This window comes from Pinus tabuliformis, chromosome 6 (assembly GCF_031772625.1).
Source record: "Pinus tabuliformis cultivar Carrire ecotype Pingquan chromosome 6, CPIR1, whole genome shotgun sequence".
Taxonomy (NCBI): Eukaryota; Viridiplantae; Streptophyta; class Pinopsida; order Pinales; family Pinaceae; genus Pinus; species Pinus tabuliformis.
Genome location: NC_142292.1, coordinates 683,655,525 through 683,943,882, shown reverse-complemented (window position 1 = coordinate 683,943,882; position 288,358 = coordinate 683,655,525). Strand labels below are relative to the sequence as shown.

The 288,358-nt window shown below is 39.1% G+C and overlaps 1 protein-coding gene across 1 annotated transcript; it reads left to right on the top strand.

Annotated features, from left to right (window-relative positions):
• The first annotated feature begins 61,538 nt into the window (after window positions 1-61,538).
• Window positions 61,539-283,826, top strand: LOC149260500 (phosphoglycerate mutase-like protein 1). The gene is made up of 10 exons (XM_089420763.1): window positions 61,539-62,045; window positions 72,872-72,933; window positions 73,226-73,333; window positions 74,398-74,477; window positions 74,701-74,863; window positions 185,366-185,440; window positions 185,694-185,782; window positions 248,096-248,215; window positions 282,986-283,030; window positions 283,362-283,826. Exons 2-10 carry the CDS (start codon window positions 72,874-72,876, stop codon window positions 283,483-283,485), a joined length of 864 nt encoding a protein of 287 aa, XP_089276889.1. The 5' UTR covers window positions 61,539-62,045; window positions 72,872-72,873; the 3' UTR covers window positions 283,486-283,826.
• Window positions 283,827-288,358: the final 4,532 nt, after the last annotated feature.

Sequence of the window (288,358 nt, the reverse complement as noted above, 5' to 3'; positions counted from 1 at the left end):
AAGCATCTGAAAGACGCGCTACGCGTAGGGCTCAGGCGCGCTACGCGTCAGGGTTTTGGCTCAACGCGTAGCGCGCCGCGCGCTACCCTTAAGTTGGGGATGTCCATTTCACAAAATTTCAGCATTTTTGGATTTTTCATGACAAAATACACTTGCTCAGCCACTGCCAAGAAGTTTCATGGAGATTTGAGCCCCCAAAAGGTCAAAAAACAAGCAAAAAATGACCTTCTGCCACTTTTTGGACACACAGGAAGCAGACTTGGGAGATTGCAATTTTGGAGGGGCAAATGGCCATCAAATTGAGAAATTCCACTTGGACTGGAGATTAGACATCCAGAACTTTCCAACAAGCCCACTTGTGCCTCATTTGGATGCCGGGAAGTGCCTCAAAAGTGGCCTGAAAGGCGCGCTACGTGTTGAGAAATGGCGCGCTACGCGTTGGGAAAATTTGCCAGTTTTGCACCTTCAGCTCAGGAAAACGCAGCATTGACTAGTTTTGACTTTTTGGTGGGATTTTTCATCCTCTTTGATGTAATTGATGTAATTTCATGTTGACATGACACTTTTTTACCTATTCTAGAAGATTCATTCATAAAATGGCAAAAAATTAATGAATGAATTGGTTTCCTAACTTATAGAGGCAAGTTGTTTTGATTGCCTAGATTGTAGTGCTCAGTTTAGAATTGGTTGAAACAGCTCCTAGGAAGATGAGCTCGACCCCTAGAGGCAAGGGAATGTGTTAGCTTGCCTATATTATGTATTTGCTCAATCATTTTCAGGGGTTGGAGAGGTTGGACTCTTGAGGGATAAGCTTAGACTGTATTACTCTTTGTATCTCTGCAATTTTGGCAAAGGAAATACCAGGGTTTTGCAGCACTATTTGGGATTCCTGTGGTGATTTTTGTTGATGGTGTGTTTCTCTCATGTACTTGTAAGTTTGTTATGTGTATCATTTTCCTACTCCTCTTTTCTGCACATTAAGTAAATGAAGTGTTAAGGTAGAATTCATGGTTTCTATGCTCTGCCTTTAAGTTTACTTAATATCTATGTTTTCATCTGTTTAAGGAGAACTCCTGATGGTTTCTTGCTCTCCTTAGCTCCTCACCGGTCATATCTATCCATTCACTTATTTCAAAGGCATCAAGACAATCTCCTACCTTGCCCCAAAAAGACCTCTGCAAAAACTGTGTCTCATCCCCGCACCCAAAATTGTCGTGCTCAGTTTTCCAACAAAACCCTAAAAATTTAAAATCAAACTTTCCCTATCAGTTTACTAGCCTAAAATCAGTGTTCTTTATTGGTCATCTCAGCCCTTTGAAAACCTTTTGCCAAGATAGACCCGGAGAGAGCCCTCTCCTGTCCCCGTAGGGATAGCTACGAGGCTAAGTGGTTTGATGTTGCCTTGGATTTTGCCTTCCTCAGCCTGAGGCAGATTCGAGCGCTAACAAGATTGATAATTAATGTAGCAATTTAGAACATACTAAATTGACTAAACATTTTGGCGCCGTTGCCGGGGAAGTGTAACTAGGTAGCCAATCTCTTACAAAAAAAAAGAAGAAGGGAAAAATTGATAACTTCTTGAAGGGGGTAGAGGTAGAGGAAGAGGTAGAGGAAGAGCAAATAATGGAGGAGGTAGAGGTAACAATGGGGGAAATAGGGATGGAGATAACTCATTTAGATTCCCTGTAGCCGATGAGGAACTCATACAACAATGAAAAACATTTCACCATCTGTCCTCCCAAACTTTTATGGGTTGCGAAGTGAGGATCCTGAAACATTTCTATTTGAGTTTGAAGTCTTGTGCCGAACCTATGACTATATGGAAGACTCTCAAAAACTCAAACTGTTTCCTTCAACATTGAAAGGAGCTGCTTTGAAATGGTTCATGGGATTAGTCACTCAATCTATTAGGACTTGGAATGATATGAAACAAACATTTTTGGAGAGATACCTGGATTATTTTATGCCCACCAATCATAAGGATGAGGTATTCAAGATGATGCAAAGAGAAGATGAAAACTTGGAGGATTTACTTGAAAGATTTCAATACAACTTAAAGAGAGCAAAAATGAGTAATTTAGATGAAGAAACCTTGAAAGCCCTTTTATTGAAAGCCATTAGAGATGAATGGATAGATATCTTAAACATGATGGGGAAGGGAGACATTTCTCAACTTCCACTTCGTGACATAGCAGAACTATGTGTCCATATCTCAAGGGGAAAATCTAAAACTGGAAAAGGGTTGACAGATCCTTCTCTTATTAGAGCAAACAAATCTGCAACTGGATCAGTAAGTAGGGCAGAGATTGGCAATATGCTTGATGAGTTCAAAACTGATATTCTAGGGAGCCTTAGTGAACAACTAGACACCCTTAAAATACAAAACACACAGAAAGCAGAAGCTGATGCCTTGGCCATCTTTTGTCCAAAATGTAGAAAGAAACATGCTCTAAGGGAATGTCCCTTGGATGCAAAAGTTGTAGAAACATGTATAATTTGCTCAGAAAGTCATGAGACCAAGGATTGTCCTTCAATCCCTGGGCTCAAATCTATCTTTCACGAAGATCCAAATTCAATAGAGTCCCTTTGTTTTATTTCAAGAAGATCGTGGTAGGGGCAACAAAATCAGGGATTTAACAATCCCATGAACTTTCAACTCCCGCCAAATTGGAATTCTTGGCAACAACCTTGGCCCCAATCTCAAAATCCATACCAATCATGGGCACAAGGGATGCAAAATCCTTATGGGAGATTTGCTCAATTTTATCAATATCCTCCATCTTTTCCAAATCAACAAAATCCACCAATTCCAAATCAAAACCCACAACTTTCATTGCCATTCCCACAACAACAACCTTCTCAACAAAATCAAAATTCTCAACTGTCGCTTCCATTTCAACAAAATACAAATAAACTACCAGCCCAGTCATTGCCAAATCCCAACAACAAAAATCCTCAGAATGCTTACATGGTAGAAGGACAACAATTTCCTACCTATATGATTGTTCCTCTTAATGATGTTCAACTCAGATCTGGTAGAGTTTTAGAAAAACCTTCTATAGATGTTCAAGAGCAAGGTACCTCTGAGGAGGATTCTCTTAAAGTCAATAAGGGTTCTGAGGAAGCATCTCTTCAAAACCCAATCATTCAAAAAGAAAAATAAAAAGAGTCAACCCCCACAACTCCTATAGTTGAGCAACCTGCATCTTCATCCACGCCTCCTTTCCCTGAAAGATTACAAATTGACAAAGGGGTGGAAAAACAAATCTTGTTGCCTGACTATGATTTTCTAGATGAATTAAAGAATGTCTGTATCAAGATTCCCTTGCTACAAGCCATTAGAGAGATTCCTATTCTAGCGAAAACAATAAAGGAGTTGAGTCTTAAAAGACCAGGAAGGAAACCAAGAGATACAAGAAGAATCCACCTGGTAGGAAAAATTGCAAATATCATGATGGGAAAAATTACCATGCAGAAGTATGTAGATCCAGGTAGTCCAATTGTCAAGACACATATAAATGGGATAGAAATTCCAAACACTTTGATTGACTTAGGGGTTGCTATCAACATTATGAGTAGACAGACTATGGAACAACTTAAACTTCCTAATCTTCTTTTTACACCCACCTTACTGCAACTTGCAGATAGATCAATAATCAAACCAGATGGTGTACTAGAAGATATTTCAGTCTCCTTAGATTCTTGGGAATATCCAGTAGATTTCATGATTTTGACTCCCAAGAGTAATTTAGGAGGACATCCACTCATCTTAGGAAGACCTTGGCTAGCCACAACTGATGCTTTCATTAGTTGTAGATCTTGAGATATGTACATTTATGATGGTAGTTCAACAAAGAAATTCAATTTGTATCCTCCAGCAAAGGCAATTATAGAAGTAGGAGACAATGAATGGGTCGACGATGAAGATATTGTACAACCTGTCTTTACTGTCTCTGAAATTAGTGAAGTCAAATTTTGAACACATTAGAAAATTTTGAAACATCTTCAGAATATGACCACACACAATTTCAGTTAGATTCTGATATTGAATATCTATCATCAAGACAAATGTCTCTTTACTCTATGGAAGAATTTGGTAGCTCTAACATTGAGATTTTTCCAGGAAAAACACTAAATATCAACAAAAATTTGGAAAAGTCACAACAGGAGGAGCTAACCAAAATCTTGCAAAAACATTCTACTGCATTTGCATGGGAGTATACTGATATGAAAGGTATTGACCCAAAGATTTGCATCCATCATATCTACATCGAGGAAAACAGTAGACCAATCAGACAACCTCAGAGAAGGATGAATCCAAATCTTAGGGAGATAGTGAAAGAAGAGCTCCAAAAACTACTCAATGTAAATTTCATTTACCCAATTTCAGATAGCCGATGGGTTTCTCCTTTGGTTACAGTACCCAAAAATAATGGTAAATTGAGGGTATGCATTGATTACAGGGAATTGAATAAAACAACTTTGAAGGATCACTTTCCTTTGCCCTTTATCGATCACGTATTAGATACATTAGCAGGCAAAAAGTACTTTTCATTTCTGGATGGTTTTAGTGGTTATAATCAAATTCAGGTAGCACCTGAAGATCAGGATAAGACCACATTTACCTGTCCATGGGGAAATTTTGCTTATCGAGTGCTTCCTTTTGGATTATGTAATGCACCCGCAACATTCCAAAGAGCAGTACTACGAATTTTTTCTGATCTAATCCATGATTGTGTAGAGATATATATGGATGATTTTACAGTTTATGGTAATTCATTTGAAGAGGCATTAGAAAATTTGGAAAAAGTCCTTATAATATGTAAAGAAACAAACCTTTAACTAAGCCATGAAAAATGCTTTATGATGTTTATTGAAGGTACTGTTTTAGGACATCATATTTCAGGGGATGGGATTAAAGTTGATAGATCAAAAGTTGAAGTCATCTTCAAGTTACCTATTCCAAGTTGTCAAAAAGATGTTAGAAGTTTTCTGGGATTTACTGGATATTATAGAAGATTTATAGAAAACTTCACCAAAATAGCATCTCCACTCTTCAAACTGCTTACAAAAGACTGTGAATTCAAATGGGGTCCTGATTGCCAATCAACATTTGAAACTTTGAAAACAAGAATATCTGAAGCGCCTATCTTGAGAGGAGAAAATTGGAAACTTCCTTTCCATATTTCTACAGATGCTTCAGATACAAATCTAGGGGTTGTATTGGGACAGAAAGATTTAGTTCTTTATGCCATTTACTATACCAGTAAAAATTTAACTCCTACTGAGTTGAACTATACTGTGACTGAAAAAGAGTTCTTAGCTGTTGTTCATGCAATCAATAAGTTTAGACATTATATAACAGGCTATGAAACTTTTATTCATACTGATCATTCTACAATTAGATATCTAATGAACAAACCCATTACTAATGGCAGAGTTACAAGGTGGCTCCTACTTTTACAAGAATTCAATATTACTGTGTTAGATAGACCAGGGAAACAAAACACAGTCGCTGATTTCTTGTCTAGGATTCAGAATACTAAAGAAGATTCTCCTGTAGAGGACAAGTTTCTTGATGAATATTTATTTGCAGTAACTACTAAGACTCCTTGGTATGCAGATATAGCTAACTATTTGGTTACAAGGAAACTACCTCCACATTTATTTCCTGGTGAAAGAAGAAAGATTATTCAGGAGAGTTCAAAATATTCATGGATTTCTAACGAATTGTTTAAAACAGGGCCAGATCTTGTGATCGGAAGATGTGTTAGAGAAGATGAGATGCCTGATATTCTCAAATCATGTCATGATGAACCATGCGGTGGACACTTTGCTGACAAAAGGACAGCCTATAAAATCCTATCTTTAGGATATTATTGGCCATCCCTCTTCAAAGATGCAAAACAATATGTCAGAAGATGTGACAGCTACCAAAGAGTAGGGAAACCTACCCTCTCAAATGAAATGCCATTACAACCATAGGTACTCATCGAACCCTTTGAAAAATGGGCTTTAGATTTCATTGGACCTATTAATCCACCATCTAAACAAAGAAGGTATATATTGGTATGTACTGATTATGTTACTAAATGGGTAGAAGCCAAAGCATTATTTTCTGCTACTGAGCATTCAGTTGTTAGTTTTCTTTATGAGGATATTTTTACTTTCTTTGGTGTTCCAAGAGAAATTGTGACAGATCAGGGAGGTCAATTCACATCCAAATTGGTGGAGAAGCTGATGGAAGAGTACAAGGTCAAGCACAGAAAATCTACTCCTTACCATCCGCAAGCAAATGGTCAAGTGGAGTCTACAAACAAAGTTCTTGAAGGCATCATTACCAAGACTGTTCATCTACACAGAAGAGATTGGGCAGAAAGGCTTCCTGAAGCCTTATGGGCCTACAGAACTACATGGAGGAATACAACAGGACATTCTCCCTATGAACTTGTTTATGGGAAAGAAGTTCTGCTCCCCATTGAGTTCCAAGTTAGAACCTTCAAGATGGCAGTTCAATTGGGAATGGATCTATCAGAAGCCCAAAAGCATAGAATGGAGCAGTTGAATGAGCTAGATGAGATCAGACAAGAAGCAATCCTAAGAACTGATCTAGTTCAATATCAAAGAGCTAAGTGGCATGACAAATACATCAAGGAGAAAAAGTTTCAAGAAGGAGATTGGGCATTGCTATTTGATTCCAAGTTTAAAGATTTCAAAGGTAAATTTCAGACTCATTGGCTTGGGCCATATGAGATTGACAAAGTCTTTAGCAATGGAGCGGTAAGAATCAAAACCATTGATGAACATCAAACTCCTCTTATTGTAAATGGCCACAGATTAGATCTATCATAAGCCACTCTCAAAGGAGGAATTTGTCAAAATCTTTCAAGATAATTCTGCAATAAGACTGGTGAAGAAGAATCCTTCTTCTCCACCAGCCTAGTATTTGTTCTTTCTGTTAAAAAAAAAAAAAGGACACTGTATAAGCTTGAAAACCAATCACTGATTGGCAGTCTTATACAGAAAATACAGGGCGAAAATTAGAAACTTATGACGCCCTATATTTTCCAAAAAAACCTTTCCTCATTTTAGTCATAGTTTCATGTCATTTCACTTCATTTCATTTCATCATCACATTTCGCCAATAAAATTCCTTTTATGACCAGTTTTCATATATCATTCACTCAGTCATCATTCATTTCCGTCCATCTCCATTCAGTCATATGTTCACTATGTCAGTTTCCGCAGCTAAAAACTGATTTCACAGCTAGTTGATTGATTCCGCAGCTAACACTCTATTATTCAGCACTGACAGTCAGATGTTAGCCAAATAATGATGGGAACCAAATGCAGGTATGACAAAGGAAAATATGTTGAAGATATAAAGCACCTGAAGCACCAACAGGAAGCAGCTAATCAAAGGTTAATGGACGGAAGTGGCAAAAATTCTAAGGTAAGCAAAATTCATTTCAAATAGCATTTTAAAGCACATTATATATAGTTATGAAACCACGGCTCCATTATGTGTAATGATTATCATTGATAGCTTTCATAACTGCTCCATGGCCTTTACATGATTCCTCCACGAACTTTGCATTAATTTTTAACGGCCTCATGATCCGCCTTCGAATTTAACTCGTGTTTATTTGTACATTGGCATTTCACCTGCTGAACCGAGTAATTATGAGGACGTAATCTATTTGATCACGGCTCTTCCCCGCCGCACAAATCCCAGTCATTTTGAGAACATGCTCACGCCTATTCCGCAGCCTTCTATCTCAAAAGCTGAGCTCACTCTATTTCTATACTATCCCATTGAAGTTGGTTCTGGCCTGTTTACATCCCCGTGAACTCATTCTCATTACCTGTCTCTACTCTTTTGTTTACAACTACTGGTTTTTCTCCACAAACCTTCTCCATTCCCTGCTAACACAGTTGTTTCACCTCCGTCAATCCATTACTCACTCAGACGTATTTTAAGGCAGGAGAAAGGAATGGGTCTTTTGCTAAGAGTAGAACCGGAAGGGCCTAAATTCATGGAGGGGTATCCACAATTGAAAAGCATACTAAGGAAGGCACGGTGGCTACAGTTCATCCAGAAATTCAGAGGTTACAATAAAGAAGTTACGAAGACATTTGCGAGGTCTTTTAATGGCGTGGAAGTTGAGGTTGGACATCTTAAATTTTCAGTCACAGAGGCATCTATCACAGCAGCAACAGAACTCCCACAGGAGGGGGAGCGGTGGTTGAAAAACAAAAGCTTTGATGAGAGAGCCTGGAGGATTATCCTACGCAATCCAGGTATGGATATAATGATTTTCAAACGTGGAATCCCTGTCTCTGCTTTAGAGGAAAAGTGGACTAGTTTATTATTGATAATCTAGAAGTTTATTACATGTGAAGGACGGTTTGGGTCCATGTATATGTACCACACCCGGTTGCTAATGAATTTTCTAGAAAATCAAACCATCAATTTGCCTTACTTTTTATTGAATAGCCTGAAAAAGATGTCCATAACTGTACAAAAGAATCTGGAGGACATAGAACCCCACCTGTACCATCACGGCCTTGTAAAAATTTTGATTGAAAAATAGTTGAAGGAAAAGAAGGACACCTAGGAACAGTTTTTGGTTAGAAACTTCTTTTAGGATCCACCTGAAACACCCAAGAGCAGCTCAGCAAGGAAAAGTAGGAGAAGGAAAACAAGTGTGAAAATTCAGGACACTCCTACTAACATAGCTAAAGAAACTAATAAGGAAGAGAAGCTGTCTGAAAGTAGGAAGGAAAGAACTGAGGGTAAGAAGCAAAGAAAACTAAAGGGGAAAAGAAATATTGAAGCTGTCTCTCAAACCCCAAAACCTTCCTCAGAATAGGACCAAATACTTTCCGAGAGACTAGTTTACCTTCGGAAACAATCAGCTACAACAAAGAGAAAAGGGAAAGAAAAACAGAGTTTGGAGAAAGGAGACACTAGCTCACAAAATCTAAGGAGGAGCTCCAGACTTAAAGGAAAACTGAGGAAAGTACAAACTAAGGGGCCCCACTTCATTGATTTAGGAGGGGAAACACCGGAACAACCTCCAGCAATCCCTCCTGGCCGTAGCCCACACCATACTCCTATTTCTCAACCAGATTTTGAGATCAGTCCTTCTCAGCCAGATTTTGGGGACAGCCCAAGAAAGGCAACACCTGAGATAGATCCAACCCAGCAAGAAATGTATGATTTTATTGAGTCGTTGGAGAAGACTGCCACAGATCAAGGCACTTCATCTGCCCAGCCTAATACAGCCTAGGAAGCTCTAATCCAATCACTAAAACAAGAATTTTTTGAGCTGGAAGTCCTAAATAGACACATCAAAAGAGAAAATGAAACATTGAAAGAACAGAGAAGGTTGGATAAGATTATTCACGACAACACCATGTTGCATCTTGGGCTGTGGTAGAAGAAAAATAAAAAATTGAAGAAAAAGAGCAGGAGGTTGAGCAGAGCTCTCATCAACCTCAAATTCAAGTGCCTAATGAGGAAGCCAAAGATGACAGTGGTACTAAGAAAGAAGAAAAGAAGGCTGGATGTGTTAGTAGAGGTCTCAGAACACATGAACTGAAGGGAGGATGGTCACAGTTTTGGTTGCATGAGGACATGCAACACCTTCACAGTGGGGGTATGTTGAGCCCTGAAACTACATCTCTTCTACACACTTTTCTAGACTTTTTCCCCTCACCAGTGCCTCACAAGCTATCAAAAATCATTACATATTGATTCTGAGAGTGCATTTAAGTGGTTTTCTAACTATGTTTTTGTGTTTGCTATTTGACTTAGATTTTTCTCATCAGCTGCGGAATGCAGCCACTTTCCGCAGCTGACTCGACTTTCCGCAGTTGTTTTTGTTGATCTCTAGGTTACAGGTGTCATCAAGCAAAACGAGGCACGTGGGCAGTTCAGAAATGATCTGGACATGGACCAGGTCCTATTGGTTTAGCCAAATTCGTAAAGGAAAGCCTTGGTCAAACGGTGGTCAAATGAGGAGTTCTACGGCAAGCAGGTCTTCGTTTTTCAACATGTGAAGGGTCCGAGGCCGTTCCTAGATCCGTGGATTCATTTTGAAAGCTCTAGACTGCCTCCACGACGCAAATCCAACATCCATCTTTTGGTAGATTGAATGATCTTGGAAACCATCATGCTAAGCTCACGGATGTTGTCTTTTTACGTGTCCTCCACTGAAGGTGTTTCATAGGAAAACTGTTATGTAATTTCCTTTATAAATAACGCGTTTGCAAACGCATGTAGCTAGTTAGTTTTTGTGGATGTAATCTTGTTGTTAAGTTTATGTACTGTGCCGTTACATTGGTCCTGCTATGGTAACGAGAGGATCCTTCCTCTGTTTTGCAATATAATAAGACTCTGTTTTATATGACTGTGTAAGCATAATCTCGGACTGGCAACATGTTAACCAAGGCTGTGCAGAGGGCCCCTGCTGGCTAAGGTTTCGTTCTTTTATTTCTGTAAAGTTTTCGTATGCTGTTGTTTTATTTCTATTGTAGATATTTCGTAGTTTGTTCACTTGTGTATATTTCGCATTTTAGTTATGGTGTTAATGTTTCATTCCTATACATGATTTTCCAAGCGTTGTATATTTTTGCTAACACTGATCAGTGTGTTTTAGGTTAGGATAGGTCGGGGCATTTTCATACAAATTTTGCAGTAAATAGTGACATGAGATTGTCCGCTCTGCTAACTTTGTTTTCTTAGCTTTCAATTTCAGTTATGCTTTGATTTCAATCTTATTCATTTGTTGTTGATAGTTAGTTTAGATATCAAATTCTTCATGTCATTTAAAGTTATCTCCAGAGCCATGGCTTAACCCCGAAAATCTACTTGGCAAGCTATCGGATTTTGAGTGAAGTAATTTGATTCTTCATGTTATTGACGTTATCTCCAAAGCCATGGCTTAACCCGGAAAAGCTACTTGGCGAGCTATCGGACTATAAGTGAAGAGACTTGATTTTATTTTTTATTTGCAATTAGATAATTTAGATATCAATTCCTCATGTTATTGACGTTATCTCCAGAGCCATGGCTTAACCCCGAAAAGCTACTTGGCGAGCTATCAAACTATAGATGAAGTGAATTGGTTTTTGTTAGGCCCCTATACCACTAGTGTAACCCCTTATTGTTATTAGTACAACCCACTTATTATATTGATGTACCCATGTAGTGCCCATATTGTTACTATTATGCCCCATAGAAGCCCATTATTGTTATTATTGTGCCCTTACATTATTATTGTTATGTCGGCTCTGATTATGTTATGACCCCTTAGAATCCTATATGTAGAAAGGAGGTCTTTTCATTTGTATCATCCAAGAATTGTTCATTTATGTAATGTAAAGGAGGTTGCCCCCTCGAAGAGGCTGAATTCTAAGGCGTTGATCTATCTTTTCTATCTTTTCTTGAGCTGGTTTCATAACATTTGGTATCAGAGCTTTGGATTCTAGGGTTTCGCTGCTCCAAACAGGTCATCGTGGCATTTTCGCTATAACTTTTTTTCTGTGACGTTTCAGAAGTCGCAAAAAAAAACCCATTTGAGAAGAAATCGCATTGAACCTTGGCTCCAAATTTCAGAGCTTTTGGCGTGATATTTGCGGAGATATGATCTGAGGAAGTTGGTATTTTTGCATACTCCTGAATTACATTCAAAACAGGTGACCTGGGGAAAATCGTCATAACTTTCTCTCTGGGGAGTGGATTGAAATTTCGTAAGAAGGTACAGAAAGAGGACGGATTGTAGTTTCTTGTATGAATTTTTCAAATCGAAAGGTCGAAAAAGTGACTCGTGGCACGTCGTACAAGTTCGCTCTACTGAACTAGTCTATAATCAGGTCATCTTGGGAGATTGTGCATAACTCTTTCTTAGAGAATCCAATTTGGATCAGACTAGTGGCATTGGAAAGAGGACACAGAGGGATACTATAGGTCGAAATCTCAGAACTTAAAGATCCAAAATTACAGAGTTACAGTCGTTTCAAGGTCAAGCTCCTAAAATCAAGAAAAAGCAAGATGAGGAAGTTTGATGGCAAGGATCCGGTAAATTGGATACTTCAGATGGAGCAATATTCTGATCTACATGGTGTACAACTGTTACAAAAGGTATGTATTGCATCTTCATATTTAGAACCAGATCAATTTTTATGGTATAAAGGATTGTTCTCGTAAACAACTTGTTACGTGGTCAACTTTCATAGAGGAAATGATAGCACATTATGAGGATACAAAGAGCAACAACTTCTTTAGAGCAACACCACAACAATTGGAAAGAGTAAAAGGGCTTTGTGACATAGTGGAAAGAAAAATTATGGAAACCAGGAAGCGTACCCCTCACAACTATAAAGATGGAAGTGTTGTTTCTCCTAGCCTTCCACAACCTACAAGGGTTACACCACAACAATTGGAAGAAAAAAGAGAAAAAGGGCTTTGTTACAATTGTGATAGAAAATGCACTAAAGGTCATAAGTGTGCTGAGAAGAAATTATTTTACATAGAATATGAAGAGGAGGAAGAAAAGGATCAAGAAACATCAAAAGAAGAAGATATATGCCAGGCCCCACCCCAGAGAAAGAAGAAATGAATCAGATCATATCTTGTAAAGCATTGGCAAGAATTACCACTCCTCGAACTCTCAAGATAGAAGGACATATCAAGAAGAAAAAGGTGCAAGAAGTGAAAGATCACATCGAGAAAGAAGAAATGAATCCAACCATATCTTGTAATTCATTGGTCAAAATTACCACTCTTCAAACTATCAAGATAGAAGGACATATCAAGAAGAAAAATGTTCAAGAAGTGAAAGATCACATCGAGCATCAAGAAATGAATCCGACCATATCTTGTAAAGGATTGGAAGAAATTACCACTCCTCAAACTCTAGAGATAGAAGGACATATCAAGAAGAAAAAGGTTCAAGCAGTGAAAGATCACATTGAGCATCAACAATAAGTTCTCCAACTTTTAAAGGATAATGCCACTTCGGTGCAAAATCAAACGAAACAACAGGTAGATCAACATCGTAGTGAAAAATGTTTTGATGTAGGTGATTGGGTATTTTTACTGCTACATCTCAAGCAAGCCATTTATGAGAAGGAAATGTTGGCAATACTACATGCACTTAAAAAATGGCGACCTTACCGAATGGGAAGACTCTTCAGGGATGAGGATGTGGAAGCATTGTTTTGTGCTATTTCTATTATCCAACCAGATTGGATAAATGAAGCAAGGGATGAATGGAAGAAGGATGAAGAAGTATGGCCACTTATTCAAAAGTTGCAAAAGATCCCAATTCAAACAATATTGCCAGAAATTGAAGAGGAAGGAAAAATCATATTGGAACTTGGAGCAGTCACAGAAACAAGAACCCAACAGCTACGAAATCGATCAATTTTAGAGTATCTCATCAAGTGGAAGAACTTACTTGCTGAAGATTCTACATGGGAGGACAAGAATTTTATACAGAAGCATCAAGAACTACTCAAGCGTTGAGGACAATGCTTTTTGAAGGAGAGGGGCATGTTAGGCCCCTATACCACTAGTGTAACCCCTTATTGTTATTAGTACAACCCACTTATTATATTGATGTACCCATGTAGTGCCCATATTGTTACTATTGTGCCCCATAGAAGCCCATTATTGTTATTATTGTGCCTTTACATTATTATTGTTATGTCGGCTTTGATTATGTTATGACCCCTTAGAATCCTATATATAGAAAGGAGGTCTTTTCATTTGTATCATCCAAGAATTGTTCATTTATGTAATGTAAAGGAGGTTGCCCCCTCGAGGCTGAATTCTAAGGTGTTGATCTATCTTTTCTATCTTTTCTTGAGCTGGTTTCATAACAATTTTACTTTTATTAGTTTGCAGTTTTTGATTTGTTTGAGTGCAATAGCTTAACTTTTATTTCTGTATTTAGATAAGCAGCAGAGATAGATATTTCATGATCAGTAGTTCATCACTTGTTTGATTCAAATAGTTGCACATTTACATCCTTGTTCAAGTATTAATTTCATCATTAACATGTTTTGAGATCCTGTGAAGTGTTAAGTTCTGGAAGTCATCATAAAGGACATAATTGCCTTAAAATCTATACCCATACATGCCTTATAAAGTATTCTTAAAACTTAGGAATAGGATTTTCATTTGCATTAGGAGACAAACCAAGACAAAACCCCCAAAAACAAGATAAAATTGAAAACAATAAAAAGTAAGAAAGAGGTTGACTTGCACATATTGTGCGCCACACTTCATCAGTTTATGACTCCCGGATTGATAATTATTGTAGCAATTTAGGACATACTAAATTGACTAAACAGGTAAGATGGACTGTGAGTGGGAATACCAGCCCTTCAGGGATGAATAATTCAAAAATAGCTGCTTTTTTTTTTTAAATTTAACTTCTAATATATTTCCAAGAGAATTTCTCTAGAGAATGGGTGCAAAGAGTTGCGAAAAGATATGCACAGGGCTTTTAAAATTGACTCAGGAGTTACAGAAAACAAGGTTTCATCATTTTAAGCAATTACGGTTTTCGCACTGGGTAAGTACCTGTCTGCACACCATACTACAAATTCTGGACTAGAAAGAGTTTGACGAAATATAAACTTGGGTAAAATGGACTCCCATAGAGGAAACTCATAGCTATTATTTTTAAACCTTTGGGAAGCCCACTTCTACAATTCATATAGGATGAAATTTGATTTTGTATCTTCTATTCTGCTTTCCCTATTAACTAACTGAAATTCATCATTTTTTGGGAGGGTTTTAGACTGAACTTGAGACTCTTTTTGTTTAGTTGAAATCATTTTGAACTATCAACGTGTATAAAGGCGCAAAATTTCCAGTAAATTGTACCCCTATATTTCTGAGTTGTTGTTGAGGGATTTCTGTAATTATGCACTTCGATTCTCTATGTCTGGCGACTAAAGGAAAGGTGAGAGGGGACAGAAAAAGGTAGGAGCTATTAAATTATGAACGGGGATGAAAAAATAATGGAATGAATGTTCATATTAGGAGCATATTTACAAAATGGAAAATGGTCAATAAAATGGTGGTAGGAGATATTTATTATCGAAAACTAGGAATGGTTTTTTGCATGGGGGATGGGAGGGGGATGAAAATTCATATATCTCTATCACGTTGCAAAATTTGTTTTAGAAAAACAACTTTTGGCACCCCCTCCCCCACCCTTTGTTAAATGTCGAGCAAGCGTGGGGGCTATGCAATAGAACAAAAGTCGTCGATCACCAAAGTGTCAATCATCACCAATAGAAAATAAACAATAGTTAGTGTGCAACAATTTGACATTTTATTTATTAAAACTAAAATAAAATAATATATTGTGATATTATATATTTGCACACAAACTATTACAAAGTGCAATAAAACATTTTTTGTTGTTGAAATTTTAATTATAATTTTAAAATTTCAATATAACAAGAAAATGTTACAACACCCCAAGTGTTGGTGTAGTGTTGGGTGGTAGAAACACCTCTTTCTCTACCCACTTTCAAGCTTTGACAAGCAACATTAAATGGATTTCTACCCCCTCAACTGTTACAACATTTGTTGTTACAATATCCGTTGTAATGGTTATTGTTTTAGTAGTTTCAGTAGTAGCAATTGTTATAGCGTCAAATTTTATAGCAGTTTCAACATTTTCAACAATAATGGGTGTTACAACATCAGTTGCTACAACATTTCCAACATATTAAACATTGACGCGTTGTTATGGCATCTTTTGTTACAACATCTGCTTCTCAATCCACTGTTAACTATGTTTGTGCTTCTTAATTTGTTTTCTTGATATCCTAAGTGCTCGTGTAGTGTTTGGTGGCAAAAACACCTCTTTGGTTGCCCACTTTCAAGCTCTCACAAGCAAGATGAAATGGCTCGTTGTTACAACAACCATTGTTACAACATTTTCTTCTCAACCATCTATTACCTATGTTTGTGCTTCTCAATTTGTTTTCTTGATCCCCCAAGTGTTGATGTAGTGTTGGGTGGCAGAAGAACCTCTTTGATTGCTCACTTTCAAGCTTTGACAAGTAAGATGAAATGGCTTTCTACCCCCTAAATTTTCTCCTCAACGTGTTACACCTCCTTCAAGGCTGCAAATTCAGTTGCTTTGATAAATCCATAAACAATTGGCCTATGGACTGTTTCTCTCATCAACATAGATCATTATGAAAATAAATATAAAAGAAAACAATGATGTCTCTAAAACTCAATGATTGTTTCCAATGCAATTCATTAATCTGTTATCAATGTAATTCATTTACAAAATCAAAACTTTGTCAAGTCGAGTTTAAGGATCCTTTGTTAGTCTAAGTGAGTTAAATGATCCTACCCATGATGCATTGTTGTAATTCACGTAATGAATGGTCAACCTTCAAATTGTATACAATTGACCAAAATAACCATTTGTTGGGATCAATGCTCTTGATCAACAAAGGGCATAATCAACTATGTTTGCATTATGTTTCAAGCCTAATTCCAAATGGATTCCAACACCATTATAATTCATCAATAAGAGGCTACTACATAACGAAGATCAATTTATTTAGTTGAAAATTGTTGTAACATCTAAAATCCATAAGTTCACTAGTGAATAGAGGTACATCATGCCCAATCTATGAAGTGACCAATGCCAATTCATAGATTCCATGGATTATCTTGATTTTTACTTTGACCCCTAATTACTAGCCTTGACAAACTCTACCTTGAATATGTTCTCAAATTGTTAGGCAAGCACAAATAATTTGCAACAATCAACTATATAGAAAGTGTTTACCCTATAGAAGTTGCAATGAACAATCAACTTACAATTTTAGTCTAGACCTGTAGTAACCCTTTAGTATAGCTCTAGGTCACCTCTAAGTCACCTTCCTTGCCTTCATTCTTAGACTAAAGTCAATGTCTTTCGTCCTCCCACAAGTCATTAACATGTTTTGACCTATAAGCCTAAGCCTCAGGTGGAACAATACCTCAATCTCCTAGCTATTCTACAAGTGAGATTCAAAAACAACCATTTCTCTAGGAAGTGACATAGATAAAGGGAAGCTCCCTTTCACCTCTTCTTGAAACTAGAGATTTAGCGCTACTAATTACAATTTCACTTGTTCCATTCTTGTTGATCCTTCTGCTTCATCTAGAGTTGAATCTAGACTCATTCCCCATAAACATTTCATCTTCAACACCTTACATCTAGCTACTCAACATTGACCATCCCTTCACTTGAGTGTGTAAATGTAGTGTATATATAGCACAAAATTTTACAAAAGCTAAGCTCAAAGAGTCCTTATATCTCCCTTTTGTTTTGTGTGTGTGTGTATATTGAATTTTATTTTTTAAAGTCAATGATAAAGTAGTTACAACACCATCTTTTAAGAAATAATTCTTCAAATTGTTGAACAATAGTGACACTGCCAGGTTGTAGGGATTTGAATGGGTGTTACAACATCAACATTTTCAACAAATTGAACATTGACAATTGTTATGTCATCTATTGTTACAACATCTGTTATTATAAAATCCGCTGCAATGGTCACTATTTTAGTAGTTTCAATAGTAGCAGTTGTTATAACATCAGCGTTTACAATATTTTCAAAATTTTCAACAGTAATGGGTGTTACAACATCAACTGTTACAACATTTTTATCAGATTTAACATTGATAACTATTATGGCATTTGTTGTTACAACATCTGCTATTACAACATCCTGTGACAACCCCACCCATGGTTCTCTCATAAAATGCATTATAAATATTTTTTACAAATATGTGAAATTAAGAAAAAAGGACTCAGTCAAAGGGACACAGACACCAGAGCTAGGGAGGAGGATTGCTTGCTTGGGAGGTTGAGGTTTTCATGTGCAGAAAATATGAAATGTTTGGGACAACCATTAAAAGTTGGTTGGTGCATGAATTAATGCAATGGTTCTTAAAATTGAATGAATTGCAAGGAAGGTACACTGGTCCATGCACTTGGGAACCTTCACAAGGAAAAGGGACAAGAAACCAAGAGGGAAATTGTGGAGTGCAAGAAAGTAACGACAAAGCAGTAAATGCGAGCCAGGAAAAGAAGGCAAGGCATGGTATTCAAATTCATGCTGAAGGAGAGAGGAGATATAATTCGAGCAACAAAAATATAAAGAAATCTAGTTCAACCAGTAGGCATCACATAACAGGATAGAAGAGAAGGGGATTGGCTCTCAGTTTCCCTAGAGGTTGTGGGTCAAGCTGCTAGTCTCTGGGGCCTTGTACAGTTTGGCGTTCCTTGGAGGTTATGGGTTGAGATTGGATCCTTGGAAGTTTTGGGTTGAGACAAGGTCTCTAGAGGCATGTAATAGCTTGGGCCCCTAGAGGCTATGGGTTGGGATGTAATCTATGGAACCCTGTAACAACATGTGTCCCATGGAAGCTGTGGGTTGAGATAGAAGGCTCTAGATCCATGGAAAACTTGGGAAGAGGCTAATCCTACAAAAAAACCAACTTGATTAAATACCTTGGTTACTTCATTACTATTACAATTGATCCTGGACTCTCTGGAAAGGAGTGAATCACGATGTATGCACTTGGGGTGAGGCAAGAACCTCTAGAATCCTTGCATTGAGAAGATGTTTGTTTCAACTGGTGGGATTGAGGAAGGGACCCTCTGGATTCCCTATTTTTGTTGGCAGCTGGTGTTCTAATCCCTTAAGTAAGCACCCCCCTCAGAATCTAGAATCTGGCCCGGGGGTGACAACTATAAGTAAGTGTGGTTGGAGTTGTCTATGGTTGGGTGGATATTCCTTTTCCGAAACTCAATTTCCCTACAAATTTAAAGATAAGTATTTATTTGTTTTGCTTAAATATTAATGAACTTATGATGCATTTATGGTTGAGATGGTCTGGATTCTTTAGGGACCGTAATAGTGTTGTTAATGTGATGAGCATGTGGATTCCTCTCTATGCAGCGATAACTTCATTTTTATGATAAATAAATGCATACATAAACACATATGTCACACCTCCAAAATGAACAATGTTGATAAACAAGTTGAATTAGTGTACTCATCTGCAATGGAATGAAGTGTTGTGTTAAATTCTCATTACCACAGTTCATAACATATACTCTGCAGTAGAATGTGTAATGTTGTATACAATAAAATAACTTGTGTCATGTTCCTAAACCAAAATCTTGTCTTGGGGTAAATGCTCATTCATACTGATTAAAAATGCATATGTAATTGATACAAAGATGTTATGAAACACCAAAAATAGCGAAAGGATCCATAAGGTTCTGGAATAAAAACTTGGAACATTGGGCACAAAGACCCTTTTTATTAACATAAAATAAGTACATAAGAGATCAACCACTTGGCAGGGTCTGTACATATACATGGATGTTCACTCACCAGGTTATAAGCCCTTGAACCTGTGAAAAATGCATTGAGTCAATGCTGGAAGGGTTATCTTCCCTTTAAGTGTAGGAATAGACGAAACCCATTCAGGCAGGATTTGCTAGCCTTGCATTATCAACAACATGTATATTTTATGCTTGCATCAAGGTGTAGCTAGCTCGCCCCTGGAAGTATTTGCATATCACCATAGAGCTGCTTACAATCCTGCTTTGAAGCCCATAACCCTTGGCATGTGGTAGGAAAGGTGGAGAACTTTCAGGAGTTCACACCAATTCGGTGGTAGGTAAGGGCCGTAGGAGCGCCTACATCAACATGCGTGGGATTCCCTGTGATGTAGGAGCATCGACCCATCCTCTGAAAAATCAGTAATAACCACTTCTAGAAGGAAAAAATAAGAAAAAAAATGCATCAAAAGGCAAGGGATTTGTTAAAAACTTGAAAAATCAAATCCATGAGGAATCTTAGAAATTTGTTAAGAGCTTTGTGAAAAAAATCCATGTTGAGAGATTTGTGAAAAAAATCCATGTTGAGAGCTTTGTGAAAAAAATCCATGTTTAGAGCTTTGTGGAGAGGATCATGTTGAGAGCTTTATGGAGAAGATCATGGATCTTGAAATGATCCACAATATTGTAATTTCATCTATAAATTGTAGCATTTGGGCATTGAAAAGAGGTGGTCAATTGGATGAATATTAGACTCGCCGAGGCGCCATGTAATATCATAACAATTAAATTAATTATTTTAATGCCTAGTTTATGTAATTTTGTTTGTTTGCATAGTGATTTAATGAATTGATGGCTCGATGCATAGATCTGTTGACTTTATTTGATGAATTAACGCCACATGTAGACAACATGGTTCTTTAGCTTGCAGTGGAAGTGGGGATGAGACGAGTTGTGGGCTCATAAACCACAGGTCCCAGGATTGAACTAGTAAAAAGATTGAAAATGACAGACCCCATAAATTGTTTGCATCAAAGTATTATCATAGTGTAGAAGATTCATGTGCATAGTTTGTGTTAGAGTCGGTCTTGAGCCCGCCATCAGCGATCAAAACTCTTTGCATTTGCATATGTAGGTGTATCATCAGTGTCAATTTTTGCATCCCATTAGGCATGCCATAACCCTGATGGAGGAGCTGGTATATTTTTCCCCTCTTGGCATTGCTGGCTCAGGTCATTTCAGTCATTAAGCTCTTTCAAGCTTGTCTTGTCTTGTCTTGAGGTCAATTTCCTAGGTCTAGGGTTTTGGTCAAAAATGTTTACAAGGTCATGTTTCTGAAGGTCAATAAATGTTCAGCAAGCCAGAGGGATGATTGTAAAGATGTTTATTCGAGATTTTTTATCTTGTACAGTTAATTTTCACCTTGGATTTAAAAACTCTGTTTTTAAAGCCAAGGTCATTTTTCAAAATGTTTGTAAAAAGTGATGAAATTTCAAAAGACTTCAGTGGACAGTATGCAACCCTGGTCCCCTTGCCAAGATCCCTCAGATGATCTACCTGCAAAAAGAATCAAGCAAAAGCACTAAATGAGTCAATTTCAGGACAAAGGAAACCAAAAAAGTCAGTTTTATAAAGTGTCAAAGAGAAACATTAGAAAATGGGTTTGAGCATGAAATTTATTCAAATGGAAATTATAAAGACCCAATCTCCCTCCTTTTACTCTCATTCTGCATCCAAAACACTTGCAAGAGAGATTGGGCGAGCTTCCAAGCGAATTTGGGCGAAACTGGTTGAAATTGGGAGCAAGACAGGCGCGCGACCCGTCAGGCCAGGCGCGCAACCCGTCAGAGGGGCGCGACCCGTCAGGAGGCTTCCCGCAGTTCAAATTTTCAACGGGCGCGACCCGTCAGGCCCGCGCGACCCGTCAAGCAACCTTCCTCCCAACTCATTTCAAATTTGCTCAAGCGCCTTCTAAATCATCAAATCGCTTGAGGTAGGTTCTCTAAGCTTGGAAATGGTTGCTGGTTAAGCTGAAAGACATCATGAGTGTGTTTTTAATGATCAAATTGTGCAAGAGAAAACACTCCATATGGCTGTATAGTAAATGTGTAAAAAGATGCTAGGGTTTATTGCTGTTTCACTGTTTTTCCCCTTGAAAATATTCTCTTCATTCCCATTTCATTTTCCCTATATTTCCATGTCAATTTCCCTTTTAAATTTGTAAAGAAAATAAACCCTACCCCTTTTCCCTTTAAAAATAAAAAATCACATCCTAACCCTATCTCTCCTTATGCCCATGTAAACATATGAATTTGATGATATATATGCAATGATGTTTGCAGTGTATTTCCCTAAATTCCCTGTTGTATACATGTATTCCCATTTTCCTTGTAAAAATGTCCCTTCCCTAACAGTTCCCTCATGTTCCTTGTCCCTTTGAAACAGCATATAAATCAACTTTTTACAGGCAGAAACAGCAGTACAGTTTGTCCACTTTGCTCCTTAAACAATGTCAGAAACCGAAACTTATGAGCAAAGTGATGACCAGTCATCAGCTTCAGAGATTGAGGTACAAAGGAGGCCTCATAAGGGCGGAAAGGGTGGACATCATAAGCGAGAGGAGCCCACCTCTTTAGCAGAGTTACAGGCCTGTCCTATGGCAGTCACATGTTTCCAGTATATGTCTTGCTATGAGTTTTGTGAGAGGATCTCTCGGATTCAGCACCATAGAGAGTTGGCTCGCCTATTTGTTTTACACTTGCATGACGGACATGTCAACCTTGCAGGGGTGGACTTTACATTGACACCCGAGGTGATCTCACATGCCACAGGGATACCTAATGTTGGGGAGGTGTGGAATAAGCGCAAGGTGCTCGATAATGTTCACTTTGAGCCTTTTGTCCGGCCACCATTCATGAGACATTTGGCAGGTGTGTTTCCATTTAGGTTTCTCAGGAGCGAGTATGCTCCCATGATGAGGCTCATCATGCACTATTTCACCTGTGAGGGCAGATTTTCACAGGTATATTCATATCATATTCGCCTCTTGATGCACTTCACCCGAGTAAGGATGATGAACATCCCTGTTTTCTTCTATCAGAACATTCAGAGGATGGTGCCCATGTTGTAGAGGAAGAGCCCGGCACAGCAGTATAGGAGCCTGTACCATTATGGTTTGATTCAGCTTGTAGTATTGCATCAGTTGGCTCAGCATGGCATCTCATGGGAGGAGTTCATCTCTCGTGAGTTTTTCACAGCACCACTCTCGCCACATCCTGAGGTTGTTCACGAGGAGGGAGGACCATCCCAGCAGCATGACATCCCTGTCACTAGACATGTCAGCTCCTCACCCCTGGTTACCTATCAGAAAGGCCCGAGGGCCTTATTTGCAGCAGCTCGGCGAGTACTATCTCCACAGCAGGTGGAAGGGGTCTCGCCTTCATCATCAGCTCAGCGAGTGTTATCTCCACATCAGGTGGAAGGGGCCTCGCTCTCTTCAGCAGCACAGGCAGCACAGAGGGGCAAGCAGCCCAAGATTGATGAGGGGCCATCAGGAGTTCCAGATATTGAGCTTGTTGATCTTGAGGCCATTTCTCCGAGCCAAGAGGCAAAGGAGGTCATTCAGCATCTCAGAGCTGAAAATGATGCCTTACAGAGGAGATTAGAGGGTGCACAATGGACCATCACATACCTGGAGCAGCGCAACAAACAGTTGGAGGAGGAGAAAGCACTTGATGAGCTATGGAGGATTCGTAGTGACCGAATCTTGAACCGAAGAAGACCCGGTGACCCATTGCCCGCTGACCGAGAGTCCATGCTCATCCGAGTAAATGCACACTTGGAGAGGCTGTTGGCTAAGGCCAACCAAGAAAAGAAATTGCTAAGGAACATGAAGAACCATTACTGGGCAAGAATGCATGTGTGCAAGGCAAAGATGAAGATGTTTCAAAGGTGGTTGACCGAGGCACTAAAACGGAGAAAGAGGCCAAATCCCCTCCGTATCTTGGCTAAGGCTTCACTCAAGGATCAAGGCACTAAATAGCCTAGCCACAGCACAAATCCCAAGAAATTTTGAGAATTTTGGGTGAATTTTGGCATTTTTTGGCAATTTGCAGGTTTTTCCCATTAACGGGTCTCACCCCCCGCGCGACCCTTCATCATGGCAACTCCTTTTGACCAAAACTCAGCATTTCCAGATTTGTCATGCAAAGTTACATATGCTCATGGATGGACTTGAGATTTAGTGAAGTTTTGGGCCTCCAAAAAGTAAAAAAACTAGCAAAAAATGACTTTCTGCCACTTTTTTGAATTGCAGAACGCAGTCTTGGGAGATTTGATTTTTGACAGGGCAAATGAACTCCAAATTCAAAAATTCCAATTGGTTGGAAAGTAGACTCACAGACCTTTCCAACAAGCCTACTTTTGCTCAATTTGGCCACCTGCAAGTGCCCCAAAGATGGCTCCAAAGGCGCGCGACCCGTCAGGCAGTTTTTTCAAAAAATGCACTGTACAGCCCAGAAAACGCAGATTTGACTCAGTTTGACTTTTTGGGATGAAATGTGATTCTCTTTGATGTAATTATTGTACTTTTTAGACACTTTTACTCTTATGTAACACTTCTAGAAGATTCATTCATGAAAAGGGTAAATATTAAATGAATGAATTGGTTTCCAAGTTTATAGAGGCAAGTTGTTTTGACTGCCTAGTTTGTAGTGCTTAGTTTAGAAGTGGTTGAAACAGCTCCTAGGATAGTGAGCTCGACCCATGGAGGCAGGGAAAGAGGTTAGATCATCTATATTATGTACTTTCTTGCTCATTTTCATGGTTGGACTCTTGAGGGATAAGCTATCATTGTATTATTCACTGTATCTCTGCAATTTTTGGCTAAGGAAGACCAGGGTTTTGCAGTCCTCTTTGGGATTCTTATGGACTCATGTGTTGATGATGTGTTTCTCAATATACTTGTAAGCTTGTTATGTGATTCATTTCCTTTCTTTTACTTCTGCACATTAAACAAATGAAGTGTTAAAGTAAGAATTCATGCTTGCCATGCTCTGCTTTTAAGTTTGTTTAATTTCAATGTTTTCTTCTGTCTAAAGAGAATTCAAAGTTATTGTTTGCTCTCTTTAGCTCCTCACCTTTCATTCCTGACCATCCACCTCAATCAAAGGCATCAATATTGTCTCCTACCTCGCCCCAAAGAACCCCCTGCAGAAACTGTGTCCAATCCCCGCACCCAAAATTGCTGTCCCCTCAAATTGCCACCAAAAACCCAAAAAACCCCAAATCAAACTCTTTGATCAGTTTACTAGCCTAATATCAGTGTTACCTTATTGGTCATCTCATCTATTGAAGATTTTACGAGATAGACCGGAGAGAGCCTTCTCCTGCCCCGTAGGGCTAGCTACGAGGCTAAATGGTTTGATGTTGCCTTGAGGTTTACCTTTCTCAGCCTGAGGTGAAATTTCAAGCGCTAACAGTGTGGAGAAGTAGTAATGGAAGAAGGTAAAAGTTGATTAAAGATTTGGTAAGAGATTCTTTTCTCTATGCAGGTGACAAAAGAGGAAGGTTAGAAGATTTGCAACAACCTAGAGCAAAGAGTGCTCAACTGGTTATAGAGGAAAGAACGAGGGAGATGCCAAGAGCCCAAACTTAGGGGAAAGTTTGGTGAGGTATCATGTAGCAAGGTGGAGAATTGTTACTACAGAGTTGTGTTGCTGCTTATGAGTTTAATTTGTTATGAGAAGACCAGAAATAATATGACCAGGAGGTCATAAATTTTTGTACCTTGGGAGTTTAATGCAAGAGCATCAACCCATCCTCTAAAAAATCAACAAGAACCACTTCTAGAAGGAAAAAATGAGAAAAATCACATCAAAAGGCAAGGGATTTGTTAAAAAGCTTGAAAAATCAAATCAATGAAGGATCTTAGAAATTTGTTAAGATCTTTGTGAAAAAAATCCATGTTGAGATCTTTGTGAAAAAAATCCATGTTGAGAGATTTGTGAGGGGATCATGATGAGAGATTTATGGAGAAGATCATGGACCTTGAAATGATCCACAATATTGTAATTTCATCTATAAATTGTAGCCTTTGGGCATTGAAAAGAGGTGGTCAATTGGATGAATATTAGACCCACCGAGGCGCCATGTAATAGTATAGCAATTAAATTAATTATTTTAATGCCTAGTTTATGTAATTTTGTTTGTTTTCATAGTGATTTAATGCATTGATGGCTTGATGCATAGATCCATTGACTTTATTTGATGAATTAACACCACATGTATACCACATGGTTATTTACCTTGTAGTGGAAGCGAGGATGAGCTGAGTTGTGGGCTCATAAACCACAAGTCCCAATATTGAAATAGTAAAAAGATTGGAAATGTCAAACCCCATAAATTGTTTGCATCACCATGTCTGAGAACGGGGCATGTAGAAGGGATAAGAACTCCTTGGAGTTGGATTGGATCAAGCTCAGGAGGGGTAGCACCATAGGGCACCTTAATAATCCATCGACATTGACACCGAGTACTAGTGTTGATCCAGAGGTCTGCAGGACCTATGAGACAAAGCCACAGTCGAAATAACAAGCTTATGAAAATTATGGCTGAGTCGATACTTGCTATTATTATCGTCGTATAGATACTCGTATGATGCATTGTTTAAGGCAGGGTCAAGATCCCTTAGTTGATCCATGGTAGAGATTGAAGGCAAGATCGATGTGGTGTAGGAGGGAAAGCCTTAAACTTATAACGAAAATTCGGCAAAACCTTGCACTGATCCAAACCCTAGTCGTGGAGACTCTTCATTGGCGCGACCTGATTTTTCCTTTAACACAATTGGATGAGGAAGTGATGACGTGGCCTAAAGGTACAAACCTGAAATATTACCGCGGAGGATTGTGTGGTGCAACTATGGGATCGACCGAGATGAGTTGGCTGACATGCCAACCCAGAAGTCCCGTGATTGATCAGAGGTGGACCCTCTTGATAGGTCGGCGACGAGCTAAAGCGGTGAGCAGAGGCCATTGCATTCTGTAGGGCCCAATAAATATATAAGCATGTAGAGTAACAACTATAGTTATGAGGCCCTTATGACAAGTTGGGAAGTCAAGTAGAGTTCGTGGGAAAATAAATAAATAAATATGTTTACCCAATTCCTCTAACAACATGAGGGATTGGGTGATGTTACACATCCATTGTTACAACATTTGCTTCCAAATCCGCTATTACCTATGTTTTTGCTTCTCAATTTGTTTTCTTGATCCCCCAAGTGTTGGTGTAGTGTTGGGTGGCAGAAACACCTCTTTGGTTGCCCACTTTCAAGCTTTGAAAAGGCAGATGAAGTGGCGTTCTACCCCTCAATTGTTACAACATCTATTATTACAACATCCACTATAATGGTCATTGTTTCATTAGTTTCAATAGTAACAGTTGTTATCGAATCAACTTTTACAACATTTTCAACAGTAATGGGTGTTACAACATCAATTGCTACAACATTTTCAACATATTTAACATTAACATGTTATTATGGAATTTGTTGTTACAACATTTGGCTCTCAATCCGTTTTCACCTATGTTTGTGCTTCTCAATTTGTTTCCTTGATCCCACAAGTGTTGGTGTAGTGTTGGGTGGTAGAATCACCTCTTCACCTGACCACTTTTAATATTTGACAAGCAAGATGAAATGGTTTGTTCTTGCAACATTCATTTTTACAACATTTGTTATGGCATCTATTGTTACAACATTCATTGTTATAACATCCACATCTTAATATGTCGTTACCTATGTTTGTGCTTCTCAATTTGTTTTCTTGATCCTCCAAGTGATGGTGTAGTGTTGGGTGGTAGAAACACTTCTTTGGCTTCCCACTTTCAAGCTTTGAAAGCAAAATGAAATGGTTTTCTACCCCCTCTTTTGTTACAACATCTACTGTTACAACATCCATTGTTACAACATCTGTTGTTACACCATCCGTTGTTACAACATCCGTTGTTACATCATCTGCTATAACGGTCACTATTTTAGTAGTTTCAATAATATAATTTTTTATAGCATAAGCTTTTACAATAGTTTCATAATTTTCAATAGTAATGAGTGTTAAAACACCAACTGTTACAACGTTTTCAATAGATTTAACATTGACATGTTGTTATGGCATCTATTGTTACAACATCTACTGTTAGAACATCCGTTGTTACAACATCTGATTCTCAATCTAATGTCACCTATGTTTGCGCTTCTCAATTTTTTTTCTTGATCCTCCAAGTGCTGGTGTAGTGTTTCGTGGCAAAAACACCTCTTTGGTTGCCCACTTTCAAGCTTTGACAAGCAAGATGAAATCGATTGCTATTACAACATTCGTTGTTAAAACTTCTACCTGTTGTTACCTATGTTTGTGCTTCTCAATTTATTTTCTTGATCCCCCAAGTGCTGGTGTAGTGTTGGGTGGCAAAAACACCTCTTTAACTGCCCACTTTCAAGCTTTTACAAGCAAGATGAAATGGATTTCTACCCCCTCAATTTTCTCAAGGTGTTACATCTCCTTCGAGGCCACACATTCAACTGCTTTGATAACATATGATCCATAAACAATAGGACTATGGCCTATTTATCTCATTCACATGGATCACTGTGAAAATAAATATAAAAGAAAACAATGATGTGTCTAAAACTCAATGATTTTTTCCAATGCAATTCATTAATTAGTTGTCAATGCAATTCATCTATAAAACTAGAACTATGTCAAGTCGAGTTCAAGGATCCTTTGTTATTGCAAGCGAGTTAAAGGATCCTACCCATGATGCATGGTTGTAATTCACGTAACCAATGCTCAACCTTCAACTTGTATACAATTGACCAAAAGAAACATTTGTTGGGATCAATGCTCTTGATCAACAAAGGGCATAATCGAATATATTTACATTAGGTTTCAAGCCTAATTCCAAATGGATTCAAACATAATTCTAATTCATCAATAAGAGGTTATTTCATAAGGAAGTTTGATTTATTTAGTTGAAAATTGCTGCAACATCTAAAATCCATAAGTTCACTAGTGAATAGAGGTACATCATGCCCAATCTGTGAAGTGACCAATGCCAATTCATAGATTCCAAGGATTATCTTGATTTTGACTTTGACCCCTAATTACTAGCCCTGGAAACTCTACCTTGAATATGTTCTCAAACTGTTAGGCAAGCACAAATAATTTGCAACAATCATCTATATGGAAAGTGTTTACCCTGTATAAGTTGCAATGAACAATCAACTTACAGTTTTAATATAGACTTGTAGCATCCCTTTAGGACAACCCTAGGTCACCTCTAAGTCACCTTCCTTGCCTTCATTCTTAGACTAAATTCAAGTTCTTTCATCCTCCCACAAGTCATTGACTTGTTTTGACCTCTAAGCCTAAGCCTAGGGTGGAACGATCCCTCTATCTCCTAGCTATTCTAAAAGTGAGCTTCAAACACAACCATTTCTCCAGAAGTGACATAGACAAAGGGAAGCTCCCTTTCACCACTTCTTGCAACTAGAGAGTCAGCGCTACCAGTTGCAATTGCACTTGTGCCATTCTTGTTGATCCTTCTGCTCCACCTGGAGTTGACTCTAGTCTCATTCCCCATAACCATTTCATCTTCAACACCTTTACTACATCTAGCTACTCAACATTGAAAGGAAACATTGACCATCCCTTCACTTGAGTGTGGAATGTAGTGTATATATAACACAAAATGGAGAGGGTTTGTACTTAAGCTTATGTAATAGAAATTATAATTGATAGTTGAATTGTATAACAATTCTTGTTATGATCTTTACTAATGTCTATTACAATTGTTGAATGTTTTACATCATTGGAACGACATCTTATGTTAAGAAACCAGCTCAAGAAAAGATAGAAAAGATAGATCAACGCCTTAGAATTCAGCCTCTTCGAGGGGGCAACCTCCTTTACATTACATAAATGAACAATTCTTGGATGATACAAATGACAAAACCTCCTTTCTATATATAGGAGTCTAAGGAGTCACAATATAATCCAGCCGACCTAACAATAATAATATAAAGCCACAAAAATAACAACAGAGGGATTCCATGGGGCACAGAAATAACAACATGGGGGTAATAGGGGCACAACAATATAAATAAGGGGTATAACTACAATAGTAATGGGGTAATCACTAGTATTATAGGGACCCAACATGCCCCTCTCCTTCAAAAAAGTGTTGTCCTCAACGCTTGAGTAGTTCTGGATACTTCTGCATAAAATTCTCATCCTCCCATGTGGAATCTTCAGCGGATAAGTTCTTCCACTTGATAAGATACTCTGAAATTGATCGATTTCGTAGCTGTCGAGTTCTTGTTTCTGTGACTGCTTCCGGTTCCAATATAATTTTTCCTTCCTCGTCAAGTTCTGGCAATATTGTTTGAACTGGGAGCTTGTCGCCTATAACCTTCTTTAAACATGAAACATGGAAAACTGGGTGCAATCGAGAAGCTGCAGGAAGCTCCAATTTGTATGCCATAGTACCAATCTTTTGCAACACCTTGTACGGACCATAATACTTTGGTGATAATTTATTATCCTTCTTAGCTTGCTTTAGGGACATTTGCTTATATGGTTGTAGCCGTAGGAATACCCAATCACCTACATCAAAACTTCTTTCACTGCGATGTTGATCTGCCTGTTGTTTCATTCTATTTTGTGCCAACACGAGGTTATCCTTTAAGAGTTGGAGGACTTGTTGTTGATGTTCGATGTGATGTTCCACTGCCTGAACCTTAGAATTTTCTCTTAAATATGATGTGATGGATGGTGGTTGATACCCATAAAGTGCCATAAATGGGGTCATTTTTGTTGTTGTATGGAAGGAAGTGTTATACCACCATTCAGCCAGAGGCAACCATTTGACCCATTGTGTGTGTTTATCAGATACAAAGCAACGAAGATATCCTTCCAAACATTTGTTTACTATCTCAGTTTGCCCATCAGATTGAGGATGATAAGATGAGCTATGAGCTAACTGAGTACCAAGACAAGAAAATAATTCTGTCCAAAAATTTCCAGTGAAAATGGGATCTCTGTCACTTACAATAATCTTTGGGTTTCCATGTAGCTTTTGAATTGTTTCCATAAATGCAGTAGAAACTGTACTGGCTTTAAATGGATGTGATAATGCACAAAAGTGTGCATACTTGGTAAGTCTGTCAACTACCACCATGATGACACTCTTTCCCTCAGACTTGGGTAAACCTGTGATAAAATCCATTGAAACCTCCTCCCAACGTTGGCTTGGAATGGATAAAGGTTGTAATAGACCCGGTGTCTTAATTGTTTCAACTTTATTTTGTTGGCAAACCAAACATTCCGCCACAAACTTTTGAATATCTGATTTAAGGCCATCCCAAAAAAATTCCTTCTTAACCCTGTGGTAAGTTTTTAAAAATCCTGAGTGCCCTCCTAAGGGAGAAGTGTGCAATTCCATAAGAATCTTTTGTTTTAGCTGGGAATTCTTACAGAGGTATAAGCGATCTTTGTACCATAACGAATCATTTTTCCAGCTAAATGTATCAGACGTACTGGAATCTTGTTGTAGCTTTCGAATAAGTGCCCACACTTCTTCATCATTCTTCCATTCCTCCCTTGCTTCGTTTATCCAATCTGGTTGGATAATAGAAATGGCACACAACAATGCTTCCACATCCTCATCCTTTCTTGAGAGTGCATCTGCCACCACATTTTGCTTCCCTTTTTTTTAGATGATTTCAAAGTCATAACCCAACATCTTTGTGACCCACTTTTGTTGCTCTTCAGAGGATAATCTTTGTTCTAAAAAGTATTTAAGGCTATCATGATCCGTTTTTACCTTGAAGTGTCTTCCCATTAGGTAGGGTCGCCATTTCTTAAGTGCATGGAGTATTGCCAACATTTCCTTCTCATAAATAGCTTTGCTTAAAAACTTTCCCTTGATTGGACGACTTTCAAAAGCAATGGGTCTTTCATCTTGCATTAGAACAGCACCAATTCCATTTCCTGAAGCATCACATTCCACAATAAAGGTTTTTGTGAAGTCCGGTGTAGCTAAGACCGGTGCTTGGCACATTGCCTCTTTAAGATGTTCAAAGGCCTTTGTTGCTTCCAGAGTCCATGAAAATGCATCTTTCTTCAATAATGTTGTTAGAGGTGCTGCTATTCTCCCATAATTCTTAACAAACTTGCGATAATACCCTGTCAACCCAAGAAATCCTCGCAGATGCTTTATGGATGTGGGGATTTTCCATTCCTTAATGGCTTTAATTTTGCTAGGGTCTACCTTAACTCCTTCATGAGATACAATATGACCCAAATATTCCACCTCCTGGACTCCAAAGAAACATTTGGATCTTTTTGCATATAATTGTTTCTCCTCCAATAGTTGTAGCACCTTGTCAACATGTTCAACATGATCCTTCCAAGACTTGCTGTAGATTAGTATATCATCAAAAAATACTAACACAAATTTTCTAAGGAATGGTTTGAAAATTGAATTCATCAAACCTTGAAATGTTGAAGGTGCATTGGTAAGGCCAAAAGGCATGACCAAAAATTCATAATGACCCTCATGAGTTCTAAATGTCGTTTTCGGAATGTCTTCAATCTTCATTCTGATTTGATGATATCCCGAACGAAGATCCAACTTGGTGAAGTAAATTGATCCATGCAATTCATCCAGTAATTCATCAATGACAGGAATGGGGAACTTATCTTTAATAGTGAGCTTGTTGAGCTCCCTATAATCCGGACACATGCGCCATGATCCATCCTTCTTGTGCACCAATACTACTGGAGCAGAGAAAGAACTTTGACTTGGTTGAATTATACCAGCCTCTAGCATTTCTGCAACCATACGTTCAATTTCACTTTTTGGACATAGGGATATCTGTACGGCCTGATGTTTGGAGGAACACTTCCTGGAATCAGATGAATAGCATGATCATGATCACGCATAGGTGGGAGACCTTTGGGAGTCTCAAATACCTTGGAATGATTGTCCAGGACTTTTTGGAGATCTGGAGAAATAGATGATTCCGATGTGGAAACATCTAGCGAACATAATTGTGCAATTACACCTCTTTGCTCCTTTTTTAGAAGCTTTGTCATACCATTAGAGCTGATTATCTTTCCTGGTTTCCCTGCAATACCCCTTAATTCAACTTCCTTTCCTTCCGTAGAAAATTTGATGAAAAGTTCTTGAAAATTAAAAGCTATTGTACCCAAGGATTGTAGCCATTGGACTCCTAGTACAACATCAGCACCTCCCATTGGAATGGAAAGCATTGGGCTAGTCAATACATATTCTCCCATGGATAGCTTGATATTATGGCACTTTCCAGAGCAATTTATTGTTCCTCCATTTGCAATCATCACTTGACACTCTGGTGCTGGATATAGGAAGCAATTCAATTCTTTTGCTACCCTACAATGAATAAAATTGTGGGTGCTTCCTGAATCAATCAACACTATTACCTTTTTCTTCTTGATTTGTCCTTCTATCTTGATGGTTTGAGGAGTGGTAATTCCCGCCAATGCATTACAAGATATGGTCGGATTTATTTGTTCTTCATCTAGGCTTTGTTCCTGGAGTATATCTTCTTCTTTTGACCTTTCTTGCTCCTTTTCTTCTTCCTCTTCACAATCTATGTAGAATAATTTCTTCTCAGCACACTTATGACCTTTAGTGTATTTGCTATCACAACTGTAACAAAGCCCTTTTGCTCTTTTTTCTTCCAATTGTTGTGGTGTCAACCTTATAGGTTGTGGAAGACTAGGGGCAACAACACTTCCGTCTTTATAGTTGTGAGTGGTATGCTTCCTGGTTGCCATAATTTTGCTTTCCATTTTTCTTGCTAACCTGAATGCCTTCTCTAATGAATCAGGTTCCCAAAGGCGAACATCATGTTGGATATTATCCTTTAAAGACCCTATGAACACATCAATCCTATGCTCCTCTGGAATATCTTTTACCCTTATGTTCAATTTTTGGAACTCCTCAATGTGCTCCATTACTGAACCCTTTTGTTTGAGACTTATCAATTGGCTAAAAAAAGTGTTGCTTTTTGTATCTTCATAATGTGCTATCAATTCTTCTGTAAAAATTGCCCAAGTGATAAATTGTTTACGAGAGCAAAGCCATTGATACCATACAAACTGATTTGGTTCCAAATATACAGTTGCCATACGTACCTTTTGTGTGTTTTGCACATTATTGAGATCGAAGAATTGCTCCATCTGTAATATCCATGTGGCAGGATCCTTGCCATCAAACTTCCTCATATCGATTTTTGGAATATGGTGAGTCTTCAATCCAACATTAGCGTCTATGGAATCATGATTAACATTTCTTTTGTTCTCATCATGAGTTTCCTTTAGTACCCTTTCACCCTTAGGGACTATTTCTTGTAGCAACTTATTCATATTTATCTTCAATTCGTCCATGTCTGTCTTCAAATCTATCTTCAAATCATCCATCTTAGCTTCCACGTCAATCATCTTAGCTTCTACGCCTTTCTTTAAACAATCCATCTTAGCTTCTACACCTTTCTTTAAACCATCCATCTTAGCTTCTACATCTTTCTTTAAACCATCCATCTTAGATTCTGTTCCTTTTTGTGCAAGGGACAGTTGTTGCACTTGGTCTTGTAATTTTGATATATCATGTTGCATTTCTTCCTCTTCTTCATGAGTCATGCTAGAGCTTTCAGGTTCCTTACTAGGTGTTTGCATTTTCTTTCCTCGGGGCATCAGTTACCAATAATAATGCTCTACTATGCCCTTTGAATTCCTTCAAAATAAATTTCAACCAAGCTTAAGCAAAAATTTAAGAAAATCTACACACCTTTTTTCACTTTGTAGGAGCTCGATATTGCCTTTGATGTATCTCTGTACTTTCCAATCATCTACTTCTGAATTTGTGAGCTGTAGTAGCCCTCTGTGTCCTCTTTCCAATGCCACAAGTCTGACCCAAATTGGATTCTCCAAGTAAGAGTTATGTGAAATCTCCCACAGTGACTTGCTTATAAACTAGTTCAGTAGAGCGAACTTGTACGACGTGCCACGAGTCACTGTTTTGATCTTTGGATCTGAAACATGCATACAAGAAACTACAGTCCGTCCTCTTTCTGTACCTTCTTACGAAATTTCAATCCGATCCCCAGAGAGAAAGTTATGACGATTTTCCCCAGGTCACCTGTTTTGAATGTAATTCAGGAGTCTGCAAAAAGACCAACTTCCTCAGATCATATCTCCGCAAATATCGCGCGAAAAGCTCTGAAATTCGCACCCAAGGTTCAGTGCGATTTCTTCTCAAATGGGTTTTTTTTGCGACTTCTGAAACGTCACAGAAAAAAGTTATAGCGAAAATGCCACGATGACCTGTTTGGAGCAGCGAAACCCTAGAATCCAAAGCTCTGATACCAAATGTTATGAAACCAGCTCAAGAAAAGATAGAAAAGATAGATCAACGCCTTAGAATTCAGCCTCTTCGAGGGGGCAACCTCCTTTACATTACATAAATGAACAATTCTTGGATGATACAAATGACAAAACCTCCTTTCTATATATAGGAGTCTAAGGAGTCACAATATAATCCAGCCGACCTAACAATAATAATATAAAGCCACAAAAATAACAATAGAGGGATTCCATGGGGAACAGAAATAACAACATGGGGGTAATAGGGGCACAAAAATATAAATAAGGGGTATAACTACAATAGTAATGGGGTAATCACTAGTATTATAGGGACCCAACATCTTAGTTGTAACTTATTTGAAATTTTATTATTGTATGTGCACTTTGATATGATTTAATATGATTATTGTTTCATTTCATATGTTGTAATATTAGATATATAACAAAGAAATTAATTATTGCATGAAATAAATAATAAATTTTCATTCTAAATGTTTTTCTTTGCAGAACAAGGATCTTCCAAAAGATCTGAATAATCCTCATCACATAGATCTGGATCACATTAGATCCGATGCTGAGATGGCAGATGATGCTCATGATGACATAGATACAAATGACAACGAGGCCGATGCCAATACAAATGATGATGATGATGATGATGATCATGATCATGAGGCATTTATTGGAAGCAGCTAGTGACATTCATGATCATATAAACTGCATCATGGATCATTTTTGATATATTGTTATGATGTCAATTTTCATGGTTTCTATCATATGTATCATTTTCACAGCCGCATGAACCATATTATTGAGTTGTATCTTTTTGGACATGTATCATTTTAACTTGTATCCTTTGGACATGCCATATCATATTGACTAGTATCATTTTGTCTTAAAAAAATTCATCATTCTTATTTATATCATTTGTACATGATGTATCATTTTGACTTATGTTGACTGTTGGACATGCATCATTTTCACATGTTATTGATCTACTAGTATATGTGAATTTCACTTGTTTTAGTTATATATGATGATGATCTTGTTAGTATTAACTCGTCAATTTTTATATGTTTAAAGTGGTTGATGATTTGGATGCATATTTATTACATATGATGGTTGTGATTTAATGTTCATGATGGATGTTGTCAAATTCACTTAAATTATAAATATTTGACTCACTTGTTTTAATTATATATGATGATCATGTTACAATAATTATCTTGTTATTTTATATATATTGGATGTTGTTGATTCTATTTTGATGGAGTTAATAAGTATAATGATATTGTTATTTGTATGGATATCTCTTTCCCTAAAAATTCTTTATAAATGTTATCCAATAAAATATTTCAAATGCATAAAAAAAATCATTTAAAATAATAATAATAATAATATACATGGATAGTCTGATAAAAATATAAACACTGTCAGGACTCAGAATCATAAAAAAAATCAGGGGCTGGTTGCCCCCCCATCATGTTGTTGATCATCATATGGTTTGTGAAAATACTGGTAGTATTCATGCCCTGTCTGCTTTTGGATTATCCATGTAGAAAATCCTATAGATTCACAAGCTAATGAATTTTTCTAAAGCAAGAGACAAGAATCTACTTCTACTCTTTACAATGGAAGCCCATAAACATCGAGCAAACAATAATCAATAGAGGAAGAGAATCAAAGGCGCATAACACAATAAATATATGGGGAAAGCCACAACTCAAAACCCCACTATCTCTTTTGTATTAATCTGGAAAATCAAGATGAAATTACGATGCTTGTTCTCTTTAGAACAATCCCAACACTAAGCAAATTCAATCTCCAACTCATAAGCAAGCTCAAGGCCAAAGCTTAGCCAATTCACAAGCTCTCCAAGTCTCTATTCCAATGTGTAATTCCTATGAAGGATAGCTTGTATTTAAAGGGAAATAAAGCCTCTAAAAATAGCGCAATCCCTTAAGGGCTAGTTCCTGAATGCATGCACTATTAGTGCAACTCATAAAAATTTAAAACAAATAGTACATTGTCTCTGCACTCTAGTCTCAACTAGATCTTTCTCAGAATCGACATGAATGAGTTTCTGATGAGTAAATATTAAGTTAACTAGAGTAGCACTGGTGGAGTTCATTAGTGTCACCACTGATTGTTAACTCACTATTAGTTCTCTCAATTAGTTTGAGAACTAATTTAACTAAACTAACCCATGAAACTGAGTCTTCTATTTTACAACTCACAATTAACTCATACTAGACTCCTACAAAGTAGGGAGAACATACACGACTTCCAAAAGACTTCCAACTCAAATTTCCTAAGTTAAGTAAGTTTAATAAACTTAATTTAACTATTTTAAGTTGCTATGAGAATAGAATACAAATTTAATTCATACTTTAATTCAAGGACAAATTAAACTGGAATTTCTTATTGCCATTTCTCAACACTCCCTCTCAACAAGAAAGTGATTATCAACTACCCGATCCTGTCTCTGTGAAAGTCGAATTTACATCTTGACAATGCATTTGTCAAGTTGTCGGTATCTTGTTCCTCCGTGGGCATGTAATCTAACAACATGATCCGCCTCAATACACAATCTTTGAGATAATGATACCGAATATGAATATGCTTGGACTGGTCATGAAATACTGAATTTTCAGAGAGTTTTATACAACTCTGGTTATCATAATAAATCAATGTCGGATCCATATGCTGACCAAACAAACCAACCAGGATCTTCCTCATCCAGATAGTCTCACATGTTGCCTGACTTGCAGCCATGTACTCTGCCTCTTCCGAACTGAGTGCAACCGATCTCTGTTTCCTATTGTACCAAGAAACTGTCGCTGACCCAATACTAAAGATCCCTCCTGATGTGCTCTTCCTGTCGCATGGACTCCCTTCCCAATCTGCATCAGTGAAGCCTTGAAGTTTCACTCCCTCTGTTTGTTTGTAACATAAACCAAATGAGCAGTGCCTCTTAGGTATCTCAATACATGCTTTGTCGCCTTCTAATACAACTTGGTAGGCCTAACCATCGCTTGACTAAGCTGGTTAACTGCATAGCACATATCCGGTCATGTGTTCACCAAGTACATGAGTGAACCCACAAGCTGCCTATAAACAGTATCTTCCACTACTTCCCCTAAAGTGGCATCCACCTTCCTCCAGTTACCAGCTAGAGGAGTATCCATGGGTTTACTACTCTCCATGCGAGATCTCATGAGTATCTCGTTGGAATACTTTCCGTAAGATACAAACAACTCCCCATCTCCATGCCATACCTCCAGACCAAGAAAGTAATGCATGAGCCCCATGTCCTTCATCTCGAACTCTCTTGCAAGGTCCTCCTTGCAAGATTTGATGAGCTTCTCATCACCTGTCAGTATAAGATCATCTACATAAAGTACAATGATCAACAACTTACCTTCCACCACTATGTGATACAGGTTCACACCCGCTTCACTCTTCGTGAAGACCAACCCAGTGAAGTAGCTATCTATCCTAGTGTACCAAGCACATGGTGCTTGCTTCATCCCATACAATGCTCTCTTGAGTTTGCACACATGTGAATCACAGTCCAAGGTTTCAAAACCTTCGGGTTGCTCTATGTACACCTCTTGCTCAACCATGCCATCGAGGAAGGCAATCTTCACATCCATTTGATGGATCTTCCAACCCATCTGTGCTATAGTGATAAAATTGATTTGATTGATGAGTACCTTGCAACATGAGCAAAGGTCTCATCATAGTCAATCCCCTCTACCTATGAAAAGCCACAGGCCACAAATCTGGCCTTATACTTCTCCACACTACCATCTGTAGCTTGCTTTACCTTATAAAGCCAATGGGAGCTCACAACTGACTTGTCCTCGGGACCACATCCCAAACATTGTTTCGAATTATGGAGTCATACTCCTCCACCATCGCATCAACCCAAATCACTTGTTGCATTACTTCCTAAAAGGAAGATGGCTATGTCACAACACATGCACCCATAAGTTCCATGTATCCAGTGTACCTCTCTGGTGACCTCCTCTGTCTGCGCTGAGAAGAGGGTGCTCCCACATTCTCCCGTGCATCATCCAACAATCTATCAACCTCTCTAGTGCGCTTTCTTCCCTCTCTGGAAGACTCTGCCTGAGTGGATGTCTCCACTCTCTGAACCTATGCATGTGGCTGCTCCACATCAATATGAGGCCCCTCAACCTTAGGAGATAAAAGCTCTTCATCTGCATGTAGATCAAGCTCCCTCTCAAGGGATACTCGCATGGCCTTCTCCTCATCGAACCTGATATCCATGCGAACCACTGTCATCTAACTGGTCGGCATGTACACCTAATAGTTGTGGGGTGTATCAGTGTACCCCACAAAGATCACTAGCTCTGATGTTGGTTCAAGCATCTTCTGTGCATCTTTGGTCACATGGCAATAAACTGATGACCCAAAAATCCTGAAGTGACCAACATCTTCCCTCTTACCAGAATAAGCCTCCTCTGGTGTCTTCATCTCAAGTATTCGATGTGGGCTACAGTTCTGAACATAGACCGCTATGTTGCATGCCTCAGCCCACAAGTGTAGTGGTAGGCCCTGATCATGCAACATCGCCCTTTTTTCCCCTACTATGCTCCTGTTCTTCCTCTCGGCAACCCCATTCTGTTGAGGGTTATGGGGTGTCGTCAACTCTTGTTTAATCCCTTCCGCTGCACAGAAGTTCTTTACTCATTGGAGACATACTCACCACCATTATTAGTCCATAGAGATTTAACCTTCTTGCCAGACTCTTTCTCTACCAATGCTTTGAACTCACAAAACTTTGAAGTTTAATCCTTTTTCTACATAAAAAATACCCATAATTTACGAGAATAGTCATAAAAAAATATAACATAATACCTGTGTTTGGTCATGGATGCTGTCGAAAATGGTCCACACACATCTGAATGGACTCTCTCCAGAATAGACTCTGCTCGACTATCTCTGTCTCCAAAGGAAGACTTGGTGTATTTTCCAAAAGTACAACCCTTGCATGTATAAACTTACCCTAGCGTAACTTTGGGAAGACCGGTAGAGATTTGCTGCAATATCTTCAAAGCCCCATGATGATAGTGGCTCAATCACCTATGCCACAACTCATCGACGTCTTAGCTCAACATATTTTCTGCTTTTGAACTCAAAGCAACACAATCCTCTACCTATATCTTATATAGATTCTGAACTAGAATCTGTATCTTCTTTACTTGACTCGTGGCTATGTGTCAAAGGAACGCCTTTCCTTTCGAAAATATCACATCATAACCTCTATCCTCAAGCATGGCAACGAATACCAAGTTCTTCGTCAGTCCGAGTACATGCATAACATTCTTCAAGGTGAGTGGAGCCGCATGCTCCCTCTGAAAAGTAATAGTGCCCACACCAGTAACACTATACTTATCGTCATCACCCATCTCGATATGCATCTTGAGATCTTTCTCCTCCAGTTCACTGAATAACTCTTTGTCGCCAGTCATGTGGAAATAAGCTCCACTGTCTAAGTACCAGAAACTTCCCATCATTGAAGACACCATGCATGCAATGAGGGAAAAGTCCAATTCGAATTGGGAGGCCAAAGCCTCACCTGCCGCTCCTCTTGAGGACTTCTCCTTGGACTTCTTCAATGAAAAATTTGTAGCAAAGTGACCCATCTTGTGACAATGAAAGAATTTAGCTTTCGTCATGTCCTTCTTCTTACCTCCATGATAAGAATCTGATTTGGAACGAGAAATTTTACCTTTCCCCTTCCTCACCTTAATCGCTAAGGCACAGTTCTCTTCATCATCAGTCTTTGATGAAGAGCCATCCCTGGTGTTCCTCCTGATCTCATCCTGCATCAAATCCGACCATAGTCGTTCCCAATCTGGCAGCTTCTCCCGACCATTGAAAAAGTTATGATAACTATGCCAACTCTTTGGGAGTCCAAGAAGAGAAAGGCTCACCATATCCTCCTCAGCAACTGTGATTCCAACACTTCCAAGTTCATCCCAACATTGAGTGAACTTGGTCAAGTACTTTGGAATCATCTCACCTTTCTCCATCTTGATTTTATGAAGTTTATCCTTTAGTGCCAACTTCCTTTGATCACTACTATTCTGATACAAGTCCGTCAATGTTTTCCAAATAGGATGCATGGTTTCCTTTCCATGGAAACTTGAGACAATATTATCTCGAACTCCCTAAATTATTATCAACCTTTCCTTCACCACACACTTCTTCCACTTGGCCAAGTTCTGTGCATTAGTAGCTGCTGGCTTAGGAATTGCTTGTTCAACAAATTCCTTCAAGCCATTGTTCTCTAGCACAGCCTCCATCTTGTCCCTCCACGCTATGAAATTCGAGCTTCCTTCCAAGGCATACTCAAGCCTCAACCCATGGAACGCCATCTGCCGATCCTAAAGTATGTATTGCAAACTTTCACCTGTAACCCAGAAACTCAAAACTTCGAAATCTCCTATAGAGAGCTAGTTTTAAATCTGAGATATCTCCCTCATCCGAACTCCGATTCGGCTGATTTTTTTTTTGAATTTGGGTATCTTTTCCTAAGGAATCCATATATGTAATTTGTTTATGAAAATTTGCACATAGATGTTCATAAATTCTCTGCAAACTCTCGGCCCAAAAAACAATTTTGCTTTGATACCATGTAGAAAATCTTGTAGATTCACAAGCTAATGCAATTTGCTAAAGCAAGAGACAAGAATCTACTTCTACTCTTTACAATGGAAGCCCATAAACATCGAGTAAACAATAATCAATAGAGGAAGAGAATGAAAGACACATAACACAATAAATATCCGGGGAAAGCCACAACTCAAAACCCCACTATCTGTTTTGTATTAATCTGGAAAATCAAGATGAAATTACAATGCTTGTTCTCTCTAGAACAATCCCAACACTCAGAAAATTCAATATCCAACTCATAAGAAAGCTTAAGGCCAAATCTTAGCCAATTCACAAGCTCTCCAAGTCTCTATTCCAATGTGTAATTCCTATGAATGATAGCTTGTATTTAAAGGGAAATAAAGCCTCTAAAAATAGCGCAATCCCTTAAGGGTCAGTTCCTGAATGCATGCACTATCAGTGCAACTTAGAAAAATCTAAAACAAATAGTACATTGTCCCTACACTCTAGTCTCAACTGGGTCTTTCTCAGAATCGACATGCATGAGTTTCTGATGAGTAAATATTCAATTAACTAGAGTAGCACTAGTGGAGTTCATTAGTGTCACCACTGAACGTTAACTCACTATTAGTTCTCTCAATTAGTTTGAGAACTATTTTAACTGAACTAGCCCATGAAACAGAGTCTTATATTTTACAACTAACAATTAACTCATATTGGACTCCTACAAAGTAGGGATAACATACACATGACTTCCAAAATACTTCTAACTCGAATTTCCTAAGTTAAGTAAGTTTAATAAACTTAATTTAGCTATTTTAAGTTGATATGAGAATATAATTCAAAATTTATTTGAAGGACAAATTAAACTGGAATTTCTTGTTGCCATTTCTCAACAATCTAATGCCCCTAAGGCCGGAGCGTGGCCTCCTTGGATAGTCTGTCAGAAATCAGGTTGCGCTCCCTGTAGATGTGATGACAAGTGATAGTGTCAAAATGTGATTTCAGTAGCAAAGTCTCATCAATATATTTCGGAGTGTGTGCACTTGACAGACATATTGTTGATTAAACCAATTTATGATGAGTTTGGAATTGCCAAAAATATGAATGTGTCTACATCCCTTCTCAAGTGCAAAGTATAACAAATGTCGGAGGGTAATAAGCTCAGCATAATTTTTTGTTCCATCTCCCAGACCCATCTATATTTTGAAAAAATGATTGTGAGTGAGGTGAAGGAGCACTCCCCCTCCACAACCATTCTACTAAGCTGATCCATCAAAATATTCCCACAGTAAGTTTCTATCAATGGTTTTTGCAATAATAGTGCGAGGTGGATGTGGGTGATCATCCTCCAGAATAATGTTATAAATTGAGATAAGATGAGCTGAAGCTTGTATCCATTGAGGAGCAATGCCCTTGAATATGAGCTTGTTTCTGTGCAACCATATGCACCAACAGATTAGGAGGGGAAGGTAACTTATTTTGATGGGTAGCATGACATACCACCATGATTGCCAAGCCTCCAAGATATTTGTACCTTGCCATCTATTGGATAAGTGTAATGATGAAAGAACATGATTCCAGAAAGATGTGGTGATAGTGCAATGAAGAAAAATTATGTTCAATTGATTCGGCAACCTGTCGAGAGAGGATGCACCAAGTTGGTCCTTGGAATGAGTGCTTTTGTAAGTTATCCCCAGTGGAAACTTTATTACGAATTATATACCACATGAATAACTTTTCTCTAGGAGGTGCCTTTAACTTCCAGAGTGCGCGCCACCACCAGTCAATAATAGGGGGCTTATGATCAGAGAAAATTATGGGATAACCTTCCTTTGGAGAATAGGAACCATGTTGTGCATGTGCCCAAATGTGCTCATCCTCACCATCTGTGATCTGAACATGTGATTCAGAGAGAGTGTTAGTGTAGGAGTGCCATTCATTACACCAGTTATCTGGAATTCCTAATTGATCAACATATTTCCAGGCCTGAGAGAAAATAGTGGAGTTGTCTGGATCAACAATGTGGGCAAGGCGAGAGATACCTGAGTTCAAGAGAAAATGTATGAGCTTTGGGGGAAGATGAAATGTGTTCCCACATCTAGACCAAGGATCCATACCAATGCAGACCAAGTTTCCAGTTCCAATCCTCCAGGCCAGTCCATCACGAATGTAAGATATAGAGTTCAAAACAGCTCACCAGATAGTTGATATGTTAGATCTGTTCCATGAAGGATGCCTGATCCAATCAAGGAGGTGGAGTGGATTGATATATTTCTGTATGACCACCTCGGTCCACAAATTCTTTGCAGTGAGAACTTGCCATCCCATCTTGGCAGCTAGTGCTTTTGCAAAGGCATCAAGGTTTTTCATGCCCCGTCCTCCCCATTTATTAGGAAGGGTGATGTGATCCCATCTGACCCAAGCATAAGTATGTCCTTCTTGTTTCCCCTTCCATAAGAATCTACAACACAACTGTTGAATTCTAGACAAAATGCCCCTTGGAATCCAAGCCAAGGACATCCAGTACACCAGTGTTGCTTCCAGAACAAATTTAATAAGAGTGAGGCAACCTGCCCTAGATAGCCATCTATGGTGCCAGATATTCAGTCTCCTTTCAATATTAGCCACTAGCCATATCCAATCAGCTATTTTGTAGTGAATGGGCTTGAGTCAAAATCCAAGGTATTTGAGACCATCTTCAAAGGGGAGAATTGGGAAGGGAAATATCTGATGGGAAAAGTGTGATTCATATTGGGAGCATCCAACAACAGTCAGAGTCGATTTTTGTTGATTTCACTCCATTCCAGTAGCAAGGCAGAAGGACTTGAGGATAGAAAAGAATATAGATGAGTCACCAATCGATCCATTAAGGAAAATTAGGACATCATCAACAAAAAGCAGGTGAGATATGGTGCATCTATTAGTAATTTTAATACCCTGTAGTCTGCCCAGTCTTCTTTCCTCAGAGATGAGTCGACTCAAACCTTCCATGACCAACAAAAAAAGAAGGGGAGAGAGTGGACAACCTTGTCTAAGACCTCGCTCAACATGAAAAAATGGAGAGGCAGAACCATTGATAAGAACACTATAAGAGACATTGGAAATGCAACACATGATCCAGTTAATGAAGGCTATAGGGAAACCCAGATGAGTCAAGAGCATTCTCAAATATAGCCAGCTGGTACGATCAAAAGCCTTTGCTAAGTCAATCTTAAGGATCATACCTTTTAGCCTCTTGATCTTGATAGAATGAAGAACCTCCTGTGCAGTGCCAACAACTTCATGGATCTGATGATGATTAAGGAAGGAAAATTGTTCTGAAGAGATGTGGTCAGATAAAATAGGCTTTAGGCAGTTTGCAATGATTTTGGCAATGATCTTGTATATGCAATTGCAGAGAGAAATATGCCTAAAGTCATTGAAGGTCTGAGGGGAGTCAGATTTGGGAATAAGGGTGATGAAGGTCGAGTTAAAAGCATCATACATACGACCACTGACCCGACATTCTTCAATGACCTGAAGCAGATCATTTCCTAGCACTTCAAAGAAGGCTAGATAAAATTCAACCGGCCAACCATCCGACCTAGGGCTCTTGTCTTTCTTGAACCATTTAAGAGTACCTTCCAATTCTCCCATAGATACTGGCTTGATGAGATCCTCTGCAGCTTCTTGATCGACAAATCTAGGGAACAATCCATCTACTTTGATAATCTCAGCGAGAGTAGCTTCTTGAGGTGCCTTAAAGAGCTGACTGAAATGTGATGTACTGAGGTTGGCCAATTGATTGAAGGATTGTACCCGATGACCAATATCATTCTCCAAGTGCCAAATCATATTGATGGCACGATGACCATTTGAAAATTGATGGTAAAACTTAGTGTTTTCATCCCCAGATTGTAACCATATGGCTCGACTCCTAAGTCTCCAGGTTTCTTCTCTGTCCTTAAGAATTCTGGTCCTCTCTGCTTCAAGGTTTGTGAGGTGTTCTTTAGCTTCAACAGAATCAAATCCCCTTCCATCCACTTCTTCCAAATTAGCTAGCTCTTGTTCAATATTGTTGAGAATGAGATCGTCCCTCGCCCTTTTTACTCTGGCCCATTCAATTGTTTTACACTTAAGGCAAAGAAGCTTTTTAGCAAAACATTCAGTGTGAGACTGATCGAGAGTAGGGGGGAGAGATTTCCAATAATCAGAGACCATTTTGGTGTATTCCTCATCCTTGAGCCAGGTCGAATTAAACTTAAAAGGGGATTTTGGCTTCCGAGCTACGCCTGCAATCTCAAGGTAGATAGGAGAGTGGTTTGATAATCCTCTCGATCCCACCCATTGCCTGTACAGGGAGAGACTTCCAAGAAGAGCTTCTTTTATGAGGAAACGATCCAGTCTTCTGGCAAGCATAATGTCTCCAATTCTTCTGTTTCACCAGGTAGGGTGTGGCTGAGCCATAGGGATATCAATGAGGTGGTGATCTTCCAATAGGAGGCTAATGGAATAAAAAAGTGGATCAACCTGTGCATTATGTCCCCAAGATTCCGCATGTCCAATGGAGAAATTGAGATCTCCCCCCAAGATGATGTTGTCTGCTTGCATATAAGAAGAATTGAGAAGTTTTTCCCAATATGCAGCCCAGTTAATACATGGACCATAAACATTAATCAATCTCAAACCCCTCCCAAGATCTGAAGAAAAGATGTCAGCCCCAATTAAGCCATCACCTCCCCAAATATTAAGCAGCTTGACTGCCCTAGGATTGTAACCAAAAGAAATACCACCAGATCGACCACGAACATCTAATGCATGAAAATTCCATCCAGATACTAGGGCTTCTAGAATAGGGATAATCTGGTCAATAAGTCTTAGGGTTTCTTGAAGGAAAATGATGTCCACCCTCTCAAGTTCGAGGAGTCTCTGAAAGGCTAGTTTTTTGGTAGGACTAGCCAGCCCGCGACAATTAAAAGAGAGCCACTTCATGGAGAACCTGAGGGAAGGGTGGTCTTAGCTCTAAGGACCCTATCAATGGAGAGTTGTCTACCCTCGACTACATCCAGACCAGCTTGGTGGATAGCCTTGGACATATAAGAATGTTTGCCCCTGGTAGATTTGGATGATTTCGGAGGGGGAACAATACCAAGGCCGCAACAATCATCAAATGATGATTTGACCAGGGAGCGAAGGAGATATGGATGGCTCAGACGAGAATCATTTGATGCCTTAGATGAGGGAGTAGCAAGTGGGGCGTCAGGGATAGCAGGGAGGGTATCAGAGAAGGTGGGCGGAGGGGATACAAAGGGGCAAAATAGAGGGGGATGAACATATGTTGATGACATTATGCAATAAGACAATGATCTAGTAAGATGAGACCCAGAAACAGAGGGAGGAAAAGAAGGGAGGGGCAAGGAAAGATTACCCGGAGTGAGGCCTGCAGCTACCTCTTGGGATTTGGTGATGCGAGGAGAGGGAGTTTGAACAGGTTCCAAGCACGATCCATATGGATGAGCTTTTGTTTTTGGAGGACGACCGATAACTTTAGCAGGCCGCTTGTCTTGAGATCCAAATGGCATATCTGCTGCAATATTATTAGGTTGAGGATCAGATACAGAGTTGGAGGCAAGCAATGGACATTCCTTATACAGGTGTCCAACCTTATGACATCGACGACACCTAAAAGACACTCCTTCATAATCAAGAATTTGAAGACGAGAGGTGTTCCTCCACTGAATATTCAGGTTTTCCTCCAAACCTTCATGAGTATCAAGATGGACTAGGATACGTGCCATAGTCATATTACCAGTGACAATATAGGATTTGTCATAGTCCAAAAAAGTCCCAAGAGTGTTTCCAATGCGCTTGAAGATGTCCTCAGACCAGATATGAAGAGACAATCCATGCATGCGAATCCAGATGGGACCAACCCCCAATTTTTCACAATCTGGGTTAAAAAAAGGGCTCCATCTCTTGAGAAAAACCAGGGGCAGTTCAATGTGCCAGAATTTAGACAAAACCCAAAAAAAATATTCTAGGCATTGAAAGCAGAGAGCAAACCATCTGCGAGATAAGGTGACCACCGAGGGTAATTCTTCAAGAACTTGTCCCCAAATTTCCAAGATCCATTGCCTGAGTCGGGCCGAGTTGTAGGAATGACCCCGGATCCGTCCGACCAAAACTCTGTCTACAATGTCAAGTACATCTCCCATCTGTAGACTGTCACCAAGGGTTAATGAGATCTTTTTGTTCCCCCCTGATGCACTTGGATTTCTTCACAAACCGGGTTGCTTTACCTGAACGAGGATTGACAGGGACATCAAAAGATGTGCCCTAGTCTTCACAAACCATAGTCTCTTCACCCAAATAAGGAGGCAGCAAGGTAGAGCCCTTGAAGCAACCAGATGAAAGGGGTGTAGATGCCTGATGTGGAAAAGAGGGATCAATTGGTGCCAAAGAATGAGTACAGTGAGGGCCTAAATCTAGAGGGTTAGAAGGAAATGAAGCCTCAGAGGAAGGGATACATGGATGATCCCGTGGGTTAGAGGAAATGGTCGGGTCCAAACAGAAGGTAAGAAACTGTAGGGATGCTGCAGAAGGAGGGGAGTAGTCAGAGATCAGCAAGAAGAAAGAGGCATCAGGGGAGCCTGAACACGACAAGGAGGATGTAGAAGTACCGACGAGTGGCACATAATTGTAGGGATCTTCTAAGTAGTCCACCAAATCGTTCTCCATCTTAGCCGATAGATAGCGATGGGAGATCAGCAGGCTATTCGGGCCAACTGATAGTTTCCGTTGATCAGAAAAATGTCTGCCGTTGAGATCCCCAGGTGCCAGTTATCGGGGAGGTGACCAACAGTCAGCTTCAGCCACCAAAGGCAGAAAGTGAGACCCTTAGCCGAATTCGCAAGAGGAAGGAACCCTAGTCATATGTAGTCGGGGGTCAGAGACATGCAGTCACAAAGCCATATATCTCCTCCTCTCGCTTTCATTATATAAATTATTTATGAGACATGATACATTTAACTAATTAAATTGAAATAAAACATATTAATTTAACTGTATGCAAAAACAATAATAATTTTTGGAAGCAAAAAAAGAAGCAACAATGGAAGCAAAATTGGAAGCCACACTAGAAGCAAAATGGGAAGTAAAACTGGAAGCCAAATCAAAATCCAAACTAGATGTAAATCCTGTCACTATTCTCGACGCTGGAAAGCAAAACAAGAAGCAACAGTGGAAGCAAAATTGGAAAGCACAGTAGAAGAAAAACTGGAATCAAAATTGGAAGCCACACTAGGAGAAAAACTGAAAGAAAAATTGGAAGCAAAATTGGAAGCCACACTAGAAGCAAAACTTGAAGCAAAATTGGAAGCCACACTAGAAGCAAAACTGGAAGCAAAACGAGAAGCAAAACTGGACGTAAAACTAGAAGCCAATTTATTGGAAGCAAATCCTGGCACTATTTCTGGTGCTATTCCTGACTGTATCCTTGGCATTCTTTCCAGCGCTATTCCAAGCGCTATTTATGGCATTATGCCTGATACTATTTACAACATAATTTTACGTGCAACTTCTGATGTTATGCCTGGTAATATTTACGACATAATTTCCTATGCAACTTCCAGTGTTATGCCTGGTACTATTTACGGTGTAATCTCCAGCACAACTTCTGGTGCAACTCTAGGCAAGAATTTGGGCTCTATTTCTAGCACTATTTACGACATTATTTCTGGAGAATTTTACGGTGCCAAATATGGCGCTATGATAAACATACCTGGTTGCACCCATTTTTTCGATGGGAAAGGTGTCCAATTCATGACCTGAAAAAACACTAAATTCCGACGCTATTTTAGGCGTTATTTTCCTGTTCTATTGTAGTGCCATTATTACGAGGAATCACAATCCCACAGAGTACCCATATTTCCAATTGGCATTATCAAAAGCCAATATTTACATTAATTCAATGAAGAAACATGACAACCAATGGATTGTTTTATAATTTCATTAACTAATTCTTTGGTGTCAAACAAAGGACGAGAAAGTTACATTTTATTGGAATAATACAGAGGAAATTATATATTGGCATTACGTAGATAGAGCTTTGGGGTTCTATGACAAGACTTGAGTATGGAAAACCAACATTCAACTGGACAACATCACATTTGGATGATTTTGAGGAGGAAGCAAAGTTGTATGAGGACACACAATGATGTTGATAGGGGGGTGGGGCGAGGTGGGGTTGGGGGGGATGACAGGCTCTCAAATTAATACCATTTTTAAACCCTACTTCCTATATTTTATCATTCCTAACCATACTTTTACTATCTCTCCCTACCTTAATCTCCAATTCCTGGCCTTAAATGTCATTAGGTATGTTAAGACTCAATTTTAGGGATAATTCTTGTTTTATGATAAGTTTGAAGTATAACACCTTATGTACATAGTATTACTAATAAATCTTGTAGACATAGATTATGATTCAAGTGATGATATCATGCAAGCTAGTCAAGCACTACAATTAATACATCACAAGGATTAATTGAATGTGACCAAAGATTTCACATGGAGATTAGAGGGTGGCACACCTACAAATTAATGGCATCTTAACAATTCTTACATTTATGTCATCTATTTAGAAGATGCCTTAACTTCATTTTGTGTTAGATACCTTGTAATTATATTCAACGTAACATTAAATGGCCCAATTATGATTTGTAACAGTCACTAAAGCAATAGGATTACGTTTGCTTTTAATTTCTTTCACAAGTTCAAATATCTTGTCATTCAATCTCTATATAAAGACATTTGTATGCACTATGCACCAGTTCTAGTTAGTGTTTTTAATTTCACCTTGTAATATAAAAAGTACTCTATTTCTTGTGTGTAACTTGTTGTTCATGTAACCGTTGTTAAAATTTTCAGCCCATTTCTCCAAGAGGTTGGGTCCACTTAAGGAGGTAATGAACTATGTCTTTAGTTGATTAATTACATTCTTCTAATTTTTGTTTCATAGCATCTTTCTAGTCATTATTTTATGAATTTTGAACATTAAATTACTTCAATCTTGAATTTTGAATTTTTAAGTAGAATAATTTCATATTTCTTGTAGCAATAATAGACTTAAATTTATACTAAATTGTCATTAAACTAATACAATATCTAACCATCTCTAAACTACACATTAAAACAATCATTATTTTACTCATATACATTGAAATTTACTTTAGTAAATTAATTAAAAAATTAAATTTATAAAAACAATTAATCATTTAATCTATTTTTACTCTTATCAATCCACTTAAATACCTATCCACTTATATTGAACTTGACTTTTATTTACATATATATATTACTGTCCAATACATAGCTAACCCTTCTAAAAACATGTAAATAGTCCTTAATCCCTACATGCATAAACCTTCCTTATATAATTACATAATTTTTTTTAATAAATTCTAGATAAACCGACCTTTATATTGACCAATAAAAGCTCAATATACACTACCCAAATTTTGTATACCTGTTTAAAATCTGCCTCAACATTACATCAAATTTTTAATAAATTCTAAATAAACCCACTTTTATATTGACAAATAAAAACTCAACATACACTACCCAAACTCTGTATATCTATCTAAAATTTACCTCAACATAATCCCCATTATCTAGCCACGAATCATCATGTAAATTAACCCATACCTACTATACTCTAACAATGGATATATAATCCTTATTTAATCATTTCTTCACATGAAAAATCAGTTCCATGTGTAATTATCTTTGCATGAATGAAACGTAGAGCTTACGAGTTACAGTAAGGTAAAGTATACTCAGTTAACTGTATCTTGAATTTCATTTGCTATCACACTGAATGACAAAATCTCTTACTTTAATTATAGTAGTATAATAAGTTTTTATTTTATGAAATATTTATATTTTTTGCATTATGTTTAAAATTCTTTTAATTAGATTACGTACTTCCTTACTTTACTTTAGTTATATTATGCAGTGAAAAGATTTCACCTAAAGTTTTGGTGAAAAATCAGTGTTCAGCTTGGTTCAAATTTATAAAAACATGTGGAATAATTGTATCTAATGTAATTATGAAACTCATTTTTTTTTGTAATTTGATAGTTTTTATTTTAATAATTTTTAATTTTATGAAACATTTTTATTTCCTACATATTTAAAGTCGCTTATTTTAGTTATAGTTATATTACGTGTGCAGTTTTAATTTTAATGGGGTTTAGTTTACGAAACATTTTTATTCCTTACTTTATATTTATTATATAGGTAGAAAGCTGACATTTTTTATATAGGTAGAAAGTTGACATTATTATTATTTTTAACATATATTATTATTATTTTTAACATTTTAGATATATAGGTAATTAATAATTTTATGTTAAATTAAATAATTAATAATATTATGAATTTTATATTAATGAAATTTAAGAGAAAATATATAAAATATATATTTTAAATAAAACATTTACATTAACTATAAGAATAATTAAGTCAAGCTTAAACTTTTACTCTTTATATATAGTACTAAGGCGTTGTAAGCTTAATCATATTTAAATAATTAGCATAATTATATAAATTAAATGGCTAGTAAATACTCATAGACATCAATCTATGATAAAGATCAAAACACTTACTTCATGATACATTTCACATTGTTAATATTAAAAAACCATAAAAAAAATAATTAAATTATGACTTTATTTTAAATTATTATTATTATTAATTATAAAATGAATTAGTATATGCGTTAAACCTACATACATCGTCCACTTTACTGTAAGATTCTTAACCTGTAAATAGGTTTTGTTACACTATCATAATTTATCTATACCACATGTCCAAAAAACATTAATCATTTTATATGATACTCGTTCACATGACATTTTTTTAATTAATCAATTTAATTAAAATGGTAAAAATGACATAACTGTTGGCATTATCTTAGAAGATCTTGATACAGATCCATAGTTGTCTTTGATTCAGGAACAATAGGTTTAGGGAGAGATCATGGTTGCTGGTTTGGATGGTGATTGACAGATGTTGTTGATGATAGTTGCTGATAACTATCATAGTCTTGTTTTAGATATTTGGTCTCTATGTCATGTATATATTTTATTGAGGTCATGAAACGAACTATTTTGTTTCCCCACTATGCATGGGATGGATGATGTAATGTTCTTGTTCTGACATGTATAAACAATTGGTATATACCCACTTGGTAGGGTGGATGAGTCAAACTTGGTATATCCCCACATGGTAGGGTGGATGAGTCAAACTTGGTATATTCCCACTTGGTTGGGAGATGGATGTATGTATGAGTCATTGGTGATAGGAATGTCATTTATGATATATGTATAGAGTCATCTTTTTGCAGACCTTGCTTATATTTAGGAGGAGCATGGATAACACACTTTAGCATATTAGAGAATTCAGCATGTACTCAGAGGGAGCATAACCCTTTGCCCTTGATGACAAAGGGGGAGAGTGACTTGGGGTTTCCATCAAGTCCAAAGGGGGAGATTGTTGGCATTATGATACAGATTTGGCACTATGACATAGGTTTTGTCCTTGATGGCAACTAACACAGATTACAGATCACAGTTCAGGCTCACAGAATGAAGAAAGAGAGGTATACACAGGTTCCCCATTGATCAAGCCACGTGTACACGCGGGTTCGCAGACCAAAAGGCGCGTATAGCGTACACACGCACTTTCATGGAAGGAGAGGCGCGTACATGTTGGAAAACTTAGTTTTGGTCCGTGGTATTTGGTCCATGGTATTTTAATCCATGGTATTGGTCTAAGGTATCTTGTCCGAAGTATTGACCCCAGGTATTTGGTCCAAGATATTGATTCTAAATGGTTTTGGACCATGGTATTGAGTAAGTCCTAAGACTATAAAAGGGGGAGAAGATCATTAGGCAAGGACACTCATGAATTGAATATCTAATGAAGAGCAAGATCTAGAATATAGGTTATTGCGTTATGGTGCACAGCTGGATCTGAATCAAGGATGAACTTGAGCGCTTGATGAAGGATAAGTTCTATTGATGGGTCAAGATCTTAAGGCTTGAAGAGAAGTATCTTTGTGTGGTTTTGATCTTTTATCTGAATAACTGGCGCATGTTGTAATCTGTAAATATGATGATCTCGGTATAACTGATGTCTGGCATTGTTGTAAAGTTTAAATCATCATTTACTGATCTGTACGCAAGTTCAATTTAGCAAAGGTGCATATACAGACTGATTCTGCATTTCCAAATAGCGTATACGCAGGTTCGCCTTGAGAAAACAACATATGTACGTAGGATCGACACATTGAAGTAGCGTATACCTAATAAAATATGCTTTAGCTACTTCTGTTTGTTGTTGCAGTGTTATGGGTTCTAGCTTGGGTTCTGGTTACTGTTACTGTATTCTGGTTACAACATTTTGAGAAGTGATTCAGTTTTGGTTGGTGCAAAGGAGATTGATTGATGCAGATATATTTGATGTTTGATTGATGTTGTTGATGGATCCAGTCTGAAAATTTATGAAACGTGGTCCCTGGAAGAAAAGAGAAGGTTGTAGCCTTCTGTAGGTCAACACCTATGTACTAGTAAACACATTAGCTAATACAAGAGCTAAGGGGGTTGAAGCTCCCTTCCAGTAGAAGCTAGAGGACGAAAGAAGGTTGTAGCCTTCTGCAGGTAGAAGCCTGCGTACTGGTATGAGTCTACACTAGTACATTGTTGTAAACAGATTTTCTTATTATTAAAAGAAGATAGAGACGACAATAGCAGGTGATTTTTACCCACATTGGGTTTCCACCTTACATCTTGGTGTTCATGTGTGATGCTTCTTTCTGTTATTAACTACACATGGTTACTGTTTAATGTTTAATAAAGTACTGATACTCAGATTAAAGATCAACATATGATGAATTAACATAATCATTAGTTTGTTGGATATACGCTTGTTTCCTTAAACACAGTTGCGTACACACGCGGGTTTCCTTCATTGAAGTAGCGTATATGAAATTGAGTAAGAAAAGAAAAAGATTATTGACTTGACTAATACTAATTCACCCCCCCTCTTAGTATTATTTCCAACAATTGGTATCAGAGCAAGTCCTTCAGAAGAAGCTTGATCGCTTGAAGGAAGATCTATCATCATGAGTAACTACGAAAGAGAGGGATCCATTAGACCACCAATCTTTAATGGGAGCAACTTCATCTATTGGAAGGTAAGAACCACATCCTATCTTCAATCTCTTGGAATAGATGTCTGGGAAATCGTGGAAGGAGGATATACATTTCCATAAGCAATTCCTATAGATACAACAGGTAAAAAGCAATATGAAACCAATGCCAAGGTTGTCAATACATTATTGGGGAGTCTGTCACAATCATAATTTGTCAAAGTTATGCAGCTCAAGACCACCAAAGAAATATGGGACAAGATTTTTCTAAGCTATGAAGGAGACAATCAGGTAAAACGTGCAAAATTGCAATCTCTTAGAATTCAATATGCAACTCTAAAAATGCACAATGATGAAAGTATAGATAATTACTTCTTACGTATAGATGAGATTGTTAATTGCATGAAGAAATTGGGTGAAGAGATAAAAGAAGTTACTTTAGTTGAAAAGGTTTTAAGATCCTTGTCTAGTAAGTTTGAATCAAAAGTTTCTGCCATAGAAGAAAAGCAGGACCTTGAGAGTATCACTAAGACACAGCTGCACGAAATCTTAACTGCTTTCGAAATGAGAAAAGGAGGTACATCAGACATGAGAGAAGCCCAATTCAAAGCTTCAAGAAGAGAAGAACTCAATGAATTAGGACATATTTCAGAAGAAGAGGAAGAAGCAAACTTTGTCAAGAACCTTCAACGGGGTTCTGGAAGATTCAGAGGTAAACTACCTTTCAAATGTTTTGCTTGTGGAAGAGTCGGTCACCATGCTGCCAAATGTCCTCATAAAGATAAGCTTGATAAAGGTAAGGAATCAGCAAAATGGAATAGGAAACAAAGTGTAAGTAAGAAGAGATACTATACGCATGAAGATAGCGATGGTTTATCAAATAGTGATGAAGATAATAATGACTATAGACTTCTGATGGCCTTTGAAGATGATGATTTCTTGGATGCTTCAAATGAAGATAATCTTTATGAAGAAATCTCTAAACTCAAAATCCGTTTAGAAGAAAAGAATATGATTATAGATACTCTGACATTCCAACTTGCTGAAAGAGAAAAACACAACGAAAAACTAGAATGTGAAATTGTGGGTCTAAGGAAAGATATTGTGAAAACAAAAGCTCTCAATCTCAGATTTGCTAAAGGATCAGAAACTTTAGATGAAATTATCAAAGTGCAGCGTTCTCCTCTGATAAAGACACACCTTGGATATACTGAAGAAGCATCTCAAGCACAGAAGCCGTCAACCTCCACTAAAAGCTATCTTGATGCAACAAAGAGCAGTGAACAATTTGACAATCGTCAGCAAAGGCACAAAGCAGTTCACCAAATAAATCAGGTTCAATCTACTTCAAGGATGAACAGAAGTTATAACCAACCTTAGGTAAATCATACTCAATTTTCTTCAAGAATGAATGTCAATGGAAACTACAATCACCAGGTTAGTAGATTCGATAATCGCATAAACTTCTTTAATGGCCAATGTTTTTCATGTCATAACTTTGGACACAAAGCTGTTCAATGTGTTTCCTACAAAACCATCATGACTAGAGAAGCACAAAATCAAAGGAATGCGACAGGGATCATGAAAAGGACCTACAATAACTTTTCGCTTCTTGAAAATGAAATAGAATGCTTTATCTGTAACAACTTCGGTAATGAAGATTCTGAATGCAGGAGTAAATTTCGGGAAACATCTCAGAAGGAGCAAACTTCATTGAGTCTTAAAATATGGAGAAAGAAAGAACCATAAACAGAAAGATGTGGTATAGCCTTGTATGTAGAAGGACAAGAAAATCAGTGGTACATCGACAGTGGATGCTCGAAACACATGACAGGTGATAAAGATAAACTTCAGTCATACAATGCCTTAGAAAAAGAAAAGAAGGTCTCATTTGGAAATGACACTCCGACTGTCATAAAAGGTAAAGGTTCTGTTCTCTTAAAAGAAAAGGTTAAAGCTGGGAATGTTATGTATGTTGATGGTCTAAAGCATAACCTGTTGAGTGTTAGTCAAATGTGTGATCAAGGAAATGAAGTAGTATTTCGATCAAATGGATGTGTTGTTCGAGAGCTTGATACAGGAGAAACCGTGATCAAAGGCATAAGAACTCCAAACAACTTATACATATTCAAGGGAGGACAACAACAATGCTATCTAAGCAAAAATGATGAACACTGGCTATGGCACAGAATATTGGGGCATCTAAGCTTCCCACAAATAAGGAAAGCATGCAAATTCCAGGCTATTCGTGATCTTCCTGATATCAACATTCCAGAAAATACAATATGCAAGTCATGTCAATTTGGTAATCAAACCAAAGCACATTTCCCGGAGAAGGAAGGATCAGCTAGTAAGCCTCTTGAACTTGTTCATACTGATTTATGTGGTCCATCAAGGAAAAAGTCACTTCATGGAGAAGAATACTTTATATTTTTCATTGACGATTTTTCCAAAATGTGTTGGATAGGACTCCTAAAGCATAAAGATGAAGCATTTGAAAAATTCAAAGCCTTCAAAGCTTTGGTTGAAAATGAATCAGATCGCAAAATCAAATGCCTCAGATTTGATCGAGGAGGGGAATTTACCTCAGATGAATTCTTCGACTTTTGTGAAGAACATGGAATAAAAAGAGAATTCTCCACCGCAAGGACTCCTCAACAAAATGGAGTGGTAGAAAGGATGAACAAAACTGTTCAACAAATGGCTCGTGCCATGCTAGATGAGTCTTGAACTCCTGCAACCTTTTGGGGTGAAGCGGCATTTGCTGCCGTCACTATCCTCAACAAAGCAAATGTTCGGGTAAACAACACTCAAACTCCATATGAACTTTGGTATGGTAAGACTCCTACTGTAAAATACTTCAAAGTTTTTGGAAGCAAATGTTACATCAAAAGGACTGATGAAAAACTTGGCAAGTTTGAACCCAGAGCAGATGGAGGCATTCTCCTTGGTTACTCTTCCCTAAGTAAAGGATATAAGTGTTATAATAAAAGACTTGGGAAAACTATTGAAAGTATTGATGTTGTGGTTGATGAAGCAGACAAAAATCCAAAGCAGATAAAAACCGAAGATTGTGGAGAAGATGAGGATTATCCTTCCACATCAAATCAGAGTAATTCTGAAGAAGAAGAAACCAATGAAGCACCAGAAGAATAGATGACGGCAGAAGAAAAGACTCCATCCAGATATGTTCAGAAAAATCATCCAGAGACTCAAATTTTGGGACAGAAAGAGGCAGGTGTGCAGAAAAGAAGAACTATTACAGAAGCTTCAAGCTATCTAGCATTGCTTTCCTCCATTGAACCTCAAAATGTAAATGAAGCATGCAAAGATGAATGTTGGGTCAAGGCCATGAATGAAGAACTTGAGCAAATTGAAAAGAATAATACTTGGGAATTAGTTCCTAGACCTCATGATAAGAATATCATAGGAACCAAATGGATATTCAAAAACAAGCTGAATGAAAATGGTGAAGTTATCAGAAACAAGGCCAGACTTGTTTGTAAAGGATATGCTCAACAAGAAGGTATAGATTTTGAAGAAACTTTTGCACCTATTGCTAGACTTGAAGCCATAAGAATGTTCCTTGCTCTTTCAGCCTTTCAGAAATTCAAAGTATACCAAATGGATGTAAAATCTGCCTTTCTTAATGGAGACTTAGAAGAAGAAGTATATATTGAGCAACCAGACAGATTCATCCTTGGAAATGATCCAAAACTTGTATGTAGACTCAAAAAATCTCTCTATGGTCTAAAACAAGCTCCAAGGGCTTGGTGTTACCATCTTGACAAATACCTCCATCAACAAGGTTTTTCAAAAGGATCAGCTGATAGCAATTTATATATAAAGATTGATAATGATAAATTGCTAATACTTGTAGTGTATGTTGATGATATCATTTTTGGTAGCAATGAAGAAGCCATGAGTCAAAACTTTGCTTTGGTAATGCAGCAAGAATTTGAAATGTCCCTGCTTGGTGAGCTCACATATTTTCTCGACCTACAAGTTCAACAAAATAAAGATGGTATTTTTCTATCACAAACCAAGTATCTCAAACAGATCTTGAAAAAATACGGCATGGAAGAATCCAAACCAGTATGTACCCCCATGATAACAGGATGCAGTCTCAGCTCAAATGATGAATTAGCAGCAGTACATCAACCAACCTACAGATCCATGATTGGCAGTTTGCTTTATCTAACAGGTACCCAACCAGACATCATGCATGCAGTGGGAATAGTTGGAAGATTCCAAGAAAATCCAAAGGAATCACACCTTTAGGCAGTCAAAAGGATCTTCAAATATCTTCAAGGAACTCAGAATTTTGGTTTATGGTATCCTAGGGATATAGATCTTATACTTCATGCATATACAGATGCAGATTGGGCAGGAAGCGTGGATGACAGAAAAAGCACTAGTGGTGGTGCATTCTATATGGGTTCCAGATTAGTGTCTTGGTTCAGCAAGAAACAAAGTTCAATTGCATTATCTACAGCTGAAGCAGAATATGTGGCTGCTGCACACAACTCCTTTGGATGATGCAAACATTGCAAGACATTCAAATCACATGTACGCCACCCATCTCCATTCTATGTGATAATACAAGTGCAATCCGTATTTCAAAGAATCCAGTTATGCATTCCAAGACCAAGCACATACCCATTAAATATCATTTTCTACGTGAACAAGTGCTTGAACAAAAGGTCAAATTGGAGTATGTCGCCTCCAAAGAACAGGTTGCTGATATATTCACCAAACCACTGCCCAGAGAGACATTTGAATATCTCAAACAGAAGCTAGGGGTAGTTGATGCATCATCTTGCTATTAAAATTTATCTATTTCAGAGAAAAGTGGTTGTATGCGAGTTTCATGAAACGTATTCGCGTACATACGCAGGTTGCTGTGGATACAGTCACGTATATGTTGGTTTGAAGAAAAACAGTGTATGGGTCTGATAGTGATCATCTGACACAGGTTTAGGGGGAGCATATACTTATAGTAATGCATATAATAAGAATGACATAACTAATTTTAAGGTAAATCTCCACTTTGATTTGTGAATACTACTAAGAATATTCCATGGAGGTTAAATCCCTACCATCCACTTAATTATTAATAATAAAATTAAAATTCTTGAATTCCTATTTCAAAATAAACACCCTATCAACTCAATTAAGTAAATCTAACTTAATCATCTTTTAGATACAATTAAAAATCACCATCATAGTGAAACTTGCAATGCAAAGAGCCAAAATCTTTTTTGGATGGATTAATAAAATGAACCTCTAATTTAGTCAACTTTTAGATATAATTAAAAGTCATCATGTAGTGCAACTTGAAATGCAAAGACCTAAATCCCTTTCAATGGATTAATAAGGTGAACCTTTATCTTAGTCACCTTTTAAATACAATTAAAAATCATCCTCATAGTGCAACTTAGAATGCAAAGAACCTAGATCCTTTTATATGGATTAATAATTTGTATCAAATAAGGATAAGTGCACAAAACTCCAAAATAAGAAAGCCAAGGCATTGAACTAACATCCATCCATGAAAGCTACAATCACATAAAACCACTAAGACTACATTTATACCAATAAGGTGCTATTGCCTAAAAGGAAGGACTACTAAAATAACAATTTAGATTCTCAAAAATACATTCAGAATTTTATTAACATTTAAGACACATTTTTTAACAAGTTTTTGAATACATATAAATATGATTTAGTTTCTTATTATGGATTAATAATTTGTATCTAATAAGGATAAGTGCACAAAACTCCAAAATAAAAAAGAAGGCATTGAACTAACATCCATCCATGAAAGCTACAATTACATAAAACCACTAAGACTACATTTATACCAATAAGATGCTACTGCCTAAAAGGAAGGACTACTAAAATAACAATTTAGATTCTCAAAAATACATTCAGAATTTTATTAATATTTAAGACACATTTTTTAACAAGTTTTGAAATACATATAAATATGATTTAATTTTTATTAATTTTAATATAGTTTGATAGCTTTCAATATTTTTTTGATAACCAAAATTAATTTATTTTTAAAATAAAAATATAATAAATATTGTGCATATAACAATGATTGAAATCCAAAAACAATATGACACATGCAAAGTTATTTAGAAATAAATATTAAAGTATTTCCAAATTATTTTAACTAAAATGTAATGAAATAAGATACAAATTATTTTCACAAAATAAATAATCTTTTATGTCAATCCAGAGAGATTCTGTAATAATAATAAAAACAAAAATTGAACTATTCTTTTATGCCAATCAAAGAGATTCTATCCAAATTAAGAATTGAAATATACATTTGTTAATCTGGAAAGGTCTCAATCACAAAGTACCTATGCCAACACTTCGCAATATATGATGTTTGTTCTCTAAATGGTAGTTCCAAGTTAAAGTTGGATGCAAGTTTCTAGTTATTTTAATAACGAGAGGTTAGCCTTACAGACATTTAGTAGAAATACATTGATTACAATGTATCTTGACACATACATGTATCATGAGAAGTACATTATTTCCTCTGGAATGTCTCAATCACACATTACATATGTCAATACTGGTACATAATAGGACTTCTAGATGCCAGTTCCAAATTTTTTTACGCTGAAAATAGAGTCTCTCCATAACAGATTTACCCGTGGTAGATGAGGTTGTGATTCAAGAACAGTACCCTTTATGCCACTGTAGACAGAACCATCACATGAGAGTAAATCGAGGTTAGTACCCTATATGCCACTATGCCACTATAGACAGAACCATCACATGAGAGTAAATCGCGTATAACCTCCCTGGGCAAGTTCCAAGTTGCTTTTATTTAAGAAAAGTGTTCCAAAACCAAAAACATATTGGCGAGTGGCCTTAAATGCATCATGGATACCATAGCACTAAGAATCCTCTCTCAACCAGGGCTTCATTGACATGTGGCAAGGGCAGAATCTTTGATCATCGGATATCATCACAGTTTGACGCGTAACAAAAAGCACCAATTACCTTCTGGCCCATTGTAAATTCTTCTGGTCAAATTTGATGTTCGCCCAGTTAAATTCTCAACGGAATTCCCAAATCGGGCATCGAAATTTTTTCTGAAAAGGCTGACACCCAAGTAGCGTTGATCCACTCAATGCAAAGTAATTACATTCCCCGTAAGGGCGGAATAAAGGCGTCGAAGAATCATATGTCATGGAGAATGTTCACCCAGCATTTTTGAAAGTCAGATTCTTAGCGCTAAGATAAACAGTACCCACGAACGATTTCATCCATTAATCTGATCTGGTTCTGCTTCTGTCGTTTACGTTCAGTGTTCTGCTCTCGAAGGTAACGTTGCATTCATTCCTTTTTCCTCGTGTCAATTTTTTTTCAATTGTTGGTACTCGTGATTTTTTTCAGAAGATGCTGTGCACAACTCTTTGCATGCATATTTTCCTCGCATTTCTTAGCGTAGTAAGCAGATTATACAAACATATTTAAATTGTGTACGATGTTTGATTCCTGCATTAGAACTGAATAAAAGACAGGAAGATCACGTACTCTGTTTTATCATTCCATGCTTAGACACCAAATTAGAAAATGAGAGGATTGTGACTGCAGGTTGGTATTGAGGATAAGTGTTCATCATCTTGATTTCACCTGTTCACTCCCAAAAACTCTTTCAGGACACTTATAAGATATGGCGTTGCTGTGGTCTAGTGACAAAGTTGTAGTGCTCCTTGTTAGGATGAACCAAGTTCAAATCCCGGCGGGCAACTTCCAATAGAAAAACTACATCCAAGACCAAGTGATTGTCCCAACAACCTTGATGGCCGTAGTGGATTAAAATGTAAGAGGCTCTGATCATGGGAATTATAACCCAGATGTTCTCTCCTGTAAATAAAACTATCACAATCGGTAAATAGCTACCAATTATTATACGTGTATTCTTATAAAGCTGAAATTCAAAATGCCGAAAATCTTACCTTCGTTGGTGAATAAGGAAGAAAAATAAGGGGTTCTTGTGCCCTGCTGAAGGTTCGGTTTGGCGCGTAAGAAAATATTTTCATCTCTGTGCAAAGACAAACAGGGGCTATTAGGATCTTGGTCTTAAATGAGAGAATCTCCTAACAAAATAATAGGCTTGATAACATTTTCCAAAATATCACATTTTCCAGAAGATCAGGACAGTTAATTGTATTAGAAATAAAATGCATTAGAAAATAATCAATAATCATCAATAGTAAAGCACATAGTAACGAAACAACATGATTATCCTGGTAAAACACATAGTATTGAAACACCATGATTATCCTGGAAACCCTAAACTGGGGAAACCAACTTGTAATAGATCTATTACTCTTGGCCAAATGATATCTTACATTGGAGTCATTAAACCATTAAATAGGCTATACCAGCCTAGATTCATCTAACTCCGGATCTTCCAAGATCCAAGAGTAATCCCTCTGGATTCATCTAATCTCTTGAGGTTTTCATCTCAAGAGATTTAATCCCTCTTGGATCTTGGAAGATCCCGAGTTAGATGAATCTAGGCTGGTTTAATTATTAATTATAATTATAACTATAATTGTAATTAATAATTACAATTATAATTTGACCAAATCAAAATGTTAAACACGACATTACATTTCAACGTCTCTACCATACTGGACTGGAGAGCGCCTCTCAATGCAATTATATCAAATACTATGGGCAAAACCTTGGGCCTGTAAACTACCAACTGTAAACCCATTAATTACCATATCAAAATGACTATATGACCAAGTCAAGTTTAGCCTAACAAACAGACTTGACATCTTTAAACATTTTTAACTATAGCAAAGACCACCCTATGAAGTTCCTTGACTGTATTGTTCATCACGTTATTCATCAGCTTTGGGACATTACTTGGCAACTCTTCCTATATCTAGTGTCTTTATGTTGCTCCTTCCTCCTTATAGAGATCTTTATAAAAGCAACTAGTAGCTGATATTTTTATAAAAGTGTGCTGACAGTTTTGGAGACTAAAAGTAAAAGCGCTATTATTTTAGGAAGAGAGTGCTGCTTTTATGGAGGGTGAAGAATGCTGTTTTTGTGGAGAAAGTTCTGTGGGATTTTTGGAAAAGCATGCTGCTGTTTTTGTGCATGAAGACTATTGTTTAAGGGGAGGATGCTGATGTTATTTCAAAAATGTGCTCTAGTTGAGGCTTTCAAGGAGATGAGCACAACTACAAATAATGGGATTACAATTATTATTACATTCTTATGCACTGACATCTATCCAAGGGATTTTGTTGGTTGATTTTTCCTCTCTCATTGTGTTTGTATATCCTCACCTCTTTTCCTCTTCATTTCAGGGTTTGAGTCATGAAGCTGTAGCCAGAGAGCCTCAAATAGTCAATCTGCCATAGTCTTATCTCCTAGAAGTTTAGGGTGGATAAGAGTCTAAATTGTGATCTTATAATCCATCGATTTTTTTTGTAATTTGGAGAAAATTGTAAGTTAAATTCTTCAGACCGTGTTGTAATCAGACAGCTCTGAGTAATAAACAAATGATTAATCCATTTACCTGTCTCCTATAGTTTTATGCTTGTTGTTGAGATTCTTTCAGTATCAATTGCCTTGACTGAGTAATTTAGAATCTGAAATAACTTATTCAGCATGACTTTCATTATCGATTACCCTGTTGATTTTCTGCTTGTTATAAAGGAAATCTGCTGCAGACCTGCCTGATAATTATAGACAATCAAACTTATCAACATTGGAAGCCTTGCCATTGAACTGGTGCTTTCTAGTCTCAGTGGGGTGTTCCTAGGGGTTGTGTGCTGTTCCTAAGCTATGTAATCTGCATGAAAAATCCAATAAGTCAGCACGCAAGAAACTTGCCCTTGAGATGCTGGTAAGCACTCAAAGGCAAGGAAAAATTCTAGTTAGATCAGTATGGTTGAGATCAGATCTCTAAGTTGATTACGATAGTAAAATGAAAGAAACAAAATGAAGAGAATATGCATCTTATGTGATTAATAAATCAAAGTGAGTGCATTAAAGCTAACCAAACACTTGAATACGGCTAACAACCCTTCAACTAAAATATTCAAAGAGCCAGAGTCACAACAATCAATCTGTTACTCAAGGGATCGAATTACATCATAGTGGCAACACATGACAGGCTGCAATAATGATGGGTTCTGCTGCTGTAAAACCGCTTAAAGAATACTATTCAACCGTTGCACATCCCTCAATTCTGCCTATATAGAGGCCGAAAGCTTGAAGAGTAATTCACCTTAGCTGCTTGTGGAAGAGGAAAGAAAATATGCTTAGCTTGACAAGGTGTTCATGCTTGCCAAATGTATCCTGATCTGCTATTTAGATGGGATCTTGTTGCAAAAGCCTGCCTTTTAACCTTACTGATAAGAATAAGTCAACTCACTGCTGATTTGGTGAGTTATTCAGTCCATTTACCTTGCTGTTTACTCCTCCTGTCGCTGCTTTCAAGGCATATCCTGTAGCTTCTTTCATACCATAATCTTCAAGGAAATGTCGAACACATGCATGTCTGCTTTTAACAGTCAGTTTACACCAATTAATTCTCCAAATAAAGCACACCATGTAAATTCTCTAAATGGGGAAACCTCCCATGTTATGAGATGCATGGAAAGATCTTAAGGACCAAACACAGAGAGAAAACAGATGGAATATAATTGGTAGATGCCATGCCTATCATAACACTTTCTCATCAAACCACCAATAAAGTTGACCTGTAGGTTAGCATAACCATTTTCATGTTTTCCTGATTAAGATCTCCTTGAGTGCATCTCCTATTTTTCCTGTCTGTCAGGACATGGTCTCAAACTTCCTCTGTCTCTGAAAACAAACTCTGTTCCATTACCATAACCTTGTCACTTGTCTTTATGATGAGGTTCATATTTATAGTTTTTCATTGTTTTCCATCATACTGGTTTGAGATCATTAAAGTTTGATGAATCTATTCAGGGAACTGCTTATCATTTCACATCATAACTTTGAATACCCTGTAGAAGAATGGTAGACTTTCTTGTATCTATTTGCCATTGCCTTTGGATTCCCCACATGATGCTGTCACCAGTCATTGAAATTTAAGGTTGTCATTAACTGTCCTACAGAAATTCGCTGAAGCTAAATTGTACAGCATTCCCCTCATCCATACTTCGCTATTCAATAACAATACCACTCAAACTGCCTAGGTGAAAATTGATATGGGCACCGTTGCTGTGACAAAACATGCTACTAACCACTGATCATGTCAAATCTGCCTTTATAATATCATTGCCATTACCATTCTCTTTTCTGAGGCATTTTACCTAACAGCTGCATAGATAATCAGGATAAATGAGTTATACCAGCAGAAATACTTCAAGACTTTGGCCCACCATCAATCCTGAAGGTAAGGTTTTGGGATAAAGAAATATGCTTGCATAAGAAGCCATTATCTTGGTAAAATTTAACAAGACGGGCATCTAAGTATAGTGTAATGACCCATCTTGAATCACGTGCAAAATGGAATATTAGCATGCATACGAGGCATGCATATGATAGCTACATATGCATGCATCACATGTACTGCATTAGTATACATACTAGTTGATATTGGAAATGTCCAAGTATAGGGTAATGAATTGAATTATGAAGTACATACCTAACTCACCAGAGTATGATGATTATGTCGAGCAGAGTACTTAATATGTATACCACCATTATAATATATAATTAATACATTATTTAATAATAAAGTAGATATAAAAGATGGTGAATTTTTGAGTTTCTTTGGTTAATCTGAATAACACCTTTGTCAAATTCTGTTAATTGAAAATTAGGGCTTTTACTGAGCAACAACTTTATTAAATTTTGTTAACTAGAAACCTTACATATAGCCAGTGAAATAGGAACCCAGCTTTGCATGATATTAAATTGAGTTAAGCATGCAAAGAGGTTGACTCAGCCTCTTGGCTTAGCAATTTTAGAAACTACTAATTACACAAAATAACTCAAAGTAGCTTTTTCTGTTTGACAACTTGACAACAAGAATCTTGTTTCAAGTGGCTTGGTAGAACTAGCACGATTTGCTAATTATGCAAATGGAGTCGATTCAGGCTTGTAGGAATATTCTCCATATGAATACTGGAAAAAGCATTGCATGACCAATGGGTTGAATTGGGTTTTGGAAAGGATAAAGCTAGTAGGCCAAATAAGAGTTTGGAGTTGGCAAAATTAGGATTTTAAGAAAGTCAAAATTTACAAAAGTGGCATGTCAAGTTGTCAACCTAACAAGGTGAGTTAGAAACAAATTTTATCACCTCCTGCTAATGGAAACCCTCCAGCAAGCTTCCACATGTCACATTGGGATAACTATCCACCCTCTCAACACTATCTTGACTCATGATCCTTCACCCATTGTAAACCTTTGAACCACTCCACCACTGCATACTTGGACCCATGGCATCACAAGTTGTACTTGCTACAAATAGAAACTGCTAAATAATTTCTACTTTTTCCATATGAAGTCTGTTGAAGTTGGAACGACTCTCAAATATCTTGAAACAATTAATGGTAATGTTAAAATTTTAAATAAAAAGATAGAAAATGAAAGATAAAGGAGAATGTCAACTTCTAGTTTAAGAATTTAATATTACTAGTAAATATCAAGGTGATAAATTTAGGGTCTAGGGTTCATTTTACGGCTTTGGTTTTTCCTTTTTTAATTTTTTTTGGGGATCACTTTTGTGGTCCCATGCATATGGATCTATACAGAGCCAACTGGTTGAGGCATTTAGGGCTAGTTTGGTAGTTCCATATGGAACCAACTGATTCCACTTTATACCCCTGATTTGAACTAGAAACCCTTGTACGCTGGTCGAACTAGCCTGTTTTGGTAAAACTGGTCCATTTTTTATAACATTGGTCTTGTTTAGCACTGAGATTTTCAATCCTTGGCCTTTCTATTGTGTCAGTACACTTGTATTATTATATCTTTCTTTGTGAGATTATTAACGAATTCCTTACCTATACACTTAGTTGCTTCCTGATTTTCTCTTTTTTGCCTATACACTTAGTTGCTTCCTGATTTTCTCTTTTTTGCTGTCAACATTGATATAGGAATTGCATTTGCACTCCCATACCTTATTCACACTAGGCATATCTTTTAGTTCCACTGGCCTGCTTTTGTGGTTGTTTGTTAGACATCAATAAAATTATCTTATCTTATCTTATGTATCTGTGAGTGGTGGCAGATTCAGAAAGGGTTCCAGATTAGCAGGGGAGAATCTATGGTGGATTTCAAGTTGTTCATCAAAAACTAAGCTCAAATTTGTGTTGAGGAGGTTCGGGTGGGGGAAGTTGTTAGAATATATATATATATATATATGTTGAGGGTGTTAGAATATAGTTAAAACACAAATGTGGTAGTGTATATATGTTGCTTGGTTATACATTAAGTCTTAAAAGTTATTAGCATTTGACCAACATGTAATTAATCTCATTGTTAGGTGGTTTAATCTCCATAAGTGTATTAGGGTGCTATAAATGATGTAACTGAGAGGTCTTACAGTTGAGAGAGTGTGGTAAAGCATACACAAGCCTTATGTGGGTTCCAGATTGGGAGGAGAGAAGCTAAGGTGGATTTCAAGTTGTTCATCAAATATTAAGCTGAAGTTTGTGTTGAAGAGGTGGAGTTGTTAGAATATCTATATATATATATATATATATATATATATATATATATATATATGTTGCGTGAAAATTCCTAGATCTAACAATCTCAGGAATCCTACTGCAACCAACTGAATCTACTTCACCTAGATCGTAAATTACATTACAAACTTATTTCAGATTTCTTCTTGAAACATTGAAGTAAATTATTGAAGTAGCCTACACCAAATCAATTATGATTCTAAAACATAGAAACTGAGCAAGGAAATAAAAACACATAGGACACCGTTATTTTTGGACAAATGTTCCCGGAAAAACCCAACTTGGGAAAACCGGTGCAGTAGTGAGGGTTTTATTTTATTATGCAGCAGTGAAATCTGAGTACATCTATGGATGCCCAACTGGAAATCCAAACAACAAGAAAATCTGGCAGAGGTATTACTCACGTTCCCGCACTTGTATGTTCCTGCAATTGCACGTTCCTGCATTTGCGCGTTCCTGCACTGGGAATAACTCAGCCTCTTGCTACTTCCTCTTTGGATTTGGAAATCTTCCTTCGGATTACTGCCCCTCTACTGCAAAGATCTCTTCAATCAAAATTTCCTCCTGAGAACTTCTCACTTCAAAAATTCGATCTCTTGATCTCGGTGTATTTTCCAAATGGCCCTCAAGCCCCTTCTTTTATCTTCCTATTGGACAACCAATAGCCTAGATTACCTCCTAATAAAAGGCTCAGATCATTTTGACTTCATCTCTGTCTTTATCTAGAAGATTCACCCACAATTAGATTAATACCCATTAATATTTTAATTTTCCTAAGTTTAGACTTAGGAACTCCATTAAAAATATTAATTATTTTAATATAATTGTCTCTGGGTGGAATTTCCCAAAACGATTTCTGGGTTCTTTGGAATGCATGTACCCAAGCCTCCTTGCAAAATTTGAGGCTTAGAGCATATCCGATGCTACCCCAAATTAACACTCCCTCTTAACGAGGAATGTGCTCTAGCAATATACTGCGACTGCATATTGCTCTGACTCTGAAGCATCATCCTCTGCGCTGCTAATGTTTGACATGTTGTCCACCAACTACTGCGTTGCTGCTGCTTCTGCCACTGCCACTGCCAATGCTACATCTGTACTACAACTCCCTCTCAAATGATGCATCTGCTATGCTGTTAACACTGCCACTGCTAACACTGCATCTATACTGCAACTCAATTGCTGAGAGAAGCAACTGAAAACACCCAAAATTGGATAAGTATCCCGTGGATACACCTCGGTGCTAAAAGCCTGACTGCTGCTAGTCCCACGCTGTCTTCTGAAGCCACTACGCTGTTGAAGCTCTGCATTGTGCCTCCATGCACTGCTGCCTCTCTGCTCTGCACTGCTCAAGTTCTGGCGCTGCTAACTACTGCATCTGTTGCTCCAACACTCCATGGCACCAACTGAAAACTCCTCCATCCCGCTACTACTGATCATGGGCTCCCGTAGCAAGGTGATGATCCAAGAGGTGGGCTCCTCAAGGATCTTGCCCATCTATAGCTCTATCGAACTACAATTCTATATTAGCCCACCTCCCTCCTGGAGGTATCTTGGCTGTCATGGCGAACTCCTCCTCTTGTTCGATCTTTGCGGTTGCAACCTTAGGATCATGCTTCTCATCCTTGTCCTTTTTCTTCAAGGGACACTGGGATGCATAGTGGCCCATCTCGCCACATCTGAAACACTTCACCTTGGAGATGTCCTTCTTTCGTCTCTGTTGCCCCTGCTGCCCCTTCGATGCAAGGGCTGCATTATCCTCCTCTACTTTGGGCTTCGACCCACTGCTGCTGCTGCTTCCGTCAAGTTTGACCTTGACCAGGTCTCTCCTCAGCTCTTCTTGTTTTATAGTCCCCACATCTCATCCCAATTAGGCAATGCTGCTCTGCCAAGGATACTTTGGACAAAGACTTGCCACTCATTTGAGACAAAATTTAGGGCCAGTCTCACTAACTTTGAATCCTGAGGTGTATGCCTCGTAGCCGACAACTCATCACGGGTCTCCTTCAGCTTCGTGAGGAATGGATCCACACGTTCTCCCTTCTGCATCTGCATAAATCTCAACTTTTGTTCCAAGTACATCTTCCTCTGCTCAGAAGATCCCTGAGACAATGTGGCCAAAGCATCCCACATATCCTTAGCAGTTTCTCTGCTAGCAACGTGGCACATCACGTGATCCTTGACTCCACCCAGGATCATTCTCTTGGCCTTTGCCATTTCAACTTTGTACTTCTTCAGCAGATCTGCATCTGCAGGGACAACTACCACACTATCAACATACGTCTTGAGGGCATGCTCATCTAGAAGGAAGGACATTCTAGCCTTCCAGATGACGTAGTTGGAAGCTCTGTCCAACCTGTCCTGATCCCTCAAGCCACTGGTTGCCATACCCTACGAAAACTGTTGAACAACTCTCCCTTTCTCCTTACTGTGTAGCTTCTAGACTGGCTTACACACTCCCTGATGGAGATGGTAAGTAAGCTGCTCCTCTGCTGCTCAGTAAATGAGAAACACTGATTTCCTTGGCAAGAAATCACTGAGGAAGTATTCCCTCACTATGCGATATGCTTCCTTCTTCCGACGACTTTTCTGCCCAGCACTCAGCTTGCAGAAAACTACGTCCCTCTAGCTCTGCGTGGTTCTCTCTGCCTTGGCAAATTACCGATCCGGCAGGCTTATCTCTTTGTCAGCTCACTCATAGAGAGACACCCATGAAAATATAGCCCTCCTGGATAGAACTGTGCAATCCCTCAGGGGATTCAAACTGCTGCTTGTTGCAGCAAGTTGGCCTTTGCTTTAGTTCTAGATCTGCTCTTCTTGTTTCACATCAACAATTCTGATACCATGTGAAAATTCCTAGATCTGACAATCTCAAGAATCCTACTACAACCAATTGAATCTACTTCACCTAGATCGTAAATTACATTACAAAATTATTTCAGATTTCTTCTTGAAACATTGAAGTAAATTACTGAAGTAACCTACACCAAATTAAATATGATTCTAAAACATAGAAACTGAGCAAGGAAATAGAAACACAGGACACCATTATTTTTGGACAAATGTCCCCGGAAAAAACTTGACTTGGGAAAACCGGTGCAGCAGTGAGGGTTTTATTTTATTATGCAGCAGTGAAATATAAGTACATCTATGGATGCCCAACTGGCAATCCAAACAACAAGAAAAACTGGCAGAGATATTCCCTAAGCAACCCCGACACTCGTGTTGCCTGCACTTGCGCGTTCCTGCACTTGCACGTTCCCGTACTCGCGTTCTTGCACTCATGAGTTCCTGCACTTGCACGTTCCTGCACTGGGAATAACTCAACCTCTTGCTACTACCTCTCTGAATCTGGAAATCTTCCTTCGGATCACTGTCCCTGCCCCTCTACTGCAAAAGATCTCTTCGATCAGAATTTCCTCCTGAGAACTTCTCACTTCATAAATTCGATCTCTTGATCTCTCGGTGTATTTTCCAAATGACCCTCAAGCCCCTTCTTATATCTTCCTGTTGGACAACCAACGGCCTAGATTAACTCCTAATCAAAGGCTTAGATCATTTTGACTTGATCTCTGTCTTTATCTAGAAGATTCACCCACAATTAGATTAATACCCATTAATATTTTAATTTTCCTAAGTTTAGACTTAAGAACTCCATTAAAAATATTAATTATTTTAATATAATCATCTCTGGGTGGAATTTCCCAAAACGGTTTCTGGGTTCTTTGGAATGTATGTGTCCAAGCCTCCCTACAAAATTTGAGGCTTAAAGCACATCTGATGCTACCCCAAATCAACATGTTGAAGGTGATAGAGTGTTAGAATAAAGTTAAAACACAATGTGGTGGTGTGTGTATGGTGCTTAGCTATACATTAAGTCTCAAGTCTTAAAAGTTATTAGCTTGTGACCGACATGCAATTAATCTTATTGTTAGGTGGTTTAATCACCATGACTGTATTAGGGTGCTATACATGATGTCGAGAGGTATTATAGTTGAGAGACTGTCATACAGCATTTGCAAGCATTTTGTGGGGCGGCCTAACATGGGCTCATTGTGATCTATATTCACTGCAGCGTTAATATGAAGTTTCATATCGTCTTTACTCTCTTGTGTGTTATAAACAAGTATGCACTCTTTGAAAACTAACATATGTTGCTAAGCCTTTGTGAGTTATCAAGGGAAATGAACTTTGAATATGTTTTTAAAGTTTTAGAAAGGAAGCTTGTGATAATGAAATATTTTCTGTTGTGACTTCAGAGAATTTGATAATACAGTGTGAATGATTGCAACAGACTCAGAGGCTTCAGAATAATGTTTATTGCTGTTTGTCAATAATTGAGTAGATATCATATTTACCTTGTTGCCATTATTTTGAAAATAAATAATTGTTTTACCCACTTCTCATCTTCTTGATTTTCCATAATTTATTCCTGGTTCTTTGTACAGATATGGATGGATTCGTAGGCTCAAGTTTATATCCTCTGCACAGATGCAAAACTTTGCACCTGGTTTGTCAACTCTTCAACAATGTTATATGATTGCTTTTTCTTCTATAGGTTGACCTTACAAGATGAGAAATAGATAGGAGTATTGAATTTTCGTTTAACTGTTTCTGTCTAAGAACAAATCCATTTTAAGTATTTTCATGTGTGGCTAATGCTTTCTATTTTATTCTATTCTTTGAGATAATGAATTTTATACATTGGACAGAAGAATATTTTCCTCTTTATATTTTACGTTGGTGTTTGGCTATCATCTCATGTATCTCATGTAAATTAATCTGATTTTGCATGTATTTAGGTGAGGCATGCACAAGGGTTCCATAATCTAGCAGGATTAACAGATGAAAAGGCACTCTTTTCCTATGAATATTTTGATGCTGGCCTTACTCCATTAGGTTGGAAGCAGGTACCTACTTTGTCATAAGGAACATCCAAAGTTCCGTTTCTTTAAATCATACCTTTGACAAGGTGCAGGGAAATTTAATCCTTATGGTCAACTAAATTTGGCTAAATTGGTGACATGGCATCCATCATAGCAAATTTGTGTGTACAAGCCTTTGCAGCAGGCCATGTTTTATTGTAAGAAAATGACCATAATGAAGATGCTATGTGAGAATAAGGGAAGCATATTTTTTAGGCGTAGTCTAACGAGGCGGAGGAATTACCTGGAAAGTTATGGAAATTCCGGTCATATTTAGAGAAAATCCGGCAAGGATTTTTGTAAATCCAAGTTATAGTTGTTAAACTTCAAAATTTTAGGTGTCCTAAACGTTTTTGATGGTGCTGAATCCATTTCCATCATCAAAAACACAGTTCAAACACTGCTTCTACAAGATTTTTTGAAATTATTTTGCCCGGATTCCGGCCACTTTTGGCCGTCCGGGCAATTCCTCCGCGTCGTTAGACGACTCCTATTTTTTACAATGTGGATACTTCTAGTATTAGGTAATCCTATGCTAGAATAGGTGAGTCATATTTTATACAATGTGGATACTTCTAGTATTGGGTAATCCTATGCTCAATGTTAGTGCACTGGCCTGGAAAAATATCTTCTGTAAAGTCATTATAATTTATTTCTGTTTTTGGCTAGAGCAGAATCTTTTGTATGTTAAATGGGTTTGGAATGTTGGTCCAAACTAGATTGATAATCGTGACACAAATGAGTTGATTAGAAAATAGAGTATCATTTTCCACCATCTAGTTACTGCAAATGATTTTTCCCCTTGTCCAATTTATATATAGTCTGCTTTATTCTTCAGGGTTTCTAATGTTCAATTTTCATACTCGGTTGCAAAAAGTTAAAAACTACCTTGAAACATCATCACTACTTGTTTTTCTGTCTAAGCTATAAAATAAACTTAAGAAATGGAGAACTAATTTGGAATTTACTTTTTCCCAAGTCGTTGATGTGAAGGCTTCTGCAGAATTCTGTTGGACCGATTGACTATGAATATATATTGAATGCAACAGGTTGAAAATCTACGCAAGCATGTCACAGAAACTGGAATTTTTTCTAAGATTGAGTTGGTTGTGGCCTCACCTTTATTGAGGTATTAATAGGTTTGGTACCTCCCACTAGCCTTGAACTTTACCTTAACTCTCCAGTTTAAATATCGGGGTGCATGATATGGATGTGATAACCAATATTGTCTTTGTAAACAATATTCACATTAACTCAACTATGTGGGTGAAGATATAATATTTCGGTTCGTTGCAATCTGTGCTACTCTTTTAGGAGAGCCCATATTCAAATTCTTTTCTATTTTCTTGCAGGACTATGCAGACAGCGGTAGGGGTTTTTGGTGGTGGAGACTATATTGACCATGTGGCATCTCCTCCCTTAATGGTGGCTGGTTCTGGTAATAATAGCCATGCTTCAATTTCAAGCTCTGGTTGCCCACCTTTTATGGCTGTGGAGCTATGCCGGGAACACTGGGTGAGAAGCATAAGTTGATATTTGCAATTTTCTGTATGCTTTTGTATATTCGCTGTAACAGTCTCTTTAACGTCTATACCTCCTATAAAACAATACAGGTATTGGATTCCCTTTTCTATGGAGCATCCCTTCAAAAGGAAGAATTGAAATATAAAGAAAACATGTAAACTGGCCTCCTCTTCACCATTGTCACAGAGTCCTAGCAGTGCTGCGAACATCTTGATAACATCCCGATTTTATCAAGAAATTATGATTTTTTGGCTTAGCGATGTTTGCCGATTTTTACCTATATTTTGATGGTATCTTAATTTTGCCAATGTTTGTTGATTTTTACCAATATTTTCTCGATTTTTATGATTTTTTGGTTTTCCGGACACTTGCTGATTTTATCCCGATGCCAATGTTTGCAACATTGGGTCCTAGTTAGATGTAAGATAACTGTTCATGTTTACAAATTCTCATGCCATGTGCCAATTATCATCTTAGCTAAACCCACTTTTCCATTGTCGATGTTGACTCCTTCCAAGGCATCTGAATTATTGATTACATGTGATAGTTGGAATGAGATCTATATTAGACTGTTGCTCTCCTATAGATTAGGGAAGCTTTACCTTATGCTTGTAAGGTCAGCTGTTGGGTATCTGCTACAATCTGGATTTGCCTATTACAAGCATATCATATTTGAAAGACTGACATCATCACGGCTGTGGGATCAGGATAAGGTTACCCTTATTTATTCTAATGGGACATACTTGTAACGTGGGATATGGATGTTTAGAATGGTTAGTTTTTTGTCCAAATTTGCAGGAAATGACAAGCTGGAGTGGCAATCACATGCATTAAAAAAGCATATTGATAAAAATAAAAGACAAGCACAATAGAAGCACCGCAATAAAAACCTGCATGATCATTAATAGTTAATAACATTAATAAAAATCTAATATTAATATACATAAAGTTGTTATTAGCGTAAAATTGCATGTATAATATTAATATTATGACATAGTATTTGACTAAATATCATTATAAGTGCTTTTTACTTTTTCCCTTTATTTATAACAGCTGTTTTTTTTCCAAGGAAAGCCCTCCAAGTAATTCCATGATGGCAAATGAGGTAAACCATTAGTGTTGATTACGCTGCCTAACCCCGAGTGCTTCTAGAGAGTTGAACCCATGACCTCCCAATTTTGAAGGGGCCCATGTTTGGTTTGAAAACTGCTCGAGCTAACCTTTGTAGCTATATATATATTTGTTGTTGAAAAGATCTTCATAGTCGCATAAATATATTTACATCAGCAAAGTTAAAAAAGAGCAGAAGGGTTTATACAATGGCACTTATATCCTCTTCCTCAATGCTACTAAAGAAAAATAAAGTCCAACTATGCATCATGCTCTAACAGCTTGTGATCTTCAATAAGCAAGAAAACTCTAGCCAATAGTTGCATGTGTACCTCATCCTTCCACATGACAGAAAGCAGATAAAAAGCTGACCTAATTTTAAGAAACTTGCTTAAAATGGCTTTTCCAAAAGATGAACAATGCAGAAATCCTCCTATGCTGCCAGATAACACTGAAGAAGAGCGAACCAAATATCTAGAGTCGCCAAACAGAATTGCATCTCAGTGACCTCCCCCTTGAAGAAGAGCCAAATGCTCTGTTTGCATATGGTCCCAACAACTCTTGGCATATTTGCAATCCCACAACATATGTGTCACTATTTCAGAAAGGTTGCAGATAGGGCAAAGATCATCAAAGAGACCACTTTTTGCTAATCAGCCTTGGATGGAAGGCCCTAGTGGATAACCAGCCACACAAACACATAGCTTATACAATGCCTGCACTAAACAGATACCGTGTAATCACCAAATCCATCAACCCTCGGCATTTGAAGACACCCACTGTGCATTGAGTGCAGGTCCAAGTTTGTGGTGTTAATGCAAAATCGAGTACAATTTATGCCAATCATACTAAACAGGTGGGCACTTGTTAAACCCTATATTTGCTTACGCAAATAGAGAGTTAAGATTCAGCTATATTGCATCATGCTGGTGACATCTATAGGTACTTCCAGGTCTTCCAGTGATGAGAGCTTGCTATAGAGTCAATTTCATCATATTCCGAGACATTGCTATTTTTAGCTGTTGCTTTTTTCTGAGAGCTAGAGTTTTGGGGCTTGCATGTAAGAGACTTTTATATATTCTCAGTCCTCACAAGCTCATGATGCATATGAGCCTGTTTTGGGCAACATGCAAGTAGTTTCACGATAGTGCCGACGCTACTATTATTAGCAGTTTGCCTTTTATGGTTTGCATGTCAATTCTGACTACATATTTGGGTTCCTTGCAGAAAATCGAGTCTAACGAGACTTCTTTCATTGACATGTGAAATGTTGCTTTTTAGCAGTGTCTATTTTTAGACATGCTATATTTGACAGTGGTCTCGTAGTTCTCTTCATTTCTAGTCTTTCCTGCTTTTTAGGATACAGCTGCCTTTTTAGTGCATGTCTATAGGTAGTAGTTCTATTTTTGGTAGGCACAAGTGATGTCATAGGTCCAATTGTGTAGTAGTGGAGTGGTTTCTGGGATTCTGATGGGTGAAGGATGACGAGTCAAGTGCAGTGCTGAGCAGGTGGAATGTTCTCTTACTGTGACATGGGGCAACTAGTTGGAGGATTTCCATTTAAGTTTGTTTCTAAAAATTGCCTTGTGCTGAAACCTAAGTGGATTCATTCAAACCCTAACTCAACTTACTATATTGGTGATCACCCTTGTGTGTGAGGTGATCATGAAGCTTTAATATTGCTTGCTAATTTTTTCAAGCCCAAAAGTCCAATTTGCTTGCTTTTCCACACTTAGTGCTTTTGCTAATTTTACGAAGCAAAAAGCCTTAGATTAAGTTGCTGTTCAGAGCCCTAAGTTGAAATCGCTCATACTATTTCTGTCAGGCCTGAAATCTAGAGTTCAGACTCCTTTGCATGTTGCTAAGACCCCAATTCAATTCATTTATTATTGGAAAATAATTTTGATTGTCTTGGAACTTTATCTTCAAGGGAAATTCACTGGAATGGGATATTATTGGCACGTTTTAATTTAAAGATGATGTTTTCTTATTAAATCTACATGCAATTACAAGTTTTCTAGCTGAGTAAAGGACATATATGATGAGGGTCCAGCAGTTTACGTGTCTAGTTTTGGAGATTGGTTAAAGAGGAAATGCTGGAATGACTCTTTTATAACAGTTTGGAGTGAGATAACTGCTATGTCATCTTCATGAATCCACTGTAGAACATTTTTTCTGGTAGCTGTCTTCTGATGAGTTTTTCCAGTAACTTAATACAGAAATTCAGCCTGGAGGTTAGTATTTATGCAGGTTGTCATTGTACTTGGAAATTCAGCAGTTACAGGATGAGACTAGCAGATTAGAGCAATAGAAATAATTCAAAAGCAGGCTTATATACAAGATATTGCTCAAAATCAGTTTGAGACTGCTCATTCTACAGTAAATTCAGAGTATTGATGTATAAGGGCAGTTCCATTGGTAGCAGGTTCCTCAGGCAGTGGTCTCAAAACATACTCTGTAGGCTGTTTCGATGAATCAAGCGTTTTGGACTTTGTATATTCCATGTGGCATGCTTATGATAAGGATTTTACATGGGTTATGTTTATGTGGGTCAGCTACTCCTGAATGAAAACAAGTTACAGCAGAGGGAAGAGAAAGGGCGTGAAAATAACATGGAATTTTCTTGATGATGAGATACATACTTCCCTTTACCTCCAATTCAAGTCTTATCACGTTGCCATTTGAAAGTATGGGCACTTACTCTTCGTTGAATGATGAAGATCACCCTTCTGTGACTGGTTACATGCAGCGTTCATTTGGAACACCAGTAACGGAGGATGCAAACCATATACTCAAGAATGATGTCAAGTGCAGATTATGTCAATTTAAAGAACAGTAGGTCAAATAAGGGAAGGTGTGCCTTGTTAAGCATGAATTTTACTATTTTTAGGATGCCTTATCTCATTCTATTCTTGTGATCAGGTCATGCCTATGTTCCACCAAGTTCCTAGGATGGGGACGCACGGGAGCTGGTAGATGCGCAAGGGGGGTGTGTGGGAGCACCCCCAAATTTTAGGATTATTTAGGGGGGTGGAAGGATGTTGGGGTCCCTAGCAGAGGGTTCCCTGTCTCTAAAATTATAAATTATAAAAATATGATTAAATGACGATAATTAACAATTCATCCCATGGAAATTCATCATTGTGCAATCTAGTGGAAATGCTATAATCTTGCCAATCTTGAACTCCTGAAAACTGTTAGGTCTGTTAAATTCTAAATGGGATATGAAATTCCACCTTTTCCATATGAAATTTGATGAGGTTGGAACCACTCTCAAACACCCTGGAACAACTAATTATAATGTAAAAAAATTGAGTAAAAGGATATTTATACTTTAAGAATTTGATATTACCATTAATTACCAAGGTCCTAGACTCCTCAAAGCTCTATCTGCTTTATCCCTTACTTTTTTCTATCTTCATGGGTTGTTAGACATAAATTGGGTGGGAGGGAGTGCCCAGGTGTCCTCCTTTTGGGAAAACTGTTGAAATAGTAGTGAGTAAGGTCGTCTTTGACTTGTTGTGAAAATTCGCTTGAAATGCAGCAACTTAAAATTATTCTTCTATCTGATAAAATTATTATTCTATTTATTTTGTTACTGGCAAAATAACGAATAATTCACACTGCAATTTCTTCACAAATAAAACGCTGCAGGAAAATACACTGGAAACTGAGAAATAATATGCACACATGCAATAAAATTTGACAGTTATTTTTGGACAAATGTCTCTAGAAAAATCCAATGCGGGAAAATAGGTGCAACAACTGAGGGTTTTATTATTATGCAATAGTGAAATTCTAAGTACAATCTCTGGATGCCCAACTGGCTATCCAATACAAGATAAACTAGCCACAAAAATTAGTGAGACAATTCTAGCCTCACCCCACACTGATCCAACTCCAAATCTGGCATCAACTGGGCTGCTCGAACTCTTGCGTCAGCCTTTTGCGCAGATGTTGCACAAGCCCTCACACGCACTACTTGGAGCTGCTCTTATCAAGCTAACCCGCCTGACTCAGCCTTCGAGAATGACTCACTAGCTCCTCCGGAAATTCTCTCTTCCTCTAGCAACTAAATCGATCCTCACTCCACCTAAATCAAACTTCTCCTCTGAAGCTGCCTGCATAGTCCCTGCGCATTCTCATTGAGGAAAACTCGACCCTCTTGTAGCTGACTCTTCGGAACTGGAATCTCCTCTGGAATCACTGTCTCTACCCCTTATTGTCTCTGCATTCCCTCTCTGGCTCGAACTTCTCTTTGCTGAATCACTACAATTGGGAAACTTGATCTTTGCCAAGGAACTCAACCTCAAGTGTACTCTTCTCCAACCCCATCGACCTCCTCTTATAATCTCCAGTTGGATCGCCAATGACCATGATTAAATCCTCATCGATGGTTGAGATCATCTCTAAGTCGATCCATGTGAGTTTCTAGAGAAATATCACCTTTATCAATTAATTCCCATTAATTAATCGATTTTCCTAAGTTAGACTTAGGCATTTTTAATTATCGATCAATTAATTTAATTGAGCTATCTCTAGGTGGAATTTCCAGAAACGATTTTTGGGTTTTGGAGATCTCATGTGTTTTAGCCTCTCCACAAAGTTTGAGACTAGAACACCATCCGATGCTACAAAAACTAATAATTGTGCCTTAGTCAAAGAGACCACAAGTTGTCCTTCTTTAGCATGCACGAGTTCCTATAAGTTAGGACGAAGTTCCTATAAGTTAGGATGAGTTTCTATAAATTAGGACGAGTCATGGAACAGTTTGACTTCAGTTGTTTGTCTCCTAGTGCGAGTTATCTTTTGAAAAGGAAAAGCAAGTGAGCTTCACTTTCTATTTGAGGCAAGATGAATTACATGAGTCAGTTAGACTAAGTTAACTTAGCAATCACAAGTCCGAGTTCCCAAAATAAAGTTGCCAGATTTAGCTAATGCGAATTGCTTATAAGGAGGATGAAGGCACATCATTATTCCTTCTTGTATGCACAATTTGTGTGTGTGAGAGCCTTGCAGCGAGAGCATACCCTTGGAGCAGCGAATACGTAGAGCATAGAGAGACTTCTTTCATCCAGATGTGTGCTAGGATATAGGAGGTTTTTCCTAAATCATATGAGCTTATTCCAGTGCTAGGAAATAGGAAGAAACAGGCTGCAAGCAAATAGGCGCAGAGGTCAAGGTTGCATGATAGGATGCATCATGGAATCATAAAAGCATTGAAAGCAAGAGCTCGTGGCATCATCATAGAGAAGCATGAAAGATAACTGAAATGAAAGTCTATGGCAATCACCTATGGAAGGATATAGCTCTGGAAGGATATAACTCTCGGTAACCTCATTAGAAGCATAAGTGGTACTTATGAGAAAAGGGAAAAGTTATCTAGTACAAAGCACATCATACATCAGTCAAAAGGAAACATTTGCTAAATGAGGATACTCAAGATCCTCTGTTGGAATCTTCATTGGAAGGTTCACTGATTAAAAGGAAGCAAGTGTTTCATCAAGAATTCCAACGTGTGGGAATTCATGGGATGGTGGAATGGTGTTAAAAGAAGTGAAGCAAATCAAGGAATTGAATTTCTTTCAATCAAGGAAGATGCTAAAGGAAGTCTAGATGACCTAAAAGGAAAATGAGGTATGTATGCTTGTATTTGATAAAATAGAGTCATGTCATATAGTTGCAGGTAACATGAATGAATGCTCTACCTCGAGAGCATGATCAAAAGAAAAGGATCTCCTCCTTTGAAAGGATGCAGGAAGGCATGGGTCACACATTGACTAGATGAAATCAACATAATATGTCCTCATATGAAATATGAGGTGGTTGACAAAAAACTGTAGGAACTCTGATTGGAAGTTCCTAGAAAGGAAATGTGTGAATAAAGAAAGGAAGAGATCATAAAATTTGCAACTATGGAGAAGGCAATCAACATCCAAGAAATGGAAGTCTTGACTATGATATCTCCATGAAAGATATGAAGACCCTGATAAAGTCTGAAAAAGAAAGAGACCCTTGACAATATATATCTTTTGGAGATGAGTCAATATGTATGAAGGATGCTAATGCAAACTGGAAGATGTCATGATGAAAGACCATCACAAAGGTAATTTTGATTTAATGTTCATTTCTTACTTTTGAACAATATCTGGATGGGCTTATGTAGGGATACTAAGAGAAGAACTGTGGAAGTCTTCTACAATTGATGATCATGTGGCAGGATGAAAGGTCCTTAAGGAAACATGATATGAAGAAGGTAGCATGGCATGAAGGAAGGCCAGATATGGACTAATGGATCACTTTCCAATGAAAGAAATGATGACATGACTCATGGATGAAAGTGATGGATGGTTTGTGCCCTACAAAGAAGTCCCAAAAGATGTAGACTCTATGATAAAGATTCATGACATCAAAGGAAGGAGTTCTACAAGTAGTTGGTTGTCCCATGATCTCCACCTAAAGAGTTGCTGGAAGCAAGTCCTTGGTCAAGAGGGAGCTTGGTCAAGTCCCTAGTTAAGAGGGAGCTTGGGTACATTCTTTTTTAAAGGAATGGGTACATTCCTTTAGTGGAATGGGTATGTCCTCCCTAAGTTGAGAGGGAGAGATAGACACATCATTCTTGTCTTCACTTGGGAAGACAAAATGGAGGATTGGATAAACATTTAGCATCCGATACTCTTTGAGGATGTGTTAGGAAATCCAACATAAGAGTAGTTGTAAATGATCGATATTCTTTGAGGACTGGGAAACCAATATAAGAATAGTCCCGATGCTACACACTCTAAGAACCCGGGTGGGTTATGTTCCGAGAGAGACAATGATGAGGGTGTCTATACATCATTGGTCTCGCTAGCATTGAGCTCTAATCTTGTGAAGAGATAGAGCAGCTAGTCAAGGCCTTGCTATGTGACAATGCTGGATGATATGATGCTAAACAGATGGGTTGCCGATCAAACTCTTCTTATGAGAATTCTTCAGATTGAGAATGTCCAAGTACCTTGTATGGATTATGAGTACCTTCCTAGTTAAAAGGGAGTGTTGAAAGATGTAACTAGGTTTGGTCTTCATAATGACATGTATAATCATGATTTTATGTAATTGATGTAAAGAAGAAAATAAAATTATTTTGTAATGCTTGAGTCTTGGGTTTCATGCTCAAGGAATTTTATTTTTAGTTGAAGCTCCCATTGTGAACTATCAGGTTTGGACATCAAGTCATAAAAGTCTAGTGAGTCAATGTCAAGGATTGAAGACCCATTTGGGCACGTTATACATTGTAAAAGAAAGATTTGTTTGAGTCATTAACCCTCCAAGACCATGTCACAAGCTCTCCTTGAAGTTGGCCTACAAAAAGGAATAAGGATGATTCTAGAAGGGCATGTCGGCCTAGGCACAAGGTCAAGTCGACCTATATCACATGGATAGTCCACTATATATAGAGCAACTCAGCATCACTTGGAGGACAATTCGGTCAAGCAATCTGCAATAAGAAGTGCGAAAAATCACAAGGAGTAGTCTCATAATGAGTGAAGTGAAAGGAAAGATAAGAAAAGAAGTCTAGCACTATTTTGGGTATTTTCTCTTCACACGTGTGGCAAAAATTAGGGTTTTTGCAGTGGGGTTATAACAGTCCCTAGAGAAACCATTAAGGAAGTCACCAATCATCATTCTTGCTAGTCGAAGCCTTAAGAAGAAGTCTCCAAGCTAAGTGAAGGAGGAAAGCATCTCAAATCTCCCTCTATTAGCTCACACGTGCGAAATTGTAGAGGTATAAGCAAGCCGAAGATTGCAGGTCTGTGGAAAGGAGCCAAAATTTCAGAGTAGCCGAGATTAGCAGTGCAAGAAGGTAGTTTGACTTGTGTTGACTTGGGCAAGAAGAAGAAGCAGTGAAGAAGGGTCTTGTGACTTGGTATTGGAGAGGTTGTTGTGTCAAGAATCTTGGTCTTGGTATTCGTCACTTGAAGTTTTATTTAAGAAGAAGAATTCGTTTGGGTTTTCCTCTCAAGTTGGAGAGGTTTTGGCCCTGGTTGATCGCCTACATTCTGTGTCTCTTGTCTCCTTATTGTTTATGCTTTGGTAGCTGTTTGATGAAGAAGAGTACTATAATAATCTAAGTTAAGAGAAGAACCTAATCTAAAGAAGTTAAAAAAACATTCACATACAGTTATCATTATAAGAGAAATCACTTCATTAGTATGCCCTAGATTTTTCAACATGTGGTACAGGAAGGTCCAATTCTCTCTTGATCCCCCTTAAACAAATCGACTGCCCACCTGGCTCGCACTCTTCCTGTACTAGGAGTTTCTGACTGAGTGGCTGCCTACACTTGCCCTGGTCTCTTCTTCTCATCATCTTGGTAGTCAACCCACTAGCCAACTAGCTGAGACTCAAATTGTGATATGTTAATTTGGCAGCTAAGGGATAGATTCCCTCCTTTGGAAAGTCTTCCTCATCAAGCAAATGCTCTCCTAGCCCTTGGAAGAATTTAATTTGATTAAGGAAAAATATATTTTAATATGAAAACCCACATGGCACATTTGATTAGGTCGGCCTAAAGTCAAATTGCCCCTCCAAAGTTGCATATAAATACAAGTGACCTCAAGCTCATTTGGACTTTATCATCACATATAATTTCTTCTTCTTTTGGAGGTTCGTTCTATCTGAAATCGAAGGTTGACCATGAAGTTCGACACTGTAACAGGTTTTGCAAAGGTTGAGCAAGAAGTGTGAAGGGTGAATAGGAAGTGCGAAGCTGTAATAGGAAGTGTGAAGGTTAAATAGGAAGTGCGAAGGGTGAACAGGAAGTGCGAAGGTTAAACAGGAAGTGCTTAGGGTGAAGAAGAAGTGCGAAGCTGTCACAGGAAGTGCTTAGGGTGAAGAAGAAGTGCGAAGCTGTCACAGAAAGTGCGAAGCTATAACAAGAAGTGTGAAGGTTGAACAGGAAGTGCGAAGGTCGAACAGGAAGTGCGAAGTTCGAACAGGAAGTGCGAAGGTTAAATCAGAAGTGTGAAGCTATCACGGGAAGTGCAAAGATTGAACAGGAAGTGCGAAGGTTGAACAGGAAGTGCACTGATATCTTTGACTACTATTAACTTTCACCAAAATTGCAAATTGTACGGTTTGACCAGATTTGACTTTTGGGCTCATCTATTGGATTTTGGATATAGGTTTTGTTGTGTGGTCGAAGATTTGACTATGTTGTTGTTGATGAATTAGGTTATTGTACTCTCTCTTTGTCGAAACATTTAATGACAATCTAATAAGAAGAAGAATTTGAAAGGGTTTTCCCCCCTTGTGGGGTTTTGCCCCGGTCTCCGGCCAATCTTGGTGTCTTTATGTGTGAATGATTTTCTTCTATTGTTCCTTTATGTTTTGCGGCATTGATGACGATATTGTTCTTTATATATAATTGCATATGTTGCTGAATAATGTTATGATGTTGTGGGGTGAATTCAATGTGTAAATAATGAAATGCAATTATCTAAAGCAAAGAACAATATAACCCTAAGAAAAATTAACATGGTATCAGAGCTGGGCTAAAGAAAAGTCATTGAGATCACCCCTATGAAGACACCATTGATGAAATCAAGAGAATATGGAGGAGACCTAAAAGAATACTAGGGTTTGAAGGAAACCCATGTTGCTTGGGAGCGGGAGCGGGAGCGACCATTTTCAGAAGCTCCCGGTTTGGGAGCGAATCCGGGAGCGATTTTTAAAAAATATATATATTTTTTTATATTTTTTATTTTTGATACATATATGTCAACAAAAACATGTAGAATGATGAATTAGACATAAAAAACATAAAAAAACATAGATTGATCATTGAACCATATCACATCAATCATCTAGAAATTATAATCGTCATCAACCATGTCCACAAGTTAGTAAAATACATATTACAACTGCAACATATTGAGTCTCATCATCATGAATCATGATTCATCAAATTCAATCTTAAAGTTTCAACTTCAAGCGTTCAAAATTGAAAATTCAATAACATTTATCATCATTGATCACCAAAGTTGTACTTGTAAGCTAAGTTTAACCATTACAAGAAGTAATATCTAAGATATTTCTAAATCCTAACTTCTAACTGTTAACATGATATGAAATGTTATAAATTTATAAAATGAAACATGAATAATGAAATGAAATGAAACAACTTTAGTCTTTCATGAAGCATCATATTCATAATTCACATCATTACCAATGAGTTATAATTGCCAAGGCCCAACTTCAATCTTCAAATTTTCATTGTCACAGTGATATATTGTTTACAAAAAATATCATTATGATATGAAAGAGTCAAGAGTCAAGAGTCAAGGACTCAAAACTCAATAGTTATGAAAACTAAAGTCTAATAGAAACTAAAAAAGACAAGTAAACTATAAATCAGAATCTACATGTGGCCCTTGTCACGAGAGTCTCCAGGAGTATAAGCAGGTCGTGGTGGTCTTCTAGGAGTCTCCCGCACAGACCGACGACCAGAACTAGAACCTCCACGTGAGGGTGTAGATGGAGGTGGCGACAGCAAAGGAACAAGACTCGGACCTCGAGCACTGCTACTGGATGGTGGAGGTGGCATGGCTGCTGCAGCTGCTTCATCTTCATCCCTTACAAGTTCCTCTTCCAGTTCTTCAATATGTACAATGCCATCCTCCAAATTGTCATCCTCTGGGTGATTGTCCCAAATTTTATATGTGGGATCCTCATAAGCCCGATCACAGTAATGACTCAACAACCTGAAGTTGTAGTGCACATAAACCAGGCTTTCTGCTCGGTTTTCATTGAGTCTGTTTCTTTTCACATTATGTATGTAGCTATAGGTGCTCCAACACCTCTCTGCAGAAGAAGTATTTACAACCTGTGAAAGAACTTTTTTTGCCAATTTTGGCAAAAGTCCATGCCCGCCATATGTTTCCCACCATGTGAGAGTATCAAATCTATCTCTGTCGTCCATTGCATGGAAGTTACCATACAAACCAGTGCCACTGAAGTATCTGCCTATTTCAAGGTGCACAGCTGCACATTCCTCCCTGTCAGGTACCAACTTTTCTAATGCTTCCAAATATCCTTTAGTTACCTCTGGATCTAAATGGGGTTTGGTCCTAACCCCACCCCCTGCTGCAGGTTGGCCCAACCAAGATGTAGAGTAGTATTTTGGCGTAAGGATATACGCCAAGCAATGTAGTGGAAGATTAAGCCTATTCCACCGTTCACACACACAATCATGAATCAGTTTGTACAAGTTGGGATCTCTATTATGAACAATGTCTTTTATTTCCCCCAACATGGTATCCATTTGCTCATACACCTCGCCAATCACTGGTTTGTCTGTATCTGCAAACCGAATCATGTGATAAATTGGCTTGGTGAAATCCAATACTTGCCTCACAGTTGTCCAAAACTGCCCATCAAGAGCAGCCTCCTCCACCATTTCAAAACCTGCCATGTCAGCTACATTTGTAGCCCTTTCCTTTAATACCTGCCAATGTGGACTTGATACCATGCTAGCTAATGCCTCTCTTACCTTCAAAAGGCGCCTGAAGGTGAGGTAATAGCTACCAAATCTGGTCTTCGCAATCTTCAACAACTCCAATCTCGAGTGACTGCAGAAAAGGCCATGGGTATTGCTATGATTTGTAATAAATTTTATCATTTGTTTGCCTTTCTTGTACAAATCACCAATCCATTGGTATTGTTCATTTTTGTTCTTGACAATATCATGCAACAGAAGGTTCAATGTGTGAACCAAACATCCAGACCAAAATATGTTCGGGTATTTATCCTCAATAATTGCTCCCGCTGCCTTACAATTAGGAGCATTATCAGTAATGACTTGGATGACATTGTATGGGCCAATACGCTCAATTGTTTCAAGTAATGCTTCGGCAATGTTGATGGCGGTCTTGAACTTGTCTGAATAATCATGTGCAGCTAGAAAGATGGGACCACTAACAGACACAGCAATAACACTTATCAATGGCTTGCCTTTTACATTTGTCCATCCATCAGATACAATGGACACCCCATGGTCAGTCCAAGAACTTGTCATTCTATTCAAAGAATGTGATATTTTTGCTTTTTCATGATCAAGGCCAACAGTTCTTGCCTTGTCATACCCAGGGCTCTTGTATCCTTTAGGGGCATCATTTATGGCAGAAACCATTTCGTGCCAATAAGGTGAGCGAAGAACATTGAATGGTATCCCACATGCATAGAGAAACCTGTAAACCTTTGAATCCACATCATTCCTACACCCCTCATCAAGGAAATCTGATATGGTTCTACGCCTTAAAGATGATGACCCTGTGCCTCCATATCCACTGCTTTGGGAGGATGCTGAAGGAGTTCTTTGTGATTGTGAGCTTGGTTCAAAGAAACCCCTTGATTTTTTTAATCTGTGTTGGGCTTCCTCCTCTTCTCTTATGTATTTGGCTCTATCCGCCGCTGACGCCGCTGTACAAGTTTTGATTCCTATTTGTTTGTCTCCATCCCATGGCCTTTTCCCACAGAGGTGTCTTCTAGCACGGGTGTATGAACCTGTGTAATCAGTGTTGCAATGGGGGCAATGAAATTTAGTGGTTCCACCCCCTCTCCCTGTTTCAGCCCTGTTAACATATTTTCACAATGGAGTTTGGTCTTGTTTAGTTTTTTGACCCTCCTCCAGCTCCTCCTCACCGGGGTTTTCACCAATTTGACTTTCTCCAGCTTCTTCATCCCCCTCTTCAGGTTGGCCCCTCCGTTTCCTACTCTCCAGCACCATAATAACCATAAAAGGGACCAGGAAGAGGAAAATGCCAAGAAATATAGCTAGGTCCATGGTGTTTGATGTTTGTAGGGTTTTGATTCCTGAATCTACAAATTAATTTAATTTATTGGGATTAATTAATTTAATTTATTAATTTAATTTAAATTTATGATTTTTAAACTCAATAAACTAAATTAAATTAACTAAATCACTACCTAACTAACTAAACTAACTAAATTACTAAGTTACTTACCTCTGCAGGCTTGCTCCTCGCTCCTCGCTCCTTTGCTCTTGCTCTTGCTCCAAACTCTTGCTCAATGAAGTCACAATGAAATTTTTTTAAGCCCATTGGGCTTTTAAAACCATTTTTTTTTCGCGTCCGCGGAAATTTTTTCCGCCGGATTGCTCCCGGCCTGAGTCGAAACGCTCCCGGAGCAATTTTTTACGCCTGGGAGCGACGGAGCGATCGCTCCCCGAAACGCTCCCGAATAGGGCAGGGAGCGTAAATTTTTTTTAGGGAGCGCGCTCCCAAAAATTGCTCCCATCCGGGAGCGATTTTGGGAGCGTGCTCCCGAGCCGCTCCAGCCCGGAGCGCGATTCAGGAGCGGGTTCGGGGGGGGGGGGGGGCGCTCCCCCGCAACTATGAAGGAAACCCTAGGCAATTTGGTTATTAGGGTTTGATGGAAACCCTCAAATATGATAAAGGTTTGAGTTGTGCAGTGTTGAACCCCAAGCAGATTAATAAGGAGTTGTTCTAGCCCTGGGGACAGATTCAGTATACCCCCTAGTTGGGCTAGTCTCAATTAGGCCTAGTTGTTGATGAAGACGATTAGATATATTGAAGGCAACATGGACAATAATGACTCTTGAAGGCTGGTTCAAGAGGGAGTTGATCACCTCTCGTTAAAGATAATTACCTTTTAGATTTATGTTAATTCTTTTTGATACTATTCTTGTTTAGATTTATTGTTTTGATCATTGCTTATAATTCCTGCATGAATATTTGAATATCTAATGCTTCTAACCTCTAGATGAGATGTGATAAGCATATCCTTCTTGAGGATCATCTAAGCTACAGGAAAAGAGAGTTAGTGCAGGAAGAGAAAAGTTGGTGTTGGAATAGGAAAGAAGTATCCGAGGAATGTTTTTGGAAGCTTGGTAAATTTGGCAATGTGACAGAAATGGATGCCCTGACTTGATTAAGTAATGTGATAAAGAAGTAATGTTGTGATTATGATTCTTCAAATATGAAGATACACTTGTCCGCTACCCTAATTACTTGACACTAACCTTTAATGAATATTTGATGACATGTTCATATGTGACAATGAAGCAGTTGATGGTGTGTTGTTATGACTATGATGAATATATGTTTTAGAACCTGATATAGTCTGACTCCGTAACCTGACAGTGTTGCTGATCAATGACAATATTTGGTAAAAGTTGCAATGGTTTGACAAGAATTGGTTTATGGATTGATTGAATTCACAGTGATAACAAGTTAGGTCTTTGATCAGATTTGACAATGGTGATTTGCCTTGATATGACATGACAATATGGGCATAGTGACTCTCAGTGATTGATATTGGTATTCAACATTGATTCTGTATTAACATTATTGGCATTGGCACATTGGTTGAAGTATAAAGAATTGTGATTCAGTATGCAGTGATTTATTGCAGAAATCTCACAATGAATAGATGGCAGAAACTTATATGACTTGTTTTTGTATGCATTCACATTTAGTGGCAAAAATGATTCATATTATGATCATGAGGATGGCTTGATAAAGTTTGATTGGTAAATGACAGTTGTTGACATGAAAATAGATAAGGTTGTAACCTGGTATTTGGATGTGAGCTCTACTTGGGGACTTGGATTGAAAAGTTTAACAGTGAAATTAGCAGAAACTTTCATGGCTTTGATATTAGTTTTTGTTTTGGCATTTAAGGCTTGATAAACAAACTTGGTTAATTTGACTGCACAATATTGATTTGTTTGAGGCTGAGTATATTGGTTTGGTCAGTATTATGTTTGCAAAAAGCATTGTATGGTTTGAAGCAAGCTCTCGGAGCTTGGCATGTCTGCATTGACAAGTTACCCGATGTGGCTTGGATTCAAAAGAAGCAACATTGACTCCAACCTCTACCTCATGGTGATCCAAGATATGCCTTTGATTTTTGGGTTTATATGTTGCCGATCTATTCTTGATAGGTAATGAGTCTTTGAGTTCGAGACAAAGCATATTGGCATTAGAAGCTTGAAAAAGGAAAATATGTCATGAAGCTATTGAGACATTTGGAAAGACGGAATACAAATCCTTGGACAACCTGATGGAATTGAATTTCAAGAAGTTATGTAGAGATATTGCTGCACCGACATTTTATTGAGGCATTGATGTTCCATGTGAACACTCGTCCGGATATATGTTTTGCATAAAACAAACGGAGTCAATTCATGATTGAGCTGCTTCATACACATTGGGTTGCCACCAAGCATATTTTGAGATATTTGCATGGGATGATCAATCTTGGTCTGAAATATACTTTCAGAGATGTATGACTGCATGGATACACTAATGTTGATTGGGTTGGAAAGCATTATTGACAGGAAGAGCACATATGGGTGTTGTTTTAGCTTGGGTCTACCATAATAATTTGGATGAGATAGAATTCCATAACTTTAAGCATAAGTGGGGTTGAGTACATTGTTGGTAGCATGGTTAGCTATGGGGCAGTTTAGTTGAGGAAGCTCTTTGGAGAATTGTTCGGGCAGGTTCTGGATATGAAAGTGATACATTGCAACAATAAAGTGTGAGATCCGATTGGCGGAAAATCCCATATATTGTTGAGACTGAGATATCTTCATGCATTGAGACAACACTGCTATATGAGACAAGCTTAAGCTTGTGGTTGCTACTTCCTTGAGAGGGAGAAAGGATGAATAAGGTATCCTTTTATGACATATATTTGTTTTAACATAATATTTGATTTGATGTCCTTCATGAATAGGAAAATCAGAGGATTGCTGCTCTTGGTAATGCATGAGGCAGTATGATTGAACTTTTCAATGAACTGTTTAAGCAAGTATCGAATATGAGCACGTTGATATGTTTTTGATCTATAAAGAGCAGGACTGATCGAGGACACTGAGCTAACTCTTCCCCCCTGTTTGAGCTCCCAGGGTGAGGAATTGAGAGGTAGGGCTCCTGGGGTTGAGGGATCTCTGGACAATAGGGTATCATCCCTATCTGTCACCCATAAGGTGGAAGATGTTTCTCCCCTATCTTGGTCTATGCAGAGTATACCCCAGTTGGCATTAGTATTTCCCACCCATCGCCAATGGATGCTGGCTGCTTGAGTTAGGCGCAATCCTTACCATTTATGGTAAGTGGCATCCTGCTCAAGCTAGAGATGCAGGTGTTCTACCACATGACTTTTGAGGGTCATTGTTGGGAAGATTAGTAGGCAATAGGATGGTTGTGATCCTTGCTTGGTAAGTGGTATCTCGCCTATTGCTCAACATGGGGTGGAAGATGTATGCTCCCCTATGAGATGACTTGGGGTGAGTGTCCCATAGGACCTTCCCCACTGTCATAGACATGAGGTGAGAGTGTCCCATAGGACCTTCCTCATTGTCATTAGATTCCGGGTTGAGATGTGCTCCCCGATGTGGTCTAGGTTAAGTAGGGCTCCTTGATGTTAAGCTCTTTGATGTTTCCCGGGTAGTAGCATTAGGCTCCTTGCTGGTAGTGATTCCGGGTGGTTGCAGTGGCTCCCCAATGAATTGAGGGTGGTAGCATTGGGCTCCCCTCCAATGTTAAATTCTTCTTCTTTTAGATTCGAGAGTGTTCAACATATGAGCAACTATAAGCAAAGATAAGAAGATATAAGTAGAGATGAACAAAAAAATAAGCCAAGATATGTAGTGACGACATTTAATGATGACGAGATATTTCTGACAGGACATATGTTGTAGTCGGTAATTTCTCCATAGCTGAGAGGGAGTGTTAATTTGGTAGCTCAGGGACAAATTCCCTCCTTTGGAAAGTCTTCCTCATCAAGCAAAGCCCCTCCTAGCCCTTGGAAGAATTTAATTTAATTAAGGAAAAATATATTTTAATATGAAAATCCACATGGCACATTTGATCAGGCTGGCCTAAAGTCAAATTGCCCCTCCAAAGTTGCATATAAATACAAGTGACCTCAAGCTGATTTGGACATTATCATCACATATCATTTCTTCTTCTTTTGGAGGTTCGTTCTATTTGAAATCGAAGGTTGAACAGGAAGTGCAAAGGTTGAGCAGGAAGTGCGAAGCTGTAGCAGGAAGTGTGAAGGTTGAACAAGAAGTGTGAAGGGTGAATAGGAAGTGTGAAGCTGTAATAGGAAGTGCAAAGGTTGAACAGGAAGCGTGAAGGGTGAACAAGAAGTGTGAAGTTGTAATAGGAAGTGCGAAGGTTGAACAGGAAATGGGAAGGGTGAACAGGAAGTGCAAAGCTGTCACAGGAAGTGTGAAGGTTGAACAAGAAGTGTGAAGGTTGAACAGGAAGTGCGAAGTTTAAACAGGAAGTGCAAAGCTATCATAGGAAGTACAATGGTTGAATAGGAAGTGCGAAGGTTGAACAAGAAGTGCGAAGCTGTCACAGGAAGTGCGCAAATATCTTCGAATGCTATTGACTTTGAACATAATTGCAAATTTGTCAGTTTGACTAGATTTTAACTTTTAGGCTCATTTATTGGACTTTGGATATTGGTTTTGTTGTATGGTCGAAGATTTGACTATGTCATTGTTGTTGATGAATTGGGTTATTGTACTCTCCCTTTACCGAAACATTCAATGACAATCTAATAAGAAGAATTTGAAAGGGTTTCCCCTTGGTCTCCGACCAGTCTTGGTGTCTTTATGTGTGAATAATTTTCTTCTATTGTTCTTTTATGTTACGCTGCATTGATGACTATATTGTTCTTTCTATATATGTTGTTGAATAATGTTATGACGCTGTGGGGTGAATTCAATGTGTCAATAATAAAATGCAATTATCTAAAGCAAATAACAATATAACCCTAAGAAAAATTAACATGATACTGGCTGATACTCCTTCTTGGGAGCTCTAACATGCTCTTGCTCTAAGGAATCCCTTAGAGCCGTGCTCTCCTCAACCTTCATGTCTCTACTCTATGCACTTCCTGCCTTGCTGCTCAAGGTTGTGCCCGTCTCAACTTGTAGCAGGTACATATTCTTCTTCCTCACACCTATCTACTTCTTACATCTACAAGCAAGTGCTTAAGGTAAGTCTTACCTCTGCTGAAGATGACATCATAACCCTTGTCTTCAAGGTTAGCTACTGAAACAAGGTTGTACTTTAGGCTTGGAACATATAGGACATCTCTGAGATGGAGAGAGCTACCTGACTCCCTCTTAAAATTGACAGTACCGACTCCCTTAGTTGAGTACTTGCCATCATCTCCTAGCTTAATCTGAAACTCCATGTCCTTCTTCTTCAGGTGGTTGAAATACTCCTTGTTCTCGGTCATGTAGAAGGATGCTCCTGAATCAATATACCATACGTTGTTGTCTACTGAGCTTTCCATGCAAATTATCAATGAGAAATCTTTCTCGAATTGAGCAGAAAGCGCATCTACCTCAGCTCATGCAGCTACATGATCCTTACTGGACTCCTTCTTCCAATTAGGACACTTAGTGGCATAGTGTCCAAACTCATGGCAATGGAAGCACTTGATCTTGCTCAGATCCTTCTTCTTCTTCTCACCCTTTTGACTAGACTCAACCTCTCCTTGGCCCTCTTGCCCTTAGCTTTGCTACCTTTGCTTTCTAGGGAAAAGTTCTCCCCGTCCTCTTTCGGAGCTGATCTCCCAGCTCTCGTCCCTCTCTGGATCTCTTCTTGATCGCAATCAATTCATAGTCTTTCCCAACTGGGAATATTCTCCCTGCCACTTACTACATCCTGGAAATTCTCCCAAGACTTATGAAGTCCCATAAACGCGAGGCTCACAAGGTCATTGTCTGCTATAGTTATGTCCACACCACCTAGCTTATCCCGAACCTGAGTGAACTTTGAAAGATACGTGATGATGGGCTCTCGTTTGCTCGTCTAGATACTTCTTAGCTTCTCCTTGAGAGCAAGCTTCCTAGCATCACTGGAACCCTGATACAGATATAAGATGGCTTTAAACATATCATATGTTGCCTTCTTCTCATGGAGATGAGGGACAATATAGTCTCTGATCACCTCAAGAATGATACTCCTCGCCTTGGTGTCATTCTTGTTATGCGAGATCAACTGTTGAGCATCTTGAGGTGGAGCTATTGCCTGCCTCACATACTTGAGCACTCTATTATCTTCCAACACCACTGATATCTGCTCCTTCCATGAGTCCACTAACTGGTCAATCTGGTGTTGGTCTTTGTACTGATCTCTGTTATGATACCATGTTAAATTTCCATGAAGCTTTGCAACTACTTAAATGAATAACTGAAAATTGAAACCTAGTTTACTTTCACCCATATACAGAGTTTCTTAACAATTCATAAGTAGCGAAATAAAATATCAGAGATAAAAAAACACTAGCACAAAAATTGACACACCTGTTTTCTAAGGAAACCCAATAGGGAAAACCTGCTTCCTTGATGTGGAATTTTATTGATTGTTCTTGAGCAATTGGATCTATTACAAAGCAATCTGTTTCTCTGAGAAAGCGTTCTGTTTCTCACAAATCTCAGCTAATACAATTGATCTCAGCTTGCCTTGATTACTGCTTGATCTCGGCCTTGTTTTACGCAACGGTTTCTCTGCTACCTCCTTGACTTGCTTTGCAAAACCTGCTCTTCTCCTTGATCTCTATTGACTAGAAGCCTCCTAAAGCCTTGCGCACTAGGTCCCTATTTCCTAACGTACATGAGGACCCTAAATCCTAGCGCAATTCCTCCTATTTCCTTGCACACTTCCTGCCTCCTATTTCTTAGGACACCAACTCGTCAACCCTACGCACAATCAATCTCTTGAATTCTAGCACACTTGTGATCTCTTATTTCTTAGGCCACAAGCTCTATGCTCTCCACAATCAAAGAGTCTCACAAACTCATGAACTGTCTTGTCTCACAAACCTTGTGCACAAAACTTATGATTTTGTGTTCCTTTGTCCTCCTCTGTATAGACCCAATTCGAATATGCAAGCGGGCCCGGTTCTATTTTAGAACTCGAGTTCTAATTGGCGAGTTAACTAAGAGTGACACACTCTCTCTCTCTCCAATCAACACTGGAGTTCTTAACTCTTTGTTCCTTCAATCAAGGCTGAAGACTAACTCGCTCTAACTAAAGTTGTAATTGCCACTTCGTTCTATAGTCAAACTGATGATGACTCCACTTAAATGAAGCTCCAACTATACACATGCTAACCTGATGATTATTCTAGTAAACTAGAAATAACTCATCCTAATTGATGTCTATCTCATGAGCTCTCACTCATACTAGGAGAAGGACAATTCGAGGTCTTCATTGGCTAAGGCACAAGGCCGAAGACCTTTACTCGCTACATTTTCAAGACCCCCCACTCTAGGGGATGTGTCCCCATGGTTTATTGGGTCATGCACATGCATACTATGATGTTGGAGGTTTCCTTTATTAGATATTCCCTTTAGTTGGTTGGCATAGGTGCGTGCAAGTGCCTTTTGACGACAAACTGCATGCAACCTCCCTTTTCATTTGTGATCTATATGCATACAAGTTGTTATTTGGGGCTCAGATTGATTTAGGCAATAATGGGAGGAAGTGGCTTAATTCTAGTAGTTTCTATTATTGGAAGACAACAAATCCCCCATTAGATGTGTTACTGCTCCATTTAGTCTCTTAGTGAAGATCGTACAATCTGCTTTGGTCGACACAAACAGGATGGAGGTCCACTTTTGTGTCAGCCTAGGTCCCTACTCTTCAGGCCTTAACTTTTACCACAAGGCTATGGGAGGATTTCTGTGAGGTACTCCAACCAACCCACTACAAGACCAGTTCCTTATGATGGGGTCCAATTGGTTGAAGGGAGGAGATTTTGCTGTAGTTCTGTTGGCTTAATGAAAAATCTACACTCTAAAGTTAACTAAACCATCCTCAAAGTACACTAATACTCAATGAAATTTAACAAAGAAATAGTAAAAATTCGTGTATGGAAAATATGATAACTAGAAAATAGTTTATTTCGTAAATTAGTACCTGGTTAGATGAGTGTCCGGACAAATAAACTTCTTGTCCTGCTTAATAGGGCTACAAATCTGCAAATAGAATTCTCTAACAACAAGCAAAAGACTCAAAATTTTCTTTAGATGTAAGCATATAAGTATTCAATTTTGGTCTATTATAAATTTTCTTACCTAATTTATAAATATTTTTGAGAACTAACAATTGGTTATGGGGGATTTTGTTATGGAATTTCTTGCTGCTCTGTTTTTAGCAGGGTTGTAATTTTTGCAGAAATGCGGAAATCAGTAAGTGAAACCCTTCAATAAGCCACCGAGGAGTCCTGAAGCACTTCTAGAACTTAGTTCTAGGGGTGGGAAAGGTGAAAGACTAAAGGATGGTCAATTTAAATCACCCTTTTAACTCGGACATGCACTAAAATCAAATTTCCAACAAGCTGGAAATTCAGTTTTTTAGGTCCAGGGGTTAAAATCGCTGGGGTATTCACCGAATAAATTATTTAAGCTACTAGATAAGACTTTTAAAGGCTCAAATGACTTACTTTAAGCTACAAATGTAATGTGAAACAATTAAAACAAACCTGAGCAAATACAAGACAAAATAAAATACTTCATGTCTGGAGCTTTGTTGAGTAACATTTTGGTGAAAATTTGTAATATGAGATTTATAACAACAATCTGTATTTGCAGATTTCCACATAAAATAGTAGATATACCCACATAAAATGTGATAAATAAAGCTCAAAGAAATAAGATATATCTATTTCCTTGGTTAAAATCTAAATTATGCACTTTTTTTTCTAACTAGCTAGAAAGATATGAAATTTTAAGCAAGCTAGTAAAATAAAACAAAACAAACTAAAAGGAAATTTGTTTTAGAATTTTTTAGAAAAGAAAATAGATGGTTGAGAGGTGAGGCTTTACCTTTGTATTTTCTTACCACTTTGCTGAATTGCGATCACAACCCTCTGTTTGTCAACTTTCTCTTGAGTACTAGAAGCAAATAAGGAGTTTGGTGGTGAAACTATGCCACTCAAACCAGTCTAGAATAACCTACAATAAATCTGACCCCAGTAAGAGGATGTAGTCTTTTGAGATGCCCCAATTGTTATAGTGACAATGCCACCAATATTCCACAAATATGGTTGAAAATCCCCCCTAGAGGGCTTGTCCAACACAGATTTGTATCTTCCTGGTGGTAGCTAAAGGTGAGATGAGAATCTCTCCTTCCATGTGACCGTCTGTCCCTCAATGGATCATTGTAGCATCTTTGTGATAAAAAAACCTATTAAGCATAAATTATAGGCTAAAAGTAAGAAAAAAAAACATAGGAGAATCAATCCAATACACAAGAGAGAGTATTTTGCCAAATGGTTTCTTATTGCATAGCATAAATGATCTTACAATCAACAACAATTACCAGAGGAGAGGATAGCCTTGTATAATTTTTTTAACAGCTAGTTTGACTCTTATAAAAAATAATTTACAAGTCATACACATGTTGGAGACTTAGTGATTTTTTTAATAAGATATTACATTGAATTCATGACTTTGCTTACTAAGGGGTTGAATTGATTCTCACAAAACCCAAGGAATCCCAATGTTCCATTTGCAAGGATTGAGAAGTCAACAAGATGAAGAATAGTAGCCTTTAGTGCTCCAACATTTTCTTTGGCCTTTCCAAGAGTTCTCACCCTTTGACTTGACTTGTCCATGCATAATAACTCGAATTCAACCACCATTTTCTAATTCCCCAACGCCTTGATGAATTTTCCAATTCGAAAAGGTGGATTTGCTGTAACGCAATCTGATTTCATTTGGGTTTTTCTTCATTTGACCAATTTATGCCTTGCGTTGCCACATCGTCACTGTCTTCCACCATCATCATGCCATCTCGTTCTGTAGACTAATTTTGACATATCATACGTCAAAATTCGACAAAATATGACTATGTTATGCCACTTGGAAACTTGTCGTGTCACATCATCATGCTCAAGTGGATGATCTCTAATGCCCTTGAGGATTTTGAAAATCTGAAACATGGGTTTTGTTTCTCTTATTGAGTAGACCACTTTTGATTGTACAAGCACTGCGACAACGACTCAAGTCGGGGGCTGTTACTCTGATCCCCGACCTCTCCGTTCTAGTTGTCTCCCAACAACAGGATATGAGGTGTAGCCCCTATGAAATGTGAAGATAAAAGGCTTGCTGGCAACCAACAAGTCCAGGAGACACGATTGAATGGCCTAGCTACTTGGTTAATTTTAGCAGGACTTAAAGATTATATTAGATTCGCATGTGAGACCAGTGCCTTTGGAGTCAACTTCTTGCTTTTTATCAATTAGATGCCAAGTAACCAAATGAGCAATCATTGCTTAGAGGTGTGACTATCTTAGATGAAGTGCAAATCCTATAAGCTAGGTGAAATGCAAAACCTTTGTTGATTTTAAATTAGATGCCTATTCTAAATGTAACCTTCCTCTTAACTATTTTGGAACTAGTCTCTAGGGTAGGTTGTGGGATGGAAGCCAACAAGAAGCAAACAAAGGCTTGATTAACAATACCTCCCCCTGTATTTCAACCACCCGATGCCTTCGGCGCTACAGAGACTGTCGTCCAGAGACTGTGGCTCTGATGACTGCAAGGTCACCATATTAATCACTAAAGAGGTGCTAGGATCCTCAAGCTAAATTGAGAAAGGGTGGCCCTAAATGTCTACCAACCAAGCTTATGTTTGGAGGTAAGTTTTTTAAGGGTGGTTCATGGAAACTGGGTGGCCACTAATGCACGAGAAAATCCAAACAGATCAACCCGAAGGGATGTACCCATCGACCAAACATGCAGGGCCTAACCCCAAGGGCGTCGAGGAGATTTCACTGCTTCGAGGTAAGTTATTAGATGCAAGACTAGCTTAGAAGGAAATGCAAGATGAGAGAGTGATTCTTGAGTTAAAATTGTTTATGTCAAGTAATTTAGTTATGATTAGCTTTATGACAAGAGTACTTAATCAATGAATGGAAAAAAAACCTTAACAAGAAGAATGTGTGCAAAATTACCAAGTGCTAATAAGATACAATAGATACTCACAATATACAATTATTCAACGATTACGAGATGTGCCCAAATCCCGTAATAACTTATCTAATGAGAATTGAAGCACTTAGAATAATTTAACCAATGCTTAACAAGATACCAACGATTATTATCACAAGATTATCAATGTTCCTGCTTCGATTAAAAGCTTCCAAGATATTTCAATGCCAATATTATTCCAGATATGCTCAATGTTACTTAACACCAATTCAAATAGATTAGAGGCCTTTAAACAAAGAACACTTAGATGTCAAGATATTGCTATTGAATCATACTTAATGAGTTTCTTAGAACCTCAAGATCACAAAAATGTTCTATGATGCACAATTAAAGCTATGCCAATAAGATTAGTCAAATTCACCTAAGAGACATAGGTGATATTCAATTATGGATTAAGTGTTTGTATGAGTGAATTATGGATGAAGAACATGTCTTACAAATTCTTTTTACATTACAAAGACAAAAACATAATTATGAATACTGACCATAGCTACAAAAATTCAACAGGGAGAAGACAATGAGGAAGTTAGATAGTATTCTTTTGAGTTGATTGCAGTAGACTCCCATCATCCTATCACCTTCTAGATCTAACAAATCACTTCCATCATTGTGTACTATCAAAAGTGTTACCACCCAAATTAGTAGGTCTCGTTAAGGTCTTGTTATCAATCTAATTAGCGGTGTTACAAAGGTCCATTTAACTTGCTAAGATGGGCATGCATAGGGTAAGGGCTCATTATTTCCTTCACCTTAACCCCCAATTTTTAAGCCCAATTTCCTCTTAAAAGGCGAAGGGAGGATGTTGAGAAATCTAGGGCATCATATTTCTCTTAGACTTTGACATTTACTTGTGAATACTCTTATATACTTATTAGTTCTTTTACTTTATTATGTTACTTTCATCAAGACAAATGCCAAACTATGAAGATCACAACAAGGGACACAAGATGTAGGCACTCAGCCAGGGAAAAACCCCTTTCTAGGGGAAAACCCGTTCAACTCTTTTTCTAGTAGATTAGATCAAATTGAGACAAACTTGACCCTTTGAACACAAACTTATTCCCTCCACCAAATCAGCCCCAATTAGAACTTCATTTCTTCCTTCCTGCAACTTCATTATTCTTTCATCTTGCAACTGATATCCTTGGCCTCTAAAACTTAGTAGCTTTGATCCATGCAACCAATGTTCTCGGTCCCTGCAACAGTTCATTCCTTGCAACCCATGTTCTCGGTCTCTGCAACAGTTCAATCTTGCAACCAATTTTCTTAGTCTCTGCAACCATGTAGCTTTGTCAACAAACTTCTCTCCTAGACCTTTGTATAACCTTATGTTTTTGTTTCAACTTTAGATACATCTTCTTATTTTTTTCATCCTTCTCTAGAAGGTCGAGTACCCTCCTATATATAGTTGTTGGAGTGACCTTTAATAGGCCGACATGTACAATAGTAGAAGCCGACTTGTTTAAACTTGAGTTGTAGTAGGCCAACATGAAGGAGAGGTGGTTGTCTTAGTAGGAGAGGGAGCTGACTTGGTGGAGGAATCCTTTTGACACAAAACAATTTTCTTCCTTTGACTTTGACTTAATAAAAGAATCCTAAAGCACACAATGGGTGCTATGACCTATGGACTATTGACCCAAGCATGAAACCCATGCTTTAATAAGTCATTTTTCTTTTTACAATATTTTTCTTTTTTTCTTTTCACAGTTACGTTATGACTCAAATATAATTGTGTAGACTGATACTAGTTACATTCTTCAACAGAGGATTTCCAACAAATACACCAACTAATCAAAGTAAGATTACTGCCTTAAATGGGGTCAAAAGTTGAGGTGGAGTTAATTAGGAGTTGTCTTACTGATTTTCTGTATGTAAATCTGCAGCAGAAAACTAAAACGAACAAAACAATACACTCAAGCATGTTATATATGGCATGTAGGTAGTCAAAATTGGTGTAGATAAAATGTACTAACTAGATCTAAAGTTTTTTTTATGTTTAGATAATTGGTTGGAGGGGTCCTACAACTAATTTGCTTGCTGTCCTGTAACTGCAAATTGTAAAATCTACAGTAGGGACAACAACCAAATTTCCCTTAAAATGCTACCCAATTAGTGCCTAAGCACTACTAGATCACAGATCTAGGGATGGGGAAATTGGAAGGTGTTAGATTGATCTTGAAGGATCACTTCAAGCCTTTGAACAAGAAGTTGGAAAGTGAATTTCTGCAATTCTAGGATCAAATACTTCTGTATGTTATACCCAACAATAAATTTGAGGACAAAATAGCTAAAAAAACTTATTATTTTGACTCTAAATTGATAGATGAACAATGTATACTAAATCTAGAGTCTAAGTGCAAGATTCCAAATGAAAACTTACTTGTCAAGAGTGTGGAACCTTGGAAATATCATAATTTTTTTCTGTAACAACAAATAAAATACGTAGATCTGCAAGAAATGCACTTGATACAAAGGGTAGAAAATATTCAATAATGATTCAACTCAATGCATTGTACCTTGGCTAAAATCTAGCCTTATTCTCAATGCCCCAAGGTAAATAGACTTGCTATCTTATGATGAAACAATGAAAATCAACAAGCACATAATCCTACATGGAAACATAAAATGAAAAGTTTTGGATATTTAAAGAATAAAAATCCTATGATGAAACAATGAAAATCAACAAGCACATAATCCTACATGGAAACATAAAATGAAAAGTTTTGGATATTTAAAGAATAAAAATTGGTTGCTGCAAATTTTTACCTTCTATCTGTAATGTCCCAAATCAAAGATTTTTGGAACAAACACTTTATATAAAACTATCATGCATTTACCAGAAGATTGCCATGTAAAACCTAAACCATAAATCTATAAATTGCTCAAAATCTCATTAAAGATCACAACATGAGGAACAATGAGAAATGCAGCAACAAAATCCGGCTTTATTATAGAAATATATGCTAATACAATAGCTGGGAATGACCCTCCAAGATATATAATAATACTGAAACCGGCCTCCAAACTGAACATGAAATCAATCACTACACCTGTGGATTCTGAATGAATCCACCAAGGGGAGATGGGTGCTCGCCCAATCTCTCTATATCACCCAAGGATTTTCGTCCTGGGGCTACCAATGGAGTAGAGAACCGGGTTCTCAACCTCTCATACAACAAACAATATCAACACCAAGATGTCCTCCAATGGCCTTGTCCTCTTTTATATCTGATGGACCCCTTTAGAATCTTCTTTTTTATTATTATTTTAATCATGGAGCACTTTTCTCTCTTTTATTTTAATTAAAATATTCTTTTTAATGCGGGAAAGGGTAAATTGGCCAACATATCTCCTCAGGTCACTGAAACTCCCATCAAAAAGGTCCCATCATGTAGATCTTTTTGTTCCGGTTCCAACGAGCTATTACACTGAGGTGTCCATCAATTAATCTCCCCGGAATACCACCTTAGGCATAATTAATTAAGTTATGCCCAATAATAATGTTGTTTTTTGAAAGTTGTCGGAATGCAATGGAACGAAAGACAAACTGTCCTGATGATGGAATATGCCAAGTGAATGCCATTAAATCCCATCAAAACTCCCCAAAACTCCATCAGGACCCCTGATGACATAAACCTGCTCCACTGCCCTAGCCATCCCCTGTCCTAGAAATCCACCTTGGTTGTACTATGAAGAAGAATAAAAATGGGGATATGACAATATTGCAATATTTTTACATCATGAATTGAGTTGTAAAACTCACTTCTAAGTTTACCTTGCATTAGATCAGAGCAGTGATCTTGGTCTTAGAGAAAATTCATCCCCACTTGTGACTTCAAATTTTCTCCACTTTTCAGACCCAACTAGGAGTGGCCCTTAGCATGGCATTCTTCGGCCTTTGGTTCAATTATGTGGTGAAACACAAGCCCCTCTTATGGTTGAAGCTCCCTATTGTAATGGTTCAACCTTAATTGGAGTGACCCACCTACAACAAGAAAACAAAGTGGTATTTCTCCCTAGTTTGTCGCCTCCACATGGCTATGTAGCCCCTCACTAGATCGATCCTCTAGTTTTCGTGTGATCTTACTTAATAAAAAAAATATTAGATTAAATTAGCTACCACAATAAACCAAGAAGAAAAGAGAAAGTAAAACCAACTCATATAATGGAAAAAATACACAGGTTTGCAAATGATTTTTTTTTATTAATGACACTTATCTCACAAAACAACAACCTTTTGCTAGATGGGAGGTTAGCCTTTTATAAAAAAAAATGTAGCTAGTTAATGACTAGTTGGACTCCTCTAGAATAACATTTACTAGTCATTCACATGTTGGAGACTTAATAACTTTTTAATAAAATATTACATTACAACCATGAGTTTGCCCACTAAGGGGTTGAATTAGTTCACATATTCCAAATAGGTTCAATGTTCCCTTTGCTTATGGCCTAGAAGACTGAGCAATGAAGAATAGTATCCTCTAGAAGCTCAAGTTTCCACTCCAACATCCCTCTTGAAGCTCAACTTGATCCACTTCAATTCAACTTGCTTGGGAAATGGTTTGATTTGGTCCAAAGGATGAATTTTTGTTTTGTAATAGCTAGTAGATGACCCTTCTCTAATTCCTTGGTCCAGTAGGCTCTAGCATTCCACTTTGATGCTTCGAATGGCTACCTTGTTGTTATAAGAAAAATTCACTTCTATGGACAAAAATGAACTCCCTAGATCTAGTGGCCTAATCTAGAAACAACAGGGGCAAAAAGATCAATGTTTTCCTTAGAGAGATTAGAATATGGAAAAGGGACCTACCTGGAATCTGTAGTAAGCCTTCTCCTCCTCCTTGCGTGTAAGCTCCAACTCTAGCTCCAAGTGCTATAATTAGAACCTGCACAAATGACTAAAACAAGCAAAGGAACTACAACATCCACATAACATAATCCAATATCTCTAATCAATGAGTCAAATGGCATTGAAATACATGAGCATTAACATGACACAAGTATAGGAAAACATAGTTTTTTTGTATTAATAAATAAAGGAGAGAGTTATAACCATTTATAGATGCTTGAATTTGTAAATGTCTCCCCAATTGATTTGTCCTTCCTTTCCACAAAGAAAACCTTCAACATCAACCCTAATGCATGAATGTGATGACTCTTTAGGCTCAAGGCAGCAACATGAGGGCACTAGTAATCTCCAAAAGCCAACTCAGACCTTATGGGAGGTAATAAATTTATAGGGAAAAGATGTTAGTTTAGGATTTACCAATCCAGGCTTGAGATCCACATATGAAGGCGAATAAGCTCTAGGGACAAGAGATAGGATCTCTAGAGTAGGAATTCAAGATCTCTATCGCAGTTAAATGGTTAAAACCACCTTAGAAGCTTCTGGAAGAAGAAGTTTTGAAATTATTTTTTATTTTCCCGAAATTCTATAATCATCACACCTGTAGAATAGAGCAACCTGCGCTAATCAATGCAGGTGCGCAATTATGCAACTTGCAACTATTGCCAGTGGACAGGCATGCAGGGTGTGTTGAGGCTAAAAACTCTGTTTTTGCGCTGATTGACCTAGAAACTCAGACGTTTTGGAGAGATGATGCTTAGGGATTTGCAAAGGGACAATGACAAGGTGTTAATGATGTTGATTGATCCAGGTTTACAGGCCTTTTGAGTGGATGTGACAAAATGACCTGTAACAGATCTCCCCCTAAAGTGCAAAGTCAGAAACAACGACTGAGGATTGAAGTGCTTTATCTTTTGACAAGTTCGGATCAAGAACAAATTGGTCAAGATCATCATCTGTTACAATACATATTATCATCATGATATGCTGCTGAGGGAGGCATACCCATACTCAACATATAATACATATTACATGTACAATGACCAAAAAGTCTCGTCCACTGAAAACAAAGTGTGGACTCATGTTTTGATGACCTTTGGAATGATCATAGCCATCATACTGTGTGATCTAGTATGAATCCTGAAAGCGCAGGCCAGATGGATGAAACTAGATCCAGGGTCTTCTACCTCGTTCACTCAATAGTACGAGTCTAACCATGTGAATGAATGAGTTGGAGTTGAACATGGTAGACATCATTTGATTACCAATCGATGATATAAGCCGTTAATAGACGCGAGAGAAACCACTGATATTGATAATGGTTCTCAAGGCACTTCAATACAATCTATGTGGTGTGAATGAATGTGCTGAAGTTGAACACCACATAGAATCTTCTGGTCGAAGGCCAATGATGGAAACCTGTTGTCGAAAGCAAGGAAACTTGCCATTGAGGTATGCAAGTTCCAAGGCACTGAAGGGAGTTTCTAAGTCAACTTCCTCGATAATGTGCTGATGTCGACTGGAAGTGACCTGTCGCAGGAGGGCTTTGATGTATCCCTCATCAATGACATGAAACAGGTATCAAGATTTGAGATATGTTGACCACTACTGGTCAACTACCCATAGCAGTACACCCCCTTTTTTCGCAAAAGGGATAGTGCTTGATCGACATGTCCATGCCATTCGACAGTCATCGTCGACTTGATCGCATTATGTTGTAAACCCAGTCTGCATGTATAAATTGTAAATAATCTTAGCAGATATGAGTCATGTATGTAAATTGCCTAGGTGGACCTAACTTTCTAGTGATAATCTACGTTCCGGAAGATTTTTTGTCTCACCGATCCATGATCGGTAGAGTTTTCCTTCAGCCTAACCCCAAAGCCGGAATGGATTTTGTCATTAGAATCTTAGGAGAATCCTAGTGTGTTAATCTGCTAGATTATAGTTGTGTCGCAGAACTGGGTGGTTTATGAGGGTCTATGTCAAATGGGTTCTCCCCCTTGAGATGTAAAGTTGTAAAAGTCATGATGTAAAGTGTTTTGAGGGTTAGAAAATGTTCTAATCCCCTCATAAAAGTCCTAAGTCCTAGGTCCTAGGTGATTTTTCCAAAGGCTAGGTTCGAGGATCCATTTAAAAAAATAAATTAAAAAATTAAAAAAAAAAAAAAATAACTAAAAAAAAAAATAAAAATAAAAATAAAATAATAAAATAATAATAATAAAATAAAATAAAATAAAATTTATAAAATAAATTAAAAAATAAAAAAAAATAAAAAAAAATAATATAATAAAATAAAATAAAAAACTTAAAAAATAATAAAATAATAATATTTTGAGTAAATAAATGCAGAATTTCAATTTTTTAATGCATTAAAAATTCGACGGATGAGATTAAGAAATATCTTGATCCTCATCGGCGGTCGAGATTATTTTGACATGGATCACTCGAACTAGCCGTTGGGAATTTTTCCTTTAAATAGGGTGCTAGGGGTCATTTGAGAAGAGATTAGATCTGAGAGTCTCGTGCTAAAGAAAGCTCTCTTGTACTCATTTTTGTGCAATAAAGAAAGACTTTGGGGTTAAATATCTTGCTGGTGTTACTCCTTTGGAAATGCTGTAAGATTGTTTTATTTTTCTGCATAATCTTGTTTTCAGTCATTGATGATAGCTTAATGAAGATTGATCTAGGCACAAGTATCTTGTCTGATCTTTGGGGCTTGAATGATAGTTTAGATTCTGAAATATAGTGGAAGGTATCTCCATTTGATCGGGGTTTCACTATTGTTTTCTTCTTCTATGTTGATGGTTGATTTTAAGCTGTGCAGGAAATCTTTTTTTTTTTTTTTTCAGATTACCGGGCATTAGGGGAAGTTCTCGGCTGAATCAACCAACTCCCGGATTGTGTTTTCTGAAAGAGCCCAGCCAATTCTTGATCCCGGGTTTATCATTTGAAATTTTTTATGAATGCATGCAGGGTTTTCTGAAGTGTCTCACGTCAAAATTAAATTCTGATAATATTACTGTGATTATTGACAAATCTGGCTGCTTAAGAGCCTTCAGATTGTAAACACTGTAAATTCGTAGCTAGTTTGTAGGGTTTCATTTTTAATCCTTGCATATATTTTCTGGGTTTTTGTTTTCCATTTGCAGGTTGCAGGTCTGAGATAAAATCTTGTGGGAAAATTAGTTTTTGCAGGGCCTCTGTTTTGGCTGTTCAAGGGTTTCAAATATCAATTGTTTTCAGATCTGGGGTTTCATTATTTGCAGGAAGTTTATTTTTATGTGCTCCCCATCAATTTCTAACACAGCCTGTACGCTGCAAGGGAATCACTGCACCTCTTCATTTTTCTGCGTGTCCTCCCTCCAGCTGCGTTTTCTCTATTCTGGCAGACTTCAGAATTTATTTTTTTTGACTGCTATATCTGCCATTTCCCTTTTTACCGCAGCTCCATCCATCTCCACGCTCATTCAAACCTGCAGCTGCAAATATATATATATGTACAAAGCCTGCAAAAACAAAATCTAAAACCCTCATTGGCTGTTGTATACCCATTCCTGCGCTGCATAAACCTTCTAACTCCAAACTTGCATTCCTCATCACCTGGAAACAAATCTGCCAAAGGAAAACGCCTTAAGTTTCCATCGATCTGCTCATTCTTCTCCAGCCGTCAAACTGCCCACGCTACTCCTGTCACACAAGCATCTCTACGGCTTTCCATCGATTTCCTCAGCCTCATTCTCCAAAATGTCTAGGCCTGCGTACATTCCTCCCCTGCGTATTCATCTCCAGCCTGCGGCAAGGTTGTTTCCCCTGAGTTGACCATCGAATCCACCGGACCTGGCTCACCTGCGTGCTGCGTGGATCAAGTCCTCTGCCTATCAAACCACTATCTGCCTGGATTTCCAACCTGCACTACAAACATTCGAGATTTTCTTTCTGCGTCCGTCATTGAAGGTATTCCGCCGTCTGACAGCAAGAACACGTCCCTTTTTTTTGTATACGGGCCAGTCTCAATTCACGCGTTGAATGGTAATGTTATTTTAGGTTTCGATAGTCGTTTATTTGCGTGGTTAGAAATCAACGTAGGTTAATTTTTGAATAGATTTAAATTGATCAGTTTATTTAGATTCACGTTTTTGTTAAGTTTATGATTAGATTTCAATGTAAAGTTTGTTTTAAAAAAAATATAAAAAATAAAAAATTTAAATTCAAAAATTTATTTAGAACTTTATTTAAGTTTAGTTTAGTTTTGAGTTTATTTCATTTAGTCTTAGATTAGATTAATTTTTATTTTTCATTTTTTAGTCTTAAGTTTAAAGCTTTGAAAAACATAAAAAAAAAAAAATTTAAAAATTTAAAATCATAAAAATTATTAAAAAAAATATAAAATATAAAAAGTCCCTTTAGTTTTTTTTTTTTTTTTGGGTTCTATTTTTGTTTAATTTTTTCAGAACTAGAACTTTAGATTTAGATTAGACTTTAGTTTCAAGTTTTGTCTTAGTTTTAGTTTAGATTTTTTAAATTTTGTTTAAAAAAAAAATAAAAAATATAACAATAAAAATTTGTAAAAAAATATAAAATTATAAAAAAAGGGGAGTTTTCTTTTCTTTTAAAGTGTAGATTTAGAATTTTTTTTAGTTTTAATTTTTGTTTGAAAATATAAAAATATTTTGGAAATATTTTTTGGTCTTGGCTCAGAGATTTATCACACTTTATCTAACGCTAAAATTTTGATGTGGAATAAATGTTTATCATTTTTATGTGATTTAGCATGCATGAATGATCATTTTGAAGATTAGCTACATGAATATGATATCTGGTTAATGTTCAAAATTACGTGGTTGTGTATCGAGCTTTATCTTTCGAAGTTTTAAAATTGCTAGATCATCGTTAAAACATTGTGAATTTACTGGATATCTTCCATCGTTCAAGTTATTTGATGATAAATGATTGTTGTACACGGTTTACATTTTTGCAACATCTAGTAAGTAATCGTTTAAACATCAAACCCATAAGGCACTGGTCCATTAAATTAATAAAATCTATTTAGTGCTGGTTTCCTTTCGTGTCTCCAACCCAATTGGTTCACAGTTGGTCATCCATTTTCCTACAGGGTCTACCCCCATTAGCCGCGGGAGACAGGCTTAAACGGAGAGATCGGGGATCAGGGTGACAGCCCCCGATCTGAGCGTTGTCGTGACGATCTGTGCGACAACAAGATAGAATGGTGCTGATGTTCAGGAATGGAAAACATGAAAGAAGGCTTGAAAGTATTGTAGAAGATGTTAACTGAAGGACTTCTCTTGAACATATCGACAACACTGTATGGAGTTGGAAACATTGACCCAAAACCGACTATAAAGGCTTTTGATATGGTGTGATTAACCAAAGAGGCAAGCAGATTTCCCAACACGACAATCACAAAGATGAAGTGAAAGAGTGTCATGTTCAAGAGCGACTCGCTGCCATTAATAAGTAAAAATGCCCTATTTTCCCAATTTCCCAACCATTTTTGGCAAGTACCTCTTTATTTTTGACAAGCTTGAGGAGGATAACATATGCTTGATCTATAAGTTCATCCTTCGAATGAATCCTTTTGAGTATTTTTAACGAACCTTGAGAAGGAGTGGTTCGGTCTCGTCATGTTTGACGAGTCCAACGTTGTTTGATTATTTTACGAGTCCAGCGAAGGCATAATTTGACTTCTTTTTCATGTTTAGAGAGTATGAAAAAGAGAACTCCAACGGTTCCTTTTTGTAAATTTAGCCTCGAGTTTGAACATGCATAAAACGATACTTAGGAGAACCTTTTAGTCATGTTCGACTAAAGTATTCCTTTTTCATAAATAGTCTATCCCAGTCCAGAAAAGGGTTAAACTTATACTGAGTAGACGTCTTTTCATTTACTTTAACGAGTTCGAAAAGACAAGTGCTCGGTGATCTTTTCATGTTTTGGGAGTCTGAAAAGCGCTGAAAGAGGACTCCAGGGGATTTCTTTTTCGTAAGTTTACAGAACCCAAAAAAGTGATAAAAGTATGCTCTTCCATTAAAACGACCTGTATTCAACTTTTTTTTCCGAAGAAAAATCAACAACTTTCTATTAATAAAAATAAAAAGTTACATAGAGCAAATGCACAAGTGCATTCAAATATTGTTTTGGGGGACCAATGTATGTGCTTTAAGCACACATAGTAGCTAGGCTACAAAAAATAAAAAATAAAAAATAAAATTACATTTGACTAGATAAACTATTTTTTTTTTTCCTTTTTTCTTTTGGACTTTTTGCCAAACCCCAAGTGATGGAGTAGATGAAACAATTGCCAACTCATTATTTCTTGAAGTGTTTGGGGCTTCTTTATCTGAATTTGAGCTCTCAAAAACATGAGATCGCTTTGTTCCACCTGGGCCTTGATTGTTGCTCTTTTCCTCGTGTTGGTTCTCATGGATCGAAACCACTGCTGAGTTATTGGGAATCTCTGTCTGTTTGTTCTGATCCTTCTGCTTCTCTTCTCCCTCCTTTTGAGAACCTTGTTGATTTTGTGTCTCTGGATGTTGCTGGGTCTCATCCATTTCTTCATCCTCATCATTTGAAGGAGGGTCAGGGAATTGTCATCCTTTTTGCTTTTGCGGTCTTTTCTTTGCTTGTTTGCATGTGTTCTGCAAGTGCCCTATTTGATGGAAAATTCGACATCTAAAGGCAGTATTTTCAAAATCTAACCATTGTGTCCATTTGAAGTCTTGATGTGTTAGGTGAATATGATCAGGAAGGCCTTTGCTTAAATCCATCTCAACACATATGCATGCAAAAGTGAAGATACCTTTGTCCATTCTTTCTTGATCCATCTTTAGGAACCTTCCCAAAGAGTTCCCAATGCCTTCTAGGACCTAGTGGTGCCAAAAGGGGAGCGGAAGATTATGTAGCCTTACCCAAACTGGCATTTTTGTAACCACCATTGAGTTGGCATCAAAACCAGGAAACCATGGGGTTACAAAGAGACCTTCCCTTCCCCAAAACCATGGTCCTTCATTTATGACATAATCAAAGTCTTTCTGGTTATCAAACTAAACCACAAAAAATCATTTTGCACACAGATAAATGTCACAATCTCTAGTCCAATTGAGGTAGATCCACTCATTTAGATCTTCAGATTTGGGCCAGAAACCATTAAATCGACATATGATAGCTTTTGCTTGCAAAATAGTGAAAATACCACTTACTTTTGGTAATTCTATGGACAGATCTGGGGCTTTCTCCATTTTCTCTACAATGTATGGACCTGGGATTGTCAGATTTGGGTTTTGTTTGTCCTGTGTGGCAACATTCCCTCTCAATGCATCCTTGAATGAGGCCGGACCCTTGCTAGCCGAAGATGATCCAGGTGGAAAGCTCGCTCCTGGGGCACCACCTTGCAGTCTTAAATTCAAGATGATGGTAGAATTCCTTTGAATACCATAGTCTTTCAAATGAACCACATCTTGTAACACTTTCCCTGAAAAAATCAGACTTTGTAATGGAGCAGGAATACCTGTGATATTTTGGGCACTCTACTTCAAATTTGTCACTAGATCTGTTCCCCTAACCCTTAGCAGGATCGATTTTCTAGTAATGGTTTTGATAAAAATCTGATATAGCTCCTCCGCATCTAGATCTGTGCCTTGTGATCTCCCTTCTACTTGTCTCTCATTTAGATATGGACCTAAGCGATAGATTTGGGTTTTTTTATGAGAGGAGGGGGCTCTCCACCGTGCAAGATGAATTGGATCCTTGATGTTGGACACCTAATCCTAAAGGGTTAGTGTGGAATTCGAATGGACAAAAGCAGTCCAAGAGACCTTGGGATCTGAATCCCAAGAGTCACGTATTGTACTATAAATGTGTATCTTATGTTAATAAAAAATGTACTGAATGATTTATCTTTCCTATTGTCTTGCTATCCATGTGTGTTTAACATGGTATCAGAGCCACTTGTTTTTCTGTGGCCTGTTATTTGCACGTCAGTCCTGCACCTCTGCCCATAATTCTGTGTCTGAGCTGCTCATACCTGAGCGCTGCCTCTGTCATGCGTTTCATTCTCTGACTGCCAGAAGACTGCGCCTCTGAGACTGCGCCCTCTGACCATGAGTAACTGATGTGCGTTGATGCGTTTTGAGCGTTGATGCGTTTTGAGCCCTGGAACGCTGCGTTGCCCTGACGCTATTTCATATAATCCGCTATTCATTACTATTCCTGTATTGTCCTCTGTGCTTCTCACATCTGCCATATGACTGTGTTTAATACATTTTTATACCTGTTTCAGAGCATTTGTCAGAACAGAGGTAACGTCTCTGTGGGAAGTTTTAATCTTCAAGGTATCCATACATAGCAATTCCACACAGGTCAGCTTCGGTAATATGAAGCGTTTCTCTGAGTAGAACATTGCGTTTCCTCTGAGTTCCTTATGGTTGCTAGTTGCATGTCCTGAGTAGAACATTGCGTTTCCTCTGAGTTCCTTATGCACACTTCGGGTCCAACTGTGCCATAGTCGGGGTAGGCAAACGTTGATTTAGGAAGGCGCAGTTACATTCAGAACCTTCCTCTCGCGGCCTTTCAAAACTGAGTTTGGTGAAAGAATAACTGCTTGTGTTTGAATGGTATGATGACTGCGTTTTATTGAAGGACATGGTATCAAAGGGGCGCTCTTCTTTCTGAAACCCTGACGGAGATTTTAATTCCGGTGGCTGTCGTATATGGTAATAACGTTGTCCCATTTCTTAAACACAGCGTTTTTTAAAGGCTGTTGAATTAATATTTGAATGCGAATATCAACCTTTATTGAATGGTGGTATAAATAATATTAGCGCTGTTTAAGTATTAACAAATCTGAGGATCTTCTATGATTATATACTTGGTTTGAGCTCGAGAGAGATCAGGCACATGGCTGCCCCTTCGCGCAGTCTTCGGGTCCGTGGTTTGAACCCGCGACCTGCCGGGCACAAGTCCTACGTCTCTTCCCAGAAGTTGTAAATGTAATTCTCTAAATCGACTCTGGCAGTGTGCTTATATCTCAAATTATTCCTTCTCCGCGTTGATTCCTAAAAACTGTTTACTAGTCCATCTGCACGTTACCCACCTGTAATGTTCCTTCTCTACGTTGAATGGTGCAAGCAATCCCTTCTCTGCATTTGTTAAAACATTGCCATGCAAGCTGGTTGGTATGTGTTGGAATGTATGTACACTGGTCAAATTTTTGCAAGACATAACTGTGGTTTCAATGATGCGTGTGCTCCTGCAAGAGAATATGTATATCATATGTACAGTGCATCAATGAATTACCTGTGAAATAGTGATGGGTCTTTGTGTTCAAGACTCCTCCTAGCTTATATATTATATTCGGTGTCGAAGATCATGAACTATGCACTCGGTTGAAACTCCTGTAATGAGAGGCCGATTACATACAGTTGCTGGTATGGTGTGGTATGCTATGGATATATGTTATGCGTTGGAGACTAGGTAATGGTATGCATATGTTGTATATGTGTTGAACTTATATACATTCCGCGTTAACCTACTCTTGAAGGCCGATATATGCATTATGGTGGGCGTACATGCATTGAAGTTTTTTCAAAGGTCATATCATATATGATGGTAGAGATTATGGTTGGTGCGTTTTAATGTTCCATGATGCATTCTTTTTAATCTCGCTGCTGATATGGTGGAATACAATTTGCTTCATCATGGCGACAACTGCCACAATTCTGAGAGCGTCTAACAACAAAATCAACCGATCTCAAGATAAATTATAATGCAATCTAACACTGATGTGGAGTGAAAATTATGTGTTGCATTTGTGAAAGGGACCGCTCACCTCGTTTGAGGATTGGTACAATTGCTTTGTTCTTCTCCACGGTTGACTATTCGAACTTGTGACATCTCCCATCATCAAGCATTAAACATAGAAGTCTATGTAACATCGCTCTCTCATACAACTTTGGGTTTTCTTTTCCTTCTTTGTGGTATTTGCTGAATAATCAAGGTATTCAATTTGTTTTCTTTAGAAGGCTCGAGTTGCTGGGAGCACACTGCTGAGGAAGAGAAGACTGATACGCAGAAGGATCACCGAGCATGTTTGTAATCGCAGCATCAATAGCATCTTGATTCTCTAGTCTGGATGCTCTAGCTGCAAGCAGGACTACTGTATCTCTGTCCATATCCTTGTGGAATACCTCAATAAGATTCCTGTCTACAGTGAGACGATTTAGAGTAAGAGTGCCGGTTTTATCACTGCAAAGAACATCCATTCCAGCCATTTCTTCAATTGCAGTCATTCGCTTTGTAATTGCACCCTGCTGGGAGAGAAGATTGATACGCAGAAGGGAGATGTCTAGAGCAGAGTACCGTCTTTGGTAGCTTTAGCAACACTGCTCTTGATGCATGCACTTGGGATCGTCATTCTTTGTTCTGCAGGTCTGAAAATTTTGAAATACAGTTAGCTTCATTGTTGGCCATCAAAGTCTTGTGTTGTGGTGCTTTCTGTTTGTAAAAGTGCGAGGATTTTATATGCCTACGAGTGGAGCTGCAAAATGCTTGGCATCGTGATTGAATTGATGCCATTCTGACAGTCATAGACGATCAAATCAGGCCAAGTGAATCCGTTGGTATTCCGTTTATATGTGCATGCATGGAATTCTATTTTTGCAACCTTCCTGTACAATTATCTGGAGGTTTCCTCTTAGATTAACAAGAAGCAGATTTTAAGAGCAGTATTGAAGCCACCTCGAAGCAGATTTGGTGTTGTCCATGGAACAATTTGAAACAACCTCTGAGTGAAGTGATTCGTGGAGAAGTGATCAGCATTGTGAAGTGAATTTGAAGCATTTTTGAAGACATTTTTGAAAGTCATTTTTTTGCAGTTTCTTGTAGAGATTTTGGAGCAGTTTCTTGTAGAGATTTTGCATGATTTCCATAGCAGCTAGATGCTCTGAAGTTTGAAGTTGAGGACAGCGCTCATCTTCACATTTATATATATTTTTTTTGCATTGGTGATGTTATGCTCCAGTTCATTCTTGAAACGAACTGTGGACTGTTGATTTACCATGTGCCCAATTGTACCAATGTTTATTGTAGCTTGACGAGAAATGTTTATTGTAGTTTAACTTGGTAACATCCAGCTTACTCAGGTCCTACTCCATCAACCATTTTCGCGACATTGTTGCCACTTGATAAGCCCTTACAATATCTTGGAGTAAGAGTACAATATTATTTTTCTGTTGCTGTTGCCTCAGTTGTGTTTTTTAAGTGACATTGAAGAAAAATGGCCAGACTTGAAGATGCATTAAAGTTATTGAATATCCTAATTCATTCCACTGTTGATGAGATGGTCAAAGTTAACAAAGAAACTCTCTTTGACATCCAAACCTCTCTGCAAACTGCACAAGAGAATATTGAGTTTTTGCAGCTTGAAACAAAGCTACAGCAAGAAGAATTACAGCAGTTGAGTCATCATTCTGAACCTGTTTCTGTTCAGAACAATGAAGCAGACTCCCATAAACAACAAGACAATATTGTTCAAGTTCATTCAGATTCAGTATTCAATAAAGCAGCAGTTGTAAATGCAGATGTAGAACCTCAGTCTGCATTTCCCAAGCCCATCATCAGACCTTGGGAACAGCTTGTCCACAACAAGCACAGAACTGGTCTTGGATATGACAAGGACTTGTCCTTTCATATTCCAGACTATGCCAAGCCCATTCAGTTTCAAAGTGCTGGATTCATGTATGACAGTTCACCTGCTCCTCATGACAGTTCAACTTCAGCTGTTCCAGACTCTGCCCCTCTTCCACAGCAACAACAACAACAACAACAGATCGTGAAATGCCAACACTGTGATCGAGTTGGCCATCTGAAAGATCACTGTTTTGATCTTCATCCATGTGAGCACTGTCATAAAACCAGCCATTCTTCACACAGATGCTTCAGAAATAAACGTCCTGCAAGAACAAAGATTCATCTTGGATGGATCGCTTCTTGGCAATGGGCATCAACAGCCAAGAAGATATTCCAAACACATGTTAGAACTTGTTCCAGAGTATTGAATAGTCTTGCAGTTGAGTTTTCTCCATCTTCTCACCTTGTATCTGACAGGGGGGGGAATGATGGTCATCTACAAGCTTCAAAGTCACATCAAGCGAGCCTGAGCCACAACCTGCCACACCAGTTTCAGAGTTGCAGCCAGAGACAAAGATGCCTGAACATGCCTTCAGTTGGCAATCTGGGACACTTCCTCTAGCAGAAGACTTCAGCTTCTTGCCAGTTTTGGAAGAATTCCAGGAACACAATTGAGAACACTTCCTCTAGCAGAAGACTCCAGCTTCTTGCCAGTTTTGGAAGAATTCCAGGAATTGCATTAAGCATTCCAGAGTTGTTGGTCATCCTTAAACCATCACAGATTGAGAACACTTCCTCTAGCAGAAAACTACAGTTTCTTGCCAGTTTTGGAAGAGTTCCGGGAACTGCACTAAGCGTTGCAGTGTTGGTGGTCATCCTTAAACCACCGCCCTTTTTTACCAACATTTCATAGAGCACATTCAGTCTAGTGCTGCCATGCATTTTTGCACATTTTGTATTACAGCTCTCTTCTTGGACTCATACATAACCCTTCGGATTAAGGGGGGGAATGTTGGACACCTAATCCTAAAGGGTTAGTGTGGAATTCGAATGGACAAAAGCAGTCCAAGAGACCTTGGGATCTGAATCCCAAGAGTCACGTATTGTACTATAAATGTGTATCTTATGTTAATAAAAAATGTACTGAATGATTTATCTTTCCTATTGTCTTGCTATCCATGTGTGTTTAACACTTGATGCATGTAGATATCCCACAAAAAGCCCGAGATGTAGATCTAGAGTGTATTTGATTCAGACCCCACCAATCCAATCCAACTTCTATCCAAAAATTCACACTGCGAGAAGTCCAGTCTGAGCTAAGATGGTGATAGCCATGTTAATTTTAGATAAAAATGGTATGTTCTATGCTTAAGACAATTTACTTCAATGTTCCTTTAGCAGCCCAATGACAAATTCCAATTATATCCAGTAGCAATCACATTAACTTATAAACATTGACAGTAAATGCAGATAGAACATAAAATCATATGCATAAGACAAGCCAAGACAAGAGGACACAAGATGTGGTGGATGCCAGGGACAAACCCCAATGTGGGGAAACCCTTTGATCAAATCTTCTTATTATTCTTCAATAGTTCAGCAGACAGAGAGAGTACAAATACAAGCCCAAAACAGATCTGCCAAATGAACAGTCAAATCAGCGTTAACCAGAAATTCAGTGGTGGTCAAAGCTGCCCTTAAACATCCTCCAAACAGTAGTCCAATTCGACCTTCAAATCAACTCAAATTCTTCAGTCAAACCCAGTCAAAGGAGAGAGAAAGTATGCTATAATTTTATGTGGTCAAAACAAAAGTCAACGCTGGTCAAATTGTCTCCAAACACCTCGATTTCTGTGCTAATAAATACAGCCTCCTAAAATCGAACTTTTGGCACAAAAATCGAGGTCAATGTTGGTCAAATCACCCAAAGTCAACGCTAGTTAACGCCCTGAAATTTGCGACCTGTTTCACCCAGAAAAACTCGGCCTCTTGCCACACGTGCGAAGTAGAGAGAGAGGGAGTTGCCACACATGCAAAGAAGAAGAGATGCCTCCAATGTTGTACGACCCAATCAAGAGAGAAAAGATGTGAAAAGATGATGTCCAAATGAGGAAAAGGTCTCTCTTATTTATACACTTCGTTGAGGGTGAAGAGACACATCTATTGGGCTTCATGAGCCTACATTTGACTAGAGCCGACCTTGACAGTTTGTCCATAAGAGAAATAAATTAATAATTCCATTTCTTCTTGTCAAAATGAGATGATATTTATATCAAAATTGTACCTCTTCGAAAGAGAAATCCAATGAAATAATCATCTCCATCATATGAGCTATCCTAAGGTGGAATTTGGCCCTAGTTGCCAATTTTAACACTCCCTCTCAACTAGGGAGAATTCCACCTGCCAATCCATCATCATGCCATCCTGTAGCATCATGCCATCACTGCTCTGTTGAACCATGAAGTAATGACAAAGAAGAAGTGATTGAGAGTGGATCATACCACTCTCCACTGACTAAAATCAGTCCTTGATCCCAGATCAAGTTGTTGAACACCATACATCCTAGTCATAGGGAGTACGACAGTACACGATATGTCCATCGGTAGTGCTATGGTCCCTAACCAACTTTTCCAAACTCATTGGCCAGATGAGAGGTACTTCCCATGAGTCCCGGACTCTATGGGTAGGATGTGTGCCGGGGCATCAACAGGAGAAGGTGAACCACTCATCCTGCTCATATGCCATAGGAGAAGGTACCACTCATCCTATTCATATGTCAACCATAGGGGAAGGTGAACCACTCACCCTACACACATGTCAACCATAATGGGGTATCACAGGAGAAGGTGAACCACTTACCCTGTATCTAGCGCACCACTAGGGGAAGGTGAACCATTCACCCTATGGTCACTCATAGCTAGCTCCAAGAAGTACCCCATTCCCCCAGGAGCTTCTAGAGCTCTGTGTCCAACTCATACGGGACCCTCATAAGAGGGTCGTTCCACCACTGCAAGTCTCTCTCGGAAGGTTAAGAATTTGACTTTTTCGAGAGGCTTCATGAGAATGTCAGCAACTTGCTCATTTGTCCTGATGTGTTGGAGCCTAACTTCTCCCCATTGTACCATATCCTGGATAAAGTGGTACCTGATATCAATGTGCTTGGAGCGGTCGTGGAATACAGGATAATTTGATAAACGAATCCCACTCTGGTTGTTGCAGAAGGTCACGGTCATATCTAGCACGTGATCAAATAGCTCACTGAAGAGCTTCCTTAACCAAACTGCTTGACAACAGGCCATACTCACAACAATGTATTCAGCCTTGGCGGTGCTTAGTGTAACTGATTTCTGCTTCTTGCTCATCCAAGATATAGGAGCAGACCCCAAAGAGAAGCAACACCCAGACGTGCTCTTACGATCCACCACACTGCCAGCCCAGTCAGCATCTGAATATCCATGTAGCCTCAAATCCTCGACAGTGTATCTCAGTCCATAGTGGATAGTGCCCCGGAGATATCTCAAGAGATTCTTGGTAGCAATCTAATAAATGTGATGAGGCTCGACCATATATTAACTCAACATGTTCACCAGCACATGTCAGGATGGGAGTTGACCAAGAACATCAGTGCTCCCACAAGTTGATGATACTTGGTAGGGTTTGCCAATTCGGGCCTAACAACACTTCCACATAGCTTCTTAAAGTTGAGTTCCATCGGAGTAGTCACAGACTTGCAGTCCACCATTCCACATCTCTTAAGTAGCTTCAAAATATATTTTCCCTGAGAAAGGAAAATCTCACCTAGCTTTTGCCAGACCTGCAACCCTAGGAAATAATGCATCAATCCTGACTCTTAGGTTCTTCATCTCGAACTCGGAAGCCAACTCTATCTTGCATTGATGAATGAGAGGGTCATCACTTGTCAGAAAGAGATCATCGACATAAAGAACTAGAATGAGAGGTCTATCCTTTTCAACCTTGAAGTATAGGTTCGGGTCAACATCGCTTCTTGTAAATCCCAGCTTCATAAGACAGATATCGATCCTCTCATACCAAGCCCTAGGGGCTTGCTTCAACCTATATAGGGCTTTCTTCAACCTGCATACATGTGTCTCACGATCTTGAACCTCGAACCCCTTAGGTTGTTCCACATATTACTTCCTCCTTAAGCGAATCATGTAATAAGGCAGTTTTGACACCCATCTGATGAAGGTTCCATCCTTGCAAGGCAGCAGGGGCTATGGTTGAACGGATGGTGGTATATCGGGCAATTGGTGCAAATATCTCATCGTAGTCTACTCCTTATTTTCGAGAGAAGCCCTGAGCTACAAATCTGGCCTTGAATTTCTCAGCACTCCCATCAACTCCATGTTTGATCTTGTAGAGCCATTTCGAAGTGACCACAGACTTATCCTTGGGTCTAGGAACCACATCCCAGACATCATTCTTCATGATTGACTCATACTCTTTGTTCATCGCATCCTTCCAAACCTGTTGCTTCACAACTTCTTCGAATGTACAAGGCTCAGATTGTACAATGGTACTCATGGCAGCTAAGTACCCTTGGTTACTATTCGGCTTCTTGCTTTCACGAAATGTCCCCCTTGGTGCAATTTGTTTCTCAACATCTTCAAGAGTATCTTTGAGCCACAAAGGCCTCTTCCTTGTAGTAGAGGGCTCACTAGGAGGTGGATCAATGGGATCCATTGGACCTTCAACATCGGGCATCAGTTCATCGGACGAAGATTCATCCTGCTTTTCTACATCAACATCATCATTGGCCTTCTTAGGAATAGGAAGATCTCAAATCTTTCTAAGTGCAGAATCTTCATCGAAAGTGACATCGTGACTTAATTCCACTTCCCTTTGACCAGGCACATAGATTGTATATGCCTTTGAAGTTTCACTGTAGCCCACAAATGTTCCTTTCTTCCCAGATGCATCTAGTTTGTTTCTTTTCTCTTTTGGCACTTGAAAGTATATGGGACATCCAAAAATTCTAAAATGAGAAACATCAGGATTCTTACTGGTGAATACTTCATTGGGTGTCTTAAAGTCCAAAGCTTGATGTGGCCATCGGTTTTGGACATACACAACGGTGTTGGCAACTTCTCCCCATAAGAACTTCGGAAGACCTTGATCATGAAGCATAACCCTGGTAGCTTCAATGATAGTACGATTCTTCCTTTCGACAACACCATTTTGTTTAGGAGTATAAGCGGTTGTAGTCTCCCTCTTAATGCCAGCTTCTCTGCAACAATCTTTGAATTCATTAGACTCATATTCGGTCCCATTATCGGTCCTCAAAATTTTGATCTTCTTCCCTATTTGATTCTTGACCAAGGCTTTGAAGGAGAGAAACCATTTGAATGCTTCGTTTTTCTCCTTTAAGAAATAGATCCATCTCTTGCGAGAGAAGTCATCGACGAAAAATAACATAATACAAATATCCACCCAAAGATGTAACAGGCATCATACCTGATAGATCATAATGGACCAATTGAAGAATATCAGTGGTTTGAGTCTCACTTGAGGGGAATGGTCCCCTTGTATGTTTTCTAGCTTCACATCCCTGACAAACACCTTCATGATTCAAGTTGAATTCGGGAATCCCTGTGACCATCTTCCTTACATCGGGTAAGGCTTTGAAATGAAGGTGAGCAAATCTTCAGTGCCATAATTTGTACTGAAGAGAGATGTCACAAATCATTGCTCCAAACGGACTTCCTCCAACTTGATAAAGATCTTCAACTCTGAATCCTAGAGTGAATGCATCTCTTGGATTCCTTTGCCAAAGACGAACCTTCCCATCAATGAATGACACCTTAAAACCTTTATCTTCCATTGCAGAAATAGAAACCAAGTTCTTTTTCAAGTCAGGTACATATAACACTTCTTGTAGGTGAAGGGTTTGACCTTGATTTAAGTGAAGAGTAACGGTCCCAATTCCTTTCACGAGATAAGTGGCATTATCCCCAAGTATGATCTCCATATTTGTCTTATTCTCAACCAAGTTTGAGAGAGCTTCTTTATACCTAGTGAAGTGCCTTGAGGCACCACTATCAATCAACCAATGGTCCAATGTATTCGGAGGAGAGGCGGTGGAGAGGGCATAAATAAGATGAAATTCATTTTGCTTTGTAACATTAACTTCATCATACCTGGAGTTTCTCGACTTCTTGGGAGGACGACCACCTCCATTTCGAGCAGTGGGAGCATTCCTCTTCCCTTGTTATTGAACTTGTTGTTCCTTTGGTTGCCATTTCCCTTGAAGTTGTTGTTTTTATTGTTGTCATCATCTCTTGGAGTATCCTTCTTGTGAGGACACTCTCTAGCAAGGTGGCCAAACTTGTTACAATTGAAACACCTTCCTTTTCTTCCTTCTTTGAATCTCGGCTTGCACCCTTGTCCTTGATTCCTTGGACCAACATTGTTCCTTCTTCTAGAATGAGCGGAGAAGGCAGTAGGATTGTTTCCATTTGAGGGCTTGTCTCGTTCCATCATCCTTATTTCTTCTTGAGTGCATTTGGTCGATAGTTCCTCAAATCCCAGAATCCTGTCATTGTTGAGAATGGTGGTGTTGAACACATCCCAATCTCTTGTAAGGCCCCCAAGTGCAATAAGAGAGAGTTCCCGGTCACTAGTGACTTCTCCAATTGATAGGAGATAATTCCTGATCTTGGTGATCCTTATGAAGTAGGATTGGATGGATTCTCATCTATCCATCTTGATATCTTTCAACTTGTTATTGAGAAAGAGAATTTGATTTGCATTACTCACTTTGAACATCCCAACCAACCTTTCATACATCTCCTTAGATGTTTCCAAATTAGAAATATATGCAATCAAAGGCTTATGAATAGAATCCAATAATCTTCTTAGCTTTTATCTCACCTTTCTTGTACTTGGTTTGAACAACAATGGATGCACTTGAAGGAGGCTCGGTTATTCTTCCTTTGACATAGTCCTTGGCATCATTTTCTTCCAAAGTCAAATCCAAAGTCATCTTCCATGCATGATAGTTTGTTAAAATTGGCAACTAGGGCCAAACTCCATGTGGGTCACCTTATTTATGGCTGCTGATATTTTTCCTAGATTCCTCTCGTCAAGAGGTGTAGAATTGATCTAAAGATCATCCGATTCCGATAAGTATTTATGAAGATATGAATTTATTTTGATTGTGGACAAATTGTCAAGGTCGGCCAGCAAACCTCTGTAGGCTCAAAAGCCCAACAGTAATGTCTATTCAACCTCAACGTTTTACTATAAAAGGAGAAGGTCTTCAAGTCATTTGTCACACACAAACTCTTATGTTCTCTCTTCATTCTGTTTTGGGTTTGATGAAGAAGAGATCTAGAGGGAGTGCCCTAGGATATAAACTGGCCTAATGATGCCCTAATCTGCAGTAAAGGGAAGAACCTAATGTTGCCTTAACACTGTCATGAAGTGCCCTAGATATGGCAGAAAAAGGTTCTTCTTGAAGATCCTACGCTGCCGTAATTTACAGTCAATGAAATAAGCCCTAATCACCGTCATGATGAAGAATCCTTTATGCTGTTATAAAGGCTTTAATGCAGTCTTGGAATTGCAGCAAGGAGAGGCTAAATGTTGGCCTAGAAGAGACCGTATGACGCAGATCTATGAGGCCCTAAATCTGCAGTCATAATATGCCCTAGTCGCAGGCTTATGAGGAGATCTACATGCAGAAAAGAGGAGACTTATATGCAACTTAAATAAGCCCCTATACTCTGTCCTAAGAAGGAGATCTAGCCACAGTAAATGAGGTCTCTTCACATCTGAAAGAAAGACCCTAATACGCAGTACCTTGTGCCCTAACTACTGGCCTTACTCATCAGCAAAAGAAGGTCCAGATGCAACTGTATCCCACAGCTGAAGGAGGCTCCTATGCGCTGCATCAAAGAGGTCTAAACGTTGGTAAAGGAGACCTGATCTATATGCTGTTGAAGTGCCCTAACCCACAATCCTGCAGGAGAATAAATCACATTCATGGAGGACCAATTCGCTGCTTGAAGAAGCTCCTTCTTAACGCTGTCAAGGAAAGGCCTTTGACACAGTTAAGAATGATGCCCTGCCACTGTTAGTGCAGCCCTCATTTAGCAGCCAAGAAACCTTATACATAGCAAGGAAAGAGAATACTCATCCGCAGCATAAGATGGCACTTATTCACAGTATGAGGAGGTCTGAAAGGACATCATATAAACTCGGATTACTGTAGGTGACAGCATGGTGATAAGTCATTGTTATATAGTGAAGGAATACATCTGCTCTAGATCAGCTTATGTAAACAACTGGGTGTTTGAAAGGGCTGACAGCACAGTCAATTCCTTATGATGCTTGGATGCTAGCAAGATAAAGTATTGGAGGCCTTTCTTGTTGCTAGGCTAGGCCACAGGCCATAGCCAACAACAAGGCTATTCTCAGGATTGCCTATCAGATGGACAAACCTACTATGTTGAGGGTTAGTCAGATAACAAGGATGCAGCATGGTGATGGTTGCAGCATGATGGGGACAACAAAGTGATGATGGATGCTGTATGATGAGTGCAGCATAGAAGTCATTGAGTGCAGATCAACAATGAGTACAACATTGGGTGCAGATCTGTGATAAAGAGTAGCTCAATGATTGGAGCAGCTCAGTGACAGGAGCAGCAACATGAAGTGCATAGCATGGTCATTAAGGTCCAACACTGTGATGATAAGTGCAGCATGGTGCAGCACGGAGAGGTGTAGCAAGTGGACAAGATGCAGCACTATGATAGGTGAAGGAGTCACCTTGGAGAATCAGTTGAAGCAACATGTCTTCAACTAATCTCATATAGATATAGAAAGTCAAAGTGTTGACTTCTGTTGTAAATGTACTATCTCTCTCTCTCTGCTAAACTATCGAAGAACATTGAAGAAGAATTTATCAAGGGTTTCCCCACATTGGGATTTGTTCTGGGCTAGCGCCACATCTTGTGTCCTCTTGTCTTGGCTTGTCTTCTGCGATTTATGTTTATGTTCTATCTGCAGTTTACTTTAATGCTGATGTGATTGCCAATCTAGAAAAGATATGGAGCTAACTGTGAAAATTGAAATAAATTGCTCTAAGCATAGAACATACCTAAAATTAACATGGTATCGGAGCTAAGGTGAAGACAAAGCCCAAGCAAGAGTGAAAGAGCAATCACCGAAGACAGTTGGGAAAGGACAAAAGGATCAATGGGTTCCTCATCCCTCTTCAAATTCACCGAGGGTGCAGTCGAAGCAGAGAATATTATAAGAATGGCGCAACGGAATATGGCTTGCCTAAATATCACTTCATTAGAAGACCAGATCTCAAGGTGGAAGGAAAGGCAGATAACTAGTTCGGCCATTATGCGAAGGAGTGTCCGAATGGCAGGGACACATCACTTGATGATGATAACAATCATTCCAAGGACATCTTCAAAGGAATGACAGGTGATGCAGGTCATCAAGGAAATGGCCGACTCTTCATAGAAAGCAAGGAACCCCAGGTATGAAGAATCAAATGTTGTTTCTGATAAGATAAAGAAGCGTTATCTTGTATTGGCCCTCTCCTTCAGATTCTTTGGGAATCTGGCTTATAGATTGTAGTGCTTCAAGGCACTTCATTGGATAGATGGGTGCACTCTCTAATTTGGTAGAGATGGAAACAATTGTGGGATTATACTTGGAGCCAATGCCACCTATCCCGAAAAGGGTGTAGGGAATGTTAACTCTCAATTGAATAAGGGTAACTCGATTCATTTACAAAATCTCTTTTATGTACCTGATCGCAAGAAGAACCTGGTGTCCATCTCGGAAATGGAAGTCAAAGGTTTCAGGGTGGCATTCATCGATGGAAAGGGATGTCTGAATTCAAGTAGGGCATGAAGGTACATGTCTGAGATGTACCGAAGGAAAATCTTATAAGGGGACCATTCCCCTCATGCAGCAGGTCCACAGGTTTGGAACAACCCGAGGAGTTTGAGATTCATGATCGGGAATCTCATGTATATAGGTGGAAGAAAGCCCTCTATGGCTTGAAGCAAAACACCCGGGCGTAGTATGAGAGGACTGATAGCTGTCTGATGAAGCTGAGATTCACTAAGAGTGAAACCGATCAAAACCATTACCCGAAGGTTGTGGATGATAGACCTCTCATACTGGCACCTTATGAGGACGACCTATTTCTGATAGGTGCAGGCCCTCTCATTTGCAGAAGTAAGAGGGAGTTGGATTCCGGATGTGGAATGATAAACTGCAAGCCTGTGACTACCTCGAGGATCTTAACTTAAAGAAGTTATATGATAGTGATGTCGGACCAGATTTGGGAAATGCCTCTGAGTTTCATAAACTCATTCGCATTTATGTTCTTGGTGAACTTCCGTTCGGACATATGTTTTGCAGTTATCATGGTGAGCTCATATTTAGTTGATCCTCACTGGATTGGTGCCAAGAATCTTCTGAGATATCTTCGGGGCACAATCTCTCATGGATTGAGATACACTACCGGAAATATGAAACTACATGATTATTCGAATGCTGATTGGGCAGGCAGTGTGGAGGATCACTAGAGCACTTCCCAGTGCTGGTTCTCTCTGCATTCTGCTTCGATATGATGGATGAGCAGGAAGCAGAAGTCGGTCACTATAAGCACCGCCGAGATTGAATACATAGCTACAAGTATGATCTCGTGTGAAGCTGCATGGTTGCAGAAGCTCTTAAATGAGTTGTACACATGATGAATACCACTGTGATTCTCTGTGACAACTAGAAGGGGGTATTCGATTATTGAGGAATCCTGTATTTGATGATTGCTCCAGCAGATAGACATCAGATACTGCCTTATCTGCGATATGGTAAGTCGATGAGCGAGGAGGCTCCATTGCATTGAGACTGATGTACAGGTCGCAGACATTTTGTCAAAGCCCCGGGGAAAGGTCAAATCTGTGACTTTCCCGAATGACTTGGAGTCGTTGAGAGACCTTCTTATAAGGGTCTTGCATGTTGCATGCATTGAGCTCTGGGAGCTCTGGGGGGCTTGGGGTACTTACTGGAGCAACATACGACCACAGGGCGACTCACCCTCCCCTGGTGGTGCGCTATGGAACAGGATGATTCGTTCTCTTGTGGGCCAGGATGATTTGTTCTCCATGGTGACTGTGGAACAGGATGATTCGTTCTCCTGTGGGCCAGGATGATTCGTTCTCCGTGGTGACTGTGGAACAAGATGATTCATTCTCCTGTGGGCTAGGATGATTCGTTCTCTGTGGCGACTGTGGAACAGGATGATTCGTTCTCCTGTGGGCCAAGATGATTCGTTCTCCGTGGCGACTGTGGAACAGGATGATTCGTTCTCCTGTGGGTTAGGATGATTCGTTCTCCGTGGCGACTGTGGAATAGGATGATTCGTTCTCCTATGGGCCAGGATGATTCGTTCTTCGTGGCATCCACTAACAGGATGATTTGTTTTCCTGTGGATAGGATGATTCGTTCTCCTGTCGAGGCATCCTACCCATGCAGTCTGGGACTCATGGGAAGTACCTCTCATCTGATCAATGAGTAGGGAAATGAGGATAGGGACCATAGTAGTTCTATTGATGGACGCATCGTTGTATCTACCATACTCCCTATGCTAGGATGACCTCCATTGATCTGGGATCAATGAAACTGACTTCGGGTCAGTAAGAGTGATGTGACACACTCTCTTCAGATGAAACTGACTTTGGGTCAATAGAGAATGATATGAGACATTCTCGATCAATTCTTCTTCTTCATGGTTCAGCAGAACAGAGCAGAGCAGAGCAATGCAGGGCACTGATGGCAGAGATAGTACAGTCGGACATATGGATCAACGGATGGAGTTCTCCCTAGTTGAGAGGGAGTGTTAAAATTGGCAACTAGGGCCAAACTCCATGTGGGTCACCTTATTTATGGTTGCTGATATTCTTCCTAGATTCCTCTTGTTGAGAGGTGTAGGATTGATCTAAAGATCATCTGATTCCGATAAGTATTTATGAAGATATGAATTTATTTTGATTATGGACAAATTGTCAAGGTCGGCCAGCAAACTTATGTAGGCTCAGAAGCCCAACAGTCATGTCTATTCAACCTCAACGTTTTACTATAAAAGGAGAAGGTCTTCAAGTCATTTGTCACACACACACTCTTATGATCTCTCTTCATTCTGTTTTGGGTTTGATGAAGAAGAGATCTAGAGGGAGTGCCCTAGGATATACGCTGGCCTAATGATGCCCTAATCCACAGTAAAGGGAAGAACCTAATGATGCCCTAATGCTGTCATGAAGTGCCCTAGATATGGAAGAAAAAGGTTCTTCTTGAAGATCCTACGCTGCCCTAATTTACAGTCAATGAAATAAGCCCTAATCACCGTCATGATGAAGAATCCTTTATGCTGTTATAAAGGCTTTAATGCAGTCTTGGAATTGCAGCAAGGAGAGGCTAAACGTTGGTCTAGAAGAGACCCTATGACGCAGATCTATGAGGCCCTAAATCTGCTGTCATAATATGCCCTAGCCGCAGGCTTATGAGGAGATCTACATGCAGAAAAGAGGAGACTTATATGCAGCTTAAATAAGCCCCTATATGCTGTCCTAAGAAGGAGATCTAGCCACAGTAAATGAGGTCTCTTCATAGCTGAAAGAAAGACCCTAATACGCAGTACCTTGTGCCCTAACTACTGGCCTTACTCCTCAGCAAAAGAAGGTCCAGATGCAGCTCTATCCCATAGTTGAAGGAGGCTCCTATGCGCTGCATCAAAGAGGTCTAAACGTTGGTAAAGGAGACCTGATCTATACGCTGTTGAAGTGCCCTAATCCGCAATCCTGTAGGAGACTAAATCACATTCATGGAGGACCAATTCGCTGCCTGAAGAAGCTCCTTCTTAACGTTGTCAAGGAAAGGCCTTTGACACAGTTAAGAATGATGCCCTGCCACTGTTAGTGCAGCGCTCATTTAGCAGCCATGAAACCTTATACACAACAAGGAAAGAGAATACTCATCCGCAGCATAAGATGGCACTTATTCACAGTATGAGGAGGTCTGAAAGGAAATCATATAAACTCGGATTACTGTAGGTGACAACATGGTGATAAGTCATTGTTACATAGTGAAGGAATACATCTGCTCTAGATCAGCTTATGTAAACAACTGGGTGTTTGAAAGGGCTGACAGCACAGTCAATTCCTTATGATGCTTGGATGCTAGCAAGATAAAGTATTGGAGGCCTTTTTTGTTGCTAGGCTAGGCCACAGGCCATAGCCAACAATAAGGCTATTCTCAGGATTGCCTATCAGATGGACAAAGCTACTATGTTGAGGGTTAGTCAGATAACAAGGATGCGACATAGTGATGGTTGCAGCATGATGGGGGCAACAAAGTGATGATGGATGCTGTATGATGAGTGCAGCATAGAAGTCATTGAGTGCAGATCAACAATGCGTACAACATTGGGTGCAGATCCATGATAAAGAGCAACTCAATGATTGGAGCAGCTCAGTGACAGGAGCAACAACATGAAGTGCATAGCATGGTCATTAAGGTCCAGCATTGTGATGATAAGTGCAGCATGGTGCAACACGGAGAGGTGCAACAAGTGGACAAGATGTAGCACTATGATAGGTGAAGGAGTTACCTTGGAGAATCAGTTGAAGCAACATGTCTTCAACTAATCTCATATAGATATAGAAAGTCAAAGTGTTGACTTCTGTTGTAAATGTACTATCTATCTCTCTCTCTGCTAAACTATCAAAGAACATAGAAGAAGAATTTATCAAGGGTTTCCCCACATTGGGGTCTGTCCTTGGCTAGCGCTACATCTTGTGTCCTCTTGTCTTGGCTTGTCTTCTGCGATTTATGTTTATGTTCTATCTGTAGTTTACTTTAATGCTGATGTGATTGCTAATCTGGAAAAGATATGGAGCTAACTGTGAAAATTGAAATAAATTGCTCTAAGCATAGAAGATACCTAAAATTAACATAGTTGGACTTGTCCTTAAGCTTGTCCTCGGATTTGAAGAAAGATGTAGTCATCATTGGGACTAGTTTCAAGTCCTTGTCCAACAACTTCCTTTAGTGATTGCTTTTCTTTCACTTTTGCTTGCGCTTTGTCTTCACCTCAGCTCCGATACCATGTTAATTTTAGATAACAATGGTATGTTCTATGCTTAAGAAAATTTACTTCAGTGTTCCTTTAGCAGCCCAATGAGAAATTCCAATTATAACCAGTAGCAATCACATTAACTTATAAACATTGACAGTAAATGCAGATAGAACATAAAATCATATGCATAAGACAAGCCAAGACAAGAGGACACAAGATGTGGCGGATGCCAAGGACAAACACCAATGTGGGGAAACCCTTTGATCAAATCTTCTTATTATTCTTCGATAGTTCAGCAGAGAGAGAGAGAGAGTACAAATACAAGCCCAAAACAGATATGCCAAATCAGCCCTAACCAGAAAGTCAATGGTGGTCAAAGCTGCCCCAAAACATCCTCCAAACAATAGTCCAATTCGGCCTTCAAATCAGCTCAAATTCTTCAGTCAAACCCAGTCAAAGGAGAGAGAAAGTTTGCTGTAATTTTCTGCGGTCAAAACAGAAGTCAACCTGAAGTCAACGCTGGTCAAACTGTCCCCAAACACCTCGATTTCTGTGCCAATAAATGCGGCCTCCTAAAATCGAACTTCTGGCACAAAAATCGAGGTCAACGTTGGTCAAATCACCCAAAGTCAACGCTGGTCAACGCCCTGAAATCTGCGACCTGTTTCACCCAGAAAAACTTGGCCTCCTGCCACATGTGCGAAGTAGAGAGAGAGAGGGAGCTGCTACACATGCGAAGTAGAAGAGATTCCTCCAATGTGGTATGAACCAATCAAGAGAGAAGAAGATGTGATGAGATGATGTCCAAATGAGGAAAAGGTCTCTCTTATTTATACACTTTGTTGAGGGTGAAGAGACACACCTATTGGGCTTCATGAGCTTACATTTGACTGCAGTCGACCTTGACAGTTTGTCCATAAGAGAAATAAATTCATAATTCCATTTCTGCTTGTCAGAATGAGATGATATTTATATCAAAATTGTATGTCTCCGAAAGAGGAATCCAATGCAATAATAATATCCATCATATGAGCTGTCCTAAAGTGGAATTTGGCCCTAGTTTCCAATTTTAACAACGACCCTCATCTTCCAAATTTGGTGCTCCATGACGAAGAGATAATTTGACCTCCCTGTGTGAAATTCCACTGTGTAACCGATCTTAGAGGCGTGCCATGGGAGGCATGGCATGCCGCTCCAAAGTCCATCACTTCTGACCATGGCGAGGAGGATACTGTCGGCTACGACTCCATCGTTCCATTTTTTGTTTGCGTTGCAACAAACCCTTGTCATCGCCATCCTAAACCTCTCCCGTATTCAACTTAAAATCATCATTAGATCCTTTAATCAACCTTTAACCTGCTCAAAACACCACAAAAGATTAAAAATATATGTCATGGTAAAATTAGGTAAAAAACCATTAAAATATAAGTTAATTGAATTAGGAAAAAGTAAAAACATTTTTTACCATTTTCATTTTACCTCTTGTGGGTGAGCTCTAAGTGCATTTTACCTTCAAACTTCAACAAGTGATTGCAATTTGCAACCACTCTGGTGGACCATTGCCAGCGCTGTCAGTTCTAGGTAGGAGATCTTTCCTTTCTCTCTCTTTTCACGGTTTCCATTTTTCAATTTGTGCAATTTTTTGAGAGTTTTTAATGATTTTAGGTCTTAGATTTTTGCCCTAGGTCCATCGTACCCTCTCCTTATGGAAAGGTGCACTGAGCTTGCTTGGTCAACACTGAGAAGAGTGACCCAGCGCACCTCCTGGGAAGGAAAAGTGCACTGGGCGCTTTGTCCACTTAAAGGAAGGTGCGATGGGCGCATTTAAAAAAAGGGGTTTATGATTTTTACCTAGATTTCTCTCAAATTTTTTCACAAGGCTGATTCTAAGTGTTTTTCTTGTGATTTTACAGCTCTCTACTAGAGCAAAAATGGTTCCAAGCTGGAGAGAAAGGGAACATGAATCCAAAGATTTGGATGCAACAAATGACCCGACAACCATTCAAGCTTTAAGGAATTGTGGACTCCTCAAGTTTTTTTGAATTTTAGGCATGAGAACCCAACTTGAGTTACTGGAATATCTAGTCAGGGCATGTGATATTCAGGGATAGTGCTTCAGGATCAGAGTACATACCATCACGATAGAAGTGGAAGATATATATTTTTTGACAAGGTTGTCGCGGAGAGGAACTCCTATCTCTTTATCTGGCATGAGAAGGGGTGGTGAAACTGTCAAGGATTAGTTTAGAGATAGAGATTAAGGATGTGATTCAACTGCCTTTCAGGATGTTCCTTTTCCCCATCACTCATCTGGCTGGCAGTGTCGCTTTGCATTTGGCTACCAAGTCCCAAATGCAGTATGCATTGCAATGCATAGAACTTACTGTGATTAACTAGAGTGAAGGGGTATTGGAAAATTTGAAGGAACAACTCAATAGAGTAAAGGATGGGTGATTGAAGAACTTTGGATATGGTTCTATTCTGATATCATTCGCTCTAGAGAGGATACCATTGCTTTCTCCTCAGTAGATTCCGTTCAAGCTTCTAGGTCCTAGGGTTCCATGAATAAGGCGATGTGTAGATCTCATGTCTCGTCATGGGGGTGCATTTGTGATGAGTTTTACCCTTACTTTATTTCGATGGCTGCGGGTACAACTCATTATGATTGAGGACTATCCATATGCCGAGGTTGATTTCCAAGGAGACCAAGAGCTCATTTTACATTAAGGCGAACAATGGGGTGACATAGGTAAAACAATGTCATTTTGAATTTTTTTTGATTTTTTGGGTTTTACAAATTTTTTATTGTTTTTAATGTATCGAAGACTAACTATTAGTTTCACATGTAGGTATTGGACCTGTTTGACCAGTGAGCTCGTCATATCTTCAGTGATGGGGACAACCACAACTTGCACAGATCGGATCACAGGTTGGAGTTGCTGCAGGGGCAAAGGAGATGCAAGATCTCAACATAGCTGAGACTCTTGCAAAGTTTGAGTGCCATGTTGAGGGATTGACCCATAGTGTGCCAGAGACTAGGTCAATGAGATCCCTGTGTGACTATAGTGGTACTAGAGCGCATTAGTCAATTGTTGTGCAAAGTTGCCTGCGCGGTTGTGTGTTATCGCGATCATCATCATAATTAGTCGACTAGAAGGCTTTTAAGCCATATTTTCTCTACATGTATTTTTGATATTATAGGCCATGTGGCCATATGTGTCTCAAACACAGTTTTTGTAAAACCAGACTCTATATTACAGTTATCTATCAATGTTTCCTATTTGCTCTATTAATGTATGATGTTTGATTGATTTATTTACATATGTTGTAAATATCTGTCTAAAACATAATTGGCCAATGCATCAGCTAATGTATTTAGACTTCGAGGAACGTGATGATATTTAATGTAATCAAAATGTCTTTCCAGAAGCCGAACCCTTAAAAATTTACGTAACATAGTTGGTCTTCGTATTGAATAAATGTTGTTTAGATGTAGTACTATGAGTTGTGAGTCAATTTCGACTACTGTATGGCAGATGCCATGAGAAATAACATCATATAATAGTTCGATCATTGCGCTATACTCAACGATATTATTAGTTGAGCGACCAATACAAATTCCTTGTAAACTCATTAACTTGCCATTGGGAGCATAATGAGCCCATGCTGCGGAGGAAAGATTCCGAGTATTACGACTAGTGCCATCAGCACAACCAACATATGATTGAGGGAACATCGACATATGCAAATCAAATGTAAAGCAATATTAACAGAGATGGTAGGAAACTCTGAAGGGAACACACGGCAAACACACTTAACACACCTATACAGTATGTACATAGTGACCATGCAAACATAATCTAAGCATAGTTTTTTTGTTAAGTACAACCCATTTTTCGGTTGTGCCAAAGGGATTCTATCGAAATCAATGAGCTCATAAGCCCCTTTTGCAAGTACACGTTTGACTATTTCCAACTCCTAACTTATCAACTTCTTGATCATATAAAAGAACCAAATCACCTTCTGAGAAGGCACGAGGTTTAACATTTTTGTCATACTGTGCTTTAATGTGTTTCTTGTGGGCCTCATTGGCCATTGTGGCATCGCGCCGAGTTTCATCTAAGCGAGCTAGATGCAAAAAATGCTCTTCTTTTGTGGAAGTGGCGGGAAGAAGCTTGACGACAAGCTTTAAAGATGGAATCTCACATTCAGTTGGGAGAAGTGCTTCCAGACCATACACCAACTGAAAGGGTGTGAATCCAGTCACAATTTGGACAGATGTTCGGTATGCCCACAAAGCGGAAAAAAGAATGAGGTGCCAATTCGTCTTGTGAATCCCTATCATGTGTTGTAGCATTGTTTTCAAAATCTTGTTGATGGATTCTACTTGCCCATTGGCTTGTAGGTAATAGGGAGTTGAGCTATCACGCTAAAGACCCAACTTGGCAGTGAGCTCAGACATCATGTAATTTCAAAAATGCTTACCATGGTTTGTAACAATAGCTTGCTGCACACGAAACCTGGCAATGACATGATTAAAAAGAAATAATGTGAGTGTTTTGCCGGTGTTTTTATATGTAGGCATTGCTACGACCCATTTAGTAAAATAATCTACAACCACGATAATGTAGCCACGCCCCCTGGCCGAACATGGGTTATATCCTATAGGTCATGAAGTCAATGCCCCATTTTGCAAATGGTCCAACAACGATAATATGATGCATAGGAGTAGGAGGAGCATAGGCTTTACGGTTATAAACCTGGCAAGCGTGGCACTTTTGGACTGCGAGAATGGAATTTTGAAACATAGTTGGCCAAAAATAACCGACCCACAAAATCTTTTGGGCGGTGGCATAGCTAGACATATGTCTGTCACATGCTCCAATGTGACATTTGTTTAGATCTTTCTCAGCCTCCTCATGAGTGAGGCATTGTCTAAATATCGTATCGACACCACGGCGATATATAGTGTCACCAAGTATAATATAATTTCGAGCCTGGTATCGAATGCGTTGCTGATCAGAGCGAGAGGTGTTGGGACAGAAAGTTTGGGCCTAGAGATAGATGAGAATATCCCCATACCAAGGATCAGATGATTCAATTAGAAACGACTCATCGGGGATAGAATCATCAAAAGTTGTCTCGGTTTCAGATGAGGGAAGGTTGCATGTCAGTTCGATGAAGATTAGAGACTTCTTAGATTTGGATTTAACGAATTCCAAATTAAACTCTTGGAGGATAACGATCCATTTAGAGTATTCCCCCCCCAACAACTAACGTGATAGAATATAAGTCATTGGGTTACAATCAGAAACGACCACAGTCTTCTGAAGCAGAATATAGCGATGAAATCTTTGGACAACTTGGGCAACTTCCAAAGGCAACTTTTTAATGTGAGAGTATTTGATTTTCGTATCATTTAGGTTTTGACTCAAATAATATATGGGATGTTCATCTCCTAGATCGTCTTCTTTGACCAACACCATGGCGATGGTGGTCATAGCTACAACAAGGTACAAGAAATAATCTCATTGATAGTCAAGTGGATACAGTAGCAATGCTCAAACTAGGACATCTTTCAAAGCATCAAAAGTGTTTTGAGTTGTATTATCCTAATGGAAGGGAACCCCTTGTTTCAGTAGGCGAGTAAATCTTTTTGTAAGTTCTCAATAATTCGGGATGAATCTCTGTAGAAAGTTAGCCTTCCCTTGGAGGCGTTGTAACTAAACTAATGAGGAAGGTGCAAACAAATGAAGAATCACTTGTACTTTGAGCGAATCAATGTGGATTCCTTGGTTTGACACAACGAACCCGAGAAGTCTATCGGATTGAACACAAAAAGCGCACTTATGCAGATTTAATCTTATATTGTAATGACGACAACATAGAAAAATCGCCCTAAGATGCATCGGGTGATCGTCACGATGTTTGGAGCGGGCAGGCAAATCATCCAAATAGGGTTGTACTATTTGCTTGATATCATGGAAGGCATAATTCATAGCCCTCTAGAAAGTTGCACCAGCGTTCTTCAAACCGAAAGGGAATTTACGATAAGCAAACATGCCCCAAGGACAACTAAAAGCAATTTTATGTTGGTCTGATGGGACTACGTTGATTTGATTGTAGCAGGAAAAACCATCCATAAATGAAAAGATTTCACTTCTAACACAGTCATTGGATAGTTGTCTTTAGGACAAGCACGGTTCATATCTCGATAGGCGACAGAGACTCGAATTGTTCCTTGTTTTTTCATTACAGGGACTATGTTTGAGACCTAATCAGTGAGAGGAATCGGGTAAATAAAACCAACATGCAAAAGTTTTTCAACTTCTACTTTGATTATGGCAACTTTCTTAGGTTGCACCGGACGTAAGCGTTGTCTAACTGGCTTAGCATTCGGATAAGTGTTAATCTCATGTACAACGATATTCGGATCAATACTTGGCATCTCCTCATATGTCCAAGCGAAAACATCCCAAAATTCTTGAAAAAGGGCTTTATAAATCTTGATCTCATCAAGAGAGAAAGACGCATCAATATGGACATTTTCAGTAACGTTGGGTTTAATCTAAATAATGGGAGGAATAGTCTCTTCAATATTTGATAAATTCTTCTCGGAATTTACATCATGAATAGATATGGAATGCTTACAAGTTTCAGTAATATTGGGTGAATAAATATCTCCAAGATTGTTCTCAAGAGTTTAAAGTAATGAGGAACGATGATGATTAGTGTCCCAAGTTGCTTCATTTGACATCATGATTTCCATGATGCTCTCATCGGTGGGGAATGCACTAGCGAAAGGGTCAGAAGACGAACCGAAATCTTCGGAATGATCAACCCAATTTACCGAGGAAGTGAAATTAGAATTTGCTGAACAGGTCGAATAAATGGCTTCATATTTAAGCTCAACGGGACTGAGCGTCATACGGTCTCCGAATGTATCAACGTTAGAAGCATCAGATACTACCCATGGGTCAGATGGAATAGTACAAGAAGAAATCATATTAACGAAAGCAACTTTATTGGGAATGTCAGGAGGAGGGAGTGAAAAAGTTCCCATTAAGGAGGAATCCTTAAGAAATTCTACTCCAACATGTTGATAGGGTTGGGGGATTCACCCATGAGTGGGATACTTCTAGTAGTTTGAGAATTACTAGCGAAAAACATAAGTTGATCTATGGCCACGATGCCCCCTTGGTGAGGGAAAGGTATCATCTTGAAATAGGTTAAGACCACGGTAGCCATGGCATAAACCCATGTCTGGCCCAGTAGAAGGTTGTAATCCAATGGTCCATCTATGACTTCAACTTCTACCGAGATATTTTTTACAGCTAATTCTACTTGCAATGAATTCAAAATCCCATAAGGTTTGAAGCCTCTTCCATCAAAAGCTTTAAGAGTGGTGGGTGATTGATTACGCTGTGGAGAACCAACAACTTTCCAACACGAAATTGACATGATACAAGTCGAGGCTCCTTCATCTACAATAGTTCGGTGGATATTTTTACCTCTAACGATAACTTGGATCATGAATTCCATTTGGGGTGGCAATTTCAGAGTATGGTTCTCATGATTAAAGACGACAAGGTTGGACTCCGAATGATCTATCCCTCCAATTGTTGCAACTAAGGACCTCTTTTGAGCAGGACAATTATGTAATACCTCAAGAGTTGACATAGCAGAAGGAGCTTGAGCTAAGTCCTCAACTATGTTGCAATTTTGGGCAGCTCTTGTACGAGAATTAAAGAATGACTCCTTTAGGAGGTTTAATGGTTAATTCAACGGGTATTGCATTGGGAGGAGGATCTGAAGTAGGTTGAGCGGAGCTGGAAGGTTGATCATTAGCCTTACCAATTGGAGGATTTGACTTACCAGTCTTTATTTCTGTGGCCAACAAAACATCATTCTTTTGTTTTGCAGAAGATAACATCATTACCTGGGAAGGGGAAGCTTGATCTCGCGTAACCATATGTGTCTCCTGGTTTGGAAAGGGATCTGTTAATATGACAGGTGTATTAGATGATGACTTTAGGAATTGATTAACTTCTGCTCGATGTGGACAATTCCTAGTAAAATGTTCCTCATTACAAATAAGGCATGGGTAACGAGGTTTACATTTGTCATCAGAAGATTGATTGTTTTGTTTTTCCTACGATGAATTATCTTTCTTCTTCTTTCCTTTACCTTTCTTCTTACTTCCAGGTTGTTGAGACTTGCCTTTCGTGGATTGAACGACATCTCGGAAGTAGTCGCAAGAGTAGTAGAGGACGGGTTTTGAATAGTCACAACAGGAGATGAACCAAATAGTTTACTCGCTATCTATTGACTGGAAAAACCAATCACGCCACCAATGACATGTGATTCTTTAGTGGGAGCGGGTGGAACAATATGTTGAGGTCTCGGAGCATTAGGTATCTTATAATAAAGTGTGCTAGATTGAGTATATATCAAATTGAGATATTGGACACGAGCAATAACTTGCTCTTTAGTAATGACTTCACCTTTAACAACATCTTCAGTTATGGATGGCAACAAAGATTTGATAAACCATTCAACCAATAACTGATCAGGAATGAAGGTTTTGACCAATCGACACCGACGTCTCCATTCATGAATATGGTTGGATATATGGGTGGAATCAGACTATTTCAAAGTAGTCAAAAGTTCAGTTCCAGTTTCATAATGAATAGGTAATTGAAAGTGACTTAGAAATGTAGTTGCTAAGGCATTGAAATTGTTAAATGAAGCTCGTGGCAATTCAACATACCACTTAATTGTCGTACCAATAAGAGTTATCTGGAAAAGCCATAAACGGAGAGAATCATCATTTAAGGAGTTAGATGAACACCATAAATGAAATGTCATAACATGAGTGGACGAGTCTTCTCCAAGATTTTTGTTAAATTTGGGAATGTCACTTGGCAATTTTGTAGGAATGGCCGACCACCAAGGAGAGTGACAATGGGATCATTTGTTAACCAAGTTAAATCTGGGAGCTCAAGAGTTGCAACAAACGACAACTGCCTATTAAAGTCCGCTTGGGAAGGTTGACCTTGAGGGTGAAGATTAACTTGTGGTGGGGGATATCCTAGGTAGGATGGAACAAGTTTGGCCACAGGTATTTGCATTCCAAGATAAGGAGGATTTTGATAACCAGGTTGTCCAATTCCATAAAAACCTTGATAAGATTGAAACGATTGTGTTTGAATCTATTGGCCTTGATAGGCATTTGTGGAATAGGACTTTGACCAACAGGTTCTTGCGGAATACCTTGGAATGGTTTCCCAGAGGGATCTTGCATCATTCCTAGATTGGGTTGACTGGTTGGTACCTGTGCCATGCCATGTACAGGTTGATTTACTTGCATTTGAGGTATATACTATAAACCAATGTTGTGAAAATCGCGATCGGGATTAGATCGGCGCGGGGAACAAATCGGAAAAAATCGAAAAAATCGGGAAAAAATCGGGAAAAAATCGTTTGGTACAAAAATATTCATTTTTTTAATATCTAAACCATCTACAACATAAAATAAATACATTGATACATAAATATGATAAAAAAACTAATATATAAGATGTTTAATATCATTTCTAGCGCTAAAATCACACATAACATTGAATCATGTCCTGAATAGTAAGTCCTGACTCTTGAGTCCCAACTCAGCGTCAAAATATCAACAAAAAATATGATAATGTATCTCATCATGTCATAATGTCATATACAATAAAATGAAAGTCTAATCCTATTGATTTCCTCTGCCCCTCTTGCGAGAAAATGCCATAGCTTTCCCTTTCCCTCTAGATGTAGATGCTGGTGCTTGTGTTGGTGGAGATGGCAGTGGAGTCTGATGTGCTCTAGAAGCTGAAGAACTAGAAGTAGGAGCTATAGGAGGTAGATCACGTCCTCTACTGATGGCAGGGTAGCCCGGGCAGGTGGTGTCACTTGGAAACATTACAATCTCCCAATCCCGAAATCCTAAAAAACTGATAAGTCTGCTGGATTTTAAATGAAATCTAAAATTCTACTTTCTCCATATGAAATCCAATGAGGCTGGAACCACTCTCAAACATCCTGAGTCATTTCATGGTAATGTTAAAAATTTAAGTAAAATGATGAAAATGAAGATTAAGGAGAATGTCACTTTTACTTTAAGAATTTAACATTACCATGAATAGCATATCCATACTAGGGCCTAGACTTGATCATTAAGCTGCCCCACTCAAAAATTATTTGTTTCTTTCAAAAAAATTGCATGAAAAAACCCAAAAAAACGTTATAAAACTATGCTGTCGCGACCTCAGGCTATTTTTTAAGTTTTTATCGCGGTTTTTTCATAAAATCGCGATATATATATATTTTATTTTTTATTTTTATTTTTATTTTTTTTATTTTTTATTTTTATTTTTTATTTTTTATTTTTTATTTTATTTATTTATTTTATTTATTTATTATTTATTATTTATTATTTTATTTTATTTATTTATTTATTTATTTATTTATTTTTATTTTTATTTTTTTTATTTTTTATTTTTATTTTTTTCAGTAAAAATCGGTAAAAAAAATACTGGCGATTTTTTCATTAAATCGCGATTTTCACAACACTGCTATAAATTGACCAAGTGGTTGAACAGGTTGTGTTTGAGATGCAACCTAGGCAGGTTGAATCATTTGAGGTGAAACTTGGAGATGTTGGGATATAGATTAAATAGGTTGGCAAGTAGGAACGTGTGGTGGAGCTGAGACAGGTTGAGAAGTTGGAAGCTAGCTTAAAACCAAACCAGACTGAATGGGCAACGTAGGATGCCAAGGATTAGCAGCCATCCCTGGAAATGGAGGACCGGTAGGAAGACGAATTGAATAGGAAGGAACACCAACTTGTGGCATTTGATTAACAGATGGGAACATTCCATCAACAAATTGCCCCTTGCCAAAGTATATGGAGGTAATTTCCCCCTAAGAGGAGGGTACCTAGTATAGGATGGGGTAGGCTGTTGTAGATGTCCCATTCCACTAAAAAATGGACCATATTGGTGCTCCAAAGATGGTTGGGGCGCAATAGGTGAAACATGTTATGATGTGCTCATACCTGATAACATTTCACATGAAGATGAGGAAGGAGAAGTCCATGCACTGGTCGACGTGCCAGAAAAGGTTCCATATAATGACTAGTAGCCAGGCGGTACTAATGGACCACCATACAAATGGGTTTCTGGCAAAGTTACAAACATGGAAGTGGCTGCAACTTCGGTTGACTCACTCATGATATTAGACACAGGTTGAGAAACCATTGTTGACTCAGTCATGGTTAAATTTAAAGGTGAATTGAAATGAGGAGTCCTAGGTGAAGGAGCTTGTATTTGAGTATGAGGCGTAAGGAAAGGATGAGCTTGATAAAGAGGAATCCCTTTTAAATGAACATGAGATGAAGGTTGAGATTCTTCTTCAGTAATTTCTTCAATACTCAAAAGATCGGGTGGAAGTTGTTCTCCGTTAGGACCGAAATGTACAAGTTGTGGTTGAGACAAAGGCAGAGGAAGAGAAGAAGAAGGCCTTGAAGTAATTGGTTGAGTTAACTGAGGTTCCTCAGGTTGTATGACCTCAGATTGTTAAGTTTCTGAATCTGGTAATTCAGGTTCAATGACCTCAGGTTGTAATGTTTCAAGGGCTTCAGTTTCGACTGTGTCTGACTCACCAATTGGTAAAGATGTAATTTCGTGTTCAATACTTATGGGAAGCGATGATTCTGGTTGATTGTCTTCAGATATAGTTCCAGAAGGGATGCTTCCGAAGTACCAGTTTTGGTAGTTTGCGTCTTTTTGTTCTTGCGACGTCCCGCTGTTGCCTTTGGAGGTAAAAGAGGCAATCTTCGCATCCTACGCGAACCACGAGGTTGTTGAGGGTGTTCTTCCATGATGGATCAATAAATTTTAGAAATTAAGAATATAAATCAAAACAGGGTAACTAGGCAAAAAAGGTGTACCAAGTAACTGTGAACTACGGAATACCGTTTCCAGTACGTGTAGGCGATCTCCCTGAATGTTGTGTTCGGTGTATCACAGTTTACAAGGTGGTCGACTCAATTACCTATGGTGGGATAGCAACCTATAGGGGACTTCCAAAATATACTCGAAGGTAAGTGGAAGCGTAGTCTGTAGTAGTGTTGTCTAATGTGTCTTGTACGATAGGAAGTATTCCGATATACTTTTCATACATGGAGCGCCATCCGATATACCTGAAGGTACATGGAGAATGATCCAATATACTTACATATGTGGAATATCGACTACTGCCGGAATGTAATGCAGACAAATAATGACAACTCCTACATTTAAAGAGGTCGGAACACGTCTCTAACCTAGACCTATATATGTATTGTTAATATTCCAAATGCTCATTAGGTTGATTGAGTAAATTTTAAAGTTGATCTTGAATTATGTTTCAATTTCAAGGCTCACGGTTACGAATTCACCTGAATTCCTTATGATGCAACTAGCATGATAATATTTTACTTTTCGATGAAGATCTATCTACGAGAAGGAAGAGACAAACAATGATGCAGCGATCGATAATGCAACAAACAAAACTTCCTAGTGAGATCTTTCAATGCGACTGCTCCAATTTCATTCAAAATCCTAAATGTAATGCAAATAATGAAACTTTTTCTTTTCTTTTCTTTTTTAATTTTCAAATGAAATGTAGCTAGATTATTGATAAAATAATTCACACAGACTAGAACTGCAATATGAAAATTCCTTTCAGCCAATCAATAATCAAGCTAAGTGTTTACAAAACCTAATTGATAAGAAGAAAGAAAAAATCAAATAAAACTCTCATCAAAGGCATTCAAATTCAAATGCAAACACAATGATGGCTTCTTAGAGACATCAACAAGTTTAGAGACTCAAGAAAAAACTTCTGGATCAAAGCAAACTCAGAGCAGGGTAAAGAAATGCAAAATTTTGCATTCTACAGGGATCATCGCAGGTCAAACATAGTGACCGGTGCAATGCATCGCACTTAAAGAGAAGGGACAGGTGCAAGAGAGTGCGCTGGGGCTAATTTTGTGGAAAATATGACACACAAACCCTACCAAGATCAGAATTCTATCTTCTTATGGTCAATCATGGTCTGAATAAGTCGATTCAGGTCGCTTTGAAGAGTAAAAAATGACCTGGTCAAGGAAACAACTAAAGGGAAATCTCATTCCCTAGTATGGTCGCCAAGTTGCTATAAGAAAAATTCACTTATGTGGAAAAAAATGAACCCCCTAGATCTAGTGGCCTAATCTAGAAACAACAAGAGCAAAAAGATCAATGTTTTCCTTAGAGAGATTAGAATACGGAAAAGGGACCTACCTGGAATCTGTAGTAAGCCTTCCTCTCCTCCTTGATGTAAGCTCCAACTCTAGCTTTAAGTGATATAATTAGAACTTTCACAAGTGACTAAAACAAGCAAAGGAACTACAACATCCACATAGCATAATCCTTTATCTCTAATCAATGAGTCAAATGACATTGAAATACATGAGCATTAACATGACACAAGTATAGGAAAATAAAGTGCTTTTTGTATTGATAAATAAAGGAGAGAGTTACAACCATTTATAGATTCTTGACTTTGTAGATGTCTCCCCAATTGACTTGTCCTTCCTTGCCACAAAGCAAACCTTCAACATCAACCCTAATGCATGAATGTGATAACTCTTTAGGCTGAAGGCAGCAACATGAGGGCACTAGTAATCTCCAGAAGGCAACCCAAACCTTATGGGAGGCAGTAAATTTATAGGGAAAATATGGCTGTTTAGGATTTACCAGTGTTGGCTTGAGATCCACATATGAAGGAGGATAAGATCTAGGGATAAGAGATAGGATCTCTAGAGTAGGAATTCAAGATCTCTATCACAGGTAAATAGTTAAAACCACCTTAGAAGCTTCTGGAAGAAGAAGCTTCAAAATTATTTTTTATTTTTCCCAAAATTCTAGAATCATCGCACCTGCAAAATAAAGAAACCTGTGCTGATCAATGTAGGTGCGTGGTTATGCAACTTGCAACCATTGCAAGTGGACAGACATGTAGGGTGCGTTTGGGCTAAAAACATTGTTTTTGAGCTGATTGACCCAGAAACTCTGACATTTTGGAGAGATGATGCTTAGGGCTTTGCAAAGGGATAATGACAAGGTGTTAAGGATGTTGATTGATCCGGGTTTTCAGGCCTTTTGTGTGGATGTGACAGAACGACCTGGATGAATTTTTGTTTTGTAATAGCTAGTAGATGACCCTTCTCTAATTCCTTGGTCCACGTAGGCTCTAGCATTCGACTTTGATGCTTCAAATGGCTACCTTATCCATTACAATGGCTAGTTGATTTGAGTTTCCCTGGATAGTCAACTCCACTTGACTACCCTTGCTTCAGATCTCCAATGCCTTAATGACTTGGAATATTTTTCCACATGGGTTTGCTATAACCTGGACAGATTTCAATTGGGTCTTTGTCCATTTGTCCATATCCTGCCCTGTATTACCACATGACCATTGCCCTACCACATCATCATGCCCTTGCGCTGGTTCTCTAATGCCTTGAGGAATGTGAGAAAACTGAGACTTGGACTTTTATCCTCTTCTTCTGTAGACTTCTTTTGATGTAATGCATGCCCACAACTGCCCAATGCTGACCTTTTTTGTCACCAGTAAACTTGTAATACCTGTTGACCAACTTGGACCAGCTATGACTTGCCACTGCCTTTACTGTTTGGAAAAATTCTATGTGGTATTTCATCTTCTCATTAAGCTGAACAATGTGATAGCCAATTTCTTTTTTGACTTTTGGGACCACTTGCATTGGGAAGCATGAAGAGTTGACTCTGTGGCACTACCATGTATGAGAATTGTCTCAAGGGATACTACACCAAAACCAAGGCCACATACAGACTCGATAGACACATAACCATGCGGTAAGCCATAGGTGCACCTTGATGTGGGTTGGACCGATGTTATTGGAAATGTTTTAAAACTCCCACTCGGGTTCGGAACCTGTTGAGAGTCGGCTCCGACTTCGACTCGGTATCGACTCGACCGGTTTGATTTCAATGACTCGGTTGTTGTAAAAAATACATTAAATGTTTTTTTTTTAATGAAAAAACATAATTTTAAAGATTTTTATTCATGTTTCCAAACACAAAGCATTAGAATATAGAGAGAAGACAACATATGATCAAAGTAGGCTCATGAATATATCCATTGTATCAAAATGGCACCCAATGCACTGTACAAGACTCCAATACATACATGATATAGAGATCAAAACAAAAACACATAACTAAGGAGGCTCTAAATGGCCTCTACAACAAAAGTAAACTGTAAAATATCACTAGTCACCAGTACTACTGGCTATTGCTAGAGAAGCCAACATCATCTGGCTCAGACTCTGAATTAGAGTCAGATAGGGAAACCCATGGATCCTCCTCCTCATCACCATCTCCAACTGCAACCATAGAAGTAGTAGCACTAGCAGGCGCAATAGATGCACGTTGAGATAGATGAGATATGCGCTTCCGTCATGGCTAAGTAGAGGAAGTGCCTGCAACTGGAGGACTTTGGGCTGGGCCGAGTACAAGTGGATCTGCATTCCACTGAACATTATGTTCAACTAATGCCTCCATATGTAAATCCAAATCAAGACCAATATCCTCATCAGAATCAAACTCTATTGGATGACTCTCCACTACCCAATCTGATGCTGGATCAATATCTTCCAACACAATGGGATCTGTATCAGGTCTTTTGTTCAGCAATTGGTTGTGTCTTAGTCGAAGGTTGTATTGGACATAGACTAGATCATTTAACCGTTTTTGTTCCAAACAGTTTCTCTTCTTCATGTGAATCCTCTCAAAGACAGGCCAATTGCACTCACACCAAGTGGCACTGCAAGTTTGACTCAAAATATGGATTGCAAACTTCTGCAATATAGGACAATGGCTACCAAAATCCTCCCACCATTGTGCTGCAAAAAACAAGTAGTGTAATGAGTTAGCTCAACAAATTATATCCAACTTTCAAATTATAAACAATTTAACAAAATGAGAATTTGAAAATTGAAATTTTTGTTGACTTGGCTCATCTACGTCCCTTGCATTCCTTGCTAGGTTCTTGCCAAAGGTACCTGTGGCTCTGCTGAAACAAGTGATTTGTCGGTGTATCTCCAACTGATCACTCTCCTTAGGGACCATGCAGTCAATGCAGTCAATCAATCCATCTCTAACCTCCCCAGTCAAAGCTTCTGCCTCCAAAACTTTATAATGATACCTTGGGTTCAGAAAAACCTAGTTGCATGTATAGGGCGATGGAGTTGATTGTTCCATCTTTGATCAATGATTTCCCAAATGGGTCCATTCTTAGCCACTCTATCCTTGTATATTGCTTTTATTTGCTCCTTTGCTTGACCAAAGCCTCATAAATGAAGTCCATAGCCAATCTTTCCCCATCCACCAACCGCAACACCTTAACCAGTGGCTTAGCAACCTTCACAATCGCTGGTGCCTTTTTCCAAAATATTTATTCATTAACTTTCTTTCTCAAATCTTTGCCATCTTGTTTGCGAGACCATTTACATTCATTCCATTCCTCACTGTAAACATCCTTTGCAAGTTTCTATGTTGGGAAAGCATAGTTTGCAATGTCAAAAAATGAGTTGCAAATCTAGTGATGGCAGGATTATTAATATCCCCGCCCCTCGTGTGTTTCCTCATCAAGCTCAAAATCCATGAGTGATTGTAGATATATTTTGTTATGCTTTTGGCATGCTCTACAGTGTTCTTGACCCAATTGTTGATTTGGGGTAGCATCGGATGTGCTCTAGCCACGAAATTTGGTGGAGAGGTTGGGGCACATGAGATCTCCAATACCCTGAAAGGGTTTCGGCAGATTCTAAACAGTGTCATAAATAATAAAATAATTAATATATTTAATGGAGTCCCTAAGTCTAAACTTAGGGAAATTAAAATATTAATGTGGATTAATATAAAACTGTGTTAGAATGGTCCAAAAGTCATGGATCAAGCCAGATCTAATCTTAGCCGTTGATTAGGGACTTAATCTTGGCAGTTGACGTGTCAACAAGAAAAGTATAAAAGGCTTGAGGGCCACTTGGAGATTACACTAGATGATCAGTCGTTCTATTCTCTAGAGCGGGGTTTGCTAAGAGAGATAGAATCAATGATCGGAGTTGTAGCTGAGGGGTAGTGAGTACAGAGAGATAGAGGGGTAGAGATAGTGCCGGGAAATCAGCGCAAGAGCCAGAGAGAGTGACGTAGAACCAGCTAGGGCTCATATAGGGCCACACAAAGGTAGTTAGGAGCTGCGCAGTGCTTCAAAGAGGCAAGCGTTGCTGACGCAGAGGGCCAGAAGGCTGATGCAGGGCCTCCTGAGATTGACGCAGACCCATTCAGGGTGACGCAGGGCCAACGCTAGGCAAGGAGAGGCTGACGCAGTCCAGAAAGGCAGACGCCGGGGTTTTTGGGGCAGATTGGAGCTGAGGCATTGCTGGAGGTTTTATCGATGTTTCAGCCAAGACATTTGTCTCAAACTGAGAGGTACTACTGCCAAGGGCATTCTCTGTTGGGTAAACTGGATTTGGCACCCAGATTGTACTCTGAAATTGCTTAATAAGAAAACCCTCAGATAGCCGCACCGGTTTTCCCGCATAGGGTTTTTCCGGGGACATTGGTCCAAAAATAACAGTGTCATTTTGTGTGCTTGTTTCTATTTCCTTCAGTTGATGATCTGTAATATGGCTACCATGCACTAATGTTTATTTTCAGTATTTACATTGTAAATAACTTGTTAAGTAATGGAACAAGTAGGTAGGAATAAATTAGCAAAGTGCATGGAGGGTTTCTAACTGGTAGACTTAGAAACTGCAACATGATATCGGAGCATGGTTACAAAACACAGGAGAACTGAGGACATCAGTCGAGCGGAGCAATAGCAGCAGAAAACAGTTGTCCTGAGTGACAGAAGTTGTTTCTAGTATAGCAGCAACAAGGGAAGGGTGACGTAGTGCTTGCGTCATCAAGGGTGAGCCAGGAAGAGGCAGCGCAGAGGCTAAGGGAGGCAAAGGGAGAGTCACGCAGGGCCACGCAAAAGCTAGGAGGGTTGACGCAGTTGGCTGAGGAGGCTGAGTTGCTGGTGTCGGGATTGCGTAGAGCCTAGGAGCTCTCACCTTCAGGTTGTTGGGGTTTAGGAGGTTGTGGGAAAGTTGCAGAGTGGAGCTGGTGGGGTATTGTAGTCAGAACAATACCTAACAGGGCAAGGAGGAGGGAGTTGCTACTGAGGGTTTCTAGCCGAGAAATCCGGATCAGTGGTGCAATTGCACAGACAATCAGAGTAGGGGGCATCTCGACATCGATAGAAGGATTTCCAGGAGGGAAATCAAGACTCAGAGGGAGTCACATCGAGAATTTCCAGGAGGGAAGTAGAAGAGCAGCATGGCACTACACGGAGTAAGAGACCAGGACAGATTGGACGGAGCCTCAAACTTCGTAGTCTGGAAGGTCGGGATCTTATCCGTACTTGACAGAAATCATGTCAAGCACTTTGCCTTGAGGATGATTGCAATCCCAGTTGACCCAGCTGATAACGACAAGTACGAGGAGGCAATGGCGACTGGCGAGGGCCAAGAGCATCATCCTTGACGGGGTCAAGGACCATGTAATACCACATATTGCCGAGAAGGAAACGACATATGAGACGTGGGAGGCCCTAAAGAAATTGTACCAACATACTTCTGTGCAGAGAAGAATGTTACTAGAAAATCAAATGAGGTCATACCAGATGAAGAAGGGAGAGCTGATCGACACCTTCCTCGGTGGACTGAATGAGATTCGAGATCAATTGACTTCCAAAGGGGCCACGCCGGATTAGGATTTAATGGTGAGGACAGCCTTAAATGCAGTCTCAGAAGACTGGGAGGTATTTGTCCAAAGTATGCTAAGTAGAGGGACCCTTCCACCTTGGGAGGAGATGTGGGTAGCTCTTCGCCAAGAAGAGATCAGATGGCAGACAAAGGCAGGAAGCAGCAGTAAGGGGATTAGAGTCAAAAAGGAGGAGGAGGAAGATGTTGCCCTAACATCTGAGGGAAAGCAAGAAAAACGGAAGAAGAAGGATCTCTTCAAGATCAAGTACTTCCATTGTGGGGAGCTGGGTCATTATGCGATCTGTTGTCGCACAGAGTGTCTAGGCACCGCGACAACGCTCAGACCGGGGGTTGTCACCTTGATCCCCGATCTCTCCGTTTAAGCCGTCTTCCTATAGCAGGCTAAGGGGGGTAGACCCTATGGGATAAAGGAGAACCAACTGGGAATCAACCCGTTTGGGAGACACAGTGAGGCAATCAAATACTTGATTAAGGCTTAGCAAGATTTAGAGCTTGATTAGATTTTAAATAATTAACACCAGTGCCTTAAGGAGTCAATGATTATCAACTGTTGCTTAGGAAATGATTAACGATTGCCTTAGAATATTTACCAATCATCTAACATGTAACGAGCATAAAAAGAAAACTCAAGCAATAGTGATCAATTTCAATAGATGCATAGATGCACAATGCTTTAAATTTCGAAAGATTAAGAATCTTAATCAACCATGAAATTTAACAATCCACCAATTTTGATCCCAGAATTAAAAGATGTATGCTTAAAGGACCAAATCGTTATATAAACATTTAAGCACATTTAACTATAGAGAAGTAAACCATAAAAGTTCACCTTTCAAATTTTAGCCTTAGCACAAGAAAGAAAAATTTAAATTTGACAACTTAATTATTCCTTTAAGTGAATTTCTTTTAAATGTGCTAAGCTAAATTTTATTTTTATTTTTATTTATTTTTAATTAAACCCCAAAATTTAAAATCATAAATCAATACAAAAGAAATAAAAAGAAAAAAATCAATTCTAAATAAAAATCAAAGCAAAATCGATTTTTTGTTTTTTAATTTTTGTTAAAACTAATAAATATATACATAAAATTAAAACAAAATCGAAAGAGCTAACTAAACTTACCATACAAGCTAAAATCGAAATCTATCGAAACCCAACCTAACCCTAAGTCTAACCATAGTTGACATTTAATGAAATAAATAAAAAGATATGCACCCTAACTATCAAACGCATACAATTAAAAAGAAATCGAATAGTTTTGAATGTGTTTATGCTTGCAGGTTCGAAGAAGGGTTGACGACAACAGCGTGAAGGAGATGGGCAATCATGAGGGATGGCAGCGCAAAGGGATTTCTTGGCAGTGAAGGAATGCGCGGAATGAGGGCCGAGGTATAATGATGCATGAAAGGATGCCAACTACAGCAACATAGGGTTAGGCAGATAATGGAGGTCTGGTTTTCTGCGATGAAGGTTAGGCAACAATCGAGGAGATGGCAGCGAGGGAGTTTTGGTTAAACGCTGACAGAGTCAAGGGTAGGATTTGATGATTGTGTGAGGGAATAGGGACCTCAACGTTCGGTCTTTCACTTGTTTACGCAGGTTAATGGAGCTGAGGGATCCGAAGGGTAGAAGGATGCTGCGGGCAGGAACGAGAGAAGGAACCACAGATTTAGGTAGAGGAGAAATGATGCGGACTGCGTGCAGATTTAGCAGCAAATGAAGGGATAGCGTGGAGGAATTGAGGATACTCGGATTTGAGAAACAAGACAGCAGGGTCTGCGGAGTATGGCGGAGAAAGGAATGGCTGACAGAATATGGGGTTTGAGGATGAGCAGAACGCAAGGATAGCGGAATGAGGGTTGCACGCAGAGAAAGGAGAGCCGTGGGAGTGCTGTAGTAGTGTGAGGTGTGGAAAGAGTGGTGATACAACAATCCCACAACCTGCTTAAAAATTTCGAAAATTTTCCTGTAACACAATGAAACCCCGAGCAACAGAACTGTACACCTGCAGAAAACTGGTTTTAAGGCCAGATCTTACCCTCCAAGGCCTAGATCTGGCTTCGAGATTGAACCTCACCTTCAGATCTGCAACCTACAATGATAAAAAATGCCCAGAAACAATATATGCAAGGATGAAACTAAAAACCCTAAAAAACCAGCTAAATAATTACAATATTCACAAGTTAAAGGCTCTAAGTAGCCAGATCTGTCATTATGCCACACATATATTTTTAAAATTTTGAATTTAAGATGAGGTGCTTCAGAAAACCCTTCATGCATCCACAACAGAAGTTCTAATGATAAGCCCGGGATCAAAACCAGTTGGGCTCTTCAGAAAATGCTATCCGGGAGTTGGCTGGTCCAACTGAAGACTTCCCCGAACGCCCGATGATCTTAAAATCAAGAATTTCCTGCACAACTTAATTCAACCATTAACATAGAGAGAGAAAACGACAATAAAATTCAGATCTAATGGAGATACCTGCCATTATATTCAGAATTTAAACTACCATTCAAACCCCAGTGACCAAACAAGATACCTGTGTTTAAATCACTCTTCATAAAGCTATCATCAATGGCTGAAATTAAATCTATGCATGAAAATAAAACATCTTACAACATTTCCACGAAGAGTAACACCAGCAGAAATTAACCCCAAAGTCTTTCTTTATTGCACATGAAAAACGATTACAAGAGAGCTTTCCTTAGCACACGACTCAAAGATCGAATGATCTCAACTGACAACTGACCTCCTATTTAAAGACAAATCTTCCAACGGCTAGTTCGAGTGATCCTTGTCAAAGTGATCTCGACCGTTGATGAGGATCAAAATTTCTTTTAATCTCATCCGTCGAAATTTTAAATATTGAGGAAATTTAAAATTTTTCATTTAAATGCATTTTAATATATTCAAAAAATAAAATTTTGCATTTATTTCCTCAAAACTTTGACTTTGACTTAACCCCAGGGACCTAAGATATAAAATTTAGCAAAATAATCAACTAACCTTAGTCCCTGGACCAGTTAAGATTTAATTTTTTAAAGGATCCACGAATTTTACCTCTGGAAAATTTTAATTTATTTAGGACCTAGGACCTATGAGGGGATAAATTACTTTTCTAACCCTCAAGACATTTTACATCATGATTTTTTACATCTCAAGGGGGAAAACCCATTTGACCAAGACCCTCACAGACTACCCATTTCTGCGACACAAATATAATCTAGCAGATCAAGCAATTTGTAGTAAAATAACCTAACCAAATAGTTAGGATTATTCCCAAATCACTTTTATATAGACTCGATCTAGCACACTAGGACTCCTCTAAGATTCAAATGACAAAATCCATTCCGGCTTTGGGGTAAGGCTGAAGGAAAACTTTGCTGATCATGGATCGGTGAGACAAAAATCCTTCTAAAACGTAGATCATCACCAGAAAATTAGGTTTACCTAGGCAATTACATACATGACACGAATCTGCCGAGATTATTTACAATTTACACATGCAGACTGGGTTTACAATATAACATGATCAGGCTGATGATGATAGTCGAACGGTACAAACAATTGATCAAGTGCTATCCCTTTTGCGAAAAAAGGGGGTGTACTCCTATGGGTAGTTGACATGTAGTGGTCAACACGACCTAGTGTCCAAGGAAGAAGAGTAAGGGAGAGTCTTCCGAGATTAAGGCAGTGTTAGCAAGGGCAGAGAAGGAAGTGGAGATAGATGATGAATGTGCCATGAGTGCACACACACCACTTGAGCGGAAGTGGGGAGACCTCGAGCTGTAGTCAGACGGACTACAGGCGATGAGGAGCAGGATCCTCGAGGTACCCAGCCTCTTGGATTAGACCATGCTACGGGAGCCCCGAAGAGGAGTAGTACGACTAGCGGATGTGGGAAGAGACGGATGCGGATGAAGCGACAGAGAGAGCTACAGTGTAGGATTCCCAGGACAACGTGAGGCTAGCAGGCTGCAGCAGTGCGAGAGGCACGGGAGTGTTGCCCTAGTGTAGGATGGCACATAGAGGTGTGCAACAGTGCGAGATGCAGGGAGTTGTTGTAGCAACGCAGAGGTCAGAGAGGGAGCACTTGTCAGTGACAGAGGGAGCTTCAGCATCAGTGGGTGTCTCTGGCCCAACAGATAGGTCAAAGTTGGGAGATCAGTTACTTACTTCTCAGTAACTGAGTTGCTGTGCAGCAGTGGGCAACACAATGTAGCATGATGAGAGGAGATGTAGGAGTGGCAGTAGCAGAGCCATGAGCAGTAGCACAGATATAGAGGGAGCTGTCGTACAAATGCAACAATGGCAGTGGCAGAGCCATGGGCGGCAGTACAGTATGCAACAGTGCAGAGGATGATGGGCAACAGGGCTAGCATCAGCACAGGGACCGATGCCGGATGATCAGAGTGATGCTCAATGAGGAGTATTACTAGAGCACAATCCTCTCTAAGAGGGAGTGTTAATTGGGGTAGCATCGGATGTGCTCTAGCCACGAAATTTGGTGGAGAGGTTGGGGCACATGAGATCTCCAATACCTAGAAAGGGTTTGGCCAGATTCTAAACAGTGTGAGAAATATTAAAATAATTAATATTTTTAATGGAGTCCCTAAGTTTAAACTTAGGGAAATTAAAATATTAATGTGGATTAATATAAAACTGTGTTAGAATGGTCCAGAAGTCATGGATCTATCCAGATCTAATCTTAGCCGTTGATTAGGGACTTAATCTTGGCCGTTGACGTGTCAATGAGAAAAGTATAAGAGGAGGCTTAAGGGTCACTTGGAGATTACACCAGCTGATTAGTCATTCTATTCTCTAGTGAGGGGTTTACTAAGAGAGATAGAATCAATGATCGGAGTTGCAGCTGAAGGGCAGTGAGTGCAGAGAGACAGAGAGGCAGAGATAATGTTGGGAGATCAGTGCAGGAGCCAGAGAGAGTGACGCAGAACCAGCCAAGGCTCATGCAGGGCCACACAGAGGCAACTAGGAGCTGCGCAGTGCTTCTGAGAGGCAAGCGTTGCTGACACAGAGGGCTAGAAGGCTGACGCGCGGCCTTCTGAGGCTGACGCAGGCCCATTCAGGGTGACGCAAGGCCAACGCTAGGCAGAGAGAGGCTGACGCAGTCCAGAAAGGCAGACGCTGGGGTTTCTGGGGCAGATTGGAGCTGAGGCGCTGCGGGAGGGTTTATCGAGGTTTCAACCGCGACATTTGTCTCAGACTGAGAGGTACTACTACCAAGGGCATTCTCTGTTGGGTAAGCGGGATTTGGCACCCAGATTGTACTCTGAAATTGCTTAATAAGAAAACCCTCAGATAGCTGCACCGATTTTCCCGCATTGGGTTTTTCCGGGGACTTTGGTCCAAAAATAACAGTGTCATTTTGTGTGCTTGTTTCTGTTTCCTTTAGTTGATGATCTATAATATGTTGAGCGGGCACTAGTGTTTATTTTCATTATTTACATTGTAAATAACTTGTTAAGTAACGGAACAAGTAGGTAGGAATAAATCAGTAAAGTGCATTGAGGGTTTCTAACTAGTAGACTTAGACACTGCAACATGATATCGGAGCGTGGTTACAAAACACAGGAGAACTGAGGACATCAGTCGAGCAGAGCAATAGCAGCAGAAAACAGTGGTCCCGAGTGACAGAAGTTGTTTCTAGTAGAGCAACAATAAGGGAAGGGTGACGCAGTGCTTGCGTCATCAAGGGTGAGCCAGGAAGAGGTAGCGCAGAGGCTAAGGGAGGCAAAGGGAGACTCACGCAGAGCCACGCAGAAGCTAGGAGGGCTGACGCAGTTGGCTAAGGAGGCCGAGTTGCTGGTGCCGGGATTGCGTAGAGCCTAGGAGCTCTCACCTTCAGGTTGCTGGGGTTTAGGAGGCTGTGAGAAAGTTGCAGAGTGGAGCTGGTGGGGTATTGTAGTCAGTACAATAACTAACAGGGCAAGGAGGAGGGAGTTGCTACCGAGGGTTTATAGCCGAGAAATCCGAATTAGCGGTGCAGTTGCATAGACGATCAAAGTGGGGGGCATCTCGACATCGACATCTCGACATCGACAAAAGGATTTCCAGGAGGGAAATCGAGACTTAGAGGGAGTCACATCGAGAACTTCTAGGAGGGAAGTAGAAGAGTAGCATGGCACTACACAGAGTAAGAGACCAGGACAGATTGGACGGAGCCTCAAACTTCGTAGTCTGGAAGGCCAGAATCTTATTCGTACTTGACAGAAATCGTGTCAAGCACTTCGCCTTGAGGATGATAGCAATCCTAGTTGACCCAGCTGATATCGGCAAGTATGAGGAGGCAATGGCGAGGGCCAAGAGCATCATCCTTGACGGAGTCAAGGACCATGTAATACCATACATTGCTGAGAAGGAAACGACATATGAGATGTGGGAGGCCCTAAAGAAATTGTACCAACATACTTCTGTGCAGAGAAGAATGTTACTAGAAAATCAGATGAGGTCATACAAGATGAAGAAGGGAGAACCGATCGACACCTTCCTCGGTGGACTGAATGAGATCCGAGATTAGTTGACTTCCATAGGGGCCACATCAGATCAGGAATTAATGGTGAGGACAACCTTGAATGCAGTCTCAGAAGACTGGGAGGTATGTATCCAAAGTATGCTGAGCAGAGGGAACCTTCCACCTTGGGAGGAGATGTGGGCGACTCTTCGCCAAGATGAGATCAGACGACAGACAAAGGCAGGAAGCAGCAGTAAGGGGATCAGAGTCAAAAAGGCTGAGGAGGAAGATGTTGACCTAGCATTTGAGGGAAAGCAAGAAAAACAGAAGAAGAAGGATCTCTCCAAGATCAAGTGCTTCCACTGTGGGGAGCTGGGTCATTATGCGACCCAGTGTCGAAGGAAAAAGAGTAAGGAAGAGTCTTTCGAGATTAAGGCAGTGCCAACAAGGGCAGAGAAGGAAGTGGAGATAGACGATGAATGTGCCATGAGTGCACACTCACCACTTGAGTGGAAGTGGGGAGACATCGAGCTGTAGTCAGATGGACTACAGGTGATGTGGGGCAGGATCCTCGAGGTACCCAGCCTCTTGGATTAGACCATGCTACGGGAGCCCCGAAGAGGAGCAGGACTGACGGATGTGGGAAGAGATGGATGCGGATGAAGCGGCAGAGAGAGCTATAGTGCAGGATTCCCAGGACAGCGCGAGGCTAGCAGGCTGCAGTAGTGCGAGAGGCACGGGAGTGTTGCCCCAGTGCAGGATGGCACATATAGGTGTGCAACGGTGCGAGATGCAGGGAGTTGTTGCAACAGTGTAGAGGTCAGAGAGGGAGCACTTGTCAGTGGCAGAGGGAGCTTCAGCATCAGCATGTGTCTCTAGCCCAACAGAGAGGTCAGAATTGATCAGTTACTTCTCAGTAATTGAGTTGCAGTGCAGCAGTGGGCAACACGATGCAACATGATGAGAGGAGATGCAGCAGTGGCAGTAGCAGAGCCATGAGCAGTAGCACAGATGCAGAGGGAGCTATCGTACAAATGCAGCGATGGCAGTGGCAGAGCCATGGGCAGTAATACAGGATGCAGCAAAGCAGAGGATGATGGGTAGCAGTTCTAGCATCAGCACAGGGACCGATGCCGGATGATCAGAGTGATGCTCAGTGAGGAGTATTATTAGAGCACAATCCTCGGTAAGAGGGAGTGTTTATTTGGGGTAGCATCGGATGTACTCTAGCCACGAAATTTGGTGGAGAGGTTGGGGCACATGAGATCTTCAATACGCAGAAAGGGTTTGGGCAGATTCTAAAAGTTTGAGAAATATTAAAATAATTAATATTTTTAATGGAGTCCCTAAGTCTAAACTTAGGGAAATTAAAATATTAATGTGGATTAATATAAAACTATGTTAGAATGGTCCAAAAGTCATGGATCAAGTGAGATCTAATCTTAGTCGTTGATTAGGGACTTAATCTTGGCCGTTGACGTGTCAATGAGAAAAGTATAAGTGGAGGCTTGACGTTCACTTGGAGATTACACTAGATGATCAGTCATTCTATTCTCTAGAGCAGGGTTTGCTAAGAGAGATAGAATCAATGATCGGAGTTGCAGTTGAGGGGCAGTGAGTATAGAGAGATAGAGAGGCAAAGGTAGTGCCGGGGAAATCAGCGTAGGAGCCAGAGAGAGTGACGCAGAACCAGCTAGGGCTCACGCAGAGGCTAGCTAGTAGATGCGCAGTGCTTCTGAGAGGCAAGCGTCGCTGATGCAGAGGGCCAGAAGGCTGACGCAGGGCCTCTTGAGGTTGACGTAGGCCCATTCAGGGTGACGCAGGGCCAACACTGGGCAGAGAGAGGCTGACGCAGTCCAAAAAGGTAGACGTTGGGGTTTCTGGGGCAGATTGGAGCTGAGGAGTTGCTGGAGGGTTTATCAAGGTTTCAGCCGGGACATTTGTCTCAGACTGAGAGGTACTACTGCCAAGGGCATTCTCTGTTGGGTAAGCCGGATTTGGCACCCAGATTGTACTCTGAAATTGCTTAATAAGAAAACCCTTAGATAGCTGCATCGGTTTTCCCGCATTGGGTTTTTCCAGGGACATTGGTCCAAAAATAACGGTGTCATTTTGTGTGCTTGTTTCTGTTTCCTTTAGTTGATGATCTGTAATATGTTGAGCATGCACTAGTGTTTATTTTCAGTATTTACATTGTAAATAACTTGTTAAGTAATGGAACAAGTAGGTAGGAATAAATTAGTAAAGTGCATGGAGGGTTTCTAACTGGTAGACCTAGAAACTTCAACACCAATCTATTTTCCAATATCCTTAAGCATGAGGTCTATGCAATGTGCAGCACATGGGATCCAAAAGATGGTTTTGTGTTTTTCTTCTAACATTTTACCAACAAGAACATAGTTAGAGGCATTATTTGTGATGATTTGAAGTTTGAACAACATTAGCCACCCCCACCTCTTCAACAACCTCATCCAAAAGCTGAAACAACAAGTGTGCATCTTTCACCCTATCAGATGCATCAATTGATTTTAGAAACATGGTTCCCTATGGGCAAAAGATAAGAAAGTTTATGATGGTACGGTTCCTTTGATTAGTCCATCCATCTGACATGATGGTACATCCTGTTTTTGCCCATGAGCTTTTGAAATCTTTCAAATATTCATTAATGGAGGAAACTTCTTTTTGCAAAAGAGATCTCCTTAACTCATGCAGAGTAGGGCCTTTGAAGTCCTTTCTAGCAACAAATATGTCATCAAACATAGGTTCATGGTATGGTGAACGAGAAGCATTGAAGGGGATATCAACATCATACCACCATCTAGCTATGTAATCACAGACAATCTCTCTCAATTCTTTCTTTTAATGGTCATCTAAAGTGGGCTGTGTTATCACCCAAACTAGCAGGGAACCTAAAAGGGGATCCTAAGAGGGCAACTGCTAGGTTAAGGGCAACGATGGAGGCTTAGCCCACTGCCACCATAACTAAGTCTCTCTGCTCTTTACAGACTTTCACCGATGGGAGGAGTCCCGATAGTGTAGGGATCACTTGTAAAGTATATGTCAATGGGTAGATGGAAAGTGACCTTCTAAACCCTTTCCCAAGGATGGAGTGAAGAATGGAATTTGCTTGCTCTTTAAGCAAGGGACTTGGTCCTCCAGGGGTAAGAGGTGAGGATTGGAGGGTTGAGGGAGAAGGAATAGGCTTATAGACGATGTTCTCAATCCCTCTAATCCTTGGGAAACTTGGATTCCCAAATGGTCCTTGACAAGTAATCTTTATTGAGAAGTGGGACCACACGGGGCCAAGTGGACCTAGTCCAGGTTTGGGGATGGAATGTAGCAACCAATGATGTTCCTATCCTAGAAAAGGTGAAAGGAAAGGATCAAACAAGAATATTTACTTCAAAAGGTTGTGTTGACTACTACGTGTCAACTACCCATAGCAGTACACCCCTTTTTTTCGCAAAAGGGATAGCGCTTGATCGATATGTCCGTGCCATTCGACAATCATCGTCGACCCGATCATGTTATGTTGTAAACCCAGTCTGCATGTGTAAATTGTAAATAATCTTAATAGATCTGAGTCATGTATGTAAACTGCCTAGGCAAACCTAATTTTCTAGTGATAATCTACGTTCCGAAAGGTTTTTTGTCTCACCGATCCATGATCGGCAGAGTTTTCCTTCAGCCTAACCCCAAAGCCAGAATGGATTTTGTCATTAGAATCTTAGGGGAATCCTAGTGTGCTTCGAGTCTATGTAAAAGTAATTTGGAAATAATCCTAATTATTTGGTTAGGTTATTACAAATTGCTTGATCTGCTAGATTATATTTGTGTCACAAAACTGGGTAGTCCATGAGGGTCTTTGTCAAATGGGTTTTCCCCCTTGAGATGTAAAATTGTAAAAGTCATGATGTAAAGTGTCTTGAGGGTTAGAAAATGTTTTATCCCCTCATAAGTCCTAGGTCCTAGGTGATTTTTCCAAAGGTTAAGTTCGAGGATCCAAAAATAAAAAAAATAAAATTAAAAAATTAAAAAATTAAAAAATAACTAAAAAATAAAAAATAAAATAAAATAAAATTTAAAAAATAAAAATTTGAAAAAATAAAATAAAATAATAAAATAATAATAAGTCAAGTTTTGAGGAAATAAATGCAAGATTTTAATTTTTTAATATATTAAAATGTATTTAAAATTTTGACAGATGAGATTAAAAGAGATTTTGATCCTCATCAAGGTCGAGATTAGTTTGACATGGATCACTTGAACTAGCCGTTGGGAAATTTTCCTTTAAATAAGGTGTCAGGGGTCATTTGAGATCATTCGATCTTAGAGTCTGGAGCTAAATAAAGCTCTCTTGTACTCATTTTTTGTGCAATAAAGAAAGACTTTGGGGTTGAAAATCTTGCTGGTGTTACTCTTCTGGAAATGCTGTAAGATGTTTTATTTTTCTGCATAAATTTAGTTTCATCCATTGATGATAGCTTGATGAAGATTGATTTAGGCACAAGTATCTTGTCTGATCTATGGGGTTTAAATGATAGTTTAATTTATGAATATAATGGCAGGTATCTCAATTTTATCTGAATTTCACTGTTGTTTTCTCCCTCTATGTTAATGGTTGATTTAAGCTGTGCAGGATATCCTTAATTTTGAGTTTACCGGGCGTTAGGGAAAGTTCTTGGCTGAATCAGCCAACTCCTAGATCGTGTTTACTAAAAGAGCCCAGCCAGTTTTTGATCCCGGGCTTATCATTTGAAATTTTTCTTATGAATGCATGAAGGGTTTTCTGAAGCATCTCACATTAAGTTTAAAATTTTGAAAATATTTCTGTGGCATAACGATAAATCTAGCTATTTAGAGCCTTTAATTTGTAATTACTGTAATTATTTAGCTGGTTTTTGTTAGGGTTTTAGGTTTCTTCCTTGCACATTTTATTTCTGGGTGTTCGGTTTTTTGCAGGTTGCAGGTCGGAAGAAAACTTTTTCTCCGAAGCTAGAGCTAGGCCCTGGAGGGTAAGATCTGGCCTCAGGATCAGCTCTGGCAGGAATATTCACTTCAGATCTAGAAATTTCTTGTGGGGTCTTTCATCAGGGAAATCTGAAGCGGATTGATTTAAATTTTTTTACAATTTTTGAGGAAATTCAAGGGTTTTCTGCTGCTGCCTGGAGTGTTTCTTTTTCACAGAAGGATTTCGAAATTTTGTTTCAGGTGTGCACTGTTCAAACCTCTAGATCTGCATCCTTCAAGTTGCAGCACTGCACACCAAAAACCTTCCATCGTTGCCTGCTCGCGTATCATTGCCACACCTCTACACGTAGTCTTCAGCCCAGATCCACGTTGCATCACATCACCCTCTCCATGCTGCCAATCCCTTCCATATATACCTGCGTCCTTCCCACGCTGCAATCCATTTTCCTCAGCGGCTATCGTGAGTCCCTTGAGCTCGATCCTGTCATTTCTGCTGCTACTACCCACGCAGATCCGCCCATCCTTTCACCTGCGTATTTCCTTTTTCGCGTGAAATTTTCACCATCCATTTCTACCTCAGCTATTCTCTCCATGCAGCAAGCTTCCTTCAAAACTTGCAGTTCTTCTCCTTCCTCTGCATGCTGCTCCGTGCTGAGCCATTTGTCAACCTGCACAACCAAAATCTCAACGCATTTCCTCCAGATGCTCATTTCCCCTCTAGATTCGTGTCCTTCTGCCACTACCCACGCTGCTTCCTTCTGCGGCTCCCACACTCTTCCACGCAGCCATCTAAAACCTGCGCAGTGATATTCTCATCGAGCCGCCTGGTCACCCTCCTTGCTTATTCGTGTATCTGCACATATGCATTATGAACAGCAAACAAAATACGCACAGGTTTCTCATTTCATAGTTAGGGTAGAGTATTGTTTAAAGTTTCATTTTTGAAATTAATCATTTCGATTTTTTTTTTTAGGATTAGGAATAATATATTTAGATTTTAGAATTAAATGTTTGGATATATTTAATCTTTGTTTGACTAGATTTATTTGTTTTGTTTTTTTTGTGTTAGGCTTTAGTTTTAACAATTAGAAATTTTTAGTTTGGTTTTGTTTTGTTAATATCAAAAACTATAAAAATATATAAAATAAAAAAGTTAAAAAGGGTTAGTCTTTAGGATTTATTTGGATTTAAATTTAGACTTTAGTTTTGTTTTATTTTATTCTTAGAATTTAAAAAATAAAAAAATTATAAAAAAATCTCATAAAAAAATAATAAAAATTATTTAAAAATTAAAAAATTCTAAAAAAAGACTAATTAAAAATTGGAAATTCATTTTAAAGCCTTTTTTCTGTTATGGTATAGATAAATGTGCTTAAATGTTTATATCTGGAGATTAACTATCCGAAATTGGTTAGCATTTAAATTGTATGGTTGTTTAAAGCATTTAATCTTCAGAAATTTAATTGTTGGATCATTTCGGATAACATTTAAATTGTATGGTTGTTTAAAGCATTTAATTTTCAGAAATTTAATTGTTGGATCATTATTAGAGCATTGTGAGTTTATTGAACATCTTGCATCGCTTGGGTTATTTGATAATAAATGATTGTTTTACAAGGTTCATATTTCTGTAACATTTAATAAATAATCATCTAATCATTAACTCCATAAGGCACTGGTACATTAATTTCTAAAATCAATCAGGTGTTAGGTTGCCTTGCTGTGTCTTCCAACCCAACTGGTCCACAGTTGGTCTTCTTTTATCCCATAGGGTCTACCCCCCTTAGCCTCAGGAGACGGCTTAAACGGAGAGATCAGGGATTAGGGTGACAGCCCCCGGTCTGAGCGTTGTCGTGCTGCCCAGACAATCTGTGCGACAACAGGTTGAATTGATCCTGTTGAGGTCTAGCCTTGGGGATGTTTAGGCAAAATTTGATCCTAGAGCTAGGGCTTGGGATTCCTGGAGATTCCACAATTAGAATTGCCTCAAATTTGGAGGATAGGGAGGGTTCCTACCAACGCAGTAGCCTGTAGGAGATCTAAATTTTTCCTTGGGTCAATTCCCAGGAAATTGGTGCCTTAGGTGACCTAATGGGGCTAGATGTAGGGAAAAGGGGAAAAGGGTAAAAAGAGGGTTAAAATGATCACCCTTTTATAGGGATCAATGATTAATTCACTTGGGGATATGGAGTCAAGGATGATGATGAGTAAGAACTTGGTTTCTTGATCAAGGAGGTCCAGAAAGTCAGCTTCATCCAATGTTGAGAGAACGAAAAGAAAAGTGACCTTCAAACATTTATATTTCAAAGAAAATGATGCAAGCTTATCGAGACAAATAATCTCTAGGACATTTCGTCCATATAACATTGGCCCATACATTAAATTAGCTAAAGCATGCTTAATTCCACATTTCGATTATGCAACAACTAGCCCTAATTTTAGCAGTATGCGGGGACAAGAATAACAACGTCAAAATTTTCTTACAACGTTATAGAATATACCCAGCCAGCATTTTGTTTGCAAGACAAAGCTCCAAGACAAGAAAAATAGCCCAAATCCATACGTCAAAATTCATCCATCTCCAAAAAATATCCTCCAACGAAAAAGTACGAAGTTCTCTATGATTAGAGAGATCCCAAGTCAAGTGATGATATAAATGAATGTATCTAACATCAATATATAGCCTCCTAAGGAGTTCGAATTAGCCTATGGGCCTACATTAGCCCCTAATGATAAAATAATGTGCAAATAAAACCCCTATTGGTGACAAGCCCACCAAACTAGCTCACAAGTGTAAAAATAAGCCTCACAAGGGGCCAAATAATAATATGTACATGTCGTAAGGCCCTCCAAAGGCTCAATAATATCCTGAAGTGCCATATTGAGGAATAAATTCCTCGGAATATGATGGACAAGGGGGTGGCCCCTTGTTCTCCAAGTAGTAGACCTGTGGTGCTCCCAGTGGGTCTGAGGGCACATAAATGACCCCATGGGTCTCCATATGAATTGGAGATGCCTGTAGATCCTCTGCAAGGGTCCAAGTGGTGGAATGAATGCTTCCATGACATCGTACAAGTCCTGGGACACCTGTCAAGAGTGTGGGGCTCCTGTGGGGGCCTGCTGGGCATAATGTACCAAGCATATCACCATCATCCCAAAAGTGGATTGCTAGTAGTCTATGAGCATCCATGAAGATCCATGGAGTGCTGTCTGCTGTTGTGGAGGCCCATGGCTCTCTGTGCACACCTTACATGTGCCAATGTAGACCTTTGGGGGTTAAGATTCCATATAAAGAAACCAAATCCTAATGGAAACCACTTGTAATCCTACCTAAGATCCAATGCGTCCCCTAGGCTTCTAGTACAACCAATCATTAAAATAATCGGGTAAAAGAGCTAACAAATCATGGATAACAAAGTGGCCACTTCATAATGGCATGCCCTTCCATAGTGGGTTTTGGCATGTGCTAGTGTTTCCAATCTCCTAAGGGAGTTAGCCAAATACCTTATTAGGTGGCTTCAACCCTTAAAGGGGATAGTATGTCCAAGGTACATCCCTCTAATGGGGGTGGCAAGTGACAAATAAGTGGAATGGAATAGGGAATGAGAGGGGCAATCTTGGGCCACATAGTGGGGCATAGGGGTAGCTAGATAAGGGGAAGCCCACACCTGGGTATGTAATGTGTAGGAGGGAGCAATCGTGGTACATGAGGTGCCTTGACCTTGATTTCTCCACCCTTCTTTATATGCCTTTTGTCTTTTATGAATTTTCTTTAATTGATTGCTTAGGGCTCAAAGGATAAGAGCATGATGTGTAAGATATAACAATGATTACCCCCTTCTAGGTAGGGAAATTCATTGCCCTCTAGGGGTTGGGACAAGCATGGGTTTTTGAATGATAAAGGAGGCTCATCTAGGGCCTATGGAACTAGGGTGATGACCATGGATTGGGGTAGAGCTCATGTATTGGCTTTTGCCCACGTGCTAATTATTTTGTCCCGACCATCTTTTGCATTTTGTGGTACAATTTCCTGTTAAATGTGGCCAATTATGCTTTTTTATTTTTCTTTTAGCTGCTTCAACCTCCAGGGCATCATTCCATGCTTGACCCAAGGTGGGGGCATGTGGGGTAGGGAGGCTAGCCCTATGTGGACCCACGTGGGAGAAATGATGAATGGGGGTATAGTGAGTGGAAAGGGAGCAATATATGTGGATAAAGGAGTGGGACCACGCACCCAAAGTCGGGGTTTCCTAAGTAGTTTCACCCTAGAACCAAATGGTCAATAAAGGAGATTCCACGGGACTAAGATCCAAGGGTAACATCCAAAAGAGATCAAGGGGACAAGAGCACAAACTAAGCCCACTCTTTCTGCCAAATCCCCCCATCAATCCATACCCAGAAGTATCCATGATAAGTAAACGCAATACTCAGTTACCAAATGACAAGACATACCTTTAGATTCGGGAGGCCCACCTTCAAACATACGATCAATACAAGTGGGTGAGGGACCACATGGCTGGCTTAGGTGGCAGAGAAATGGCACAACGAGCTAGTAGTAGGTTGCAAGGGGCTGCCGGCTGAGGCTCATCACGGAGAAAAATTTCTTTTGGGGATATGACCCATGAAGTGGTGGGTAACATCTGTCTCCAGCTAGGATGTGATCTCTCGAAGAAGTGGACGAGGCTACTCGAACGGGAGGTCAGGAGAACTCCATCAATCTCTTGGTCACCATAGACCTGTTATCTGCACATGTCAAAGATCAAAGCCACAAGGCAACATGTTTTTCACATTGTCTTATGATCACCCATGCTTAATGTTAGCCCATAAACCAATAAGAAATAAAATATGCAATTTTTTCTTTTAAACTTAAATGCAATCTAATCTATCATGAGAAATATCATATGATGTTATTTCTAATGCAGAAGTTAGCATGCAATGCATCCTACCCTAACATGCATGTGGTAATGCTAATGCTAAGTGTAATAATAAAGCCAGTGCAACCAACATATGGTCACACCAATATACATATGTTGGCCAATAGGAGTACTCATGCAACAAACCCCAAAGCGAATGCAAACCCAAACACATGGAGGATGCTGTGAGCGGGAGGTGGGAAATATGATGCCCACACATGGATGATCATGCGAGAAGAGGTAAGAAAATGATGTAATCTAATCCATGAGATCTTCTCTTGCAACCAAAATATAGAGATGCCAACAACCAAGCTCAAAAACTTCTAATGGATCGCTGCCTCTGGCATATCACTTCCACCATTGTCCTTATTATTTATGTCATGGCTTGTGGCTTTCATTGGGTTATAATGAGTGGGAAAAGGAGGCCGACGAGATGGAGAAACACAAGTAGGTTGCACATGATGATTACACTGGAGAGAGGAGATTATGTAGTGATCAAAACCCTGAGGGTGTGTCCAAGGAGGAAAAGTAGAATCGATGAAGGGATTTTCCTTGATACCAAACTCGGGCAGGGGGAAGGGCTCACAGTTACTTGACATCATATCACTAGGGGTGAGGGAATCACCTGACAAAGACTCAAGATGATGACCAATAGGAAGAAGGGAAAAAGAAACATTGCATTCAATGGGTTGGGCTTTCCCAAAATCATAATCTAAAGGCTCAAGTGATTTGAACATTGAATCATGGTCAGGAGAAGTGGGAGCCTTATCAATTTCCTTAGTATCAAATATTGGGTCCCTTCTAAAAGGAAAATTGATCTCTTCCAATTGCTCCTCTTTATGCAAAGGAAAATGGAGATTCTCCTTCCCAGGGGTATCAATGGGTATGTCATCATAAGTAGTGCCTGAGGGGAAGGGAAGACCAATCTCATCCTCATCCTCCTTGTCGGTGTCATAAATGGGAGCACAATCAAATTGAGGACCAACAATTTCCCATTTCTCCTTTTCAATGTGGAAATAATCTTCAATGTCATCTTTCAAGCGGCTAATGGGATCATCTCTCTCAAGGTTTTCAAAAGAGGATTCATCGAGAGTAATATCCTTGAGAAAGGTAGGGTTGGTCTTAATTTCACTTTCCATAAATTCATCCCTCCTAGTGCATGTGTCCTCAAAATCATCATTTTCATCATGTGGATGTGAAAATTCCTACACTGGAATTCCTACTACAACACACTGATGTTACTTCTCCTACTTGATTAAATCATACAAGTTATTTACTGTCTTCTACGGCAAATTTCGAAGTAAATACATCTGCAGCCTTCACTTAATTAATATATTTTCGGAAACAAAGTACTGAGCAAGAAAGAACAATGCAACACATAGGACACAATTTTTTTTGGACAAATAGTCATCGGAAAAGCCCAATGCGGGAAAACCCGTTCAACAACTTTGAGGGTTTATTATTATGTAGGAGAAAATTCTGAGTACAAATTGAGGATGCTCAACAAGCAATCCTTTATAGAGAAAATATTGGACAAAAGACTGGTGAATGATCTCACCCTGTCATTGGAGAATCAGTGGCTGATCCTTCAGCTTTGGAGGCTCTGCGTCACCCTCTGCGTGGCTTCTGCGCAGAACTGCGTCACCCTGGGCAACTTCTGCATCACCCCTCTTGGGTATTATGTTGCCTCTCTGCTTTGGATCCTCTGCTAGCTGAGAAGTCGACTTTCCTACCTCCCAGACTCAGACACTAGCTTCCGACAATTGAACTTCGAATTCCCTCAGCAGAAACTCGACTTCCCCTCACTGATTGCGCTGCCTCTGCGTTAGCACTGTGTGGGCCAGCGTCAACCTTCCTTTGGATGCATTTTTGTCCTCTCTCTGCCTTGTACTCTCCAAAAATTCCTTCTCTTGGATTCTCACTACCCCTCAGCTACAATATCTCCTCAATTGATTTTCCTCCTGAGAACTTCTCACCTCAGAAAATTGATTTTCTCAATCTCTCTGTGTGTTTTCCAAATGACCCTCAAGTCCCTTCTTATATCTTCTTATTGGGCAACCAACAACCTCGATTAAAACATAATCAAAGGCTTAGATCGATTTGACTTGATCCATGCCTTTTTCTAGAAGATTCACCATTGATTATATTAATACCCTTTAATACTTTAATTTTCCTAAGTTTCGACTTAGGAACCCCATTAAAAATATTAATTATTTTAATACAATCACTTCTGGGTGGAATTTCCCAAAACGCTTTCTGGGTTAATTGGAGTACTTATGCCGAAGCCTCCCTGCAAAATTTGAGGCTTAGAGCATATCCGATGCTACCCCAAGCCAACACTCCCTATTAGCGAGGAATGTGCTTTAGCAATAAACTGCCTCTACGCATACTGCTCTGACTCTGAAGCATCGTCTCTATGTTGCTGATGCCTGACATGATGTCCATCAACTTCTATGCTGTTGCTGCTACTGTACTACTGCCTTTGACACTGCCACTTCCATTGCTACATCTGTACTGGAGCTCGCCCTCAAATGCTGCATCTGCTATGCTGCTAGCAATGCCACTGCTAACACTGCATCAATATTGCAACTCAGTTGTTGAGAGAAGCAACTGAAAACACCCAAAAATGGACAAGTATCTCGTGGATACTCCTCGGTGTTGACATCCTGACTGCTGCTAGTCCCCCTCTGCCTCTGAAGCTACTGCGCTGCTGAAGCTCTGCACTGTGCCTCCTCGCACTGCTGCATCTCTGCTCTGCGCTGCTAAGTCTCTGGCTCTCCTAGCCACTTCATTTGTTGAATCAACACTCCATGGCACCAACTGAATCTCCACCATCCCGCTACTCTTGATCATGGGCTCCCGTAGCAAGGTGATGATCCAAGAGGTGGGCTCCTCAAGGATCTTGCCCATCTGTAGTCCTCCCGACTACAGCTCTATATTAGCCCACCTCCCTCTTGGAGGTATCTCGGTTGTCATGGCGAACTCCTCGTCAATCTTTGCCGCCGCAACCTTGGGATCATGCTTCTCATCCTTGTCCTTTTTCTTCAAAGGGCACTGGGATGCATAGTAGCCCTTCTCGCCACATTTGAAGCACTTCACCTTGGAGACGTCCTTCTTACATCTTTATTGCCCCAATTGCCCCTTTGGTGCAAGGGAAACATTATCCTCTTCCTCCACTTTGGGCTTCGACTCACTGCCGTTGCTCCTGTGAAGTTTCGCCTTGAGCAAGTCTCTCCTCAGCTCTTCTTGTTTTCGAGCTGCCCACATCTCGTCCCAATTTGGCAATGTTCCTGCCCAGGATACTCTTGATAATGATCTTCCAATCATCTGAGACTGAATTTAGAGCCAGTCTCACTAACTCCAAGTCTTGAGGAGTATGTCCCGCAGCTGATGGCTCATCACGAGTCTCCTTCAGTTTCGTAAGGAACGGATCCACTCGCTCCCCCTTCTGCATTTGAGAAGATCTCAGCGTTTGCTCTAAGTACATTTTCCATTGCTCGGAAGTTCCCTGATATAATGTGGCCAAGGCATTCCACATTTCCTTAGCGGTCCCTTTGCTAGCAACGTGGCACACCACGTGATCCTTGACTCCATCTAGGATCATCCTCTTCGCCTTAGCCATCTCAGCTTTGTACTTTTTCAGCAGATCTGCATCCGTAGGTTCAACCACCACATTATCAATGTACATCTTGAGGGCATGCTCATCTAGCAGGAAGGTCATCCTAGCCTTCCAGATGGCATAGTTGGAAGCCCCGTCCAACCTGTCCTGATCCCTCAAGCCACTGGTTGCCATCTCCTTCGAAAACTGTCAAACAACTCCCTCTTTCTCCATGCTGCGTAGCTCCTAGGCTGACTTACGCACTCCCTGATGGAGCTGGTAAGCTGCTGCTCCTTTGTTGCTCAGCAATTGAGAAATGCTGATTTCCTCTGCAAGAAATCACTGAGGAAGTATTCCCTCACTATGCTCTGCTGCTTCTTTCTTCTGACGTCTTTTCAACGTGGCAAAGCTGCCTACTGAAAATTTGCGTCCGCCAATTGCTCCTCATGCTGAGGCTCAATGCTGCTCCCTTTGCCACTGCAAAAATTCGAACTGGAAGCTCTTTTCTCTCTGTCAACTCACTCGGAGAGAGAGACTACCTCAAATTTTCGATCCTCTGGCTAGAACTGCACAAACCCTCTGGGGTTTCGACCTCCTTCCTCTTGCAACATTTCGATTTCCCCTTCTGCTCAGTGCTGGGGTTTTTGGTTCTGCTCTTGTTTCTCCTGCACTAACTATGATACGATTGAAATTCCTACACTGGAATTCCTATTGCAACAAACTGATGTTACTTCTCTTACTTGATTAAATCATACAAGTATTTACTGTCTTATACGGTAAATTTCTAAGTAAATACATCTGCAACCTTCACTTAATTAATATATTTGCGAAAACAAAGTACTGAGCAAGAAAGAACAATGCAACACATAGGACAATTATTTTTGGACAAATAGTCCCTGGAAAAACCCAATGCGGGAAAACCGGTGCAACAACTCCGAGGGTTTATTATTATGGAGGAGAAAATTCTGAGTACAAATCTAGGATGCTCAACTAGCAATCCTTTACAGAGAAAATGTTGGACAAAATACTGGTAAAATGATCTCAACCTGTCACTAGGGAATCAGTGACTGATCCTTCAGCTCTGGAGGCTTTGCATCACCCTATGCGTGGCTTCTGCGTAGAACTGCGTCACCCTGGGCAGCTTCTGCGTCACCCCTCCTGGGTATTACGTTGTCTCTCTACTCTGGATCCTTTGTTGGTTGAGAAATCGACTTTCCTACCTCCTAGACTCACACACTGGCTTCTGACAACTGAACTTCGAATTCCCTCAACAGAAACTCGACTTCCCCTCACTGACTGCATTGCCTCTGTGTCAGCACTGCGTAGGCTAGCGTCAGCCTTCCTCTGGACGTCTTTTTGTCCTCTCTCTACCTTGTACTCTTTGGAAATTCCTTCTCCTGGATTCTCACTGCCCCTCTGCTGCAAGATCTCCTCAATCGATTTTCCTCCTGAGAACTTCTCACCTCAGAAAATTGATTTTCTCAATCTCTCTGTGTGTTTTCCAAATGACCCTCAAGTCCCTTCTTATATCTTCCTGTTGGGCAACCAACGGCCTAGATTAAAACATAATCAAAGGCTCAGATCGATTTGACTTGATCCATGGCTTTTTCTAGAAGATTCATCCCTGCTTAGATTAATATCCATTAATACTTTAGTTTTCCTAAGTTTCGACTTAGGAACTCCATTAAAAATATTAATTATTTTAATAAAATCACTTATGGGTAGAATTTCCCAAAATGCTTTCTGGGTTCTTTGGAATACCTGTGCCCAAGTCTCCTTGCAACATTTGAGGCTTAGAGCACATCCGATGCTACCCCAAATTAACAGTGGACCCAAGGAGGACTCGTCTTCTTGCTCATTACCTAGATTCTTAAAGTCTCGATGATGCTCGATGAGGGCTTCCTCTTGGATGCTTAATGCAGGTTGTACATGAAAATTTCTAAGAGAGCCATCAACGAACTCTTCAATAGATGAGATGCTCTTAGGTTCATGATCATGCAGCCATGAGTTATGACTACCAAGAGATCCCATGAATAATAACTTAAGGACATCCTAGTGGACAACCTTCTATCTTGAAGTATGTGCATTAAATCTTTCTACGTGGTTAATTGCGGAGAGTGTATCACCATCAAACACCGGCATCCCACGTAACATTATTCCTGCAACATGATTAGGATGTCCAGGGATACTAGCAATGCCCAAAGCGGGAAATTTACGAAAGAATGACAACCTATCTGAGGTATACATGAAACATATGTAGGAGACCAGGGTGAAATTGAATATGCCTAGAAAAATGCTTTCTTCACTCTACATGCATCGACTCTAAAGTTCAATGAAGAACTAGGGCTTTGTTCTTCCAATGGAGTCGTTAATAATGATATGTCGATATGTCATACGGGGCACAAAACGCACTTCTCGTGTCCCCGACAATCACGCCAAAAATGTTACCACTCAAACCAGTAGGGAATCTCAAAGGGGTTCCTAAGAGGGAAACTGCTAGGTTAAGGGCAACGGTGGAGGCTTAGCCCACTGTCACCATAGCTAAGTCTCCCTGCTCTTTACGGACTTTCACTGATGGGAGGAGTCTCGGTAGTGTAGGGATCACTTGTAAAGTATATGTCAATGGATAGGTGGAAAGTGACCCTGGAAACCCTTTCCCAAGGATGGAGTGAAGAATGGAACTTGCTTGCTCTTTAAGCAAGGGACTTGGTCCTCCAGGGGTAAGGGGTGAGGATTGGAGGGTTGAGGGAGAAGGAATAGGCTTATAGATGAGGTTCTCAATCCCTATAATCCTTGGGAAACTTGGATTCCCAAATGGTCCTTGACAAGTAATCTTTATTGAGAAGTGGGACCACACGGGGTCAAGTGGACTTAGTCCAGGTTTGGGGATGGAATGTAGCAACCAATGATGTTCCTATCCTGGGCGAGGTGAAAGGAAAAGATCAAACAAGAATATTTACTTCAAAAGGTTGAATTGATCCTGTTGAGGTCTAGCCTTGGCGATGCCTAGGCAAATTCAATCATAGAGCTAGGGCTTGGGATTCCTAGAGATTCCACCATTATAATTGCCTCAGATTTGGAGAGGGAGGGGTCCCACCAGCGCAGTAGCTTGTAGGAGATCAAAATTTTTCCTTGGGTCAATTCCTGGGAAATTGATGCCCTAGGTGACCTAATGGGGCTAGACCTAAGGAAAAGGGGAAAATGGTAAAAATAGGGTTAAAATGATCACCCTTTTTGAGGGATTAGTGCCTAATTCACTTGGGGATATGGAGTCAAGGATGATGATGAGTAAGAACTTGGTTTCTTGATCAAGGAGGCCCGGAAAGTCAACTTCATCCAATGTTGAGAGAAAGAAAAGAAAAGTGACCTTCAAGCATCTATACTTCAAATCAAATGATGCAAGCTTATCGAGACAGATAATCTCTAGGACATTTCGTTCATATAACATTGGCCCATACATTAAATTAGTTAAAACATGCTTAATTCCACATTTCAATTATGCAACAACTAGCCCTGATTTTAGCAGTATGCAGCAACAAGAATAACAACGTCAAATTTTACTTGCAACGTTATAGAATATATCCAACTAGCATTTCGTTTGCCAGACAAAGCTCCAAGACAAGAAAAATAACCCAAATCCATATGTCAAAATTCATCCATCCCCAAAAAATATCCTTCAAGGAAAAAGTGCGAAGTTCTCTATGATTAGGGAGATCCCAAGTCAAGTGATGATACAAATGAATGTATCTAACATCAATATATAGCCCCTAAGGAGTCTGAATTAGGCTATGGCCCTACATTAGCCCCTAATGATAAAATAATGTGCAAATAAAACCCCTATTGCTGACAAGCCCACCAAACTAGCTCACAAGTGTAAAAATAAGCCTCACAAGGGGCCAAATAATAATATTTACATGTCGTAAGGCCCTCCAAAGGCTCAATAATATCCTGAAGTGCCATATTGAGGAATAAATTCTTCGTAATATGATGGACAAGCAAGTGGCCCCTTGTTCTCCAAGTAGTAGACCTGTGGTGCTCCCAGTTGGTCTGAGGGCACATAAATGACCTCATGGGTCTGCATATGAATTAGAGAAGCCTGTAGATCCTTTGCAAGGGTCCAAGTGGTGGAATGAATGCTGCCATGACATCATACAAGTCCCGGGACACCTGTTAAGAATATGGGGCTCCTATGGGGGCCTGCTAGGCATAATGTACCAAACATATCACCATCATCCCAAAAGTGGATTGTTAGTAGTCTCTGAGCATCCATGAAGATCCATGTGGTGTTGTCTGCTGCTTTGGAGGCCCATGACTCTCTATGCACACCCTGCATGTGCCAATGTAGACCTCTGGGGCTTAGGATCCCATATAGGGAGACCAAACCCAAATAGAAACCACTTGTAATCCTGCATAAGATCCAATGCGTCCCCTAGGCTTCTAGTACAACTAGTCATTGAAATAATCGGGTAAAAGAGCTTACAAATCATGGATAACAAAGTGGGCACTTCATAATGGCATGCTCTTCTGTAGTGGGTTGTGGCATGTGCTAGTGTCTCCAAGCTCCAAAGGGGGTTAGCCAAGTACCTTATTAGGTGGTTTCAACCCTTAAAGGGGATAGTATGTCCAAGGTACATCCCTCTAATGGGGGTGGCAAGTGACAAACAAGTGGAATGGAATAGGGAATGAGAGGGGCATTCTTGGGCCACATAGTGTGGCATAGGGGTAGCTAGATAAGGGGAAGCCCACATCTGGGTATGTAATGTGTAGGAGGGAGAAATCGTGGTACATGTGGTGCCCCGATCTTGATATTTCCACCCTTCTTTATATGCCTTTTGCCGTTTATGAATTTTCTTTAATTAACTGCTCGGGGTTCAAAGGATAAGAGCATGACGTGTAAGATATAACAGTGATTACCCCCTTTTAGGTAGGGCAGTTCATAGCCCTCAAGGGGTTGGGACAATCATGTGTTCCTGAATGATAAAGGAGGCTCATCTCGGGCCTATGGAACTAGGGTGATGACCTTGGATTGGGTTAGAGCTCATGTGTTGGCTTTTGCCCACGTGGTAATTATTTTGTCTCGACCATCTTTTGCATTTTGTGATACAATTTCCTGTTAAATGTGGCCACTTATGCTTTTTTCTTTTTGTTTTAGCTGCTTCAACTTTTGGGGCATCGTTCCAGGCCTGACCCAAGGTGGGGGCAAGGGGGAGGGAGGTTGGCGCTATGTGGATCCAGAATGGAAATGTGGACCCAGGTGGGAGAAATGATGAATAGGGGTATAGTGACTGGAAAGGGAGTAATATATGTGGATAAAGGAGCGGGACCACGAACCCAAAGTCGGGGTTTCCCAAGTAGTACCACCCTAGAACCAAATGGTCAATAAAGGAGATCCCACAGTACTAAGATCCACGGGTAACATCCAAAAGAGATAAAGGGGACAAGAGCACAAACTAAGACCACTCTTTTCGCCAAATTCCTCGATCAATCCATACCCAGAAGTATCTATGATAAGTAAACCCAATACTCAATTACCAAATGACAAGACATACCTTTAGGTTCGGGAGGCCCACTTTCAAACATACGATCAATACAGGTGGGTGATGGACCACATTGTTGGCTCAGGTGGCAGAGAAATGGCACAACAAGCTAGTAGGAGGTTGCAAGGGGCTTCTGGCTGCCGGTTGAGGCTCATCATGGAGAAAAAATTCTCCTAGGAATATCACCCACGAAGTGGTGGGTAACAGGCTACATATGAATTCTATTAGCTTGAGGATCATGTGCATCTGATGGAGAAGAGGATGTGAAATAACTTTTGATATCACCCTTCTTGTTCATTTTACCCTTACCCTTTTCTTGAATAGACTCCAAAAAGGGAGGAACATAGTGAAAGGGGTTGGATGCATCAATGCAAGGGATAGATGAAGAGCCCTCATAATCAAAATTGGGGTTGGCAACCATCATTTGTTGTATACTTCTCTTCCTCCCAATTTCAGCCTATATTTCTTTTTGCCTAACTTTTCCTTGCTCGAACTTCTCAAAGATATCTAGCAACTCCTTCCTAATCTCCCTAATTTGGGCTAATGGTGCTCCACATGGAGTAATTTGGCCTCTAACATCAGCCAAGTGTTGTTTCAGCCTATGAATGCCCCCTCCACCCCTCTTAATTTTTCTATGAAAAAATTTGCAATGCATTTGTGTTAAGTTTAGGTATGTTCTATGCTTAGAGCAATTTATTTCAATTTTCATAGTTAGCTCAATATCTTTTCCAGATTAGCAATCACATCAGCATTAAAGTAAACTGCGGATAGAACATAAACATAAATCGCAGAAGACAAGCCAAGGCAAGAGGACACAAGATGTGGCGCTAGCCAGGGACAAACACCAATGTGGGGAAACCCTTGATCAATTCTTCTTATATGTTCTTCAATAGTTCAACAAAGAGAGAGAGAGAGATAATACATTTACAACAAAAGTCAACACTTTGACTTATCTAGATAAGAGCATAGATCATCTCTAAGAAGATGATACATGAGATCAGTTGAAGACAAGCTGCTTCAACTAATTCTCCATTGTGTTGCATCTCGTCATCATGCTGCACCCATTCACTAAGCTGCTCTTGTCACGGAAATGCAACCAGTCATGGTTGTACCCATCACGGTGCACTATGTTGCACCACTCACAGTTGTACCCATACATGCTGTTGTACATACTACCTCCACTATGCTGCAATCATTACAGTTGTACCTATACATGTTGCTGTACATACTGCCTCCACTATGCAACAGTTGTACCTATACATGCTGCTGTACATACTGCTTCCACTGCAACAGTTGTACCTATACATGCTGCTGTACATACTGCTTCCACTGCAACAGTTGTACCTATACATGCTGCTGTACATACTGCTTCTGTCCCATAATATGTCTAGCATATCATACCCAAACATGGCCCTGTTGTCACCTACAACAACAACAACTAGGTGACCTTTCAGGATAGCAACCAACTGTAGTATTGATCCTAAACTAGGATCCAACACCCCTGCAAAACATTGTTGAACTGATGTTTGCTTCTGCGTTTGTGACAGCCCTGGTTAGGGCACGTGTTGCAGTCCTAAATCCTTATGAAAATCCAAAAACCAACCCTCAAAGGTTTGTAGCATTGCTAGTGAAACCTCCTCTTTGTCCACGCTGCCTTTTGAGGGGCTAGTCCACCTTAACAACCCTCTATGCAGCTCTTTTTGTGTATGCCCAAACACACCTTCTTCTTCAGCGGTTTGTCCCTCTAGCTCTTCGGCCTTCACTACCCAGCAACTTGGCCCTTGAATAGCAACTCGGACTTGTCTTGATAGCCCTCAAACAGTCCTAGGACAGTCCACAAATCAACCCAACAAACTGTCCTCTTCTTGATCCTCTCTTGCTGCGGCTAGGGCATCTTCATACCACCCTTAGGTAGGGCAGCGTAGGGCTTTCTCTAGCTATGGATCAGGGCCTTCCCTTTTGCTGTGGATTAGGGCTCCCTTTAGCTGCGGATTAGGGCTCTTCTAGCTGTGGATTAAGGCCTCTTAGATGTGCGGCCAGATCTCCTACAAGTCTGTGGCTAGGGCTCTCTTAAATGACCCTTCTTTGGGCTGCGTAGATGGCATCTCCTCTAGACCTCCTCTTCCACCAAAAACCCAAAACAAATGGAGAGTGAGATCACAAGAGATGAGTGTTAAATTACATGAAGTCCTCCTTTATTTATACTAAAACGTTGAGCACAAGCGGGGTTTATTTGGTTGCTGGCCGACCTTGACGAATTGTCCCATAACACTAATAAATTCATATCTCTATGAATACTTATCGGAATCAGATGATCTTTAGATCAATCCTACACCTCTCGATGAGAGGGATCGAAGAAAAATATTAGCTGCCATAAATAAGATGAACCACATGGAGTTTGGCCGTAGTTGCCAATTTTAACAATTTGATTATCAATCATTTTAGCATATGCCCAAGCAACATCTTTCACTCTAGAGCCACTTTCTGATATTTGGACTTGGAAATGAAAGGAAAAAATATGAAAATGAAAAAAAAGCCATTGCTTCAATTTTCATTTCTTTTACAAAAAAGACTCTTTTCAATTTCCATATTTGCACAAAAAAGAAAAGCAAAAACTAATTATAGAAGTGAAAAAAATTACCTCTAGGCAACCGCCTCCTCAATGCTGCTCCAATGGCTGCCCAAGAAGCTCCTCATTGCTGCTCCAATGATTTCCCAAGACTCCTCAATGCTGCTCCAAAACCAAACTCCACAACTCTTCACAAACTCCTCACAAATTCTCACACAAATGCAATGTGTTAGCTGAGGAAATGTGAGGGGGTTGGGTAGCTTTTATAGGCTTGGGAGAGGTAAGTGGCCTTCAAGATAACCTAAAACCCGATTAGAATGAACTTTGGCATCCGTTTCCCCCCCAAAAACTTTTGTTGGGCGTGTTTGGTTGTTAGTGGCCGAATTGATCTGTTTAACTCGGGCTCGTCCAAGCCGGCCGGTTTGTTACCGAACTGGCTGAGTCGGTTACCAGCTCTGCTGGTTCGGTAACAGATCGACCACCGGACCGGCCGGGGGTATGGCTTGGTCGGCTCAGCGGAATCGGAATCGGCTCGACTGATTTTTAAAACAGAGATTGGAACTAGATCAGAACTAGTGGATCCAACCATTCCAACCTGTTTGACCCCCAAATTTATCCATTTAGAGTCTTGGAACTAGAAAAAGCTATTCTGGTACTGATTGGTTTTGTATGGAACCGACCAATTGTGTACAATGCAACCAAGAACCCTACGAACTCAATTTTTCTAAAGAAAAACAATAATTTATGAGTGGGTCAGCCTGATATTCAACCCTGGGGCCCTACTAATGCTATGCAATTAATGTAATGTTAAATTCTTAAGGTAAAGACATTCTCTTTTATCTTTCATTTTCATCTTTTTATTTAAATTTTTAGCATTACCATTAATTGTTTCAGGATGTTTGACAGTGGTTCCAACCTCATTGGATTTCATATTGGAAAATTAGAATTTTAGATCCCACTCAAAATCTAGCAAACTTAACAGTTGTTAGGATTTCAAGATTGGGGGGATTGCAACGTATGAGGGTATGGAACTAGCATTTAATCAAAAGCAACAAGCCCTCTATGTACCTTCATGTTAGTGGCACCAATTCTTTAACTCCTCTATCATGACCCTAGTAAAAATGTACCCATACTCAAACAATATCTTGATTTGATATATTAAGCTTTTTCTATCTTATTTTAACGCTCAAAGGGTGATGATATTGATGAGGAGGATCCCAATATAGGAAATGATTTTGATGATATGTAAGTATTTGTTGTAGATGATTTTTTCTTAGATGCTAGAGGCCATCTAGAGCCTCTTTGTTGCTATAATTTTGGTTCAAAGATGTATTGCAGTAAGTTCTATTTCGGTTATATGTACTCTTATTTGCTACATAAATGAAAAATTTGCATATTTGTGTATAAAAGGTTTTGATTCATATATATGCACATGAATATATATGTTTTTTCTTTAAAATTTGAATACCTTATGTATTTTTTTGGTCGACTGGTTTTTTGTTCTGGTTTTTTGATGGTTCATAGTTCGGTGGATCCACTGGTTTGGTCAATGGTTCGGTTCTGAAAACACTAATGGTAACAAAAGGATCCCACGAATGATGTTATCTCCATGTGATATTTGTGAGTTTGAAAGATACCAAGGTGAGCTCATCTCATGAATAAATTGGCCCCACAATAAGATAATATTAAGTTACCTGCACATATGTGCCACTATCAAAGGTATAAGGTGACTCTCCAACACAAGATTAAATATTGAGGTAATGAGATGGCCACATCACAAAATAAAATATTATAAATCTATCTCCATGTATGTATCAATGAGGGGTATATTGCATAAATGTTTTGTACCATGAAAATAGAAGTGGTATTCCCTTGTAAACCCCACGATAAGTCAATCTCATAATAAAGGGGGACCATGTGTTGCACCTTTCTTAGTATCAAACACCACCATGAACTACAATCACATCATATCACTCTTTGATCAATCAATAGCTATTGAGGTGTTCCACAAGTGAGATGTGTGAGTGTTAGGCTAGGTTAACCATGAACAACATCTGCCAATGATATACCATAGTACCAAGAGCATCTCAAAACTATCAATCCAGGCATCAAGTGAAACCATAAACTCGTAACCCTAATGCTCCATCAACCAAAGATATGCAACCATGAAGAGAGAACCCAACCATGATAGTCCATCAGATAAGCCACTTGTCATCCCACACTACTAGTATCCATCCCTTCGGGTAGAGATGGGGGGGTGAGGGGCTAGAACCAACATACATTAGCCAAGGTGTAACATTCTCTAGTTAGAATGAACAAGTATACAATTGCAACACTGTGATGAGGTAGTAGGCTGCATAATCATCAAAAGGTATACCAAGAGGGTGATCCATAAATCATTGAGCATGATCATTAGTCTACTCAACCAAGAAACCCATCATGTGCAAGCAAAAGATTGATGGTGTGTACCCCAATCTATCAGAAACTCCATGGGTATTATGCTACAAATAATATCCTGTGATGAAAATCACTAATCACCAGGGTTACCCTCATGCAATATGAGGGGGGTAACAAAGTGAATTCGTCATTTTTTGTAAAAGGGATTATATCTATTTCATATTGGTGGAAACTTATCACAACTTGTCAAGCAAAGCATAAGGAAAAATACACATAGATAATTGGATTTAATCAACAGTTTTATTCGAAATCCCATAAGCTTGGCAAATTGGAAGTCCCATAATCTTAGTGTAGTTTGCTAGAAAATGAAATATCAACTGAAAGGCATCGTCTAGATGTATTGAGCACAACTGATTAAAACATATGATAGATGGAAGGCTTTCCATATTGCATTGTGTCACATGTGAAAAATCAGACTCCTGATTCCCATTGCAGCAACTGGAAATAATTCTCCTAATTGTTAAATTAATTCTTAACAATTTATTTATTGTGTGCTACAGCAAATACTGAATCAATCACAATGCAACCTACACAAATAAACTGCGGAAGAAATAACCACTAGAAGAAATACTAGCGCACACATAAAATGACAGTTATTTTTGGACCAATGCCCCAGGAAAAACCCAACTCGCGAAAACCAGTGCAACAAATGAGGGTTTTATTATTATGCATCAGTGAAATAATCTGAGTACAACGGGATGTCGAAACTGGCAATCTTACAGGGAAATACTGGAAAGAAAATCTAGTGAGGAGAAATTCCTCACTCCACAGGTAAATCCTGAGACTGACCTCAACTCAAATTGAGTTGTCCAAACTGCCTCTGTGCAGTCACTGTGTCACCCTAGCGCAGTCGCTGCTGCTCTCAGATTGGCACAACTTCTCCTCAAGCTCTGTGTAGCCATTGTCTGGGAAAACGTCTCTCCTGGCCTCTAGAACCTCTGCCCAACTTCTAGCACTGAAATTCTGCTTCTCCCCATCAATTCGACTTTGCCTCTAGAGGCTACTTCGTTTCTCTGCATTAGCCTCATTGTGGCTTCTCCGGCTCTCTGCAAATGCACTCACCGAATCAGGAAATCTTCCTTTGGATGCACTATCCCTGCCCCTCTCTCACTGCTTCGATTTCTCTGGCTCTCTCTGGCAACTGAATGCTGCTACTTAGGAAATCGATCTGCTCATGAAATAGAACTGCACAAGTGATTTCTCCAAGCCCCATTGACTTCTTCGTATAATCCTTTGTTGAGACTTCAACGACCAAGATTAGATCTTAATCGATGGCTAGGATTAACTTGAAGTCAATCTGTGTGAGTTTCTAGAACATTCACACCATAACTTAATTAATTATGATTAATTAGTCATATTTCGTAAGTTTAGACTTAGGAAATATTAAAAAGCTGACTAATAATCTAATTAAGTCATTTCGATGTGGAATTTCCAGAAACGATTTCTAGGTTTTGGAGATCTCATGTATTCTAGCCTCTCCACAAAATTTCGTGGCTAGAACACATCTGATGCTACAAAAATAAACACTCCCTTTTAGCGAGAAATGTCTTCTAGTGCTGCTGCCCCCTATAGCAACACCCTGTCTCTGCATCATCTCCTATCACGCTGCTGATGTCTTGCTGCTGCTGCCCACCAACCACTGCGCAACTCTGATATGTGCTGCATCTATGTTGCTGCTGACTCTGCTGAACTGTTGCCAACACTGCATCTGCACTGCAATTCCCTCTCCATATGTTGTTGCTGCATCTGCAACATCTGCAACTGAAAGGAATCCTAAACACTGAATCAACTGTGATCGGTATGATACATTTGTCACCTGAGTCTCTGGTTGCTGCTAGTATCTGCGCTGTCACTGAAGCATCTATGCTGTTGCTGACTTTGCATTGTTGCCAACTCTGCACTATGTTCCCCAGCATCTGACTACAACTAGACTCTGCATCTGTCACTCTGGCATCTAATTGCATCTACTGTTACTGATCCATCCTGCTACTGAAATACTGTGGGCCCCCTGTAGCAAGGTATTGATTCAAGAGGTGGACCTCCTCAAGAATCCTGTCCATCTGTAGCACTCTGGGGCTACAACACCAAGTGACCCCACTTGACTCCTGGGGTTATATCGACAAACATGGCGAAGTCTTCCTCCAGCCTAGAGGACAATCTATCGATCTCTGTTGATGCTGCCTGTTGGTCCTGCTTTTCCTTGCCCTTCTTCCTGAGAGGACATTGGGTGTTGTAGTGACCAAGCTCATCACATCTAAAGCATTTGACATTTGACAGGTCTGTCTTCTTCTTTCGCTGATCCCCCTGTCCTTGACTGGGACCCTTTGATGCGAGGGCCACATTCTCCTCCTCCTTCACTTGCTTTGATCCGTTGCTGCTGCCACTGATGGAGCTCTTCACAAAGTCTTGCCTCAACTCCTCTTGCTGCAAATCGACCCACATGCTGTCCCACCTTGGCAAGGTTTCTTTACCGAAGATGCTTTGGACGAATACTTGCCACTCCTCAGAGACACTGTTGAGTGCCAATCGTACTAGCTCTGTGGCTTGAGGCGCTGCCCCAACAACTGACAACTAATCCCGGATCTCCTGAATCCTGGTGAGGAAGGGGTCTATGCGTTCCCCTTTTTGCATCCTGGTGCATCTCAGCTTCTCCTCTAAGTACATCTTTCGTTGCTCGGAAGTGCCCTGGTACAACGTGGAAAGTGTATCCCACATCTCTTTGGCCATTCCCTGGCTCGCTATGTGTGATACAATGTGATCTTGAATGCCATCAAGAATCAACCTCTTTGCCCTCGCCATCTCCTTTCTATACTCCTTCAACTGATCTACATCCGTGGGGATAGCTACCACTGCATCTATGAATGGCTTCAGGCCATATTCATCCAGAAGGAAGGACATCCTTGCCTTCCAGATGACATAGTTGGAAGCACCATCCAACTTGTCTTGATCTCGTAGTCCAATAGTGGCCATCTCAGATAATGTCGAAAATCTCCTCTTCCCTTCTGCTCAATTGCTACTAGGCTATTCGCACTCCCTTCTGGAGTGAGAAAAACTGCTCACAACGACTGTTGATCTACAAGGGAATTCAAACTTCTTGAGACTAGAAGTTCCCTGAGGAAAATTTTCCCTTAGTGTGTGCTCTTCTTCCTCCCGACACTAGTTTTGTTGCTGCAAAACTGCTTCGTCCAACTAGAGATTTTCTTTGCAAAAAATACTAGTTGCTCCCTCTGCCTCTGGAAACCCTCGATCTGGAGAGATCGAATTTTTCTGTCCCTCTCTCAGAAAAATCGATTCTCCTCAAGAATTTGACCTCTTGGCCAAGGTGACTGCACTGCCTCTAGGGTTTCGATCTGCTACTCCTCAATGAACAACGGAACTCCCTCTTCCTTTGCTACTGAGCTCTCCAACTGATCATCTGTGCTCTGATACCATGTGAAAAATCGGAAACCCGATTCCTATTGCAGCAACTAGAAATAATTCTCCTAATTGTTAAATTAATTCTTAACAATTTATTTACTATGTGCTACAACAAATACTAAATCAATCACACTACAACCTACACAAATAAACTGCGGAAGAAATACTAACACACACATAAAATGACACAGTTAGTTTTGGACTGATGTCCTCGGGAAAACCTAACTCGGGAAAACTATGCAACAACTGAGGGTTTTATTATTATGCAACAGTGAAATAATCTGAGTACAACTAGATGTCGAAACTGGCAATCCTACAGAGAAATATTGGAAAGAAAATCTAGTGAGGAGAAATTCCTCACTCCACAGGCAAATCCCGACACTGACCTCAGCTCAAATTGAGCCGTCCAAATTGCCTCTGCGCAGTCACTGCATCACCCTAGCGCAGTTGTTGTTGCTCTCAGCTTGGAACAACTTCTCCTCAATCTGTCTGACCAACTGCTGTATGGAAAAATGTCTCTCCTGGCCTTCGGAACCTATGCCCAGCTTCTGGCACTGAAATTCTGCTTCTCCCCAACAATTTGACTTTGCCTCTAGAGGCTACTGCACTGCTCTGCGTCAGCCTCACTGTGGCTTCTCTGCCTCTATGCAAATGCACTCACTGGATCAAGAAATCTTCCTCCGGCTTCACTGCCCCTGCCCTTCTCTCGCTACTTCAATTTCTCTAGCTCTCTCTCTGGAAATTGAATCCTGTTACTCAGGATATCGATCCACTCATGAAATTGAACTGCACAAATGATTTCTCCAAGCCCCATCGACTTCTTCTTATAATCCTTTGTTGAGACTTCAACGGCCAAGATTATGTCTTAATCGATGGCTAGGATTAACTTGAAGTCGATCCGTGTGAATTTCTAGAACATTCACACCATAACTTAATTAATTATGATTAATTAGTCATATTCCCCATGTGTAGACTTAGGAAATATTAAAAAACTGACTAGTAATCTAATTAAGTCATTTCTAGGTGGAATTTTTAGAAACGATTCTGGGTTGTGGAGATCTCATGTATCCTAGCCTCTCCACAAAATTTCATGGGTAGAACACATACAATGCTACAAAAGTTAACATCACACTCAACTCTCATACTTCAATGGATTTCCTTTATCTTTTGTGCTCTTGGACGAACATCAATAGTTATAACTTATAACCATAGTTACAAGGCTTGTTAGAACTAATTAAAACTAGGCTAGTTAACTTGGTTTGGTTAAAATCTGACCAAGTTTATTATTTTCCCTGAAAGTTGCTAATAATCCTCCCACGTTGACACATTTTTTGAGTATTCACCATTTACTAAAAAGGATTGTGAGTTATTTTAGGTTAGTGCCAAGTTAATCTAGACTCCATACCGAGTTATTGCAGAATTTATGTTATCGATTTAATATGTGCTGTTATTGCATTTTTAGTTATGTTGACTTGTAGCTGCATTGGCTCTCCATTTTCTTTTTACTAAGTCATTGCCAAGTCCAAGTTGTGTGACTTTGATTATGGCCTCAATGGTCACAGTCTGAGTTGTTCAATCAATCTTTTCACAAACCTGTCAATTGACTTCTATCTAATGACTTCATATCGACCTCATTTTTAAAATATGAGTTACATCCTAAGATTACCTGAAGTTAAAACCTCCAGATTTAACAATAATGTGAATATTTGTCATGTATCTAAGTAGTTACATTTGATGCTACTGAGGCGACACGTTCTACTACCAATCTCTTTTCATGTGCTATGAATTAAGATTATTCATAAGATATTAAAATAAGCTATATATTTAATTTTCAGGGAGTACTTCCTTGTGACAAGAGGAGAAGTATCAGTGAATATCGATCAATTTTCCCTGCCATTGATTTTTCTCTGGTGCGTTACATAATCCTTCATGTTATATTCGTGTTTTGATACCAGACCTTTATTTGTATCGATAGTCTTGCATTTGTAGAACACTTTTGCTGTTTCCGGGTCATTGAAATAACTTTGGTCTCTATTTATAAATTAGTGGCAGAGAATAGAAAACATAGTAGATTATAGTTATCTACATAGTGGTGTTGTACTTCTCATTTTTATTTGGGTCTTCAAATATGAGACTCGTGTTTTTTTTGAACTTCTATTGTAGACAGAAACAGACGAAGACACTTCATGGCAGCCAGATGTTAGAGAAAAGGAAGAGGAAATTGCAGCTCGTGGAAGAGCCTTTATTAACTGGTTTGTACTTTTGACAACATTAAAGACATTGACTTGTGTAATGAAGAAAATACATGATTGATGAATGGTCTATATGTGTGTAATGTAATAAGTCAGGCCATTATTTCACTTAGCATCAAATGATCAAACTGGTGTTTAAAACAAAGCAATATCACTAGATGTTGCACTCTAGAAACATGAGCTAGGATGTGCAGAAAGTGCAAAAGATAGTACCAAAAGACAAGTCTTGTTAGTTTAACATTGTGAATAATTACTCGGATGAACTAGAAAGTGCAGATGTATTCTGTGAAGAAAAATATCATTACATCCTATTGGTTGATATGAATTACAATATGTGACAAATATAGATGTAGGGTGCTACCACTAAAACTCTTTCTTGCAATGAAAAGTCCTATCCTTGATGAAATATAGTTGCTTTTTCTGGAAGGAAAGCTTCATGTTCTAAGAGTGAAGCATATAATGGGGCCATTTCCATGATGGACCTATTGTTTCTCTCAGCCACACGATTCTGTTGAGTATAAGGAATGGTCTACTACCAAGAGATGCCATGAGAGCAAAGACATTGATAGAAGGCACTGTTACTGCTCAAACTAGCGGGGGTCCTAGGAGGGGGGTCCTATAGGGAAACTACTAGGTCAAGGGCAATAATGGAGCGATAGCCCACTGTCACCTCAGTTAAGGCTCCCTGCTTTTTACAGAGTTTCACCGATGGGAGGAGACCCGGTATAACGAGGATCACGAAGATGAATGGATCAATGATAGGGTGAAAGGTGATCCTAGAAGCCTATTCACAAGAGAGCCTCAAATGTATGGCTTACATGCTTGGAAAGCAAGATGAAAATCTCTCTAAGAAGGGCTTAGGGGAATTCCAAGGGCTAGGGTTTGAGTATATGACTTGCAAAGGAGATTCCTAGTCCCTAAAATCCTCATGGAAACTTGGATTCCAAGTCGTCTTTGTGGACTGATCTTTAAAATGTTGTGGGGGACCAAATGGACCCAAAATTAGGTCAAGGGGATGGAATTGATCAACCAAGGGTGTGCTTGACCTAATTGAGGGGGAGAAAGGGATTAAAGGAGAAATTTCTTTGAATTTGGTGCAATAATCCCAATGAGGTCACTAGCCAAGGGAAACCTAGGGCAAAAAACGATCATCGAGCTAGGGCTTGCAATATCTCGAGATCCCACCATCGGATTTGGTTCAAATTTGGAGGGCACCTAGAGCAAATTCCAACACAGTTGTGGACCAAAAATCAAAGTGCTTGGATGACTAGCCTGTGAGATAATTGATGCCCTAGGTCACCTATTTAGGTTAGACCTAGAAAGAAAGAGAAAAAGGTGAGAAAAAATATGATTTATGGTGATCACCTATGGAAAACCAATGCCTATTCCTTGGGAGAAATGGAGTCAAGAAGATTCCAATGATTAGGATGGTTTCATTCAGTCAAGGAGGCCTCTAAAACAATTTCACATGACAATTAGGGCATGATAAAAACTGCTTCAAGGTCTTTATACTTCAATGTGCAATATGTGATGGCTTATCAAGATAAACTTCAATAAAATATCTCTAGGAACATTCATTTATTCAAACATGGCCCATAACATGATGCAACGCTAATAAAAGACAAATTTATACCCTTTCATCAATGAAAAGAAACAAAATTTCATCTTAGTACAGATAAAATCCCAGCATCATTTATGTGAAAAAGAATGACAAAATAGCATTAAAAAACCACTTACATGTGAGAACAAGTATATCCAATCATCATCATATGCCAATATAGAAGCTCCAAGACAAAAATGAAGATATCCAAACATCAAAATTCATCCATCCATCCAATTTCGTCCTCCAAAGAGAATAGCGAAAATCTCACAAGAGAATATGATCAATCCAAGTGATGATGAGAGAATGAATCAACTCATCATCTATTTATACAATGTCTAATGAATTTGATTTAGCTTATTTTGGCCTAATTTAGCCCCTAGAATAAAATAATGTGCAAAATAACAAGTACTTTTGGTGACAAGCCCACCAAACTAGCTCAATAACAAAGGAGTAAGCCTCTCAAGAGGGTCGAATGATCAATAACATGTGTCGTTGGGCCTTAGAGGAGGCCTAATGAAGTCCATAGGTGCCATAATGTGAAATAGGACTCCAAAAATAGTGGACAACCCCTTGTTCTCCAAATAATAAACCTGTGGTGCTCCCAAATGGATGTGGGGGCACACAAATGTCCTCATGGGTCTCCAAACAGATCGAAGATGCTTGTAGACCATTTGCAAGGGCTAGGATGATGATATAAGTGATGCCACATCATCATATAGATCCTGGACCATCTGCCAAGTGTATAGTGCAACTGTGGAGCTGGCTAGGCATGGTGGACCAGGTGCATCTTCCTTGTCTAATAGGCAAACCATGAGTAATCTCTGAATGACTTTGGGGATCCATGGAATGTTGTCTGCTGCTGTGGAGGCCCATGGCTCTCTACACACACCCTACATGTGCCAATGTAGCCCTCTGGAGGGTTAGGACCCCGTATAGGGAGACCAAACCAAAAATGGAGACCATATGTAATCCTGCATAAGATCCAATGCATCCCCTTGCCCTCCAGTACACCAATTCATTAAAGAAATGAAGTAAAAGAGTTTACAAATCATGGAAAATAGGTGGGCACTTCACAATGGCATGCCCTTCCATAGTGGGCTTTGGCATGTGCAAATGTCTCCAAGCTCAAAGGGGGGTTAACCAAGCACCCTATTAGGTGGTTTCTGCTTCTAAAGGAGGTGGTATGTCCATGGTACATCCTTCAAATGGTGGTGGCATGTCATAAAGTGATGGAACAGAGCAGGGGATGAAGGAGAAAACCTGGGTCACATGCCATGGTACAATGGTAGGTAATGAAAAGGAAGTCCATACTTGGGTAAATGATGTGTAGGAGGGAGCAACTGTGGTACACGAGTTACCCCGACCTTGATTTTTCCACCCTTCTTCATATGCTTTTTGCCTTTTATGATTTTTCTTTGGTCAATTGCTCGAGGCTCAAGGGAATGAGAGCAAGATGTGTAAAGTATAGCAGTGGATACCCCTTTTAAGGTGGGGAAGTTCATCGCCCACTAGGGGTTTGGGACAATCATGGGTTCCTGAATGATAGAGGAGGTTCATCTAGTGCCTATAGGAACCAGGGTGATGGCCATGGAAGGGGGTAGAGCTCATGTTTTGGATTTTTCCCACGTGCTAAATGTTTTTGTCTCGACCATCTTTTGCATTTTGTGGAACAACTTTCTGTTGAATGTGGCTAATTATGCTTTTTTTTTCTTTTCTTTTGCATCAACCTTTGGGCATCGTTCCAAGCCCGACCCAAGGTGTGGGCAAAAGGGAGGGGGTGGCTAACCCTTTGTGGACCTAGTGGATGAATGTGGACCCAGGTGGGAGGAGTGATGAATGGGATTATAATGAGCGGAAGGGGGGGTGATATATGTGGATTGGGGAGTGGGACCACACAACCAAAATCAAGGTTTCCCATGTAGTACCATCCCTAAAGCCCCTAGGTTATTAAAAGAGATCCCACGGGACTAGGGTCCAATTTTAACATCCAAAAGAGACCTAGGAGAGGAGCATAAACCTACTCCACTCTTTCCGCCAAATCCCCCCATTAATCCATGGCCAAGAGTTTCCATGATAAATAAACTAAAATATTCAATCATCGAATGACAAGGCATACCTTTAGGTTTGGGAGGCCCACCTTCAAACATACGATCATGACATATGGGTGAGGGACCACATGGTTGGATCAGATGGTGGAGAAATGGCACAATGAGTTAGATGGTGGCTGCAAGGGGCTGCCGGTTGAGGACCATCATGGAGAAATTTTTTCTCCTAGGTATACCACCCACAACATGGTGGGTAACAGGCACTACAAATGTAATCTCCTTTTCCATTAGACTAGAGGCACATGATCTTCCGCTTACATTGCACTTTGACAAAGCTTTTGAACCCTTGGAATTTGGAAAACATCTCATCCCTTGGATTTAATGGTGTGTATCAATAGAAACAAAGAAAATTATAAATAAAGGTGAGGAAATATTTGGCTCTCCCAAGAGAAGAGTTGGCCATAGCTTACTATCATCATTTGCATTGACCACTATTGCAATGAGTTTATTAGAATCTAGAAGTGAAGAAGACTTTTCTAGTTTGTATGTATGTTTGGATTCATCACAATATCCAAAGGCAACAACTTTGAAGTTGTCATTAATGTCTTTGATAGTCCATCATTCTGGCAAAAATTCCAACTTTTTGTTAGTGAGTATTGTGGTAAAACATAGGGGGAGGGGGGGAATTTAAGGTTTAAAATGGGCCTCCTAAGGAAAATTATTAAAATAATAGTTAAAATAATAAATTAGAGTAATGAATTTTCAAAGGGAAAGTAAGAAACCTACTTTTTTTAAATCGTATTTTGGATTTATTTCCGTATAAGTTAACTCAAATATATTCCGCATTCAACGAGTGCCTGCACTTGAAAATTGAGTAAACCTATAACGAAATAAGTTGAAAATATAAATGAAAAAGTAGTTTTCTTTCTTTCCTTCCAAAATATTTGCCCTTATGGTTGACATCATCACCTTGATTCCTAGTGGTTCTTTTAAAGATCATTTTGGTAGTACATTTTTTCTTTTTAGGCTAATTTTTGACCTCAAAATTCCCCTAATGAAGAGATAAAATTTGGCCCACTCAAAGACCAAGGAGAACAACTTTGTATTGAGCATTATCAATTTGAATAGTACTAGAATCAGAGATTGGGAGAGTTAAGTCAACATGAACAGTTACATGCTCACATTTGTTATGGTTCCTATAATTGGAGAGGAGGTGTTGGTGCTTTGTTATATGTTTGGTTGCCCTTGAATTTGCAAACCATTCTAGAATAAAACTAGAAAACCATCAAGCAATGTGCATGACCAAGTGTGTGGAATCAACACACTTGTCTTCAGAGAGATCATCATTTTGCTATTTATCGAGCAATATTTTCAATCTATTGAGGACCAAGGAAACAATTTTTGAATAGATGTCCCTCCTTATGGTAATATGAGCATATTGGCCTCATCTTTTTGAAAAATATGAAAGTTGTTCCTTGGAGACTCATGCATAAATGAGGAGAAAGTATCCTTAATGTGGGCATGATCCTTAGGAGATAGTTCACGCAAAATTCTCAAGGTGACTTGATGCTGGATAATATAATAAAATACATCTTCCAAAGTAGGGGAAGTTAGGTTTGGAATAAAAAGAGGAATGTTATAAAAAATTATAGTAAATTTTTTTAATGTAGGAGAGAGGTTGCGAAGAACAATATTGATATATTTAGGGTTGGGTTTACCTTTACCACTGCTTGTAAGAATGTTTGTTTTCATATTCTTGAACTTAGGATTGTACTCATCAACAGTAAAAAAAATCCACCATTTTGAGGTTGGAGAGATCTATTGGAGGGGTTTTCACTGTGCCAAATAGGATATGGAAGGAATCCCAAACTTGATTTGCACTTTTGTTGTTTGTGTGATAGACAAGATTTGGTTCCACTTATAAAGTGATCAATCCAAGAGCTTCGACCTTCTTCAAATATACAAGATCATAGCTATTATTAGTTATAGCTAGAAGTGGTTTTTCCAAATACATCCATAAGCCCTTACTTCAAAGTCGAGTGGATATATGAATAGTCCATGCATTTTAGTTAGTTCCATTGAGGTGGGAAATTGTTGAGAAATATAGGGCATTAGGATTAGGGAATTTCTCTATGATGATAATTGCTTGTGAATGCTTTTTACTTCTTTAGATTAGGATCTTCTCTTTACTTAGATTATTATCGAGTTCTTCATCAAACAGTTACCAAAGCATAAATAAGATAGAGACAAGAGACATGGAATATAGGTGATCATCCAAGGCCAAAACCTCTCCAACTTGAGAGGAAAACCCAAACAGATTCTTCTTCTTATAGAGACTTCAATTGACGAATACCAAGACCAAGACCAAGACCCTTGACACAACAACCTCTCTAAGACCAAGTCACAAGCCTTCTAAATTCAAATTCTTCTTCCTTGAGACAATGATGGTCAAACTTCTTCCTTCACCCACTAGCTCGACTATCCTTCAAATTTCGGTCCCTTAGATCAATCTTGCAATTCTTGGCCCTACTTCAGAAACCCTAGCATGTGTGATTGAGCAACTTTAGAACCGTGATTCTCATTGCTCTAGTTGTAGGTTTCTTCTTTATCAACTCGGCTTGAGATACACCTTAATCTTCCCCTTGATTTTACCTTCAAGTGTCACTGTAATACCTTGGCTCCTTCTGTAGTTTGGACAACATAAATTCTTCGCACGTGTGGAGTAAATAAGCCCAAAACAGATCAGAAAAATGGCTTGGTTGTCTTCCTCTTTCCTTTGCTTGGTGATGAGGCTTCTCTCTTGTGATATTCGCACCTTTTCTTGGTTCGGGTTGCCTTGACCGAATTTGCTATTCAAATGAGGCTGAGCTACCCTATTTATAGTGGTTTGCGCATCCAAAATAAGCCGACTTCTCTTGGTGACAAGGCCGACATGCCTTTCTAGCTTTATCCTTAGGCTGACTTCAAGGGGAGCTTGTGACAAGGTCTTGGAGGGTTAACAAAATTTCTTTTACAATGAATTACATGGCCATATGGGTCTTCAATCCTTGACATTGACTTTACTAGACTTTATGACTTGATGACCAAACCCATTATTCAAGTATTACAAAAATAATTTTATTTTCTTCTTTACATCAATTACATAAAATCACAATTACACATGTCATTATGAAGACCGAACCTGGTTACACTTTTCAACAGAAACAAGCTATTTTTTATCCATGAATCTCACAATACTATTGCAAATTGGTAGCAACTCCAAGCTGAAATAAGGAGAAAAAAGGTGCGATGCCTTTAAGGAGTGGTTAAAACTGCAACAACTTCATTAAATTCAACAAAAAAGCTAAGAAAAAGTTTCCAAGTAGGGGTGCTTAATGAAGATAAGGGAAAACCCCCTAAAAACTAGCTCCTATCCAAAAATTGCATTGCTAAAAACTCTAAAACTCTTTGCTGTCCAAAAAATTGGGTGCTGAAAACCATAATTTCAGATCTATAACAATGTTGAAACCCTAATTTCATATTTGAGAAAAAGCTTAAAGACTGTTGGAGAGAGGAAGAAAATTCCACACTAGCTTTGATACCATGTTATAAATCATGACATAGAGGATCTATGGTGAAGTCTCCAACAAACCATAATCTAATTAGATATACAAGCTGAATTACAATGGTGCTTGTTGCCCACCAAAAAGTGGGTAACCTATATGAGAATTTTTTCTCCTTCTTGGATAGCCAGCGAGCCAACAACCCTATTGCTCAACACTTGACATAATGCCATGTGCCCTCCACATATTTGCTCTGGTGAAATTTCTTTCTCCCAGTCAAAATTCCTTCTTGAAGGAAGATGGGTCATCTATTGGTAGGTACTTTAACCATTTTGTAATCATATGCTTTTACTTAATGATTATGGAGCATACTAATATGAGTCAAGGGGTGATCCAAATGATTGAATGATCTTTGATTGTATTTTTGTTCCCTCACTTCACCTGCGAGGTTAGTTTTCAACGAAGTTGCATGAAACACTGAAACGTCTGGAAATTTCCGAAATGGGTATGGCTGGAAACGCGACCCCCAAAAATGGAAATGTCGGGCGAAACGTCATATATGTATGTATGTCTGCAATTTTTTTTTGTAAATAAGTTAATAACTCATCTTGCAAGAAAAAAAGAATGAGACACATAAATGACATTTTAAAAGGAAAATATAGTCTATGTTAACTCTCATAGATGATTAAATGATTCAAAATCCAAAATTATCATTTATAAATGAGACCGTACATCCAAGATTCAAAAATCATCCTTTATGCATGAGGCTTTACATCCAAAATCAACCTTTATACATGGATGTATGTGTTGAAAATGTTGATAAATTGGCAGCTAAGGGATGAATTTCCTTGAATAAAATTTCATTTTTGACTATTCTAGAGTGACTTTCTAAAGATAGAAAGTCATGTATTCATTAACCATGACTTTCCAAAATTAGTAAGACACCTTGTTTCACTTGATAATCATATTTATATGATGGAAAATCACTTGTCCTTAATCAATCTCAATTGTTTATTTTTTAATTTAATCATCAATATATATATTTAATATTATTATTATCCTTATGATACTATAATGTTATTATTAAAATGAAATTCCATGCCACCCTCTCCTACTTGGCACTCAATAATGCCACTTCACATCTCTCTCTCTCCTTGATGGCAAATTGAACTCTCTCTCATTCAATGATACGTTACTCTCTCTTTAATGCTCTTACGCACCTCTTACTCCCTCTTACACACTTTAATGACTTGTCATAAAAAAATTCCTCTTACACCTCTTTAATGCATATGTTACACTTCTCCTTAATGGCTCAAATTTCTAAGGCATGTGTACTCCCTCTTGATGGCATAAGTTACTAAGGCATGCGTACTCCCTCTTGATGGCATGAGTTACTAATGCAAGCATACCTCCTTTATGGCATAAGTTACACTCCTATTTTGGCATATGTAACTCCTCCTCAAGGCATGGGAGTTACTCCTTCATGAATTCGACCTCCTTGCTCTTCCTATATATTTGTGCCTCTCATCCTCTCTATTACTCACTTGTGCATTGTGAAAGGAGAGTACGAACTTGAGAAAGAGAGAGTTAGAGAGACTAGAGAAGAATTGTGAGAGAGAGAGAGAGTCTTGAAGAGTAAGAGCAGATCTTGATGAGCCAAAGTAATTCAATGTTTGCATTAGCTACAACTATCAAAGATCTTCTTCAGATTTGGGTGAACTTCTTCTTTCTCTCATTGTATTCTGTATCTCTGCTGAACATTTGATTTCTAATAGAAGAAGAATCTGGTTGGGTTTTCCCTGGTCATTGGACCTAAATTCTCTGTCTCCTTGTGTTCTTGGTTGTCTTCTATTTTGCATATGGTTTATATGGTGCATGTTCTATCTACAATTGCTTAACTAATATTGCAAAAGAAAGAAGTTTTGGAATAAGTAATTGTTGCAGCATAGAACTTCAGAATTTCAACATGGTATCAAAGCTTTGGTGAAGACAAGCTCAAGAAGACAAGGGCCATTTGCAACTCTTTGCTGAAATATCTCTTGCTGTCCACTCCATTTGCAGCTCACTTTCTGTTGAAATATATCTTGCTGTCCACTCTATTTACAACTCTCTTTCTGTTGAAAATTGAAATATATCTCGCTTTCCACTTTATTTGCAGCTCTCTTTTTGCTGAAATATCTCTTGCTGTACACTTTATATACAACTCTCTTTTTGCTAAAATATCTTTTTGTTGTTCCTTCTACTCGCTGCTCATTTTCTGCTGAAATATTTCTTCTCTTTTGCTGCTGAAATATCTCATTTACTGCTGAAATATCTCTTGTTGTCCCTTTCTATTTGCTAATGAAATTTTTTGAGCAAGTCAAAATGTCTTTCTCTTAATTTAAGAATGAAGAGAAGCTGGATGCTTCAAATTTCTTCCCTTGTGTTAAGCAGAATTTACGATTGCAGACCAAGGTGAATTCCCTAGACCTAGTGGATTCATCTAGAACAACAAAAAATGAATAATATAGAATTTTCCTTAGAGAAGTTAGAGAATGGGAAAGAGGCCTACCTCGAATCTGTAGCAAGCTTCTTGTTCCTCCTCGCTTGTAAGCTCTAATTGTAGCTTCAAGTGCTATAATTAGAACTTGCATACACGACTGAAACAAACAAAGGATTTATGACAACCAAGTAACATAATCTAACATCTCTATTCAATGGAGCAGCAAGGCATTGAAATACATGAGTGCAAATATAAGACAACACATATACAAAAACAAGATACTCTTTGTATTAATAGAAATAGGAGAGAGTTTACAACCATAAATAGTAGCTGATCTTGTACAAGTCTCCCCAAGTTGATTTGTCCTTCCTTGCCCCAAAACACACCTCAATATCAACCCTAATGCATGAAGATGATGACTCTTTTAGGTTCAAGGTAACAGCATAAGGGCACAATCAATCTCCAAAAGCCAACCCTGATGCTATGGATGGCAATAAATTTATAAGAGAAGGATGGTAGTTTAGGATTTACCATTATGGGCTTGAGATCCACATATGATGGGAGGATGAGCTCAAGGGATAAGAGGTGAAGTCTCCAAGGTAGGATCATATAGGATTCGAGCTCTTATCCATGGTAAATAGTTAAAACAACCCTTGGAAGCTTCGGAATATTTTTTAATTTTCCCGAATTTCTAGAATCGGCGCACCTGCAAAAGCGAGCAATAAGTGCTAATCAATGCTAGTGCAGAAGGGAGCAACAAGTGCTGATCAACGTTGGTGCAGAAGGGAGCAACCAGTGCTGAACACAGGTGGCTAAAGGGATAGGGTGTGCTGGGGCCAAAAACATTGATTTTGAGCAATTAATCCCAGAAACTCAAACTTTTTGGAAAGGTCATGCTTAGGGATTTGTGAGGGGATGATGACAACATGTTCATGGATGTTGATTGATCTGATTTGTAGGCCTATTGACCAGATGTGACAAAATGGCCTATAATAGATTTCCCCTAAAGTACAAAATTTGAAACGATAGCTGATGACTGAAGTGCTTTACCTTGTGACAAGTCTGGATGAAGAACAACTGGTCGAGATCATCATATGTTTGCTGAGGGAGGCATACCCATGCTCAGCACATACGCTAACATTACATGGACAATGATTAAGAAGTCTGTCCACTGATGGCAGAGAGTGAACCCATGCTTGGATGACTGTCTGTATGATCATGGCCATCATGATTTGTAATCTTGCATTAATCCTGAAATCACAGCTCGAATGGATGGGACTAGATCCGAGGTATTCTGTCTCGTTCACTCGATCGTCCAATGTACGAGTCTAATTATGTGAATGAACGAGCTAAAGTCAAACATGGTAGACACCATTTGATTATTGGCCAATGATGTAAGTTGTTACTAGACACAAGAGAAACCATCGATGATGTTAATGGCTCTCAAGGTACAAAAGTACAATCTGTATGGTGTGAATGAATGAGTTGAAGTTGAACACCACACAATCTTTTGGTCGAAGTCCGATGATGAAAACGTGTCACCGAGAGCGAGGAAACTTGCCATTGATGTATGTAAGCGCCAAGGTACCAAAGGGAGTTTCTAAGTCAACTTCCTAGATAATGACCTGATGTCAACAGGAAGTGACCCGTTGCAAGAGGGCTTTGATGTATCCCCCACCAACGACACGAAACGGGTATCACGACTTTGTTGGAAAATTGATATAGATGGCAGTTAAATGATTTTCCTCTTAATGACATTAACTTGTGATGTTTTCATTATTATTATTAGATTTATTAATTATATTTTTCTTATCATCAAGATTAATGCCAAACAACAAAAGAAGAGAACACAAGATATAGGCACATTGCTAGGGAAAAACCCCCCTCGAGGGGAAAACCCAGTCACAAATTCTTCCTTCAGTAGATTCAAGATGAGACAACCAAGACCCTTACAACTTAGATTCGAGACTTCCTCCATCCATCAAGTCAATAGTTCCAGTAGCAGTCATTCTTCTTCACACTTCGATCCTTGCAATGGCACCGAACTAGTATCACTGTGATATCACCGAAACACTGGAGGACCATGACTTCATCACTGAGATAACATCGTGTCATATACTGTGGCAGCAATGTGATAGCACCGAGATACATCACCGAAATGTTAAAGCACCGAATTGTGGTATCTATGAATTGTTGAGGCACCAAACTGTGATTCCTGTACCCTATCCGAATTCCTTTAAACTTAGACTAAACCCTGATCCTTCTTCACTGTTGTGGCACAAAGTTATAGCACTGCACCTATGGCAATTTGACCTTCACTTTAAGAGATATCCGCACTTTTATTTCATAGATAGACCGAGCTACATTTCAGATAACCAAACTTCTTTCCTGAGACATCCGAACTTGTCCTTCTGTGATTCTATGTGAGCTTCTGTATTGATGCAATGCGAAATCATCACCCTTATATATATAGTTGTTTTTTCAGCAGTGTCATTGTCATGAGCCAACATGAGTTATTTTGAGGATAGTCAGGTTGATGAGGGTTCTTTTGACAACAAGGAGACTTCGATGGATGGAGGAGTCTTCTCATTTTGACTTTGACAATAACCTAGAGCCTTCAATGGAGGCTTGACCTATACATTTGACCCAAGCATGAAACCCATGCTTTAACAAGTCAAATAAAATAATAATAAAATTCTTTTTCACTTTCTTTTGACAAATATATTACATTTGACTCAAGTACAATAATGAAGACCAAACCTAGTTATATATTCCAACACTTCCTCAAAACTAGGGAGGTATTCATATTTTCGTAAAACCAAAGAGGTACATGGAAGATCTCAACACATCACTTATGAAGAAGTTTAGGCACCACAATGCCATGGACTAGATTCCTGACCAGGGCAATCTATCCATTGGTCTCTCAACAATTTAGGCATCGCAATGCCATAGACTAGATTTCTGACCAGGGCAATCTATCCATGTGGGACTAAGATGGACTCAAGCTTTCAGCCCCTTTTGGTACCATCAGGCTTACTTGCTAACCATCAACCCAAAGATCCAGGTGTGTATCCAAAATCAAAGCTCTATAACCAACACCATCTTTCCAACTTCGGGACCTAGACATCAACACAAAGTGTCGGCCATATGTCCTCCCAGGCAATGCTTCACTCACAAAGCCTCAACACTCCTTGATCCAGCAGATCAATGATGACCAATCTCTCCCAATCAAACTGATTGGTAACTAGCATGCTATCAAATCTTTCAAGAGATTCACCTGTACAAACACAACCCCAATCAATAATATACTTTCACATGAACAAATACAAACCTCCAGGGTCTTTCAGACAACTTGATGTTGCTTCTTAACTTTCCATAGTAGGACTATCAACCGAATCTTTGACAGAAGATTCCTCAATCATACATTTTTCTTTCCTACTTCATATGCAACAACATATTCTTCAATCAGATCTTGCTTTCCTTCTTTCAGCAGCAACTCAAAATGCATTCTCCAATTTCCTTCTCTCACTCATGGCCTTCACTAAGACTTACGGTTGTTAGTCCTGGTCTAGTGCATGACACATGGAGTAGAGAATTATATCTGTCACTCCCTCTTAATCAGAGAGGATCTAATCATTCCTGTACAAAGAATATTCTCAACCATCCTCTTATCCTAGGGAGATTTCATCCAGGCTCCCTCTTAACTTAGGGAGTTCTACTACTTCTTTATGACATCGGAGAATCTTTCATGGCTTCCATCCTTCTTATCAGAGTCATTCATATATCATGCTTATCATATCAACTTTATTTTATGATCATCTTCACCAACTTGAAGATAATGTATCTGCACAACCTAAGTACAACCAAAATTATAGAAGCATGAAGTTAGCCATATAAAAAAACTTTATAATAACGGAAGCATTAGCATAATCAGCAAGAGACTATATTTCAACTTCTTGCCCAGGTTTAGTTACAAACCCTAAATCACATTCATAGCTCTTTAAGATTTCAAACTCATTATTCTAGGGTTCCAATATTCTTTCAACGACAAGTTCCTTCATATAGAAAAATCCTCGAAGCAAATCAAATCAATGAATCTAACAACTTTTAGAATTCATGTGTTAGACTCCTCACTAATATTTCATACATATCCTAGATTTCATACATGAGCTTCAACAATTAAAATCAATAACAGCTTAACCGACATCATGACGAGCATCTAGTAGAGTTTGATGCAGTGTTGCACTAATCGCCAAAAAATCGCGATAAAATCATTTTATCGCGATTTTTTCAAAAAGAAGATAAAATCGGGGGTTTTTTTTTTTGCCGATTTTTTCATAAAAATCGCGTTTTTTTGGGAAAAAATCGTGGAATATATATATATTTTTTTTCATGAGGAGAAGGAGGTGACCCAAGCTACCCCTGTCACAAGTAGAGGACGTGGTCTACCTCATGTAGCTCCTTGTTCTTCAGCTTCTAGAGCATAGCAGAGTCTACTGCCAACTCCACGAACATCTACATCTAGAGGGGCAAAGGAAATCAGTAGTATTAGACTTTAGTTATTTGGTTCATTTCATTGTATATGACATTATGACTCATGATATGAGATACATTATTATATTTTTTGTTGATATTTTGAGGCTGAGTTGGGAGTCATGAGTGAGGGCTTACTATTCAGGACATGATTCACTGTTGTGTGTGATGTGGCACTAGAAATGATATTAAACATCTTATATATTAGTTCTTTTATCATATTTATGTGTCAATGTATTTATTTTATGTTGTAGATGCTTTAGATATTAAAAAAATTGCAAAAAAATGAATATTTTTGTATGTTACGATTTTTTCCCGATTTTTACTGATTTTTTCTCGATTTTTATGATTTTTTTCCGATTTTTTTCCCTGCGCCGATAATATCCCGATAACAATTAGTGCAACATTGGTTTGATGTAAACCCTAGATTTCCAATTACAAATTCTCAGCAATCACTATATAAATTCATAGATTCCAGATTGTCATATCATACATACCACAAAATTTAATTACTATTAGGATTTAGCTGCAAAACCCTAGATATACCAAACAACATCATCCTAGAACATCAAACCTTGACTAGGGCTTGTTTTCAAACCCTAGGACTAATGATCATTTACACTTAAGTCAACACATATGTCTAGGAATTCATAAGTACATCATAAGCACAACATATGTCAAACAATGTTAGACATCTACCGACCTAGACCAAGCTAGGAGTAAAATCAATGGACACATACCTAGGGTTTCATTCCTAGGACTCTAAATACATAAGAAGGGTTTTTCTTGTAGACCCAACCAAACCCTAAAGATCTAGGGTTTCATAGCAAAGCAAACCCTACTATTCCAAAATTTCAAAGGTTCGGGATTCTCAGACAAAAATCATTCAACCCTAACAAGTTAAGATTTCATGATCATACTGAGATTCAAAACATGACATCATCGACAAAAAATTCAAATAACATTTCACAATAACCCTAAGCAGACTAGGGTTTCACACATTGTCAGCATACCCTTAGGTTAGGGTTTTCCAGAGAACCTATCTAGGGTTCTACAAAATCAATTAAGAATATGAGGAGGGGTAGATTTATCAAGTGATAAATTACTCGGAACAAGAATCATTATGATTCAAGGCTAGACATAACAATGTTAGTCATGTAATGCAAACTTTCAAAGTAAGATAAATAGAATTTTATAATCTAAGACATACATGGAGATGTTTCTTGACAAACCTTGTAGGAAGTGTAGGTCATGATCTTCTATACCTGTAATGAATACTTTCAAGCATAACATGTGATACCAAGGACATGATTTGACTTCTTAAGTTAGATTTTTTACATAAACATGGAGGATGGAACTCGGAGATCATGCTGTTCATTCTTTCAATCAACAATAGGACCTTTTATTTGATATCCGAGGTTACTTGTAAACCCTAGAGGATAAGGACTAAAGTTCTAGTTTATTTTAGAGAGTACAATCTTTGTCCTAGGCTAGTTGTAAACAAGGATCAATTGAAAATCTAAAAGCTTATGTACATTGTGATTTCATACCTTGTGCATCTTGACAATACTTACTTGAGTTCCTAGATTTGGTACCTTGTACTTGCGCTAGATAGATCTCCACAGGCAGACTGAACTTCTCGATGGAACTACTTCATAAGATCATTTCTGAGATTGATTGAGCTTGTCTTACTGTGGTAGATCGAAATCTTGTGACATTCGAATTATGTATCCACACTTCTTTGACAAGTTCTCTACTCTGAAGTAGGTCCAAATTTTACTAGTTTCTTATCTTACTGTCCTATAGAGCGGAGTTATATTCTTGAATTTGTAGCATTTCTTCTACGAACCCATTCTGAAACGATTCGAATTATTTTTGCTCCTTCATTGTCATATCTGAACTATATACTGAGATTTATGTCATTGAATTCTTGTCACTAAGTTTGCAACTATACATCATCTCTGCAATGCTACCGAGAATGAGATCCTATCACTGTGATAGCATTGAGATCTCATCATAGTTATAACACCGAGACTTCATTTTCTGTGGTGGCACCTATACCTTCTTGCTGTGAAGACACTGAATCCTTCTTACTGTTGTGTACCCTTATCAATGAAATTACATTGGGACAGAGATTGCATCAAAACTGTATTAGGCATTGAAAACTTTTCTATGGTGATACCTAATTCGCATTGTCTTATTGTGTAATCTGAACTATATTTTAGAGATGATTGAACTTCATTTTAGAGATATCTGAATATCAAGTATAAGAAGGGCAACACCAATAATGTTGTAGATTGTCTCAGTTGACCACCAATCATGGCGGTAACCACTGTGCTCAACTCTTGTGGGCACGAGACTTCTGATTGGCCACTTCTCTACAGAAGCGACCTAGAATTCGGCCACACATACCAGACACTCTTGGAGGGTCAACATGTTCCAGATTTTCACCTCCAGGATGCCCTGTTATGCCACCTGGGTCACCTTTGTGTTCCTTCAAGCGAGCGTGCCAAGATGATTTGGGAAGCACACTATAGTTGGGCTGCTGGGCATTTCGGGGTCGAGAAAACAGTGGCAGTACTGCGAAAGTATTTCTATTGGCTGAATCTTCGACAGGGTGTCGGAAAGTACATCAGATCTTCAACTGCCTGCGCCATTGCCAAATCGACCATCGAGAAGCAAGGCCTCTATACTTTGCTGCCTACCCTTAGTCGACGTTGGGAATCCATCTTCGTGGATTACATCTTGGGCGTTCCTTCTACTAAGCATGGAAATGACTGTGTTTTTGTGGTCATCGACAGGTTCTCAAAGATGGCCATTATGGCGGCCTGCAAGAAGAATATCACAGCAGAAGCCACTACTAAACTCTTCTTTGAACGAGTGTGGGTACACTTTGGGATCCCACAGTCTATCATTTCATATCAAGACAGCAAGTTCCTCAGTACATTTTGGTCCAGTCTCTGGTCGATGCTGAACACCAAACTCACTAAGTCCACAACCTTCCATCCCCAAATTGATGGCCAGACAGAGGTTGTCAACATGATGATCATACACATTCTGCGCATGTACAACTCAAAGCATCCACACACCTGGGATGAGAGCGTCCCCTATGTTCAGCATAGCTATAACCGGGCTCTCCACAGCTCGACTGGCCACAACGCTTTTCAGGTGGGCTTGGGATTCCAGCCACTATGTCCCATTGATGTGGCCATGCCATTTGTAGCTACTTAGGCAGACTCGGCTAATGTCTAGTCCGAAATAGATAAGGCAAACAACTTCATTGAGCACATCCAACATATCCACCAGCATGTCCATGACATTCTGGAGAAATCAAATGACAAGTACAAGCAGCGACATGATCAACATTGGGTGCCACACAAGTTTCAGGTGGGCGACGAAGTCTGGTTGCATCTACAAAAGTAACACCTTACTGGAGCCTATCGGGAACTCAGACCACTTCGATATGGTCCTTACACCATTACCAAGGTTGTGGGAGACAATGCATTTGAGCTCAGCATTCCCCCATTCCTTGGCCTGCACCTAGTGTTCAATGTGGACCGCCTTCGGCTGTACTTTCCACCATTACTAGACACATCCGACATTGTAGAACAACTCACACCAACAGAGTTAAATCCAGATTGCATGGAACAAGCTGCAACTGATCGGATCATGGACACGCAGATCAAGCACACTCGCCAGCAGAAGATCCAACTGTATCGAGTTGTCAAAGCATGCCAACTCCTTCACCAGGGCAAGTGGCTCACCAGGGACCAAGTTCAGCAGAAGTTTCCTCATCTTATGGAGGAACTCAACGCAATGGGGACCATTGCTTCCTAAGGGGGGAGGAATGATCTAGGTGGATATTGGTGGCCACCCGCCAATTCCACTTGGACCCCCACCATTGTTTCTTTCAGTTTTTCAGTTTCCTTATTTGTAGCACAATTTACTATTTTTGGCAGTTTTTCGGGTCCTGAACTTTCAGAGCCGTTTTGAGGCCCTAAACGATGTTTTTTGGGAAAATTGGGAGCAACATGGGTCTATGGACCGACGTTTCTCTTCCTAAAGTTGTAGTTCTCGGATGGATCTTTCTAACGAGGTATTGTGTGCGTCAAACAGAGATTGTATGTCAAAGTTACAACCCCGGGAACTTGATGTACCCATTTACCCAAAACGGGGCCCATAGTTTGGCGCTTCATCTCCTAGGGTTAGGGTTTTGGATGTTTATGGTTTTCCATTGTTTCTCAACAATAAATAGGCCTTCGAGCCTCATTGTAAGACAGTTTAGAGGCATGTAGCCACCACATCTCTCCTCAGAGATACACTACCATCGCCCGAGCTAGTTTATTTCCATTTCTGTTTGTAAGCATATTTCAGTATTTTACATTAATGAAATGAAGTATTATTTATGCTGTATCTCTGTATTTACGGTTATCTCTGTAATTTGTTGCGTTCCTGTTTAAAGCCGGATCAGACCCTAAGTATAAACTTAGGAAATTAAAATAATTAATGGGTATTAATCTAAACTGTGGGTGAAACTTCTAGAAGAAGGCAGAAATCAAGTCAATATAATCCTAGCCATTGATTAGAATCTAATCTGGGCCGTTGATTTATCAACGAGAGGATTATAAGAGGTGGTTTGATGGGCACTTGGAGAATACACCAAAGGCAGATACTCAGTTACCCGAGTAAGATCAATTTTCTTACTGGTCGATGTTCGGCAAGAGAAAATTGAATTAGAGGGAGAGTTGCAGGTGAGAAAGGAAGAGAGGGCATTGACATCTTTCGAGAGTGCAAGGCAGCAAGATGCAGAGCAGGAACAAGGTGACGCAGAAAGAGGCAACACAGAGGTAGATTGACGCAGAGCCTGCATGGGCAGCTAGACGCTGGGCCAGTGTGAGAAGTTTGACGCAGAGGGACACAGAAGGATTCCAGGGAAGAGGAGTACTTCACCTGGATCAGAAATTTGTCAGGAAGCGTCTGTAAAATTTCTCACTCTTGTTTTGCTGGTTGTAATTTGTACATGAGAATTTGCTGAAGAATAATAAAGAAACCCTCATCTGCTACACCGGTTTTCCCACATTGGGTTTTTCTGGGGACGATTGTCCAAAAATAATTGTCATTGTGATTGTATTTGTGCCAATATTTTTCTTTACATTTACTTTCTGCAATATTTTATTTGTGAAGGTTGCAGTAGAATATATTTCGATATTTGCTGCAAGAACGCCGCGAATAACTTATTTATGAGATAATAAGTAGAATAAATAATATTAATCGCTGTAGTAGGATTTCTATTTAGAAATTTTCACAAGAAAGAGACCTATAAAATTGCAGTAAGAAGGCCGAGAAAGCCGAAGTTGAAGACCTATAAATTGCAGCAAGGAGGCAAAGAAAGTAACAACAAGCAAAGGGTTTGACTATTGTTGACTCAAGGAAGAGGAAGAAGGCTTGGTGTCTTGGTCTTGGAGTGGTAACTAGGTCAAGGGTCTTGGTCTTGGTATTCGTGAATTGGAATCTCTATAAGAAGAACAATTTGTTCGGGTTTTCCTCTCAAAGAGTGAGAGGTTTTGGCCCTGGCTGATAGCCTATATTTTGTGTCTCTTATCTCTTTATGGTTTATGCATTGGTAGCTGTTTGAGAAAAAGAACACTAATAGCCTAAGTAAAAGAAGATCCTAATCTAATGAAGTAAGAAACACTCACATAATGACTATGCCCTAGATTTCTCAACAATTTTATTTTCTGGGGAGGATTTCAGCCCCAGCATCCTAAGTCTAGAAAGGGTAGGAAAAAGGGTGCTAAAAAAGAGACCAAACAGGTAAAAAACCCTGAGATTGAAACCTCCTCTCAAGGAGCTTCTACTGCACAAACCAGAAGTCGAAATAAGACAGAGAAAACCTCTGACTTTGTTCCTCAATTTCCTAAAGTTTATGTTAGGAGTGGTAGGCCCAGAAAAGCGTAGAAAACCCCTCCTCCTCCTCCTACTGAAAATCCTCCTATTGAAAACCCTCATATTAAGAGACCTCCTATTGAAAACCTCCCTGCTGAAGACCTTCCTGCTGAAGACCTTCCTGCTGAAAGCCTACCTACAGGAAGCCAATTGCAAGAGACGACCAAAAGAGAGATGGCTAAGCTCCATGATGGAGGAGTTTCAAATGAGAAAGAGCCTACCCTGTTTGAGATGTTCGAAGGGGGAAAAAACCTTCATACTAGACCCTAGAACAAGCTCAGATTGAACATCAAACTAAAACAGAACCCAGAGCTTGCTAAAGAAGCTATATGTGGATGATATCCCATTAAAAGACCTAATCATGAACAGGGAGAAAGCTACAAGTTCCTGAAAATCAAAGAAAACAAAGGCCACCAAGAAAAGGGTTCCCATGGAAACAAAACAAAACAAAACAAAACAAAACAAAAGACACATGATGGCTAATGTAGATGTTTTGTTGGAAGCAGCCAATACTCTTAGCTGAAGACGTTTTGGTCTTTTGAGTTTTTGACCCCATGCTGTCAAAAGGCAATCTTGGTATTCGACTGATAAAATGCTTGTTAGCATTTTGGCATAGGAAAGCATAGGAAATGTTAAAATTGGCAACGAGTGCAAAACTTCATGTGGGTCATCTTATTCATGGCTGATAATATTTTTTATTAGATTCCTCTCGTCGAGAGGTGTAGGATTGATGTAAATATCATCCGATTCCGATAAGTATTCATAGAGTTATGAAGTTATTTTGATTATGGAATTATTATCAAGCCGGCCTACAACTCATGTAGGCTCAGAAGCCCAACAGTCGCATCTATTCAAACACCAATGTTGTGTATAAATACAGGAGGAATTTTCCTCATTTGGACTCACTCATCTCATCACATCTCTCTCTCTCTCTCTCTACTGCGCAGAAAAGGGTCTCTTCTTTACTGCGCAGAAAAGGGTCTCTCCCTCACACATGTGAAGCTGGAAGCTGCTGAAACTAAAGTTGCAACTGTAGAAGTAAAGATTGACCTGCATGGACTAGAAGATTTCCTCATCTGAACTGCGCTGTAGGTTCATCTGAACTTCCTCTGAAAGCCGCAACTTCTGGTGGTGGAATCAAGCCAATCTGACGGACGGTTTGCAAGGTATCGACTGCCCTAGTTTGAAGCCGGAAGCTGCCGAAACTGAAACTGCAACTACAGAAGTAAAGTTTGACCTGCGTGGACTAGAAGATCTTCCCATTTGAACTATGTTGTAGGTTTATCTGAACCTCCTTTAGAAGCCGCAACTTTTGGTGGTGGAATCAAGCCGATCCGACGGTCGGTTTGTGAGATATTGTTTGCCTTAGTTTGATGATGAAGCCGTTAATGCTGATGCTGCTGATCTAGGGTTTGCTATTGCTGATATGAATCAGATTTATTGTACTATTTCTCTCTGTTGAATTATTGAAGATAAAAGAAGATTTGATCAAAGGGTTTCCCCACACATTGTGGGATTTGTCCCTGGCTAGCTACCACATCTTGTGTCTCTTGTCTTGGCTTGTTTTCTGTCAATTATTTAATGTTCTATCTGCACTTTACTTTATGTACATGTGATTGCTAATCTGTGGAATATAATAAGGAAAAGAAGTAAACTGTTATAAGCATAGAACATACCATAAATTAACATGGTATTAGAGTTGAGGTGAAGACAAAGCCCAAGCAAGAGCAAGAGCAATCACTGAAGAGAAGATTGGCAAGGCTATTCTAAAAGAACTATGGGGTCCTCAACGCTCTTTCCTGCTGAAGACAAACTCCGTGAGAACGCTGACTATCACGGATGTAAGATGTCTATCGATCTAACCCTAGAAGATGAAGGAGTGCTGGACCATGTAAGAGGCAATATTGTTGAGTCTCCATCAAATGCATCCGCTGCTGCCTGGAACAAATGGAAAAATGGAGAAGTCAAAACAAAGAAGATCATCCGGGACTCTATCAACAAGCACTTGGTGGCCTACATCTCTGAACTAGACACCTCCAAGGAAATCTACGATAGATTGGTGAGTATATTTAAAGTTAATGATGCAAATCAAGTTTTGTTTCTTAGAAATAAGCTGAGGGAAATCAAGAAGGGTAAAGATGAGAGTATGCAAGCATACTTCTTAAGAATCACCGAGATCAAGAACGATCTCCTATCTATTGGGGAGACTATTACTGACAGAGAAATGGCACTCATGACTCTTGGAGGATTACCATCCGAATGGTACGTGTTCAGGACTACTCTTCTGAACAATAATATAATTCCTGGTTTTGAGGAATTAATGCCTAGATGCATTCAAGAATAAACAAGGGTAGAAGAGCAAGAAATGCCCATGCCTAAAGGTCCTGCTGCTGCCTTTTCTTCTCATGCTAAGGAAAGAAATAATTCCGGGACTAAATCAAAAGGAAAGGCTGGACCTAAGGGTGGAAGAAAAGGACGATGTTACATCTGCGATAAAGCAGGTAACTATGCAAGGGAGTGCCCTGATAGAAAGGACTCACATCAGGACGATGATCAAAATCCCTCTGAACAGAATGGTGTGGCAGAAAGGAAGAACCGTACGATTGTGGAAGTTGTCTCTATGGGTAGATGATGTAACAATGCCTGATGTAGAACCCATGGATCCGATTGATCCTCCTCCACATGAGCCTTCCTCTTCTAGGAAGAGGCCTTCATGGCTTAGGGGGCTACTTGATGTTGCTGAAGGACATGCTGCACCCCGAGGAACCTTTCGTGAAAGTAAGAAACCTAATAGGTATCAGGGATACCTGACCATCATGAGCACGATTATACAAAATGAGCCTTCATCATTCTCAGATGCCGTCAAGCATAAAGTATGGAAGGATGCTGTGACCAAAGAATATGAATCTATTATGGAGAATGATGTCTAGGAAGTAGTTCCCAGACCCTAGGACAAGACAATTGTTACTTCAAAATGGCTTTACAAGATAAAGCTGCAGAAGATGGAAGTACAGAAGAGTATAAGGCTCGTTTTGTTGCTCGTGGTTTCTCCCAGAAGGAAGGTATAGACTATGATGTGATATTTGCACCTATTGCCAGATATATGACCATACGCTTGATCATAGCCCTTGTGGCTTCACAAGGCTGGAACCTACATCAGATGGATGTCAAGACCGCGTTCTTGCACGGTTTGATCAAAGAAGAGGTCTATGTGGAGCAACCCGAAGGATTTGAGATTTATGATTGAAAATCTCATGTATGCAGGTTGAAGAAGGCTCTCTATGGGCTGAAGCAAACACCCCGAGCATGGTATGAGAGGATCGATAGCTACTTGATGAAGCTGGGATTCACTAAGAGTGAAGCCGATTCTAACCTTTACCTTAAGGTTGAAGATGACAAGCCTCTCATATTGGTGTTGTATGTGGATGACCTCTTTCTAACAGGTGCATACCCTCTCGTTCACAAATGTAAGAGGGAGTTGGCTTCTGAATTTGAAATGAAGAACCAAGGACTTGAAGTGTGGCAAAAGCCAAGGGAAATTTTCCTATCTCAAAGAAAATATGTGGTGAAGATTCTGAAAAGATTTGTTATGATGGACTGCAACCCTGTGACTACCTCAAGGATTTTAACTTTCAGAAGTTATATGGTAGTGATGTCGGACCAGATTTGGGAAATGCCTCTGAGTTTCAAAAACTCATTCGCGTTGATGTTCTTGGTGAACCTCCGTCCGAACATATGTTTTGCAGTTAGCATTGTGAGCTCATATTTGGTTGAGCCTCACTAGATTGGTGCCAAGAATCTTCTGAGATGTCTTCAGGACACAATCTCTCATGGATTGAGATACACTGCCAGAAATATGAAACTGCATGATTATTCAAATGTTGATTAGGCAGGTAGTGTGGAGGATCACTGGAGCACTTTTAGTGTTGTTTCTCTTTGGATTCTGCTTCGATATAATGGATGAGCAGGAAGCAGAAGTCGGTTGCCATAAGCACTGCCGAGACTAGATACATATCTATGAGTATGATCTCGTATGAAGCTGCTTGGTTGGGGAAGCTCTTCAGTGAGCTGTTTGAACACATACACTGTGATTCTCTGTAACAACTAGAGGTGGGATTCGATTATTGAGGAATTCCATATTCGTCGATTGCTCCAGCAGATAGACATCATCTGGGATATGATAAGTCGATGAGAAAGGAGGCTCCATCGCATTAAGATGATGTACAGGTCGATACACCTTGTCAAAGCCTCGAGGAAAGATCTAATCTGTGATTTTCCCAAACGACTTGGAGTTGTCAAGAAACCCTTCTACAAGGGTCGTGCATGTTGCATACATTGAGCTCTGGGAGCTCTGAGGGTTTGCGGTTCTTATTGGAGCAACATACGACCACAGGGTGACTCACCCTCCCCTGGTGGTGTGCACTAGAACAAGATGATTCGCTCTCTTGTGGGACAAGATGATTCGCTCTCATGTGGAACAGGATGATTCACTCTCCTATGTAGCAGGATGATTAGTTCTCCTGTGAGGCTTGGATTGATGTGTTCTCCATGGTGATTGTAGTAGGATTGATGTGTTCTTCTGTGAGGCCTGGATTGATGTGTTTTCCATGGCGATTGTAGCAGGATTGATGTGTTCTCCTGTGAGGCCTAGATTGATGTGTTCTCCATGGCGATTGTAGCGGGATTGATGTGTTCTCCTGTGAGGCCTGGATTGATGTGTTCTCCATGGCGACCTGGATTGATGTGTTCTCCATGGCGATTGTAGCAGGATTGATGTGTTCTCCTGGGAGGACAGGATTGATTAGTTCTCCTGTCGAGGCATCCTACCCATGGAGTCTGGGACTCATGGGAAGTACCTCTCATCTGATTAATGAGCAGGGAAATGAAGTTAGGGACCATAGTAGTACCGATGGACGCATCGTTGTATTTACCGTACTCCCTACGCTAGGATGACCTCCATTGATCTGGGATCAATGATACTGGTCTGGGACCAGTGGTAGGAGTTGTACCATACTATGACATTGACTTCGGGTCGGTTGAGACTGGTCTGGGACCAGTGGTACATACTCTGAGACTGACTTCGTGTCAGTGCAGTACTGGTCTAGGACCAGTGAGAGTGGTACATACTATGATGCTAACTTCGGGTTGGTTGAGACTGGTCTGGGACCAGTGGTACACTCTCTGAGACTGTAATACTGGTCTGGGACCAGTGGTAGGAGTGGTACTTACTATGAAGCTAACTTCGGGTCGGTTGAGACTGATCTGGGACTAGTGGTATGCACTCTGAGACTGACTTTGAGTCAGTGGAGGATGATACTGGTCTGGGACTAGTGGAGTTGTACTCACTATGACGCTGACTTCGGGTTGGTTGAGACTGGTCTGGGACTAGTGGTACATACTCTGAGACTGACTTTGAGTCAGTGTGATACATCCTCGATCATTTCTTCTTCTTCATAATTCGGACAAAAGCAGAGCAGAACAGAACAAAGCAGAGCAGTGCATAACAGAGCAGAGCAGTGCATAACGGAGCAGAGCCGTACAGATCAGTACAGGGAAGAACAAGACAAAGCAGAACAAGCAAAATAGAGCAGAGTAGGGCAAGGGTCAGGCTGTACAGGGCAGTGCATTTGATGGATGAATAGTAATGACTGATAGACAGATTGCAGATGAAGTTCTCCCTAGTTGAGGGGGAGTGTTAAAATTGGAAACTAGGGCAAAACTTCATGTGGGTCATCTTATTCATGGCTGATAATATTTTTATTAGATTTCTCTCGTCGAGAGGTGTAGGATTGATATAAAGATCATCCGATTCCAATAAGTATTCATGGAGATATGAAGTTATTTTGGTTATGGAATTATTATCAAGCCGACCTACAACTCATGTAGGCTCAGAAGCCCAACAGTCGCATCTATTCAAACACCAACGTTGTGTATAAATATAGGAGGAATTTTCCTCATTTGGACTCATCTCATCACATCTCTCTCTCTCTCTCTACTGCGCAGAAAAGGGTCTCTCCCTCACACGTGAAGCCGGAAGTTGCTGAAACTGAAGCTGCAACTGCAGAAGTAAAGATTGACCTGCGTGGACTAGAAGATCTCCTCATCCGAACTGCACTGTAAGTTCGTCTGAACCTCCTCTGAAAGCCGCAACTTTTGGTGGTGGAATCAAGTCAATCCGACGGACGGTTTGCAAGATATCAACTGCCCTAGTTTGAAGCTGGAAGCTACCGAAACTGAAATTACAATTGCAGAAGTAAAGTTTGACTTGCGTGGACTAGAATATCTTCTCATCTGAACTGCATTGTAGGTTCATCTGAACCTCCTCTAGAAGCTGCAACTTTTGGTGGTGGAATCAAGCTGATCCGATGGTCGGTTTGTGAGATATCGTCTGCCCTAGTTTGATGATGAAGTCGCTAATGCTGATGCTGCTAATCTAGGGTTTGCTAATGCTGATATGAATCAGATTTATTGTACTATTTCTCTCTGCTGAATTATTGAAGATAAAAGAAGATTTGATCAAAGGGTTTCCCCACACATTGTGGGGTTTGTCCTTGGCTAGCCGCCACACCTTGTGTCTCTTGTCTTGGCTTGTTTTCTGTCGATTGTTTAATGTTCTATTGGCACTTTACTTTATGTACATGTGATTGCTAATCTGTGGAATATAATAAGGAAAAGAAGTAAACTGTTATAAGCATAGAACATACCATAACTTAACAGGAAAGCGCAAAAGAGCGCTGACAGTTTCATTGTCAGTGCGTTTTGGTGGACAGTTTGGAGGAAAACGTTGACAATCGACCTATCAACGATTTATCAGTTCCGGCAGTTATAAATTGACAATGGGATTATCAACGATTTTTCAGTTCCGACATTTACAGATTGACAACGAGATTATCAGCAAATCGCAGTAAGGGTGCTCGAGGAAGCAAGAGTTATACAACATAAGACCATTTTTGGAGGAATGACAAGGATGGATTCCCAATGAAGGAGGCATAACAATGATGCATTTTTGAGTCCTCGTGTTTAGCACAATTTATAGCAAGCTATTTTTTGGAAAAATAGATATGTTTTGAAGGATATTTTACATGCATGTACCTAAAGATATACATTGTTATTTTTAGATTATTGTAATTAAGTTTAGCTAGAAAACTGTTAGCTATTGTATCTTCTATATAAACAGTTTCTAAAGAAGAAGAAAGGGTTGGAACTTTTGAAAGATAACCTCTTGTATTTACTGTGTGATCAGAATTATAAATAAAATAGTTTATGTGAGTAGTTTTGCAGAAATTCCTGTGTTGCAGTTCCCTGTCTGTCTCTTGGTGTTATATTTTCCTCATGTCTGAATGCTAAGTGTTGAAATTGGAATTCATGTTTGTTGTGCTCCATTTTCTTATGATTCAGATATTTACATAATTTTTTTACATATATATCACATTGCTTTTCCTCCATCATCCTCCAAATTTCTTGAAACTTGTCAAAGGAAATGTTGCTATCTTGCTTTTGTAATTTTTGCTCACTAAACCTGTGACTATATAAGCCTGATTGGGTCAGACTCCATGCCCAATGGTTAGATTTTCCTACAGTCCAACCAACCTCAATTTTTCTTAAATAAATCTGGCCATAGGAGTTATTACAAACCCTCTACCACTGTGACCTTGGGTAGTTGATTTTAGGGAGAGATCCCTCTCCAGGTTGAAAGGGCCAACTTTTCAACCTTAAAGTGGTTTGAGGTTACCTTAGAGGTTTTCCCGCAGTCAGGGTTTCCTCTAAGAGATAACACTACAATTACTTAACTAATATTGCAGAAGAAATAAGTTTTGGAATAAGTAATTGTTGCAGCATAGAACTTCAGAATTTCAACAGAAAATGAAGCATAACATATGCTAATGACAAGTGCAATTAGATATTTATAATTCTAATCCTCATTTTCATTAACAAAAATAGAACAAGTTGCCTTTTTAGCAAATCTAGAGCGTTGATTTATTAGAGACAAATTAGTTTGTGGAGTGATTAGACATAAAATTTAGTGTTATATTAAATCTATTTTGGCCATAGAAGGGCCCCACAACCTTCTTGGGTGCTTGAGTGAGCCCGCAGAAGCAAAAAAGTCATGGAAGTGAGGCAAAATTGGCTGGAAATGGGGCAAAATTGGGCCGAAACACCATAGAAACGTTTCGACGACATTTCCAAATCAAGAAATGCCACCCAAACGTTTCAGCCTCATTTTGGTCATGTTTCGACAATGTTTTGGTGATTCAAAGAGCTTCGGGTATGGGGACGCCACCTTGGGGGCCGTTTCTTGCAACATAGGTTTTCGATTTTAGTCTAGTGGGACCTCCTTTGAGGCCTTAGGGTTATGGGAAGGACATTCCCATGATACTCCATACTTATGATTTTCTATCATCCCATTTGTTCTAAATCCTTTCTTTGGGCTATGGTTGTTGGTCATGGGGATTGACACCTGGTCATCCTTATCCTTGGGTTTGGGATGGAACACTTTGCCTTGGAGGTTGATGAAACTAAAAGAAAAATAAAAGCAAAGAAAACTACAATAAAAAGAAGAAGAGGAAGATAAAATGCAAAAGATTTATGGGACAAAAAATAGCGTGTGGGCAAAAGGGTAACATGAGCTCTACTTCCCATAACCATCACTTGCTTAGATCACTTGATGCTTCACACATAAAAAAGAATCCTTGTATTGTCCCAACCTCAATGAGTGACAAACTGCCTCATCATTAAGGGGTAATAAGTGCTAAATCTCTCAAATGCAAGCTTGGGTTCTTAAGCTATGCACCCATATCAAAGCATTATTATAAAGAAGTAAAAGGCACACTAAAGGGGTGGAAAATGCAGACCAAAGAAAGGGGTAACTCATGCCTCCATGATTCCTCCCTCCTTACATCTTTACACTTAGGATGTTGGACCAAAATTAAATGGTCACTTGGCTGCGACACCTTGCCCTGAGTCAGACCCACTCCATCTCCACCATCCACACATGCACCTATGGATTGATGAATTAAGCTGAGGCCTGTCACTTTCCCTTGGGGGTTGGAAACACATAATAGGGTTCTTTATCTAGCCATCCCTAACATAAGAGAAGGAACATCTATATAGGACTTGGTCTAGTTAGATATTTGAAGGTGATCTTTGTGTAAAGTATTGGTTGTGCCCTATTATCGATCATTTTAACATGGCTATTAAGGTTTTGACAGCCTTGCTAGGTGGACACACACAGGGCAAGGATCAATTGTCATTTCAGTCCAAGCCCTTGCTATTTAGACCCAACACCCCCTAAACAACCAAGGGAGGAGTCCCTAATATCCTCCAATAACTCTCGTTCGTGTTTAGTGCCTTATATGAAATCAGTGGGGTAGAGGTGTTCTTGATTTGTTTGCTGTCTTACATAAACACTGCTGATTTCTAATGACAGATATTAGTGGCCAAAATAACTCAAAGATATGGCATGTGACCTATGAATTTTGGTATACTGAATTTATCCTAACCAATATGTAATTAATTATCAGTTCTGATGCCTGGTTAAGAAGTTGTGGGTGAAAATAACTTCTTGTCATGTATGGCACACTGTAAAATCTTGGTAAAATCATGGGGACAACAACCTATTTTATTTTATTAGCCAATTCACTGTGTGAAATACAACTCTAGGGAATTACCTTAAAGTGTGGGATGGCTAGACGGTTATTGTAAAGGAATTTGGGCCTACCCTCAATTAAATGTTGGCTAAAAATGCAATTTCCAACTAGCTGGAAATTGATTTTTAGAATTCTTGTTTAATTTTGTTTACCCATATATTTTCTAGAAATGTATTTAATGATTTTAAGAGATCAACTCTAATGTACGGAAAGTGACTATAAATCAAGGTAGAGTTGAAAATATCAATTCCCAGTATAAGGTACTCACCTGTAGGCCTATAGAACTTGTTTTTAGTAGCTGACAAACACAGGTCCAGCAAAGAACATTCTTCCTAACCTACAGATCTACAACCAAAAGGCTAGATACAAGTGTAAATGGAGGAAAAATGAACTTGTATCAAAATGGGGGTTAGATTTGAAAATTATGCTACTTTTTCCCAATAAATAACTTATTGAAAATTGATATGTAATTAAAAAGCAAAAGTAAATCCTACCCTAACTGCAGAAAATAAAAAGAGATTTTGAGATTTTTGAATTTTTGGTTGTTGAAATTACACTTGTGCATTGGAGTCTCACTTCTTGCTAGAGTTTGAAGTAAATGTCCATCTAAGTTGCTATGCTCGGTTCTTGTCAAGGGAGTGGGCTTGGTCCTTCTGAAAATTGCCCCCACTATTGCTTAATTCACCTTGCAAACTTTCAACCCTCCTTAGGAGCAACCTTCTCTTGTGGTGTCTCCAATCTCTGTCCTCTGTGTGCGGAAAAATACAAAACCCTTGGACTAGTAAAGCCCTCTTTCGAAGTGGTTTAAAACCCTAGGATCAATTCACTTGCAAAAAAACAAACAATTGGAAAGGCCCTAGTTGTGTGCTTACACGTAGCGTATTAGCTCCTCAACGACAGAGAACATTAGTCTTAGGATAGAATTACTTGTTAGCAAGATAGAATTATATTTAAAAATGATGCTGAAGAACAATAGCAAAAAAAGAAATAATAACAAAAACTGCTCCACAATTATACAACGAAGTACAAGAGTTTGCAAATAAATGAGTTTTTTATTAATGATAGCAATTGTCTCAAGTGAACAACAAGAAGTTACAAATGAGGAGAGCCTATCCTTTATTGAGAAAATTATAACAGCCGGTTATTGGCTAGCTAATGGCTAGTTTGAATCTTCCTCAATAAAATATTTATTACTCATCCACAAGTTGGAGACTTAGTAAATTAATTCATAAAATATTACAATATAGTTTTTAATTCATCCACTAGGTAGTTGACTTGGACAAATTCCACAATTTAGTTCAAGATTCTCTTTGATCATGGTCCATTGCTCAACTAATTGGTCCATCGGTTCTCCAACGACTAGTTAGATCCTCTAACAACTAGTTGACTTCACCAACGACAATTTTTTATTTGGCTTTTCCCTTTAGTAATTTGAATTAGCCACATGTAGACTAAATCTCCAATTCCCTTGGCTTTTTGACAATTTCTGCGCCTGGGCATGTTGAAACTGGCCTGGATCTGAATTAGGTATCTCTTAGAATCTTCATATCTTTTCCAACATTGTCAGTTTATGACCTGACTGCCATGTCATCATGCCATATTGGAGCTCTAACGCCATTGGGAATTTGGAGAAACTGAGACATGGGTTTTGTTCCTCTCTTTCTGCAGATCAATTTTGACATATTGTACGTCAAATTTTTCCCTTATTTAGCCTCCTATAAAACTATCTTGCCACATCATCACACCCAAGTGGATAATCTCTAATGCTCTTGAGGATGTGCAAAATCTGAAACATGGGTTTTGTTCCTCTCATTGAGTAAACCATTTTTGATGTCATGCATGTCACAAACAACCCAATGATGCCCCTATTTTGTCCCCTGGAAACTTTTCCAGTACTATTGACCAAATTGACCATGATTTAACTAGCTACTAGATGCTCTACTTGGAAAATTTCAATGTGACATGGAATCCTCTTATCATGCCCTGTAATTTGAGATCGGGTTGACTTTTTGACCAACTAGACCATTTTTGCATTTGGAACCATGAACTGCATCATGAAATGTGAAAGTTGTCACAACAGATTGCTATGCTGTGAGAGCTATCATGAGTAATACTGCACCAAAGCCAAGGTCACCTACACGCTGTATAGACTCTAACCATGTCGAATGACATAGGTTCACCTGGACGAAGGTTGGATTGGCCCATAGATTAGTGATCACCCCAACAAATGTAGGCTCCCATAAAATGATGAGTCCTCATGAGAAGTCCACCAAGGTTTTCCAATCTGACTGGGACGAAATTGCCTAAGTGAAAGTTTTAAGTGACGAGACATGGTCCAACAAAAACAAAATGAATACAGACTCAAACTGATAAGACATAGGTCTAGGATACTTAATATAGGGCCTCACATGGTTTTTACATGGCTTTAACTTGTGACCTTGGGCTTACAATGGTGGTGAATGCTGCACTAAAAAAATATATGTAGCCTTATTGACAGAGGGGTAACAACTAGCTCCAACTACGGGACACATGCTCGAATTGGGAGGATGTGAGAACCTTCGAATGTTCTCCCTGTTACCCGAGAACTCGACAATAAAATATCAGTATTTAAGAGAGAATAGGACCAAAGTCCTATCCCTTCCTAACATAGCAATACAATCAAAATGAAAAGACAACTAATTTAAGAAATGAAATAAAATCCAATTAACAAAATAGAGGTATGTCAAGAAAAAATATCTAACTAATTTAAAGAATTAAAGTAACATCACGCCAATAAAATAAGATGCAAGTATAAACTAAAAGTACAAAATTTTTAATCTAATCCAATGCTCATGCTAAAAATCTTATTCATCCTAGCCTACCTAAAATAAGTAAACATGTCAGGTGAAATCATATAACTAATGCAACCAACAAATTAATTCATCATTACCTTTGATTTTACCTTTATGCTTGGTTGTTAAGCAAAATAATGAAATGTCAAACCTGCAACAAATATATGTTGGAAAATCGTTCATGGCTTAGGCCACATTTATTGAGGAGTCCTCATCTTGCAGAAAGGAATCAAAGAAGTAAGAAAGTTTCTTTGTGCTATTGCATGCTTCTTCTACCATTGATCTACATGACTAAGATAATGATGTTCTTCAGTGTGTGTGTATAAGGCATTTCATCAATATTTTCACTCTATTGGTAAGCAAGGGAGTTTTTGATGGCGGCTCTAACTAAAACCTTTGCATAGACCATTCCCTACTTGGCTGCCCCTAATTAGATATGCATACAAATGATGAGAAAATTCATGAAAACTGAAAATACATTTAAACCCACAACTCAAGTTGACTATTTTAGAAAGGGATGTTGGAAGCTTCTAAAGTATAGTTGAATTTGAAGATGTTGTGGCTTGCCCACAATTACAAGGTTGAGATCTTCCTTGTCGAATAGATTTTTATTCATTTGAGAATCACATGTCAAGGACATCCATTGTTGAAGTCTTTCATTTGTATCGTGAATGTGGTAGTTGTTAAACTCACACAAAAATAGAAAGTAGATTAGATAATTGTGGAATGCATTCTATTCACAAGATATACATATAAATACATTTTTATTGACCCTTGGTTTTCATTTTCCAAGAGGTCTCTTGGAATTCTATGATGGTTGGAATTCCTCCACACTAACCCTAACTAATTAGGTGTCCAACTTCCCCCCTAATCTGAAGGGGTGTATATGAGTACAAGAAGATAGGTGAAATACAAAAGTTCTTGGTAAAGGTCTTGGCATCCCATATGAATCCTTGGGCGATCCTCTAGTGACGCAAATCTGAAAATCTGGCGGATCCACGGTTCCGCTATTTTGAGGCGATTCCCGGAAATCTAGAACTTCACGAGCCCAATCCACGCATTCGGAAAAGGATCCGCCGCAGATTCGAGGAGGTTTAGGCATGGATACATGGGGATCACCAATAGATGCAAAGAGAGATGGGCAGTTCCGCGGGGTTCTAATTTATTTTTTTAATTTTTTCGTTGACTTAAGTTGGGTTGGGGCTTCTCGGACACTCCCATGGTGCTCCATTGATTCTCCTTAGATGCTTCTTAGATGTTCCCTCATGGTAATGTTAAATTCTTAGAGTAAAGGTGACATTCTCCTTTATCTTTCATTTTCATCCTTTTACCTAAATTTTTAATATTACCATGAAATGACTCAGGATGTTTGAGACTTGTTCCAGCCTCATTGGACTTAATATGGGGAAAATATAATTTCATATCCTATTCAAAATTCCGCAAACTTAACAGTTTTCAGTAATTTAGGATCAATGAGATTGTGGCATTTCATTAGATTATATCATGTATGAGGGTATGTGATTGGCATTTAATCAAGAGCACCAAGCCCTATATGTGCTCATGTACCCTAGTGTTGGTGGTGTTAATTGTTGAACTCCTTTGTCATGGCCTTAGCAAAAAATTACCTTTCAATCAAGTCAAAATCATTGATCAAGCATGTTAAGCTTTTTCCACCATATTTTAAGGCTTGGATTAGGTAGTTTGATCAAAATTGGGCAATGTTGACTAATATCCCTAGACAATCGAGGTAGAGGCAAAGGCGAGACAAGAGGAGAAGAATCTAGATTCTAGATGGTTGATGCTCAAATAATTAATCATTGATGTACAATGGATGCCATATCTATCTTGATTTATGTACAAATATGCATGTTTTCATATCTTCTGCAACTAATTTGGTATTTTGTATGTTTTTTAAATATAAATGCAAAAAAATAATATATATATATATATATATATATATATATATATATAGTAGACGCTTCACTTCCTAGATTTTTGGGAAATGACGCTTCCACGTATCCACTTCCAAAAAACGTCCTCACTTCGTCCCCACTTCGTGCAACATTGTCTAGAACATCTATCTGAATGATATGTATGTTTTCCACAATACTCACAAGAGTGAAGATAAAAACATTGATCTTTCACATGGCCAACCCAATCACAATGTTGGCATATGACAATCTGAAGTGGTTGTGGAAGAGGAGTAAGTGATGATGAGGGGTCTTGAAGAAACCCAACACTCTGAAACTTGATGGGTTTAGATTCTAGAGTAGTCCAAAATGTGAATGGAGATATCCTTGACATATCCTAGACTAGTTCTGTTCTTGTTATTGATAAGTTCTTCCTAGGTTTTGATGTTGTGCGTGGGATGTGCAAGCTAAACCTCAATATCTTCCTGCAAATTTTCTCCTAACGTGGCCTCACAAATTTGATCAAGTGCTGGATATTGATGGGAGTCTTTCTACCTCAAGAAGAGAGTTATTCTGAACACAAACTAGTTTAGAATGATGACTTCTTTGCTATAGTTCATCTCGCTGCAACTGTGACTCAAGATGCAAAAACTCAATCTTGTCTTGTGCATGTCATAAACAGATTTGAATATCAGAGTGAGAGGCCTTGCTAATTTTGACTATGTTATCAACAGGTAGAGAGTATTAAAGTGTTCAATAACTCTAATAATCCATCAAGTTTCGCCATTTTCTCAAGCTCCACCCCCTATAGGTTTTCCAATAAATCACCCACAACTAGATCGTATTCCACATATGTAAGCAGAAAAAATGATCATATTTTAAATCAAAGGCATGGTAAAAATCCCACAAAATGGGCCAAGAATCATTCCAAACGGTAAGAAAGAGTATATGTTTAACTAAGGGTTGAACAAGTCACATCAACTGTATACAAGTGATCTAACCTTGGGCCAGTAAGAGCATATGCAACTGCAACTGGAGGAGAAGCAAGGTAGTTTTCCCAAGTCAAAGGATGAATATGACCTTGAAAATTTATGTTGCCAGGCAACACAACTGATACAACTAAATCATTTTCAGCAATAACAGAGCTCAAAGATTCATGAAGATCTCCTAAGTTTCCAATACATGTAGTACATCCATACCCAACAAGTTGAAAACCTTGTTGACCTAAGAGCTTATGCAAACTACTCTACTTCAAGTACTTAATGACAACTCTAGATCCTGGGGCAAGACTAATCTTAATCCATGGCTTTACCTCTAGACCTAATTCACAAGCTTTCTTTGCAACAAGGCCAACAAACTAGTGCAGTGCTAAGTGATTCTTGGGAAGACTTTTGTATCTTGATACCTTATTCAAACTTATAGAAAGAAAAATCCAAGTTCTGGCCACGTTTAGTTAGATATTGATGCTAAGATTGTTGCCATTGAGCCAAGGCTACAAAAAGATGGACCCATCAAACAAATATCTAGATTCACTTTGAGACATATGACAACTCTTTGCAATTTCGTGATGGGATTGAATTTTGAGCAACCACAAGATTTGAATACTACAATATTGAACGACCCAAAATGCGATATCACTCGCAAGGTCTCTAGTTTCGAAAGTTAAATGAAGAATGCAATGGCTTTAGCCTTAGAATAGCTAAGTGAGGTCTCAGTTCCTCCAATGTTAGATATTTTCATGAGGCATCACTCCAAATATGGCACAATTCCTCGCAATTCCTCGCACCGAGTGAACCAAGTGTCATCAAAGAGTCACAGGAGATGGCAATGGTGAAATGCCAAGAGACGTTGCAGTGGAGACCTTGATGATCACCTTCTACTCGACATGCTGTGGCTAGTAAATGCACATATGTAGTAATGGTGGTTGATGCTTTTGAGAGTGATTGTGACCGTTACTGTCTTGTATTTTATTTTATTTTATTTTATGGGGCTAGCAATCATACACTTGTATTAATTTTCCACTTCTGTAATTGACAAATTGAACACCATGTCGGAGAATGAGGCGCCATTGAATACTTCATGCACACCATCTTCATTATCCTGATGCTTCTTAGGCAATAGTGGACCAATTTCATTCACTAACAACTTCTGCTTTTGTAATTTCTACTATGGAGATAGTGCACGAATTCAGAGACCAAAGTAAGAATATGGAGACAGAAATAGGAATTTGAAGGAAAGACATAAGGATTCTATCACACAAATCTTCACAAAGCGCTTGGGAGATAGACATAAAAATTTGGGCCCTGAGAAAAATATATGGTCTAGAATGTCGATTCCATGACGATGAGCTGAAGAATGAGCCCATTTGTACTATTTTGTCCATCATGCCTGTTTGTATCTCATGGTAGTGTTGTTGCCCAGATTGTACAGGCACCACTACAATTTCTCAGGGCGGGGGCCATCACTCTGATTCTCGCCCACTCCGTTCTAGCTGTCTCCCAACAACAGGCTATGGGGGTAGTCCTTATGGAATGAGGTGTAGGAAAACAAACTGGAAACCAGCTTGTTTGGGAGACACAGATGAGTGGCCTAGTTACTTCGTTAAATTTAGAAAGATTAATGATTAGATTAGATTTTAAGTATGAGACCAGTGCCTTAATGGAGTCACAATTCTTGCTTATGGTAATTTGAAACCAAGTGACTGGATGGACACCCGCTGCTTGAATGATTAAATATCCTATATGATGTGCAAGGCCTAAGATCTACGTGAGATGCAGTGATCTTGGTTTATTTTAATTATATGCCTAGTCGAGGTATGGCCTTCCCTTAAATATTTTGAAGCTAGGCTCCAAGGTAGGTTGTGGGAAGGAGGCCAACAGGAAGTAGGCTAGGGCCTGATTAACGATACTTTCTATTGTGCTCATATCACCCGATGCCTCCAGTGCTATAGAGACTATGGCTTTGACTACTGCATGGTCATCGTGTTAACCACTGATGAGTTGCCAAGCCCCTCAAGCTAGGTGAGGAGGGTTGCCCTAGATTTCTATCAAGCTAACTTATGCTAGGAGGTAAGTTTTAATGCAAGCTAGATCTTGGATGCTTATGTAAGATATTATGAGCATTGTTTTTAAAACCGTTTTTAAAAACCGGTTACCGGTCTACCCGGCCGGTTAGCAAGGCCGCCGGTCTAAACTGGCCAAAAAACCCGGTTGGAAAGGCAATTTCTCCAATTTTTGGCCCTAACCGGTGAAAACCGGCCGGTTTAGGACGGAACCGGCCGGTTTGTATCAAATCGGCTGGTTCCGTCCTAAACCGGCCAGTTTTAGGCATGCCCACCATAACTTGCAAAAAGCGGATTTCTGACTGTGGTTTAGGGGTTTTGGGGGGGAACTAAGGGTGTTTTCCCTCCAAAAACACCCTCTCCAAGCTATAAGAGGCCCCTCTCACTCTCATTTGTCTCACACAACTGATTTGGAGTGTTTGTGAGTGTTTGTGAGTGTTTGTGAGTTTGTTTGTGAGCTTGGAGAGTGTTGAGTTTTCGCTGAAGTAGTCATCTTGGAGTTGGAGTTGGAGCTATTTTGGAGATAGTGTGTAGCTGTCAGTGGAGTTGCCATCTTCAAGAGGAGGCTAAGGAAGCTAGTTTGCATTTCCAGGTAAGGATTTGCACTTGAAAATTCCTTATTTGACTGTTGTCCATGAATCAATTTTTTTTATGTGTTATAAACTTCTCACTTCTATGATCTACCATCCAGGGAGTCATCATGCCTCCAAAAGCCAGAGATACTGCATGGGCTCATTGTGATATGATTGATGGCAAAATGATCTGCAAATATTGCCAAAAATCCATTCAAGGAGGGGGTATTAACAGGTTCAAGCAACACTTGGCTGGGATAGGAGGCCATGTAAAGCCATGTGGAGCACCAAATGAAATAATAGGGCATATTAGGGCAGAATACCTTCAGAAGTTTGAGACTCAAGTCACTGAACCAATAGAGAAGTTTGTGACTGCAAAGTTTGGGAGTCAAGACTCAACCAACTGAGTTTGAACATGATGACTGAGACTCATGAGAAGTTTCAACTTCAAGTGATAATGTTGATCACTATTATAGTATTACTATTATCATATATGTAGAGTCTAGACTGAAGTCTTGTAGTAGGCCACTGGCCCCATAGTTTGTAGGCTTTGTTTTTGCACTCTAGAGGCCATTTAGAGCCTCATTGCTTATGTATTTTGTCGATGATATGTATTGCACTCGGTGCCATTTTGATATATTCACCTTTACATGGTATATAAATGAGCAATCTTTGCATATTTTGTCTCTATTGGCTTGGAATCATGGTTTTAAATCTTAAAAATAGTTTTTTTCATTAAAAAATAATTATTTAATGTATTTTTCTAAAACCGGTTCGTTTAGACCAAACCAGTCCCGGTTAGACCGGTTCCGGTCGGTAAACCGGTTCATTAGGTGGACCGGTCCGGTCACCGGTTCCGGTTTAAAAACATTGATTATGAGTGAGATTATCTTGGATTAAGATTGTTTATGTTACTTAAGTACTTAGTGTGAATTAGCTTATAGCGAGAGTACTTAACAATGATGAGATGACAATTTTGAACAAGATAAATTGCTTTAGAGACACAAGTGCAAAACTTCAACAAATTCTCATAAGATGTAAAATGCCAATTTTCAACAATGTTCGATACCACTTTAAGATAAACTAATCACCATTCAAGATAGTCAAATGAAAACTTAGATGCCAAGATTTAGAGTGATTACCAAAGACAAAGATGCCGATTAGATTCCAATTATCACAAGATCAAATTTAGAGCTTAAATGTAGAAGTACTTTTAGGTGCCAATTTCTGGAAATTTTACGAAATTAGAGTAAACCACACAAGTGTTAGATCTCAATAGTCAAATCAATAGTAGTACTTCAAAAAATTTCAGCGCTTATTAGTGTTATGACAATAGTAGAAAAATCACTCTAAATCCCAACACATGAAGTACAAAACTTTCCAATGACCAACAGAAGTAAATTTATGTGTCTAGCTTACTTTATGATGATGTATTCAATAATATTTCAGATCTGTAATAAGTTATTACAACAGTAAATTGACCCACAGATCAACAAGCTAGTGATGTCAGAACCAATGCCCAATATACCCAAAAATAGTAAAATTCACCCAACTTGAAAAAATCATTTTTTTAGGGTTTTTAGAGGGTGTGATTTAGAAAATTTCAGATCTGATCTATTTACTACAGCAATGAATAATTGACAGATCAACAAACTAATGAAACTATAATCAGTGCCCAAAATGCCCAATAGCAAGAATTTACTGAAATTGATTTTTTTTTTGTTTTTGATCCAATTTAGGTGTATGCTTAAGAAATTTTCAGATCTGAAAACTTCAGTTATGTAGTAAATTCCAGCAAGCATAAAATTAAATATAGGCTAGATCTGAGGTGCCCAAGAGACCAAAATTCATAAAATTTTAGATTTTGCAATTTAGAGTGATTTTGACCAATTTAAATGTGATTTTAGGGTTTAGTTGTTATTGACTTAACTGCTGTAATAAAACAGAAATAAAACTAGGGTTTAGAGGTAAAATCCTTGGTTTCAAGCCTTATAAAAGCACTTGCCCAAGTGGCCCCAAACATTTTTGATGAAGAAGCCACCTGAAAAATAGAATTTTTGAGACCTTAAACCTACAAAACCACTAAGGAATCAGTCTTAAAATTTCAGATTAGGGTTTAGGGCAAAAAATGACCAAGGAAGGGCAATGCTAGGCCAAGGAAGGCCAACATTGGGGGATAAAGAGGTTAGGAAGACAGATCAGGGGCTGAAATGCCAAGGGGAGGCTCAAAAGGGCTAATGCTGGAGGAGGAAAAGGGCAAGAGTCTGGACGCTGGCCAAAAAGGGCTGAAAGGCTAGGGTTTAAGGGCCAAAAAGTCCACGACAAGCCTAGAAGACTTCCGTCTAGGGTGAAGGAGGCAGGCCGAGGCCTCTTAGGCCTAATACCCTTGACGCAGGGCCAAATCGGGAAGGTAGAGGCCCCTAAAGGCTGCGGCTAGCCCTAAAAGGGCCTAAAAATATGACGCTGAGGGTTTGGAAGGGAAAACGGAGGTTGGAAGCCTTGGAAACTTCAAAACCCTTGCTCAAATTTTTTTATGCTTCAACTTGCAAAATTTCCAAGAGACTAGATCTTATTGTCAAGGGCCTAGATCTAGCTCTTCTTCCACTTGATTCCTTGATCCAACCTGCAAAAATGAAAAATGCAACACCCAAACCCCAAATATATACAAAATACTAAAAATCCCCAAAACCCAAGTTAGAAAAAATAATTTACAAGTTAGATCTACAAAATTATTAACAATATTTACAAATATACAAGAGTTTTGAAAATTTTAAAATTTTGAAAAATTATTTTTATGGAGTTTTTTCCTTTGATGAATGGCTAAAAATACTTTAGAAACCCCAATGTATACTATAGCCTTAGCGAAGATTTAATCCACCAAATAAATATTTGGAATCCAAACAATAGTAATTCTTGCCCAAGTTTGTGAACTTGGAGGCCAAGGACTGAAGTACCTGCAAGCACTATGCATTTATCTAAAAAATAATATGTTAGATCACATGGGGAATCAAACCACCTAATATTAGCCCAAAACTATCAGTAGTATGATTTTATCTCCATCTAATGAAAATAATAATCTTACCAATATTCAGCACAACATAGACATGCCCGTAGTCAACACATACCACAAATCAATAAGTAAGAACACTTTGAATTGCACCCCAAAGTCTTTATTATGATAGAAAAAATAGTTCCCAGCGGGACAATAGTTACAAAGATGCTTCAACAACAATTTTTTAGCTAGAGATCAAGATGCTAGAGACTCAAATGACTCTAATTTATAAATTTATCCTCAAAGTGGAAAAATAATGGCTAGTTTTTTTGATCCTTGTCAAAATAATCTTGGCCATTGATAAACACTTCAAGATCTTTTAATCTTGGCCCTTGATTTTTTTTTTTGAGGAATTTTCGAATTTATCTTTTTATTCCATTTAATAGGTCAAAATTAATTATTTTGAGCTAATTTCGTAATAAATTTGACTTTGACTTAACCACCAAGGTCCAAGGGTCCAAATTTTCTTGAAATATACAATATTATTTTGATGGAGGACCTTTAAAAATTGATTCCTTTAGGACCCACGAATTTTTCCACTTGGAAAATTATTTTTCCTAAGACAATTTAATTTTGACTCAATTAATTAATTTTTTGGCTTAGGATTTAATTTTATTTTGCCAGAAAAATTAATTAATTTACACACGAGGGGATTTAATTATTTTTCCACCCTCTAATACATAAGATTTTACATTTACAACCCTCAAAGGGGGAATACACATTTGGTTAGACGCTCAATACACATAACCCATTTGCGACACAATATGATCTAGTAGACCAAGTGATTTGTAATAAAATAATTAAGCCAACTAGCTTAAATTATTCCCAAATCACTTTTACATCAGACTCGACTAAAAACACTAGGACTCACCTAAGATTTCGACAATAAATTTCACCCTAGCTTTGGGGTTTAAGCTGGAGGGAAAAAACTCTTCTGATTAGCCGTGTCTAGAAACACAGGTAATTAGCGAGGTTAAAAAACCTCCTAGGATGAAATTCGTCATCAAAATTATAGGCTTACCTAGGTTGTTACATATACTCAAGGTCTTACTAGGATCATTTACATTACATAACTTGCAGAATGGGTTTACAATGACATGTAAACTGCTGATAGATGACCCGATCTTGTTGAAAAAATTTGGCACTTCCGCTTCCTTGGAACTTTGACAAAATGTGTGCAACATCTGGCTCCATATGGGGACACGTTGCTTTTGTGAAGTAACATGAGAACCCCAAAATCCTGCATCCAAGAAAACAAAAGTCCATCAAATAGATATCCATTCAAAATCAAAATAAATCATCACGCATATATAGAAAATATCGTTGGAATAGAAAAATCTACTCTAATAAACTAAAATATAAAAGACATAATATAAATGTGTGAAATAAAACTATCTAACGACATGAAATAAAAGGGAATAGGGTTAGAGATATTATACAAAACGATGCCCTATGGCATCAAATGTCTTCAACATATATTGCATACTGAGCATTTGCCGACTCTGGCAAATTTGTGAGCTGTTTCTCGGATGTGCCACGCTGAATTCTGAAAATGCTAGGACTTTGACTCATCCGAATGTTGAGTTGCTTTCGGCCATTAGACGCATCAAACCTCTTCCTTCTTCTTTTCTGCATTTGTCTTTTCTTTTCAGTGGGTTGTGATGTCAATAATGATACCAACGTAGATTTTCTGCCTTGATCTCGAAAGTTCTCGGATGAAAATCTGAGGCATGCCCAATTTTATCCTAGATATATTCTGTCAATGGAGACACATATGCTTGATCTTTCCAATTTTCCTTTTCAACCATGGTACTTCCAACTGACTTGTATTGAATGGGGCAAGTGACCTTCTCGCAATGAGATGAGAACTGCTCTGGCTAACTAGGGGGCTTATGATCTGACGAAGATTCCTTGCTTCTTCTTGCTTCTTTCATCCTCTAATTTATACTGAAATTCCTGTACCTTCATTTTTTCCATTACTTGCAGGTTATTCCGAAGAGTGATCTTTTCAATTCTCATGGCATCCATCTGTTTAGAATGTCTATTTTTCATGGCATTAATCTCTTTGTCATGGTTTTCCTCTATGGTCAACAATCTATTCTGAAGACATATCTGACTAGCTTCCATATCATTAATTACTTTGTCATTATTTGCTTTTATGGAAATCAAATGATCCTGCATATTAGACATCATAGCTTCCATTTCTTGAGCACACTTTTCCTTGATGGTGGCTACCTGATTGGAGTGATTAATTTTCATGAACTTTAGCTCCTCATCATGTTTTCTTTTATAGCTGACAACCTGCCCTGAAAACTGATTTCCATGTCCTTTATTACTTTATCATGATTTACTTGAATAGAACTCATTTCTTCTTTATGATTTGCTTCCATAGTGATCAAACAATTTTGCATGGTAGCCATCTTACTAGAATGATTAATTTCCATGGTTTTCAATTCCTCAGCATGTTGTTCTTGTATAGCCATCAATTTGATGTGTATGGATCTCATCTCAACAAAGTGAGCTTGACTAAATGACATGTCTCTAAGCCTTTGAGTTAATTCCTTGATAAGATCCCCTTGATTACTTGTTCCTGCCTTTCCACTATCTCGTATTCTGATTGCAAAGGCACAAGTGGATTCATCATGAAAGTGGTCACAAGGTCTGCAATAAGGCACATTTTGATGTGGTTCATTTTCTTGAAATATTTCTTCGATAATTGGGTCCTTTACAAGATCACTTTCTTCTTTCTTTATAGTACTAGGGGCACAAGGTGAGCCACTTTGATCTCCATATCTATCTTTAAAAACATCGATGATGTCTTGTAAAGAATCAAAAGAATCATCAAGGAAATTGCAAAACCAATCTCTAGCATTACCTTTCAAGGAAAGGACAAAGCGCTGCATCTTGACATCTTCATGATTGTATGCAGTTGCATGAGCATACCTTTCCAGAAAAACTTTGAACCTTTGGATGTGCTTTGTAGCAATGATTGCATCATTAACCGTGAAAGAAGGTAATTTACTAACAACTATTTCTGGAATATCATGAGGAATGTTAATAAAATGCAAAGGTGCGAACAAGTCATCCATGATGACTTGCTTAAGGGGAAAATAAGCTAATGGATGTCAGAGAAAAATCCTTGTTCAAGAAAAACAAGAGATCCCCAAGAAGCGAGTTTCTAGCAGGAATTCTTGCAAGAAATGAAAAAAATGGAGTCGCCACTTGAACATGAATCTATCTCCAAAATCCCGAAGGCAAAAACCAAAAAGTTAGTTAGGGAGAAGCAGGTGGATATCAAGGAAGGCTTTCTATTTGAGAAAAAATGAATGCTTACTAGAATGTAATTTGTTTAACCAAGCTCTGAGAGCGGGGTTAACGAAGCTACCAGTAAGCTTTTGTGAATAAATGAAAAAGTGGAGTCACCACCCAAACAGGAAACTAACCCAAATGTCCAGGTGCTAAGGTGCAAACATAGAAGTGAACAAGGCGATAAGAAGATTAGTGAGATATCAAAGCGCCAAAAAATGTGGTGCTTGACGGATTAAGAAGATGAAAAATGGATTAGAAGATTATGAAGATTGTCATTGAAGTGCCGAGAATAAGTTATCCTCGACAACGACACCAAAAAATGTTGTGGCATTGGCGGGACAAATGAATGAAGGATGAAAGATCACAAGATGATAGAATGTTGTAAACCTCGACAACACGCAAACTCATCCCCGATAACGGCGCCAAAAATGTTGGCGCTCGGATTGTACAAGCACTGCGACAACTGCTCAGGGTGGGGGCTGTCACTTTGATCCCTGCCCACTCCGTTCTAGCTATCTCCCAACAACAGGCTATGGGGGGTAGTCCCTATGGAATGAGGTGAAGGAAAACAAGTTGGAAACCAACTTGTTTGGGAGACACGGATGAGTGGCTTAGTTACTTGGTTAAATTTAGCAAGATTAATGATTAGATTAGATTTTAAGTATGAGACCAATGCCTTAATGGAGTCACAATTCTTGCTTATGGTAATTTGAAACCAAGTGACCAGATGGACACCCATTGCTTGAATGATTAACTATCCTATATGATGTGCAAGTCCTAGGATCTATGTGAGATGCAATGATCTTGGTTTATTTTAATTATATGCCTAGTCTAAGTATGGCCTTCCCTTAACTATTTTGAAGCTGGGCTCCAAGGTAGGTTGTGGGAAGGAGGCCAACAGGAAGCAGGCTAGGGCCTAATTAATGATACCTTATGTTGTGCTCCTATCACCCGATGCCTCTGACGCTGCAGAGACTGTGGCTTTGACGAATGCAAGGTCACCGTGTTAACCACTGAAGAGTTGCCAAGCCCCTCAAGCTAGGTGAGAAGGGTTGCCTTAGATTTCTATCAAGCTAGCTTATTCTAGGAGGTAAGTTTTAATGCAAGCTAAATCTAAGGTGCTTATGTAAGATATTATGAGTGAGATTATCTTGAATTAAGATTGTTTATGTTACTTAAGTACTTAGTGTGAATTAGCTTATTGCGAGAATACTTAACAATGATGAGATGACAATCTTGAACAAGATAAATTGCTTTAGAGACAAGTGCAAAAGTTCAAGAAATTCTCATAAGATGTAAAATGCCAATTTTTCAACAATGTTCGAAACCATTTTAAGATAAACTAATCACCATTCAAGATAGCCAAATGAAAACTTAAATGCCAAGATTTAGAGTGATTACCAAAGACAAGGATACCAATTAGATTCCAATTATCACAAGATCAAATCCAGAGCTTAAATGTAGAATTGCTTTTAGGTGCCAAATTCCGGAAATTTTACAAACTTAGATTAAACCACACAAGTGTTAGATCTCAATAGTCAAATCAATAGTAGTACTTAAAAAAATTCCAGCGCTTATTAGTGTTATGACAATAGTAGAAAAATCACTCTAAATCCCAACATATGAAGTACAAAACTTTCTAATGACCAGTAAAAGTAGATTTATGTGTCTAGCTTACTTTATGATGATGTATTCTGTAATATTTCAGATCTGTAATAAGTTATTACAATAGTAAATTGACCCACAGATCAGCAAGCTAATGATGTAAGAACCAATGCCCAATATACCAAAAAATAGTAAAATTCAACCAACTTGAAAAGAATAATTTTTTTAGGTTTTTAGAGGGTGTGATTCAGAAAATTTCTGATCTAATCTATTTACTACAACAATGAATAATTGGCAAATCAAGAAGCTAATGAAACTATAACCAGTGCCCAAAATGCCCAAAATAACTAGAATTTACTTAAACTAAAAATTTATAGTTTTTGATTCAATTTAGGTGTATGCTTAAAAAATTTTCAGATTTGAAAACTTCAATTATGCAGTAAATTCTAGCAAGCATAAAATTAAATATAGGCTAGATCTAAGGTGCCCAAGTGGCCAAAATTCATAAATTTTTAGATTTTGCAATTTAGAGTGATTTTGACCAATTTAAATGTGATTTTAGGGCTTAGTTGTTGTTGATTTAACTACTGTAATAAATCAGAGATAAAACTAGGGTTTAGAGGTCAAACACTAGGCATCAAGCCTTGTAGAAGCACTTGCCCAAGTGGCCCCAAATTGTTTTTATGAAGAAGCCATCTGAAAAATAGAATTTTTGAGACCTTAAACCTGCAAAACCACCAAGGAATCAGTCTTAAAATTTCAGATTAGGGTTTAGGGAAGATGAGGGTAGAAAATGACCAAGGAAGGGCAACGCTAGGCCAAGGAAGGCCAGCGTTGGGGGATAAATAGGCTAGGAAGGTAGATCTAGGGTTGAAATGTCAAGACGAGGCTCAAAAGGGCTAACGTTGGAGGAGGAAAAGACATCAAGGCTAGACGCTGGAGAAAAAAGGGTTGAAAGGTTAGGATTTAAGGGCCAAAAAGCCCATGAAAATCCTAGAAGGTTGTTGTATAGGGTGGAGGCAGGCCAAGGCCTCTTAGGCCCACAGCTAGGCCTAAAAAGGCCTAATACCCTTGACACAATGCCAAATAGGGAAGGATGAGGCCCCTAAAGGCTATGGCCAGGCCTAAAAGGGCCTAAAAATATGACGCTGAGGGTTTGGAAGGGAAAACTGGGGTTGGAAGCCCCGAAAACTTTGAAACCCATGCTCAAATTTTTTTTATGCTTCAGGTCTTCAATTTTCTAAAAATTTCTCCGTGGGCAGCCTTGCAAATTTTCCAAGAGACTAGATCTTACCCTCAAGGGCCTAGATCTATTTCTTCTTCCACTTGATTCCTTGATCCAACCTGCGAAAATGAAAAATACATACAAAATACTAAAGATCCCCAAAACCCAAGTTAGAAAAAATAATTGACAAGTTAGATCTACAAAATTATTTACAAGATTTACAAATATACAAGGGTTTTGAAAATTTTAAAATTTTGGGAATTTTTTTTATGGAGTTTCTTCCTTTGATGAATGACTAAAAATACTTTAGAAACCCCAATGTATACTATAGCCTTAGCGAAAATTTAATCCACCACATAAATATTTGGAATCCAAGCAACAATGATTCTTGCTCAAGTTTGTAAACTTGGAGGCCAAGGACTGAAGTACTTGCAAGCACTATGTATTTATCTAAAAAATAATCTATTAGATCACATGGGGAATCAAACCACCTAAGATTATCCCAAAACTATCAATAGTATGATTTTATCTCCCTCTAATGAAAAAAACAGATCTTACCAATATTCAAGACAACATAGAGATGCCCGTAGTCAGCACATAACACAAATCAATAAGCAAGAACACTTTGAATTGCACCCGAAAATCTTTATTACGATAGAAAAAATAGTTGCAAGCAGAACAATAGTTACAAAGATGTTTCAACAACAATTTTCTAGCTAGAGATCAAGATGCTAGAGACTCAAATGACTCTCTAATTTATAGATTTATCCCCCAAGTGGAAAAATAACGGCTATTTTCTTTGATCCTTGTCAAAATAATCTTGGCCGTTGATAAACACTTTAAGATCTTTTAATCTTAGCCCTTGATTTTTATATTTGAGGAATTTTCAAATTTATCATTTAATTCTATTTTTATTAGCTCAAATTAATTATTTTGAGCTAATTTCCTCAAAAATTTGACTTTGACTTAACCACCAAGGTCCAAGGGTCCAAATTTTCTTGAAATATACAATATTCCCTTGGTGGAGGATCTTTAAAAATTGATTCCTTTAGGACCCACGAATTTTTCCACTTGGAGAATTATTTTTCCGAAGACCATTTAATTTTGACTTAATTAATTAATTTTCTGGCTTAGGATTTAATTTTCTTTTGCCAGAGAAATTAATTAATTTACACATGAGGGGATTTAATTATTTTTTCACCCTCTATTACATAAGATTTTACTTTTACAACCCTCAAAGGGGGAATACACATTTGGTTAGACTCTCAAGACACATACCTCATCTGTGACACACTATGATTTAGTAGATTAAGTGATTTGTAATAAAACAATTAAGCCAACTTACTTAAATTATTCCCAAATCACTTTCACATCAGACTCGTCTAAAAACACTAGGACTCACCTAAAGTTTCAACAATAAATTCCACCCTAGCTTTGGGGTTTAAGCTGGAGGGAAAAAACTCTTTTGATTAGCCGTGTCTAGAAACACAGGTAATCAACGAGGTTAAAAAACCTCCTAGGATGAAATTCGTCATCAAAATTATAGGCTTACCTAGGTTGTTACATATACTCAAGGTCTTACTAGGATTATTTACATTACATAACTTGCAAAATGGGTTTACAATGACATGTAAACTGCTAATAGATGACCCGATATTGTTGAAAAAAATTTGGCACTTCCGCTTCCTTGGTACTTTGAAAAAATGTGTGCAACAGGTCGTATCGATGGATGTTGGAGGCTATGACGAAGAGGGTTTGGTAATGAAGCACATAATGGACCTAAAGGGTCTATTCACAATTATTCAAAGATGCTCACGCTAAGGTGAACTCAAATTTGGAGCAACCCTAGCAGAAGGGAATAACTCAGAAATAAAAAACCCAACGTAACATTGATTTATATGAACACTACCACTGCTACTATGTACAAGCAAAGACGAGATGAACCATGTCAGAGCAGAGTATGACAAAGAGGTCAGATGAGCAGAGAATATGGCAAATTTGATAGAGGTAATGGGCCTTTTCTCTTATAGACCCACAGAAGGCCATAGTTCAATGAAAAGAGCCTAGGTTGTATAAGGAGTGCCTAGGTCTATGAAGGCCAAAAAACCATGGCTCACAAACTTTAAGCAGGGATGGAGTACGCTTGCTCTTATACCATGTTAAAGTCACGCAAAAATAGACAACAGATTAAATAATCTTGGAATGCATTTTATTCACAAGGTATACATATTAATACTTTTTTATTGACGCTTGGTTTTCATCTTCCAAGAGGTCTCTTGGAATTCTATGATGGTTGGAATTCCTCCACAGCAAACCTAACGGATTAGGTGTCCAACAATAGTCCCCCTTTTGCACTTGTACATATGCCTGCGCTTGACATGGTTTTTCAGATTCTATGGAATGTCTTGGTTGTTCATAAGACCAACATTCTGCAATCCAAAATCCCTTAGTGTTTGTGTCATAGATATGATCACCTCTAAAGAGAAAATAACTCAAGTTCAATTTACATCCCGTCAACCTTAAGGAATGCATCAATAGATTTAGCTTCTTCATGCCCCCCTTCTTCTTCAAGAATAGAGAATCCTCATGCTCCAAGTCACTAGTAGATGAATCATGAATATCAATTGCTTGGAAAGGGAGGTAACTTGTTGAACTAGTAATTTCATTTGGAGGAGGGTGGGTGGGTTCTTGAGTTATGATGTTTACAAGGCTTTCCTCACATTCCTATCCCTCACTTATTTGTTGATTCTTGCTGGAAGGACAAGGAGTTTCTTCTTCTTTGTTTTCTGCCTCAGATTTTTTATCCTCTTCATTTGTTCAAGTAGAAGTGTCTTCTTTTAATTCCATTGATTTTTCCTCCTTAATGAGGTGGGGCTCTTCATCATTATGATACACTCAACTCTATAGTAGGGTTTTGTTTATTGTTGAATTATTTGAGTCTTTCTTTGTCTTGATATGGTTCTTCCAAGTTCTCTTCACTGATTTATTCATTCTAGGAATAGAGACAAACTGTTTCCTGGTTTCCTTTTCTAACAATGTATCCCTTGCTATTTTCCTCACACATTTCTTGGATCATTTTCCAATTAACTATCCATGCATTCTCATTCTTTACATCATGTAATAACAGTTCAAGAGAGGGAGGAGAAGGTTGAGCCTCTTCATGGAAACCATCTTCTATCCTTTGCATACAAGGGCCACCATATTGTTCTTTGACATAGTTTGTCAAGAAACTAAGTGCATCCTCCTTCCACTTTATTTCCATGATAAGGTCGTTGGAAGGATGTGTTGAACTTGTAACTATGGTCGGTTTTCATAATGTACATTTGGTCACTTGATGTAATTGTATTTATCATTGTAAAACATATTTATAAATGGTCGAGTCAAAGTCCCATTGTGACTTTTAAAAGATGAAAATTTGAATTTTTGAAATTAAAATTTTGGCTCCAAAAGTGACAAGTTGGCTTCCCTCCAAGTCAAGTCGGCCCTAGCCAAGAGACATATCCATTCACCCAAGACATACTACTATATAAAGGAAACTCGACCTCCTCCATTTGGGCATTCACATTCTCTCACACAAGACAGTTTCTGGGCAAGCAAGCGAAGGACAAGAAGGACGAAGAAGAAGGCCAAAATTTCTCTCTTCTCTCTCTCTCTAGCAAATCACACTTGTGGAGTAGTCTTTCTCTCTGTGGTTCACATTTTTCTGGGGTAATTGTTGCAGGGGTCCAACATTTCTGGGTAACTAGGGAAACTATTGTAGGGGGGCGAAATTTTGGGGCAACTAGCTATTGCAGGAAGGTTGAAATTCCAGGTCAGAGAGGCAAAGCGAAGTGCAGGGTCAATTTGGGTGACTTGACTTGGAGGAGAAGACCAGGTTTGACCATAGGTCTAGGTGTGTCTCTCATTGAACAAGAAGAATTTCTCTATTGAAAAGGGTTGGTGGGTTTTTCCCATTTGTGGTTTTTTGTTAAAATTGGCAACTAGGGCCAAATTCCACCTTGGGACAACTCATATGATGGAGATGATTATTGCATTGGATTCCTCTTTTCGAGAGGTCCAAGTTTGATATAAAGATCATCTCATTCAGACAAGTAGAAGTGTGATTTTGAATTTATTCTCTCACATGTACAAATTGTTAAGGTCGGCCTTAGCTTAATGTAGGCTCAAGAAGCCCAATAGATGTGTCTCTTCACCCACATCAAAGTGTATAAATAGAAGAGACCTCTCTCCTCATTTGGATATCATTCACTCACACATTCTTCTCTCTCTCTTCATCAGATTGGTTTGTACAACTTGGGTATCCTCTCTCTTTTTCTCACACGTGTGGATGAAGGACAAGTTTCTAGGACAAATTGTAGGCCGAAAATTTCAGACTTCAGACTAGCATTGAGCAACATTGACTGAAGGGTTCTTGACCTTGTTTGACTGTGTTTTAAGGGTCAAAATTCTGATTTTGGGAGGCCGCATTGACTGGCACTAAAATCGAGATTTTCTGGACATGTTGACCTGTGTTGACTTCTGTTTGACTGCAAAAAACTACAACATATTTTCTCTCTCCTTTGACCAAGTTTGACCGAGCTGTTTTGGGCTGCATTTGACCTCTTGTTTTGACCAAGGAAGACAGAGTTGCATTGGAGAAGGTTTGATATTATTTCGACCAACGTTGACTTTCTGGTTAGGGCTGAAGTTTGACTGTAGAATTTGATAGGGCTGATTTGACTGTGTATTGGGCAAGTGAATTTGATTTTTGTACTCTCCCTTTGTTGAACTATTGAATAATAATAAGATTTGGTTAAAGAGTTTCCCCACATTGGGGTTTTCCCTGGCATTCGACAAATCTGGTGTCTTCTTGTCTTGGCTTGTCTTCTGCTTATGTTTTTATGTTCTATCTACATTTACTACCAATGTGATTAATGTTTAATGTGATCGCTACTGGAAATAATTGGAAATTGTCATTGGGCTGCTAAAGGAACATTGAAGTAAACTATGTTAAGCATAGAACATACCATTGTTATCTAAAATTAACATGGTATTAGTGCTCAGGTGAAGACAAAGACCAAGCAAGAGTGAGGAAAAGAAATCACTAAGAGAAGTTGTTGCATAAGAACTTGGAACTAGCCTCAATCACGACTCAATCTTCAAATCCGAGGACAAGCTTAAGGACAAATCTGACTATCATGCATGGAAGATGTCTCTGGATTTGACTTTGGAAGAAAATGATGCTATGGACTATGTCAAAGGAAGAGTGGTGGAGCCTCCTTCAAGTGCACCCACTGCTGCAAAAACAAAGTACAAGAAAGGTGAGGTCAAAGCTAAGAAAATTATTGTTGATTCTATTCACAAGCCTTTGGTTGCCTATATTTCTGATTTGGAAACATCTAAGGAGATGTATGACAAGTTGGTTGGGATGTTCAAAGTAAATAATGCAAATCAAGTTCTCTTTCTCAAGAACAAGTTGAAAGACATCAAGATGGATAGAGGAGAATCCATTCAATCCTACTTCATGAGGATTACCGAAATCAAGAATGATCTCCTATCTATTGGAGAAGTTGTTGGTGATAGGGAGCTCACTCTTATTGCACTTGGAGGCCTTACAAGAGAATGAGATGTGTTTAACACTACCATCCTCAATAATGATAGGATTTCGTGATTTGATGAATTATTGACTAGATGCACTCAAGAAGAAATAAGGATGATGAAAAGAGACAAGCCCTCAAATGGAAACAATCCTACTACCTTCTATGCTCATGCTAAAAGGAAGAACAATGTTGATCCTAGAAGTCAAGGTCAAGGATTTAAGCCAAGATTCAAAGAAGGAAGAAAAGGAAGATGCTTCAATTGCAACAGGTTTGGCCACTTTCCTAAAGAGTGTCCTCACAAGAAGGATACTCTAAGGGATGATGACAACAACAACCACAATGACTATAAAGGCAATGGCAATAAAAGGAACAATAGGTTCAACAACAAAGGAAAGAGGAATGCTCCCGCTGCTCGATATGGAAATGGTCATCCTTCCAAGAAGTTGAGAAACCCCAGGTATGAAGAAACTAATGTTGTAGATAAGAAAAAAGACTTTTATCTTATTTCTTCCCTCACCACTGCCTCTCCTCCGGATACACTGGATCATTGGTTGATTGATAGTGGTGCCTCAAGGCACTTCACTGGAGATCATACTTAGGGATAATGCCACTTATCTTGTGAAAGGATTTGGGACTGTCACTCTTCACTTAAATCAAGGTCAAACCCTTCATTTACAAGAAGTGTTGTATGTACCTGATTTGAAAAAGAACTTGGTCTCTATTTCTGCAATGGAAGATAAAGGTTTCAAGGTGACATTCATTGATGGGAAGGTACGTGTTTGGCAAAGGAACCCAAAAGATGCATTTACACTTGGATTTAGGGTTGAAGGTCTCTATCAGGGTGGAGGAAGTCTGGTGGGAGCAATGACTTGCGATACTTCTCTTTAATCTGAATTATGGCACTAAAGATTTGCCCAACTTCATTACAAAGCCTTACCTGATGTAAGGAATATGGTCACAGGTATTCCCGAATTCAACATAGATCATGAAGGAGTTTCATTATAACTTCTTTCTGGCCGACCTGTGCTTTGCCTCTAATATTCGTCCCTCTTGAGTATTTATTTCCTCCATCTGGCTCTCCTTTTATCATCTTTCTCTTTACCCTGATGATGGATCCCATTTGGGATTTGAAACGTTGGTGTAAAAACTCTATTACTGTGGATTCTCCGGACAAAAATTCAACATGAAGGAGTTTGTCAGGGTTGTGCAACTGGAAAACATACAAGGGGACCATTCCCCTCAAGTGAAAGTCAAACTACCAATATTCTTCAATTGGTCCATTCTGATCTATCAGGTATGTTGCTCGTAACATCTTTGGGAGGATATTTGTACTATGCAATTTTTGTGGATGATTTCTCTCGCAAAACATGGATCTATTTCTTAAAGAAGAAGGACGAAGTGTTCAAATGGTTCCGCTCTTTCAAAGCCTTGGTCGAGAATCAAATAGGGAAGAAGATCAAAATATTGAGGATCGATAATGGAACCGAATATGAGTCAAATGAATTTAATGACTATTGTAGAGAAGTCGACATTAAGAGGGAGACCACTACTGCATATACTCCTGAGAAAATTGGTGTTGTCGAAAGGAAGAATTGAACTATCATAGAAGCCACTCATTCCATGTTTCATGATGAAGGCCTATTGAAGTTCTTATGGGGAGAAGTTGCCAACACCGTTGTGTATGTTCAAAATAGATGCTCGCATCAAGTTTTGGACTTCAAGACACCCGAAGAGGTTTTCACTGGTAAAAAACCTGATGTTTCTCATTTTAGAATTTTTGGTTGTCCTGTATATTTTCATGTGTCGAAAGAGAAAAGAAACAAGCTAGATGCGTCTGGGAAGAAAGGAATGTTTGTGGGCTATAGTGAAACTTCAAAGGCATATAGAATCTATGTGTCTGGTCAAAGAGAAGTGGAAATAAGTCATGATGTCACTTTCGATGAAGATTCTGCCCTTGGGAAAGTCTGAGACCTTCCTATCCCTAGGAAGGACAATGATGATGATGCAGGAAAGCAGGATGAATCTCCGACAGATGATTCGATGCTCGATGTTGAAGGTTTGATGGATCCCATTGATCCACCTCCTAGTGAGCCCTCTACTTCAAGAAAAGGACCTTTGTAGCTCAAAGACACTCTTGAAGATGCTGAGAGACATGTTGCACCAAGGGGAACATTTCGTGAAAGCAAGAAGCCAAAAAGGTACCCAGGGTACTTAGCTACAATGAGTACCATACTATAGTCTGAGTCATGTACATTCGAAGAGGCTGTGACGCACCAAGTTTGGAAGGATGTGGTTCCTAGACCCAAGGACAAGTCAGTGGTCACTTGGCTTTACAAAATCAAACATGGAGCTGATAGGAGTGCTAAAAAGTTCAAGGCCAGGTTCGTTGCTCGAGGCTTCTCTCAAAAGGAAGGAGTGGACTATGATGAGATATTTGCACTGGTTGCTCGATATACCACTATCCATTCGATCATAGCCCTTGCTGCCTCTCAAGAATGGAGCCTACACCAAATGGATGTCAAAATTGCTTTCTTGCATGGCTCGCGTAAGGAGGAAGTCTACGTAGAAAAACTCGAGGGGTTTGAAGTTGAAGATCGTAAGACACATGTATGTAGGTTGAAGAAAGCCTTATATGGGTTGAAGCAAGCCCCTAGGGCTTGGTATGAGAGGATTGGTAGCCACCTTATGAAGCTAGGTTTTACAAGGAGTGAAGTTGACTTGAACCTATACTTCAAGGTTGAAAAGGACAGGCCTCTCATTCTAGTCCTTTATGTGGATGATCTCTTTTTGACAGGTGATGACTTTCTCATTCATCAATGCAAAAGGGAGTTGGCTTCTGAATTCGAGATGAAGGACCTAGGACTAATGCACTACTTACTAGGGCTGGAGGTCTTGTAAAAGCTAGTTGAGATTTTCCTTTCTCAAGGAAAATACATTGTGAAGTTGCTTGAGAGATGTGGGATGGTGGAATGTAAGTTTGTGTCTACTCCAATGGAACTCAACTTCAAGAAGCTATATGGAAGTGCTGCTGGGCCCGAATTAGCGAACCCTTCGAGTATTGACAACTTGTGGGGGCCCTGATGTTCTTGGTAAACTCTCGTCCTGACATATGCTTCGCTATGAACACTTTGAGTCAATTTATAGTCGAGCCTCGTCACATTCATTAGATTGCTGCTAAGAATCTCTTGAGATATCTCCGAGGCACAATCCACTATGGATTGAGATACAATGCCGGGAATTTGAGGCTACATGGATATACAAATGTTGACTGGGCTGGCAATGTAGTGGATTGTAACAGCACGTCTGGGTGTTGCTTCTCTTTGGGGTCTACTTCAATATCTTGGATGAGAAGGAAGCATAAATCGGTTGCTTTAAGCACCACCGAGGCTGAATACATTGCTACTAGTATGGCCTGTTGTGAAGCTGTTTGGTTGAGGAAGCTCTTTAGAGAGCTATTTGAGCACGTGTTGGATACCACAGTGATCTTCTACGACAACCATAGTGGTTTTCTCCTTTTAGAGAATCTCCTATTCGCTTTTCTGGAGGGGAGACAAATACATGAATCCATAGGGGTTTCCTAGAAAGGTCTCCATAGTGTAAAGCAATTTCGTTTGAAGGGTGCCATTCTTAAAATCAACCTATCCAAAGCCTTCGATCGAGTCAGTTGGCTCTTTATTCGACTCCTCTTCACCCACTTGCTTCAAGCCAGACTTTGTACAATGGATCATGAGTTGTATCTCTTTGACCTCATTTGTTGTTCTCATTATGAAATTTTCACTATTGCAAGAACTGTAAATTATTCATCTAACTGAATATTATTATGTGCAGTTTATTTGCTATTACGACAAACAACGAATAAAATCGCAACTGCAATTTTCACCAAAAATAAAACGCACTGCGGAAACAAAACCAAAATTGAGAAAATAGAGCACACACACAATAATATTGACACCATTATTTTTGGACAAATGTCCCCAAAAAAACCCAATGTGGGAAAACCAGTGCAACGGATGAGGGTTTTATTATTATTATTCAACAACAAAATCTGAGTACAATGTCTGGATGCCAAACTGGCAATCCTCTCCTGAGAAATCACTGGCAAAATATTTGAGAGAATTTTCTCTCTCTCCACAAGCAATCCTGGCTTGATCTGGCCCCACAATCAGCTCCCAATCTGCCTCTGTGTCAACCTCTGCGCAGGCACCACATAGGCTGAAACTGGCATTGCCTAGAATAGTTGTTTTCTGCCTCTACTGACTGTCTTTGCCACTGAGAAGGATTCATTAGCCCTCTGGAAGAATTTTCCCGACACTTTGCTACTGAATTGATCTCTTCTGTGGCTAAATTGAACTGCCTTCTTGAGGCTCCGCACAAGCCCCTGCGCAACCTCTCTGTGGAATACTTGGCCTCTCTCAGCTGGCTCTTCCGACACTAGAAAACTCCACCGAAATCACTCTCATGCTGCCTCTTAAGCTCTACTACTCAATCTCTGGCTCGAATTTTTTCCTGGCTGAATCTTTGCTCTCTGGGAAATTTGATCTGCTTAGATCTTACCCTCACTCGATGTGTCTCTGGCGTATCTATCTCCAATCCATCGTCCTGCTCTTATAATCTCTCATTGGTGAACCAATGACCATGATTAGATCTCCATCAATGGCTAAGATCATCTCAAACTCAATCCGTGTGAGTTTCTAGAGCATTCTCACCTTTCCTTAATTAATTGCTATTAATTAACCAATTTTCCTAAGTTAGACTTAGGAAAAATTTAAATGATGGTTAATTAATTTAATTAAGGCATTTCACAAGATTATCTCGTGAAACTTTTTCTGGGTTTTGAAGATCTCATGTTCTTGGCCTCTCTGATGCAAGTCAAGACTAGAACACCTGTCTGATGCTTCAAAAACTAACACTCATAAATGGATTTGCCTCCCCTTTCTTCAAGGCTAAACGAGTTTTAAGGCAAGGATGCCCTCTTTCACCCCTCCTCTTTCTACGTGTTTCCCCTACCCTCCATGCCACTCATCTTCTCTTCATTGATGATGTCCTTGTATTCAACAATGACTTGTGAAGGGATGCAAGAGCAATCAAAGAAGTTGTTGCACTCTTTGAAGCTACCACAAAAATGATCACAAACCATCTCAAATCCTCCCTAACTCCATTCGGACTCAGCGACGGTGAGATGAGGATCCACCATCACTTTTTTCCTTTCAATCTAGCCAACATGGAGAATGGTTTTAAATACTTGGGCTTCCTCCCCAAATCGAACTCCTACACCAGTGCTGATTGGAAATGGCTCCTGGCTAAAGTAGAAAAAGGGTAAAATCTTGGAGCATGTGTCGGCTATCTAGAGATGTCCACTTTGTTCTCATCAAATCTGTCCTGGAAGCTATACTCGTCTACTAGATGTCTCTTTCTTGGATCCCAAAAGGAACTCTCAAAAAAAATTCAGAAATTTTGCTACAAGTTCTTATGGGTTGGTTCTTCAAAGCAATTTGCGTTTCCCCAAGTAAAATGGGACAAAATTTCCATGCCCAAGACATTGGAGTTGGGGTCTAAAACACCTACACTATTTCTCCCAAGCACTGACAATGAAGGTGGGTTGGCGACTTCTCTCTACTCAAAGCTTATGGAATTTAGTGGTGTATAGAAAATATATCTTCCCCCTGTCCCTTGAAGATTGGATTTGAAGGAATAATAAGAACATGCATAATGCCTCCATCATATGGAGGGTTGTTATTACCTCCTTCCCCCTCGTTGAAAATGGCCTAGCCTGGAAGGTGGGGGAGGGTACACTTCTTTGACTAGGAATGGACCCATAGATTGAATGTAACAATGCTCACTGTCTCCCAGAGGATCTAATAGCCCTTCTACACACCAAAGGCTTCTAGACCCTGAACTAGGTAGCGACCCCTCTTCATAATCCGCTTAGAGAACAAAAGTGGCTCACTGGTGGCCAACTGAACCTTCCATGGGGCTTCAAAGGATAGTGGTATGATTATATTCATGCCCTCAGGGGAGGCCCACATTCACAGTAGAGATGACCTAGACAAACTGGTATGGATCCATTCTCCCTCAGGGAACTACACTCCCAAAGGTCACCTCACCCTCATTACAAATTGGTTACTAGAATTACAAGAGGACTGGTGGGGGCATCTCTGGAAGTTCAAATGCCTAGCCAAATTCAGACTATTTATGTGGTGCGCTGTGGAAAACAAAATCCCCACCTGGGATTTCTTGCGTAGGAGACAAAAAAAGAGGGGCCTGGCTGGTGCAGGCTTTGTAAATCTGCAGAGGAATCAGTCCCCCACTTGCTGATAGACTGCCCATACTCCCATGCCCTCGGTTGCTTCTTCAAAATGAAGCTAGGCCAAGCATGCACTTGGTCTGGACCGAATCTTATGGGGGCCTAGCAATCATGGTACAACAATAGAGAAGTCAAAGATTTCATCATCCTCCCCCTCCTCTCATGCTGGGGCATATGGCTTGCCAGAAACAAAGTTATCTTCAATGATCACCTGATCCCTTTGGAAATCACTGCTGTCCAATCCCTCACCATCCTTGATCTCCTACCAAAGCAAAAGACTGCAACACACCAGAAATACTCCTGCTCCTCAAATCGACAGAACCAAACCTTGGGCTTTTTTTGACGGGGCAGCACAGGGTGACCCGAAAATTTGTGGTGGAGGTGCTGTTCTACACATAGACGACAGCCATTACTTCCATAGGAAAATGGGACCCGGTGAGGGCACAAACAACTATGCTGAACTCATGGCTCTCATATGGACTTTTGCAGATGAACAGAACATACACTCTCTTCAGATCTTTGGGGACTCACAGCTGACCATCAATTGGACAAGAGGTACACACAGATGTCATAACCTAAGGATCCAACCATTGGTGAATGATATAAATCGCCTAAGATCTGTTTTCTTATCTTTCTCTGCTTCTCATATTTACAGGGAGTATAACACCACAACAGACACCCTCTCTAAAAAGGGTATTGTGTTGGCTCGCAGGTCATGGCTGATCACAGAATACCACAATGGCGAGGTGCACGAGTTCTACCATCTCCCCTTTATCAAAGAAGACATCTCTGACTAGGAAGCTATGCTCAGCACACTTGTTTTTTCTAGTTTCTCTACATTATCAGCACAGTTATAATGGGCTGTCCACACAGTCCAGCATATCTATTTTGTGTTTATATCAAATGCATACTATCTGCAGGCGCTATTACAGCCTCCCTTACAGCTGATCTTTTTTAGATGTTTTTGTAGCAGACTTGTATATGGCTGCATTAGCAATAACTTTTTCTATCACGTGAATACATGCTTGACATGTATAAACAAAATGTAATTTTATTTTCTCTCAATAATAAAATTATGCTAAAAAAAAATTCGTAGATCCTCAAGAAACAATTATCAACCAACAATATAGGTGGACGCTGGAATTCGAAAGGCAATGGCTTTTGATGATGAAGAAGTTGCTAATGATAATTTTTGACAGCAAGTTGAAATTGAAACAAAATTGGAAACTCACAAGGATAAAGCTAAAGCAGTAACGGAAGAAAAGAATTTGATTAATGTTAGTGATAAACTGATGGCATCAACTATAGAGTTGGGCAAAGGCAGAGAAAGTGAAGGACAAGAAAAGGCCTTGGAGGGACGAAACACTGAGCAACAGGTTCAAGTCAAAGAGCTATCCCATGATCCAATCGATGTATTTGATAATAAGGATGATAAACCCCGACAAGGTGAGTCCCATGCTAAATTTGTCTGAAAGTAACATTTCAGACCTTATGCTAGGCCCATAACTAGGAGGATGAGATCCACATAGTAATTTCCCAAATATCTCATCTTATAAATATTGATTTTCCTCATAATTCTAGGTTGGGTGAGCTGAACTATTTATGAGAGGGATTATTATTATTATTATTCTTCCTTTAATTCAGCATTTTGGTACTCATCAGTTATTCCTAGGTAGTGTAGGATGGATAATCTAAAATGAATCCCTTTTGCAAAATGCATAACCTTCAACACTACTAATAAATCACAAAGAGATAATAAATTGTTATCCTATTTTAGTTCCTAGGTTTTCTTATAACTTATTGAATGTAGGAACAATATGAAGTTGAATCTAGCCTTTTCAAGGAGGTTAAGAACAGTGTTGTGAAAATAGCGATTAAATCGCGATTTAATGAAAAAATCGTGATTTTTTCAGCTTGCCGATCAAATCGCGATTTTTATACGAAAAAATCGCCTACTTTTTTTTGCCGATTTTTACTGAAAAAATCACGCTTTTTTCAAAAAATCGTGCGGGGTCGGGGCAGCACGATTTTATAATTTTTTTTTTGGTTTTTCAGTTGCTCATTTGGATAGTGGCGCGCGCGGAGGGATCAAGTCTGGGCCCTAGTATGGATATGCTATTCATGGTAATGTTAAATTCTTAAAGTAAAAGTGACATTCTCCTTAATCTTCATTTTCATCCTTTTACTTAAATTTTTAACGTTACCATGAAATGACTCAGGATGTTTGAGAGTGGTTCCAGCCTCATTGGATTTCATATGGAGAAAGCAGAATTTTAGATTTCATTTAAAATCCAGCAGACTTATCAGTTGTTTAGGATTTTAGGATTGGGAGATTGTAATGTTTCCAGGTGACACCACTTGCCCGGGCTACCCCTGCCACCAGTAGAGGACGTGGTCTACCTCCTATAGCTCCTACTTCTAGTTCTTCAGCTTCTAGAGCACATCAGACTCCACTGCCATCTCCACCAGCACAGGCACTAGCGTCTACATCTAGAGGGAAAGGGAAAGTTGTGGCATTTTCTCGCAAGAGGGGTAGAGGAAATCAATAGGATTAGACTTTCATTTTGTTGTATATGACATTATGACATGATGAGATACATTATCATATTTTTTGTTGATATTTTGAGGCTGAGTTGGGACTCAGGAGTCGGGACTTACTATTCAGGACATGATTCAATGTTATGTGTGATTTTAGCGCTAGAAATGATATTAAACATCTTATATATTAGTTTTTTTATCATATTTATGTGTCAATGTATTTATTTTATGTTGTAGATGGTTTAGATATTAAAAAAATTGAAAAAAATGAAAAAAATGAATATTTTTGTACCAAACGATTTTTTCCTGATTTTTTCCCGATTTTTTCAATTTTTTCCGATTCGTTCCCCGCGCCGATTTAATCCCGATCGCGCTTTTCACAACACTGGTTAAGAACAATGGATCGTTTGCTTCTTTGTCCTAGTTTTGTATCATGTTTTAACTTCTTTTTTTACAAATAGAAGCTCTTTCTTTTTAATATAAAATTTATAATGGTGCCAATTAGTTGACATGTCTGTTTCTTATATAGGTTGTGTACACGAAAGGAAAATGAAATAGCAATTGTTTCTCATGGTGGCTTTTTGCGGCACACATTGGCTCTATTTGGGAATGACTGTCACCCCTCTATTAGAGATGCGATCCACAAAGAGTATGTAGATGAGATGCCTTAAACACTTAGTCATTCTTGTTGAAATAGTAGATCTAATTTGTTGAAAATATTTTGTGTTTCACTTGCAGCTCTAGTAGGACTTTGGATAGTTATAAAATACTTCTTAGATTTAAAGTATATTTGTTTTCTTGTGCACAGTTTGAATGTTTATTAGTAAAAAAGAACTCCAACTCTATGCCTTTAAAGATGTAGAAAAACACTTGTATAAATTTTCTTTGCTTAATTTACTAATTATACAAATGTACTCTTGATATTCTATTGTCATATTCCTGTTATTTGGTAAATATATCTATTCCTTGGGCATACTTTATGACAAGCATTGTTACTTATGATTTTAATACCATTAAATGGACCTAGATATGTACTATTATTTATAGATCTTTAAATATGCTGACATTTATTTGAAAGTTTAAATTGGTAGGACAACATGTACATTAACCTTGCAAAAAAAAAGGAGGTAGAATCAAGTTTGTATATGTTTGCATTTATTATGCAATTCTAAATCTTAAGGGAATTAGACATCAAGCAATAGGGTGACTTAGGAGGAGAAGTGAGATGCTCGCATTAGTGGAGGTTGTTTTGTTATTTTTAGGCCATTTCCGATTGGTCTTTCCTATTGTAAGGGAACCTTCCATTTCTCTTGCATTGATGTTATGCATATCTTAATCTTAGACTTTATAGAAGGGTAAGTTGCATATCTTTGTCTTTTAGGGACAATGACCTAGTCAAGGCATGCAATGGCTCACATCAATGACTTGTTTTGGGTCAACAACCTACATATTTGGGGAATTATTGAATTCTAGGGATTTTGTTGCATTTATTTTTTAGATTGTACATAGAATTTGTTCGATCATCCCCAACTATAGGATATTTTCCATATTTAATTGGCAAACTATTATTGATCCGAGATAGAGTTAGGATCAAGACTAGGGGCACAAACTCTTCTTCAATTTGTGGGGATATTGATTAGGCTGTGTTAATACATAATAACAGAATTGTTTGTAGTGAATTAGACATAACATGGTGGAAAATTCTTGTGAACAACTTATCTTAGCAGAAAGTTAATGTGAGTACTGTTACAGCAAAATCTGGCAGGCCTAGTGTAAAGCCCCACTAGGCAAATTTAGACCTTATGGAAACAAGAGATCAGCTGCCATTGTCACCTCAAGGGCCTTTCTCCAGCTTTATAGTGGTGAATTAAATCCCACAAGTGAGGCTTCCCTATAAAGATCACTTAAAGCCTAAAGGTATTAAGTAGGAGGATTTAAGATGATGCAAGGTCTTATGATTGGGGGAAAGGTACTCGCAAAGCCTAGAAGGCTAAACTAAGCTTTACCAAAGTCCAAGAACACTTATTAATACCCTTTAGATATGTTAGTGAGCTGTTATAAGTTAGAGGTTCAGATATATTCAATGATATGGCATGTGATGTCATATAACAACTAGAAGAAATATCCTTTTAAGCATAGATCAATAAAGGAATAAGGCTATCAATTAGGTAAGAAAGTTTTAGGGTAGGCAAGTGAGTTTTTATGGCTGAAACATGTATTAAAAAACAATAAAAGAGATGATGTCTTCCCTAATTATGGTTTTACCATGCAATTAATGCTATATTTTGTCTTTTTCAAAGTTATTAAATGAAATCTCTATTAAGAGGGAAACAACACATCCAAATAAATTGCTATTAAATACAATTTCAAGAAAAAACCTAACCCTAAACCTAGATACCTAGAAATTAGAGAGAAGAGAGAGAAAATATGTATAAAGAAGGGGTTGATCAACATTATGGCTTAGTATGGCCTATTTTGTAAACATTATATGACAGTTTAAGTTTAAGCTTTGATGTTTGAACTTGATTCCAATCCAATTAGTAGGATTGCCAAGGCCCTTGCAACCGAAAGGCCAAAGGGAAGATTACTAATTGATACCTCAAAAAAATCCAAGTAAGACTAATGCCTTAAATGGGGTTAAGAAGAGGTGGAGGAGGTCATTTTTGTGGTTGTCCCACTGTTTTCGTGTATGAATATGCAACGAAAAACTAAAATAGCAAGCAAACTACATCAATTGATGATAAATATAGCGTATAGTTAAAAATGATTTAAATAAAATATCCTGACCATTGATGATGTTCTTTTTCAATTTCAATGACTGGTTAGGGGGTTTATACTTTATATAGCAATTTAGCTCACTATCTTGAAAAATCAGATTGCAGAAAATGCAGTAAACAACAGAGGAAACAACCTATTTCAGTCAATTTGACCACCCAATGAGTGCTAAAGTACTCCTAGATTATGGATCTAGGGGTGAGAAGGTTGGAGGATGAGAAATGAGCATTACGAGACCCATTTCCAACCTATAACAACAAAAAATCCCACCAGGCCAAGTGCCCAAGAAATTTTCAGATATAAAATACAGTTTAAATATGTCTGGAACTTGTATATTTTGGACTCTAAAATCGTAAATCATCAAGGAAAAGATGATAGAGCCACTAAAGCAAGATCTTGGAAAGTTACTTGTTAGATCTTGAAATCTTGGATTTTGGTATAGCTTTTGTAGGGTACAGACAGCAAAATGTTCAGATTTGCATTCAATTCACTAGATACAAAGTGTAAGTTGTGCCCATTATTATCCAAAAATAATGTATCCAACCTTGGCTTCAAATTTAACATTAGTTATCAATTTTGCCAAGGTAAAACTTACTATTAAGATAATACAATGTAATAAAAAGCAAGCCCCAAGGGTTAGCTTAGTTGGTTGAGTTCCCATTGCTAAGTACCTCGCCAGTTGGGAGGTCATGGGGTCAAATCTCCTCGACGCCCTTGGGGTTAGGCCCTGCCTGTTTGGCCAATTGGTAGATCCCTTTGCCTGGATTTTCCCGTCGATGTAGTGGCCACCCAGTGTCCGTGAACCACCCTTAAAAAATGTAATAAAAAGCAAGTATAATTCCTAATATAATGTGAAAAATAAGATCTTTGGACTTTTTAAAAGATAAAATGGTTGTTGAAGATTATACCTTGTACCAAGAAATGCTCACCTCACTCGCTGGGATGTGAAATCGGTTTCTTCCTAAGTTGATCTTGTAATTGGTTAGGAGTGTTGGGTTGGTCTCTTAGTGAATTCGTCCCCACTTGGGACTTAAAAAACTTTCTACTTTTCGGATCTAGCTAAGAGTGGCCCCTTTATGTGGCGTTCTTTAGCCTTCAACTTGAGTGAGAGGTGAAATACGAACTTCATTTCGGTTGAAGTTTCCTCATGGAATGGTCCCACTTGTGATGAAGTGATCCAATTGCAAACAAGAAACCAAAGTTGGGTTTCCCCCTAGTTTCCATTCTCCATATGACTATGTAGACCCTCTGTGGCTCAAATTGTCAGCTTTGGTGCGATCTTTAATTATTAGAAAACTTATTAGATTATAGCTCGGATACAACAACAAATTGAGAAAAAACGAACAAGTAAAATCCACCCCACACCATGAACAAAATAAAAATATCTTAGACAATTGTTTGCAAAATGAGCTCTTTATTTATGGCACTTATCTCATAAGATAACAACAACTATTCTAGAGGAGAGACTAGCCTTTTGTAGCCCGAGGAAAGGAGTAACTCATACCTCCACGATTGCTTCCTTCTCACATCTATACACTCAAGATGTTGGACCCCCATTAGCTGGTCACATGGCTATGGAACCTACCCTGAAGTCTTTCCCACTTGGAAACCATCATTTTCATACACTTTGTTAGTCATGTAGCTCAGATAGGTGTTCTAGTCTCAGATGGTGTCTTTGGGGCTAAGGAACACAATGGATTGATTTTCTCCAATACCTAGAAAATTTTTCTAAGGAAAATTACCTTAATTAGAATTGATTAGCTAGTTTATTAATTTTCCTAAGTCTTGTGAAAATTCTTAGACTCGAAGGAACCCTTACTGCAGCAAATCTAAATCTACTTTACCTAATTGATTTTTAAATTACATTCAGCAAGTTATTCTTCTGAATATTGAAGCAAATTACTTCTGCAGCCTACACTAATTAAATATTTGATCTCATGAAGCAGAAAACAGAGCAAAGAACAAGATACATAGGACACACTTATTTTTGGACACAATAGTCCCTGGAAAAATCCAATGCGGGAAAACCGGTGCAACAGCTTTGAGGGTTTATTATTATGCAGGAGAAATATCTGAATACATATCTAGGATGCTCATCTAGCAATCCTTTACAAAGAAAAATACTGGCGAAAAATCTGAGTGAGTTTTACCTCACTTCACCCAGCAGAATTCTGGTTGCTTCGGCACGAGACTGGCTAACCTCGGCTATTTCTGCGCTGACTTTGCATCAGCTCTGTGTCACCTTCTCTGCCCTTTGCGCCAGCTCTCGGCAGTTTCGACAGTTCCCGGTAGTTCCCGACAGTTTCGGCTGTTCTGATAGTTCGGGATTCTGCGTGACAGACAACTTTTCTGCATCAGCTCTCCTGGCTACTGCGCTACCTCTGCATTAACTCTCCCGGCAGTTCCGAAAGTTCCCGATAGTTTTGGCTGTTCTGACAGTTATGGATTCTGTGTGACAGGTAGCTTTTCTGTGTCATCTCTCTCAGCTACTACGCTGTCTCTCTGTTCTGTATCTTCTGGAAAGTCCTTCTCCCGCATTCTCTTTGCCCCTCAGCTGGAAGATCTCCTCAATCGATTTCCCTCCTGAGAACTTCTCACCTCAGATAATCGATTTCCTCAATCTCTCTGTGTGTATTTCTAAATGAACCCCAAGCCTCCATTTTATACTTTTACTGTTGAGTCTTCAACGACCGAAATTAAGTCTCTAATCAACGACTAAGATTAAAACTTGACTTGATTTGCTTTCTAGATCATTCTCACCCATAGTTTGATTAATACCCATTAATATTTTATTTCCCTAAGTTTAGACTTAGGAACTCCATTAAAAATATTAATTATTTTAATAAAATACAATCCAGGTGGAATTTCACTAAATGATTTTTGGGTTCTTTAGAACTCATGTGCCTTAGCCTCTCCACCAATTTTCAAGGCTAGAGCACTTCTGATGCTACCAATAAATAACACTCCCTCTTAGCGAGGAAAGTGCTCTAGCAACAATGTCCACCTGCATGTTGCTCTGTTTCAGAAGCACCTCCTTTCTGCACTGCTGCTGCCACCAACATTGTGATACACATGACACCGACACTTCCATTGCTGCATCTGTACTACAACTCCCTCTCAAATGTTGCATCTGCTATGCTGCTAGCATTTCCACTGCTAACATTGCATCTGTACTACAACTTAGTTGCTGAGAGAAGCAACTGAAAAACATCCTAAATTAGTTGAACTTAACTGTGTTCAACATAATAGAATGAATGTTGGAATCTGACTGTTGCTGACCCTCTGAATCCTTTGCGTTGCTGCTGACTCTGCACTGTGCCAATTGCACTGCTGCCAACCTTGCTCTGCGCTAATCAGTCTTTGGTCCCCATCTACTGCATCTGTCCTCCAAACTCTCCACTGCATCATTTAACACTAAGTGCATCTCGCTAATGCTAAATCTTGGGCTCCCATAGCAAAGAATTGATCCAAGAGGTGGACTCCTCAAGGATCCTGCCCACATGTAGTCCTCCCGACTACAACTCAATATCGCCCCATCTCCCTCCTGGAGATGCGTGGGCACTCATGGCAAACTCATACTTGTCAATCTTTGCTGAAGCAGCCTTAGGATCATGTTTCTCATCCTTGTCCTTTTTCTTCGAAGGACACTGGGATGCATAGTGGTCCAACTCTGTTAGGCCCCTATACTACTAGTGTAACCCCTTATTGTTATTAGTACAACCCCCTTATTATATTGTTGTGCCCATGTAGTCCCCATATTGTTATTATTGTGCCTCATAGAAGCCCACTATTGTTATTATTGTGCCCTTACGTTATTATTGTTATGTCAGCTCTGATTATATTATGACCCCTTAGACTCCTATATATAGAAAGAAGGTCTTGTCATTTGTATCATCTAAGAATTGTTCATTTGTGTAATGTAAAGGAGGTTGCCCCCTCGAAGAGGCTGAATTCTAAGGCATTTATCTCTCTTTTATATCTTTTTATGAGCTGGTTTCATACCATTTGGTATCAGAGCTGTGGATTCTAGGGTTTTGCTGCTCCAAACAGGTCATCGTGGGATTTTCGCTATAACTATTTCGCTACGAAGTTTCAGAAGCTAAGAAAAAAACCCATTTGAGACGAAATTAGTCTGAACCTTGGCTCCGAATTTCAGATCCTATCTCGCTATATTTTCGGAGATATAGTCTGAGGAAGTTAGGGTTTTTGCAGACCCCCGAATTACATTCCAAACAGGTGACTTGGGGAAAATCGTCATAACTTTCTCTCTGAGCATCAGATTGAAATTTCGTAAGAAGTTACAGAAAGAGGACGGACTGCGGTTTCTTGTATACATTTTCAGATCCAAAGGTCGAAACAGTGACGTGTCACATCGTACAAGTTCGCTCTATTGAACTAGTCTATAATCAGGTCACCGTGGGAGATTTGGCATAGCTTTTCCTTGGAGAATCCAATTTGGATCAGACTGGTGGCATTGGAAAGAGGACGCAAAGGGATACTGCAAGTCGTGATTTTAGAATTGGAAGATCCGAAATTACAGAGTTACAGTCGTTTCAAGATCGAGCTCCTAAAATCAAGAAAAGGCGAGATGAGGAAGTTTGATGGCAAGGATCCGGTAAATTGGATACTACAGATGGAGAAATATTTTGATATACATGGTGTACCACTGTTACAAAAGGTATGTATTGCATCTAATTATTTAGAACCAAATCAATTTTTATGGTATAAAGGGCTTTGTTCTTGTAAACCACTTGTCATGTGGTCAATTTTCACGGAGGAAATGATAGTACATTATGAGGATGCAAAGAGAAACTCCTTCTTTAGCCAATTGATAAATCTCAAACAAAAGGGTTCAATGGAAAAGCACATTGAAGACTTTCAAAAATTGAATAGAAGGGTAAATTATATTCCAGAGAAGCACAGGATTGATGTCTTCATAGGGACTTTAAAGGATAACGTTCATCATGAGGTTCGTTTTTGGGAACCTGATTCATTGGAGGAGGCATTCGAGTTGGCAAGAAAAATTGAAAGCGAAATTATGAAAACAAGCAATCCCACCACTCATGACTATAATTATGGAAGTGTTTCTTCTCCTAGCCTTCCACAACCTACAAGGCTTACACCACAACAATTGGAAGAAAAAAGAGAAAAAGGGCTTTGTTACAATTGTGATAGAAAATGCACTAAAGGTCATAAGTGTGTTAAGAAGAAATTATTTTACATAGAGTATGAAGAGGAGGAAGAAAAGGATCAAGAAACATCAAAAGAAGAGGATATATGCCAGGACCCAACCCCAGAGAAATAAGAAATGAATCCAACCATATCTTGTAAAGCATTGGCAAGAATTACCACTCAAACTCTGAAGATAGAAGGACATATCAAGAAGAAAAAGGTTCAAGAAGTGAAAGATCAAATCGAGAAAGAAGAAATGAATCCAACCATATCTTGTAATGCATTGACTGGAATTACTACTCCTCAAACTATCAAGATAGAAGGACATATCAAGAAGAAAAATGTTCAAGAAGTGAAAGATCACATCGAGCATCAAGAAATGAATCCGACCATATCTTGTAAAGCATTGGAAGAAATTACCACTCCTCAAACTCTCAAGATAGAAGCAAATATCAAGAAGAAAAAGGTTCAAGCAATGAAAGATCACATCGAGCATCAACAAGAAGTTCTCCAACTTTTAAAGGATAACGCCACTTTGGTGCAGAATCGAATGAAAAAACAGGTAGATCAACATCGCAGTGAAAAATGTTTTGATGTAGGTGATTGGGTATTTTTACAGTTACATCTCAAGCAAGCTATTTATGAGAAGGAAATGTTGGCAATATTACATGCACTTAAGAAATGGCAACCTTACCCAATGGGAAGACACTTCAAGGTAAAAATGGATCATGATAGTCTTAAATACATTTTAGAACAAATATTATCATTAGAAGAATATAAAAAATGGGTCACAAATATGTTGGGTTATGACTTTGACATCATCTACAGAAAAGGGAAGAAATTTTTTGTTGCAGATGCACTCTCAAGAAAGGATGAGGATGTGGAAGCATTGTTTTGTGCTATTTCTATTATCCAACCAGATTGGATAAACGAAGCAAGGGATGAATGGAAGAAGGACGAAGAAGTATGGTCACTCATTCAAAAGTTGCAGAAGATCCCAATTCTAACAATATTGCCAGAACTTGAAAAGGAAGGAAAAATCATATTGGAACTTGAAGCAACCATAGAAACAAGAACCCGACAACTACGAAATCGATCAATTTCAAAGTATCTCATCAAGTGGAAGAACTTACCCGCTGAAAATTCCACATGGGAGGAAAAGAATTTTATACAGAAGCATCAAGAACTACTCAAGCGTTGAGGACAACACTTTTTGAAGGAGAGGGGCATGTTAGGCCCCTATACTACTAGTGTAACCCTTTATTGTTATTAGTACAACCCTCTTATTATATTGTTGTGCCCATGTAGTCCCCATATTGTTATTATTGTGCCCTTACATTATTATTGTTATGTCGGCTCTGATTATATTATGACCCCTTAGACTCATCTATATAGAAAGGAGGCCTTGTCATTTGTATCATCTAAGAATTGTTCATTTGTGTATTGTAAAGGAGGTTGCCCCCTCGAAGAGGCTGAATTCTAAGGCGTTTATCTCTCTTTTATATCTTTTTGTGAGCTGGTTTCATAACAAACTCACCAAAACTGAAACATTTCACCTTCGAAATGTCCTTTCGATTCGGCTTCTACTGTTCCTTCGATGCTAGAGCTGCGTTCTCCTCCTCCTCCTTCGTCTTTGTGCCACTCCCACTGTTGCCATTGAGGTTGACCTTCACTAGGTACCTCCTTAACTCCTCCTGTTGAAGAGCTGCCCACATCTCCTCCCATGAAGGTAGTTTTTCTCTGCCCAATATGCTTTGGACAAAAACTTGCCATTCATCCGAGATTCCATTCAGGGCTATCCTCACCATCACGATTGGCTGAGGAGTGGAGCCCACTGCAGCAAGCTGGTCTTTAGTGTCCTGAAGACACTGAAGATAGAGGTTCACCCCTTCTCCTTTCTGCATCGAAGTCCGTTGCAACTTTTGCCCCAAATACATCTTCCGCTGTTCGGAAGAGCCTTCATACAAAGAAGACAAGGCTTCCCACACCTCTCGGGCTATATCCTTGCCCTGCAAGTGTGAGTCCACATGATCTCGAACTTCATCGAGAATGAGCCTCTTTGCCTTCCCTTGCTCGGCTTTGTACTTCTTCTTTTGATCGTTGTTAGCAGGGACAACTGCAACACTATTGACATAGGCCTTGAGATCATATTCCTCCAAAACAGCTAAGATTCTGGTCTTCCATATGATATAGTTGGAAGCACCTTCCAACTTGTCTTGATCTCTGAGCCCATGCCATGCCATCTCACCCAAACTGTCGAACAAACTCCTCTAGTCACTACTTAGCACTGCTCAGCTGCTCAACAAGTGAGAAATTTAAACTTTCTGGCAGAAAGTTCTCTGAGGAGAAAATTCCCCTTCTACGTGTCTTTGTTATTTTCCAGCGGATTTCTGCCTCGGCAGAAATTGCGCCCTTCAAGCACTATGCTGAGGCTCTACATCACTCCCTTTGCCTTTGCAAACTCACGAACTGGAAATCGTACCTCTCTGTCGTCTCACTCGGAGAGAGAATTCCTCGAATCTGCTTTCTGGCAAGGACTACGTAATCCCTTCAAGGGGATTCGAATTGCTACCAAGTGCAGCGTTTGGCCTCATTGCTCAGCACTTGCTCTTCCTGTTTCAAAATCAATCCTTTGATACCATGTGAAAATTCCTAGACTTGAAGGAACCCCTACTGTAGCAAATCTAAATCTACTTCACCACTTGATTTTTAAATTACATTCATCAAAGTTATTCTTCTGGATATTGAATCAAATTACTTCTGCAGCCTACACTAATTGAATATTTGATATCATGAAACAAAAAACAGAGCAAAGAACAAGATACACAGGACACACTTATTTTTGGACACAATAGTCCCCGAAAAAACCCAATGCGGGAAAATCAGTGCAACAGCTTTGAGGGTTTATTATTATGCAGGAGAAATATTTGAATACATATCTAAGATGCTCATCTAGCAATCCTTTACAGTAAAAAATACTAGCGGAAAATCTGAGTGAGTTTTACCTCACTTCACCTGGCAGAATTCTGGCTGATTCGACACAAGACTGGCTAACCTTGGCTATTTCTGCGCTGGCTTTACGTTAGCCCTGTGTTACCTTCTCTACCCTTTGCGTCAACTCTCCTGGCTGTTCCGGCAGTTCCCGACAGTTTCGACAGTTTCAACTGTTCCGACAGTTTTGGATTCTGCGTGACAGGAAACTTTTCTGCGTCAGTTCTCTCGACTATTGCGCTACCCTGCGTTAGCTCTCCGGGCTATTCCAGCAGTTCCCGACAGTTTCGGTTGTTCTGGCAGTTCTGGATTCTGTGTGACAGACAACTCTTTTGCGTCAGCTCTCCCGGCTATTGTGCTGGCTCTCTGCAAGCTCTCTCTACCTCTCTGTTTTGTATTTTCTGGAAAGTCCTCCCGTATTCTCTCTGCCCCTCAGCTGCAAGATCTCCCCAATCGATTTTCCTCTTGAGAACTTCTCACCTTAGAAAATCGATTTCCTCAATCTCTCTTTGTGTATTTCCAAATGAACCCCAAGCCTCCATTTTATATTTTTCCCGTTGAGTCTTCAACGACCGAGATTAAATCTCTAATCAACGGCTAGGATTAAAACATGACTTGATCTTCCTTCTAGATCATTCTCACCCATATTTTGATTAATACCCATTAATATTTTAATTTCCCTAAGTTTAGACTTAGGAACTCCATTAAAAATATTAATTGTTTTAATAAAATACAATCCGGGTGGAATATCACCAAACGGTTTCTGGGTTCATTAGAACTCATGTGCCTTAGCCTCTCCACCAATTTTCAAGGTTAGAACTCTTTCGATGCTACCAAAAACTAACAACTCTAACTTAGGGAAATGGCTTAATTAATCTGAATTAATTGAGGTAAATTGATTTTCCTCTAGTGACTTCTAGAAAACTCATTTGATGGGGTCAAGATGATCTTAGCCATTGATTGAGATTAGATCGTGGTTGCTGATTGCTCAAAGAGAGATTATAAGAAGAAATCGATGGGAATTTGGAGAATATATCAGAGACACATATTTGTAGTGATAGCAAAGGCACAATAATAGCATGAGGGCACCAACAGATTGACATCAACATTGATTGAAGACAGAGTTGTTGGAGATAATTCTTCATAGCGATTTCCAGTTTCTTAGAGCTAGAGGGAGGCCGATTTTATCTGCAGAGAGGACAAGTTTCCCAGCGGTGTGAATTGCTTTAGAGAGGTGGAGTTGCCGGGGTAGGGAGAAATTTTCCAGAGTAATCAATTTGCACAGGAGAAGTTGAGTTTTCCAGGAGAAGTTGAATTCCAGAGGAGGTCGAGTTTATTTCTAGCTAGTGCGAGTTTGCTAGGTCCACACGTGTGGACCAGTTCGATGGTCTAGAGGAGGGCCAAATTGGATTAGAGGGGCCAAGTTGTCTCCAGGAAGCCAAATTGACTTGCAGAAGTGAATGAAATAATATTCCAGAGGTTTGCTAATTTATAACAAACAATTGTAATTTTTCAATCATTGAATTTTGTTGAAGAATAAATAAAATACTCATCTACAGAATTGGTTTTCCTCACATTGGGGTTTTTCCAAGAACATTTGTCCAAAAATATCGTTGTTTAGTATTTGTGTGTGTGTGCAATATTTTCTTAGTTCTTGTGGTTTATTTAATTTTCTATGAAGTTGCAGTAGTGTTTTATTCAATATTTGTCGCAGACATATTGCAGAAGACAAATAATCTTTTCTGTTAGATGAATAATAACTAGTAACTGTAAGAATGTTAGAAATTTCACACACTTATAGATTGATGGCCAAATTTGGGAAATGTTACTCCCCTTAGGTGTTGAAAACACCTATTAGGGTTGTTGACCTAATCATCCCTAATATAATTGAGGTAACTTGTTTACATGTCTTGATCTAGTTAGACATTTGAAGGTGAGTTTTGTGTGAAGTATTCTTGTTCCCCTAACATTAGGTATGGTCTACTATGATGCCTTTATGGTTATTTTCCCTAATGATTAATGATTTTGATTGATCTTGAGAGGGCTTTTTCAAGTGATGCTATCATAGTAGCAAAGACCCCTTGAGAGTTGATCATTATCCCATTCAACAACACTCCAAGAGGTCATTGTACCTAGTCCAAAAAGCAGTTCTAACCTTGATGATGCAATGTTGCCCATCCAAAGATGAGCGCTGGGCTATGGGATGGTTTCAAATGGTGCTTGACTCTCATGAGTACCCATAGGAGCTGGAAGACCGAGCCATTGATGGCTTAGTGTTGGATTTATTGATGATGAGCCTTGACAGACCCAAGATGTCCCCAGGTTGGCCTTGGCAATGTTTGATGGGATTTGCTTTTTTTGGAGCCCCACTGATGATGGTTATCCTTGAGATGACAGGGGAGGGCTTGTACATCAATGGTAGACCCCAAGGCTTGAGCGTGATGGTGTCACATCACCTGTTTTGCCCCTAGAAGGGTGACGTAGGGCACATTGATGATCAAATCTTAGTTTTGGAGTTATTTATGGTGACATAACCATATACCTTGAGCTTTTCCTTGGAGTATGGAGCACTCATGATCCACTTGTCACTTGATTGTGGCATATTGAGCGTTTTTGGAGGATGATGTCATAGTGGAGGACATAATTTGCCCACACATGTAGGCCTTTTTGGCATTTATTGTTATGTTTTTGAGCTAGATTGAGGTTGGCATGTAACCTCACACTTGTTGAGCACTCAAACAAACTTGTTTTAGGGCTTGCCAAAATTAGTGGAAATAAGTAAATTTAGTCCTCATATAAATAGAGGAAGCCTTACTCCACCTTTCGATCATCACACATTCATTCACTCTTCTCTTCAAAAGAGTGCAAATTAGTCTCCTCTGTCTACTTGGGTGGAAATGTGATCTTTCTATAGTGTGAGTTCTCTTGGAGATGAATTTTTGCATGGAGATGTTTCCCTGGGATTGAATGAAGTGTTTCTACTGGATAATTTTGTAAGTTTAATGGAGAATTTCTATATTTTGCATAATATATGTGTAGTGGGGTTTTTATTTTGTGCCATGATTAAATGCTAAATCTATGTTGAAATCTTGCTCCTTTAAGGAAACTCTGAGTGTGCATTCCTCAAAATTATATTCTCCCCTCATAAGGAAAATCACTAGGATTTTAAAAGTCGATGTACTAGTCATCCCCCCTTACTCCAACAAGGCCGTTCTCATTGAACTTTGCCATAGAAGACTCCACCTGACCAAGCCTATTTAGGCCAAGGCACTAGTCATTAAAGTGTTGGTCAACCATCTTAATTATTAAAACTTTCTCCTTTTCTTTCTTTTTCCTAGATACCTAGTGTTAGGGCGAGGCTTTTATGAAGAAAATTGCTGAAAAGTAAATTTGTGTTTGATGTTTATGGTTCTTAAATTAGGAAATGCATTAATAAAAATATAATAGCAAAATTTAGTATTATTGCATCCTAAACCATTCCCTTTAGGGCTGATGTCATCATTTATTTGTTGTTTATGCATGTTTTCGGCCATAAAATGCCATTGAAAACCTTAAATCCTTAGTATTTATTTGAAGGTCTTGCCTCCTTTGTTAATTACTCTTTGAAAGGCCTTTTCCTTTGCTTTTTATATGGTATTGTTTTCCCTATCACTGAAAATCTGCAAAACCTTAACTCATAACAACCCTCTATAGGTCTAGGAATAGAGTACTTGAACCTTGACATAATATACTTCGGCCTTCTGGGCTCTGCCAATACTATATCCCATTTAGTAGACATGATATCAATCACCTTGAGCCATTATCATTGAATATCCTTTAGGTGAGTTTAGGGAAGCCTCTCTTGTGGTCAAATACCACTAAAGAATAGGAGAAAGGTTGTTGAGATGACAATGGAAACCCTTTCTCTTGTTGCCCTAAGGTCTGGTTCTTCCTAGTGGGGCTTTGCACTACTCCTGCTAGATTTTGTAGCAACATTTTTGGTGTGTTTCCAACGAGTAGTTGAGTCCACCTTGTCGAAATCTGAAATCTATGCTTCAAGTCATATTGATAAAAACATCTCAAAGCCTATGTTAGAACTTCTCATTTGGCGACTCCTTAGCCAATTCCCCTTCTTTAATCCTTGGTAGTGGGTCAAGAGGAGTTATTCCTCTTAAAAAGAGAAGAAATCCTTGTAAGACCATTACCTCTTCCTCTTCCCCTATAATTTCCCCTTCCCATGTAGTTAAGAACCTCTTCAGTAGTCCTCCCACCTCAACCACAATGGCCAAGCCAAGGCTTAATACTGCAATCAAGCCCTTGGATGTCAGTTCCTTTCAGGGGGCTTCCCACAAACTTCATGAGAAGTACAAAGAATGGTTGTCCAAGCTCAACAAGATTGATGCAATCACGTTTGAAAAACATATGGATGAATTTTACTAGTGTGTGTGTGGAAGGATCACTGAGGAAGATGTAGTCATGATGTTGTTTGTCATCTCCTTAGAAGGAAATGCTAGAGATTGTTACCCAGATTTGCTCATAGGGGGGCTTAAAAACTAGGACCAACTCCATGAGCCATTTAAGAAGAGATGGGCCACCGTGAAGGAAGCCATGCAACTCTTGGCCAGGTTCTAGGAAGCTAAAAATACTGATAATGTTGTGTCAAGGATTTCACTCAAAGGGTCGAAAAATTATTCAAATAAGTGCCTAAGCTATATAAAGCTACTGAGTAGACTATCCTCGCCTTATATGTTGATGCTTTCTTTAGACACATATCTTATGCTCTAAAATATAACTACCCTCAAAGCCTTGCGCAAGCCAAGGCCTTTGCTATAACCATAGAACTTAATATAACCACATCTAAAATTGATTTTCTTTCATATCCCACATCCAAAGTGGAGGTTAAGTCTAAGCTAGCTGCCCAGGTTGACCCCACCTTGCAAGCCTTTGTGCATAAATTTGACAAAATTGCTAATGAGTTGATGCAGAGGCAAATGGCAATGATGAATAAGTTGACTCTCTTAGGTTGGCAAAGAGGGTCTCGCCAAAATTATCCTTCCAAGCCTCAATTCAATTACGATAGAGTTCCTAAAAGAAACCTTAGTAGTGGCAGTGCCTAATACCTTTTGCCCCATTAACATGATCAATCAAGAGGGATATTCTTGATGTCGAACATGTAATGAATTCTATTGTGAAGAGGAATAACCTTATAATTAGGCTAGAGAGGAGGATAGTCCGAAGCAATGTTGCACGAAACGCCCCCTGGATCTAAAGAGGGATCTGCGTCACGTATGGATTCGTGGGGGATCTGCCGCCAGATCTGCAGTTCGAAAATATGGAACTGCGGATCGTGTCGGCAAACATGGTTCCTGGAATTTCGGAACCTTGTCGACCCAATTCGCAGTTCCAGATTTCCGAACCGCGAATCCACCTCGAACCCATAGTGGATCAGGCACGGATTCGTACAGATCCTGAGCGGATCCGATGCTTGACAGGTGGTTCCGTGGTGACCGACCCAAAAAACTTATTTTTTTTCTCTAACTTGAGTTGGGGGTGGGTTTAGGTTGAGTTAGGGAAATGATAGATGGGGATAAAGCTCATTTCCCCCTCTCATTTCCTCACTCTTGTATTTTTGGAGAGCTTGGAGAAGAGAGGCTTGAGGAGAGCTTGGAGGAGTGAAGGAGGAGGAGCTAGGAGTAGTGAAGGAGGAGGAGCTTGGAGGAGTAAAGAAGGGCTTCCATCTACAAGAGTTAAAGAGGTAAGTGCAAACCCCAAACTCCCTCATTTTTCTGTCATTGTTGTTTGTATTTTTTCTCCTCCCTCTCCTACTCTTTCCCATTCTTTCTTCTTGCTCATTTCATTGCAGGTTGTCCATCTATATTCATATTCCAAAATGGTGTTCTTTTGGCTTCTATGTATCATTCCACTTTTGGTTTTCATGATGGCAAGGGGGAGTAGGAATAGAAGGGAAGAAGAACAAGAGGATAGTGGTCCCCATATGAGTGACCCAATGTATGATGAGGAGGAAGGGTTTGAAGAGGAAGGGGATGAAGAGGACACTGAAATGCTAGAGGGGAAGCTGCATTGACACCCTTGTGGAATTTTGTGACCAAACTTGTGTTGATTTTGGGTAGCATCAGATGTGCTCTAGCCTTGAAAATTGGCGGAGAGGCTAAAGCACATGAGATATCCAAGACCCAGAAATCGTTTGGATAAATTCCACCTGGATGAGGAGTTATCAAAATAATTAATATTTTTAATGGGTTCCTAAGTCTAAACTTAGGAAAATAAAAATATTAATGTGTATTAATAAAATATGGGTGAGAAAGTTCTAAGTGACGAGGATCAAGCTAGTTCTAATCTTAGCCATTGATTAGGGACTTAATCTCGGCCGTTGATTCGTCAACAGGAAAAGTATAAGAGGAGGCTTGAGGGTCAGTTGAAGATACACCAAGTGATCAAAGAATTCGATTTTCTAGGGCGAGGTTTGCTGAGGAAATCAAGTTAGTGATCAGAGTTGCAGTGAGGGGCAATTCAGCAAGGGATTTTCATCCAAGGTTGAAGAATACATAGCAGAGAGGCAGCACAGTGCCGGGAGAGACAGCGCAAGCCCTAGAAGGGCTGACGCAGAGGCCGAAGAGCTGACACAAAGGACATAGAAGGCTGATGCAGGTGACGCAAAAGCCGTAGAGGCTGATGTTGGGCCTCAGAGGTAGCGCTAGGGAGATTCTGTGGGGTAGACTGGGAGCAGATCAACAGATTCTGAGCCGGGAGAGGGTGACACAACTCTTGGAGGAGTGATGCAATTCCAGAACAGTGCTTGGAGTAGCTTTCGCTGTCTAGCATAGGGAACAACCGAAGTCGCTGTGGGGTTTGATCATCGTTTGCTGATTTGTTGGAATATCTGTCTCTGGATAGAGGTACTATTGCCGAGGATATTCTCTGTTGGGCGAGCCATTTCTGGAACCCTAGTTGTATTCACGAAATCTGCTTAATAATACAAACCCTCTATATGCTGCACCGATTTTCCCGAATTGGGATTTTTTCGAGGACGATTGTCCAAAAATAACGGTGTCCCTTGTGTTATTGTCTTTGTTTATTTCAGTGCATGATATGTATATTTGTGAAGGCTGCAATAGTGTTTACTTTGATGTTTATGCAATTAAATAACTTGTTAATGTAAAGAACAAGTAGGAGATTGTAAACTAGTAATTGCAGTAGGGGTTTCTGATGTGTTAGATTCAGGAATTTTTACATGGTATCAGAGTGATTGCAGATCATAGGTGATTGAAGACACCAACCAAGAAATCTGAGAATTTGCAGTAGAGAAGCAGCTTTCCCGAGAGACAATGTTGTTCTAGAGCTAAAGAGGCAAGAGGAGGAATGACGCAGTGCAGAGAGTGTGATGCAGAGGCTCACGCAGTGCCTGCGTTAGCATTCTGAGCCGGGAAAGGAAGACGCAGTAGCTGGGAGGAGCCCATGCAGTAGCTGCGTCAGCCATCAGGGCTAGCGCAGAGGCAGAGGAGGGCAGATCAGGCTCACACAGAGCCACGTCATCCTTCTGAGCCAGGAAGGATTGACGCAGTTGGCTGGGAGGAGCAGATTCAGCCCACGCAAAGATTGCGTAGAGCTTGAAGGGCTCAGATTCTTTGAGTTGCCAGGGCTAAGGGAGTTGTGCAGATTTTGATTTGTGGAGCTGGTGGGACGATGTTTCTGTCGATGCAAAACAATGTCTAAGGAGACTGAACCAAGGTAGAGGGAAGCACTACCTCGACATATTTCTAGCCAAGAAATATAGATCCGGGTTGCAACGGCAAAGGAGGATTGGAGAGGAGTGATTCGATGATTGGACGAAGGATTTTCGAGATGGAAATCAGGACTCAGAGGGAGTCTAAAGAAGAGGAATAGAGATGGCAGTGAATGGATTGAGGATCGGGATAGATTGGATAGGGCTTCCAATTTTGTCATCTGGAAGGCCAGGATCCTGGAAATCCTGGATAAACATCGCATCAAGGACTATGCCTTGAAAACAGTGGTTGTCCCAGTTGACCTTGATGCTAATGAAAAGTATGAGGAGACCTGGGCGAAGGCGAAATGCATGATCCTATACAGGGTCAAGGATCATGTAATACCACATATTGCTGAGAAGACAACAACAAGGGAGATGTGGGAGACCCTGACCACCTTATACCAGGGCTCTTCCGTGCAATGAAAGATGTTATTGGAGAATCAACTGAGGTCATACCAGATGCAGAAAGGGGAGGAGATAGGTCCATTCCTTCTCAGGTTGCAAGGGATTCACGACTAGCTTACTTCCGTGGGGTCTACACCGGATCCAAAGTTCATGGTAAGGACTACCCTAAATGCAATTTTCGAGGAGTGGGAGACATTTTTCCAAAGAATTTTGGGCAGAGCGACTCTCCCCAGTTGGGAGGAGATGTGGGCAGCTCTTCGACAAGAAGAGCTCAAGAGATTGACCAAGGCGGGGAGTAGCGGTAAGGGAGTTCGAATCAAGGAGGAGGAGGAGGATGCAGCTCTCGCATCAATGGGACAACAGGGGGTACAAAAGAGGAAGAAGAAAGACATCTCCAAGGTCAAGTGCTTCAACTATGGGGAGATGGGACATTATGCCTCTCAGTGCCCCAAGAAGAAAGGCAAGGGAGAATCTTCTGACTCAAAGGTTGCTCCAGCAAAGGCGGAGAAGGATGTCAAGACTGATGATGATTGTGCCATGAGTGCTCATGCGCCTCTAGAGAAGAGGTGGGAAGACTTGGAGTTGTAGTCGAGAGGACTATAGAAGGGGGGCAGGATCCTTGAGGTGCCCAAACTCTTGGATCACATACGGCTATGGGAGCCCTTAAAGACAGTAGCATGATGACAGGTGTCGAGTGGAGCAAGGTGTGATGGAGCGACAAGGCAGTGCTAGAGTGCAAAAGTTTGTAGCAGCGTAGTGGAGGTTGTAGCAGTGCGAGAGGAGGTTGTAGCAGTGTGAGAGGCACAGAAGAGGTTGCAGTAGCACAGTGGCAACAGAGGTAGCTTTAGCATCATGAGGCTTCCAGACTGACTAGGATGTCAGTGTTTGGGTGAAGTCAATTACTTACTTCTCGGTAACTGAGTTGTAGTGCAGCAGTTAGCAGTGGCAGTGCTATGGGCAGCATGAGGCAACATTTTGAGAAGGAGCTGCAGTACAGATGTAGCCATGTCATGGGCAGTAGTACAGGAAGCAACAGTGCAGTGGATGTGGGGCAGCAGACCAAGCATTAGCACAGTGGAACGATGCAGAGGATCAATGTGATGCTTCTATGGTGAAGCATTGCTAGAGCACATTCCTCGCTATGAGGGAGTGTTGATTTTGGGTAGCATCAGATGTGCTCTAGCCTTGAAAATTGGTGGAGAGGCTAAAGCACATGAGATCTCCAAGACCTAGAAATCGTTTGGAGAAATTCCACCCGAATGAGGAGTTATTAAAATAATTAATATTTTTAATGGGTTCCTAAGTCTAAACTTAGGAAAATAAAAATATTAATGTGTATTAATAAAATATGGGCGAGAAAGTTCTAAGTGACGAGGATCAAGCTAGTTCTAATCTTAGTCATTGATTAGGGACTTAATCTCGGCCGTTGATTCGTCAATAGGAAAAGTATAAGTTGAGGCTTGAGGATCAGTTGAAGACACACCAAGTGATCAAAGAATTCAATTTTTTGGGGCGAGGTTTACTGAGGAAATCGAGTTAGTGATCAGAGTTGCAGTGAGGGGCAGTTCAACAAGGGATATTCATCCAAAGCTGAAGAATACGTAACAGAGAGGTAGTGCAGGCCCTAGAAGGGCTAAGGCAGAGGTTGAAGAGCTGACGCAGAGGATGCAAAAGGCTGACGCAGAAGCCATAGAGGCTGACGCTGGGCCTCAGAGGCAGCGCTGGGGAGATTTTGTGGGGCAGACTGCGAGCAGATTAGCAGATTTTGAGCCGGGAGAGGGTGACGCAACTCCTCGAGGAGTGACGAAGTTCCAGAGCAGTGCTTGGAGCAGCTGGGAACAACCGGAGTTGCTGTGGGGTTTGATCATCCATTTGCTGATTTGCCGGAATATCTATGTTCGGATAGAGGTACTATTGCCGAGGATATTCTCTGTTGGGTGAGCCATTTCTGGCACCCTAGTTGTATTCACAAAATTTGCTTAATAATACAAACCCTCTATACGCTGCACTGATTTCCCGTTGGGATTTTTCCGAGGATGATTGTCCAAAAATAACGGTGTCCCTTGTGTTATTGTCTTTGTTTATTTCAATGCATGATATGTATATTTGTGAAGGCTGCAATAGTGTTTACTTTGATGTTTATGTAATTAAATAACTTGTTAATGTAAAGAACAAGTAGGAGATTGTAAACTGGTAATTGCAGTAGGGGTTTCTGATGTGTTAGATTCAGGAATTTTCAAAACTGGAAGGGGGAAAAGGTGGTGGAAGCTACAAGTGTTTGTGCCGTCATGGTTATCATGGAGGAAAACCATGTAGTGGTTCATATACCTGTGTGAGGAGTTTGTGGGGTGTTGGACAGTGATGACAAAAAGGGTGCCGTGTGGATAGCAATTTGCCCAAAGGTTTCAGCTGAACAAAGAAGAAAATACATCCAAATAGAGGAGGTTGCACAACAGAAAAACAAGAAACAAAAAACTCATTCTGAATCAAGTGCAACCTCTAGATTTGGTAGCTCATCTCCTCATGGTACTTTTGCAACCTCTGGAAGTAGAAGAACAATAGGGGATTTCCTAAATGTTGTTGGGAGGGATGATGTGGATGGAAAGATAGTTTGGATTCTTTGTGCTTGCTGTGTATCATTCAATATGCTTTTCTCTCCCAATTGGGATGATATGGTTAAGGCCATCAATGAAGCCCCAAAAGGATACAAGAGCCCCAACTATGAGAAAGCTAGAACAATGTTATTAGAAAGAGAAAAAGCAAAGGTTCAAAGAGCTTTGACACGTTTTACAAATGAGTGGGTGGATTGTTGGGTATCTATTGTATCAGAGGGGTGGACAAATGTTAAAAACCAACATTTGATAAATGTTCTTGGTGTTTCTTCTAGTGGTGCAGTGTTTATTACATGTGATGACTCCTCCTCCATCAATGCAACTTCCCAAAACATTGCAAATCTCCTTTTGCAATCAATCAAAGATGTTGGTCCTAATAATGTGGTTCAAGTGATCACTGATAAAGCAACAAATTGTAAGGCAGCATGAAAATTATTGAGCATACTCATCCACAAATCTTTTTCTTTGGGTGCTTGGTGCACACATTCAACCTTTTGATGCATGATATTGTGAAGCATAAAGAATGTGGATGGATTAAAGAGCTTACAAGAGAGGGAAGCAACTCATTAAATTTATCATAGGGCATACAAGGGTAAACTAATTTTATGGCACTTACTCCAAGTTGCAGTTGTTTAAATTTGCAAAAACAAGATTTGGGCAGCTAGTGAAGGTGAGACAAGATTTAACTAACATGGTGATCTCTGAATCACGGGAAGACATTAACACTGATAGAGATGGTGCTAATGTAGCCATGGACACTATTCTTGACAGTTGGTCACAGATTAAATATGTTTTGCAATTCACCAAACCAATTTATTACATGATTAAGTTTGCAGATTGAGATCGGTTTATAATTGGGGAGGTGTATGAGAAAATGGATAGCATGTTGGGGCAGATTAAAGACATTGTTGAGCCTAGAGATATCACGTTGTACAATTATATTCGTGGAGAGGTGGAAAAACTATGGGATATGCTAAACATTCCATTGCAAGCCTTCGTATATGTTCTGACACCTAAATACTATCATCCATCATGACTTTCAACACCAACACCTGGGGGTGGGGGGTGGAGAAGGAGAAAACCACAGCTAGATCTAGAGGTTCTAAATGGTTATATGAAAGCATTTGATAAATTAGTCCTTGATGAGGAGGAGTCTGCCATTCTACGGAAACATTTTAGCAAATATATGCTTATCACTGGTCCATTTGGGAGCATGCATGCAATTAGAGATCGAGATAATTTATCTTCTCTTGAGTGGTGGAACATGCATGGAGTTGCTACTCCACTTCTACAAACTTTGGCATTGCGGGTGCTATCATAGGTGGTAAACACTTCTTCTGCAGAGAGGTGTTGGAGCTCTTATTCTTTCATCCATAGTGTTAAAAGGAACAGGTTAAGTTTAGACCGGGCATAGAGCTTGGTTTATGTTCACTACAACTTGTGATTGTTGTCCCATTATTGTGATGATGCAAAGACTAATAAAGACCTTAAGTTTTGGGACAAAATTCTAAGGATCCCAATTTGGAGGATGGAGTGTTGCGATTAGAGAAAATGGAGGATGCTCTTATCCAAGATGATGATGATCGAGTTGAGATGCCACCATCTAAGGATCCCAATTTGGAGGATGGAGTGTTGCGATTAGAGAAAATGGAGGATGCTCTTATCCAAGACGATGATTATCGAGTTGAGATGCCACCCCCATCCGATCCCTTGGTTCCCAGGTTCCATGCTTCAACAACAACAGTAGGGCCTTCATCTTCATCAGTTCCACTGCCACAACTTCTAGAGTCACCATCTTCACCATCTTCTTCATTGCCGCCATGTGGAGGCTCACGTCATCTTCGTGGTGGAAGGAGAGATTAGTAGACATATTCACAATTTACTACTTTTGTCATAGATTAGACTTGTAGTCTTGTTGTGAATTTGAACTTTTTTGTCTTACTCTTCCTAGTTCATTGTGTGTACTTAAGTCTTGGTGGTGGCCAAGTGGCCTATTTTGTAAACATTATTATTTGAATTTTGGACATGACTCATGTTGACGGTTGCTCACTTGCTAGATAAATTACTTGAATGTTTGATGATTTTATCTTCTAAATGTTTTATGTTTTATGATATGCTTAAAAATTGATGTATGTATGTAATTGCTAGAATCTAGATGGTTGATGCTTGAATAATTAATCATTGATGTACAATGAAATCATGGATGCCATATCTATCTTGATTTATGTAAAAATGTGTATGTTTTCATGTCTTCTACAACTAATTTGGTATTTGAGATGTTTTTTTTAATATAAGTGCAAAAAAATAATATATATATATATATATATATATATATATATATATATATAGTAGACGCTTCCGAGACGCTTCACTTCCTAGATTTTTGGGAAATGACGCTTCTATGTCCCTGCTTTGTGCAACATTGTTCCAGAGCATTTAAATTTAATCAATGACTCCACACCTTTCACTACCTTGCTTGATGTAACTTCATCCCTTTCTTAACAACAACATGAAGGGTCAACGGAAGAACCTAATAAAGAACGTAAAGGGCTTATTAATGTTGTTGAATTGAGAGATAGGTTTAAAGGGTTGCATTATACCAGCAAGAATAATGAGCGAAGCCACCTCAATGCAAGTAGTAGTGTTGCTCCCTTGAAGAGTGTTAATGCACCTTTTCTTTCTAGTAAGAATAATCCCAAGATCAATTCGTCTAGTGCCTATAATGGAGTATCATTATATGTGGAATTGGAGAGTGTCCTCACTAAGGTAAATGTACCTATCCCACTCCTAAAGCTTGCTAAACTTGAACCTCAAAGGGGTCAAGCAAAAAAAATCCTTAACTTAGATAGGGAACTTGAGGAGCTTCCTATAATATTGCAAAACATGTGTTTTGACCGAAAGAATGGAGGGCATGCACCTTTTTTGTTGTCCCTAGTAATTAATAATCTTATATTATACAATTGTATTGTTGATTCTGGAGCTTCTGCTAATCTTATGCCTTTGAGAGTTATGAATCAATTGGAGTTGCAAATTACTAGGTCTTATAGGAATGTGTGTGGCTTTTACTCAAAGTCTTTCTTTGTGCATGGTTTAATTAAGGATGTTGAAGTTCCTTAAGTTGCTTATAAATACATATTTGTGTTAATGGATGTAGTAGTCATAGATGTCCCTGATGTTGGGGCATGCTCTTATCAAGGAAATGGTCAAAATCTATTGGTGGGCATCTACATATGGATTTATCCTATGCTATAATACCCACCATTGATGGACGACCATTCATCTTGTACCGAGAGCCACACATGGCTAAGCATGTTTAAGATATTGATCCTTTTCCTTTCCCTAGACATCTTGGCAAGAAAGAAGGAAACTCCAATCCTTTAAACTTGCAAGTTGAGTGGAAGCATTTTGAGCCTAGGATCCTTGAGAGATAGAAGACAGTTGAGGAAAATGGAGGAGATGTGTGTTAAGTAAACCCAATGGCCGCCTCCAAAACCAAAAGAAAAAAATACAAAAATAATAAAAAGAAACGATGGGTTGAAAAACAAGGAAAAGATTTCCAAGTTGGAGATTTGGTTCTTGTTCATAATGATCCTCATCTTACATAGCCATCTTGGATAGGGAGTCCTTGTCATCACCAGTGTGGCAAGTGCCTCACCTCTTTTAGTGGAACCTGATGCTATCCATTTATAGATAGTTGCATTACACTTGCATGTTTTGCATTCTTGTGTGTGCAACCTTCCTTTGATATTTGATCATGCTGATGTGTTTGTATGGTTGTCAGATATCATGTATATTTTAGCTAGCATTTTATTTTAGCATTTTTCCCCTATATCATAAGGGTGACGATCAACACCTTGCTTAGTTGCTATCAACAAGTTTTGAGTGTACAAGTAATAGGTCTACGAGCCTAGGGGTTGTTGGAGTTCTCATGTGCTCCTCATTTGAGCACATGGATCATGCGCTCTATGATGAGCACACGTGTGATTTCTTTTCACTTAAATTTATTGATTTATAGACGTTTCTCCCCATTTTAGGCGGTCTCTGAGTTGGAGCTAAATGTTACCCACCAAAAATTGGGTAACCCATAGGAGAAGATTTTTCTACTCTTTTGACAACCAACCAACCAACCAACAACCCTATATGATCAACACATAACATGATGCCAATATCCACCACTTCTTGCCCCGGTCAGATTTTTGTCCCATCCATCATTACTTCCTGAAGCAAAGTGGGTCATCCATTTGTAAGTACCTCAAAGTTTAACCATTTTTGCAATCATGTGATTTCACTTAATGTTATGGGCATACTAATATATATCATAGGGCGAAAGCTGCATAATTGGCCGATCTCGACTGTATTCTTGTTACCTTACTTCACCTAGGAGGTTCATCTTTGATCCTAGTCAAGTAGGACATCGTTTGAGACCTCAAGGTATTAGGAAGGGCACTACTAGGGAAGCATAGATTGAAGTAGCACGTCCATGTTAATCCATAATTACTTCCTTTCATGTTTCCCCCTTATTCATCTTCATTCTTCGGGTTGGTGGTCATTATTCATTGGGATTGGTACCCTTCATCAACAACCTTGAGTCTAGGCTCAGAAACTTGGCCCTGAAGGTTGATGCAATGAAAAGAAAGTTAAAAGCAAAAAAAGGCACAATGAAAAAAATGTAAAATGCAAAAGATGGTTGGGACAATTATTTAGCATGTGGGCAAAATCCTAGCACGAGCTCTAGCCCCCTCATTAGGCATCGCTTAGTTCCTCAAGCATTTAATGTTTCATCAAAAGAGAGGAACTCTTGTAAGTACCAACCCTAATGAATGAGGAACTGCTTCATCTTAAAGGGTGATGGAAAATCTCAAAAGAAAGATTGGGATCCTAAGCTATGCACCCAAATAAAGAGAGATTATAAGAAGTAAAAGGCACATTAGAGGGGTGGAAACGTAGGCCGAGGAAAGGGGTATCCCATGCCTCCATGATTGCTCCCTCTTGACATCTATACGCTTAGGAATGTTGGACCCCCATTAGCTGGTCACATGGTTATGGCACCTACCCTGAAGTCTTTTCCATTCTGCAACCATCATTTTCACATGCACCTATGGATTGGTGGGCTAACCTAGGACATGTCACTCCCCTTGAGGGCTGGAAACACCTATTAGGGTTGATAAGTGGTAAGACCACTCGAAATGGAGGACATCATCAAACCTGTACATGACATTTATCCAGAAACTTATCAACATGTTTACGAGCTATGGAATATACATGCTCGATTATTATGGTTGCTGACCTAATCATCCCTAATATAAGTGAGATAACTTGTTTGTCACGTCTTGATCTAGTTAGACATTTGAAGGTGAGTTTTGTGTGAAGTATCCTTGTGCCCCTAACGTTAGGTATGGTTCATTATGATGCCTTGATGGTTATTTCCCCTAATGATTAATGATTTCACTTGATCTTGACAGGGTTTTGTTAGGTTATGTTATCACAACAGAAGAGACTCCTTGAGAGTTGATCTTCATCCCATTAAAAAACACTCCAAAAGGTCATTGTACCTAGTCCAAACAACAATTCTAACCTTGATGATGCATTATTTCCCCTCGAGAGATGAGCATTGCCCCTCTTTTTCCTAGATATCTACGGTTAGGGCTAGGGTTTTGTGAAGAAAATCGATAAAAAGTAAATTTATGTTTGAAGTTTATGGTCCTTAAATTAGGAAATGCATTAATAAGTAATGTAGAGAAAAATATAGCATTATTGCATCGTAAACAATCCCCTTTAGGGCTGATGTCATCACTTATTGGTTGTTTATGCATGTTTTCAGCCATAAAACTCCATTGGAAACCATAAATCCTTGGTATTTATTTGAAGGTCTTGCCTCCTTTGTTGATTATCTTTTGAAAGGATTTTTTCTTTGGCTGTGATATGGTATAGTTTGCCCTATCATTGAAAATATGCAAAACCTTGACTTATAACAACCCTTTAAGTGGTCTAGGAATAGGGTACTTGAACCTTGATATAGAATACTTAGGCATTTTGGGCTCCACTAGCAATATATCCCATTTAGTAGGCCTAATATAAATCACCTTGTGCCATCATCATTGAATATCCATTAGGTGAGTTGAGGGAAGCATCCTTTGTGGTCAAATACTAGTAAAGAGCAGGAGAAAGGTTGCAGAGGTGATAGTGGAAACCCTTTCTCTTTTTTCCCCAAGGTTTGGTTGGCCTAGTGAGGCTTTGCAATAGACCTGCTAGATTTTGTGGCAACAGGGACTAGTAAGATTCACCATGGTTTCGAAGCTTTAAGATAAATTTCCATCCTTAGAATTTTTCCTGTCCTCCAATCCTACCCAAGATGAAAGGAGCCAAAGATGAAGCCAAAGGGACCAACTATTGTCCAACCCAAAACAAGGTCCATGATTCCTAATACAGGGCCTCAACTGGAGTGATTGGTATTCGAGAGGAAGGACTATATAAATTATTAGGACAACCAACCTAGGCATTGGTGCCCAAGGAGAAGAAGTTGAAGGATATTTCAAAGGTCAAGTGCTTCATTTGTCATGATTTTGGACACAATGGCTCCTAGTGTCTTGAGAAGAAAGGAAAAGAAAGTAGCATGCATCAACATTGAATTTTGATGATGATGATGATGAGCATCCACCTTAGAAGAAGTCACAAATTTCAGAGAGGGAGTTGACAATCCTCAACAGTTTCATCCTTATCAAGAGATAAGTACTTCTAATCATATATTTCTCCCTTGATTATTATTATTACTTTTAGTTTTTGGTCAACCTCTTGTCTTGGTATTTTTTGGTTGGTTATAATTTTTCTTCCATGGCCTCGTGAATGAAGTTTGTAGAAAGGAAAAATAGATCCATTGTGGAGATTGCCAAAACTGATGATTCATGCAGCAGATGGTAGCATCGAGAAATACCAAGTGAGGTTTGTGACAAGAGGGTTCTCCCATACAGAGGGAGTGGACTACAAGAAGTTTTTTTCTCTAGTCGCCAAATGGTTAGTATTCAAAGAAGGAAATTGTACAAATTGTTAGGACATCTAGAACCGTGCTAGATGACCAGAAGAGCTTCTAGTTCTGAGGGAGCGAGCAATCAAGTAGAATGGAAGGAGCAACCTTCCAAGAGGATGTCATGAGTATTATCAGATGCTTAGAGACGGGAGGTCTCTAGGAGCAGTATACCTTCTATGAGGGGACCATGCTAGACAACTTGATATACTTCAATGATAGAGGGAGCATTGTTTGGCAAAGGGGGCAGCCAAGATTGCCATGACAGGAGGATCTGCTTCAGTATTAGAGGGAGCACCTAGTCAGGGTGACCAAAAAGCAACTGTGGTGATGGATCTAGTGAAGGAAGCTAGCCAGTTTATGGTTGAGCCAAGGCATGCAACAAAGCATGTGTTGAGGTACTTACATGGTATAGTTGGATATGGTTTGAGATATGTCTCAGGTGGTGAAGTGAGGCTGCAGGGATATACATGTTCAGATTGGGCCAAGAGTGCAAAGGACAAAAAGAGCACTTAAAGGTGGTTCTTTAGCTTGGGATTTGTTATGATATCCTAGTTGAGAAGCTGACTTTTGTTGCACTAAGTAGAGGCGAAGTATATCGCAATGAGTATCACAAGTTGTGAAGCAGTGTGGCTTCAGAAGCTTCTTGCAGGACTATTTGATCAGGTCACTTCATTCAAGACATGGTGCAGAAGGGAGCAGTGAAACTCTAGTACATATTCACAGATGAGTAGATTGCAGACATTGTCACCAAGCCACTATCTAGAGCGAAGTTTGTATGCTTTAAAGACAAGCTTGGCGTGAAGCCGAATGTCTCCCTCATTGACAGGGAGTGTTGATGTCTTTGTAGGATCATGTAGACCATCTCCTAAAAAGCCATGCTAATCTGGTTGGGTCATGTTGATTTGACCAGGGGTGAATGGCCCAGGGAAATTGCAAGATTGGACAGATCTTCTCCTGAAAAGCCATGAAGGACTTTGGTTGGGTCATGTTAATTTGACCAGAGGAGATTGATGTAATTCACCTGAGAAGCCATGAAGGACTTTGGATGGCCATGCTGATTTGGCCAGGGGTGAATGGTCTAGGGGAAGATTCTCTCCTGAGAAGCCATGAAGGATTGGCTGGGTCATGCTAATTTGACCAAAGGAGATTGATACATATACCTGAGGAGCCATGCTGATTTGGCTGGGCCATGTTGATTTGGCTAGGGATAAATGGCCCAGGATAGTTATATTGCCTACTCTACGATGGAGTGATCTATAGACGTGCATGTGAGGAGTCATATTGCAAACTCCTGGATGGAGTGATCTATAGACATGCATGTGAGGAGTCACATTACCTACTCCAAGATGGAGTGATCTATAGATGTGCATGTGAAAAGACACTACATCAACATAGCAAACTCATGAACTTTTCTTGTGGAGGAGAAATTTTAGCTAAGGATATCTATTTGCAGCCAAGGAGAATACCTCCCTTTCTAATTTGGAGTGTTGAATTTTTGTGTAGTGTTGGGAGGTATTCTCGCACGCCTAAGTTGGCCTAGAATAATTATGGAGAATTAAAATAAAAAAATGTTTTTGAGGTCTCCAAGTTGACCCAAAAAGACAAGTTGGCCTAACCAAATGAAAGGGTGTGTCCCTTGGTTATGTCACACCCATTTCAAGTATAAATAGAGGATGTGATGTCTCATTTTCTCCACCAATGAAGAAAAAGGACTCTTCTCTTGTGGAAGAGGGCAGCAAGGAGCTGCAACCAAGCATGAAGGAGACTAAGTTGAGAAGTTAAGGTTCTATGGTAAAAACCAAGGTTTGGAGGCTTGGTTAGAGGACGCAACAAGCTTATTGGAGGGTAGAAGTTCAAAAAAAGAGCTACAACAAGATACAGGGTAGGCCGCAGGGCCTGCCGCATACCTTGAAGATGTTGATTTTCTAGTAACAAGATAGACTCAAACAATTTTCAATCTGATAACTACTTCTAATGACACTGTTTTTCTTCTTAGAGCATTCAAATCATCAAGCAATTATACTTTGAAAATTTCAACCATAAAATTTAGAAGAGTAGCAAAGATCAAAATGAAACAATGATACAAGAGACACCAAAATTTTCTTGGGACAAAATCCCGCAAGGGGGAAAACCCGATAATATTTCATTATGAGAAATTGTTCAATTCATCCAATTTGTACATCTAATTTTCCAGTCAAAATTTCAACCTTTGACCACAATGAATGCGAAGTCGAAACCAACCAAAAGAGCAAGAAAAGTCAATGATATGCTCATTGGTCAAAGTTTGGTCAAGGGGCCGAATTTTGGCCTATAGCTGCTTGTCAAAGGGCTGAAATTCAGTCCTGCAATTCCACAGAGAAAGTTCATTCAAAACACAGAGTTTGACATGTGGTCAAACCTTAGTCAACGCCCAGAAGCATAAGTAGCAACTCGGTCAATGAATAGTCAAAGATCCACAAATTATTCTTCCTCCAATCCATAGTCAGCAACTCGGTCAATGAATAGTCAAAGATCCACAAATTATTCTTCCTCCAATCCATAGTCAGCAACTCGATCAAACAACAGAGAATCAATTCAAGTCAACGCTGGTCAATAAAAGTAAAACTATTTGGTCAACACAGAGAAATCTTCTTCTTCTTCGCACATGTGAGCAGATCTCCCTGCTAGATAGGTCGAATGATGAGTTGATGTGATGCCCAAATGAAGTCCAACAAATGTCAAAATATAGTAGACCAATCAAGTGGGTTTTGAACTTGGGTCAAACTGAAGTGGGGCCAACCTATCAAATTAGGGCCAACTAGGGAAGCAGAAAAATCAATAATTTCTCTTTTGACTTTGATGAAAATATTGACTATAGCTGCAATTTCTTAACACTCCCTCTTAGCCAGGGAGGTACTTTTCATTGACTTCAACAGATGTACAAATTTCATTATAAGGAAAGGTTGATAGCATCAAGTTCATCCCACAAGCCAAAACCAATGGCATCAAGGTCAGAACCCAACTGACCATGGGATCAATCAATATCGTTCATGAGGCCAAACTCTCCAACCATATGAAATGGTTTCTCAGTCAAGCACAATGAGCCAAGAGAGTACTCAAAATCAATCTTCCTGACCAAACCCACTGGTCTCTCAGTCAAACACAATGACTTAAGGAAGAGAATTCAAAATCAGTGTCCCTGACCAAACCCACTAGTCTCTCAGTCAAACACAATGACCTAAGGGATCACTCCAAGCCTCATAACCAAACTGCCCAACCATATTGGTTTCTCAGTCAATCTCAATGACCCAAGGGAGTAACTAGGACAATCTTCCCGACCATAAAGCATGGTCTCTCAGCTAAGCCCAAAGAAGAATGTCTGTCTCATGATGCTGTACAGTCAATGCTCTTTTCCTTCACCAAAGCTTTGATAACATGTTGATTTTCTAGTAACAAGATACACTAGAACAATTTTCTATCTGATAACTACTTCCAATGATACAATTTTTCTTCTTAGAGCATTCAAATCATCAAGCAGTTATACTTAGAAAATTTCAACCATAAAATTCAGTAGAGCAGCAGAGATCACAAAGAAACAATGATACAAGAGACACCAAAATTTTCTTGGGACAAAATCCCACAAGGGGGAAAACCCGGTAATCTTTCCTTATGAGAAATTGTTCAATTCATCGAATTTGTACATCTAATTTTCCTGTCAAAATTTCAACCTTTGATCACAATAAATGCCAAGCCTAAACAAGTCAAAAGAAAGAAAGTTCAATGATCTGCTCATGGGTCAAAGTTTGGTCAAAGGGCTGAATTATGGCTTGTAGCTGCTTGTCAAAGGGCTGAAAGTTGGTCCTGCGATTCCACAGAGAAAGTTCGGTCAAACCAGAGTTTGACCTGTGGTCAAACCTCAGGCAATGCCCAGAAACAGAAGCAGAAACTCAGTTAATAATAGTCAAAGATCCACAGAATATTCAACCTCCAATCCACAGTCAACAACTCGGTCAAACAGCAGAGAATCAAGTCAAGTCAATGCTGGTCAACATAAGTCAAACCAGCTGGTCAATGCAGAGAGAAATCTTCTTCTTCTTCTTCTTCACACATGTGAGCAGATCTCCTTGCTAGATAGGTTGAATTATGAGTTGATGTGATGCCCCAAATGAAGTCCAACGAATGCCAATATATAGTAGACCAATCAAGTGGGTTTTGACCTTGGGTCAAACCCCTTCATGAAGTGGGGCTGACCTATCAAAATAGGGCCGACTAGGGTAGCAGAAAAATCAATAATTTCTCTTTTGACTTTGATGATGAAAATACCGATCGCAGCTACAATTTCTCAACAGAAGAGGACAGGCCAAGGCCTGTTGGATGCTTACCGCACCTCGGAACATGGAGAGAGGGTTGTGGATAGCCTTAAACAGTTTGTTGTTGAATGCTGAAGGTGGCCATGGTCTAAGGGAGAAGACCAAGGGAAGAAAGGAAGTCTGTTAGGGTCTGTCATGGGCAAAGGAAAAGCTGACAGCAAGGTATACAAGGCTGGTTGCAAGGGACAATAGCAGCTGTATAAGATAGTGGGCTAAAGGAGCATGCCCAGGGCTGAAGTTTGACTACGTTTGACTGGTATTGTGACTTGGATATTGGCACATATTTCTAGACAAATTGTTGATTTGTAAACCTTGCTGAAGAATAATTTTCTCCTAAAGAAAAGAAGTTGGGTTTTCTCCCAAGCTTGGGTTTCCCACAGTAAAATTTGTTCTCTATTGTGCATGGATATATTTCTATGATCTTTACCATTTTCTTTGCATTTAATGTTGATAATTTCTGAAGTGTAATTATTCAATGATAATAGTGGCATACAAATACCGTTGGAAATCATCAGGAAGTAATTATATGGAAGAAATTGTATTCTACTCTACATCTTGTAGAAAATTCAACATTGACTTGTGACCTTCTGTTTACAATGGTGGTGAAATTTGCTGCAAAAATCTGTATGTACCCCTGCTGACAAGAGAGGTAACAAACCCTACCTTAAATTTTTGACTGCATCTTACAACTCTTTGGTAATGAATATGATGCTCTGTTTTATTTCGTGGTTGATGTTATTTGTTACAATTTGTTGATGACAGATTTTATGTTTTGAAACTTCAAGATTGATATTGTGGTTGATAATTAATCGTTCGATGACAATGTTATAACTTATAATGACTAGATGATTGATGTTACATGTGTACTAAATGGTTGATGCTTTAGTGATGATCATCATTAACCCAGTAGTTAAATCTATGTTTTCATGTTTTCTATAGCTGATTCGACATTCGACACTGCATGTTTTTTTTCATTTTTTTTATTAATATATATATATATATATATATATATATATATATATATATTACATAAAAACGCTCTGCTCCTAGAATCTTTTTGAATATTGTGGTTCATGCTCCTACTCCCCACTCACAATAGCCTTGGCTTGGACCAATGACTCGTACCAAGCTACCAGAGTTTACCATTTCTTGGTACAGTGCTGCTGAAAAGAATGCCTCCAAAAATGCAATTTGAACTTGCATTTCAGAGGGTAACAGGGGAATTGAAAAACAAAAATATTTCTGCTGTCAATTCAATGAAAGTTGAGACAAAGTATTTGTGGATTGATGGCATGGGTAGTTTGTATACAGTTAACTGATAATTTTACCGTGGATATTATTACTTATACGAGTTCATCTAATTATACTGTTGGTGAATACAAAGAAAGACATATCTTGTCATCCAAGGAAAGATATACCTGTACATAGGTCTGCATGGCTATACTTTGGAGAACTTCATAGCAATTTTGCATGGTTTTGTAAATTTGTTCTAGTAGCATATACAATTTCTGAAACCAAGTAGGCTTGTTAGTGGGAGGTGCATTCACTATTTCTTATTATCTGTTCTCCCTTTTTATTCTTCCTCCAGTTCTTTGTGCAAATTGCATTGGTCAATTAGTAGGGTACGAGGCAAATTTGTCTAATATAGAAAGAAGAAAGAATTTTTTTTAACGTCCACGAGGCTGAAAGATAGCCAATGGGACAGACTGCCTCACCATCTGATTTCTGCATTTGGCCCTTTTCCTATGTAACCCCACAATGAGTGCTCCCAACTTCTCAACAATACCCTCACTGAATAAATTATCCAAAGAGCTAGCTGTCGGAATATTTACGTAACTGTCCCTGCTGTCTCTGAAGGCCTCACATTCTAAAATGAAATGCTTCTCTATTTCCTCTTTTCTGGAAGTGCAAAAAATACATACTCTTTTTTGCCAAACTTCTTTTGGCCTTTTCCAGTGCCCTGTTTCACAACAGAGTTGATGCGAATTAGTTCTTAACTGAGCAATAAGAATTTTGGCTCACCAAATAATATTGGCCCCTATATACACTTTTTGATGATGGTTACGAGTGGGATTAAACTCTTGAATATTGTACTTTCTCTTTCTCCCTAGCTCTCTATCCCAAGTACGCTTGTGGAACTTATTGCGAGTATATGAGCTCAGATGCTGATTTATTGTTTTACTTTTTTTTTTTGCCTTTGACCATGTAAATTAGCTTACCTTTTCAGAATTAGTTTGTTACCACATAATTATTTTATTCTTGAAAGTAATTATATTTGTTATGATTTCACTGCTGACACCTTTTGTCTTTACGCCCATTCTTGCAGCTTTACCAACTGTGAACTTAGATCGATGGTTATTGCAGACAGAAGGTAAAAGTTAATGTTTTGCGGATCCTTTTTGTTGAGCTCTAATAATTCACAACAATAGCACTTCTACAGTTAATTTTTGTTTCACAGCACATAATTTTATGTGTCAACTACTCAAGAACTCAGAAACAGCTTAACTTGGATGTGAAATCATAGAAAGTTACTATAACAAGGTAATGAGTTGCCATGACCTTGTAGTTTGGCTTTCCTGCCAATTCTACAAATATGCCCCGGCTCCCCAGTTATAGGTTTCTTTTATAGCAAAAGGTTATGAGTCTCATGTTGCATTTGTGAGTTCAACTACTTTGTGACACTATATCCATGTTGTTTGCAGTGCAATTGGGACGGATTTACCCACAACAGACTATCCAGGAGGAATCCCTCGCGGTCCTGACATCCCTAGTGATTATGAAGATTTGGAGATATTGGAGAATGAAAAAACATTAGTTTCACTTTAAGACATAAAAATGTGGATTGGTAAATGTTTGCTCTGATTTCATTGGATGTCTTAGACATCAAACCAGAAACCTGGCTTATTTATCACGACTTAACTGAAGGTTGCCAATTCGGTAATTCTGAAACCTTTTTTATGAGTGGTCTGGCACATATCTTGATGCCTTTCCCATTATCGTTTTCTGAATTGACTTCTCAGGGTCATGGTACAAGTTTTCGGATATACAACATGAATAGTGCCTCTAAAATGACATTAAATACCATCAAGAATGACAGACTTCCAGCAAACCCATGTTTATTCCATATATTTGATTTAATTTGAGCAATCTTGATCACTGATCATCTATATTGGGTGTCAAAATTGTTTCTCTTGTCATGCAATAGGTGTTAAGAATTGCTGACATTTAAAATAAATGGTAAGCCAACATGGTTTGCTTAGGTTAGAATGCTTTTTGATTTTCACGATTATAATGGGCGGTGTTGATGATCTTTACTCCGTGAATTAATCTCAATCATAAATACTCAAGTTATTCTACTAACGACGCATGTCTCGGATTTAAATTAATCATAAACATCATGTTTTGCATTCAAATTAATCGTAAACAACCAAGTTATTCTACTGATAGTGCATGTTTTGCATTGAAAAACTTCAGTCCGATACGGATAAATGATTAGGATTCTTAATATATTTTTCCGTGTCATATTTATTTTGTTTTATGATGCATTAGTATAGGATAAAAATAATTGTCTTATTGCCACTTGGGTTTCTATGGTTGTTAATAGTTTAGATCTTGTCAATAACTATCTCCATGGTTAGCTTGTTGAGATTCTCCTCCAACTTTGTTGATATATGTAATATAAACATGTTACTTTCATGTTAGTAGGTTAGTTTTTGTGAATGTAAACTATTTAGGTTTATGTTTGTTTAATAAAAATTTAGTCAAAGATTTGTATTCACACAATTCATGTAGAATTTTGATCATAAGTGGATTTATTTCATGTCATTGCTATTGGAACAACTTTTCTATCTGATCGGGATCTGGGTATTTGCCATTGCTTTTGGCCTTCCTATCTAGAGTATTGTGGGCTTCCTTTGTTTGTAGGTAATGACCCAACAAATAATATTCATGATATTATGTTGAAATGAGATTTGCTCATTCATTCTCATTAATTCACCATCCATTTTGAAGTCTCGTGGCTTGACCTTTGATCCCTATTTAGGTGGAGGAGATTGTTCATGGTTATGTCCTTAGCCTTCGATCCTTGATCAACATGTTGTGGCTCATTCAAATCATGGACTTGTTGTAAATGAGTTAGGGCTTGCAAACAATGATCAGATCTGGGTAGTTGGAGACACTTGATCACCATGTTTGAGCCATTTTTCCTTTGTGTCTTTGTGCTTGCACTCTCTTGTAATACAAAAATACAACCTCATTGCAACCTACATTTTTCCATGGGGACACATCCCCCAGGGTTAGGTGCACACACCCCATGTTTCCCACACATCCAAGATGGGGGGACGCTTGGAGAAACATTTCTTCAAATCCCCCTTTTGGGGAAACTCGAGGAGATGTAGGGGAGGACATTTCCCCAACTTGAGGGATGTTTTCCCAAAATGGGTGCTTGTGGGTGTCCCCCCTTAGAAAGGGTTAGGTGTCACCTCTTACTTTTGGTTGAAAACAATAATCTATGAGTGGGGAAGTCCAATATTCACTCCCAGGGCCCTCCTAATGCTATGTAATTAATGGTAACCTACTAAACCATGTAATTAATGGTAATGTTAAATGCTTAAAGTAAAAGTGACAATCTCCTTTATCTTTGATTTTCATCATTTCACTTAAATTTTTAATATTACCATTAATTGACTCAGGATGTTTGAGAGTGGTTCCGACTTCATTGGATTTCATATGGAAAGTAGAATTTTAGATCCCACTCAAAATCTAGCAGGCTCAACAGTTTTCAAAATTTTAGGATTAGGTGGATTCCAACATTTCCATTGGATTCTATCATGTATGAGGGTTTGGTACTAGCATTTGATCAAGAGCACCAAGTCTTCTATGTGCCTCAATGTTGGTGGCATTGATTATTGAACTCCTCTATTATGACCTTAGTAAATGTGTACCTATCACTTAAACAAAATCTCGACTTGACATGTTAAGTTTTTTCTTCTTATTTTAATGCTTAGAGGGTGATACTTGGCTTTTAAATTTGGGGGTGCTCCACCACGTTCCCTTGTATCGCCCTGAAATTTCCCAAAATTTGGGAGTGCTCCCATACGTCCCCCCTTTCCGTCTCCCCATTCCTGCGCTCCCTTGTCCCAAAAAATTGGTGGAACATTGGCCTACACGTTCAACAATTCTTGGTAGACTCTCCCATGCATGTGCCTTCCGATGAGTATGTGTTTCCTCATAGGTCATAGGTTCAAAAGGTTAGTCCAAAGATCACACTGAGAGGTTGCAGGGCAGGTGGGGGGTGGGGTGAATTAATGTAGTGACAATTTCACATTTCCAAACATTTCATCAATAGTTAACTATGTGGCAGTGCATAAGATAATAATGTGCATCATAATAATGAAATAAATTATGCATCAAGAAGCCATCATCAGATCAACACATGAGAACATAGGGTTTTACATGGAAACCATTTATGGAATTTTTATCTTGAAACTTTATGAGTTTGTTTATATAATAATAATGTTTCCATTCTCCAAGTTGCATATCAATCCAATACACAGGTTGGGAGATATATTTAGATCAGTTTTCTGCATTCTTTATTTGAAAAATAGTCTAAATAAATGAGAAATTACCACCATGTTTTGCAAGCATTTCTTCTCCCCCATGCTTGCACTTTTGCATGTCCTCATGCAAACAAGGTATATTTGTCAACATATGACAAATAACACCCAAGATAACAACATAGTTTGCATTTGAGGTTGCTGTTACATCAATTGTAGCTTGTGGGGATGCCAAAACAAGTCATGAATCAAGTGAGCCTTTAGAAGACACTTGTCAGAAATGCATTTGCAGAGCTGTAGTTAAAATTCCTAGAAAATAAAAATTTGCTGATATTCGAAAGAATTGAATCTCTTGCTGAATAATGTAGACCAATAGGTTGGTAAAAGATGAAAAATAAAGGCAAGATGAGAAATAATGAAGTGTCAAGCCTACAATAGTCTCTTATCATTATCCCTTAAATTTTTAACAAATTAAAAAGTTTCAAGCTGATTTTTACCTCAGGTTTTACCTCAAAATTTTGATGTTTCTAGGCATGTTGATAAAGGAAATATGATTTTGAAATAGAGCACAAATGTATGATGAAGGTTGTTGATAAATACATCTTGTAGCAACACCTACAGAGTAATAACACTTGAGTAACAACACCTACATAGTAACATGCAATCATTGTGACATGGTTGTTGAAGCTTTTGAAGGAGGTGAACTATTATTTTCTTGGCTATCTAGCAGTCCATCTGCTTCTTTTTATTTGTAAAAATGAAAGGCTACAATTGTTGGAAAATAAATGAAATGATGTTGTTGAATTGCTGTAAAATTCATTTTTACTATCCCATAGACTACAACCGTACTTCCTCCAAATTACGCAGTTTCACTTCCATCAAAATTTCTACAAAACATCTCATGAGTAGCCTATGTCACTATTTCATCACCTCAATAACCTCATTATAAATAAAAGTGACATAATCATGTTGAATGCCATGGCATTAAATATGGATAAAAAGAGGATATAAATAGGGAAAAAAGGATGACAAAAAGATACATTCCCAGGATGAACTAATTATCTTTGTCTTTGTCTCTCAAAGTCTTACCATTATTCAAGTGTATAAAATGAGCCCCCTTATATGGGCAAAGTAAATCACCTACATTAAGGGTCCCACATCCACAAAAACATTTTTATTTCAGAAAGATAGAACTCCAAAGCACATTACTAAAAGTATCTTAAAACCATTCTCAGGGAGATATGATAATGAGTTCAGGGAAAGACAAAGACGACCAAGTAAATCATAGTGTAATATTAACTTTAATACCACAAGCATGGTCGTTGTTGCCAACAGGCGTCTATAGCCTCAATAGGTATGCCTTTTAATCTAATGAAATGCTTGTGTCTCATCTATTATATATAGATTCAGATTCATTTAAAATCATTTACATTGCTTTAAAAATTAACTGAAAGCCGTTGTCCTAGCTTGGTAACCATTTAACGATAGTGTCATTCGCAAGAACTAATAAGAATGAGCAATATCTAAATTTTGGCTTTTGTGATCCATAACTATGATTAAAGATTTTTTTTAGTGATAACCCTATTAGAACTAATTTGCCAACGTGTTTTGAACCAACCAGTGTGGTTCATCATCAGGGCAAGATGGAGAATCAGATCTTGGCATTAGATTAAATAACTAGAGATTGATACAGAGAAAATTAATTCTAACGGCTAGTTCTAACAGTTAGGAAAAGACTCTTAATTTTGAAAGAAGAGAAATAATTAATCAATGAAAGATATAATAATAATAATAATAATAATAATAATAATAAAATATAAGAGGGGGCCAACCTATTATAGGTCCAATAAAAGAAGTGAAAATGAAATCAAGGTCAATAATGAATAAATTAGTAATAATAATAATCCTCGATGTAATAAAAAGGAAGATTAATACCAAGGAAATTGACTAAATCAAAATTTTTAAAATTGAAACAAAATATATAAAAATATATAGTAATTCAAGAAAGATTAAAATATTAAAGTGATAAACCATATTTTCTTAAGAATTTTTTATTTTTAATTAATTAATTAATTAATTTTTAAGGAATGATAGGTGGTTAATAAACATTAAATATGAATATCTATATATATAAAAAGATTTTT

What these genes read in the sequence shown, in the direction of transcription:
- LOC149260500 (XM_089420763.1), top strand. Translation starts at nt 72,874, where the DNA reads ATGGATGGATTCGTAGGCTCAAGTTTATATCCTCTGCACAGATGCAAA. An exon ending in GATGCAAAACTTTGCACCTG is followed by an intron (nt 72,934 to 73,225) that starts GTTTGTCAACTC and finishes GCATGTATTTAG; the next exon opens with GTGAGGCATGCACAAGGGTT. An exon ending in GGAAGAGCCTTTATTAACTG is followed by an intron (nt 185,783 to 248,095) that starts GTTTGTACTTTT and finishes TTTCTTATATAG; the next exon opens with GTTGTGTACACGAAAGGAAA.